The sequence below is a fragment of the Odocoileus virginianus genome, chromosome 24, assembly GCF_023699985.2.
Source record: "Odocoileus virginianus isolate 20LAN1187 ecotype Illinois chromosome 24, Ovbor_1.2, whole genome shotgun sequence".
Lineage (NCBI taxonomy): Eukaryota > Metazoa > Chordata > Mammalia > Artiodactyla > Cervidae > Odocoileus > Odocoileus virginianus.
Window position 1 is genome coordinate 1,054,733 of NC_069697.1, and position 288,358 is coordinate 1,343,090.

A 288,358-nucleotide genomic window follows, 5' to 3' on the forward strand; every position below is an offset into this window, starting at 1 on the left:
CTATTATAAACAGTGCTGTGATGAACATTGGGGTACACATGTCTCTTTCAGATCTGGTTTCCTCAGTGTGTATGCCCAGAAGTGGGATTGCTGGGTCATATGGCAGTTCTATTTCCAGTTTTTAAAGGAATCTCCACACTGTTTTCCATAGCAGCTGTACTAGTTTGCATTCCCACCAACAGTGTAAGAGGGTTCCCTTTTCTACACACCCTCTCCAGCATTTATTGCTTGTAGACTTTTGGATAGCAGCCATCCTGACTGGCATGTAATGGTACCTCCTTGTGGTTTTGATTTGCATTTCTCTGATAATGAGTGATGTTGAGCATCTTTTCATGTGTTTGTTAGCCATCTGTATGTCTTCTTTAGAGAAATATCTGTTTAGATCTTTGGCCCATTTTTTGATTTGGTCATTTATTTTTCTGGAATTGAGCTGGAGGAGTTGCTTGTATATTTTTGAGATTAATCCTTTGTTTCTTCATTTGCTATTATTTCTCCCATTCTGAAGGCTGTCTTTTCACCTTGCTTATAGCTTCCTTTGTTGTGCAAAAGCTTTTAAGTTTCATTAGGTCCCATTTGTTTATTTTTGCTTTTATTTCCAATATTCTGGGAGGTGGGTCATAGAGGATCTTGCTGTGATTTATGTTGGAGAGTGTTTTGCCTATGTTCTCCTCTAGGAGTTTTATAGTTTCTGGTCTTACATTTAGATCTTTAATCCATTTTGAGTTTATTTTTGTGTATGGTGTTAGAAAGTGTTCTAGTTTCATTCTTTTACAAGTGGTTGACCAGTTTTCCCAGCACCACTTGTTAAAGAGGTTGTCTTTTTTCCATTGTATATTCTTGCCTCCTTTGTCGAAGATAAGGTGTCCGTAGGTATGTGGATTTATCTCTGGGCTTTCTATTTTGTTCCATTGATCTATATTTCTGTCTTTGTGCCAGTACCATACTGTCTTGATGGCTGTGGCTTTGTAGTAGAGCCTGAAGTCAGGCAGTTTGATTCCTCCAGTTCCATTCTTCTTCCTCAAGATTGCTTTGGCTATTCGAGGTTTTTTGTGTTTCCATACAAATTTTGAAATTATTTGTTACAGTTCTGTGAAGAATACTGTTGGTAGCTTGATAGGGTTTGCATTGAATCTATAGATTGCTTTGGGTAGTATACTCATTTTCACAATATTGATTTTTCCAATCATGAACACGGTATATTTCTCCATCTATTTGTGTCCTCTTTGATTTCTTTCATCAGTGTTTTATAGTTTTCTATGTACAGGTCTAGGGGGTGAGGTAAAATATTCCACCTTTTGATTCAAGGAGCTGTAAAGACACTTTGTAAAGAGAGATGCATACAGCAAAGGATAGATACATGTGGGTATCTTTGCAATCTAACATAGAGATGCAGAAATCATCTGACTCAGTCCTTGCATTTTACTGTAACCCTTAACTTAGGGATTGGTTGATTTCAAAGGCAGCACAGCAGTTAGCGCTTCCCTGGTTGTCAAGTTGTAAAGAATCTCCAGTGCAGGAGATGTGGGTTCAGTCCCTGAGTTGGAAAGATCCCCTGGAGAAGGAAATGGCAAACCACTCCAGTATTCTTGCCTGGGAAATCCCATGGACAGAGAAGCTTGGCAGGCTACAGTCCACGGTGTTGCAAAAGAGTTGGACACAACTCTGTTCCTAAATGATTCTCTTCAGGGCTTCTCCCAGGTGTTCCTGATTCCCATGGTTCCTGGCATGGCATGCTGACTGAATAGCCACTAAGAAAATATGGGCAGTGAGTATCTGGAGAAATGAACCAGTTATTTGGACATGTTTACTATGACATCTGCGCTTCAAACAAAATGATCAAATTTTTTTGTATAAAATAAAGGGAGTGTTTAGGGTCTTGAATCTCTTGATTCTCCTCATAGAAAAATATATGACAGAATCAGCAGGCACTGTGTCTTTAAAATTCTGATTACCTGGCTAATTCATTTCAATGTATGACAAAAACCACTGCAATGTTGTAAAGTAATTAGCCTCCAACTAATAAAAATAAATGGAAAAAAAAAAGAAAATAAAATTATGATTACCTGCTGATCTTAAAAGTAATTTAGAGCCAGTGTTGTGGAGAGATGGTTTTCTCCGGGTTCCCTCAGCCCCCAGCCCTGTGGGAGCCTGGTGGCGTACTTACAGGAAGTCAGCTGGAAGGTGGCAACCACTATGTCTAAGCCTCCAGAGCCTTCACACTCTGCAACTGGCCCACGTGTGGCCACCAGGTTTCTAGTGTGGACCTCCTACTGTTTTCTGTGCTGTCTGGTGGCTCTGCTCCAGTTAAGCTGCAAGGCTCCTGACTCATAGGACCACAAGTTCAACATCTTACATACCTTTGGACTGTAACATTGAACTACTGACAGGCTGAGGGAACAAATCTCAGAAGATTAAATCACATGCCCAGAGTCATATTGCTGGTAAGGATTTACCTGAGATTGCCTCCAAACACCCTCTTCCATTAACACAGGAGAAGACTACACCTGAACATCACCAAATGGTCAATACTGAAATCAGATTCATTATATTCTTTGCAGCCAAAGATGGAGAATCTATATACAGTCAGCAAAAACAAGACCGGGAGCTGACTGTGGCTCAGATCATGAACTCCTTATTGCCAAATTCAGACTTAAATTGAAGAAAGTAGGGAAAACCACTAGAATGACCTAAATCAAATCCCTTACAATTATACAGTGGGAGTGAGAAATAGATTCAAGGGACTAGATCTGATAGACAGAGTGCCTGAAGAACTACGGACGGACGTTTGTGACATTGTACAGGAGGCAGGGATCAAGACCATCCCCAAGGAAAAGAAAGGCAAAAAGGCAAAATGGTTGTCTGAGGAGGTCTTACAAAGAGCTGTGAAAAGAAGAGAAGTAAAAGGCAAAGGAGAAAAGGATAGATACTCCCATTTGAATGCAGAGTTCCAAAGAATAGCAAGGAGAGATAAGAAAGCCTTCCTCAGCAATCAATGCAAAGAAATAGAGGAAAACAATAGAATGGGAAAGTCTAGAAATCTCTTCAAGAAAATTAGAGATACCAAGGGAACACATCATGCAAACATGGGCTCAATAAAGGACAGAAATTGTATAGACCTAACAGAAGCAGAAGATATTTTAAGAAAGGTGGCAAGAATACAAAGAAGAACTATACAAAAAAGATCTTCATGACCCAGATAATGACGATGGTGTGATCACCAACCTAGAGCCAGACATCCTGGAATGTGAAGTCAAGTGGGCCTTAGGAAGTATCACGACGAACAAAGCTAGTGGAGGTGATGGAATTCCAGTTGAGCTATTTCAAATCCTAAAAGATGATGCTGTGAAAGTGCTGCACCCAATATGCCAACAAATTTGGAAAACTCAACAGTGGCCACATGACTGGAAAAGGTCAGTTTTCATTCCAATCCCAGAGAAAGGCAAAGAATGCTCAAACTACCACACAATTGCACTCATCTCACACACTAGTAAAGTAATGCTCAAAATTCTCCAAGTCAGGCTTCAACAGTACGTGAACTGTGAACTTCTAGATGTTCCAGCTGGGTTTAGAAAAGACGGAGGAACCAGAGATCAAATTGCTTCTGTTGGCTCATCAAAAAAGCAAGAGAGTTCCAGAAAAACATCTACTTCTGCCTTATTGACTATGCCAAAGCCTTTGACTGTGTGGATCACAACAAACTGGAAAATTCTTAAAGTGATGAAAATACCAGACCACCTGACTTGCCTCTTGAGAAATCTGTATGCAGGTCTGGAAGCAACAGTTAGAAGTGGACAACAGACTGGTTCCAGGCTGTATATTGTCACCCTGCTTATTTAACTTATATGCAGAGTACATCATGAGAAACGCTGGGCTGGATGAAGCACAAACTGGAATCAAGATTGCCGGGAGAAATATCAATAACCTCAGATATGCAGATGGCACCACCCTTATGGCAAAAAGTGAAGAAGAACTAAAAAGCCTCTTGATGAAAGTGAAAGAGGAGACTGAAAAAGTTGGCTTAAAGGTCAACATTCAGAAAACTAAGATCATGGCATCTGGTCCCATCACTTCATGGCAAATAGATGGGGAAACAATGGAAACAGTGACAGACATTATTTTGGAAGGCTCCAAAAGCACTGCAGATGGTGACTGCAGCCATGACATTAAAAGACGCTTACTCCTTGGAAGGAAAGTTATGACCAGCCTAGACAGAATATTAAAAAGTATAGACATTTCTTTGTTAACAAAGGTCTGTCTAGTCAAAGCTATGGTTTTTCCAGTAGTCATGTTTGGATGTGAGAGTTGGACTATAAAGAAAGCTGAGCATCAAAGAATTGATGCTTTTGAACTGTGGGGTTGGAGAAGACTTGAGATTCCCTTGGACTGAAAGGAGATCCAGCCAGTCCATCCTAAGGGAGATCAGTCCTGAATATTCATTGGAAAGACTGATGCTGAAGCTGGAACTCCAATACTTTGGCCACCTGAGGCAAAGAGGTGACTCATTTGAAAAGACCCTGATGCTGGGAAAGATTGAAGGTGGGAGGAGAAGGGGACAACAGAGAATGAGATGGTTGGATGGCATCACCGGCTCAATGGACGAGTTTGGGTGAAGGCCGGGAGTTGGTGATGGACAGGGAGGCTTGGCAAGCTGTGGTTTGTGGGGTTGCAATGAGTCACACACGACTGAGCAAATGAACTGAACTGAACTGACAACAAGGAATCCAGTTTTAGTACAGAACAAGAACTTTCTAACAATGAGGGAGGAAAAGTAAACTGGTTTTTAAAATTTTAGACAATACACATTGCTTAAAGTAGAAAGTGGAATTCCTCTTACGCTCTCAGGAGTTTAGCGTTTGCTTTAGAATCTACACTGCAGATACTTAGGGCCTTTTGTCTGTTCTCTTTCGCGCCTTAACAGGTACGGAAACCAAATAGTGCACTTAAGCAGTGGGCTCTGAAGCATTCTTAAATTCCAGTAACAGGATTAGTAGGCAGGACTCCTGATCTATCAGCTAATGAAATCATGATCCATGTATACTGTATGTCTTTTCTTAATGTTTAATATGCACTGAATTATGCATGCACATGCTATTTGTAGGGAACATTTGCAATAATGCCTTTCCAGCTTTTGTAGAGAAATACATCCCCCAAACTGTGGATGGAGTAGTAGACTGTAGCAACTGTTATTTTCAAGGATTCGATTTATGCAGATATCTGAATTTGCTAGTTTTTGTTTTCCATTAGCTTCATTAGAGTACAAAAGATAAATGCTGTAGATTCATACCAATTCATACCATTTAAATGATTATTATGTTGATATTCCTTTTTCTCCCCAAATAGCTTATAAATTTTGTTTTCCTCCTTCAATTATAGTTTTTTTTAAAAAACATTTAATAACATAAATTTCCATGACACACTAAAGGAGAGAAAAATGTAAGTGGGTAAGCAATGAAGCTGAGAAGGAAACATTTAATATTGGGTAATATGTGCCTTGATAGGAGAAAACAAGAATACCTCCTCAGGCTTCAACAATAACTCCATTTCTCAGTAGTTAGCAATGTTATTCTTCTGAAATAAATGGAAACATTTTATGAATAATCAGCAGTTTGGGAGGCTGTTTTTTATTATTTGCCTAACAGGGGTCTTTCATTTCTAGAGCATCATAACATCAGAGAAAAAAATATTGTATATACAGGCTGCCACTAAGAAAAAATTGACACTCAAAAACTCCTTATATATAACCATGCCTCAGGTTTGAAGTTTTTGTTTATTAGTTTTTCAATTGCTCTTTATTGCTTTTCTAGCTTACTCTTACAATTCTATTAGTAGAGGTTCTTTTGTCTATCACCACTCTGATGAAGAATTGTGGAGAAGCCTTCCAGGAGAAAGACTGATACCCTGGTTGATTCTTAAAGAATAAGAAGCCATTTCTTAGTGGAAATTTATAGGTTTGGGAATGGAAAGCAAGGGCATGCCAGGTTGAAGAGGGCACATCAGCAAAGGAAGAAATAGCGTAGTGTTCAGAGAAAAGCTAAATAGTTGGGGTCGTTAGAGTATAAAGTTCTGCAGGGAATGATGGAAAATAGGCTGAAGGGTCAAGGAGGGGTGCTGAATTTCATTCCATCAGTGTTGATGAAAAAATTGGTGGGTGATTTATGGGATTAAGGACATTGTGACTTAAGGGGGGAAAAAGGAAAGATTAAGAAGATTATTGAGCCTCATTGTTGGAAAAGGATTAGAAGGAAAAAATATTTTAAGCAGGGAGTAGTTGCTGCAGTTATTCATGGGGGTGATGACAGTGTCCTCAGATATAACAGGTAACGACAGAGCTATTACTTTTCAATTGTATCAAGGGTTAAACAGATTTTTCAACCCCAACTGTACTTATGGTGTGACAGACATACAGGCTATCTACCCAATAACCGGTTTTCCCTTTTTCTTTGCTAACTGCTTTCTAGTATTGAGAACTGTATACTCAGGACCATACTACATTTCCAGAGCCATACTATTTGAGGAATAAGATGCAATTCTGGCCAATGATTTTACAGAAAACCTCCTGAGGTCTTTTCATTACCCTTAAAAAAGGAACCCAGGTCTTAGCATGTCTTTATAGAAGGATGTGATTAATGGGGTTGCTGTAATCATTTTGAGATTCAGTGGACAGTTTTAGGATCAAGTACCAACATTCTGGAAATGAAGAGGGAGAAATACAGCACGAGGCTGGGTCTTTGATGACCTATTTGACCAATCCTGACTATCTTTTGAATTTTTGCTTTGTGAGACACAACAAAATCCACTTATAGTACATTTTTTGGTGACAATTTTTAAAAAAAAAATTTTATTGGAGTATAGTTGATTTACAATGCTGTGTTAGTTTCAGGTGTACCATGGATGTATCTGCTCCTTTTTAGACTCTTTTCCTGTATAGGGCATTGCAGAGTATTGAGTAGACGCACACCACTATGTATAAAATAGGGCTTTCCAGGTGGCTCTAGTGGTAAAGAACCCGCCTGCCAATGCAGGAGGTGTAAGAGGCAGGGCTCGATCCCCGGGTCAGGAAGATCCCCTGGAGCAGCAAATGGCAACCCACTCTGTTCTTGCCTGGAGAATCCCAGGGACGGGGGAGCCGGGTGGGCTGCCGTCTATGGGGTCGCACAGAGTCAGACACGACTGAAGCGACTTAGCAGCAGCAGCAGCAGCGCAACACCAAACCCAGGCAATTGACTTTGATACAATCCACAGAATTTACTCAGATTTCACCAGTTTTACATGCACTTATTTGTCTATGTATGTGAACACTTAGTATGCAATTTTATCATGTCGATTTATGTAACTATCACTCTGATCAAAATACAGATCTGCTCCATCACCACAAAACTTCCTTCCCTTTATAGCTACTCCCATCCTTTTCCCCTTCCTCCCTAATCCCTAACCCCTGGAAATACTAATTTGTTTTTAATATGTATAATTTTGCTATCTCAAGAACATTATATAAATGGAGTCATGTAGCATTAACCATTGTGGAGCTGATTTTTTTTTTCATCCAGCATAATTCTCTTCATCCATTCAAGTTGCTGCATGTATCAGTTTTGTTGTTCTTCAGTAGCTGAGTCCTGTCCAACTCTTTACATAGACAGCAGCATGCCAGGCTCTCTTGTCCTTCACTATCTCCCAGAGAGAATTTGCTCAAATTCTTGTTCATTGAGTTAGTGATGCTATCTCACCATCTCAGCCTCTGTTGGCCCCTTATCCTTTTGCCTTCAATCTTTGCCAGCATCAGGGTCTTTTCCAGTGGGTCAGCTCTTCGTAACAGGTGGTCAAAGTATTGCAGCTTCAGCATCAGTTCTTCCAATGAATGTTCAGGTTAGATTTCTTTTGGGATTGACTGGTCTGATCTCCTTGGAGTCCACAGTCCATAGTCCATAGGGACTTGTGCATAGTTTTCATTTCCCTGGGATAAATGACCAAGAGAACAACTGCTGGATCATATGGTAAGTGCATTTTATAAGAAATTGACAAAGTATTTTCCAGAGTGATTGTCTCATTTTATATTCTCACAGGCAATGTATTAGTGATCCAGTTTCTCCATATCCTTAAAAGATTTGGTGTTACCCATATTTTTTATTTTAGCCATTCTAGTAAGTAGGTTGTGATACCTCATTATGGCTTTACTTTGCATTTCCCTTATGACTAATGAAGTTGAACATCTTTTAAGTGCTCATTTTGCCACTTTTATGTCTTTAATAAAATGTGTGTTGACGTGTGTGATAGGAAGAACAATTTCCTCCCAAAAATATTATGCCATTATCCCCAGAACCTCAAGAAAATGTTACTTTGCACAGCAAAATTACTTTGCTGATGTGGTTAAAGGTATGGACTTTGAGAAGGGGAGAGTGTCAGGAATTATCTAGGTGGACTTAATCTAGTCTCATGAGTCCTTACATGGAGAACCTTTCAGGTGGAAATGTGACTAAGACAAAATCATTTACTCTGTTGTCCTACATCTTCCCATGCTTTTACTAACAAGTTCAAATATAAAAGTTATTCTTGTCCTTTTCATGCAACATGATATTTTCCCCCAATTGTGCATGCATTTACAATCTTCTTTTGATTCTCATTGTCCTGAAATGTTACAATTACATCCCTTGCTGTTAGTCTTTCTGTTACACTATGCTAGGTGCTTAGTGTGCTGATTCAGTTTGAAAATACACATCTGACATTTCTGAGAAATTTTTTGAATTATTTTGTTTAATAATTTCCTTTCTCCCATATTTTCTGCTTGCTGTTGTTTATTTGGATTTAAGATATCCTGTTCTACTCCACTAATTTTCTTAACTTTTCTCTCTTCATAACTTTCTCTTTTTGTTCTATTTTCTGGGACATTTACTCAGATTATATTTTAATCCATTTATGGGCTTTTGAATTTATGTTAGCATATTTTTAATTTCTAAAAACTTATTTTGGTTCCCTAAATATTCCTTTACATGGCCTTTTATTCTTGTTTCATGGATATAAAGTCTTCTCTCATCTCTTAAAGGAATTTATTACAATTAAAACATTTTCTTCTGGGCATTGCCTTTTTGTCTTGAATTGCTTGTTTGTTGGTTTGTTAATTTTGGTCTCTGCCTTTCTACTTAGAGATCTTCTTCAAATGTGGAGTGATCCATAGTTATCTGTTCATATTTAAGAGACAAACCAAAAGCTGATTGGAAGTTTTAGGTATAAAGGTGGGACCTGTTGATTTTTGTTTTTCATGATAGAATGAAGTGGTTGGGTCATTTCAGTGGAGATTCCCAACTGTCAATACTTACAGGTCTGATTTCTTCAGCTGGCCAACTTATCCCAAGAGAACTCCAGGAATCTCTTGCCTGCCACCAAAGTCTTTGCCTTCTTCATGGCGCTACCTTGTATGGGGCATGCATACTGCTCTGTGTGTGCTCGCTCACTCAGTCGTGTCTGACTCTTTGTGACCCCATGGCCTGTAGCCTGCCAGGGTCCTCTGTCCATGGGATTTTCAAGGCAAGAATACTGGAATGGGACTGCCATTTCCTCATCCAAAGGATCTTCCTGACCCAGGGATCGAACCCACTTCTCTGTATTGGCAGGCAGATTCTTGACCCGAGCCACCTGGGAAGCCCACTATCTTGTATGGTTAAGCACTAAAACAAAGTTTTTAGTCTGACTGTTATAAGAATTCGGGCAAGGTAGGGATAAATGAATGCTGACAACATTGGGTGAATCTTAATACATGATGTGTGACATGGAATAATCCATGAAAGACAAACAGGTCAGTCAAACTGAGGTGTGTGAAAATCAAACTGAACAGTTAATTAAATGCAGTAGTTTAGAGAGGAGAGTGATCACTTTCAGATGATAAGTGTAGCACAACCAACTAAGACACATCTCTAATGAAGTCTCTAGACAGCCATAAAGTAGCTCATGACTTTGGCAAACCATTAATCTCTAAGAGCCTCAATTTCTTCAACTGAAAAACCCAGAAGATTCTCTCTAAAGAGAATCTCCCACCCAGGTCCAAAGATTCTTTAAGGTGCTTCTTAAGATTCTTTGGCATTATATGATTTTTTTGAGTGATAAGCTATGTAGTGATATGAGTGATATGGCTATGTAGTTAAAATTACTAAATTCCTTTAAGACAGTAATTATTTTAAGTTATAGGAAACACTGACTTTATTTACATTAAATTTATGAATGCTACTTTAAAAAAAGCTGTACACTTGTTATACATAAATTTACTATGTTTTTTTCCTTCTATTGTAGTAAAATCCTACAAATGAAACAAATTACATTGAAATTCTGACATTCTTTCTTCCCCTTTGCATATAGACAGATAATATTGAAAATTGTCTCTTTCCTCTTGAATGTAAAGTTTCACTTCAGTTCAGTCACTCAGTTGTGTCTGATTCTTTGTGACCCCATGGACTGCAGGACACCAGGTGACCCTGTCCATCACCAACTCCCGGAGTTTACTCAACTCATGCCCATCTAGTCAGTGATACCATCCAAGCATCTCATCCTCTGTCGTCCCCTTCTCTTCCTGTCCCCAATCCCTCCCAGCAGCATGGTCTTTTCAAATGAGTCAGCTCTTTGCATCAGGTAGCCAAAGTATCAGAGTTTCAGCTTCCTCATCAGTCCTTCCAATGAATATTCAGGACTGATTTCCTTAGGATGGACTGGTTGGATCTCCTTGCTGTCCAAGAGACTCTCAAGAGTCTTCTCCAACACCACAGTTCAAAAGCATCAATTCTTAGGTGCTCAGCTTTCTTTATAGTCCAACTCTCACAGCCAAACATGACTACTAGAAAAATCATAGCTTTGACTGACCTTTGTTGGGAAAGTAACATCTCTGCTTTTTACTATGCTGTCTAGATTGGTCATAACTTTTCTTCCAAGGAGCAAATGTCTTTTAATTTCATGGCTGCAGTCACCATCTGCAGTGCTTTTGGAGCCCCCAAAAATAAAGTCTGTCACTGTTTCCATTGTTTCCCCATCTATTTGCCATGAAGTGATGGGACCAGATGTCATGATCTTAGTTTTTTGAATGCTGACTTTTAAGCCAACTTTTTCAGTTTCATCAAGAGGCCCTTTAGTTCTTTGCTTTCTGCCATAAGGGTGGTGTCATCTGCATATCTGAGGTTACTGCTTTTTCTCCTCGCCATCTTGATTCCAGCTTGTGCTTCATCCAGCCCAGCGTTTTTCATGATGTACTCTGCATAGAAGTTAAATAAGCAGAGTGACAATATACAGCGTTGATGTACTCCTTTCTCTATTTGGAACCAGTCTGTTGTTCCATGTCCAGTTCTAACTGTTGTTTCCTGACCTGCATACACATTTCTCAAGAGGCAGGTGAGGAGGTCTGGTATTCCCATCTCTTTAAGAATTTTCCACAGTTTGTTGTGATCCACACAGTCAAAAGCTTTGGCATAGTCCATTAGGCAGAAGTAGATGTTTTTCTGGAACTCTTTCACCTTTTCAATGAGCCAATGGATGTTTGCAATTTGATCTCTGGCTCCTCTGCCTTTTCTAAATCCAGCTTGAACATCTGAAAGCTCATGGTTCACATACTGAAGCATGGCTTGGAGAATTTTGAGCATTACTTTACTAGTGTGTGAGATTGAGTGCAATTGTGTGGTAGTTTGAGCATTCTTTGCCTTTCTCTGGGATTGGAATGAAAACTGACCTTTTCCAGTCATGTGGCCACTGTTGAGTTTTCCAAATTTGTTGGCATATTGAGTGCAGCACTTTCACAGCATCATCTTTTAGGATTTGAGATAGCTCAACTGGAATTCCATCACCTCCATCAGCTTTGTTCGTCGTGATGCTTCCTAAGGCCCACTTGACTTCACATTCCAGGATGTCTCGCTCTAGGTTGGTGATCACACCATCGTGATTATCTGGCTCATGAAGATCTTTTGTGTATAATTCTCCTTTGTATTCTTGCCACCTTTCTTAAAATCTTCTGCTTCTGTTAGGTCCATACAATTTCTGTCCTTTATTGAGCCCATGTTTGCATGAAATGTTCCCTTGGCATCTCATTTTCTTGAGGAGATCTCTAGTCTTTCCCATTCTGTTGTTTTCCTCTATTTCTTTGCATTGATTGCTGAGGAAGGCTTTCTTATCTCTCCTTGCTATTCTTTGGAACTCTGCATTCAAATGGGTATATCTTTCCTTTTCTCCTTTGCCTTTCACTTCTCTTTTCACAGCTTTTTGTAAGACCTCCTCAGACAACCATTTGCCTTTTTGCATTTCTTTTCCTTGGGGATGGTCTTGATCCCTGCCTCCTGTACAATGTCACGAACCTCCGTCCATAGTTCTTCAGGCACCCTGTCTATCAGATCTAGTCCCTTAAATCTATTTCTCACTTCCACTGTATAGTCATAAGGGATTTGATTTAGGTCATACCTGAATGGTCTAGTGGTTTTCCCTACTTTCTTCAATTTCAGTCTGAATTTGGCAACAAGGAGGTCACGATCTGAGCCACAGTCAGCTCCTGGTCTTGTTTTTACTGACGGTATAGAGCTTCTCCATCTTTGACTGCAAAGAATATAATCAATCTGATTTCAGCATTGACCATCTGGTGATGTTCATGTATAGAGTCTTCTCTTGGGAGAGGGTGTTTGCTATGACCAGTGTGTTCTCTTGGCAAAACTCTCTATACCCTCTGCCTTGCTTCATTCTGTACACCAAGGCCAAACTTGCCTGTTACTCCAGGTATTTCTTGACTTCCTGCTTTTGCATTCCAGTCCCCTTTAATGAACAGGACATCTTTTTTGGGTGTTAGAATGTAAAGTATAGCTGTGCCATTTCTAAGTGGCAAATTAGCTGATATTAATTTGTTAAACCTTTATATTTAATATCTTCTATGGGTCAGGCATTTGTGCCAGGTGCAGTGGTAACACATATAAAAAGCATTGTCCCTGCTTTTCAGTAATTCATAGCCTATTAATGAAAGGAAGGCAGTTCATTAAACCACAAAATATTTTCCAGCATGATACCATGAAAGTGCAGAAATGGAACCTCTTTCGTTGATCTCTGCTTGCTTGCTTAGCAGTCACTCAATTTTTTCTGGAATGGTTCATGGACTTTTCTCTGAGAATTACTCTTCTTCTGTTTACATGTACTTTGACTGAAGCTGTGGGTATGTGACTCAAATCTGGCCAATCATAACATTATATATTTTGGGTTACTGCAATCAGCTCAAGGATAATTCCATGATCCAAACCAAGTCAATCTGCTACAGCGAGAAGCAATCTTGGGACACAGCATGGGACATTCTAGGAACAACAGTTATTTGGCTGTGGTTGGAGAACTGGGTCTGAGTTGGGAAGGTAAAGCTAAAATACTAGGCCACAACAATTTATGAAGGTGCTTATAGCTATGCTGGAGAATTTGGACTTTTTCCTGAAGAGATAGGGAGCCATTAAGAGATTTTAAGCAGGGAGGTCACATGATCATGTTTATGCTTAGAAAGATTAATCTGGTAGGAATACAAATGATGAGATGGGGTAAGATGAAGACAAAAGCAAGAGAATGAACGAAGATGCCAGAATAGTTGTTCAAATCAGCAGTAATGAGAGACCTGAACTGCAGGAGTGGTAGTGGGGATAGGAAGGAGAGACATGATGGTGATGTTCCCCAGAAGACACACCAAAAAGGCATACCATGACAGCAGTACTTTCCTGGAGAAACTGGATTCTGACTGCATCTCTAGTCCAGTAGATGGTGGTCATTTTCAAAGAAGAAAAGCAAAATTTAAGTTTCATTTAAGACCATGTTTCTCAAAGTTTACTATATACACAAATCACCTGGGGATGTGTTAAAATGCCGATTTTGTTTTGGTAGGTCTGCGGTGGGACATAGGAGTCTGCATTTCTAACAAGCTCTCAGGAGATGATGGTATTGCTTGTCTGCAGACTACACTTTGAGTAGTAAAGATTTAGGATTTTTTAAGGTGTGAGTGGGCCATTCAACTTAAAAGTTCCAGTTGGCAGTGTATCTAGGCTCTAGATTTTAGAAAAGGGAGAGAGACTGGGGCTTGAGATATTTGGGAACCATCAACATTTAGGAGGTGATATCAGAACATCAAGATAATAATACAGAATTAGCTTTTGGAAAAAAGGAAGGAAGTCCAAGGATAATCCAAGGAAGCTCAAGGTAACATCGTAATTTAAGGGGCAGTCGGAGGATGAGGCTTAAGAACATGAAGTAGCAGATGAACCAAATTTTGCCAAATTTTCAATGAAAAGCCTTTAATTCCCAAGTTTGTCATATAAATATCAATAATAGCTACCATTTATTGAGGATTGGATTCTGAATACTGTACTAAGGGCTTCAATTTTCTCCAAAACACAGGGCATAAGGGATGTCATTAAAATTTTTCTCTAATGACACCCCATAGTTGGGAGCCATTATGGGAGGTCCCGTCCGTGACGAGGTCATGAAGAAAATACCGGGCAGGCAAGGCAGTCCGGGATCCCATCCATGACGAGGTCATGAGGAAAATACCTGACAGGCAAGGCCGTCTAGGATAAGGGACCCTCCAGGTTGGCCTCGGCCTCTATCCCACCCTGTATCCTCCCCCCTTTTCTGCTGTTGTTCTTGTTTGCCCTACTTTGGATTCTTGTGTTGCCTGCCGAGAGCTCTCCTGCTCCTCTTTCACTGAATGAAGACCAACTTAAAACCCCAATTAATAAATCTCCTGGACGCTGGTACCCTACGAAGGGGCCAGGGATGAAGGAAATGCTTCAATTCAAACCCTTTTGCTGGCATTCTGGCTTGTTTGATAAATGTGTGCTCTTATTGCACAAAATGCTCATAATTGTTCTAAACATCCTAAGCACAGTACGCTAACAAAAGAAACTATTAAGCATAGGCCCCTTTGCGGGGTGAGAAAAGCTCCACAAATATTATAGCCACAAATGTGCCTAAAAGAAAATAGTTTAGATAGAGATTAGCTGGTGACTTCTTGCAGGTAATTAACTTTTAGACTAAGAGCCTGTTTTGTGCCATATCTGCTGTTTTTGCAATCCTTTGCATTTCTGTTCTGTAAAAATGTAATCCTATCTAGTTCCCATGGAGATGACACCTAATAGAAAATAGATTAACCACAAAAAAGACAGGGTCGGCTACTGAAGTTGCTTAAAGTTGCACCAGGTGCAAGCCATAAATTGTCAACAGGCCTGAAAGCCAAAAGATATTATACATAGAGATTAACCATTAAAAAGGCCCTAATAGGCACAGAGCCCTTTGTGTAAGGAAGCCCTATTAGAAAATACAAAAAATATTGTTTTAAAAGTGGATGTTAGATCAATGTTTGATTGATGTTAATGTGCTGAGGTTGTGCAGTGGAAACTATTGTTAATATAGTTAAAGATATAGTAAAATAAGAGTTTAGCCCTAGTGTAAAAACAATGAGATAATTGTTAATTTTAACCAAGAGTGCTACACAGGGGCTGCCTCACCAGAGCCGCAGAGTCTTTGTGTGTTAAAGTTTTTAGATAAATTTAGCTGAGAATTTCTGCAAAAAGACTGACTTTTATGTTAACAGGATTGTATTTCTATTATGTTGCGACTTGCTATACCATGAAACTGCCAATTTTCTGTTTTCTGCTAATCTCAAGGCCAGAAGATAATGTACAAAAAATCTATGGGAAAAGACTCTCATAAACAAAAAATATACAGAGCACACCTGGTTTCGTGACGGACAAGCTGATATAATGTTAAACTAAGTCTGTGTGCTTATCTGCCCTTTAGAAATGTACCAACTTAGGGTATAAAGGCGATGGTGAAATATAAAGCAACTGCCAGACTGTGCTGCATATCCTGGTCTGGTCTCTCTCTTTCTTTCCCTAGCAGACTTGGCCCCATCAAGGCCGGTCCTATGTGTCTCTCTCTCGCAGACGCCCTTCATCCTGAGGGTTCCCCTGGATCCTGCTGGGGCTGGACCCTGGCACCCCATTACTCCAAGCTGATGGAAAACTTAATCTGTGTCTTGATTAGGGCTCAACACATCACATCTAGGATTGCATGAAGGTTCCAGGGGTCACACAGTCCAGTACTCTTGGAGAAGGCCCTCAAGTCTTCACTCAGTGTTGGTTACTGCTAATATGCTCCTTTCCCCAGCTTGTTCATCCTTTGCGGGTGAGCTATTTTGCCAACTGAATACCAAACTTGGGCATGGGATCTTAGTGATGGGTGGTATCTCTGATGCAGTCCTACTAAGTCCATTCCTAACTAAGGTCTTACAACTTCCTTCACCCATTAGGTTTTCAGTATTCCCAGAAGCAGCAACCCCCTTCCTCTGTTATTCCCATTGATTACCACTCAACCAACTTCAAAAGCCTCTAACCTCTCTCCACTGTGGAAGCGAGAAGTACCTCAATGTGCACAGGTGTTTTGGGTACAAAGGGAACTTTTATTCAGTCCAGGGGCAAGGGAAGTCCCATATTGTGTGCCGAGTGATAAGGGGTAGGATCCTATCATTCTGCCATTTTTCTACAACACTGAGAACAAAACAAATTATTATCTTAATATCTCAGCAAATCACCTCACCACATATGCACTGTCCCATGAGATCTTTGCAACCACTCCATAGGTAATTCTCATTTTCCATCCTGAAGCTTGGATGAGTTTAAAAACTTGTTTCCAGTCAACTGTGTAGGAGTTATGAGATACTGTGCACTGAACTCTGGAGCAACGAGGGCGTGGTATTATCGCAGTTCCTATCAAAATGCCTTGTTCTTGGTCATATGTCAGTGGCAGTCACCAGACTCAACGTCAGAAACTTTACACGAAGGCTAAAACTCTGTGTGCGCCTCGGAGAGAGGGCTGGATTCCGTTAAACTTCACTATAGCCCTATCTCAATTTTACAAATGAGACTTTGAGGCCGAAGGTGGAAGTGACTTGCCTATGGCCACAAAGCCAAGATCAGGTTTGTTGGGTCTCAGTATGGTGTTCTTTCCATCATACCAAGCTGAAGAGGCCTGGGAACAGCTCACAGCCTCGCTCCCAGACAAACTCCAAAATATGACCACTTCAACTTCCGTACTCGCCAAGGAAAATTAAACTGGTACTTGTACCTGAGACTCCACCCAAGTAGCCTCCGATTCCTACTCAGCGCGCATGCGTCAGGCTGCTCCGCCCCAGCCCCTTCGCCCCTCCGGCTTCCCGCCTCTCCCCGCCCATTTCCCGCCCGGATGTCAGCCTAGTTTTGCCGGATGTTGTTGTGAGTCTGGGAGACACGTGAGGCGCTGCTACGTCATCACAGGCACGCGCAGGAAACATGGCGACGGCGGGTGTTGTGAGCGGGAAGGTAGGTAACGGCCCCGGGAGGACACTCCTGTTTTTCTCCGGGTAGGGCTGCTTTTGCTGCTTGGAGGCCGGCTTGGGAGGGATGCGAGGCCCTTTCTGTATCCGGAACAACGTGTAGAGGATATAGGAGAAGATGCCTGGTTGTCAGCTGTTTTCTCGAGAATGCCGGCTCAGCCCGGGAATTGAGAGACCCGGCTCCTACTCCGAGACTAGCTAGGCCTTGGCGCTGTTTGGTCCGCTCTTCCCCAGGGCGAGGGGCTTTTATCGGTATTGCCTTTTCTGAGACAGGTGGTTCCCCTATTCCGTTTTTTTTTTTTCTGGCTCGATTTTCTCTGATTGTCGTTCTTTCTGTCACTCTAAGGACTCCAGGAATTTTTCTGTCTTCCTTTGAGGCGTCACTCTGATTCGCCTCTGCCTTCCTTTGCTTCACGCTGGTAAGGCATCTTTGTCCTGTTCGGGAGGAGCTAAAAACAGGTGCTTTGCAGCTGTGCACTTAGAGGAGCGCATTGGATCCATTTTACCAGATTGCCGAGTTGATTGGTGATGGTGAGCAGTAGGGATGTTTCCTCTCAGGGAGCTGGAGATTTACAACATCCCACGCTTGTCTAAGAAGGCGTTAGTTACGGTATTTATTTCTGAGGCAAAGCTGTGATGTTCCCATGGGAGACTCTGGTGACGTTTGACGGAGTTGGTCATTGACCGCCTCGTTTTTCGTTAGAAATTAGGATTAGGTGCTGAGGGTATTTCATCGCCTAGTGCTTATTCATGTTCCAAGTGAACGTCTTAATACCTGTTAGTACTACCGTGGCATACTACTGGCAACATTTCCAGTTGGAGGAGTATTTCGTAAACAGTTGGGTGCGGTAATGACTCATCTCATACCAAGGACTGTTTACTTTCCGCGGATAGCTTCCTCCGTTCCTTGATTTCACTCATTTTCTTTACGCCGCCCTCTGCATCCCATTTTGAATTGTGTGACAGCGTTTGTGCTTTAGTGTAGGAACTACTAGCCAGAATAACACAATACTTTTACTCTAAATTGTGACCTTGCGAAATTGAGCAAGCATGACTTCTCTGTCCTTCAAGGTCTTTATCTCCAGAATGGATGTGGTGCTAGTCATTATTTCTTGTATTGGAGTTAAGATTATATGAAATGATATAAGCATTAAGAAAGTACGTCCTTCTGCATACTGAATATTTCAAATGATGGTCATCGTTTTCGATCTTTGGTTGTCTTGTCTGTTTTAGTCTTTAGGATGGGTGCTGATCTTCTCTTTGACTCATTACATATAGTAAGATTTTCTATCTGGACTGATCCAATCTAGGATTTTCCAAGAAGGGATCCTTTCTATTTGAACTACAGTTCGCTCTTTCAGGTGTGGATTGATTTTGATGGAACCTTTGAGATGATGGAGCGGAGTTGTGAAATAGGACTTTTTTCACCCTTTCCTTCCAGGCACTCAATACCTTTCATAACCTGACTGCGTCTTTTATTTAACTCTACTTCTCCACCGCATTTATTCTCACACGTTGCAAACTTACACCCATTCTCATCGCTGCCCCTAAATTATTTTTTCATGCCAAAGGCTGCCCCTCTTTCAAATAATTCTGTTGTGACCAGTGAAACCTGCTTACTCCTTCCTCAGCAAGTTCAGATCTAGTTAATGGCGTCATCATTTACTTGGTTGCATGTAAAACAAACTTGGAGATGTCCGTTTCTGTAACAGCATTTAATCAATAAGATGGTAGGACTGATCAGATCCTACTAGTTTTACCTTAAAGAGATTTCTTAAGTTTGCTGCATCCTCTTCATTCTCAGCGCTTAGTTCATTCAGACATTTAGTCTTGAGTTCTCTGCAGATTTTTCTTCTTTTCTACAGTCTCTTTGCCCAGAATCTCCTCTCTACACAACCACTAGTTATTTTCTAGTGCACAAGTGTGATTCTCTTGTTTTAAAAAAACAAACAGAAAAGTATTCATTTTGTTGTTGTCACCATTAAAATAATACTCAAGGCTGGTTAACATGGCATTAAAAATCTGTGTTGACTTTCTGGCTTTATCTTATGCTTTTCTACTTCTCAGTCTTGTTTCTTTGGGAAAAGGAAGATAGGAAAGAAAACACACACGTATATTTGTGAAAGAGTGTGTATATGTGTCTCTGTATTTATTTATTCCTCACCCCCACCCCAAAGGTTCAGCTAAGAACTGTCTAATTAGAAACCTAGGGCAGTGAATGTTAACCAAGACTTTTAGGAATCACGTGTGGTACTTTTAAAACTATGGATGCTGGGTCACAGCCCAATTCTATTGATTAGAACCTCCTGGTGTTGAGATCTAGGATGTAGAGTAACTTTCCTACTGAGTCTGCTTGCTTGAAACTTTGATTCTACGAAGTCATGTGGTGAGGAAGTTAATCTCTGTCATATGGAGAAGCAGTGTAAGATAACAGCTATGGCATGGACTCTGGAGACCCAAGCCAGTTTCAAAAACTAACTTCACACTAGTGACGTCAGTCAAATTACTTAATGTCTCTTTGTTTCAGTTTCCTTATCTGTAATACAGTAATGATAATAGTATCCACTTCATGGGATTTTTAGGATTGATAAGGAAATGTATTAGAACAAAGCCTGGCATGTAGTGTGTAGATCCTGTGTAGGTGTTACCGATTTCCCTGCAAGTCAGTGGTTAAGTATGGTAGAATTTTAAAGGTTTAGAATATGGTTTTTGGTATGAGGGTGAAATTCATTTTTGAATTTCAGTTCAGTTGCTCAGTTTTGTCCGACTCTTTGTGACCCCACGGACTGCAGCACGCCTGGCTTCCCTGTCCATCACCAACTCTTGGGGCTTGCTCAAACTCATGTCCATCAACTTAATCATGCCATCCAACCATCTCATCCTCTGTTGTCCCCTTCTCCTCCTGCCTTCAGTCTTGCCCAGCATCAGGGTCTTTTCCAGTAAGTCAGTTCTTCGCATCAGGTGGCCAAAGTATTGGAGTTTCAGCTTCAGCATCAGTCCTTCAAATGAGTATTCAGGACTGATTTCCTTTAGGATTGACTGGTTGGATCTCCTTGAAGTCCAAGGGACTCTCAAGAGTCTTTTCCAACACCACAGTTCAAAAGCATCAATTCTTTAGTGCTCAGCTTTCTTTATGGTCCAACTCTCACATCCATACATGACTACTGGAAAAACCATGGCTTTGACTAGACATTTGTTTGCAAAGTAATGTCTCTGCCTTTTAATATGCTGTCTAGGTCGGTCATAACTTTTCTTCCAAGGAGCAAGAATCTTAATTTCATGGCTGCAGTCACCATCTGCAGTGATTTTGGAGCCCAAGAAAATAAAATCTGTTACTGTTTCCACTGTTTCCCCATCTGTTTGCCATGAAGTGATGGGACAGGATGCCATGATCTAAGTTTTTTGAATGTTGAGTTTTAAGTTCTAATTCTCAGTGTTTTTCTAGAATTTGAAAAATATCTTGTTTTAGAAGTCACGGGGAATTCTCTGGGGGTCAAATGGTTAGAACTCTGCGCTTCCTTTGCTGGGGAACTGGGATTCTGCATGCTGCATGGTGTGGCCAACCCCCCTCCAAAGTCATGTAGTTTTGATGAATGAGAAATTGTCCCAGTAGGGCGGTGGTGAAGGAGACAGAGCCTGACTGCTGGGGGTCAGAACCGAGCTCCACCATTGTATAGCTGTGTTACTTTGGGCAGATGTCTGAACTTTCTGTGCACCAGTTTTCTCATTTGAGAAATGGGAGCTAATGAAGTAGGATGGGAGCTAATGATTATTTTCCATCATCACGTTGTGGAGAGGATTAAATGAGTTAATATTTAGAGCATTTAGAATAGTGCCTGGTATCAGATAAGTGCTTAATAAATGTTAACTGCTGTTATGATTATTGTTGAGGATTTTTCAGACTGTCTTAAAGTTGTAAGGTTATTATTTGTTTGGAAGTAGTTGAATATTTGTTTTTTGCTTCCATTTTCTACAGAGATTAAAGCTGCCCCAAAATACTAAAGCACTATAATGTAAAATAAATTGGAGGGAAAAAAGGCAAAAGGAAAGTAAATAATTGACATATCACTATATAAGCTTAAGGTGCACAGCCTGATGGTTTGATTTATATGTATAGTGTATATGTATAGATCCTTCTGTATGCGGATAGATCTTCTCATGTAGATCGTCTTTTGAATTTTTAGGGGAGAAATAGGGCCACTCCCTGCAAAAGCTGTCCTGCTTTAGGATAATTAATGGAATAAGTTGACATCACAAAGGAGGCAGGAGAAAAGAGATAGTTAGAAGTAGGTTTTGGCCTTTATACCCAGTGCCTATGAGGGTTGCAGTTTCCTTTTATTCATTTACAGAATATTTATTAAACACCTGATTTTTTCCAGGCACTATTCTAGGCATTAGGGATACATTAGATAGTCCTTACCTTGGAAATTACAGATTTCAGTTCTTCAGAAGGAAAATATTCACTAAAATCCACCCCCTTATCTTGTTTAAGTAAATTCAGTGAGTTTCAGATTTTTGAAGTGGTGCTGTTAATAGTGACATTTGTTTTCATGAGGCTTGTAGACTGGACTCAGCCTCATGAGCACAAGGCCTGAAATGGTTCCCCTGTACCTGGCATAGTGCCGCCACATAGGATGTATTCACTGAGGAGGAAACAGCAAGAAAATAGGAAAAAAACACAAATGAAGGGGGACTAGAGGAAGAGTGATGGATTCACTGAAAGCACTCTTGTTTTGGAGTTGAAAAGTCCTGTGTTAGTATATTTACATTTCTCTCTAGGCCTGTGTGTTTTACTGTTAGAATTTGGTTCTGTTGAAAATAGCTTGAAACAATTGGGAAGTCACCTGTTGTTTCCCCACGCCCCCCCCCCCCCCCCCCGGGTTTTTTTTTTTAGTGGTTTTTTAGTAAGAATTTATTTTGTAGCTTAAATTTGGCCCTTTCCATTTCCTTTAGATAATGTTTATAGTCCTGTGAAATCCTATGCTTAAGAAAGATTGATATTCTTATTATCTGGTAGGTTTTCCTGGAGAATTTTCTTAGACTGTGTGTGTGTTAGTTGCTTAGTCGTGTCTGACTCTTTGTGACCCCACGGACTGTAGCCCGCCAAGCTTCTCTGTCCATGGAATTCCCCAGGCAAGAATACTGGAGTGGATTGCCATTCCCTTCTCCAGAGGAACTGCCCAACCCAGGGATCGAACGCTGGTCTTCTGCATCGTAGGCAGATTCTTTACTGTTTGAGCTACAGGCAAGTCCTCTTCTTAGACTAGATCTTATTTAACGGTGGTATCTTCCTGGTGTAGGATACAATGAATATGTCTTCCTTATTTTTCTGGCATTCTTTAACAAACATTTGAGTACCTTCTGTGTGCTGAGTTCTTTATTCTTGACACAGCACAGTAGTTTGCCATTTTAAGAAGTCATTTCAGTTTGTGATTTAATAAAAACATGACTTGGGGAAAGAATTTAAATATTGTTTGCTTTGATGGGTCTTAGTTGCTGAGACTAAATGAAAGGAAGGGAATCCTTTGGAAATGTGTTGACTGTTTCTTGCGCAGCCTGTGGTGTGTCTGTGGTCGTTGGCATGAGAGAAGTCCTTCATTTAACCTCGTTGTTCCTCGTCTACCGCCTTCCTGTCTGACATGGTTGGGCACACTGACACTCTTAGGAGGCAGTGAAGTTCCGCCTGCCTTTTACTGAGAGTTGTACTGTCCTCAGTGTCTCTTTGTCTTCACTCTAAGAATTTGTGTGGTTTGTTACTCCTAAAACCACCTGTGTTCCACATTGCTTTGAGTTCCACAGTCATTACTGACTAACATGCCCCAAATAAACTCACTGTTTGCATTCTTTCTTCTGTATTCTCTCTTTCAGTTTTGTCCTGGAGTCTCCTCCTTCACCTCCCACATCTAATCAGTCACAAAGTAATGTCATTTTGACCTTGTAATTACCATTCTAAGCCATCTGCCTTTCCTCATCCCACTGCCGCTGCCTTGGTTCAAGCCACCATGAATTGCTTCCTCTCTGGATTATTGCAGCTGTTCTTTCTTGGCTCTGCAGCTGGTGTGTTGGTTTTGAAAAGGCAGGTCTGACATGGCATTCCTCTGCTAGAACTTTCTAATGACTTTCAGTGGTAAATAATTGTCTTCAGGGTAAACTCCAAACTCCCAAATTCCTGAGCGTGTCTTAAAAACATTGTAGTCACTGGAGGCTTTCCAGATGGCTCAGATGGTAAACAGTCTGCCCGCAATGCGGGAGACCTGGGTTCGATCCCTGGGTTGGGAAGATCCCCTGGAGAAGGGAATGGCAACCCACTCCAGTATTCTTGTCTGGAGAATTCCATGGACAGAGGATTCTGGTGGGCCACAGTCTGTGGGGTTGCAAAGAGTTGGAACCGACTGAGCGACTGACACATATGATCTGATCCGATTCCTGCTCTTGTGTCAGAACTGTTGGTCACTGCTTGCCGATCTGGGTTGCAGCCATTCATGGAACTACTCTCTGCATAGAACACATGCCTGGTGCCCAGAACATACACCCTCTTTAAGGTAACATTGCCATTCTTCAGGTCTCGGGCTGTATGTCACTCTAGTTACAGTCTTTCTGATTTCTCATCCTGCCTCACCCCTTTTGTGTAGGGTGGAGGTGTTGGTCGCTCAGTCATGTGCGACTTTCTTCCACCCCATGAACTGTAGCCCGCCAGGCTGCGCTATGGAATTCTCCAGGTGAGAATACTAGAGTGGGTAGCCATTCCCTTTAGGGTTTGCTCTGGCAACTGTTTACATCTTTATTAAACCATACGTTGCTTTTATCTGTTTTCTTGTCCTAACCGCCAATTAGATCGCTGTGAAGGCAGTGACTGAATCTTACTTATTTTTACCCAGAAGCTTGCTCTGTGCCTGGCACAGTGTAGGCATTCACTATATAACTATTGAAGAAATAACTGTAATTGACATCTCATACAAGATCCTATGTACACTTCTATCACATTCTTCTATGATCGTTGACTTACATGACATTCCTACTTAGTCAGACACTTTTTATGATGTATGTTTTTCCACCAGCACCTTTTATCTCCAAATCTAGTTGGTGCTAAGTAAATGTGAATGAGTAAAGAAACTTAAATCAGGTTAGGTGAATGCAGATGATTGGATGTGTTTGGATAGGCTATACTTGTGTCCTTTTGAAGGAGTTAGTCGAAGTTGTTTGCAGAGAGAAGGTATAAAAGGGTGTTCGAGGCAGAAGGAACAGGATGCACACAACACACAGAGGCACACGGCTCTGAGGAACAGGGGAGTTCCGAGGGCCCACAGCACTGAGTGTCTCGGAGTGACAGGTGCTCCGGAGAGGTAAAGGGTGGAGTCAGAAGAATTTTAAGCTCAGGTGTGGTATGGTGAGACATACGTTTTTTATAAAGGTCATTTTTGTCAGTTGTTAAACACTGTATGGTTTACACAGATCATTGGAAGGTGACTAGATTGGGGAGGAGTGATCAGGATATTATTTTAGTAACCCAGGCTAAAAATGATGAAGGGTTAGTGTCAGAGGGGAAGGTTTGAGGGGTTTTAGGAGGTGGCATGGGGATGGTGAAAGAGGCATTTAGGTACTGGGTGGAGGGGCTGTCTTACAGTTGGGAATATCAGAGGAGCAGATTTAGGATAAAACATACTGAGTGTAAGATGCCTGTGGGTTGTTCAAGTGGAGACATAAAGTCTTATATATTGCTTATATATTGCTCATTAGAGTTTCTGGGCTTATTCTGGCATTTCCTGCAGATAACATCTCTAATCAAAACTTTAAATTACTTATATGCTGAATAGTTTTAAAGAAACTGAATTTTGTAACTTTCTTGCTGTTAAATTTAGCTTCAAAATTCACAGTTGCTAAAGTTCAGAATGTATGTTGTGTATAGTAGGTGTTGAATTTCCAGTTTTGGACAGAGATTTAAGGCAAGGATTTTATCCCTAAAACCTAAGAGTAAATTTCAAATATTAGTTGAATGTTTTATCTTTAGCTTTTGAAAATAAAGATTATAATAATACAGATAAAAATCCAATTCCAGTAAGTGTAGGAACAAAATGAAAAATTATCTGCCATTGTATTGTGCAACTTTATTCTAATTTCTGTTAAATTAAGAGGTCAGTAAGTTTATTCTAAATAATTTGCTGTGGTTCCCAGAGTACTTTTAATGAGTTGTGTTGGACATGGTTTCTTTGGTAAAGGAAAAAAAAAATCTGCAGTTTCTCCCATGTCATGTCAAAATGTCCCAGGCTGTGATTGGAAGTTTTATAAATATAATTACCTAGTTAGGCATCTTAGCAAATATTTAAGACCATTTTATTCCAAATAGAGAACTTTTCTCCTTTTTTTAGTACCTTTACATATTCTTTTTTTTCCCCTCCCAGGAGGGTGGGAAGAAGTTAGAATGCTCTAGCTTGTGTAAAGATTTTACCTTTTTTATAAAATTACCAGGTACATCCAGGCAAGGAACTTTTATCTTGTTTATTTTTTCTGCTCTCCATGGTGTCTGGCACATAATAAGTGCCCAATAAAAGTTTGTTGAATTAAGTTTAGATAATTGACTTATCACCACCAAGTGGCAAGTCTTTGAATGTGCTTGATAGTCTTTGCTCCCTATGGACACTTAATCCCCAAAGAAAAATAGATAAGGTGTGAATTTTAAAAAATTTTTTGAGACAGGATCAGCAACTTTTTTTTTCCAGTAGGATACTTCTGCCATGTGTTCACTTTTATATTGGGTTTTACGGTGTAAAATAGACTTTTCCTGTTTTTTATACAGCTTTATTGATGTACTAATTGGCAACCAGTAAGTAGCATATAGTATGTATAATTTGATAACCTTTAATACAATATAGACCCATCAATAAAATCAAAATAATGACATATCTACCACTCGAAAGTTTCCTCTTGACATATTGTAATCTGTCACTGTCTTCATCCTGTCCACAGGCAACCACTGAGCTGCTTTTTGTGACTAGTTTGCATTTTCTGCAGTTTTATATAAATGGAATTATATGGCATGTACTCTATTTTTGGCCTGACTTTCTTTATTCAGCATAATTATTTTGAGGTTCATTTATGTTGTTGCATGTATCATTAGTTAGTAATTCCTTTTTTTGCCAAGTAGTATTCTGTCATATAGGTATATAGGTGTATGTATGTTTATTCATTGATCTATTTTTCTTTTTCACTTTTGGCTTTACAAATAAAGTTTCTGTGAACATTGATGTATAAGTCTTTGTATGAATATATGCTTTGTATTTTGTCGGGCAAATACCTACGTGTAGAATAGCTGGATCACAATGTTAGTTTTGGGCTTCCCTGATAGCTCAGCAGGCAAAGAATCCACTTGCAGTGCAGGAGACATGGGAGTCGCAGGTTTGATCCCTGGGTCAGTAGGATTCCCTGGAGGAGTAAATGGTGACCCACTCCGGTCTTCTTGCCTGGAGAACTCCATGGACAGAGGAGCCTGGTGGGCTGCAGTCCATGTGGTCACAAAGAATCAGGCTAAGCACATGGCACAATGTAAACTGGATATTTAGGATTTTAAGAAGCTGCCAAACTGTTTTCCAAACCATTTTACATTCCCACTGGTGGTGTATAAAAGTTCTAGTTGCTCCACATCTTTGTTAACACTTGGCATGTTAGTTTAAAAAATTAGTCATTTTAATAGATAGTTTCAGTTTGCAGTTCCCTGATAACTTAGCAACTAAAAACAGCAAAACAATGACTTATGATGTTGAGCATTTTTTTATGTGATTTTATGTCATCCCTTTGGTGCAGTGTCTGTTTAAACCTTTTGCCCTTTTTTTAATTTAAAATTTTTTTGCTCATTTTCTTGTTACTGAATTTTGAGAGTTATTTTTATGTTCTGGATATAAGTCCTTTATTACACATCCAACATGACTTGCATGTATTTTCTCCACCTGAGCTGTGACTTTTCATTTGCTTAATGTCTTTTGAAGAGAAGTTTTTAATTCGATGATTTACCAGTCTTTTATGCTTTTGGCATCATTTCTAAGTTTTTTTGTTGTTGTTGAACCCAAGGCCACATAAATTTTGTCCTAAATTTTCTTCTTAAAGCTTTGTAGTTTTTAAGTTTTGCATTTAAGTCTTGTCCTGTTTGATTTGTGTATGTAGTGTGATGTAAGGGTTGAAGTTTTATTTTTTTGCACATGGGTATCCATTTATTTGAACACTGTTAAAAAGACTATAAATTTAATTTTCTTAATTTATACTGTACTACTCAGGACAGATTATCTTTTTCATCTTGTTTGTATTGGTGGCTGTGTCTCTTAAATTTGTTTTAAGTTGTCAAATTCATTAGTATAAATTGTTCATAAATATTCTTGGTGTCTTTTTTACTTGTGTACATCTGTAGTGATGTTAAAGTTCTAATTCCGAATGTTGGTAGTTTGTGTCATTTATTTTTTCCTCATCTATCTGGCTAGAGTTTTAACAGTTTTATTTCTTTTTTGTATTTTATTGATTTCTACTCTGATCTTTATTTCTTCCTGCCTTCTTTGGGTTTAATTGGCATTTCGTTTTCTAGTTTCTTAAAGTAGATGCTGAGGTCATTAATTTGAGACCTTTTTTCCTTTCTGATAAAGGCATGTAACCCTATGTGTTTCCCACTAAGCACTGTTTTAGTGGCATTGCACAGACCATGCACAGGTTTTAATATAAGCTTGCATTTTAATTTGGTTCAAATACTTTCTAGTTCTCCTTTGATTTCTTCTTGATCCTTGGGTATTTAGAAGTATGTTATTAATTTTCAGGTATGTGAGAATATGCCAAAGATATTTCTATTACTGATTCATAATTTAATTCTATTGTAGTCACAGAATGTACTTGAATTCTTTTAAGTTTATTGATATTTGCTTTATGGCTCAATTTTTGATCTGTCTTGGCAAATGTTTTGTGTATATTTGAAAGAATGAGTATTCTTTCACGTATTCAAATGAATACTGATTCAAATGAGTATTCAAATGAATACTCATTCAAATGAGTATTCAAATGAATACTCATTCAAATGAGTATTCAAATGAATATTGATGGGTGGAATGTTTTGTAAGCATAAATTAGGTCCAGCTGGTTGATGGTGTTATCAAGCCTTCTATATTATTACTGATTTTCTTTTTATCGTTTAATCAGTTATTGAGAGGGGTTTGAAATTTTACAGTAATTGTGGACTTGTTTATTTCTTCTTACAGTCCTGTCACTTTATGCTTCACGTTTTTTGAAAGTCTTATTAGGTGCATAAATATTTAGGATTGTTAGATCATCTTGAACCATTGACCATTTTATCATTAGGAAATTATCTTTCTAACCAGTAATATTTCTTTTGTCCGGAAGTTTATTTTTGTCTGATATTAATATATCCATTCTATCTGTTTTCTAATTAGTGTTAGTATATCTTTTCACCTTTTTATTTTTAATCTATTTATGTCTTTATATTTAAAATGCTTTTCTTGCAGGTAGCATAGAATTTGGGCTTACTTTTCAATCTGATACTCTTTTTAGTTGGAGTCTTTAGGTAATTTGTATTTAATGAGATGTTAAATTTAAGTCTTATCATCTTGCTAATTTTTATTGTGCCATCTCTTCTTTGTTCCATTTTCTTTGTCTGCCTTTTTTGTGACTAATCAAGTAGTTTTCATTAGTCTAAGTTTTATTTCCTTTGTTGACAGTTAACTATTAACTCTTATTTTAGTGATTGCTTTAATGTCTATAGTATGCATCTTTAGCTTATGACATTTACCTTCAGGAGTTATACTGCTTCACATAAGATACGAGAACCTAGAACACTATACTTCATTCCTCTTCTCCCAACTTTTGTGCTATTTTTCTTATTTTACTTTTGCATATAATGCAAACTCCATGAAAACATATATTCATTCTTTTTTAAAAATCCATTTGTTTTTGGCCGTGCCGGGTCTTTGTTGCTGACCGTGGACTTTCTCTGGTCGTGAGGCCTGGGCCTGTCACTGCGGCGGCGTTTCCTGTTGTGGAGCACGGGCTCAGGGGTGGGCTTCAGCAGCTGTGGCTGTGGGCTCTGGAGCGCGGGCTTAGCAGTTGCAGTGCACAGGCTTAGTTGCCCCACGGTTTATGGAATCTTCTCAGACCAGGGAGCCAGCCTCTGTCCCCTGCATTGGCAGATGGATGCTTCAGGGAAGTCCACGTGTGTATGAAAGTGAAGTGAAAGTGGCTTATCGTGTCCGACTCTTTGTGACCCCATGGACTGACTATACAGTCCATGGAATTCTCCAGGCCAGAATACTGGAGTGGGTAGCCTTTCCCTTCTCCAGGGGATCTCCCCAGTCCAGGGATCAAACCCAGGTCTCCCAGACTGCAGGAGGATTCTTGACCAGTTGAGCCACTAGGGAAGCCCCCACATGTATTCATTTATTTATTTAGGCTTTAAAAAAGGGGATTTGATTAACAAATATATATATATTTATTCACATAGTTATCATTTTTGGTGGCTGTCATTTCTGTATGGATCCAGATTTCCTTCTAGTGTAATCTGTTCTCCCTGAAAAACTTACTTAAACATTTGTAATGTAGATCTGTTTGTGATGAAGTTTTTTAGTTTTTATATATCTAGAAAAGTCTTTACCTCTCTTTTAAATTGTTTTTTTATTTTTTATTTTTTATTTAATTATGGGTGCACTGGTTCTTTGTTGCCCTGGGTCTTCCCCCAAGGAGGAAGGAGGAAAGTTTGGGAGGTGATGGGTATGTTTGTGGCTTGATGGTGATGGTCTCATGGGTATATATTTATACACAACTTACCAAGTTGTATGTCTTAAATATGTATAGTTTCTTATATGTCAATCATTCCTCAATAAAGTGATTTAAGAAAAGCATTGCTCCATTGTTTTTGATCTCCATTGTTTCTTAAAAGGAATCTTCTATAATCATTATACTTATTTTTTTTTCCCTCTGGCTGACTTAAGATTTTCTGTGTGTTACTGATTTTGCATAATTTGATTACAGTGGGCCTTTAAAGGATTTTCTTTGATTCTTGCTTTCATTTTGGAGTTCATTGGTACTAAGATCTATGGATTTACAGTCTTAGTCAAATTTGAATAAACTTTTGCAGTTATTTTATCAAAAAAGATTTTTTTTGGTTTCTTTTCTCAGTCAACTCTTTCAGGTACATCAGTTACATTAATACATATACTAGATCAGTTGAAATTTCCCTGTAGCTCATTGGTGCCTTGTTCACTTTTTTTCTCAGCCCCCTCCCCTTTTGTGTTTTGTTTTATATAGTTATCACTGTAACTTCAAGTTCATTATTATTCTAAAATATTTAATCTGCCATTATCCCATTAAGTGTATTTTTTATCTCAGACATTGTATTTTTCATCTCGAGAAGTTCAGTTTGGATCTATTTTTGATGTCTTAGCAAGTTGTAACTTGTTTCTAGTGTCCTGAACAATAGAGAACTCAGTTATAATAATGTTTTAGTGTCTTTCCCTATTTTATTAATCGTGTCATATTTAGTTGGTTGATTTTCCCCCTTACTGTGAGTCATATCTTTCTGATTGTTTTTTTGGTACCAGATGCAAAATCTATCTGGTAGTTTGTGGGGGTTTTTTTTTTTTTTTTAGCCAGATGTCATTACTGTGAATTTTATATACATATTTTTTTTTTCTGTAAAATGTTCTTGAGTTTTATCGTAGAAGGCACTTACTTGTGTGGAAACAATTTGATACCTTTGGGACTTGCTTTTAAACTTTGTTAGATGTAATCAACACAGCTTTTATGTTTGTTTTTGTTAAAGTATAGTTGACTTACAGTGTTGTGTTAGTTTGTAGTGTACAGCAGAGGGATTTATATATATATTTTCACATTATTTTTTCCACTATGGTTTGTTAAAGGATAGTGAATATATTTCCCTGTGCTGTACAGTAGGACCTTGTTTTTTATCAGCACAGCATTTAATGTAAGACTCGCAGTGCCCCACTGCTGAGGCAAGACTCTTCTGAGTATTCTCCCTAGTGCCCTGTGATTTGTTAGGTCTCCTGCACTGATGAGGGGCTTCCCGGGTGGCCCAAATGGTAAAGAACCTGCTTGCAATGTGGAAGAACTGGGTTCGATCCCCTGGAGAAGGAAACGGCAACCTGCTCCAGTATTCTTGCCTGGAGCATTTCATGGACAGAGGAGCTGGTGGGCTACAGTCCATGGGGTCACAAAGAGTTAACATATGATACTGAAACAGTGTTCAGACATGCTAAGCCTTAAATTGATTGTCTTTTCCACTGTGTACCCTTTGGACAAATAAAACTTGTCCGAGCAGACCTGAGTGTCAACCCTGAAATAATGGAAATTGTTGTTTTTGTTCAGTTGCCAGGTCATGTCCGACTCTTTGTGAGCCGTGGACGCCAGGCTTCTCTGTCCTTCATTATCTCTTGGAGTTTGCTCAAATTCATGTCCATTAATTGAGTCAATGATGCTATCCTCTGCCACCCTTTTCTCCTTTTGCCTTCTATGTTTCCCAGCGTCAGGGTCTTTTCCAGTGAGTCAGCTCTTCTCATCAGGTGGCCAAAGTAGAGTAATAGAAGAACTTTGATCAGATCACTTCTGGGACTTTCCTGGTGGTCCATGGTTGGTCTCTGTGCTTCCACTGAGGACGACATGGGTGTGGCCCCTGGTCAGGAAATTGGGATACTGCATGCTGCATGGCCAAAAAAAAAAAAAAGTTACTTCCTTGCCTTTTTTTGCCTCAATTGCAAAGTGGGAGTGATAACATGTATCTAATAGAATTGTGAGGATCAAATGTGATAATGTAGAAATGCTTTGTAAAGTAATGAATAGTAGAAATATTACATGGCCAATGATAGCATTTGAACCTTTCTTTTTATTTTACATTAGAAATTATTAATAAAACCAGAGTAAGGAAATTGGAAGCCTGTTTCACTAAAAGTACTGAATATTACCTTAGATGAAATTCCTGATATCATAATTGTTCCCTGTAACAAAATAATTTTTCATATCAAACAAGCTTTTAGATAGCTTTTCAAGTGTTAATCAGTACCATTGGTACATGGAGGAAGCAGAATGTCCTGTGGTCGTCTCATCCTCCTCAGGAGTCAATTCACTGTAGAGTTCAATGAAGAAATACCATCTTCATGCTATTGTCAAGAGGATCAGGTTCTTTTTTTTCCTTCTTTGTTTGGCCTCACTACATAACTTGCAGATCTCAGTTCCCCAAACTGAGGTTGAACCCAGGCCCCTGTGGTAAAAGGGTGGAGTCCTAACCACTGGACTGCCAAGGAATTCCCTAAAATCAAATTCTTAATTGGATTTTTGTTTCTTTTTTGATTTTTTTTGATTTTTTTGTTTTTGTTTCTGTTTCTGATTTTGAACTGTTTCAAGTAATCGATACAACTGTGTTTTATTATATGCGTGTACCCATAAACTGTGGTGATGAACATATATATGCTGTGAATAGAAAATAAGTAAAATCATGCCCTCAAAAGAAGTAGAGTAAAGGGTTATCATATTAAAACAAATGATTCAAACCAAGATGCTATACGAGGGGCTAAACTTTTCTTGTGAAATGTTTAGGCCTTCAGATGGGGGAGGAATGAAGGGTTTTTGTTTAAGGCCAAACTGTTAAATAGTTAGCTGCTGCACTGATCTATAAATTAAAGGCATTTAAAAATTGTTTTTAGGTAATTCCCTGGTGATTCAGTGATTAGGACTGTGTGCTTTCACTGCTGAGGGCCTGGGTTCAGACCCCACAAGCTGAGAAGTGCAGGCAAAAAAACCTGTTTTTTTGTTTTTAGTCCTTGAAGCAGCATTATTTTCTGCATCTAAGCAGTTTCAGAAACCATCTTCTAAGGAAGCTATGTAAAATTTTTCTGGTAGATTCTTGAGACAGTAATCATGGAGATTTAATGAGTGAAGGTGCCAGGAAATCTGAAATCCACTTCTTACTTTGATATAAAGTCACTTAACAGCTCTGTGTCTCAGTTAATTCTTTAAAAATGGAGGTAATAAGATCTAAATGTTATATTTGAAGTAAATTATGTACTAGTGATTATTTATGTTTGTATGCCTTTGAGTCTAATAAGACTTAATGAAGTTTTGTAGACATGAAGGTAAATTTACAAATTTTATTCCTTCTGCAGAATTAATTTGTATTAGTTAACATCATACTTTTCAAATCAGAAAGATGAACATAACTGCTTTCTAAAGACAGTACAAGTCACGGTTTAGAATTGTCAAATTTTGGACATGTAATGTGTCCCTCAGAAAGTGCTAAAAAGTTAAGAACATGAGATGGGTAGTACAGTTTTGACTTTTTTGATGAGGTGCCTGGTGCTTTAGTACTTTTTAAATATTTTCCCAACTGAATTACTTAGGAAAGTTTTTCTTAAATGAAAAAGAGTAAGGCTACACTTCATTGACATGTTTATGGGAAAGAAAGAGCTGCTTGATGTGCTTCAGTTAGGTGAAGTGTTGCATTTGATTCTTTAAGAGGGCTCATTTATTTCACTGAAGTTCCAGAATCTCTTTAGTATTAATAGAACCACAGAATTTAAGAAGCAGTGTAACACTGTTTTTGCACTTTGAAATATTCAAACAAGTCCAGCAGTAACATAGAAAGTTACAGTTTCTCTTTCAACCTTTTTTTGTTCCCTTCTCTTTCTCAGAAGTAACCTTTGCTAACATTGAAGTGTGTCCTTCCAGAGCTTGTTGTCTGTTATTTTACACAGGTAAGAGTGGACACAACTGAAGTGACTTAGCGCATATAGCACGCACAGAGACACTTTTAAAAAATATAAATGTCATTATTTTATATATAATTGGGAGTTTTTTCCATGTATGCCTCTCTGTTTAATCTGCCTCTCAGCTTCTGAGTTCTGTTCTCCATAGAATGAATATTGCAGATTGTATTTGATAATTTCTCTTTGTGGTCATTTAGGTTCATACCTTCCTTTTCCTCCTTTCAGCTCTACCACCCGCCATGTTATAAATAATAGTATTGTGAATGTTCTTACGCATATCTTTGTGTCCATCTGTGAGTAAATCTGTATGCTTTAAAATTTAATTTTTCATTTCTATACAAACAGTACAGAATTGTTTCCCACCACTCCTTAACTCAGACTGTCCCTAGTCTTTGCCTTCTGCTTCATGCTAGTCTGGTGGTTTAACAGCTGTTTCGTTGAAGGCCATCTTAGATTTTTTGCGATCAGAACTTCTCTTGTGATCTTGATTACTGAAAGGACTCTTCCTTGACTTGATACAAGTCTGTACCAGAAGCGATTAACATAACAGGAGAAGTAATAAAAGTAATGTGGGAACTTTGTAGTGCAGTGGCTAAGAGAACAGTTCTCTGGTGTCAGACTGCCTGGGTTTCAGACTCTACACCACTCCTTAATCAGTCCTTACTATATGTGTCTTCAACTTTAGGCAAGTTATTTAACCTCTTTCAGATTTCTCAGCCCATAAATACTCTCCTCATCCTAATGATGTAGTTATAATAATATAGAACCTATGATTTTTGTAAGGATTGAGCTATAACATGGAATTGTTGGTTCATAAATGTTCCATAAATGTCCTCTGAGGGGTGATGATGGTGAGCTTTGTTGCTCGTCCTACATCCTTGGTCCCTCTGCTGTTCAGTCACCCAAAGCCGGACATTCTGGAGCGCGAAGTCAGGTGGGCCTTAGGAAGCACTGATGTTAATCAAGTTAGTGGATACGATGGATTTCCAGTGTGTGTGTTAGTCGCTAGGTCGTGTCTGACCCTTTGTGACCCCCATGGGCCCAGGAGCCCGCCAAGCTTCTCTGTCTGTGGAATTCTCTAAGCAAGAATACAGGAGTGGGTTGCTGTTCCCTTCTCCAGGGGATCTTTCAGACCCAGGGATCAAACCTAGGTCTCCTGTATTGCAGGCACATTCTTTACCATCTGAGCCACGAGGGAAGCCCAGTAGAATTCCAATAGAGCTGTTGGAAACCCTAAAGGATGATGCTTTAGGCATCAAGGTGTTGCAGTCAGTATGTCAGCAAATCTGGAAGAGCCATCAGTGGCCAAAGGATTGGACAAGGTCAATCCTCATCGCAGTTCCCAACAAGGGTAGTACTAAAGAATGTGCTGATCATTGGGTAGTTGTCCTCATCTCCATGCTAGTAAGGTCATGCTTAAAATCGCATGCTTCAGCATTATGCGAACCAAGAACATCCAGATGTCCAACTGGGTTTAGAAAATGAAGTGAAACCAGAGATCAAATTGCCAACATTTGCTGGATCATAGAGAAGGCAAGGGAATTCCAGAAAGACATCTACCTCTGTTTCATTGTTTATGCTAAAGCCTTTGACTGTGTGGCTCATAGCAAACTGTGGAAAACTCTTAAAGAGATGGGAATACCAGACCATCTTACTGTCTCCTGAGAAACCTGTATGCAGGTCAAGAAGCAACGGTTAAAACCATGTATGGAACAACTGTTTGGTTCAAGATTGAGAGAAGAGTATGCCAGAGCTGTCTGCTGTCACCCTGTTTTTGTTTAACCTGTAGACTGAGGACATCCTGACAAATGCCGGACAGGGTGAGTTAAAGCTGGAATCAAGATAGGCAGGAGAAACATCAGCAACCTCAGATATGCGGATGATGCTACTATAATGGCAGAAAGTGAAGATCAACTAAAGAGCCTCTTGGTGAAGGTGAAGGAGGAGAGTGAAGAGCTGGCTTAAAACTAAATATTAAAAAAAACTAAGGTCATGGCATCTGGCCACATTACTTCATGGCAAATAGAAGGGGAAAAGGTGAAAGTAGTGACAGTTTTCCTCTTGGGTTCCAGAATCACTGTGACGGTGACTGCAGCCATGAAATCTGAAGATGATTGCTTCTCTGCAGGAAAACTGACAAACCTAGACAATGTGTTGAAAAACAGAGATATTACTTTGCTGACAAAGGTCCATATAGTCATGGCTATGGGCTTCCCAGTGGTCATGTATGGTTGTAAGAGCTGGACTGTAAAGGCAGAACACCAAAAAATTGATGCCTTTGGACTGTGGTGCTGGAAATGACTCCTGCAAGTCCCTTGGATAGCAAGGAGATCAAACCAGTCAATCTTAAGGGAAATCAGTTCTGAAAACTTGTTCAAAGGACCAATGCTGAAGCTGGAATTCTGGGATTTTGGTCATCTGATGCGAATAGCCGGCTTATTGGAAAAGTCCCTGAGACTGGGAAAGATTGAGGACAGAAGGAGAAGAGGATGTCAGAGGATGAGATGGCTGGATGGCATCACCAATACAATGGAAATGAACTCGGGCAAACTGCGTTAGATGGTGAGGGACAGGGAGTCCTGGCGTGCTGCAGTCCATGGGTTTGCAAAGAGTCCGACACAACTGGGTGGCTGAACAACAAGTGCTATTTTGAATAGTGTGATTGTATTGATAAAAGATCTACATAAATAGAAAGTAGACTGTATTCCAAACTTATGTCAAAATTACTTAGGTCTGGGAGTGATCGTTTTATTTTCCTTTTACTTATTTTCATAATGAAAAGTAGTTCTTACTGGTTTGAAATGGGTCAGAGATAGAATCTTAATATATCAGATAATGCTTTTAGCAAACAAGATTTAACTTCATAAGCATCTCGTTTACTTAGGAGGTAACTGGTCTCCCCTGTACTCCTGTGGGACGTGGTACTGGGGCCTGTCTTGTGTGCTCAGTCCCTCAGGTGTGTCCAGCTCTCTGCCACCCCGTGGACTGCAGCCGGCCAGGCTCCTCTGTCCATGGGGTTCTCCAGGCAAGAGTACTGGAGTGCGTTGCCATGCCCTCCTCCAGGGCATCTTCCCAACCTAGGGATCGAACCCAGGTTTCCTGCATTGTGGGCGGATTCTTGACTGACTGAGCCACCAGGGAAGCCTGTCATAGTCTTAACTTACCTTTTTTATCCTCTTCCATATAGAGGCACTCAGCAAGTGTTTATGAGCTTAAACTAATTCTGATCATCCCAAGAAGGCCTCGTTATTACTTTTTAATATTCCCATATTATTCCATGAATTTCTAGGCCATTGTGCTACAAAAGCACACCAAAATAAACTTATGGTAAAAACATATGCTGTGTTATAGGAATAGTTAGAAATCATTAATTTCTCATTATATTTCATGTTCTTATTTTTAATATTTTCAGGTTGAACCCAATACTTTGCTTAATGTTTGTTAAAAATATGTGAAATTTGCATATAGTGTCACACAACAATTAGCTTGACATCTTTGTCTAAGGAGAAGATCAAGATTGTGATTACATATCACCAGACTTGCATGTGTAACAAAGCAAATTCCTTTCTAATTTATGTTTGAAGTGTTTTTAAGTCTCAATAATATTTTTAAGATAATACACTTTTTGAAGAAGGAAATGGCAACCCACTCCAGTATTCTTGCCTGGAAAAATCCACAGACAGAGGAGTCTGGCGGGCTGACGTCCATGGGATTACATGACTGGGCATGTGTGCACGAGGGTGGAGGGAGATGGGTTGGTAGCAATAAACTGGTAGAATTAAAAAAAAAAAAGATAATACACTTTTATATGAAATAATAAAAAACTTGGTTCAGGCATTATAGAAAAATATCTCTTAAATATTTTAAGACAAATGTTGAGATAGTACTGCATAAAAATGGTTTGATTAATCTTATTTTTGCTGTTTCAGATTATATATGAACAGGAAGGGGTCTATATTCACTCATCTTTGGGAAAGACCAATGACCAGGACAGCTTGATTTCAGGAATATTACGTGTTTTAGAAAAGGTATGTTTCTAGTAAATGACTTTATTTAACAATTGTTTGTTTAAATAAATTTTTAAAAATAATTGTTTAAATTAATAGTAATTGGGACATTATCAGCAAGTTTGAATTTCACTTGTAAGAGAAAATTATATAATTGAACAGTGGTTGTAAATTTAACATGAAAGTGATGTTAGAAATAAAATGCTTCAGATAAGCCAGTAAAGTGCATGGAATATTTTTAAATTTACTATGGAAAAGTTGCAGTAATATAATTTTTTATAATGAAAATTGGAATTTAGAAATCTGCATATTGTTTGTTGTGAAATAGTGGTTGTTTACATATGATATGCATATTAGGGTGCTAATAAATTTAAGAGGTTAAAAATTCATTTTGGGGGCTTCCCTGGTAGTCTGGTAGTTAAGAATCTGAGCTTCCAATGCAGAGGAAATGGGTTCAAGCCCTGGTCGGGGAACTAAGGTCCTGCATGCCTTGTGGTGCAGCCCCCCCTAAAAAATTTCACTTTTGGTTCAGGGAATTAACTATAGGTGACTGAAAAATAAGATATTGCTGAAGAGTAAATATGGTTAATAATTTTTTTTTCTAGGATGCTGAAGTAATAGTGGACTGGAGACCACTGGATGATGCATTAGATTCTTGTAGTATTCTCTATGCTGGAAAGGTATTTAAGGAAGAAATATATTACTAAAGGAATGACGTTTTTAAATAAAAGCTTTATTAAGATATAATTCATATACCATAAAGTTCACTCTTTTTTTTTTTTTTCCATTTATTTTTATTAGTTGGAGGCTAATTACTTTACATCATTGCAGTGGTTTTTGTCATACATTGAAATGAATTAGCCATGGATTTACATGTATTCCCCATCCCGGTCCCCCCTCCCACCTCCCTCTCCACCCGATCCCTCTGGGTCTTCCCAGTGCACCAGGCCCGAGCACTTGTCTCATGCACCCAACCTGGGCTGGTGATCTGTTTCACCCTAGATAATATACATGTTTCAATGCTGTTCTCTTGAAACATCCCACCCTCGCCTTCTCCCAGAGTCCACAAGTCTGTTCTATACATCTGAGTCTCTTTTTCTGTTTTGCATATAGGGTTATCGTTACCATCTTTCTAAACTCCATATATATGTGTTAGTATACTGTAATGGTCTTTATCTTTCTGGCTTACTTTGCTCTGTATAATCGGCTCCAGTTTCATCCATCTCATTAGAACTGATTCAAATGAATTCTTTTTAATGGCTGAGTAATAGTCCATGGTGTATATGTACCACAGCTTCCTCATCCATTCGTCTGCTGATGGGCATCTGGGTTGCTTCCATGTCCTGGCTATTATAAACAGTGCTGCGATGAACATTGGGGTGCACGTGTCTCTTTCAGATCTGGTTTCCTTGGTGTGTATGCCCAGGAGTGGGATTGCTGGGTCATATGGCAGTTCTATTTCCAGCTTTTTAAGAAATCTCCACACTGTTCTCCATAGTGGCTGTACTAATTTGCATTCCCACCAACAGTGTAAGAGGGTTCCCTTTTCTCCACACCCTCTCCAGCATTTATTGCTTGTAGACTTTTGGATAGCAGCCATCCTGACTGGCGTATAATGGTACCTCATTGTGGTTTTGATTTGCATTTCTCTGATAATGAGTGATGTTGAGCATCTTTTCATGTGTTTGTTAGCCATCTGTATGTCTTCCTTGGAGAAATGTCTGTTGAGTTCTTTGGCCCATTTTTTGATTGGATCATTTATTTTTCTGGAGTTGAGCTGGAGGAGTTGCTTGTATGTTTTTGAGATTAATCCTTTGTCTGTTGCTTCGTTTGCTATTCTTTTCTCCCAATCTGAGGGCTGTCTTTTCACCTTGCTTATAGTTTCCTTTGTTGTGCAAAAGCTTTTAAGTTTCATTAGGTCCCATTTGTTTATTTTTGCTTTTATTTCTAAAATTCTGGGATGTGGGTCATAGAGGATCCTGCTGTGATTTATGTCGGAGAGTGTTTTGCCTATGTTCTCTTCTAGGAGTTTTATAGTTTCTGGTCTTACATTTAGATCTTTAATCCATTTTGAGTTTATTTTTGTGTATGGTGTTAGAAAGTGTTTAGTTTCATTCTTTTACAGGTGGTTGACCAGTTTTCCCAGCACCACTTGTTAAAGAGGTTATCTTTTTTCCATTGTATATCCTTGCCTCCTTTGTCGAAGAAGTTCACTCTTTTAAAGGCCATAATTCAGTTTCTTTAGTATATTTACAGAATTGTATAACTATCACCAATAACCAACTTTAAAACATTTCTATTCCAAAAAAGCAGTCACCTCTCTTTCCCACTTAACTCTAATACTCTTCACTCATTAATTTACTATCTGTCTCTGAGGATTTGCTTATTATGGACATTTTATCTGAATGGAATCATATAATATGTAGTTTTATGTGACTGGCTGCTTTCACGTAGCATAATATTTTCAAGGTTCATCCATGTTCTAGCACCTGTCTGTTCTTTCCTTTTTGTCCTTTTTGCTGAATAATACTGCATTTCTGGATATGTGCCATATTTTGTTTATTCATTCATCAGTTGATGAGCATTTGGGTTGTTTTCATCTTTAGGCTAATCTAAATAATGCTCCTCTGCATGATCAGGTTCAAATTTCTTTGTGGACATATTTTCCTTGAAAACCTAGAAACAGGATAGTTGGATTCATTTATGTTTACTGTGTCTAACATGTTTAGTTCTCACTGGAAGGTAGGGATTTAGCTCTCTTATCTCTAATTCACCCTGAAACTATGGCTCAGTTGTCCACATTTCTTCTCAAAGTATTAGTCACACAGACGATCTAATTTCATCTTCTTGTAGACGTTTCTTGCAGACTTGTCTTCCACGGTCCTCCTGAACTGGCTGCCCTTTTGGTTTGCTGTGTAGCAATGGTCTGGCTTCCTCTGGCCTCCTTCCCATGTTTTACCCCTTCTCCTGTCGCCTGTGCTGTCTTCTCTCCTGGCGTACTCTCTAGGTCTGGTGCACCTCCAGTGCGTCCCGAGAAAACGCGTGTGTGAGACCAAAGGCGTCTCTGTTTTCAGACGTTTTTATCCTATGAACATTTGGGTTGAGCTGTCAGTTCTGAATTGATGACTGGCTGGCATAGAATTATAGTATGAAAATAAATTACCCTCATATTTTTGGAAGTTACTGTCTTTACATTTCACTTATTTTCTTTATTGATGTTAAGTCTAATGTATTCGAATCCTGATCCTTACTATATTTTTTTCCTCTTTAGAAGGTTTTAGAATTACCTTTTTGTTTCTAGTGTTCTAGTTGTCCTGGAAATGTGCCCTTGTGGTCCTTTTTATCCTCTGTGTGGGTACTTGATAGTCCTTTTTAATATGAAAACTTGTATCTTTTCATTTTTAGAAAATGTTCTTGAATTGTTTTAGTGGTGATTTCTTCTTCCTGTCCATTTTCTACTTTCATTCTTTCTGGAACCCTGTACATGTTTTATGTTGGTCCTGTAGTATTTTAATACTTTACTATTTTCTGATTCTTTGTATATGTGTATGTTATTTTCTAGGAAATTTCTTTAGTCTTATGTTTCAATTCTTCTGGAACCATTTTGATCTTTGCTGTTTTTTAAATTTTGAATGCATCTTGTTATGTGTCCCCTTTCCCCCCTTTAAAAGAAAACTTGCATCCTATTCTTGGATGTTATTCATCTATGATTCCCTTGTTTCTGAGGAATTTAAGGATAATTTTTTAGATGTTTTCATTTCTGTATATAGTCCACTTTCTCTAATTCACTATCTTTTCCTCTGTTTCATTTAGACTTTTATCATTTATGTAGACAATTGCCTTTGTTTGGTGATCTTTGTACTTGGTGCTAATAAACAGCACACACAAAAAACTGATCATACTCTGTCAGTGTATGGATAGGTTTGTTCATAGTTGGGACTCAGGGCGACCTGGCTAGGCTGTTTGCTTGGGGAATCCCTGATGTTGAAACCTGGGTCTTTTTTCTTGGGCTGGTCATTTGTCAGAGAAGAGTCTACAGATTTCTGCCTGAAGAGAGAAAACTGGACTCTGCTGTCCGGGAACTGAGTGGAGGAAGAGAGCTGGGGGTCTTGCCACTCGTTTGATGAGCTTTCGATTCATTCTCCTGTTTTTAGTGTATTATCTCTTTGCTCAGTGTCCCAGGTTTCTTGTAATCCAGAGAGAATCTGTTTTACCTTTTCCAGTGAATAAACCTCCAGCCTTCTGGACTTTTGTTAGTAGTCCTTTTTTCAGCTTGACTTTTATTCTAGTTTCCAAACGTACCTGATTCACCAGGTCCAAGCCTCCGGGTGGGGTTGGGTTCTGTAAATGCTACTTAGCTTTCCTCTTTATTGGTAGTGATGGTGGTAAAGGTTGTATTTTTTAAAGTGGGCAAACAAGGAGGACTCCCTGAGAAGTGACATTTGTGGAAGGACTCTGAGGAAAAAGCACTCCACTTTATTATTTCATTCATTCAGTTTTTTTCCCCCTATTCTTCAGCCCATTTCTATTCCTTACTAATTTCTTTTGTTTCTTAATAATATATTCCTGTTCCTATAAAATCTTTTTTCCATTTTTGAAAAGAATTACACTAGTAATCCACATTGTAAAAATTCGAATAATAGAAAGTTGAAGCCCTCCTTGACTAGAACCCCATCCCTCATCTGTCCCTGTTTACTGTGTATCTTTCCAGACTTTTATCAGTACACATTTCCTTCCTTATCTGTATACCTGTCTATATCCATTCATCCATCCATCATCCCTGGTTTTCTCTAGTGTGATTCTAATTATGTATGTTCCATGTAGTTGTTATACTGCATACATTGTTTCATGATTTCCTTTTATTTACTTTTACATATTGAACATAAATATACATGAATAGATATCAATCTTTAAAACTTCTGCCTAGCATTTTATTGGCTACCCCTAGTTTATTTGCTTACTTCTGCCTAGCATTTTATTGGCTACCCCTAGTTTATTTACTTATTCTTTCATTGATGGATAATAAGTTATTTTCAGCTTTTCACTTTTACAAGCAATGTTATAATGAAAATTCTTATAACTGCCTCTTTGTATACATGTTTATTTCTCTAATGTAGATAAAGTTATTGTGAAATATGCATATTTTAAATTTTAATAAATATGACTCAATTTTCATTTCAGTCAGTACTAATTATCACTGTTACCAACAGTGTGAGATAGCATTTCCTCACACTGTCTTCTATATTTTATTTTTTAATTGAAGGGGGCATAAAAATTGAAATTCATCTTGCTTTTCTTTGTTTCTGAAGTTGGACTTCTTTCTTTGTCACTTCATGTTTCTTCTTTGAACAATGGCTTGTTCATGCCATTTCCTTTTCTCTTTTGATATTTGTTAATTTCTAAGTAAGTTGGTAGGGGTTATTTTTGTATTCTGGATGTTTTTCTGTCGTCTTCTATGTATTTTAGAAAGATTTCACACATTTTGCTTATCGTTAACTTATGTGTAGTATCTTTTGTTGACTAGAAGTTAAATTTTTTGATTTAGTCAAATTATTAATGTTGCATTTTAGACTTTTTTTTTTTTAGTTTTTTGGTTGTTTTTTTGTTTTAGTCTCTTAAAACAAAATTCTTTAGGACTAAACATGTAGATATGTTATTTGTAGCTTTTAGGTAATTTTGATTAAGAGTGTATTTCTCTTAATCAAAATTACCAGTGATGATGACCTCAATAAGTGGTTACTGTTGGCTGTTTTCCTCAAATAACCAGAAGTCTGGCGGTTTGGAGCTCTTTGCAGTGTTTTTCTTGCTTTTTCTCTATGGTTGTAAGGTGGCTGTTATATTTTTAGCAACATGGCTGCATCGAAAGCAGGAAGTAGGGGCAAAGGGATAAGGCTTTTATTAGGAAAATCAAAGCAGTCCCAAGGCCTACTGTTCACTTAGCTTATATTTCACTGATAACTCTATCTGCAGAAGAGTCTGGACAGGCTTTTCTGTTTTTGTTTTCTTGAACAAGGGAGAAAGGATAGGAAATAGTGTTCAGTTTTCCCACCAGTGATGTCTGCCACAACCTACAAACTTAATTTATATAGAACTGAGAAGACATTATTGATTGAAGTGAAATTGTAGTCTTAGTCCCTAAATATTTTATATGTTATAATTATTTTAGGACTCCAGCTCAGTTGTAGAATGGACTCAGGCCCCAAAAGAAAGAGCTCATCGAGTAGTGGAACATCTGAACAGTTACGAAGCAGAGTGGGACATGGTTAATACAGTTTCATTTAAAAAGAAACCACATACTAATGGAGGTATGACTTCAATCTTTTGAAATCTTAAACTGGTTTGCTACAGTATAAACAAAAGTGCAAAGAAAGTGGTTTCATGCTCCTTAGAGGAAGGATGATTTGATGCTTTGATTAATATGTATAACTCTTATGTTTTTATTCCTTTATCATCTTTTTGTTTCCTCGGTTGTGACTTCATAAAGTACTTGTTCTGTTTGAAGTTATTAATGGCATAAAATAGAAACACTTTAAAAATTGCTTTGGTTGTCTCTCATGTACATTTTTCATAATTCGGTAGAATTAAAAAAACTCATGTTATTTCATCCTGAAGCACCAGGGGGAGATGGAGTATACCACTAAACCATATCATTCTAATTTCAGTGTTTACTGGGATCATCACAGCTCATTGCAGTCTCCCCGTTATATATATGTTCAGTGGCTGTTCTCCTTTGTATATAAATTTATGTTTGCTGTGTGGTGACTGTCTACATATAGATAACAAGAACCAAGCCAGCAGTCTGGTAGAACACATACATATACTATCCCAGATACAAGCTAGCTAGCCTGTCTGTGATGTGGCCAACTTACTTGTGATCTCTTTAAAAAATATTAAACACTCTAAAGAGTTAAATTTTTTTTGTTTCGATTTCTTTGTATTTTGTAAGTAATAGGATATTTGATCTTTTAATGATTTTGGTCTGAATTTAGGATTTGTCGGCATTTTACCGAAGTCAAAGAGGCTAGTCAAAGTTTACAAGAATATGTATTGCTGTGTTCAATATGTATTGCTATGTTTACAAGAATATATATTTCTATGTTTAATATATGTATTGCTATGATAATATAAGTAAAATTGATTTTCATATATGGCCTGGGGAATCGTTCTCATATACAGTAGTTACACTTTGTACTGTATCATTTCTTGGCAACAGTAGCAATTAAATAGTAAATCACAGGCTTTTTTTAAACAATCAGCTCATGCATATATTAGGCAGACAAAAAAATAACAATTCACATAAACCAACCCGAAGGTCTAATCTAGAGAAGTTAAAAATCCCTCACATGCTAAATATACTAAAGTCCTGTGGTTTTCTTTTCATAACATTTTTACATTGTTCTGATAAGAACCTTCCCTGTAGAATAGGAATGCCAAAAAAAAGAAAGCATATATGCATGGTGGTTTAGTCACTAAGGTGTGTCCTACTCTTGTGACCCCATGGACTGTAGCCTGCCAGGCTCCTCTGTCCATGGGATTCTTCAGACAAGAATACTAGAGTGGGTTGCCATTTTCTCCTCCAGGGGAGAAGAAATCCCTCTTTCCAGTGAGAACTAGAATTGTTCTCTAGAATTGAACTCTAGAATTGTTCTCACTTTGATGTTCGTTTGTAATGCTGTTACGAGCCCTGTAATATAAATTCCAGTGAAAGAAGAATCCCTCCCAACCCAGGGATCGAACCCACTTCTCTTACATCTCCTACATTGGCAGGCGGGTTCTTTATCACTAGCGCCACCTGGGAAGCCTATGAGCTAGGGCTAACTTTCTCTTATAGAAATACAGTAGTCCAAATAGGTGGGTTGAAACCTCAAGAAAGAGCCTAGTTATGAAAAGAAAACCACAGAATTTTAGTATATTTAGCATTTGAGGGATTTTTAAGTTCTCTAGATCAGACCTTCAGGATTGGTTGATGTGAATTGCTATTTTTCATTGGCTAATATTATTGCTAAATCCTTGAAAATGAAAAAGTTACGGAAATGGGCAAAATGAGTGAATTTTCAGAATTTCATAAAGGAAATTTTGAAATACATGTTTGAGAAAAATATCTGATAGTAAACATCTTTTTAGGTTAATGGTTTTTAACTTTGGCTGTGCATTGAAATCACATGGGGAAGTTAAGCTTTTAAAAAAAGTAAAAAAAAAAAAAAAAAGTACCAGTTGGGACTTCCCTGGTGGTTCAGTGGTTGGAAGACTCCATACTCCCACTGCAGGGCACAGGTTTGATCGCTGGTTGGGGAACTAAGGTCCTACATCCTGGATGCATGGCAAAAAACCCAGAAATCAAGAAAGTACCAGTGTTTGGGTTTCATCCAGCAAATTAAATCATCCTCTGGAGATGGGGCCCAAGCGCCTGTATTCTTCTTCTGGTGATTTTAGTGTGCAGAGTTGAGTGTGTCTGTGTAACAGCGTACTGCGTAGCTTAGCAAGAAGCAGGCATAAATATTGCTTGTATATCTTGGCACTGTATGATGGCTTGTAAAGAGCCTTTATTTAGTAATTATTAAAAGTTAAGGACACATTTACTTTTTCTCTGTTTTCTCCACTACTTAAAAAATTTTATGATAGCAGTAAGAAATATATTGCACAGTATGGCCCAGTGTGCAAACACATGTACATATTTAACAGAACAAGGAGTTAATGAAGTACATGTCTTCCATTTCATCCCATTCCATCTCATTTTAACCTCATCCAGTCATGTTTCATAAAAACTGCTTCTTAAGACATTTTCTAATCTTAATGTTTCAGAGTTAAAAATTAAGCCATTAAATTTTTGTTCATTTTTGAAAAGCAGTTTTTCAAATAAAATTTTTAATTTTATTATTATAACCTTCACATTTTTTACTTTTTTTGTGTGATTTACAGAGGCAAACCTTAAAAAAGTCAACTATTGAAAACTTTTTTTAAGTTTATATTTCTTAGGAAATATACTCCTAAGTCTTTGTTTTTATATTCTAGATCAAATGTTTTGAAAATACATCTTTCCAGAATAACAGACTGCCATGATGTTCTGGAAACCTATTGAAGTAAAATGTCATGACCTTCATGTTAATTCTGTTTAAGACATGCAGAGACCTACTATTTTATTCACTTTTCTTCTGTTATAGCCAGTTTTCCCATGTCAGTGTGTTGAAGGTATTTTTTATATGTATTTGGCAACATGGTAAGTTCATCAGAACTAATTAGTTTTATTTACCTTTCTCTAAGGAGAAAAAAGGAAATTTTGGGTTAACTCTTGGGTTCTGTTAGTTTTCTTCTGTGACAATTTCTAGTTCTGGCTAGCTTGCGTTGGTAGACCAGATTGCATGTTACTTTTCTGCTGACTTGGTACTAGGTTGTTATTCTATATAACACATCTTTGAATACCTATTATGTGCTAGTCACTTTTCTAAGCACTGGGCATATAGCTGTGAACAGAATTAAGTTCTTGTTTTCAGGAAACTTACACTCTAGTAAAGGGACTTCTAGATTTGACTTGTAATGTTTCTCTCATCATTTATCAGAGCTTTAAATGAGGAAATGTGTGAGGCATTTTCTGTTGTATTTAGCATGTAATGTGTTTTTCTTCTATTAGCAAGAGAAAATCTGCATAAAATTTTTAGTTTGGGAATATGCACAAACTTCTGATAATTCATATAGTCTTCATATGTTATTTAATCTTCATATGATTTTCTTGCATTACTTTGAATTAAATACTTTTTGTGTAATTTAAGAGCTTAACTTAAAAATGGCATCTAATTTCTCACTGTTGTTTTGCTGTGAAAATATTTTTGTCTTTGTAGATAATCTAGTAGTATGAATCCTTTCTGGGTAGTCCAGATACATTCATATGTAGGTGACTCATGTTGGAATTCTAGAATTGTTCTCACCTTGCTGTTCGTTTGTAATGCTGTTATGAGCCCTGTAATATAAATTCCAGTGAAACATGATGTGTAGTAAAATGGGCACATACTACTGAGTCTGTTATCAGCCTTGGATATGAGTTCACCATCTGAACAGGAAGTCAGCAGGTCACTGCGTAGATAATTTACTTTAGCCTTTCTGGACTTTCTTTCAAGTGATACTTGTTAAAGGTATCACTTGATCACATGTCCATGAAAGTGTGATGGTGTCTGCATTCCTTGCAAGTAGAGGTTTCTGTAAGGTGTAGATTACTCTGTGTCAGTTTAGGAGAGTTTGTTGGAGGTGATGGAGCTGTAATGTTCCTGACTATATAGGAAGGTGACATACATTCAGGTCAGTACTGACTGATCTACCCTTTGATTAATTTATGTAAGCAAATATTATCTTTGTGGTTTATCTTTGTGAAATTGGTAGTGTTGGGACAGAATTAGTGACGATTTTCAATAACAGGATAGTATGACACTTCTTATGAAATAATAGTCAAGAAAGGGTTTTTTAAGATTTCGGAAGCTTTCCTGCTTAAGGTCTGAGTTAAAATGTTAAAATGACATTTTTAGATAAGAAATTAATTACAAGTGTTGGATAGCATTTTTTCCTTTATTCTTTACATTTGTATTTAAATAGATGATCTTTAAATTGCTTATTATTGATTATGATATTATTCACAAACCTAGGATTTTAAGCCTCTCTAAAGAGCCCAAATACTAGGAAATGCTTTATTTTACATAGCTATAGTTTGATTTGAACTGAGGTCTTAATTTAATAAAAGGTTAATTTTAGCAGTGATACTGAATGTGTTCATTCTTTTTGAAGCATTCACAACTTGATTACCTTTCATCCTCAATTTCCCTCTATTTTGTGGGGTTTTACAAATGTTAGTCTGTGTATTCACTCCAGTGTTACTTTTTATGTTGGCATACTTTTACCTTCACTCAGTGTAGTCTGCTAAAAATAATTGGATGTGAGGAATAAAGGGTGATTTTTGTTTTAAATGACTGTTGAAGTGCATCATTTGATTTGTTTTTGAGGGAAGTGGAGAGGATGAATATTTATTATTTGCTATATACTTGACACCATAGTAGTTAGTTGACAAGTATTATTTTTTTAATTCTTAGAATAACAGTGGGAGGTAAGTATAATTATCTCCATTATACAGATGAAGAAACTAAGGCTCAGATAGATTTGCTCCAAATCATTCAGTTAGTAAGATGGTGGTGTTGCTGTTTGAATCCAGCCAACCTGCTTCTAAAGCCACTGTCATTTTGGGGCAAAGCTGATATTTTAAATAAGGATAGCATTTTTTTCAGTTTGTATGCAGTAAGATAATTATTTTAAAGACTGTTTTTTAAAGAAAATGTTTATTGCCATTTCTAATACAGGCGGAAGCCATGGTAATATGAATGCTGCAGTCATTCCCTAGGTTCAGCAAATTTCTGTTAGGCAGTCGTGAAGAGTGCTGTCAGTACCTTTTAAAAAGGTGAACAAAAATATTTTGCCCCACTTTCTTGTTTTTAAGATGCTCCAAGTCATAGAAATGGGAAAAGCAAATGGTCATTCCTGTTCAGTTTGACAGACCTGAAATCAATCAAGCAAAACAAAGAGGGTATGGGCTGGTCATATTTGGTATTCTGTCTAAAGGATGACGTCGTTCTCCCTGCTCTGCACTTTCATCAAGGAGACAGCAAACTACTGATTGACTGTCTTGAAAAATATGTGGCATTATGTGAGTAAGTATCAAATTATTTTCTACTTACTGAAACTGGATTGTTGTGTTGGTCCCAAGGCAAACTGTTTTCACTTGTTGGGTATCAGTGACCCATGTGCATATTAGGGGACAAGCAGCTTTGTTCTTTCTGGAATACTGATTGTTTTGGATGAATGAATAACATTTTGCCAATTTAGTGATTTGGGTCTGCAGTGTATCACCTTATTACTCCTTTAAAGAAAAAAATGGTCCAGTATTTTTAATACACATTTAAATGTATGATGATACATCAGTAGTTAATGGGTTATATATTTACCAATTTTACCTTTTACGTAGTTTCTCTTAAATGTAGAGTTTCGTTTGTAATGTTACAGATTTAAGGCAGGCAAATTTAAGGCCTTTATAAAATTATTCTAAGTGTGGAAGTTAGGGCATTCTCACTTTCCATAAATCTTGTGTCTTAAATTTATTTATGCAGGTGTTTGTTCACATAGTTTTTCCTCGATTTCACTCTCCACAAATACATTTTTGATATCTACTGTGTTCTGAGCACTGTGCTGGTTGTTTGATATTTAGAAGTGAACAAAATAGGCATGTTCCTGGATATCTGCAAGTGTATGGTCTAGTGAAGATGGCTGATCAGTAAATATCAGTAAAACTCAAGAACTAAGATGGAGGAAGTACAAGGAAGGGAGGAATGGTACTTCAGTGGGGAGTTGGGTAGGTATCAGGGAAGACTTTTTGGAGGAGGTAATGTTTAGGTTGAAACCTGACAAATGAGTGAACATTAGCACGAAAAGGAGGGAGATACTTAGAGCAGAGATGTTTTAGATAGAGGGAAGAACATGCAACATGCTGTTATCATGGAACAGGGTAGTTCAATATCACAGGTCTGCATAGTGGGAGAAGGGAGGACACCAGATTTAAAGATGAGGTCAGAGAGCTGAGTAAAGGCCATAGAGTGAAGGGTCTTGTCAGACATGTTAGCAGATTGTTCCAGTCATCTAGAGGAGTTAATGGTGGCATGAACTAGGAGAGCAATAGGAAAGAAGTATTGGAAGAATATTTAATGTTAGAGTTTGCGATTGATTGGATATGTGGAGGTGAAAAAAGGAGAAGTTGAGATTTTTAGGAAGAGATTTTTGTTTGGGAAACTGTGAGGATGATTGTTAACTTTATGAATATTAATTCCCTTGCTTTGATAGAGAAACATCATGCCTAGATGTAGATTATACAAAGCTAGGAGGGATCCAGAAGTTGAGACATATTGCCTGTTTTCGTCTGGAGTTCTCCTCCCTTGCATGTTGACCACCTCTGGCTGGCACTGGGCGTGCTGATGAGTAACCGTAACCATGAGAAAGTCAAATCTGTTTGGTAGAATGTGGGTCTTGGATCTTGAACTGAGAAACTGTGAATAGGCTACCACCTGTGAGGTTAAGTGGATTTCAGAAGGAGCATCGTCATAACTGGGGCAGAAGGCTTGGCTCTTTGGGGGTTTTAGCATCATAGCAAGCTCCTTTTGCTCACTGTTGGGATGTAACTGTTAAGAGTTAGGTAAGTGCTCGTTTCAACAGCATGTATACTAAAATTGGAATGATACAGAGAAGATTAGCATGGCCCCTGCCCAAGGATGACATGCAGATTTGTGAAGTGTTCGATATTTTTTATAAGGAAGCTATGGTACATATACACCATGGAATATTACTCAGCCATTAAAAATAATTCATTTGAATCAGTTCTAATGAGATGGATGAAACTGGAGCCCATTATACAGAGTGAAGTAAGCCAGAAAGATAAAGACCAATACAGTATACTAACGCATATATATGGAATTTAGAAAGATGGTAACGATAACCCTATATGCAAAACAGAAAAAAGACAGAGATGTACAGAACAGAATTTTGGACTCTGTGGGAGAAGGCGAGGGTGGGATGTTTTGAGAGAACAGCATTGAAACATGTATATTATCTAGGGTGAAACAGATCACCAGCCCAGGCTGGATGCATGAGACAAGTGCTCGGGCCTGGTGCACTGGGAAGACCCAGAGGAATTGGGTGGAGAGGGAGGTGGGAGGGGGGATCGGGATGGGGAATACATGTAAATCCATGGCTGATTCATGTCAATGTATGACAAAAACCACTACAATATTGTAAGGTAATTAGCCTCCAACTAATTAAAAAAAAAAAAGAGGTAAGCTGAGACTGTGGTTGGCACATACTCCCTGCAGTGAAATGGTAGTCCCTCTATCATGTTGTTGCTGCTAAGTTGCTTTGGTCGTGTCCAACTCTGTGCGACCCCATAGACGGCAGCCTACCAGGCTCCCCCGTCCCTGGGATTCTCTAGGCAAGAACACCGGAGTCGGTTGCCATTTCCTTCTCCAGTGCATGAAAGTGAAAAGTGAAGGTGAAGTCTCTCAGTTGTGCCCGACTCAGCGACCTCATGGACTACAGCCTACCAGGCTCCTCCGACTATGGGATTTTCCATGCAAGAGTACTGGAGTGGGGTGCCATTGCCTTCTCCACCCTCTATCCTCGTAAGATTGTACTTTGGAGAACTAGGCTTAAACATTTCATTTAAATATATAGAATGACTATACTACATGGAAAAGATGACTAGTATAATAAGAGGGATCAAAATGGTATCATGAAAAACACTAGAAGGATGTGGGGATTTAACTTAAAGAAGAAGAGTTTAATGCTGCACCGTTAAATAAAAGCCAGGCTTCTTACTATGCTCAGTGACCTGCCCTGTCTTAGCTCTGCTTATTTCTTAAGCCTTACTTCATGCCATTCTCTTCTGTATTCTAGTCACACGGTTTTCTCTCAGTTCCTGAAATGCCTTAAACTCTTAAGTCCTGTATGTATGTGTTTCTTTTGCTTAGATTCTTCTTCTCTCTTTCTTATCCCTGATGTCTCAGTTTAATGTCACTTCTTCAGAGGGGCTTTTTTGGCGCTTAGTCTCCTGTTTAATGTAGGTTCCCACTACCGTGCCTTTTTGCTTTCTCATTCCTTTGTTTACTTCCTTCATGGCCCTTAACAGAATGAAATAATTTTGTCTGTCTACCTCTGTTATATTCTACTCTAGATATAAGCCCTTAAAGAGAGGGATTGTATCTATATTGTTTACATTTTATCCTGAATTCCTAACCAGAATGCCTGGCATGTAGTATTTGTGCAGTAAATCTTAGTTGCATGAATAAATGGCATGGTACTTACCAGTTGTACAAATAATTTTGAAAGCATTGTTAAGTAAACTGGACTCCAAAGATAAATAGATAAATTAGAAGGGGATAGCTCCAGAAATAGAAATTAGAAGAAAATAGCTCGAGGGATAGAGTTTTCTGTCCTGGATGAGTTCAAGGATAGACTGAACAATCACTTAGGTGCTTAAAAGAGAATATGTACCTTAAATATGTGTTCTTGATGTTTTAATGAAGGTTGTAAGTGAAACTATGTTCCCTTCTCTGTATTTGTAAACGAGAGAGAAGTAAATGTAAGAATCAGACAGATGGTGATAAAAATATCATTATTGGTGAGGCTTGGATATGTAGCCTCGTAATAATTCAGCCCAAATCATTGTTGAGTTCATCCAGTTACCACCTTTGGGCAATCACAGTTCTCCCTAGTGAGGGCAGGCTCGAAGCCACCTTCTCCCTTGGCGGGCAGATCCCAGAGGTAAAGAGAGCCTGGAGGGGCCACGCCACACGTGCACCTCCCTCTTTTCCGCTCTCGGCAGTCAGATAGTTCTTCACTAGATGTGTGTGCATCCACCTGGAAACAGGAAGCCGTGGGAATGGTGTTCCCCTCTGTTTTTTCATTCAGCAGGTTTTTTTTTTTTTACTGAGGACCCACCATGTCCTAGTCATCATACTAAGTGGTGGAAAGGAGCACTTAGTCAAAAAAGATATGGCCTCTGTCTTCATGGAGTTTGTGCTATTTGCAGGAAAGACAAACATTGCTTATACAAATCAATGTAAATTTTCAGCTGTTCAAGTGCTATGAATGAGAAATTTAGCACAGTGAAATATAGCCTATAATAGGATAATATGTAAGTGTGTGTTTGTATGTGTTACCAGTAATCAAAGCTCTGAGAGAGAATGAGATTACCTAAGGAGAGGATAAAATGGGACAGAATGTGAGCTTAAGTGATTAATTACAGCCTTTAATGACCTGGTCAAAGAGAAGACCCTAGCAGAGGAGTCTGACTCCCAACACTTTGTTTTCTCTCTTCCCACCAGGGTTTTTCACATTTATGGTCAACCAAGGATGTGACTGTTTCTAGGGGAGGAGATAGCAGTGTAAAGTGAGTCCTTTAAAAGCTACATCCCTAATACCAGCCACTTCTCTATTGTGTATTCTCCTGTGACACTGGGGGCCAGTTTATTCTTTGCTCCTGAATAGCCTGAAATGTACATCAAATATTTTATCCCCAGGCCCCTCTTGTACCCCAGGCAGAAAATAAGCACCCCCTAATCTTTTTCCCATCATAAATTGTGCCCAATTACATTGTGTCATGTAGGTTACCAGAGATTGTATGCCGAGTCCAGGTGGTAGGATATTAGAAATTCCAGATAAACAGTCACCAGTATAAAAATAACTAACAAATTTGTATAAGCCATCTCTTGTTATCAGATTCTTAGGGAGATACTAAAGGTTTTTCTTTTTTATGTTCATAACTTAGGATCCCAATAAATGGAATTTCCAATTAAGTCCAAAGAAATGAAAATTCCCAGCTATCCCCCATTTTTTACTTTATTAGGTATCATTTCCTGTCACTGGAGCAGTTATCCTAAGCAAAATGGTGTTTTCAGAGTCATGTTCCTATGGTCACAAATTGTTGTAGAGACCAGAAGAAGGAGAGTAGGCCAGGAAAAGCTTGATTTCAGCAGCTTTACTGAGATCCTGGCTGTTCTGTTCCCAGGTCATCCTTCTTGTCTTCTTCTGAGTTCAAAACATCAGTAGAGGTAGAATCAGACTATGATATCTTTTTTCTCTGATTAACCTAAGTTAAAGAATGTGGCTTTCATCTTTGGCCATGATGTCTTCCTAATACTCCCTGTAATGAATTAAGAGCCTTAACCATACAGATGAAAGGCAACTGCAGACTTGCTAGTGAGATAAAGGCTGGGGCAGCTATGCACATTTCCTTCTTTCATTTTTATCAAGTGAATCAGTCAGCGCAAAACAGGCCAGCTTCTTGAGACTTAACTAGTTTCTCAACTAGTTTTCTTAACTACTGGGAAAAACAAATTGTCTTATTCGTTGATGTTCTTTACTGTCTGACTTACCAACATTTAAAACATCATATTTAGTGGGATCAAAGAATGAGCCACAGAAACATTTTTGTTATTTTTCTGGAACCAAGTTGGTTGTTAGGATGTCAATGAAGGTTATTGGTTCTGTTAAAATTATTTTATATATTGGGCCATTTAAAAATTAATACATAAATATCCAAGCAGTGAAATGTTTCCTTAAAAAGCCAAATTGGTTGTATCATAACACCAGCCATTTATGAGATTAGGTTCTTGACCCTCATATATTCTCTTTGTGAGATACATTTATGTGTGTGTGTATGTGTATATTCATACATACATATGTACACATTTGTTTAGTTGCTGTTGTGTCCGACTCTTTCGTGACCCCATGGACTGTAGCCCACCAGGCTCCTCTGTCCATGGGATTTCTCAGGGAAGAATACTGGAGTGGGTTGCCGTTTCCTTCTCCAGAGGATCTTCCCAATCCAGGGGTTGAACTCGTGTCTCCTGCATTGGCAAGCGGATTCTTTACCACTGAGCCCTCAGAGAAGCCTATATATAAATTATATAAATAGGATTAAACTATACAGTTTTGCTGTAAATATTCTGTACCTTTTTATTAACCTTTTCTGCTTTGTATCTTTTGCAGCGTTGCTATTTATTTAGCTTTCCCTATTGATCTCAGTAGCAATATAAAATAGTTACTATTACATCTCAGTGTGCAAACATTCTTCAGCTGTTGTAATTTCTGAATTCTGAAGTCTTTGAGAGAGGCTCATTCCAAAGTATTTCTGAATTTTCAGTAATTATACATCTATAGTTACGACATTAGACAGTGGTTTTCTTTAAGCCCTTTAGTAGGATCTAATAGAATTGGTGATGTTAGCATCATTAAAAGTGCTATCTTACTGCTGCAGTGAGGTTTTGAAAGTCTTGAATAACATTGTTATGAACGAGCAACTTCCCAGAATCTGTAATCCCCAGAATATGTGAAGAGAGTAATTAATCCTCCCAGATGCAGTCAGTGTGGTGATCTGACAGGTGGGCATGTAGCCGTGTTCTGGGATGCAGGCCGCCTCCTGGTGAGCTCTGCGGCTGCTTAACAGCCTATCTTATCGCCTGTCCTCCTACTGGTGTGCTTAAAGAAAATGCTCTGTTGATTTCTTTAGGGGCAAACAAGTAAAATGTGACTTCTTCTAGCCCCTCACCACAGAGCATTAGTTATTAAAAAAATAAAAAGATAAATTCTTCCTTTTATAAAAGTATCTGTGGTTGGTTGTTGGTTGAGCAGTCATTTCTTCTCTGCATCTCTGGTCTTGTGACTGTAGTGTTGTATCTGGAGCCAAATAGTTGGCTGGACACAGATAACTGAAGGTTGCATGTGTACGCCCCTTCAACATGTAGAAGCCAGTGTTTTGATTTCATGATCACTTATTTGTAGTTAAAGAAAAAATTGATATAAACTATTTTTAGAGACAAGTAACCATAGCGCCAGCACCACTGTGTTAGGGAAAAAGACGTTCCTGTATTATTATTTTCTTTTTCTGATGCTTCATTTACAAGTTGACCAGTCACTTAGAAATGCCTTGTGAGAACCTGTAGGTCTTCATGTTAATCATGAACCACCCCCCTCCAGGAGACATTCAGAAAAGTGATTAATGAAAATCGAACATTTAAAAGTTATTTTTTTTCTACTTCAAATTACTCAACCTTAACTCTTTTAAAAAGCCAAGGGGCTTAGTAAGCTGTTATTGTCTCTGAGGAGTGAGTTCTGACTAAGAGTAAAATCTGTTTTGGATTTCATGTACTCCCACAATTGCTGTTGCATCCTCTTATGTAAGAATTGAGAAGAGAGAACTGATGCTGAAGTTCTTATCTCAAGTTTTTATAATAAACTAGAGGTAGATAGCAGCAAAACTGCATTTAATTTTTGTTTTTAAACACAAAAGTTGTGGATTTATTACAGCTGGCTTACTAACTTATAAAACTTTTGAATAGAAAAAAGACTGGATAATTCATTTGTTTACTTCAAATTAGGTCTCTTTTTGGAAAGCATTTTGTTTATTCTGTAGTTATTAGGAAATGTGAAGAAAAACTTGTGTCCAGAGCTTTATAAGCAAGAACTAAAAATATACTGTTATGTGAACTGTACATTACAACCATGTGTGTTATAATAATGATTTGCATAATTAATGATCTTTAACAGGTAATCTTTTTATCTTATATTTTTAACATCTCATATTGAAATTCTCCCAAATGTGAAGTGTCCATTTCAAAATAGGATGTTTTCCTACAGTGTACATATTACATATACCAATGAATCCTGAAGTGCGTTTCAGTTTTCTTCATAAGAGAAAATATATTCTTATAATAGGGAAGATATATTTGTAAGGATTTTTTACTATATTCTAAACAAGAGTTTGGGTTTGGGTTCATTATAATTTAGTTCTCTTGGAATAAAATAAAATAGAAATACACTTCATCCTTTTTTATTTGTTAACTTAGTAGTTTCATGTAGTTTTGGAACTCACTTAAGATAGTTACTAAGTACTTGCTAATACTGTATTGATGGGAAACTGTCCTGGAGCTGGACATTTAAGGGTTTTTTTGTTGTTGTCGTCAAGGAAAAATAACTATGCATTAGTAATTATTCATGTATCGCTGATACAGTGTGATACTGTTTTCTACAAAGTGCCCCCCCCTTTTTTTTATTGCAGATCTCCACAGGACAAAAGAACACTTCTTGTGAATTGTCAGAATAAGAGTCTTTCACAATCTTTTGAAAATCTTCTTGATGAACCAGCATATGGTATAATACAAGTATGTTTCTTAAGTCTATTTTGTATTAATCTGTTAGTCTGACCCCATTATTTTATATACATGCTACCTCTTACTTTCCTAGCAATTATACAGAATGAGGCACATGTCTGTTTGTATGTAAACTTTATGGAACTATTCTCTATAATTTTATAGGAAATAGTATGTATCATACTATAGAAACAGTATGTATCATCTGGTTTGAATTTTTATTTTCCAGTTCAGTAGGTTCATTTGGGGTCAGGTTAGTTTAATTCCTCTTCCAAGTATTTGAGTATATTCTTGAATTTGACTGAAAAGCACAGGCGGAACTAAAGATAATTTCTCACTCAGATTTCTATGTAAACTTATTGGCAGTTTTGTTGCCTCATGTGTTTGTATATATTCACTTATTCATTCAACAAATGTTTGAGTGCTTACTTTGTCCTAGATGTTCTTTTCTTGGTTCTGATGATAAAGTGGGGACGTTTTAGGAAGGAAGACAGGAGAGCTCTTGAACGCTGATTTAGAAAAAAAAAAGGGAACAGTTTTTCTTATTATGAAAAATAATCATTTTAAAGGTAGACCTTTAAGAAGTAGCTGTTTTTGCTAAATATGAGTAAGCAGGCAGCTTGGGATTTAGAAATAACTTTAGCAGTAGAAAAATGTTTTTTTACTGTTTTCTAGGACAGCACTGTCCAGAACAAATTAGTCTTACTGGCATGAGCTACCCGTATATTATGTCAGCTAATATTTAAATATTGTGAGTATTTAAACTTAGCTGTCAGATATTTTGTGTTACATTAGTGTGGTACTGCACACTTTAAGAAGCATTTTTTTTCTGTGAAGGCAGGACTACTAGACAGAAGAAAGCTGTTGTGGGCCATTCATCAGTGGAAAGTAAGCACTGCATATATTTCTGGTGTATGCAGATTGAATGAAGCCTGCAAATCATTTGTTTATCTGCAATTCAATCAGTAGTGTTAGCTTGTCATTTAATATGCTATTTTAACCAAATGAAAAAATTGGCTTAGAAAATTTAAATTTTTCTTCCCAGAAAGAAACAAAATTTTAAAATAATCTTAGAATACTGTTTTAGTTTTGATTCCCCCTCCTTTTTTAAAAATCTTTGCCCTTTTGCTTATCATGAGGTATTTTTATTGTTCATTTGAATTAACTGTGCCAATATTTTTCTTCCTACCGCATAGAAAATTAAAAAGGATCCTTATACAGCAACTATGGTAGGATTTTCCAAAGTCACAAACTACATTTTTGATAGTTTAAGAGGCAGTGATCCTTCTGTACATCAGCGACCACCTTCAGAGATGGCAGATTTTCTTAGTGATGCTATTCCAGGTTTAAAGATAAATCAACAAGAAGAACCAGGATTTGAAGTCATCACAAAGGTGAGTGGAGTTTATGTTAATATAGCTCTTCTATTTTATCAGGAGAAATGCTTTTTAATGCTACAGAAATGCATTTCTATAGAAATATAGAAATTAAATGATAAATAGAAATTCAGTTTTGGTCATACCTGGCTTCTTTCTCACAATCCTTTCTTATAACTTTTTGCTAACTAATATATCTAACAATTCAAGCTTGTCCTGCCACCAGATTCTTGGTTGTTTCTTCACCAACTATGCTGCTTTCCTTTTCTATTCATCAGTGTTGGATGTCTTTTCTTTGACTACTTTTTGATAATAATGAATAGGTCATTCGTTTCATTGAGTGCATAGTGAAGCTGCTCCATCGTGTCTGACTCTCTGTGACCCCATGGACTGTAGCCCACCAGGCTCCTCCATCCATTGGATTTTCCAAGCAAGAATACTGGAGTGGGTTGCCATTTCCTTCTCCAGGAGATCTTCCCAACGTAGGGATTGAACCTGGGTCTCTTGCGTTGTAGGCAGACGCTTTACCATCTGAGCCACCAGGGAATTCCATTGAGTGCATAGGAGTGAGTGAATAGTAAGCCTTGCATGTTGCCCATAGTTCTGCTCCAGATTTTTGTTTTCCCAGGTACTCTACACAGGCAGCGAGTCAGGACACTACTCTTGGTCTTTCATTCTTAGGTGAATATTTTCTTTTTAAGTAGGATGGATTTTGGCCTTGAATTATGTCAAATCTTTACATATGCTCAACAAGACTTTTGAATTTGTTAAAATTCTAGGCTCCACACAGAACATTATGAAATATCTAAATTATAGTACTTAATGGAGAAGGGAATGGCAGCCCACTCCAGTACTCTTGTGTGGAGAATCCCATGGACAGAGGAGCCTGGTGGGCTACAATCCATGGGGTCGTAAAGAGTTGGATGTGACTGAGCAACTAAGACACACACACTTAAAGAACTTATCTTACAAATGGCATTTAAAAATTACCAACATTATTTAAAAAAAATTACCAACATTATCGAATAAAAAACTATAAAATGCAATGTGAAGCTAATGAATCATGAATCAATTCTGAGAGCTACCAATTTTAGTTTGGAAGGAAAGTTAATTTTAGAATATGAATGGAATAGTACTCTCTCTTTTTTTTTTTAAATAATAGAGCATACCATTTAGTTTGAAGGGTTTGTTTTAGAATTTGTATGTTGAATGTTCTATACTTATGTAATTGAAACCCAAAGTAGCAAATACTTTTCTGTTTCTGAATTTATAGCTCAGTTATTTGTGTGTTTACTAGGAGGGAAAAATGTATGGAGTGTTACTGCAGTTTATAAACTAAACATTGGAAACTAAGGGAAAATATTAGAAATGTTAGAACTTATGTGTGAGTAATAGTATTTTAGTTGCTATATACTTTGATTTTATTTCACTTGTTAAAGGTGTACTTCTTTTTGCTTATCTTCCTATTTTAGATTGATTTGGGCGAAAGACCTGTTGTTCAAAGGAGAGAGCCAGTATCATTGGAAGAATGGACTAAGAACATTGATTCTGAAGGAAGAATTTTAAATGTAGATAATATGAAGCAGATGATATTTAGAGGGGTAATTACTTTGGTATTTTAAATTGTTGGTATTTGAGTTTTCTTTTTCCTTTGAGATGTTGGAGAGATGAACTCCATTTTGATGAATGATATCTTCAAATCCCTGTAGGACAAAGTGAGGTGCTTGTGATGTCCTTGAGGGTTGGGTATTAGGGCTATGCTGCTAAGCCTGTGGAAAGGCACTCTTTCTTACTGGGGAGTTGTGTGGGTGATCTGAAGGAGGTGTTGTCTCTCTGTGGTAGCTGCCTTTTCCGGTAAGGTTTGGGTTTGGAAAGACTATCAGCCTGCTGTCAGCTCTGTGGTCTCCTGTTTACTCTTCACTATTCATGTTTTCTGGCAGCTGCTTACACCGTCAGAATCTCAAAGTCAAAAACAAGGCAGTAGTCACTGACTTGAGCTATTTTCATATGTATAACTACCTTGGAGTATTGTGGGTTTGGTTCTAGACTGCTGCAGCAAAGTGAATATTGTAGATAAGCAAGTCCCTCAAATTTTTGATTTTCCAATGCATATAAAAATTACACTTGTGCTCTGTATTGTATTTAGTTGATTGTTGAACAGTGTCATGTCTAAGAAAAAAAATGTACATATTTTAATTAAAAAATGCAAACAAAAAGATTTAATAACAGTAACATCAGAGATCACTGATCACAAATCACCACAACAAATAATAATAATGAAACAGCTTGAAATATTGCAAGAACTACCAAATTGCAACTCAGAGACATGAAATGAGCAAATGCTGTTAAAAAATTATTGCAAAGATAGATTTGTTTGGCACAGGCTCGTCACAGATGTTTAATTGAATAAAAAAATGCAATGTTTGAGAAGTGCAGTGAAACAGAGTGCAGTAAAATGAGGTATGCCTATGTGAAACTCTCTCTTAATCATTAGTTTTTCTGTTTATATGCTAGTTTTGTAAGATAAAGTATTGCACTCATTTTTTACAAGTGTGTTTAATATGCATATTTTCTTTAGGGACTTAGTCATGCATTGAGAAAACAAGCATGGAAATTTCTTCTGGGTTATTTTCCTTGGGACAGTACCAAAGAGGAAAGAACTCAGTTACAAAAACAAAAGACGTAAGTAATGGTCTTTTGTATGCTTACTAAAGAAACCCAAGTAACTTACCCATATAAAGTGTAATATACTGGGATTGAGAGTATGTTCTTATTTTCATCTTTTTAACTTAAACATTACAAGTGCAGTAGTTAATTTCAAACCAGAAATGCTTATTAGAGAGATTTTATTGCAATTACATTGGTGAATATGTTGAAAACTGGTTAAAAAAATTCTAGTTCCTTTGTATCTACATTTTAAACATACTTAGATATAGCTTTTTAAATACATGTCATTTATCTTGATTCATTTTTCTAGTTTATTAGGAAATTATAAAAATGGTTCATAAGTATATTTGCTATTTAGGTTAATTACCTTTAAATTATTTTCCTGGTGCTCTTATAAACTGGTCTTTGATTCCTTTTTTTTAGAAGTGTGTTTCTGTTTCTAAGTAATTTATCAGACTTAAAAAGAAACACAGACCAACTGTCCAGTTTTACTTATTCCCAGTCTGTCAGTCTAACCTTTAATTTAATGCTCATTTTCAGTCATTATGTATATATTCAAACTCACACAGTCCTTTCTCATCTCAATATGTTTGCCAGAACATCTTACATTTTCACATCAACAAATTTATGCAGTAAACTTGTTGGAAAATGGCACTCATATGTTACATTAAAGAAAAAAAAATTTTTTTTCCTTAGGTTTATATTGGGTTGGCCAAAAAGTTTATTCTGGTTTTAAAAACCCAAACAAACTTTTTGGCCAACCCAATATTTGTCATTATTCAGAAACTCTAGTGGTTAAAGTATTTAATGACAGGAATAATTTTAGGTCTGATATTAAGGATTTAAATAAATGTTTCCTTAAAATCACACATAAATTATTCACATAGTTTAAACAGAGTTTGACATAGGTTATTTTATTTTTCCTTTGTTTTCACTAATTTATCCTAACTTTAAACATTTTACTATCATTTATAAATTTATATCTCACTAGCATCATAAATGCTTTGATACATTAAAATTTTTTTTTAGGTGTTTAAGTAACTTTTTGGTGTAAAATTGTTTCTGTAGTGATGAATACTTCAGAATGAAACTGCAGTGGAAATCTGTCAGCGAGGAACAAGAGAAAAGAAATTCGAGGTTAAGAGATTATAGAAGTCTCATCGGTAATTTTTTCTTAATTTTGGAAATGTTTGGAAGGGTTGCATGGAAGTTTTGGTGAGATTTAAGAAATGAAGATATATAGTAAGAGTTAGGGCCCAAATAAGAAATCAGAGGCTTATGGCAAAGATTCTTAACCACGAAAATACCTCGAACCTCCTAGGACAGCCTTTGGAGTATGATTTAGGTGCTCTTTCTAGCTGCATGCCTCTCTCTGGCTCTCTAGCCCTCTGAGGAAACTAACATTGTTGTGAACTTGGCCAGATAATAAGGTCATAAAGCTGTGTCTCAGAGACAAGATGGAGTAGAGGAGGCAAAACTCACCTTCCCCCCCAAAGACATCAAAAATCTACACGTGGAACAGTTTTCACTGAAAACTAACTGGAGACTGGCTAAGGGACTCCTGCACAGTCAAAGCTGAGAGAAAGATATGCATGACATTGAATAGGAAGGGGAGATAAATGATGAGTTGGAGCTTGTGTTGCTGGGAGAGGACTCGGGAAGTTACACGGGTAGAGGCCCTCCTTGGGGAGCGAGTGGGCTAAGCCGCATCCTGGGTGCCACAGTCTCGGGGCCCAGCACTGAAACATGAGCCACCCTGGCTGCTTGGAGGCCAGTGGGCCCAACGGGGGCCTGCAGGACGCCTGAACTCTGCCCTTGAGGGGGGTGCGCATCCTTGTCAGGCAGGGTGGAGAGGGTGGGTTGAAAGCTGCCGGAGTGGCTGGTGGGCTTCCCATAGCCACCCTTGCACATCCTGGCCTAAGCTAAACAGACACTCTATAGTCCTGCTTGGGAGACAGGCCGTGAGATACAGAAGCAACGCAGACCTGAAGCAGCGTGTGAGCAGGGTGGGGGCGCCCATTACAGGCAGAATATCAGAAGCAGTCTGGATCTGTGACCTTTGCGGGACCGATAGCCCATGCCCCCACACTTGGAGTGCCCACACCAGCCCCTCTTGTTCTAGCACAACAGTGCTAGAGGGGGAGGTGTGTAGGGTACACACTTAGAGGGAAGAGAGCCCGCTCAGACTGAGCCCCGGGACTTGTGCTGCAGGAATTTGAGGCCTGACCCTGTCCCAGAAAGGGAGGTGACAGCAGATGGTCAGACAGCCAGCTCATACCTGGCCTGGCCCTGGCCCCTCCACCTCAAGCCACACCTCCCAGCAAGGGGATAGCTACCATCATGCTGTCAGGGAAAGCGTGACCTGTGTTCAGGGTGAATCCGGCTCTCCCTCCAAAGCCATGGGCACAGGCTGACTGTATAGGGATTGCCCCACATAATGACACCTGTAAGCTGTTCCTCTGTGAAATTAGGTAAAAATTAAGCAAAACAAGACAGACAAATTTGTTTCAATTGAAAGAGTAGGAGGAAACCCCTGAAAAAACAGCTAATGAAACAGAAATAAGCAGTTTACCAGATAAAGAATTCAAAGCGTTTTTATGAGTAATAACACAGAAAATAGAAGAATCAGAACTGAAAAATACAGACTGAAATGAAAAACACACTATAAGGAATTAATAGTAGACTGGATGATACAGAGCACATAAATGGTTTGGAAGAAAGGATAATGGAAATCATCTAATCAGAACAGCAAAAAGAAAACCAAAAAAAAAAATGAACAGTGTAAGGGACCACTGGGACAACTTGAACTATACCAGCATTTGCATTATGGGAGTCCCAGAAGGAGAGGAGGGGTGGTGAAAATATATGACATTTTCCACAAAACTAGAACAGATAATCCTAAAATTAATAATCTAAGTGCAGAAGACCCTCAAAATGCCAAAGTAATCCTGAAAGAGACAAAAAAAAAAGCTGGAGGTATTATGCTTTCTTGACTTCAGACTATACTACAAAGCTACATTTATGGAAACAGCATGGTAGTTAAACAAAAACACGCATAGATTACAATGGGACAGAATAGAGAGCCCAGAAACAAACTCACAGGGTTAGTTAGTCTACAACAGAGGAGGAGAGAATATATAATGGAGAAAAGATAGTCTCTTCAGTAAATGGTGCTGGAAAAACTGAAGAGCTGTGTATAACACAGATTAGAACATTTCCTCACACTGTATATAAAAGTGTAAACTAAAAATGGATTAAATACCTAAATGTGAGATGTGAAACCATAAAGTTCCTAGAAGAGAACCTAGGCAGAGTACTCTTTGATGTAAATCATAGCATTATTATTTTTTTTATTTGTCTCCTAAGGCAAAGGAAACCAAATGGGACTAATTAAAACTTAAAAGCTATTGCATGGCAAAAGAACCCATTGACAAAATGAAAGACAGCCTGCTTGCTGAATGGGAGAAAATATTTGTAAATGATAGGACCTTTAGGTGGTTAATACCCAAAAATATATAAACGGCTCCAAAAATCAATTAAAACATGGACAGAAGACCTGAATAGATAGTTTCCAACGAAGACATCCAGATGGCCCTCAGGCACATGAGAAGATGCTCAATAGTGCTAAGCAGTAGAGAAATGCAAATCAAAACCACAGATAATACCTCATACCTGACAGAAGGCTGTCATTTAAAAACATGACCAATAACTAATGTTGGTGATGTGACTAAAAAGGAATCCTTGTACACTGTTGATGGGAAATGTAAGTTGGTGCAGTCACTATAAAAAACAATATGGAAGGCCTTCAAAAAACTCAAGATAGAACTACTATATGATCCAGCAATTCCACTCCTAGGTATAAAGCTGAAGAAGATGAAAACAATGTGCATCCCAGTGTTCATAGCAGCATTATTTACAATTACCAAGGTATGGAAGGAACCCGTCTCCATCAACAAATGAATTGGTTAAGAAGTTGTGGCATATGTGTACGCACAATGGAATATTACTCAACCATAACAACAGTGTGGATGGATCTAGAGAGTATTATATGTGGTGAAATAAGAGAAAGATGAAAGATGAATAATCTGTTACCAGCTATATATAAAATATAAAAAAATACAATGAACCAAATGTATATGAGAAAACAGAAACTGAATAATAGATGTAGAAAACAAACTAGTGTTTATCAGTGGGAAGAGGGAAGAGGGATGGGCCAAGATAGGGGTAGGGTGTTAAGAGATACAGACTACTATGTATAAGATAGATAAGCAAAAGGATATATTGTACAGTACAGAAAAATGTAGCTGTTATCCTGTAGTAACTTTAAATGGAGTATAATATATAAAAATATTATCACTATGTTACATACCTGAAACTGATATAATATTGTAAATCAACTATAGTTTAAAAAAAGAGAAATCAGAATGGAAAATAAATTAAAATGTGTGTTTAATATTCTTGGTTGTCTCTCTTCCAGTAGGAATATGAGTGCAGCCAGTATAAGTACTAATATATTTTGAGTTCCAAAGCATGAATTAAAGAAATGTTTAACTTCATTTGCCTGTTAATTTCATTTAAAAAATGGTGGTATTCCTCATTACAGAAATACCTTGTTTATTATAGAAAAATTAGAAACTATAGATGAGCCTAAGAGAATGAAATAAATATCTTGTTTCTGTCATTCAAAGAAAACAGCAATGGTTAAGAGGCTTTGTTTTATATCCTTCAAGATCATCTTTAAATATACATATATTTTATTTTTTAATCAAATAAATGACTCCAGATAGTAAATCTTTATCAATATTTAAGAACTGAATAACTTCATCTGGGAATATTTATTCTCTGAAGAAGAGATACTTGATAGAATTTTACATTAAAAGCATTAACTTTCACCAAACAGTTACTGACTGGTCTGTCTTGTGATAAAGGCTAGGTTGGTAAAAGTTGCTGAAGGTGTCCATAGTTACTGCTGTACATGTTTACCTGACAAGTTCAGTTCATAACTTCCGTTTTACAGATAAGAAAACGGAAGCATTGAGAGCATAAATTGACTTGTCCAAAGTCATATAGTTAATAAGAGCAGTACCCAGTTTTGATGCTTACTGTTTGTTGCATGCCCTCTATATAATTTTAGGATAGTTTTTGATAGTAGTGAAACTTACTTGTAAAATCCTTACATTTGGTTTTGTGTATCTGTAGCTTTATAAATAAAGATTTGAGGGATGTTTTTGACCACCATGATCATCACTGTCATCCCATGAAAGAAAAATTTCTCTAAATCATAGTTAAGAATCCCAGCATAACAGACTGATTTGGCAGCTTTTGTTTGTTTTGTTTTTTGTGGTTTTTTTTTGGGCAGCTTTTATAGACATAAAGACAAATGCTGAGATCTTTGATTGAAAAAAATCTTTATTTTCCTGAAAAATAAATTAGACCAAAGTAAACCACATCCTTTCTCTGGTTAAGGCAAAAGTTTCGAGGCCTTGAGGAATGGGGTATCTGAAGTTTTCACCTGAAACCTCCTGCTATTTTCTGTTTCAGTAGGGAAAATGATAATGTACTGTTCCTTCCTGCTTGGAAATATTGGGAGTGAAAGGGATCTTAGAGAAAAACAAACCCAGTGTTTTAAGCCCTTTCCTTCCACATGCCATCCTTTGTTCCCTTTCTCACTCTTTCCTATGTCCTGTTTTCACTGTTTTCATGAAATTGAAAGAAAAATTTAGATGCTTTAAATGCCTGTTATGTAGTTTGAATTGAGACAAAGTTTAGTCTAATTTTCTCATTTTTAGCAGATAATAAAATTGAAGCTCAGAAAAGGTTAGTAAATTATCTTAACTCATCTATCTGGATCGTTCCATATCTGGATGATTTCATAATCAGATCTAATTCTTTTTTTTTTTTTTTTTCTGATCTAATTCTTAAGTGGCCTTTCAACTATACTGTGCTTTTTACTGATACAAGTATATAATGCATTCGTTTAAAAGCATTTTTTTCCTGTCATACTTTCTCCCCAAAATATTTCTTAGGGCTTTAGGAAGAATTACCAGAAGCTCTTTGTTGTTGTTTGGTATAAATTTTCTGTAATTATTGTTTTTTTAATTTATTTATTTTTGCCACACTGGGTCTTCGGTACTGTGCGTGGGCTTTCTCTAGTTGTGGAGAGTGGGGGCTCTTTGTTGTGGTGTGTGGGCTTCTCACTGTGGTGGCTTGTCTGGTCACCGAGTACAGACTCTAGGTAGATGGACTTCAGTAGTTGCGGCTCTTGGGCTTTAGAACGTGAACTCAGTAGATGTGGCACAGGGCTCAGTACTGCAGCATGTGGGATCCTCCTGGACCAGAGATTGAACCCGTATTCCTGCCATACCTGTGTTCCTGAATTGGAAAACGGATTCATAACCACTGGACCACCAGGGAAGCCCTGAATTCTCTCTATTTAGGAAAAAAAAATATGCAGATAATCTGTAGGCCTTCTGGATCATGCCAATAAGGTGACTTTTATTTTAAATATGAAGAGGAACTGTTCAAGTATTTGAAGTAAAATCCTATTTATATTTTAAAGTCATTTTTTCTGTTGTATGTAAATTGGATTGAATCAAGAGTAGCAACAGGGAGAACACTTCATAGTAATGACTCCAAAACAAGAGATGGTGGTGGTGGAGATGTAAAGTGATAGATTGATACAGGTTATATTTTATTATAGAATTGGTAAGACTTTGTGAGAAATCAGGGATGGGACTACATTTCTTGGCTTGAGAAATTGATCATTTGGTGGTGCTACTCACTGAGATGCATGGAGTATCAGTTCAGTTGCACAGTCGTGTCTGACTCTTTGTGATCCCATGGACTGCAGCATGCCTGGCTTCCCTGTCCATCACCAACTCCCAGAGTTTACTCAAACTCATGTCCATTGAGTTGGTGATGCCATCCAACCATCTCATCCTCTGTTGTCCCCTTCTCCTCCCACCTTCATTCTTTCCCAGCATCAGGGTCTCTTCAAATGAGTCAGTTTTCACATGAGGTGGCCAAAGTATTGGAGTTTCAGCTTCAGCATCAGTCCTTCCAATGAATATTCAGGACTGATTTCCTTTAGGACGGACTGGTTGGATTTCCTTGCAGTCCAAGGGACTCTGAAGAGTCTTCTCCAACACCACAGTTCTTCAGCATGCAGCTTTCTTTATAGTCCAACCCTCACATCCATACATGACTACTGGAAAAAACGATAGCTTTCACTAGACAGACCTTTGTTGGCAAAGTATAGTGTTGTTGTTGGCATGGAGTTGTTGTTGGCATGGGGTATAGTGAAATTGCATTAGATGTTACATATATATCTTAAGGTGGGACATAGAAATGGAATATCAATTGGCAGTAATCTGGAGTAGTCTGGGTAGGTTATATAAATTTGGTTATTATTAACATAAATATCCATGGTAATAAATGATATCACCTAGGGAAAAAAAGAGAGGCAGGAATCCGAGTCTTTAGAGCATTGTTTCCTAACTTTGACTGCATGTTAGAATCACCAGGGGTCTTTTTAGAAATCATATTGATTATTTTAAACAATCATATATTCATTCATTTAATAAATATTTACTTAGTGCCTATTACTAGCATGTGAGATGAGTGCAATTATGCAGTAGTTTGAGCATTCTTTGGCATTGCCTTTCTTTGGGATTGGAATGAAAACTGACCATGTCCAGTCCTGTGGCCACTGCTGTGTTTTCCAAATTTCCTGACATATTGAGTGCAGCATCATCTTTTAGGATTTGAAATAGCTCAAATGGAATTCCATTACTTCCACTACCTTTGTTCGTAGTGATGCTTCCTAAGGCCCACTTGACTTCACATTCCAGGATGTCTGGCTGTAGGGGAGTAATCACACCATCGTGATTATCTGGGTCGTGAAGATTTTTTTTGTACAGTCGTTCTGTGTATTCTTGCCACCTCTTCTTAATATCTTCTGCTTCTGTTAGGTCCATACTATTTCTGTCCTTTATTGAGCCCATGTTTGCATGAAATGTTCCCTTGGTATCTCTGATTTTCTTGAAGAGATCTCTAGTCTTTCCCATTCTATTGTTTTCCTCTATTTCTTTGCATTGATCACTGAGGAGGGCTTTCTTATCTCTCCTGGCTATTCTTTAGAACTCTGCATTCAAATGGGCATATCTTTCCTTTTCTTCTTTGCTTTTTGGCTTCTCTTCTTTCACAGCTATTTGTCAGGCCTCCTCAGACAACCATTTTGTTTTTTGCATTTCTTTTCCTTGGGGATGGTCTTGATCCCTGTCTCCTGTACAATGTCACGAACCCCCGTCCATAGTTCATCAGGCACTCTTGTCTATCAGATTGAGTCCCTTAAATCTATTTCTCATTTCCAGTGTATAATCATAAGGGATTTGATTTAGGTCATACCTGAATGGTCTAGTGGTTTTCTCCACTTTCTTCAATTTCAGTCTGAATTTGGCAATAAGGAGTTCATGATCTGAGCCACAGTCAGCTCCCAGTCTTGTTTTTGCTGACTGTATAGAGCTTCTCTGTCTTTGGCTGCAAAGAATATAATCAATCTGATTTTGGTGTTGGCCATCTGGTGATGTCCATGTATAGAGTTATGGCAGAAAGTGAAGAAGAACCAAAGAGCCTCTTGATCTTGATGAAAGTGAAAGAGGAGAGTGAAAAAGTTGGCTTAAAGCTCAACATTCAGAAAACTAAGATCATGGCATCTGGTCCTATCACTACATGGCAAATAGATGGGGAAACAGTGGCTGACTTTACTTTTTTGGGCTCCAAAACCACTGCAGATGGTGATAGTAGCCATGAAATTAAAACATGCTTATTTCTTGGAAGGAAAGTTATGACCAACCTAGACAGCATATTAAAAAGCAAAGATATTACTTTGTCAACAAGTGTCCATCTAGTCAAGGCTATGGTTTTTCCAGTAGTCATGTATAGATTTGAGAGTTGGACTATAAAGAAAGCTGAGCACTGAAGAATTGATGGTTTTGAACTCTGGTGTTGGAGAAGACTCTTGAGAGTCCCTTGGACTGCACGGAGATCCAACCAGTCAGTCCCAAAGGAGATCAGTCCTGGGTGTTCGTTGGAAGGACTGATGCTGAAGCTGAAACTCCAGTACTTTGGCCACCTGATGTGAAGAGCTGACTCATTTGAAAAGACCCTGATGCTGGGAAAGATTGAGGGTGGGAGGAGAAGGGGATGACAGAGGATGAGATAGTTGGATGGCATCACCCACTCAGTGGACATGAGTTTGGATGGACTGTGGGAGTTCGTGATGGACAGGGAGGTCTGGCATGCTGTGGTTCATGGGGTCGCAAAGAGTCAGACACGACTGGGTGACTGAACTGAACTGAACAACTGAAAGCGTTTCAGAAAGTAGTGACTGGGATGTTAAGTAAGATGAAAACTTGGATTGACTGTTGAGCAGAGTGATAAAGAGATCACTAAAAATTTTGGTGGAGTGGTGGATGTGCCAACCTGATTGGAGTGAGTTCGAGAGGGAATGGGAAGAGAGGAAGTGGAGACAGTATATACAGTTCTTTCAGGTAGTTTTGCTGTAACCAGAGAAAATGGGGCCGCAATTAGAGGGAAGAGTGAGATTAAGAAAGATTTTTATGATAGAAGCAATTGTATGGTTGAATGCTGGATGAAACAATAAAACGAGGCAAGAATTAACTGGGACCCTATTTTTGAATAGCCAATAGGGCATGGCTTTTGTGCACAAGAGGAGGGATTTGGTTGTAGCGACAATCATGGAAGCTTTGTAGCAATATGATAGAGAAGGGAGACTAGGAGTCCAGAGGCTGTTGTATGGTTAAAGTAGTAGGAATCTATGGAGTTCTCTTTGGATGACTTTCACTTTCTCAGAGATAGGAAGCAAGATCCTCAGAGCTGAGGTGTGGAGGGAAGATGTAAAATAATACGAGAAGAAAGGGGACGCATGAAGGAAGTAGAGCATGATTGCCAGGCAGGATCCACTTCTGGGTAGTAATGGTGAATGTAAAACGGATCGGTCTGCGTAGTTGTGCTTTTCTTCAGTCTTCGCTGCATCAGGTTAGAGTTGGATTTAATGAGGACTTAAAAAAAAAAATTCAGTGCTCGTTTTCTTTCTAGAAACACTTTCCTTGTATCATTTTTGATACCTTTTTGTTTTCTGCCTGGCATGTCTACTAAATACACAAGAGGAAAGAAATAACAGATAGTTCTTGATGGCACAAATAATTTTTTACTGTGTTTAAAACACCTGTAAGGGAAGAAATTCTGTGTTGCCATTATGACTATGTAAATTGTGCTTGAGTTAATAAAAACTTATCTTTATCAACCATGATATGAGAATGAAAGATGTTTTTAAATGAAATTTGACAGTTATAGCATGATTGGTGTTGCTTTTCCTTGTTTGAAAATGTCTTCATAGTGTTCTATAGATAGGTGCTTATATTTATTGAATCAAGTGTAGTATGTTTTAGCAGAAAGCTAGACTATTGTCCTTATGATTTTTTAAACACTCTTACAGAATCTAAACTCATGCTGTGTTAGATTCTGCTTTGTTGTAAAATACCTCCTCATCTCTTCACAACAGTTAATTGAGACTGTTTTCAGATTATTCCGTTTATGGGGCAGGGATGGGGAAGAGAACAGTTATTAGTTTTAAACAAAACTGATTATAGAGTAGGTTAATCACTTTCAATTTCTTTACATTATTTTTTCTTAATTTACTGAGGGATTCAAGTTTGAGGAATGCCTTTTTAATTGTAAGGTGTTTCACAGCAATATGCATCTAATAAGTACCAGTTGTCAGAGAAGGCAATGGCAGCCCACTCCAGTACTTTTGCCTGGAAAATCCCATGGACAGAGGAGCCTGGTAGGCTGCAGTCCATGGGGTTGCGAAGAGTCGGACATGACTGAGCGACTTCACTCTCACTTTTCACTTTCATGCATTGGAGAAGGAAATGGCAACCCACTCCAGTTTTCTTGCCTGGAGAATCCCGGACGGGGGAGCTTGGTGGGCTGCCGTCTATAGGGTCGCACAGAGTCGGACACGACTGAAGCGACTTAGCAGCAACAGCAGCAGGTACCAGTTGAGATACACTTCTGGTGATGTTTCTGGATCTTTTTTTAGTGTCTTAAAATCATTTTCAGAAAAATGGATTTTCATTTTTTCAGAATTAAAATAGATTGCTTTTATAAACTGAATAATGTATATTGAGGATACAGAAGTAGTTTGTCCTAAAGATGATTATGGAACATAATACTTCCTATAATGAATGAAGCAATTATGAAAACAAATCTCTTTGATTACACTTGACTGCATATTAACTTTTTTCATTACTGTTTTCAGATACTACTGCCTGTCACATGTGTTCATGACTGGCATTTTTGTTGCTAACTAATGTGAACTATTAATACTTGGTGTTGGTTTTAATTAATCAAAAATATTTCCTACTATTCAATTGAAAGGTTTCTGTTTAGATAAAAATTGAAAAGTATTTTAAAATATACTCAAGAGGAGGTGGACTGACTGGAAAAAAGTTTCAAAATGTTAGCTTTATTGCTTATCTGAAATGGAATTTGATGAACTTTTTCATTAAGTAAAAGCTTAGTAAGAGAGTAAAATTAATAACAAGAAAAATAACTCTACTTATAAGATATGAGCTTTATAAAAATCTGTCATTCTAAAAGTTTTCAAATAACGTGATTTTCTTTCTCAGAAAAAGATGTTAACAGAACAGATCGAACAAACAAGTTTTATGAAGGTCAAGATAATCCAGGGTTGATTTTGCTTCATGACATTTTGATGACCTACTGTATGTATGATTTTGATTTAGGTAAGTTCTCCTCTAATACCCTAATTTAAAGATGTATGTTTAATTTAGAATTTAACTAGACGTATGTAAAAAGCTCTGTGATGTAGTTTTTATAGGGGTTGTTCTACTGGGGACTGGAAACTTAAAAGGCTGTGGTTCCCAAATTGTGCACCAGAGAGCACTGGGTTGCTGCAGCAAACTCGTGGGACTGATGTTGGATATTTTAAATATTTGAGGGAAATAGAGGGTCATCTGTAGGACACTGCTCTAACTACTAGCTGGAGTAGTTCAGGGTTTCAGCATTAAATCACCACATTCCTTCCTTCTGATGAAGTTATGTTTACAAAAGAGAGTTTTTTACTTTGCTGTGATAAGCAAGTACTGTGAGAAAATAGATGAGGATGTTGGTATCCAATTGGATTCCAAAGTTTGAGAAGTAGTGTGGTGCCCAACAGGTCCTAAAGTTCATAGGATGTAAATATTTATTAATTTGTTTGGATATGTTTAATAAATGGAAATGTTATTAATATTTTTGAACCTGGGATGCTGTGGAAAAAAATTTCTGAGGCGTACTGTGACCTGAGAAAGTTTGGAAACCTTTTTTTAATAGGCTTTCTCCCTTGTGAAGAAAAATGCTGATTTGATATCATAGATAAGAGGTGCAGATAATTATCTAGGGCATGTGAAACTTCACTCTTTTTTCCTGGTTAGTCGGCTTTCTACCAGGAATGGGTTGGAAAGACTAGCAGTGGAGGTTGAAGTGGGGGATTGCATGGGAAAGTGATGCTAAGGGCTGGAAAACTTGAGGAAACAGTATTTTAAGGGACAAGAGGACTTGAACTGTTTCTTTAAGGGACCAATAAACTCCCTAAGCATCTACCTTTAAGTGCGTATAAAGAATGAACAAGTTTCTGAGTTACCTACTGATGTTAGTGACTCCCAGTAGAGGATAATGAGGGTAGATGTTTCCAGATTACCTTAATAGAACTTAAGACTTTCTTTTGGAGAAGGTAATTGAGTATTTGTCATATTAAACCCAAATGAACCTTGAATTGCGAGTATATTTTCTTCACTGTTTGTATCTATGAACCAAGAATTCTTCTTGGCTTCTTATATGTGGGTTAGGGAAAGATGTAAACTCCTGAGGATCTTGCAGCATCAGCCTCTTATGACAGGAAGTGAATATCTCAGATTTCTCTTTAAAATGTGAAATGTGCCCAGTCCTGTCGGGTCACACCTATAATGAACCTCACATTGGATCGCTGAAAATACTAGGGACTGGAGTGCTTCTCAGGTTACCGAGTGTTGTCCTGCTCAATTTTGATTGTATTAGCAGCCTCTTTTAAGAAGTGGATTAATAATCCCAGTTGTATGAATAAAGTTATAGTGATTTAGAGAGTGACTCAGGGCTGCATAAATAGTAAATACTGGGCTGGGGGTAGAGGCCCAGCTCTTTATTTCAGGCTGGCATTTTAAAAAATGTTTTTATTTATTTACTTGGCTGTTGCAGGATATGGGGATCTAGTTAGCTGACCATGGATTGAACCCAGGCCCCCCTGCTGTGGGAGCACAGAGTCTTAGCCACTGGACCACCAGGGCGAACATTTTCCAGGCTGGCATTCTTAGCTCCACACGTTCAGCACCCTGACCCATTGCCATGTCAGTCTCTGCTAACCACTATTGGAAATAGGGGCTTTATCGTGGAGAACAGGAGGCATCCTCTCCAGTGGCAACTGTGAAGTGTGAATGTATATCCTCAGAAGTCGTTCCTGAATGCTCAGTTTTTCCAGGCGTTGAGTCACAGACAAGCTATTGGGATAAATTGCTATTTCCATTTGTCTATATTAACCCCACATTCTTTCTGGTTGGATACTTAAGTTATCTGAAACATACCCAGGGATTTTATTAAGAACTCTGGCCTTGAAAGAAGCCAGGGTAGTTTTCATAAAGCCCTGGACCAAATTGCTTGCTGTTTGACATGGATTTGAAGTAGCAGACAGTGATATCTGACTCTTTGCAACTCTGTGGATTGTAGCCTGTCAGATTCCTCTGTCCATGGAGTTTTCTAGGCAGGAATACTGGAGAAGGTTGCCATTTCCTAATCCAGGGGTCTTCCTGACCCAGGAATTGAACCTGCATCTCTTGCATCTCATGCATTGAGCAGGTGGATCCTTCACCAGCTCCCCCACTGTCTTGCTGTTTACTCACAGTAAAGTAACCTGGGCTGTAAGTTTACTCTTGTAGTTGATTTTGTCATATTGAGTTGTTTGACCTCTTAGCCCACAGATGAGGTATCGGTGTGTTTGCATTTAATACAATCTCGTTAGTAGTGAAGAGGAAGGCAAAAACCATCAAAAGCATACAGAAAACAGACATTACCAAAAGCAGATAGAAGAACTCAAGGAAGAGTAACTCTTCCTTTGTGCAGAGGGTACACCTAAGGTGTCTCTGTGGGAGGTACCTATTTTTTTTTCCTGCAATGTATGTTTATAATCATGATCCTGAATAAACAACAGAAGGTTAAATTATACTCAGAATACTCTATGTAAGAAGGCAGGAGTGTGTCCAGTAGAAAAAAAATGATTTCAAATGCTTAAGATTTTTTTTTAAATTTTATTCTCTAATAACTGAATAAGCTTCAGTTAACCTGGAAAATTGACCTATGTAAAGATGAACTCTTTCTTTTCTCTTTAAGAATGTGTGCATTAGGATGATAAGGAGTTCATTTTTAACACCTCCCAACTGAAACAACTTTGTTATGAAAATAATTTAGGGGAACTTCTTCAGACATTGTAGTAGTACTGATTAAGATGTACATCAATCAGCGCTAGTACAGAATCTGAACATCACTGAATGCTAATTTAAACAGCTTTAATCTTTCTTTAATTAAAAGGAATTTGTACATTAATTCCACCCCCACAACTCATGATATACCCCAAAGAACATCATGTATAAAATAGATGAAAAGCAACAAGAGTATGAAGAATAATTTGACTAGTTGATTTAACTAAAACTTACAGAAGAGATACAGTACTGATCTGGTATGAAAGCTGAAGACTTAAAGGATTAAATTAGCTTCTTAGAAATTTTTATTCATTATAACTTTATAATAAAACTCATTTCCCCCCAGAAGAAAGGTGCTTTGTAAATCTTTTGAATAGCACACTTTGAAATAGTTCTATTATAGACTATAGGTAGTCAGACCCAGTAAAGTGGTACTCTTCTGCACTTTGTTGAATTCAGATAAATTTCCTTCATGCTTTGATTGGTTTAGCCTTTATGTTTGTCATTGCTTTCACTGTGTCATTTCCATGTAGGAAACTTTTGATGATAACAGTCTAGTCTTCCTTCTGACCTACTTAAGAAAAATGTTGTTTTAGCCAGGGAAAGAAAGAAAGAAAAAAAGATTGCTTATAAGTTACTGGCTTATGTCATTATGGAGACTAAAATGTTCCCAGCCTACCATCTATAAGCTGGGAGACCCGGGAAAGCTGGTGGTGTGGTTTAAAGCCTTCTGAGAGCAGGAGGGCCGTGGCATAGGTCTCATTCCTGAGTCTGAAGGTACGAGGCCAGGAGCACTGAGGGCAGATAGAGGTCGCAGGTCAGGCAGCCAGGCGGAGAGCAATTCAGCCTGCCTCATCTCTGTGTTCTGTTCAGGCCCTCAGTGAATTGGGTGATGCCCACTCACATTTCTGAAAGCCATCTGCTTTAATCAGTTCACCGATTCAAGTGCTAATCTCTTCTAGAAAAACCTTTGCAGATACTCCCAGAAATAATGTTTAACCAGACATCTGGGCATCCTGTGGCTCACTCAAATTGACACACAGGATTCATCATCACAAGTGTGTATTATTTTTTAAAAAAGCATCTGCAATAAATTTGTTTATATGCTTATGTTTAGGTATCATATCATATGCCTTTTTTTCTAGCTCTTTTCTCTAAATGTCTTGGTAACTCCATTGTTTGGCACTGTAATAAGGGGATCCCAAGTTTGTGTATGTGTGCATGCGTGCGCACTAATGTGCATAGAACCATACTTTTCCATGGGGTGTAGTGTAGACATAGGTTGGTAGGGATTAGGCGTAACGGTAGATGACAGGGTAGAGGCTAATAGCAGATAGAACTAGACTTTTGTTTGTAAGGAGATCCTGAAGTGAACTGGGTGTCTTTATTACACTTTTAACTCAAATTTTCTTAAGAGATTTTGGCTTACCTGCTTCCTGGGGTCATTTTTTAAGCTTTCTTCCAAAATAGGAAGAATGATGTAAAATTATGTATAATTTCTTCAGAAATATCCCCTCTCCTTTAAAAATAAGCATACTGTTTTCAATGACTTCAGTTCACATAGATTTTGGTGAATGATAAGAATGTAAGTTTTGGTTCTGCAAATGAAAGCCTGTTTTCCTCAGACTATCATTGGGGAAAAACATCTCTGTGTAACTTTAACAAATACACAAGTTACCAAAGTTGAATGATAATATGTATGTGAAAAGGCTTTGTAAGAGCTCTTGTCCCTTGGTTCATTCAAGTCTCTATTTTAAGTCTGAAATCTAATTGTAAAATAGTTAAGAAAATTGAAGATTTTATAAGATGGAAATATAAAAAATAAGACTTTTGACATGGTCTGGTGAAAAGCAAAACTAAGACTTTCTGTTTTTTAAGGGAGGGACCTGCTTCTTTAACTTTCCAATTTTTCTTTTAATCAAGAGCTTTAAATTAGTGTCATGATTGAGAAATTGTAAGATCGTCAAGAGAAAGATGGTTGAAATGGTAGTTTTACATACAAAATATTGATTGGATTAAATCCATTTGCTAGCATTGGTTGGGTTAGAGTAACAGCAAAAGGAAAAAAAGAGAAATTGAAAGAGGTGATTTTGTTGTGGTTATTTTTGTGTGGATTACCGATGTCTGGTTGCTAAATCAGTTGGACCCTTTTTTAGTTCTTATTTCACTTGGCTTATTCATGGCAGTTTGGTGGTGGTGTCCACTCTGACCTTGCAACTTCTTTCCCTTTGACTTTTATAGCATTCTTCTCCCTTGCTTCCCCCCTTTCTCCTTGACTATTCTCTCACAAATCTTCTTTGGCTGTGTTCTTTTCAGTTTGATGTTCCTCTGGGTTTCCCGTCATCCGTCTTTATCATAATGCTTTTGCACATAAGTTTTTAGTATTATCCTCTCCTGATAGTGAGTGACATCTGCAGTGAGACACACAGCAGTTACATATCTGCTTGACCTCGCAAGCACCTCCCATTTCTCACCTGGTTGCTAGATAGCCTTCTCATTGTTTAAGAACATCAGTATACACAAGTCTGTGAAACCCGAAAAAGATGTAATTTTAAGTGAGTTGGTGGAGATACGCATAGATGGATACAGAAAGTTTAGGTTTTTAGAGGTATGATTAGTTTTTCTCTCTTTTTTTAAGGCTATGTACAAGGAATGAGTGACTTACTTTCACCTCTGTTATATGTGATGGAAAATGAAGTGGATGCCTTTTGGTGCTTTGCCTCCTACATGGACCAAATGGTAAGAACAGAGACTCCTTCCTTTAATCAAATTAATTTTGAATATTTTAGTTATATAATAATCTTACTATATAAGATGGATGTTTATATTTAGCCAGTCATGGTAGAATTTTAAACAAATTGCTCTGTTGTGTGTTTGTTTCAAGAGGCTTGGAAATGCTGGTACTATTTTTAATATTAAAAGTAGATAGTAAGTGCCTATAGAATAGGAATAATCAGGATTTAATATTGGTAAATGCTTATGATCTGCAGAAGGGTAATGAGTCATAGAATATTGATGAAGTAGATGATTCAGTTCTTTGGAGGTATTTTCATTTCATCTGTTTCAGAGATAAAGCTTAGTCATGCCAAGTAATATCCTTACCTTTTGTGAACATTTTAGATTTTATCATTATAGTGACTGATTTTTCTCCAGATGTTTTTGAACTATTTGTAACATTGACACTTTCTTAGTTTTTTCATAAGCATGTGATTATTAGAGTTGAACTGTCTATATACATATTATTACAAAGAACATTTTATCTGTTATCATTGATATATCTTAGAGACAGAGTTCTAGGACAATAGTACAGAGAGAGTATTAACAGGAAAATAAAATAGAACAGTCTTCTCAAGTAATCTTTAGAAAGTGGAAGGGGGAAGAAAAGCAAAGGGGCGTAGAGCAGATAAAAGCACATGAAACCCAAAGGCCTGACTGCATAGGTCTCTGTACTTGTTTCAGAATAAAATTAATGTGCTTGATGCTGGCCCTTCATGGTCGGATATTGAAATGGCTTGCTTGTAAGGGGATAAAGATTTCAAATATATAATCATATGAAATGACTCCTTGCTATATAGAGTCTGGGATACAGATGTGAAACTTTTTGATTGCTTCTGTTTTTTGATGACTTCTGTTCTTCCTCTCTTCCTTGCCTGTTTTTATTTCCCCTTCTAATTTGTCTCAGTTTTACCTGTTTTCTCAAGTCTCTTCTCCATGGTTTCAACTCATCACTACTTCGCTTAGTTCTTTTCCATCCTTAATAAGATTTGATAGTTTTAAAATATTCTTTTACTATTAAAGTAATACATATTCAAATTATATAGTCCTTTACCATAAATTAATTTTTTTGGATTATTTAGAAAGATTGTTAATTGCAGTAATCTGATAGTATCATAATTTGTCTTCCTTACCTTTTTGATTGGTTGATTTTTACCTGCCTTCTTAGTTCCATATACTCCTAAGCGCTCTAGAAACCTGAGGCATTTGTTATAAAGGTCTGTACAACTGATAATAATTGTATAAAAACTGTTGTTTTGTTTTCCTTGTTTTTGTTGTTTATCCTCTTTTCACTAGAGATAGTTTGATAAAGAGGTCATGTCTTTGTTTAACTCATTCTGTGATATGCTGCCAGAATTTTCCTGATGCTTGACATGAGGTGTTTGTTCAACAGATTTTTGTAAAATAAATACGTGAGTATTTCCCCAGTGCTTAGTTTAGATCTCAGCTTACAGTAGGTTTTCTAAGAATTAGTACAAACGTATGGCATTTACTTTTTCTTTTGTTAATCAGTCGCTAAGTCATGTTCAACTCTGTGACCCCATGGACTGTAGCACTCCAGATTCCTTTGGCTCCTGGAGTTTGCTCAAATTCATGTCCATTGAGTCAGTGATGCTATCTAACCATCTCATTACAGTAATAGTTTTCATAAGAGCTAATACTGGCATGTTCAAGTGTATTATCTTGTATGCCAGATATGTATACACATGCATATGTGTGCATGTATTTAGGCCTCAGATGTAAAGACCACTTTCTGAACATCTTTAATACACATTTCACAGTCTGTCATTTTTGTGTATGGAGGTTCAAGTTCTTCTGTCTTTTTCACAGTAGATGCCTTTTCCATTGACAACAGTCTGGGGATATTTCTAGTCTTTATTCTAAAAAGATTTCTTAATGTCTGCTAACATTTTTTGTTTCATGATGTGAAACATAACATGAAACATTTCGTAATATGAAAGGGCAGTAAGTTACAATCAAAATAGTTTGCACAATTATTTCCACTGCATTGTTATTGTTTTGGTGTCCTTGAATCTCTTCTGCTGTTTGATTCCTTGTTTTTGTTTTACAGCTTTATTTCATGTAAGTTTTTACTGCTTTATGGAGGCTGAATCCAATGTCTGTAGATTTACTTTTGTTGGTATTTACTCACATCTAGTGTTGGTCTAGGCATAGACTTCTTTCTCTTATCGCCATATTATAGAAACAACTGCAAAATGATCTAATGAACTTCCTTATAGCCAGCATTCATTTTGCCATATAGTTTTAACTTGCCCTTCCTTCTTACCCCCTTCCATATACATGTGTGTGTATGCACATACACATACCTGTGTATATGTACATATACATATATGTATGCACACATGTACATGCATATGTAATGTATATACACATTTATAGTTAGACTTGAAGCCCTTTGTATATCCATTGTTGACCTCCTTTTCCTTTCTGCAGTAATAGCTACTTCTCTGAAGTTGGCTTCTGTCATTTTGGGAGTGCTACTTTTTATAGCAGAGTGGGCAGCAGTGGCCATGCCATGCTGGTACTTCCAAAACAGTGGAAGCTTTTGGCCTTGTCACAGCAAAAATTATACTGTTAATCAAAGAGTTAGTCCTGCCTTTCCCTTTTATTTTCCAGTGGGAAATGTGAAGAAACTATATCCCAAAAACTTGTGTTCGTCTATTAAAGCATTTCTTTCGCTGATTAAACTATTCAGATCACTAAAGAGAAACCAGTTTATTGAGAATCAGTAGCCTTAATTTTTTTTTAACCAACTAATCTGATAGATATTTCTAATAAAGCACTATTATTAGAGAAGGAAATGGCAACCCACTCCAGTATTCTTGCCTAGAGAATCCCATGGACAGAGGAGTCTGATGAGCTACCGTCCACGGGGTCACAAAGAGTCGGCCGTGACTTAGCGACTAAACTACCAAACATTTTCTCAAAAACTAAAAGAGAAATGTGAGGGGGAAAGGATGTTATTCTTAGGCTTTTCACAAAGATTAGGGCAGTGGTTCACCATAAAGGGGTTAGAACATGAGGGTTAAAGGGATCATAATCATAAGAAACCTTTCATTTATTTTGGTGCCCTCCGCATCCCCAAAACCTTTTGGTAGCGAATCTACTCAGTTTCAGAGATTAAAACATTTAAACCACAGTAGTTCTCAAACTTTATGATCTCAGGACCTCTTCACACTCTTCAATATTATTGCAGATTCTAAGAGCTTTTGTTTATGTGGGTTATATCTGTTGATGTTTGTCATGAAAAGTTCTAGGAAATTGATAAATATCTTGTTGTTTAGTTGTTGTATCCAACTCTTGGAACCCGGTGAACTATAGCCCACCAGGCTCATCTGTCCATGGGATTTCCCAGGCAAGAATACTTGAGTGGGTTGCCATTTCCTTCACCAGAAGATCTTTCCAATGCAGGGATGGAACCTGTATCTCCTACATTGGCAGGTGGATTCTTTACCACTGAGCTACCTGGGAAGCCCAGATATTTATTTATTCATTCATTTAGAGATAACAGTAAACCTTCTGAAATTTCACATACATTTTTTAAAAATGAAAAATAACTTTTCCAAAACAATTTACTGAAAAGAGGGATTATCTTCCAGTTTTCATTTTCTTTTACTGTTTAGTATTTAGTTTAATAGGAGACAGCTGACTTTCACATCTGCTCTTATATGCGGTCTATTGCAACATATAGCCTTTTTATAGCCTTTACAATTATGGGAGAATTTAAAGTGCAAAATGCATAGATTGTTTTAGTATTGCTATTGTCATGAAAATGGTTTTGACTTCATAGACTCCTTAATGTCATCAAATCATAAGAAATAATTAGCTAATTCTTTAACACTGGACACATATTAAAGCTAAAATTAATTTTATTTCCTATGTTAATTTGAAGAAATATTTAGCAGTAAAGTGATTTGATAAAAGTTTGTATCCCAAATGTATGTTCCTTTCACCCAGGTTTCTTATTTGATATAAGAATAGTCTATCAGTCAGTCTACAGCTGCTGTTGTTTGCATTATTCTTTATCTTAAATAGTGGGAAAAAATAATCTTTTAGCATTTGAATTAGTTGTGATTTTAAAATATAACCAGTATGGTGTAAGTACAACATTTGTCCTTATTTTAATGGCACAGTTATCAGTGGTTATGTACGGTAAAATATTTATTAAAGATTACTTAATATTTTTTTTAAAGCATCAAAATTTCGAAGAGCAGATGCAAGGCATGAAGACCCAGCTTATTCAGCTAAGTACCTTACTTCGGTTGTTGGACAGTGGATTTTGCAGTTACTTAGGTGAGTTGAGTGAAACAAAGCTATACTCAGCAAATTGTAGGGTAATACGCAGAGAGAAAAAATGTAAAGACTATATAATCCACCAATGTTGCCTGAGTTCCTCTGAGGAATAAAACTGTGGGACCAAACTGTCCCCCTTGTACAATTCGGCCTTAAAACAGTTTATTCATACTATGAAATACGAGTCATCTCTCATTTGTGAGGACTGCCCCTGGGTTGCGAAGATCTTTTGGAGGAAGAAATGGCAACCCAGTACAGTATTCTTACCTGAAAAATTCCATAGACAGGAGCCTGATGGGCTGCGATCCAGAGTTGAAAAGAGCTGGACATGACTGAGTGACTCACACACCCACACTCTCACCCTCATGTCAGAATCCAAGGAGACTCAAGTCCCTTGTGTAAAATGGTATAGTTTTTGCATATAGCCTATGTACATCTTCCTGTATACTTTAGATCACCTCTAGATTATTTATTATACCTCACACAACATAATTGCTTTGTAAATAAAATGTAAATCCTTTTTAAATAGTTGCCAGGTGCAGCAAATTCAACTTTTGCTTTTTGGAACTTCCTGGAATTTTTCTTTTCCCCAAATATTTTCCATTCACAATTGGTTGAATCCACAGACACAGACTTGAAGAGATATGGAGAGTCAGCTGTTTTTTGGTGTCTTGCTTTTAAAGAAGTTAGCCTGCAATTCTGAATTGTTTCCTTGAATTAGTAGAAGATAATTAAATTTATAGGACTTTTAATAGCCTAAGATGAACAGAAAAATTTGAGTTTGAAATAGGTACCCTATTCTGAGATAATTATTGTAAGAGAAAATAAGGGTTTTTTTTTTTTTTTTTTTTGTAGAATCCCTGAGTTTGAAATAGGTACCCTATTCTGAGATAATTATTGTAAGAGAAAATAAGGGTTTTTTGTTTTTTTTTTTTTTGTAGAATCCCAGGACTCTGGATACCTTTATTTTTGCTTCAGATGGCTTTTAATCAGATTTAAAAGGGAATTTAGTTTTCTAGATATTCTTCGATTATGGGAGGTAAGTTCTTAATTATTGTAAAAATGTAACACTTTATGAAAATAACCATTTTGTTTCTATAGAGTATAAATGGATTATAATATCCTGACTGAAATTTCTAAAGCAGTTCTGAAATTCTGATGTTGCTGGTCTCTCCTTAAAAACTGTGTTGAACTGAGTGTGTGGTCTTGGGAACTTTTTTCTGTAGATCACATCCTTGTGAGACTGGGGCCAGTAGGTTACCCAGAACCAGTTCTGTAGACCATTTGACCTTGGGGTACCTTATGTGAGACTGTACTGAATTTGGGTGTAGATTGAAATATAGTTAAGAAAGTTTTGGCAGGCCAGTCAGTTGAGGTGGTACTTTATTTGTAGTTTGGAGTATTGGGAGGGAACTGACTTTTGTTTTACTTTTTAAAGAAATTTAAGTTAGAGCAAAATACTAACAATAATGTAACAAATATGCTACTATCTGCATTCAACGTATGTAATGATTTTGCCTTATTTACTTCTATCAAGTTGGCTAAATAAATTTGTTTGAATGAACTTTTTGGCCAATCCAATAGTTTTTCCTCTCTTTTCAAGGCAAAAAATATTGAAAGATATAACTTAGATCTTTCATCTCCACCCCAAGCCCCATTACCCTTTTCTTCACTCTGGAGAGTATTCATGATCATGTTTTTGGTTTATATCTTTTTATTCCATCTTGTACCCAGGGCAACTCTTGATGAAAAACAGAAAAGTATTATTTTCTTTTCATATATCTGTTAATTGTTAACAGATGGTATGCTTTCGAAATAGACTATTGGTATAATGACCATCCACTACCTTATCTTTATGAAAGTAAAGATGACAGAAACTTTCCCAAGGAAAGAATGGGGGAAATAATCTGTTTGAATAATAAGTGAACCTAATATACAGTGAGTATCCTGAGGTCCTTACACCTGGAAGTTGATTCCTTACTTTTGGTGGCTGTGCTCCCATTAGAGAAAGTGATGCATTAACTGAAGGAACACGTCTTTGTTTGAAATTAGAAGGAAAACTTAACATGTTCTCGACCTAGAATCGTACTTTAAAGTTTATCAGTTTCATTAAATTAGTATCTCAGCTTCATTTTAAAAGTTTTCAGTAGTTGTAATAACTCCTTAATCTGTGTTTACCAAATAAATTAGGACTTTTAATGAAATCTTTGAGGTTAATTGCATTAGAATTAAACTTTCAAAAATGGATTTAGTCTGAAAATGATTCTACTTGGTTTATTTTTAGTAAAAGAAATAAAGACATTTCTGGTATGCTTTAATAATATTGTTTACACAAGTCTTTGATCTTTCTGAAAAAGATATTAAGTACATTAACCAGAGGAAATTAAGACTTTAAGTTTTAGGACATTTATTGGGAAGAAATGATCAAATGTTGTACACATTTGGGTATAAATTTTGGGTGGTTGATTGAGTTTTTGTCACAATCAGATATTCTGATTTATTATATAATATGTTGCTTAGAATGTAGAGCTACTTCTGGGTGTTTTTGATTCCATGCAGTGTATAACTGCATTTTTATTCCTGTGATGTAGCTTTTCCCCTCACCCCCAGAGACTGAAGATGATTTAAAAGTGAAAAACTGAAGGTTCAGAAAAATATTGAAAATACCTCTAACGCTTATACCTTAGCCGTTTATCATATTGATTAGGCTCAGTGCTAACTGTAGTCACCTAAGGAGACATGTTTGGGATTCATCATCATTCATTTATTGTTTGTGGGCAAAGTTTAGACTTTCATTCCCCACATCTCATTTCTTAACTAGAAAAAGAATGGACTACTCCATCTAGGCAACTTCTGCTTTGCATAGAAGTCATTCAGAATTGAGCATCATATCTATGAAGAAAATATTTTATTTTTTTTTCTTTTTTTTTTTTTAAGAAAATATTTTAGAATTGATAGAGTTTACTAAATATGTGTTCTGTTTTCTATAGGTAATGTGGACTGAACTACCATGTAAAAATTTTCATCTTCTTCTCTGTTGTGCTATTCTGGAGTCAGAAAAACAACAAATAATGGAAAAACATTATGGCTTTAATGAAATACTTAAGGTAGTTTTTCTTTTAATTTGGATTTTAATATTTTGACTCTTTCCTCTTTTTGTTGGAAAACAAACATTTCCTTGAGTGTTACTGAATCTCTTGAGTGACTTAAAATTTTATCAGTAATAGTCAATACTAGGACAAGTCTCTGAGAATGACAGTTCAGCAAGTTGAACATATTGGCCAGTTATTTTTTCTCCTAGCTAATTAGAAAGAGAAGCAAATTCAACAAATGCTCTTTTATGTTGTTTACTTTTCTAAAAAAAGTAATTCTTTTGCTTATAACTTTGAGATAGTAGACTTGGGACAGCTGCTGGATTTAATGTTCCAATAGCTTATTATTAATAGCTGTTCCTTAGCTTTAAAACTTGAAATGATCTAATGAGGGATATATTAAATTTCCTGTTTACTTGTAGTCTGGGGGTATTTTGTTTTGAGGATATTATCTACAGTGTAATATAACTAGTATGACACCACCCTTATGGAGGAAAGCTAAGAAGATCTAAAGAGCCTCTTGATGACAGTAAAAGAGAGTGGAAAATTTGGCTAAAATTCAACATTCAGAAAACTAAGATGGCATCTGGTCCCATCACTTCATGGCAAATAGATGGGGAAACAGTGAGTGACTTTATTTTTTTGGGCTTGAAAATCACTGCAGATGGTGACTGCAGCCATGAAATTAAAGATGCTTACTCCTTGGAAGAAAAGTTATGACCAAACTAGACAGCTTATTAAAAAGCAGAGGCATTACTTTGCCAACAAAGGTCCGTCTAGTTAAAGCTATGGTTTTTCCAGTGGTCATGTATGGATGTGAGAGTTGGACTGTGAAGAAAGCTGAGCGCTGAAGAATTGATGCTTTTGAACTGTGGTGTTGGAGAAGACTTGAGAGTCCCTTGGACTGTGAGGAGATCCAACCAGTCTATCCTAAAGGAGCTCAGTCCTGGGTGTTCATTGGAAGGACTGATGCTGAAGCTGAAACTCCAATACTTTGGCCACCTCATGCGAAGAGCTTACTCATTTGAAAAGACCCTGATGCTGGGAGGGGTTGGGGGCAGGAGGAAAAGGGGACAACAGAGGATGAGATGGCTGGATGGCATCACTGACTCGATGGATATGACTTTGATTAAATGCTGGGAGTTGGTGATGGACAGGGAGGCTTGGCGTGCTGTAGTCCATGGGGTCGCAAAGAGTCAGACATGACTGAGCGACTGAACTGAACTGACTGAATATAACTAGTAATAAATTGTGTAATAGAGTATAATAGTGTTTCAGTTTCAATTATTTTATTGATTTATTCTAGCATATCAATGAATTGTCCATGAAAATTGGTGTGGAAGATGTACTATGCAAGGCAGAAGCAATTTCACTACAGATGGTAAAATGCAAGGTATACAATATTTTAAGTAATTGAAAGATTTTTTTTGTCTGTATGATTTTGGTGGATTGAGGTCACAAACTTTTTCTTTTTAGAAGTTAAATTAGCACGTTGTTGGCAGACACAAAGCATTGGCTAAACATTTGTTTACCATTATAGATTTACAGCACTTAATTGAAAACAATTGAATAATTATTCTAGGAGACAATAAGAAGACAGAATGATAAAAGTAATGAGAACACTTTGGCAACAACAAGAGAGGCTGTAGAAGCGTCGATATATTTTCAAAGTAGTGAGCACAGAATAGGACCTCATAGTGAATATATAGTGCCTTCAAGTCAGGACAGATGCTAATCAGAAATAATTAAATGGATATTATTTGGTCAATGTCATTACATTTATATCAGTCAGGCTCTTAATTATCTCTAAAAACAAGGCAAGTTTGAGGTGTTATGTTATGAATTTAAACCAAAGTATTACACTTTTGGTGTATTTTGGTTTTCAGATTTTTAAGAGAATTCTTTTTGTGTCATTTGTTCATGGTTCCAAATATTTATTTTGGCTCAGTTCTTTTCTTTATAATTTTACGCATCTGTCTACTTAGGGCTGCACCGGGACTTCGTTGCTGCCTGGGCGTTTCTGGTTGAGGACAGTGGGGGCCGCTCTTCCTTGCGGCTCGCAGGCTCCTCCCTTCAGGGGCTCCTCTGCTTGGGGCGCTTGGGGCGCTTGGGCTCTCGGGCCTCTGTGGCTGCAGCGCATGGGCTCAGTCACTGAGCCTCCCGGGCTCGGCACTCAGGGCGCACAGGCTTAGTGGCTCCTTGGCATGTGGGCTCTTCCCTGGATAAGGGATCAAAGCTATGTCTTCCGCATTGGCAGGTGGATTCTTTACCACTGAACCAGCAGGGAAGCCCTATTTTAGTTCAGTTTTACAAATATTTATTTGATAGCTATTCTGTTCAAAACTTGTTGGTGATGCTTTTCAAGTTTAAGGAACATTTGTGTATTGAGGGAAAAGAATGACGTAAATAAAGAGTGAAATAAATGCAAAATGTTAGAAAACAGTATGTTTGTGGGAGTGGTGGGGTGGGGTAGGATGGAGAGTGGCTAATTCAGAATAGATCAGAAGACCACTTATTAAAAAGAGTGGTTTGGATTTCATTTCAAGTGGAGAAGGAAGGCCTGAGAAGGTGCATAACAATTGCACTGTTAGAACAAATGTTTGATGTTACCTTCAATAGTACGTATTAATTTGTGATTACTTTTCCTCTATGGTGAATGATGATTTTATATTTGGTTCTTCTTATTCAGGAGTTGCCACAAGCAGTTTGTGAGATCCTGGGGCTTCAGGAAAGTGAAGTTACAACACCGGATTCAGACAATGGGGAAGATGAAAATGTTGGCATGACTATTTGTCCTGCACCTGCATTTGAGAGTAACTCATTGCCTGTCCTTACTGCCAGTGGAGGCAGAGATGACAACCCAACAGAGATATCCATGTCCCCAAGTGTCAGCAGATTAACACCTGCATGATCATTCTTTGAAGAGACACTTTGTTACAACTTTTTTTCAAGTACTTGAAAGGTGGAAATTTGAAATCTTGGTATTGATCATGCTTTAAGGTTTATGGAAAGAATGTGTACTGATGTTCTTGCATTAAAGCTTTACAAAGATTTAAACTAATTATTTTTGTAGTTACTTCTACCAAATAGCCTTTCCTTTTCAATAACATTCCTTAGTATTTTTTTATAGCTAAGTACATTTTATTTTCTTGCTGATGAACTGGAATTGGAAAAACAGTACAAGTGGATGAGTTGGAAATTACGCACTTTGAAAACATTCACTTTGTTTACTCCGGGTTTAGCAGGTTTGGATCTGATTAAATGCTGAGCCTTTCTCTGGCTTTCTAAGCTGAGAAGTAGATTGTGGCCCAGTGATGAAATGAAAGAATTTATTTTTCTCTCTTGTTTACAAAAATACTCAGCTTAAATATTTACGCTGGTTGAATGTGATTTAAATTGGACATTTTCATCAATGCAATTTAATGTGTAGATAAAGAGCTATTTCAACCATAACAAGTGGATTGGCAGTATATTTTTTACATTGAACTTTTCTTCACTTGTATATAAAGACTGTATAAGTACTTATTTATGAGTATAAGAAAGGATAGGCATATTTTCTTTAACAGAATAAACTTGACTATTGATTTATATAACCTGATTTCACAAAGTTAATACATAGCTTCAATATGAGATCTTTTTCAAAGCTATTTTCTTAACCAAACATTTATTTCAGGAGACTACATTCAACCCCATACCTGGTGTAATTTTCAAGTTCATTGCTTATAGTCTCATTTTACTAATACTGTTTACTGTCTTTCCTAATAATGCATTAACTGATTAATCAGGTCTTTAAATTTTTATGAAATAATCTTTACCGAAAGCTTACGTCAAAAATTTCATTATCACAAGTCTCAAAATAATGCTCTTTTGTATATGAATGAAGCTATTGTTTTTACCATGCAGTATTGCATGATTTTAAGTTATGTGTAATGAACATAACTGATTCCATTTTAATTGTAATTTGTTTACTTCTGTACATATCATTAAAATAAATTTGAAGTTGAAATGGTGTTTTCAGTTAAATTGCACTTGGAAATAATCTGCTGGTTCTTTGTGAGAAGAAGAAAACCCTAAGATGGACCCCAGTGCATCTTGTATTTTTATATGATTGAAACAGTCATTTGAATGAGTTGTGGGAAGAAGTGAGAAACATGATTCTCTATAAAGAAACTTTTTATTAGCATGAAATTGAGTATAGTATTACCTTGGAGGATATAATTATCTGAATCAGTAAAGCAACTTCCTGCAAGTGATGTTAATAATGTAAAATAAAAGTTACATAGTTCTAAAATGGTCCACTAGATAGAGTCCCAGCACCCCTCTCCTCCCCCCCGCTCAGAGAACTAGGGAACCAAATGAACTTCTTCTTACTTGAGCTTTAACTGACAGTCATGACACTAGAACCATTAGATTGTATTTTTTAATATCATATGTGTGTTATCTTTCATCAGTTAATAATAAGTAAGTCTATTCAGAAAAAAAAGTAAACTGATGAAAACTTGGCATCTCCAGCCTTTCATTTCCTGGTGTTGAGGAAATTGCTGAGAACATCTTGATGTCCTCCTTGTTCTTCCTGGGCAGGGACTTTGGGGAGTGTTTTTTTTTCCCCAGCTATGTAATATAATGTCTACTTCAGAGTGTTAAAAAATTTTAAGACATTTAGTAAGTTTAACTTTTGTGAAGTTTTATTTTTAAAACTACTTGTTAAAAACATTTTTACTAAACATGTAATATTTCTCTTTGGCACATTTTTTATATGTAAATAATGATAATACAGTGCTAAGTAAAGTCTGACTTAATCCTTGGCTAGCAAAACCAGCTAGCAAATAACCATGTAAACTTGAACTTTTGCTATTGCTAAGATAGATAGAGTTCAGGTAAGTGTCTTAGTCTGACTTTTAAAAGATTTGCTTGTTTTAATTTTCACAAGGTGCTCTGTCCATGCCGATAACACGTGAGATATTGAAAGTGCAAGTCACGTCTGACTCTTTGCAACCCCATGGACTTTACAGTCCATGTAATTCTCCAGGCTAGAATACTGGAGTGGGTAGCCTTTCACTTCTCTAGGGGATTTTACCAACCCAGGGATCGAACCCAGGTCTCCCGCATTGCAAGCAGATTTTTTACCAGCTGAGCCACGAGGGAAGCCCAAGAATACAGGAGTGGGTAGCCTATCCCTTCTCCAGCGGATCGTCCCAACCCAGGAATCGAGTCAGGGTCTCCTGCATTGCAGGTGGATTCTTTACCAGCTGAGCTATATTATGTGCTGTAAAAAGTTTTCAATTCTGATAGGAGTCTATGGGCAACCTTTCTGCATTGGAGATTTAGAGAATTGCCATGGTATATTGCTTGGAGTAAATTTTGACTTAGAGTTAGGTAGACAGGTCCTTAAGTTGTTTTTTTAAGTACCTTGATTTTCTAAGGTGGATTTGCCCTAGTTCTGCTCATCATTTTTAGTAAAAAGTGATGGCAGTCAACTTTGACTATTTTATGTAGGTTCCTTTGTTCTTATATTTTGAAGAGAAACTTTCAGTGTCATTTTACTTCTGAACATGTTTGGGTTAAATTTGAGATGAATCTGAAAGTTGTTTTAATCATACCTAATGTCATTATCTGACAGTAAACGTCTGTACTTATTGTACTGAGTTGGCCAAAACGTTCATTAGGGTTTTCTGGTAACATCTTCGGGAAAAACCTGAAAGAACTTTTTGGTCAACACAATACTTTTAACATGAATACTGCTATTTAAATGCTAGTGTATTTGGCCTGTCCTCCCTTTGAGTCCTTATAATATGGGAGTTTTTTAAGTTGTAGGTATTTGAGGATTGCTCTGATTACAAACATTTTTATCTTAGGTCTTATAAGTAGACTATTTTTCAGGCTGTCTTGACTTAGGGGAAGAAGCATGTCATCCTTAGATGCAAAGGGGTGGGGGTGGGGCATTGATTGGACATACTTCTAAAAGTTCTGGGGTATCCAGAGCACTCTTGGCTCATGGGAAATTGCATTGTTAACAAACTCACTGTAAAGAAAAACAGATCGTAATCCAAATCTCTTTCTAAGAACCATCAGGCATCAGAAATGCTGTATTTACCTAATGTAGTTCAATCCCTAGAGTTAGAATTGGAATACTAGAATAATAAGAGTGAGTGCTTGCTCAGTCATGTCTGACTCTGTGATCCCATGGACTTTAGCCCACCAGGCTCCTCTGGGATTTTCTAGGCAAGAATACTGGAGTAGGTTGCCGTTTTCTAGAGTCTTCCCCAGAGGGATCAAACTTCTGTCCCCTGTCTCCTGCATTGGCAGGCGGCTTCTTCACCACTGAGCCTCCTGGGACGCCCTAGAGTAAATAGGTCCGCTGTTAACTACCCTTCTCCTCAGAGGTCTCTGGTACATTGCTCTTCACATCTCTGTGTACTAAAGTAGACAGTGAAAAGAACAAATGCCAGCAAGCTTCGCTGTGATCAATGAACAGTTCCTTTCAGGTTTTTCTAATTAAGAAGATGTATTAACTTAAGAAATGGGCTTTTGCTGTGACATTCAATAATACATACTTTCAATACCATACTAGTCTGGAGGCACCAGGCCCAGTGAGTTAGCTGACTGCTTTAAAAAGACAACGAGAGCTGTTTTTAAGATTGCTTTAGATGTTTTGTGGCCCGATTGTACATTGCGTTTTTTCCTGAGTGTCACAGGTTCACTTTGTAAAGCAAATTCTCCAGCGGAGAAGCCATCAAGGTACTTCTGAGTGCTTAGTACTAACACTGCATGCCACTGCACCTGGCAAGCATGGATTGCAGGGCAGGTCCAGAGAAAATAGGAGTCACGTGCTTTTTGTAACTGACTCAGATGTTACATGGGCCAAATGGAGTATTTGCTGACCAGGAAGTCATTAACAATGAATAGCATCTAACCGAAATAGATAATGTAAAGACTTAAATTGTTTTCTGAGTGAAATTATTTTTTTATACTCTTAATAGAAGTAATGCTATTATAGACACACACATGCTCCTATTTCTGTCTTCCCCACTTCCAAAATTCACGATAAGTTCTTTCACACACGTTAGGGTGTAAAGAAGGTAACCCGATAAATAGTATTGTTAAATTCCTCAATTTAAATGCAATTTCTGAATACATTTGGGACAAATATTCTTTTCTGGTTTACAGAACTTTTAAGGATTCTATATGTAGGTTAGTTAGGGGGAACCCAGTCTGATGTTTCTAGCTTCCTTCATATCCTATTAACAGTTTTCCAGACCAGCCTTTTAACTTTTTAATATGACTTAACCCAAAATTTTATTGATTGGTGAAGATCAGGGGGAAAAGAATCACTTTCATTGGTATTTCATACCTGAGAAGAGTGACAAAAAACAAAAACCCTTTGCTGCTTAAACTGCAACTTACGGAATGGATGGGGTTATTCTTTTTTTTTGGTATCTTTAAATTTTTTATTCTGTGTTGGGGTATAGCTGATTAACAATGTTGTGACAATTTCAGGTGAACAGCAAAGGGACTCAGCCGTACATATACAGGTAATGGATGGGTTAGTCTTAACAGGTACATCTTAGGGAAGGGATTTAAGGAATAGGAATGTTTCAACTGTAGTCCGGTGAGTTGATTTCAGGTGGCAGAATCCTGGAGCCATCTGCCTCAGCAGAATCATTTTTTCCTAACCTATTCCCTTTTTCCTGACAGGACTGTAGGTGAATCATTCCAGCCATGAGAATCCATACCCCACCCCGCTCCTTTTTTTTTTTTTAACCACAGAAATTCCCATTTTCTTTTGGTCACTCCAAATTTGATTTTGTGATGCTTCTCACATGCGTGGGCTGCTGAATTTTCCACATTTTCAACTCTTCAGAATCAGAAGAAGGTATGTTTAGAAGAGTGGCTCAGTGGCAAAGAATCCACCTGCCAATGTAGGAGACTCGGGAAACGGGTTCGATCCCTGGGTTGGGCAGGCTCCCCAGAGGAGGAAATGGCAGCCCCCTCCAGTATCCCTGTGGGAAAAATCCTACGGACAGGGAAGCCTGGTGGGCTACAGCCCATGGGGTTGCAAAGAGCTGGACGTGACTGAGAGCTGAGCACACCGCCCCTCTCCCAATACAAGTTTATTCTGCAAGAAGACTCGAGTAGTTGTGAGCATTTTATTTGTTACCTTTACAGTGTGGAGTGAGTCCATGAGAGTCCTGGCCTCGGTCTAGGGTGTCCCTCTTTAATCTTTTTCCATAGTTTCCTAAGTTCTTCTTAAGGACTCACATTGTCTGAGAGCATCACTATGGCTTTTTTTTTCTTTCTTTCTTTAAATACAGGAGCTTCTTGGTTAACTTGCTTTTAAAAACCCTGAAGTTTCGTATAGCTTATTTTTCTTCTTTTTTCTTTTTTATTTGCTATCACTGACTTGATTTCTTGGCCACAATTTAGAGTTGCTTAACTGTATCAACACAAATATGAGTTCTTTTGATGGGTGGTGCTAATGGACAAATAGTACAACTAGTTTGAGGTGTTTGTTTTCTCAGAGTTAAAGGTGACTTAGGGTGGGGTATAGATGTTTGGATCATAAAGTGCTTTGTGTTCTTGTCACAGCCATGGAGTTTATCCTGTAACATTCTGGGAGTCAGGTGTCAGAAGCAGATTTATTCACACTGAATTGTTCATACTAGAAAATGCAAAACATTTACTTAATGAAAGCAAAACAGAAGGGTTAAACTCTTTGAGTAGGAGCACAAGTTTTAGAATCAGGCGGTCATGGATTTGAGACCTGGCTCCGTCGTTTCTTAATATTGTGACCATAGTGGTTCCCAGTAAATGGAGTATATGTAAAATGTTTATTACAGTGCCTGGCGTGATAAATAAATGCTATTGTTATTATTTGATGACAACCAACTAGATACCACGTCAGGCCATCATTTTTTATTCTTAAAGTTATATGGTTTGCTTTTCCTGCCAAAACATAGTATCTAACAGGTATGGCCTGGGGGCACCATTTGATTTGTTTTCATTGAGGTCATTTTGATTTTAAATCTGAACTGTGTTCTGGTTTCATCTGAGCCATTGCCTCACTGACCCCAGAATAAATCACTATTCCTTTTCTGCTTTAGTTTTATCCTATTCAAATTGGTTTAAATGTGCTTTCCTTTTATGAGTCTCCTTTTATGAAAGTTGTCATAAAAACATGATAATGAGAACACAAATATAAGATTTCATGTTTTGCTTATTAATAGAGAAGTCTCTAGTCAACCATCTTGGTCAATATAGAAAATTATAAAAAATAAAAATCACCAGGTTTGTCTGCACTAAGTATTTTAGTGGTATGGTAATTATAGTGTCTACTTGATAGTCAAAGGTCCCTCGAGTCAAAGCTATCGTTTTTCCAGTAGTTGTATATGGATATGAGAGTTGAACTATAAAGGAAGCTGAAAAAAAAAAAAAAAAAGAAAAGGAAGCTGAGTGCCAAAGAATTGCTACTTTTGCTGGTGTTGGAGAAGAATCCTGAGAGTCCCTTGGCCTGCAAGGAGATCAAACCAGTCAATCCTAAAGGAGATCAGTCCTGAATATTCACTGGAAGGACTGATGTTCAAACTGAAATTCCAATACTGTGGCCACTTGATGGGAAGAACTGACTCATTAGAAAAGACTGTGATGCTGGGAAAGATTGAGGGCAGGAGGAGAAAGGGACGACAGAGGATGAGGTGGCCGGACGACATCACCGACTCGATGGACACGAGTCTGAGCAAGCTTTGGGTGTTGCTGATGGATAGATAGGGAAGCCTCGCATGCTGCAGTCCATAGGGTGGCAGAGTCAGACATGACTGAGCGACTGAACTGACAGTCATGTGAACATTTTATCAGGAAAAAAGTTGATTCCTAAGGCTGTAGCAGCTGTTTTTGGTTATGGTTCAACATTAGGTCAGTTCAGTCAGACTCCTGATACCAAATCACCCTTATCCTCAATGACTTAATTCAGATTATATTGTCTGGATGTCTGACTGGTTGACAGAATGTCCTTGCAAAATTTAAATCCATCTTTATCTTTGTTGAAATTTTTTTCTCAAAAATGATAGTTTCTATAGTCTTGAGTAAATCATTTCCATTGTGTCTGCACACTTTCATGTATTATAGTATGAGTGGGCATAGTGGAAGCCACTTGAGTTGGTATTGTTTGGGGATATTCTTCCTGTGAGCACAAGTGCATACCTCATACTGACTATGAGTGTGTGCTCCGTCATGTCAGACTCTGTGGCCCCATAAACTGTAGCCCTCCAGGCTCAGAATTTTCGAGGCAAAATATACTGGAGCAAGTCACAATTTCCTACTCCAGGCAATCTTCTCGACCCAGGGATTGAACCTGCATCTCTCGTGTCCTGCATTGGCAGGTGGATTCTTTACCACTAGCACCACCTGGGAAGCCCCATACTATCACGGCATAATCAATTTTATGAAGACCTCTCATTTAAAGAGTGGGATCTCCTAAGCTCTCGCGTAAGCCTAAGACTTTTTCCCCATACTGCTTTCTTTTTTTTAATCCACTTGCAGATCCTTAAAGTACAAGGATATGGTTCTAGTGGTAAAGAATCTGCCTGCCAATGCAGGAGATGTAAGGGACACAGGTTTGATTCCTGGGTCAGGAAGATGCCCTGGAGGAGGGCGTGGTAACCTGCTCCAGTATTCTTGCCTGGAGAGTTCTATGGACAGAGGAGCCTGGCGGGCTATTGTCCACAGGGTCACACAGAATCAGACATGACATGCGAGCAGTGATCCTCACATGCAGAGTACTGGAATAGATGGCAACTTCGTTAACTATGTAGATGACAGTTGGTTTGTGAATATGTTGAAAAGAAAACTGTTATGTAAATGCCTGCTTGAGTTTCTTTCTTTTTTTTTCAGTTCTACCACTTTATTGCTACCAACCCATTTCCCTCCACCCTCGTGCACACATGCTCAGTCATGTAATCCCATGGACTTCAGCCCGCCAGACTCCTCTGTCCATGGACTTTTCCAGGCAAGAATACTGGAGTGGGTTGCCATTTCCTTCTCCATTGCTTGAGTTTCTTAAATGTTAGTCATGGCAGGTGTGTTTCATTCCTTTACTGATAAATTACTATACTACTAAATTAAGGAAATACTTTAGTTATGGCCTACGTTTATTTTGGTATGGTATTCACGTGGTTAGTTTGAAGGAATTAGGAATGGATGATATAGTAGTGAACAATTCCTGTCACAGAACCAAAAATGTACCCTGTAAACCCTAGAAGTCAGATGTCAATGGAAAAAAAAAAATCCAACCGAAGTAATCACTAGGTTGGTTGGTTTTGTGCTATGAAGTTAAGCCTTATTCAATGTGGTTTAAGCACAGAAGGCATACATATCACATTTGCTTGTGACATAGACTTGATAGACTGGAATGATGGCTTGCAACCAGAAAGACTTAAGGGAAAGAGATCAGCCTTTTTTATTCCCAGTCTCAAAATAACCACTGTTGATTGTTTTTCAGGTACCTCCGTATTCTGACAGCCCGTGTCTGTCCTTTAATAACTGCACTCGCCTTCTCCATTCATCTTGGGGAGGGACCAGGAAAGTTTTTTATCCTTCCCCTGAACATATTTCTTTACATATCTGAAAATTCACTTTGATGACATTGTATTCTCAGTTGGATTTTTTTTTTTTTTTTTGGCCATGCCACGTGGCCTGTGGGATCTTAGTTCTCCGACCAGGAATTGTTTGTTTATTCCCTCTCCCCTCAGTTCCCACTGTATACATGCACCCTTCTTTATTGTTCCATCTTCCAATATAGTTGATATAATATCAGTTTGTTCTTGTTGTTTAGTCGCTAAGTTGTGTCCGACTCTTTTGTGACCCCCATGGACTGCAACCCACTGGACTTCTTTGTTCTTGGGATTTCCCAGGCAACAAATGCTGGGGTGGGTTGCCATTTCCTTCTCCATGGGATCTTCCTGACCCAGGGATCAAACCTGTGTCTCCTGAATCTCCTGCATTGGCAGGCAGATTCTTTACCACTGAGCCACCAGGGAAACTCATTATATTGGTTAGGGCAATGCAGTTCTTAGCTGAGACATGTCTTTCTTTGACCCTTTAATTTTTCTTTGGCGGTCAATTCTTATTAAGGTTTTTTGTTTGTTTGTTTTTTACATAATTATCACTAATCCAGTCTACCAAATGTTTAAATCGGGGCTTGCCAATGATGGGGGTTTTACCATAATCTGATTGCTCTATTTTGTTCAGAGCTCTCAATGTCTTCAGGTTTTTCTTTCTTTCCTGGTCAGAGTCTCCAACCATTTTCCCATGACCTGGCTGCAGGGTAAATGCCCGGCTCCCAGCCTCTTGGGGTTTGAGTCTCGGTACTCAGTGCACATGTTCCTTTAATCACTTTACTTTCAGGGTAATGCTGTTCTCAAGCATGTCTAGTGCCCTTCTGTCCAGAGGTCCTCTGTTTTACAGTTTCCAGAAAATAAGCTCCATTCATCCCCCTAGGGGCAGGAAGGGAAGTGGCTTGGCTATGTAGAATAGAAGAGGGGAATATAGAGTTTTAACTGCCTTTAAAAAAAATAACAGTTTTATTAGGATATAATTCATGTGCCATAAAATGCACTCTTTTAAAGTGTTCAGGTCACTGATTTTTAATATATCCACAGAGTTGTGCAAATATTATAATGTTGAGAGTATCTTCATAACTGTCAGAAGAAACTCGGTTCTCAGTAGCAGTCACTCCTGCCTCCCCACTCCCTGCAGCCCGACAACCAGTAACCTGCGTCTGTCCACTGTCTGTCTCCTCTCCCCCACCCTTTTCTTGTTTCTTTTCACCTCTTCACCACGCTTCACACAAATGGAGTCATGCACTATGTGATGTTTTCTGACTGGCTTCTTTAACTCAGTATGATGTTTTCAAGATTCATTTATGTCCTAACACATTTCAGTACTTTCTTCCTCTATGTTACCGTTTATGGACACACCGTATTTTGTTTTGTCTTTTCATTTAGTTGATATCTGCATTGTTATGAATTTGGGGTTTTTATTGTTATTACGAACTGCCAAACATTTTTCCAAAATGACTACTGCATTGTAACATATACCTAGAGGTAAAATTGTTGGGTCACATGGTAACTTTGTAGTTAATATTTTGAAGAACTACAAACTTTTCCAAAGTGACTCATTATTTTTCAATCCTATCAACAATGTATGAGACTTGCTATTTTTCCACTTTCTTCCAATATTTGTCTGTCTTTTATATTTTAGCCATTCTAGTGGCTTATAAATATCTTTTTGTGTGTTTTGACTTGTATTTCTCTAATAACTAATGTTGAGCATCTTTTCATATACTTATTGGTCATATATTCTTTGGACAAATGTCAGTTTAAATCCTTTGTTCATTTCAAAATTGGTTTACTTGTTTTTTCAATGTCAACTTGTAGGAGAATCTTATATATCCTGGTTACTGTCTCCTATGAGATACATGATTTATAAATATTTTCTCCCATACTATGGGTTGTCTTTTCATTTTCTTGATGATGTCCTTTGAGGCACAAAATTTTTAATTTTGATGAGATCATATTTATCTTTTCTTTGGTTGCTTATAGTTTTGGTATCATATCTAAGAAAAAAATTGCCTAATCCAAGGTCATGAAGATATAATCCAGTGTTTTCTGCTGACTGTTATAGTTTTAGCTTTTAATTTAGGTCAGTGATTCATTTTGAGTTAATTTTTGTGTCTGAAGTAAGGTTGGAGTCAGTGTTCATTGTTTTTCATGTGGATATCCAAAGTTATTCTTTGCTATTGAACAGTTTTAGCACACTTGTTGAAAATCAGTTGACCATAAATGGTCAAAACTTGTTTTGAACTCTAAATTCTATTCCATTTGTATGTCTATTGTCCTATGGGCTTCCCAGGTGGCGCTAGTGGTACAGGACCTGCCTGCCAATGCAGAAAACATAAGAGACTTGCATAGGGAAGACCCCCAGGGGGTCTTCTGGTGTGGGCCACCCACTCCAGTGTTCTTGACCAGAGAATCCCTATGGACAGAGGAGCCTGGCAGGCTATAGTCCAAAGGGTTGCAAAGAGTTGGACACAACTGAAGTGACTTAGTGTCAGACTTTATTTTTTTGGGCTCCAAAATCACTGCAGATGGTGATTGCAGCCATGAAATTAAAAGACACTTACCCCTTGGAAGGAAAGTTATGACCAACCTAGATAGCATATTAAAAAGCAGAGACATTACTTTGCCAACAAAGGTCCGTCTGGTCAAGGCTATGGTTTTTCCAGTGGTCATGTATGGATGTGAGAGTTGGACTGTGAAGAAAGCTGAGCACCAAAAAATTGATGCTTTCGAACTGTGGTGTTGGAGAAGACTCTTGAGAGTCCCTTGGACTGCACGGAGATCCAACCAGGCCATCCTGAAGGAGATAAGTTCTGGGTGTTCATTGGAAGGACTGATGCTGAAGCTGAAACTCCAATACTTTGGCCACCTCATGTGAATAGTTGACTCATTGGAAAAGACCCTGATGCTGGGAGGGATTGGGGGCAGGAGAAGGGGACGACAGAGGATGAGATGGCTGGATGGCATCACCGACTCGATGGGCATGAGTTTGAGTAAACTCCGGGAGTCTGTGTTGGACAGGGAGGCCTGGCATGCTGCGGTTCATGGGGTCGCAAAGAGTCAGACATGACTGAGCGACTGAACTGAACTGAACTGAAGTGACTTAACACATTGTCTTATAGTGCCACACTGGTTTGATTACTTTGTTAAATTTTGAAATTGTTTAACGACTTCTTAAACAGTCTTTGAACAATTCTTTTTCAGTCTCCTCCATTTACTCCCACTTCTAGAGGTATTTGAGCCTTTAGGAGATTCAGTAATGTTAGTTGCGTCGCTTCTCAGTCTTCTTCATTGATAGCTTAGGGTTCAGCTTTCTCACGTTTACAAAATCTTTGATCAGTTTTTAATCTTCTTTTAAGTTTCCAATTTTTTTGTTGCTGTTGTTTCTCCAATTTATGCTAATCTTTTGTGCCTTAAAAAGGAAAGGAAATCCTTTACTGTTGCTTTAGTAGGATTTCAGGAGGGAGCAAAAATAGTTAAATCTACACTCTTAATTAGAAAGAGTACTTTAAAATCTTAAATAGATGATCTGGACTTATTACCTACACTTTGGAACCCACATTATCTTTAACTCCTGTGATCTGGGTTTATTTCCTCTCTCTTGCTAAAACTGCACTCTCTAAGGTCACTAGTGACAGTCTTGATAGCCAAATCTTTCTCTAGTTCTCATTCCTTTCCACTTCTCTGTAGTATTTGAAACCATTGACCATAAGTTTTATCTCCTTTCTATGTTTTAACTCCTTTAATCTTTTTTACTTGGATGACTTCTCTTTTTCATTCTTCTTTTAATTATGAGCATCTTTTGTGGTTTAGTTCCTGGGTTCTCTTGGTTATTTATTTATTATTAAAATTTTTAAAATTTGTGGTAAAATGCACAGAGCATAAAGTTTCTCTTACCATTCTTAAGCTCAACGATGTTAAGTACATTCATGTTATTGTGCAGCCAATCTCCAGAACTTTTTATCTTATTAAATTGAAACTCTGTGCCCCATTTCCCCCTCTCCCCAGCCCCTGACAAGCTCTGTTTTGTGAGTTCAGCTATGCTAGATACCTCACATAAATGGAATGTATTTGTCTTTTTGTGACTGATATTTCACTTAGCATAAAGTCCTTGAAGTTCATCCATGTTACGCATTTGTCAGGATTTCCTTTTTGTGGCTGAATGACATTCCATTGTAGGTATATTCCATGTTTTGTTTACCACTTTGTTCATTGATAGACACTTGTGTTGCTCAGCCTTTTGGCTCTTGTGAATAACAATGCTATTAACATGGATGTAGGGCTTCCCTGGCGGCTCAAATGGTAGAGAATCTGCCTGCAATGCAGGACACCTGGGTTTGATCCCTGGGTTGGGAAGATCCCCTGGAGAAGGAAATGGCAGCCCATTCTAGTATTCTTGCCTGGCGAATCCCATAGACAGAGGAGCCTGGTGGGCTACAGTCCACGGGGTGACAAGAGTCAGACAAGACTTCGTGACTAAAGTCAACTCAACATGAGTGCAAAAGTACCTCTTTGAGTCCCTGCTTTCAATTCTTTTGGATCACACACACACGTTTCCCTGGTGGCTCAGATGGTAAAGAATCTGCCTGCAGATTGAGACCCAGTTTCAATCCCTGGGTGGGGAAGATCCCCTGGAGAGGGAATGGCAACCCACTCCAGAATTCTTGCCTGGAGAATTTAATGGACAGAGGAGCCTGGTGGGCTACAATCCATGAAGTTGCAAACAGTTGGACATGACTGAGCGACTCATGTATATATATGTATATATATACACACACCCAGAACTAGGATTGCTAAATCATACCATAATTCTTTTACTTTTTTGAGGAATCCTTTTCCTGTTTTCCCAGAGGCTGTACCATTTTATATTTCCCTCAATAGTTCAAAAGGATTCCAGTCTCTCTAGAGAGCATGTTTCTCTATATTCTTTTATTTGGATAGTCCATGGCCTGTGCCAGCTAACATCACTGAATTACTCTCAGATTTCTATCCATAGCTCTAATCTACTTCCCAAATTCCAGTGTAACATTTATAATTGCACGCTACTTAAAGTTCCTTTATAGTACTGCAGTCAACTCAATTTCACTCTTCTTTTTCCACAACTTTATTCCCCTCTTTTTTTCCCGAAACTTATTCCTTCTTTGGAAATAGCGAAAATACCACCATTTACAGCCATGGAAGCTTGAGAGTTGAGTCTTCTTCCTATTTTGGACTTCACCTTCTATTTCAGAAGCAATATTCAGGCCCTCACCCCGCCCCTGCTGGCCAGGAGACTCACCCCGTTGACTCCTGCCCCGCCGCCCCCACCTCCCCACCCCTCCTCCCCTCCCCCACCCCTCCCTCCCTCCCTCCCTCCCCCACCCCTCCCTCCCTCCCTCCCCTCCCCCACCCCTCCCTCCTCCCCTCCTCCCCCACCCCCTCCTCCCCTCCCCTCCCCCCCCCACCCCTCCCTCCTCCCCTCCTCCCCCACCCCCTCCTCCCCTCCTCCCCTCCCCCTCCCCCCCTCCCCTCCTCCCCTCCCCTCCTCCCCCTCCTCCCCTCCTCCCCTCCGCCCCTTTCTGCTGCGACGCGGAGCTGCACGACGGCTGCGCTACGGGAGACTGGGCTGCCGCAGGACTGTTTGGATTGTGTGCTGCCGGCAGGGTCCGGGGCAGAGGCTGAGTCCCTTGGCCACTTCCGGTGTCCTGTGTGCCTAGAAGCCAGTTTAGGTGCCGAGTGGCCACGTCCTTTGGTTTGTATGCGGCAGGAATGTCTGAAACCCCGGATGTGTGGGGTGGAGCTCCGGCGGCGGCCGACGACGCCCAGAGACTTCTCCCCATGCTGCGCGAGCAGTTTCTTCCCGCCCAAGATCCAGGCGCATGTGGCCTCTTGTCTGAACGTGGACAGATTTCCTGGTCAGTGGCTGAGGTTACAAATGGCAGGGAGCTTTGGGCCTGTGCACTGCGGCTGCGGGTCTCTCCCTACCTGCCTCGGAGAGCTGGAGCTGCCCCGGAACCAGCAAAGACAGGGCCTCTGGGGGCAGAGTAGTTTCCTGCAGTTTGCTGTTGCTTGGGCTTCCCAGGCGGCTCTAGTGGTGAAGAATTCGCCTGTCAATGCAGGAGACAGGAGGCGTAGGTTTGATCCCTGGGTCCGGAGGACCCCTGCTGAAGGAGATGGCTAGGACACTCCAGTGTTCTCGCCTGGGAAATCCCGTGGACAGAGGAGCCTGGGGGGCTCCACAGAGTTGCAAAAGAGTCAAATAACTTAGCGGTTAACAACAGCAACAATCCTGGCATTCAGATTTACAAACAATCAGTCCTTCATTCTTCACGTTTCATATTTGTCTTCCAAAAACTTACCTTCTCTTGGCTTTGCTTCTCCTACCTCTCTGAAATTTTTCCTTTCTTATTTTCCTTTTTATGTTTCTGTTTTTATTTTCTTTTAAATCATTTCTTAAATTTGATGTTCCCCAGGGTTTTATGTTCTTGACTGTCTTCTCAAACAACATATAATTTGTGAGTGAAGCTGTATTAAACCAGTTCAGTACTTGACAATAGTCAAATCTCTATATCCAGCTTAGGTCTCATTTCAAGTTTTAAACCCATATATTCAAATGCTTAATGGACAGTTTCACTTGGTCTTTCACATGCAATATATATAAGATATAACTTTTAAGAGTTTCTTTTTTTCCCTTAACTTGCAATTATTTCTGTGTGGTCTAGTTCAATGAATGAGACTGTAATTTACCCAGTCCACTCAGTCAGAAACTTGAAAGTTATTCTGGGAGCTTTTTATCTGCTCCCACATCCAAGTAGACATGTTATCCTATGGATTTTACTCCTTAACATCTCTTATGCTTTTCATTGCATACTTCGTCCCCCAGTTGGACTATTTACGTCCTAAGTGGTTTATACCTTTAGCCTTGAGGTCCTCCCCCAAGCTTCTGCTTTTCTGAAATACCAAGATGGTTACACTGTTGCCTTGCCTAATGCCCTTCCAAGTGCTCTCTTTGCCTTACAGGATAAGGTGATAAAGTGAAAAGCCCACTGAACGCCATTCAAGCTTTATCAGGATTTGGATCCCGTTTTCCCCTTCGGCTTTATCCTTCAAGGGCACCTTTGCCCTGACCCACACTCCATTCTTGTTGAGCAACATCATTTGTCGATATATTTCTTATATTGTTCTCTCTACATGGAATCACCTCCTCACTATCTCCTATTCCATTCCAATTAATAAACACAAACTCACTTTTAATTATTCAGCTTCTAGAAAGGCCCACTTAACCCCCCTAAGGTAACACTGAGCACTCTGCCCCTTGTGCTTTTACTGTCTTCTGTAGAGAATTCGATGTTTTGTTTCACTTATTTATTTGCGTGTATGTTTCCTTCAGCCAGTCTGTGCTTTGCTTGAGGCTGGCAGTGTACCTCATTCATCTTTGCATCTCCAGGACGCGGTTTCAGTGCCTGACAGAGTGAAGTGAAGTTGCCCAGTTGTGTCCAACTCTGCGACCCCCTGGACTGTAGCCTACCAGGATCCTCCATCCATGGGATTCTCCAGGCAAGAATACTGGAGTGGGTTGCCATTTCCTTCTCCAGGAGATCTTCCTGACTCAGGGATTGAACCTGCATCTCCCGCATTGCAGGCAGACGATTTACCGTCTGAGCCACCAGGGAAATCCTAACGGAGTGAGTCCTTAACAAATCTTTGTTGAATTATGCATCTTCCCAAATCCTCTTCTAGATGAAATAATCTATGTGTGTTTTCTTGAGCTTACTTTTATTTCCTTGTTTGGAATACTCAAAGGTTTAATGTAATAGTTGAGACCATGGATTTTGGAGCCAAACTGCCTGAATTTAAATCCTGCCTCAGCCACCTTTTAATTTTGTAAACCTTTGGCGTGCGTGTGCGCTAAGTCACTTCAGTCATGTCCAACTCTTTGCGACCCTATGGATTGCAGCCCGCCAGGTTCCCCTGTCCACTGGACCTCTAGGTTGACACAGAGCCCCTGTTTGAGTTTCCTGAGCCACACAGCAAATTCCTGTTGGCTGTCTATTTTACACATGGTCATGTAAGTTTCCAAATTACTCTTTCCATACATCTCACCCTCTCCCGCCCTCTCCCCATGTCCATAGGTCTATTCTCTATGTCTGTTTCTCCATAAACATGTCCATTTGATCAAGAGTCTTCAATCCTTCAGGAGGCTATTAATATTTTCCTTGGTAATTTTATGACTTACTAAAGTTTGAATAGTAAGTTATCAGTTGATCTATGCATTTCAAATTGTTGGACTTGTTCTAGTTTGAAGTCATCAAAGGAATGATTATATGGACATTTCATATCCTTTTCCTTCCTACCTAGTGAGGAAGATTCTAGGGTTAGTGTCTCAACTATACATCAGTTCAGTTCAGTTGCTCAGTTGTGTCTGACTCTTTGCGACCCATGAATCCCAGCACGCCAGGCCTCCCTGTCCATCACAAACTCCTGGAGTTTACCCAAACCCATGCCCATTGAGTCGGTGATGCCATCCAGCCATCTCATCCTCTGTTGTCCCGTTTTCCTCCTGCCCCCAGTCCCTCCCAGCATCAGGGTCTTTTCAATGAGTCAGCTCTTCGCATGAGGTAGCCAAGGTATCGGAGTTTCAGCTTCAGCATCAGTCCTACCCTTGAACACCCAGGACTGAGCTCCTTTAGGATGGCCTGGTTGGATCTCCTTTCAGTCCAACAGACTCTCAAGTCTTCTCCAACACCACAGTTCAAAAGCATCAATTTTTCGGCGCTCAGCTTTCTTCATAGTCCAACTCTCACATCCATACATGACCACTGGAAAAACCATGGCCTTGACTAGATGGACCTTTTTTGACAAAGTTATGTCTCTGCTTTTTAATCTGCTGTCTAGGTTGATCATAACTTTCCTTCCAAGGAGTAAGTATCTTTTAATTTCATGGCTGCAATCACCATGTGCAGTGATTTTGGAGCTCCCCCCCCCCAAATGGTCAGACACTGTTTCCACTGTTTCTCCATCTACTTCCCATGAAGTGATGGGACCAGATGCCATGATCTTAGTTTTCTGAATGTTGAGCTTTAAGCCAACTTTTTCACTCTCCTCTTTCACTTTTATCAAGAGGCTTTTTAGTTCCTCTTCACTTCTGCCATAAGGGTGGTGTCGTCTGCATATCTGAGGTTATTGATATTTCTCCTGGCAATCTTGATTCCAGCTTGTTCTTCTTCCAGCCCAGCGTTTGTCATGATGTACTCTGCATAGAAGTTAAATAAGCAGGGTGACAACATACAGCCTGATGTAATCCTTTTCCTGTTTGCAACCAGTCTGTTGTTCCATGTCCAGTTCTAACTGTTGCTTCCTGACCTGCATACAGGTTTCTCAAGAGGCAGCTCAGGTGGTCTGGTATTCCCATCTCTCAGAATTTTCCACAGTTTATTGTGATCGACACAGTGAAAGGCTTTGGCATAGTCAATAAAGCAGAAATAGATGATTTTCTGGAACTCTCTTGCTTTTTCGATGATCCAGAGGATGTTGGCAATTTGATCTCTGGTTCCTCTGTCTTTTCTAAAACCAGCCTGAACATCTGGACAATTCAGGTATGACCTAAATCAAATCCCTTATGATTATACAGTGGAAGTGAGAAATAGATTTAAGGGACTAGATCTGATAGACAGAGTGCCTGATGAACTATGGATGGAGGTTCGTGACATTGTACAGGAGACAGGGATCAAGACCACCCCCATGGAAAAGAAATGCAATAAAGCAAAATGGCTGTTTGAAGAGGCCTTACAACTATGCATATATGTGGCTAAATCACAGCCTCACATTTCCTTTACAGTTGCCTAAACATCACTGCATAGTTTTATCACACAACTGGGAAGCTGTGCATTTTATGAACACCATCACGCACACAGTTCCACTCACACAGTCATAACACATCAGATCAGAAAAAATTTATTAACATAAAGTAAAATGGCTTAGGGACTCTGCAATACTGATCTTTCTCGAATTATTTTCCTTCTGTTGGAAAACATTGAATTCCTCATTACCTTAAGGGTGAGGTTAGCTTGCCAGTAGCAGGTTTGAGAGATGAGAGCTAAGGTCAGGGGACAGATGTTTTCTTTTACAAATAATACTCCATTATGTATTGTTCCCCACCACCCACGCCCGAGCACGGGGAACGCAGATAACCCCAGGCTTCAGGTTTGTAATCTGACTGTGGCCATCGGCAGCCAGAAATGAGTTTCTTTCTAATCAGCCTCCCATCAGTCCCCAGTCACTCATATAAAGGGCCTGGAAGGGGAAGATTCGCATCGCATTTTCTTCAGCACCAGGGTTCTGGTCAGCGCCCCGAGAGGTCCGCCGCCGGCCAGCCCCTCTCGCCTCGCCGCGGCTGCTGCTCTGCTCGTCCCCCTGCTGCAGAGAAAGCAAATTACACCGGGACCCATGCAGCCAGCAATGATGATGTTTTCCAGTAAATACTGGGCAAGAAGAGGGCTTTCCCTGGACTCAGCGGTGCCCGAAGAGCATCAGCTGCTCGCCAGCTCAACAGTGAGTCCTGAGTAGCGGGCACTCTGTAGAGGAGGTTTTCCAGGTCGGGGACAGCCTTTTCCTCGCCACTGGGACACCAACTCTAAACACACGCCCTTAATTCCTTCCTCATCTGTCTAACCTGCCTCCCTGCTGACTCTCTCCACCCTTCTTTCTCTCTCCATAAAGCAAAGCAGGTGTCCTGATCTCTACAGGGCACAGCTTTCTTTCCTCAAAGCTTTTGAGTTGAAGTAAAGAAGTTCCCGAATGTTAAGAATGAGAAGTTGTATGAAATAATGTCTTATATCAACAACCAAAATAAGTGTGCAGAATTTTTGAGAGGATTGTTTATTATGAGTTGAAATAGGGAGAAGAAATTAAATGGATTTCTATGGTTCCTGCAAGATTATTGTGTCTTCTGTACCCTCTTCCATCTACAAAACCTGGTCTTTAAACACAAAGTAATATTTTCTGTTTTTGTCTATAGATGCTGTTTTTTGAAATAAGAGAAAGATCAGATTCCTTTCCAAAGTTTTCCTGTGTTCCTCATTACTTCATTATTTTTCAGTTTAACTGATGGGGTAATGAAAGCAATACTCCACTTGTTTCAATATTTAAGGCAGTTTTATTAAAAAAAAAACAGTAACAATAAAAAAGTAACATTTTGCAGGATTTAGAGTCTGATATGGGGTAATAATCATAGGATTTGATAAAGAAGACAGTGAATGAAAAATGTATTCAGATTTCTAGTTATTAAAAATATTAAATGATATTTCATTACCATACTACCAGAGTTAATCAACCAATTACAATTCAATGAGTATCATAGACAAATCTGTTTTAGTATCATAGCTCTGACTGTGTGCCAGAGGGTTGTATTGTACTGGTATATTATTACTCCTAAGAATGTTGAAAAGTAATCAGGGCAAGTTTTGAAGAACTGTTTAAATCAATTTGCAAAAATGAGTCTAAAACATAAATAAGTTTTCTAACATTTAAATGTTGGAAATGAATATTTGAATGAGATATTACAATGAAGAATTCTGAAGCCGCAGTGACCTTCTGGGAGGAAAACTAGGAAAACTCAAGAGTTATGGTTAATGTGTAATAACCCTTTCATATAGAAAATATGACTTAAATATATAAGATCTGTGGCAGATGTTGAGAGCACTACAACATTTGAGCTTTTAATGATGGAACATACTGTCAAATGCCAATGCTCGCATAAACTTCTTTTGTCCCTCAAGTCATAAATTATAAAATGCTTATTTCTGTGATATGTAAATCTAGTGAGTGAGGCAATAGTAACATGTGAAAATAAAGCCAGTAGGGAAGTGAGAGGGAAAAAATAACAAAGAACTGTTCACTGAGTTCCATATCAAATGTGCATGTTTCAGTTTCATGAGCAAGTAATAGATTGGTGTGACTGCACTATATCACTGTCTGCCGGGGAGAAAGTTCTCTTTGCCCAGTTCTTCATCTGCATATAAAGAACATGGAAAGGTACACTCCGGTTTGCATTCTGCTGAGTAAAAGTTTCCAGCTTTTTAATTGTGTATTTCTGACAATACGATCCAAGTTTCTGAAATCTGTCATTTTTGCCTTTAGCCGGTAGGACCAATAGTCATTACTTAGTTATGTATTATTATGGTATCTTGGTTGGCCAATGAAGTGCTAATATTTTTCAATTTCTCAGATTCTGCTCTTGGCTCCTAATGATGAGCTAGTCTCTTTGTTTCTCGATTTCTTTTTACCCTCCTCTTTCTTCCTGCCTTCCTTTCTCTCTCCCTCCCTCCCTCCTCTCCTTCATCTTTCTTTCTTTTCTTCAGTTTTTTCATGTAGCTGAATTTTTATGTCCACTTTTCAGATATCATCTGCTGACACAGGTGGCCTTCATTAAATACACTCCTATGTGATAAACTTCTGCAGATAGACTCACATTGACCATGTGGATCTAACTGCAGAAAGTAAGGTGGTCAATTTTAGTGCATGTCCTGACATATTTCAGAACAAAACTAATATTTTGTTTTTAAGATTAATTGAAAAAATTATTTTGAAAAATATGTTTAGTAATTAATATAGCTTAATTTTATGTTTACTAATTAATATATCTTCGATATAATTCAACTAGGCTAACAGATCAAACTTCATGCTGTAAAATCTGTTAGAAAGAAGGGAGTTATTCACACAAGAGACTTTATGATGGTCAGATTTTTGTTGCTATTAAAATGAAGCAAATATGATTTCCCTTTAATTTCAACCACTGGATGATATCTTTGAGCATTTCAAAATAGTGTCCATGAGTAAATTAGACCAGTACTTATGATCAATAATTATAAGTGACTTGGCAACTTCTCCGTGAGTTTGTATGCTTGCTAAGGGTTCCAGCATATGAATGGAATGTCTGAAAAAGAATCTGGTTACAGAGAACTCTGGAATCCTAACTAATACTTTCGTGTGTGTTTCTACCTTTTTAAAGCTAAATAAAACTAACTCTGGCAAAAATGATGATAAAAAAGGCAACAAGGGAAGCAGCAAAAATGACACAGCTACCGAGAGTGGCAAGACGGCAGTTGTATTCTCCTTGAAAAATGAAGTTGGTGGATTAGTCAAAGCACTGAAACTCTTCCAGGTGAATGTAAAAATGTCATTATCTAACTTTAAAACTGTCTGTGTGCTGGTTTACAAACCTGTCATCTGTTACAAAATATCACTAGATATCTAGAAATGAATCCATTTCTAGATAATGTGTTGAAAGTTTCAAAGAGACCAAACTTCATGACACTATAAGAGGGGTTGGTCTGTCAAACAATAAAATAAACATTCATGGAAATCATGGTTTATTAACTTAGAGTCAGCCGATTAGTAATTCTGCATACTGTTGTCAGGTGAGGAAGTTGGTAATTTGAAAGTGTGAGCCTCACACCCGGAAATGCAAACACAAAAGAAGCCAAAGAAGGTATCTTTAAATATCAAGTGCTTGCAGCCTGATTCAGTTTGTTCATGTTTGAATCATGCATATGTCCTAGAGTACATTGATGGCATAAAATGAGATATGTTAGTATAGGCACTCGTTATTCCGCTAAGATTCTTTGTTTCAAGAACCTAACCTGTCTTTTGTAAAGATGAGTCATTCTCCTTTTTTTTTTTAAAAAAAAAGATGAGTCATTCTCCTTATATAGGACCTAGGACTGTGTGCGGGCTAAGTTGCCTCAGTTGTGTCCAACTCTTTGCAACCCTATGGACTGTAGCTCACCAGGCTCCTCTGTCCATGGGATTCTCCAGGCAAGAATACTGGAGTCGGTTGCCATGCCCTTTTCCAGGGGAATCCTCCCAACCCAGGGGTTGAACCCACTTCTCTTACATCTCCTGCATTGGCAGGCAAGTTCTTTACCACTAGCGCCACCTGGGAAGCCTGGGAGCTAGGGCTAGCTTTCTCTTACAGAAATATAGTCATCCAAATGGGTGGTTTGAAACCCTAAGAAAGAGCGTAGTTGAGGGGAAGGTTATAAAAACCCGGAAAAACTCTTGACTTCTTGCCAGGGTACCCCTGATGGCTTCCCTGTCCTTCAGGAAATGCCTCTTTTACCAGTGGGTTTTGTTTGGGGGCAGTGGCCATGATTAGAGCTGTAATGGGGGCCTAGCACTGTATGGTGCCTTGGGTTCCTGGTGCCATGGAAAGACTGAATTGCAGTCAGAGGTTTCAGACCCGTGTTCTCTTGGCTCGGCTAATCACTAGCTGCTTCCTAGATTCAATAGCTTCATTTGTAAAATAGCAGTAATAATTCCTACCTAACAAGGTTGTTGTGCTGAAATAACAGGAGTGTAAGTGCTTTGTAAAGTGTGCAGACATGAAGCATTATTGTGATGCCTCTTTGATGACCATAGAGGGGGAATTAGCAGCCTGTTTTGGCAAATATTTCCTTGTTCTCTTCTGACCTTGAAGAAAGGATCAGGTACCATAAACAGTGGTAATGGAAGTTTGGGGAACTATTTTACACATAATGATATCATCCAGTGCTGTCTCCATACAGTGCCCAAAGGCAGGCCAATTCAATTAGACAGCTGGGTATAGTGGAAAAACACCCTGGAGACAGACTCATCAGCTCTGAGTTTTCACTTGGCCATCAGCTGGTGATGGGGTCTTAGTTATATCACTTAACCCATTTGAACCCCAGTTTTCTTGTCTAAAAATATCCACTCTGCTTCAACCAAAGTCCACACAGTGACCCAGTTGTGTGAAGACGCTTGAACTTTGAATCTAATGTCAATCTTACCTTTATTACCTCCCAATTTAGAAAATATGGCATTATTGCAAAACTTATTAAAAACATAAATAGAACAATTAGCAGCCTGGTCACAGGATGAGTTTCTTTATACAGAGAAGGATGCTGTGCTTTCATCCTGATCTGGTACTGGAAATTGCCTCTCCTGCTGCTGTGCTGAAAGGTCTGAGGCCGCCCAGATTGTACTAGGAGTTATGCTGATAATCAGAGGATACCGTGGACTGATGGGGAGGGATCTGCTGTCTGGGGCTGGTCAGGATGGAGGGGAGAACTTAGTCTTCAGTTACCTGAGGACAAAGAAAGACTACGTCCCTGGGGGGAATTTAAACCTGAGACTTGAGTATGAAACTGCGGCCCTGCTGTGAACATCTTATTGTAAGGAGATTTTACTCCTGAAATCCATCGCGATAGTTGCAGCAACACATTCTTGGGTGAAGTTAGTTAGCCTGGAGGTTGCTGAAAGAGAATAGTTCCTAAGTGGTTCCATTAGGGAGTCTTCTTTTATTTCCTTGCCTACGGAGACCCTTCCTTGGCTACCTTTTCTTGCTTTTCTTTTTCCTTTTCTTGCTTCCTTCCGCCACCCCACCCCCGAAAATGTGGGCCGCTCTTCGGTTAGTATGTCCCAAATTTCCCTCATTTTCATATCACCTTCCCCGTTTCTGCCTTATTTGCCTGCTGTTCATACTATTAATTATTTCTTCTACAATTATCTTAAGTTTTATTTCAAAAAGAAATGTTTTATTACTATAAAATCAAGAGTTTGAGTTATAAGTTTTTTGGGAAAATATATTAAAAAAAATCAACCTGACAGTATGATATATGACAGTTTGATAAACTAAATTCCCCCCCAAATAATCGTGCATTCCACCAGTGGGATGTGGGCTCCTCTAGGAAATGATAATCTTCATAATGATTATACATTTTGTGGGGCCTTTATATACCATAATGCCCCTCCTTGTTGAAAAAGAGACAGGAAAACCTACACACAGTTACTATTCTTATTAATAGAGACAATGGTTGGAAAACATTTCCGTGTTTTAGTCAACCAAACAGTGAGATAATTGTCTTTTCCTCTTTCATGGGCACTTGGCACCTTTTGGCTTACATGTTAAACAAGGACAGTCCATGGCATCTCCTTTATTGTTCCCTGGAGCTGATTTAGATATGTTGTTTATACGTTCACAGGAAAAACATGTCAACATGATTCATATTGAGTCCCGGAAATCCCGGCGGCGAAGTTCGGAAGTTGAAATCTTTGTGGACTGTGAGTGTGGCAAAACGGAGTTCAATGAGCTCATTCAGTCGCTGAAATTTCAAACCACAATTGTGACGCTGAATCCGCCAGAGAACATTTGGACGGAGGAAGAAGGCAAGGCCAGTTTTTGTTTGTTGGGTGATTTTGCAAGCTGACATGCGTTGCAAAGGGGAAAGCTAATATTTCTGAACCTGCACTGTGTTTCCAGCAGAGCTGGAGGACGTGCCCTGGTTTCCCCGGAAGATCTCGGAGTTAGACAGGTGCTCCCACCGAGTCCTCATGTATGGTTCAGAGCTGGACGCCGACCACCCAGTAAGTGCCCGGCCAAGTCCATCCCACACGCGCTCTTCCAGCATATGGCAGAGTGCCATATTCTGTGCCAGGATGCTTTATCATAGAGCAGTTTATTATTTATTCCCTGTAGCTGAGAGCAGACCCTTAAATGATAAGGCTTCTCTGTACATATGCGTTGGCTGGAAGCAGCTTAGAGGGATGGTAGTTCTGTTGCAGGAAGGGGGACCCCTTCCAGGGCCCAAAACCGGGCTCTTGTCTAACACTCGGAAATGAATTGTCCGAAGAGACACATGTGCTGACAAAGGAAGAGGTTTTATTGGGAAGGGCACCCGGGTGGAGAGCAGTAGGTAAGGGAACCCAGGAGAACTGCTCTGCCGCATGTTTCGCAGTCTTGGGTTTTATGGTGGTGGGATTCGTTTCCGGGTGGTCTTTGGCCAATCATTTTAATTTAGAGCCTTTGCTGGCGGCGCACGCATCACTCAGCCAAGATGGATGCTAGCGAGAGGGATCCTGGGAAGTGGACGGACAGGCAGTGTCTCCTCTTGACCTTTCCCGAACTCTTCCGGTTGGCGGTGGCTTATTAGTTCCTATTCCTTATCAGGATCTCCTGTCATAAAACAACTCATGCAAATGGTTACTATGGTGCCTGGCCAGGCTGGGCGGTTTCAATCAGTGTGCTTCCCCTAACAGTTCCACCTTGCTTTTATTTTTAAAAGGGTTGGATAAAAGAGGAGGAGAGTATAAACCCTGGAGAACGTTTCTGTAGAATTAGACAACCTGAAATATACTTGCAGATGGTGGCCCTTGGAAGAAAGGAGCTGAAATTGGTCGCCTCTTGGGGAAATGAGGGAGGACTGGGTGTTGTGCGACTCAGTGAGAGAGTCGAACTCTCCTTGTTTTTCTGGACTGGAAGTAGTCAGGAGCAGAGCAGTGTGGTGGACTTCAGTCTCAATGGAAAGGCAGAGGGTGACAGAATCAGACCTTGATGGAAGACGCATCTCTCCTTCCTGAGTCTATTTACTGCCATCTTAGCGCTACAGCTGTAAAAATGACCACCTTTAAAGAAATGTGATATGTAGTAAGCATTTCCATTATTTCCTCTCTTCCCCTTTACATTAGTTTTTATTTAACGCAGGAGGCCTGAAACTTCTTTATGGTCAGAATGAAGTACAGTTAGTAGTCTGGGAGAAGCAAGCAATGTACTCCTTCGTTACAAAAGATTTTCCCCCAGTGCCCTGTGTCTAAAAGTGGTGGATTAAAGGGTGAAACCCGAGCAGATTGGTCATGCTTATAGAGCCTTTTGTGGACTGAGGGTAATGGTTTTCAGATATCCATCTTATTTAAATGGAGGAAGTCTGGAAATCTTACAGACTGTGCAGAGGCTCTCTCAGTGTGGTCCTGGGCCAGCTGCCTTGGTATCGCCCAGGGGCTTGTCTCACTAAGCCCACACTCAAGTGTGAGAACAACTGCTTTAAAGGAGGCCAGGACAACTTCAGCAAGAGCGAGCTGTTCAGTCAAACCAGTCTTTTGGCATAAAATACAAATTCAGACCAATTCATAGCATACCATTTAGTGGTCAGACAAACCTAATTCAATTCCATGATTCAAAAAACTGAGTTCGCTCAAAGACACATTCTGTTACGTTTGCCAGGATAGCTTAAAAATTCAGAATAATTCACAGTAGTTCACATGAAAGGTTCCTGAACTTTACAGAAATACTCAAAAGTGTCTTTAAGAATCATCCATTTGTTTGTCTTCCCCTTCTCACCTCAGAGGAGTCAGGATTAGCACAGAAGCTGATCTAAGACCTTAGCAGTAGCAGGACGGCTCAGACACCAGCTGTTAATTTCAGGATGACCTTGGGCAAGTCCCCCTACTTCTGCAGCTCAGCTTCTTTACATCAAATGTGGGCATAAAATGCTTATTGAGCTCAAAGGGGCGTTTGAAAGGCCTAGTTAATAAAACAACTGGAAAGCATTTTGGCAAGAGTAAATGCTTAATTCCGGGAAAGGAAATGCTGTATTAAATCATGCAGATCAATGCCTGGACAGTAAAGGAGTTTTTTGCTAACCTCTTATTTCCAAATGCTCCCCTTAGTCTAGTTTGGAAATTACTCAAGTTGGAGAAAGAGGGTCAGAACAACCACAGGAACCACTGACCTTGCTGTGAAAAAATTTATTCTAATATCCAGCATAAATTTTTCTATGCTTAATTTTGTTCCATCATTCCTAATTGTACCCGTCTTATGATACCTTCTCTTATTTTCTATGCAGCCACTTGAAATAATTGCAAGTACTTAGCAATCTCCTACCTGACTCATCATTTTTTACCACATATATTTCTTTTATATAAGCACACCAAATATTCATTATGCAAAATTTAATGTTGGTAAGTTGGTGTTTTTAAAATTATTATTTGATGAAGATAGATAAAAGTTTCTAAGGAATTTTTGTGCCTTGGAATAATTTCAGTCCCAAGGCAGGGATTATTATGTTAGGATCACGTTCTTGTGCTGAGATGGCTCACAAGGGGCTTGGAATATGAGTCATGCTGCTGAGGTTCTCAAGAAAGGGTTAAATATGTAGGTGAGTCCGTCTCAAACATTAAAGGACATACAAATCATGCAGATCTTTTCAAAATGCAGGTGGAGGTCCTGAGATTCTGCCTTTCTAGGGAGCTCCCGGTTGAGGCGTCACTGGTGGTCCAGGGACCACACTGAATAGCAAGGATCTAGACTGCGAGGGTCTTTCAAAGTGGGATTCAAGGTCCCCTGCATAAGGCTCTCATTAAAATTGCAGTACCTTGGGGCTCATCTGAAGCCTACTGAATCAGAACTTCCAGGGACGGAGCCTGGAATCTGCCTTTAAATGGATTTACCCGAGAGTCCACTGAGCGCTAAAGTTTGAGAGCTTGTGAGCCTAACTCAGTGATTCTCAGCCCTCACTTTCCATTTAGATAATCTCTGGGAAATTGGAAAAATATACTAATGCCAGCATCTCCTCTCAGTGTGTTTGCATCAAAACCTCTGGGAATGCATCCAGGTTTGGAGTATTATTTAAAGCCTGGCGGATGATGCCGGTGTTCTGCCAGGGTTGACCGATTTGGGATAGCCGTGCTCGCCAAAGTACATTCAGCTGTGCACTTTTGGGTGCTGGTTGGGTCTTCAGCTCCCCTTGATTTAAGTTGAGAGAGGAAGGGTCGTGTCTAGCAGACACTCTCTAAGTGCTTGTGTTGCCAGATTTAGCAAATACAAGTATAGGATGCCCAGTTACAGTTTCATTTCATATAAACAATAACATTTCTTAGTATAAGTAATGTCCCAAATATTGCCTGAGTGTCTTTTATTTTATCTGGTAACCTTATCCCTGGCATCAATTTAGAATGGATGGCCAAGGAATTCTGTATCTCTGTAATCACTAGTGTAGCTAGCATCTCTGTTCTATTTTGCCAGTTCACGCACGTTTCAATGCTGAAATTTCTGGTTCGCCCATAACACTTGTGTAATTACCACCATGCTAGGCTGATGAGCCATGATGAGTAAATCACTCTCTTGTGTGCCTGGAAAAGGTGCAGGTGTTTGCCAAGCAGACAGTCAAGATTCTTTGGGAAGCCCAGCAGATTACGATGCTGTTACCATGGTGTCTGGTTTGGCAGAAATCAGGGAACAGATGCTCAGATTTTCACATAACTCTTTTCCTTTTGTCGAGGCCTGCTTTCTCTTTGAGTATTAAGGGTGCTTGGCATTCTTCAGTTTTAGCATCCCAGGTTGTTGGATGTGACTAGTGAGTGTTGAAATCCGCATTTTCTAGCATGACCACTTCTACCTCTGTGGCATAAGACATTTTTCTTAGGTCACAGACCCATTTGTAAAGGTGGTCACAAATTTTGTAAATGTAATCACAAATTTTGTATATAGACATTTGAAGGCTCCGTCAGCCTGCTTTTGGACTCCAGTTTAAAGACCCCCAGTTCATAGCAGAAAAGAGAGTGCTGGCCTTGAGAGTGGGTGCCCTTCCCTTCTACAGGGCCTTTGGGTGAGCTCAGGGCCCTCATTTAAAGACCCCCCAGTTTATAGCAGAAAAGAGAGTGCTGGCCTTGAGTGTGGGCTCCGTTCCTGTCTGCAGGGCTTTTGGGTGAGCTCAGGGCACTCCCTGTCTCCCTCTGTTCCTGACCTCTTGTCGTTCCTGAGAGAAAGGCTCTTGGCAGTGGACGTTCTTTGTTTCTGTTCGGCATTCAGTCCTGTGAAGATTTCTGACCTCAAAGCCAGTTCTCCTTCAGCCGGAAGAGAGAGGAAAATGAGCTAAGGTTCCCCTTGAACGTGTCTGAGTGGATGCCGATTGAGCAGTGATGGCTCAGGGCTTCGTGGGCCTGTCCTGGTTCTCCTCCCAGAGCCCTGATCCCACAGCCTGTCTCCTTGCCCGACCTTCTTTCTCAGAGTGGCCCTCCCATCTTGATTTATCCCTCAGGGCTCCAGGGGTAAGAAGTTAAGTTGAAACCATACCATCTGGGCTTCCGGCTGTTTGAAGAAACACCCCTGGGAAGAACCGATTGTCTGAAAGTACCTGAAAGAAAGGAAAATTGAAAGTCTGTTGACAAGAGCAGAGACTCTTGAATAAACCAGGAAGTCCTCTTGGAAGGACTCCACTTGATAGGAAAATGACAGACAGGATGGTTAATTTCCCAAGTGCATGATGCTGGGTAAAATCTTGAACTTGGCTGAAAACTAGTCAGAATTATAGGAACTCAGAGGGAAATGGAGCTAGCTTGCTATCCTGTGTCTGGATCCCTTGTAATCGATTTTGCTTTATGTGGCTATACTCATAACATACAGCAAAACCTCTTTAATTCATCCTAATTTGGGATTTTGATGATTATTCTGAGTGATAGAATTTTAATGCATGAACATTTACTGGTTATTTGCACAAAGCAATTAAATTTAGGTTAACTCACTGAATAGCCATGTTAAAGTGATCTGTTTTATTGAACAGATAAGATTAATTTGTAATTAAGATCAGTTACATGTAAATGATACTTAAAAACTAAAGGATATTGTTCACAATATCAATTTGCTTAACTAAGCCATTCTGCTTACTTATGGATAGGTTAACTTTAGTCTGAATTCCCACGCATCCCAAATTAGGATAGCCCAAATTTAATGAGGTTTTACTGTAAGTACAATTTGCTTCCGCCTGTATCATCAAGGTGGTCATCCAAGGGAAAAAATTACATTTGAATTGGACCCTCAATAAACATCACAGCAATTTTCTTTTAGGCCTTCTGCAACTAACTTTTTTGGCAGTCTGTTAAATAACTTCATTTCTTTTCTGTTTAAGGGATTTAAAGACAATGTCTATCGACAGAGAAGGAAGTATTTTGTGGATGTCGCCATGGGTTACAAATAGTAAGTACCTGTGTGACTCTGTCCTGTGACTTGTTGCTCGCGGATTAGGTAAATCACATGTTGGGTTAAACAGACCTGTCTTCTCATCCCTTTTAACTTTTGCAGAAAGCAGACATGAACCATTTTATACACTCGCCAATGCTGTAGGCTGTAAATGCCAACACGGATGTTTGACATGTGGGTATAATTGTAAAATAATGAGTGCTGTGGGCCAACGCCAAGTGCTACATTTTCACCATGGTACTCAGAGGTCAACTAAGGCAAGGAGCCATTTCTGTACACTCTGCAGGGCCTGGGAAATGTGTTTTAATTTTACTTTTGACTTGACATTTTAGTTAGCTCCCTTCCATGTCCAGCTTCCCTGGTGAAAGTAGAGGATTCCACAGGAATGACGAAAAGGCTCATGTAAGCAGCAATCACAGAAAAGAAATGTGGTTGTTTTATAGGAAAAGGAAACTTCCTATAAACTGGAGGGTTTTTAAAAAATTTTTTTATTTATTATTTGGCTGCACGGCGTCTTAGTTGCGGCACTTGGGATCTTCAGTCTTCATAGCGGTGTGTGGACCAGGGATCTTTAGTTGTGGTATGTGGGATCTACTTCCCTGACCAGGGATCTAACCCAGGCTCTCTGCCGTGGGATCACAGAGTCTCAGCCGCTGGAGCACCAGGGAAGTCCCTAAACTGGAGGTTTCATCCCCAGTCGGGGATTAGGCTTGAGGTGAAACTGGAGCGCCTCGGGACTGGGCCAAGCGGCAGTGGCAGGAGGTTTGTGACTGGCAGCATGAGTGGTGGTGGCCGCAGGCCACACCCGGAAAGCTGGAGTGGACGTCAGCCCCTGCCTCTTCTGCTCACGCCGATGAAAATCGCGTAGGGACCGTCACAGCGCTGCCGCATCTTTCCTCTGGTGTTCCGTCAGCTCCATGCGTCTTCTGAACAGGGCACACTTTAAACCCGTGCCTGGTAGGAACGCGTCTTTCTTCCTCTCACGGAGACTGCTGAGAGGCTTGACTGCTGTGTGGGGCAGGTTTGTCCTTGCTGAGAATTTGGGCCATTATGAGTGTTACGGAGGGTACCCTGTTTCCTTGATTTAAAGGAATCTGACACACAGGTATGAGAGCGACGTGAGCGAATCCCCCCACCCCTCTGGCTGGCAGTCCTCTTCTTGTTCCTAACCCCCTCTGACACTTTGGGTGCTCTTTCCTCCCTCCTCCCAAGCCCCAGGCACCCCTCACTCTTTCTTATAAGCATGAAAAACGGACTCTTCGGCATGCTTTTCCGCGTGTGTCTCCTCTCGGCCTGACTCCTCTGTTCCAAGCAGGTTCTCGACCCTCTTTAGACCACAGTGCCTTTCTGGCGCCTCCGACGGCAGCGTGCTCATGGCTTATCCTGCCCGCGCCTGACCTCACGGCCCCCACACCCTCAGCACCATCACTGTTAGCTCCGTCTCCCAGTGTCCCCAGTCAGGTTGCCCAGTGAGGGCTCTGACGGGCCACATGCACCTTTTCACATCAGGCCCCGATAGAGGGCTGTGACCTTAATATTGGCCCCCTTGGTTCACAGACCCTCCCTGTGAAATCTGGTCCTGTCTGCATAGACAGAGCGTAGGCAGGACAGACCTTTGGGGCACGATCTGCCCAGGACATGGTAAAAGCTCCGTTTTTGGCAGACACTTTTTCTTTAGATAAAACAGATACAAAAAAATGTATTTAAAAAAAAATGTATTTTATACACAGATGCTCCATGGAATGTATTATATATATAAGAACAGTATGTGTGTGTGTGTGTGTTTATATATATGTAAAGGATTTTGTCGGCATAGGGATCAAGTGCATGTGTGCGTGCTCAGTTGTGTCTGACTCTTTTGTGACCCCATGGACTGTAGCCCACCAGTCTCCTCTGTCCATGGGATTCTCCAGGCAGGAATACTGGAGTGGGTTACCATTTCTTTCTCCAGGGGATCTTCCCAAACCAGGGATTCAACCCGCAGCTCCTGCTGCAGCTCCTGCATGGCAGGTGGATTCTTTATCACTGAGCCACCAAGGAAGCCTGTAGTTATGATCAGGGGACTACCTCAAATAATAGTTATTTCTTCTTGTGGACCCCAGAAATTGGACCACGACAGGCTTATAATGTAGTGGCACTAGTAGAAACTGGTATACACGAGTCCACCCGTTTCAAGGAGCACTGATAATGGGGACTTTTATGGTTTTAAAGGAAGCATATTTGTTTGGAGAGGAAAGGAGCATATAGTTATAATGATGAAGGGTGAGGCCCTCAAAGTGTTAACAGGAGCTTGCAGTTGCCATTTCCCATTAGCTAAAGTGAAATTGAGGCCTGATGTCTACGGAAAATGAAAGTAAAAACTGGAGGTTGGGACGTGGTGGAGGTTTTATAAAAAGGAGGGCTGCACGCAGGCGGAGCAGTCCAGGATCTGGTTCCCGTCTGGAGGGGACTGACTCCTAGTAACCGAATGTTCAGGAGGCTGAGATAGGCAGGGCACTGCCTCTTTGTCATTACCTAGGCAGAAACCACCCTCCCTGTGGTCCTGACGCCAGGGAGGTCAGATTAAACTAGTCAGTGGGTACAGCGTCAGAGCAAAGGGTGTTTGGACAAGAGAGTTTGGAACCCAGGGGCCTTGTCACCCTCTGCCCCGGACAGTGCTGACCACAAAGAATAAGAAAGTGGTTCACAGCTGGGGTTTTGGAGTCAGACAGGGCGGAGCTGGAGTTCCAGCCTCACTGCTCCCTAGCTGGTGAGCGCTGCAGGCCCTCCTGGGAAGCGTGTCTGACAGGAGGGCCCGTCTCAGGGCTATCCGGGCTACGAGGGAGTGTGTATGCCGTGCTGAGCACGAAGCTGGCACTCGGTTTGTGATCACTGGTGTCAGTCACTGCTCTTACCTCTGCCCTCCCCCTTTCCTCAGGCTGGCTTCTGCTTCCCTTTGATCTACTGGTTCATTCTGTAGCCATCTTAACAGCACCATTTAGGCACCATCTTAGGAAATACTATAGCTTGAACATTCCGAGAAGTAATCCTTGAAAGAAAATTCCTCCAGCTTCTCATTTAAAAGGCTGCTCATAGACTGATAACTCTTCATGCTGAACAGCCTCCCTCTTTATGGAGAAATTTCATAGGAAACAGTCGTATTCCCATTTGGGCATGTGTGGGAAGCTGCCAAGATACTGAGAAAGGTCACCCATTGCCTCAGGTGCTTCTTATAAGTGGATGGTGTGAGGGAAGTGGAGAGAAAAGGATCATTCCTTGATGCCCTCCGTGCCGTCATCACTGTGGCTTCTGACTGTGGCTTTGAGGATGGCTGTGGGCCAGCTGTTCCGCATGTGGGTAAGCTCGTGAGATGGTGCTGGTGGGTTGGGGCACAAGTTCTTACAAGTCTCGAGAGGGCCTGGGCCATGGTCTCCACTGTGCCATGCGGTAGGGAAGGTTTCCTTTTGGTTTAACAGAAAAAAAAAGATGCAATTTCTAATTGCAGTATGTATTTTCTAGTGCTGTTGGTTTTCCAAGTGAGCAAAGGGGAAAGATGTCAATACAGTAATTACCTAAGTTCGCTTGAGTGGCTTCTGGCAGCATGCTGTGACTGGATTTTTCCAAAGCAAAGCTTGGAACCACTGGTCTGAGAAGCCAGATTAGTTGAAATTGGGGTGGTCCTGAAAAAATTCAGCAAGTGAGGTTTCTGCAAATATAGTTTGGTAATAATAAAATTAGGGACTATTTGAACATGGGGGAAATAATTCAGTTCCCTGTTGATAGTTCGTTCAGGCTTTATGGACACTGAGGTCAGAAATATAGATGGAGATGGAGCACAGATATTTAAGTGGTGTCGTAGCAATCGGCAGGATGGAGTCTGAGGTGTCAAAAGATGAAGAGGAGAGGAAGCGAAGTACAGGATAATGTATATTGAAACCACAGCCAAGAAGCACTCTGAGGAATTCGTGTTGAATACCATATTTTCTATGATAGTCTTGAAAGGATAAACCGGGGGGAAAGAATCAACACAAGCAGAGAAAAATGAAAAAAATTCCTCTCGATGATGAAAAAACAGCAGGCTCAAAGTCTGTGTTACCTTGAGACAGAAAGCAGAAAGGGAGTGGGGATATGCGGCCTGCTGAGAACTGTCCATAGGGGCCACTCAGGGAGTTTCTGATTGGCAGAGCTGCTGGGAAACAGGACTGATTACCCGGAGGCCTGTGGCTGCTGCAGACAGGTGGGCCGCGAGGGTCTGCAAGGCCTGATTGCCTGGCCGGTAACAGCAGAGGAAGCCTTCATCAGTGCAAATATCACTCTCCATGGCCGACCTGAGACGGAAGGCGGTGGATGGGGAAGGAACGCACTGTTTCTGAAGTCATCTGTGAGACACCTCGTCCTCTAAACCCTGATCTCCTCCACCCAAATGAAAGAAATCCTGGCATAAACAGATAAAGGAGCCTCCTGCTTAGATAATGTGAAGGGTATATGGACATGCACTTCAGAGGAAATGGAACTGCATTGGGGTGGCACAGATGCTATGTGGAGGAAGAGAAAAGTTTGACTGTGGTGCTGGGGCTGTCAGATCTGAAACTCTTCAGTTCTGGTGTGGCGAAACATGTGACAGAATGTCTAGGCTTTGGAGCTAAACAGAACTGGGTTTGAATTCCTGTTCCATCACTTACAAGCTCTGGCCATTAGCACTGACCTAGGCTCCTGGTCTCAGTGCCCGTGTCTTAAAATGGACACAGTGTCCACCTTGAATGTTTGGGAGGATTATCAGTGCTTCAGGTCTCAGATGCTGATTGCTACAAGCTGGGGTTGATTCTATGACAGATATGATTATTATTATCACGTGTTGAGTAGCTGGTGGTTCCTTGATTCCATGTAATCATCTGTTAAGCTTTAAAATAAACACAGTACCTTAAGGAGTGAGTGAATTAGGGAATTTCAAGCCCCACAATAGACTGGGTTAAAGGAGGTTAAAAAAAATGTGTGTGGTGTGTGTATATGTGTGTGTGTGTACACTATAGTGTCCTGTAACTCATGCACACAGCTTTCTTCTTCAGTCTGAAAAATTGACTCTCTGCATTGCCTTTGCAGGCCAGTGGGTCTCAGCTAAGGTCAGAGGGAGCAGATAGGGGCTGGGCTGTGTTGGATTCATTTCTGAATGACTGATGGTGATAGAAATGTTCACCAAAGCTAGACTTCTCAGCTGTAATGCACAGGGGGTTTTAGTTTCCTTTTGTTAAATTCCTGCTATCTGCTGGACATGGTATTAATTAAACATGTTGCTTATGGTCTTCCAGTAAACTCTCAATAAGCCTTTGAGATAGGTATGCGATCTCATTTTGAAGATAAGGAAACTGAAGTTCAGAGACATTAGGAAACTTACTATAGGTGACAGAGCTGATTGTATCACCCAGATAAGCACCCATCGTTGATGCTTTAATTTCTCTGAAGTTGAGTAGTAAATGGAAACGTACAATGAAAGCAAATATTTGTAGTCCTAGGTTTGTTTCCCAGATGACCAGAATAGTTTCTGAAAAAGACCATTTTCAAGTGAGCCTCTCTTATAGAATCTAAATGTCTTTCTTTGCTCAAGAAGGCACATCTTCTCCTTCTTTTTGGTCTGGAAGTGGCTGTAGCATTACCCTTGAGATAAGATGAATATATTAGTGACAGAAGTAAGGGACTTGGCATTTTAAAAAGTCATTCTTCTCTTTAGAGAATTCACAGATGTTTGAAATGCACAGTTTTTGTGTGTACTTAATACACTTCAGACTTGATGAAGCCAGGACTCCGACCGGCCCTGACTGCAAGGCTGCGCTGTCTCTCCCGGGTGCCTGGGACATCTGTCTGGCCCTGGCATGGCAGAGCCGCATGCTTGCCTCGCGCAGCAACTGCATTGTCTATCAGGCCCTGAGCGCCTCTCCTCCTGCCCGGAGCCTGACCCTCGGGGGATATAATATGGCTGGAAATAAACATGGCTGGGGTGAGGGTTGAAAAACAAATTGCCAGGGATTTGTCCCTCTCTGGCTTTTTCTAGTTGCTAGACTGTTTCTTGATTTTTTGATTTACAAAACTGTACCTTTTGTGATTAATTTGCTCCAAGTGTAAGTACACAGCTAACAGAGATTCTAAAACAAAAGAGCCCCAAATGGGAACTAGCATATTTGAAAAGTGCAATCACCCAGCCCAGCAGGCTCATTCAATTTGGGTGAGCTTGTGAATATTCTATGCAGCACCATCAGAGGGAGAAAGAGAGAGAATGCTTTCATTCAACATGGAATTGTGATGACTCTAAGCTCCTCTTCCTATCAAACAGAGACAGGCATTTTCTTACCACCTTCCTTCCTCCCACCCACAGCCCCGAACACTGCGAGTCGTCAAAAGGAAACCCCCCGGGACTCAGATTCAGTACTGCTCTGTGATTCTAAGTTGTGCTCAGTGGCTCAGTTTGCAGCCCTATGGACTGTAGCCCACCAGGCTCCTCTGTCCGTGGGATTCTCTAGGCAAGAATATTGGAGTGGGTTGCCATTTCCTCCTCCAAGTGATCTTCCCAACTCAGGGATAGAACGCTTGTTTCTAAAGATGCTGAATAGATACATAATTGTGGACTGGGTTTTCCTTGGAATAAACATATTGGATTTCCAAGCCAGCATCTCACCTCTTAGGAGGTCTGTTTTCCCTTCGATAGATGATTCAGCAGGAATCAGCCAAAGGCTTGTAAAGAAGAGGAAGGAGATGGATGATCAGAGACAAAAGCTCTTCCTGGTTTCTTACCCAGTACTGTGCATTTTGGGGTTTACCTGCTCACAGGTAGCTTCGATGATTCAGCTTATGTTTGAGCTGGAGAATTACTGATGCTGAGTTGTTCCTAGGAGGCATTTGCAATTATTGCAACTTGCAGAAAAATAACCGGGGTGGCTCTACCTCTTCACCTTTCCAGAAATTTCAGTTGACCTTAGCATTTCTCATTTCATGTGAGAAGAGCCATGATTTATGGACCCTGCATGATTTCAAAATATAGCTTAAAGGATTGCATTACTAACAGGACTCCTGAGTGCCAAGTTACCTATTTTTAGATAGCCGAATCTTAATTGGAAATGTAACAAATAGAAGGTGGAGCAAGAAGGAAAGAGAAAAGTTATGCTTTCTTAACAGAAAAAAAACTTAACAGCGGTTGCAAGTTTTTTTCCTTAACTACCTTTTCCTCATCAGTTTCATTAGCAGATGGCCACCTTGATGAATTATGGAGTCTGTGGTGATGGGGGACTGGGTTTTAATTTTTCCCCATCTCTGCCCATTTGAGAAGAGGCACCTGAGAAGGCAAATATGTTTTCTCCCTGACTGAGCTAATTTTATCCCATTCCATTATCCTCCATTGATTTGCTTTCCCAGCTTTTGAATGAAACTGAGATGTGTGTGGCTGTTTGGGTACTTTGTGACTCCTGCATAAACACCAGTTGGTGATGCTTTAATTTCTTTGAAATGGAGCAGTAAATTGAAAAGTAGAACAAAACCAAATATTTGTCGTAATGGGGGTCATTTCCCAGATGACTTGAATAGTTTCTGAGGAAGGTCACATTACAGATTTCAAGAATCTCTCTCTCTTGGAGAATCTAAAATTTTTTTTTTTATTTCTGTCCAAGAGGCAATGCTTTCTTCTTTTTGTTGTCTTAAAAAATATCTGCATAGCTACTTCCATTTGACATAAGTGGTATCATACACAATTTGAACACAAAAGCAACAGAATTAAATAACATGGATTTTTAAAAAGTTATTCTCTGTATAGAGTTCTCAGTATATTTTAAATGTGCAACTCTTGTATATATTTAAAAGATGTCAGGCTTTATGGAAAATCATTTTCATGCCAAATGTTTCTCTCTACCTGAAGTTCAACTCAATGGCTGAAATGAAGGGAGCCTGAAGATTCCTAAGAAAGACAAAAGAGAAAATTGATTTGGAAAAGTTTTCTCTGTTCCCTTTTTGCGGCTTGGTGGGTTTTTCAGGTGTGTGTCAGTGCTTTAGGAGGATGCTGTCTGGTTATAGCACGGCTCCCACAGCTGAGGAAAAAATGCAGCCGGGATGACTTACTGAAAGGGCCTCTGCACCGAATTCTAACATCTTTCATGCGGAATGAGGCGTGCGTGCTTTTACTGTGAAATGATTTCCACAAACATGAAGGATTAAAATGACTTCCACAAGTGCTGTCTGAGAGGTGAATGGATTTATAAGGGAGAATGTGTTTTTTCATCTCTAGACCTATTTCCAACCCTGCAGGGAAGTGATGAAGTCTTTTTCATTTCTATGCACCTGGAGGAAGTGAACCAGCTATGCTGAGCGCCTTTAGATATGAGGCATTGGAACCAGCTATGCTGAGTCCCTTTAGACACGAGGCATTGGAACCAGCTATGCTGGGCCCCTTTAGACACGAGGCATTGGAACCAGCTACGCTGAGCCCCTTTAGACACGAGGCATTGGAACCAGCTATGCTGAGCCCCTTTAGACGTGAGGCATTGGAACCAGCTACGCTGGGTCCCTTTAGACACGAGGCATTGGAACCAGCTATGCTGAGCCCCTTTAGACATGAGGCATTGGAACCAGCTACGCTGAGCCCCTTTAGACACGAGGCATTGGAACCAGCTACGCTGGGCCCCTTTAGACACGAGGCATTGGAACCAGCTATGCTGGGTCCCTTTAGACACGAGGCATTGGAACCAGCTACGCTGAGCCCCTTTAGACACGAGGCATTGGAACCAGCTATGCTGAGCCCCTTTAGACATGAGGCATTGGCCCTGGAGCTGTGCAGAGATGCCCCGTTTGATACTGTGTGTTGTGTGGTTGTCTCACTTCCCTCAGTTTCAGACGAGGAAACAGAGGCCAGACCCAGTGCTACGTAGTGTAGATTTTGCACTGAGGCATGTTGGTTTAGAGTGGGGTCTCCAGAGCTACTGTTTCTGAATCTCAGCACCTGCTCTGCCACTTACTGTTTGATCTTGGCTAGATTACTATGTCTGTAAGCCTTAACCTCTTTAACTGTAAACAGTCATTTAATCACTCTATAAGGGCAGTGGTACAGAAGAAAATCCATGTCATGCGCTGTGATATTATCGTTATTATTACAGTTAAGTGGATGGTGGATAATGGATGCTGCTGTTAGGCCTGTGAGCTGTAGGGTGACTGCATTCCGTCATCTGCTCCTGAAAGAGGCAGGTTGGGGCCCAGCAGTCAGCAACATTTGGTCCCTGTTGATCAAGATGCAGGATATAGGGGGTTGAACTTGAGGTTCTACAAGACCCTGGCCTGAGTCTCTTCATCCTAAAATTGACCTGAGATTGTTGGCTGCTCTTAACTTTTAGCTCTTTTCTGGACTGCATTCTCTGAGTTCCCCTTCCCTGTGTATGCTGAGCATGTGCCTGTCAGTGGATGTTAGACCTGCTGTTGCTGCTATTGATATTTAATTTCATGGTAGTTTTGACAGAAGAAAATCACTCCTCTAGAATGTGGTGAAGGCTTTCTGCAAGGTAAGAAAATGGTGGGAAATCCTACCCTGGGGTGCACAGGACGAATAAAAACATAATTTCCAGGAGTTAAATCTTCTCTCTCCTCGAGGCTCCCTAGGTGCAGTAGTTTATTTTCATTATGTCTCTTGTAAAAGCAGCACCAGTATTAACAATGTGAGCAAAACGCACTAACGTTTTTGTTTGCTACCAGCTGAAAGTTCCTTGGGGCCTATAGACTCATTTACGAAAATTCATGTGTGCAAAACTCATTTGCAAAAGCAAATAAAATATGTGATCATAAGTGCTCTTTACCTGACTGGCCTAGGGGATTTGCTGAAAATGAGTTTGTGCCTTTACAGCTTTCTCTCTGGTGTAGTTTAGGAGTCCCCATCCGCCCAACTCCTCATCAAATGAACCCCTCATCGAGCCACTTAAGGCCAGATAGCTTGAATGGTTGCAAATCTTGGTATAACTCAAGATTTAAGTCACTGTACTGATCTGCGAGTTTCTTTTTTGAAAAATATAGTTTAATCATCATGCCTGTGGCATTGAAAATATCTCTGAAAGTTCATTCATTAAAATACCTAGCCAACTTTGACAACCTAGAAGGGTGGGATGGGGTGGGAGATGGGAGGGAGATTCACGAGGGAGGGGACACGTGTATACCTATGGCTGATTCATACTGACGTATGGCAGAAACCAACACAGAATTGTAAAGTGATTAAAAATAAATACACTAAAAAAAAGATGTCTAGCCAAGGAAACGTCTCTGTATTTAGTTATGTTCCTTTGGGCTTCCCTGGTGGCCCAGGCGGTAAAGCGTCTGCCTGTAATGCAGGAGACCTGGGTTCGATCCCTGGGTCGGGAAGATCCCCTGGAGAAGGAAATGGCAACCCACTCCAGTATTCTTGCCTGCAGAATCCCATGGACAGAAGAGCTTGGTGGGCTACAGTCCATGGGGTTGCAAAGAGCTGGACACGACTGAGCGGCTTCACTTCACTTTGGTTTGCATAGGCTGCTTTCTTTCCTGGTGAAAATTTTGGCTACAAGTGTGAGGGGTGACAATGCCTAGGAAACCTGAGTGAGAAAATCAGAAAAGAGAGACCCCAGCCTGTAAAGTAAGCAGGGCATAAAATTAATCGGAAGTTTCCAAAAAACATATTGAAATCTCAAAGTCTTTGGAGTTGCTTTTTCCATAGCAATTGAAATACATGAGACAGGGATGAGGTAACTCATTTGCAAAAGCAAATAAAATATGTGATAAATCCATGGCTAATTCATTTCAATGTATGACAAAAACTACTGTAATGATGTAAAGTAATTAGCCTCCAACTAATAAAAATAAATGGAAAAAAAAAAATTTAACTGTTATGCAAAAAAAAAAAAAAAAAAATAATAAGTGCTCTTTACCTGACTGGCCTAGGGGACTTGCTGAAAATGAGTTTGTGCCTTTACAGTTTTCTCTCTGGTGTAGTTTAGCAGTCCCCATCTGCCCAACTCCTCGTCAAATGAACCCCTCATCGAGCCACTTAAGGTCAGATGACTTGAATGGTTGCAAATCTTAGTATAACTCAAGATTTAAGTCACTGTACTGATCTGTGAGTTTCTTTTCTGAAAAGAAACTGTCTGCCAGACTTTTGGATAAACAACTGTACTTTTTCTCAACCTTTAAATGTGTGGCTTGTTTTATTCTGATTGATTGATTTACTTATTCAACAAATATTATTTATTGAATACCAGTCTGTTCCAGGCTTTGTTCTGGGGGTGGACAGGGCTATAAAAACGAACGAAGCAAACAGAAGTCCCTATCTTCAAGGAGGACACATGGGGCATAGATTGAGCAGAATAGTAATTTTGGATATTTTACTTGTTTATTTCCCCCCTGAGTACTACTGATAGTAATTTATCATAAAGTTATTGAGTATCTTTTGAAGGATGATTTTATCAAATTCGAGAGCCTCAGACTTTTCTCACTGACTCTTAAAAATCAGTAGATAAAAATGGCATTTGCCTTCTGGTTAAACTTTAATGGACTTTTATCTACTTTATTGAGAATTTTTTTTTTCTTATTTGTAGCAACATTTTTTTTTCCAGTCTCAAAGACATGAGCCATCATCTTGTGGAACATTTATTGACTATATGGTTGTACTCTGGGGACACCGGGCTGCAGGTGATGCTGTTCATGAAGGTGGTGTCAGCCAGCACAGTAGTAGGTGACATTATCCTCACTGGCTATGGGTGAGAGTCATCCAGCACTGGTTTCTACATATTGGTGTGTCACCTAGTTTTTAGCAGTATGACAAATGCTGGGCAATATTAACAACTTTCGAAAATAATGAGTATTTCCCTTTTTAAATATTGTTGTTGTTTGGTCACTAAGCTGTGTCCAACTCTTTGTGACCCCAGGAATGCCAGTCTTCCCTGCCCTTCACTGTCTCTTTCACTCTCTCCTTTCAGTATCTCCTTCACTATTTCCTTTCACTATCTCCTCCTTCACTATATCCTTCACTATCTCCCAGAGTTTGTTCAAACTCACGTCCATTGAGTCGATGATGCCGTCCAATCATCTCATCCTCTGTCACTTGCTTTTCCTTTGTTGCCTTCTTCTCCTCCTGCCCTTAATCTTTCCCAGCATCAGGGTCTTTTCCACTGAGTCGGCTCTTTGCATCACATGGCCAAAGTATTGGAGCTTCAGCATCAGTCCTTCCAATGAATATTCAGAGTTGATTTCCTTTAGGATTGACTGGCTTGAACTCCTTGCTGTCCAAGGGATTCCGAAAGGACTTCTCTAGCACCACAGTTTGAAAGCATCAATTCTTTGGTCCTTAGCCTTCTTTATGGTCCAGCTCTCACATCCAGACACGACTACTGGAAAAACCATAGCTTTAACTATACGGACCTTTGTCAGCAAAGTGATGTCTTTTTAAAATTACATTAGATCAAAATCAAGATTATTTTTAGAATAATGTTGGAATCATGTCAGTCTCACTTTGCCATATTCTTATGTGCTCTGGATGAGAAGGAGAGAAGGTGAATTACAGATAGCTCCCTGGAAATGCGGCAGAATTGAGGGTATGCCCAGTGAGAAGCGCAACACACATGTCTCAATTCGAGGAGGAGCAGAAACCTCATGCCTTCCTGTTCCAATAATCTTTCTCCAAAGGCTTTGACCAGCCCCTCAGAGGAGCTGCTAATTGCTAATGAGTTGCAAAGTTGATGGATTTTTACTTGTCACCTCTTATCATTTCCCTTCAGCAGTCCCAGGTGGAAGCTTCCATCACAAGAGAAATGCCTTAGATGGGAAAGGAGAGGAAAGATGAGGCAGAGATGAAAGGGGTTGTTTATTCCAGGCAGATAAACAGCGCCTGAGTAAGTGAGGCATCCCCTGCCCCGAGGAACGTATAATGAAATAAAATAGAAAATGAGTCCATTCCTGTTTTTGTTAATATCAGATCCACCCATCCCCCCTTAAACAATTCTCAGTTTCTCTTCTGCTCTGTTTAGTCCTTGTCACAGAGGAACTCCAACTGTTTCCCAAGAACACAACCTGCATCATGATTCAGCCAGTCTTGCCATTTTGATGTGAATACTGTCAGTTGCAGCCTGTCACCTCTTCCTCCACCGAGTAGGGGGATTGCTTCTTGACCCCGGAGTTCCTCTAAAGATAACACAAGCAGAGAAGCTGCATCTCCTGTTGGGAATTTTAGCAGCAGGGACTCCAGGAGGCAGCCAGGCTGGACCACCATAATCAAATGTTTTCCAGTCCCCCAAATTAAAAAAAATATACATATGTATAAGAAAAGGAGCTTTCTGTTGGACCTGGTGGAGATCAGACAAATACTTAAAATGAAGTTTATTCATCTGGCTGTAGGGAAAACTTCCGTAACTTCAGCCTCAGTGGGGTTGATTGATGTTCCTGGATCCCAGTGTAAAAGTGTGTTTGTTAAGCAGCATTGTTATTTATTTATTTTTAATATTTATGTTTCTTTTTTTTTTTTGTTTTTTTTGTCTTTTTTTTTCCATTTATTTTTATTAGTTGGAGGCTAATTACTTTACATCATTGCAGTGGTTTTTGTCATACATTGAAATGAAATAGCCATGGATTTACATGTATTCCCCATCCCGATCCCCCCTCACACCTCCCTCTCCACCCGATCCCTCTGGGTCTTCCCAGTGCACCAGGCCCGAGCACTTGTCTCATGCACCCAACCTGAGCTGGTGATCTGTTTCACCCTAGATAATATACATGTTTCGATGCTGTTCTCTTGAAACATCCCACCCTCGCCTTCTCCCACAGAGTCCACAAGTCTGTTCTATACATCTGAGTCTCTTTTTCTGTTTTGCATATAGGGTTATCGTTACCATCTTTCTAAATTCCATATATATGTGTTAGTATACTGTAATGGTCTTTATCTTTCTGGCTTACTTTGCTCTGTATAATGGGCTCCAGTTTCATCCATCTCATTAGAACTGATTCAAATGAATTCTTTTTAATGGCTGAGTAGTATTCCATGGTGTATATGTACCACAGCTTCCTCATCCATTCGTCTGCTGATGGGCATCTGGGTTGCTTCCATGTCCTGGCTATTATAAACAGTGCTGCGATGAACATTGGGGTGCATGTATCTCTTTCAGATCTGGTGTCCTTGGTGTGTATGCCCAGAAGTGGGATTGCTGGGTCATATGGCAGTTCTGTTTCCAGCTTTTTAAGAAATCTCCACACTGTTCTCCATAGCGGCTGTACTAGTTTGCATTCCCACCAACAGTGTAAGAGGGTTCCCTTTTCTCCACACCCTCTCCAGCATTTATTGCTTGTAGACTTTTGGATAGCAGCCATCCTGACTGGCATATAATGGTACCTCCTTGTGGTTTTGATTTGTATTTCTCTGATAATGAGTGATGTTGAGCATCTTTTCATGTGACTTTTAGCCATCTGTATGTCTTCCTTGGAGAAATGTCTGTTTAGTTCTTTGGCCCATTTTTTGATTGGGTCATTTATTTTTCTGGAGTTGAGCTGGAGGAGTTGCTTGTATATTTTTGAAATTAATCCTTTGTCTGTTGCTTCGTTTGCTATTATTTTCTCCCACTCTGAGGGCTGTCTTTTCACCTTGCTTATAGTTTCCTTTGTTGAAGCAGCACTGTTTTAACAAGCTTAGGACTTACAGAGAATAACCCTGTGCGTGTGTGCTAAGTTGCTTCAGTTGTGTCTGACTCTGCGACCCTATGGGCTGGAATCCAGGCCCCTCTGTCCATGGGCTTCTCCAGGCAAGAGTACTAGAGGTTGCCATGCCTGCCTCCAGGGGATCTTCCTGACCCAGGCATCGAACCTGCGTCTCTTATGTCTCCTGCACCGGCAAGTGGGTTCTCTACCACTAGCGCCACTCGGGAAGCCCTAGCTCTATCTGTACCTGCCTCCAGCTAGGTTTGTCTATGTACTTTCCACCCTCTCCTCTCTGTAAGGAACAGATTTTTCAGAATCATCACCCTTCCTGTAGAAACAATGGGATTCAACTGTCCAGGCAGAAGGACGCCTCCCACAGCCTTCAGTATTTCCCGAGAAAGTTCTCAGTCATCTTTGCGTCACATATGGTACCAGGGAGTTTTTGCTGTTGTCAAGCTAAATCCTGACAGTGAAGGTTCTGGCCCTTTTCCTTGCACTGTCCTGGCTGAGTGATGGTTCCCTGTCGTGTTTGTAACATCTCAGTTGGCCATTCTTTGGCAAGAGGGCAGAGTCTGCAGTGAGTGGTAGTTACTGAAAGTCACATCTGTTTTTCTCCAGTGAGTTAGTAATCTATGAGCAATAATTTTGGTGGTTGTTTAGAATTCTGGAATCACAACTAATTCCATAGAAGTGGAGGCGACTCCCTAGAGATCTAATTATAATATTCACTTGTAATTAGTTTGTTGAGGTGTCTCATCTTGTTGGGGTTTATACCGATGTAAATGTAAAATGATTTTATTTTCCCCACTCACTGCTTTCAACTGTATCTTGTTGAATCCTACTTTCCTGCTGGGAAGCAAGTTCCTTAGCAACATCTAATTTCCTGTCATTTTCAATTATTAGAATAGTCTCACCAGGGTATTTAAGACCTAGGCCCATTCATTTAAAAAGAAGTTAATCTCAAATTTGGTTCAAAGTGTATTCTCCTCCTCAGTTCTTTGGAGTGTGTGCATGGTTTGGAGATATTTTTCCTTGTCTTCTCTCTTCTAGGACTTGGTTCCCCTGGAGTTGGGCACTGAGGAGGTGGAGGATGCTGAGGGCGTTCTGTGGGGTTGTTTGGATGTCGGGGTGGGCAGGCCGCAGGCCTCTCGCAGCCTGGTTTGGAAAGGTTCTTTCTGATGAGGTGCTCTCTACTGCGTCCGAGTTTGGGCACCCCTCCCGCACGCACCTGGCCGTTAGTGCCGCCTCGTCAGGGCTGAGGGGAGCCCCTGGAGCCCGTCCCCCGAGAGCTGAGCAGAACTGGTGGAGGGGGGCCTCCTGTCTTCCTAGCGGGCACAGCACGCTGGGCCCCGTGGAGACTTCTAGCCGTCACCGGGCACCATGCCCACGTTCACGTGGACCTCAGGTTTAGAGGACGCCTGTCCAGGGTGCGCTCACCCTCCTCGGAGCGCACCATGTTCCGGGGCCTCCGGACGTTCTCCAGGGGCCATCTCTGCTGCTCCGTTTTCTGTCTCTTCTGTGTGAAAAGGTCACTATTCATCTGATCTTGGCTGTACTGGTCTTCCCGCGGCACACGGGCCTTCTCCAGCTGCGGCGGGCGGGAGCGCCTCTCCGGCCGCACAGGCTTCCCACTGCAGAGGCTGCTTCTGTTGCAGAGCGAGGACTCTGGGGCACACCGGCTTCAGTCGCTGCGACTCACGGGGGCATGTGGCGCGTGGGGTTTGTTGTTCTATGGCACGTGGGATCTTCCCAGACCAAGGATCAAACCAGTGTCTCCTGCACTGCAAGTTGCGTTCTTAACCACTGGACCACCAGGGAACCCCCTACTGTTCCCTTCCAGTGATGGCACCGGGGAGGGCATGGATATTCTGCTCGGCAAGCGTCCAGATGGGAAAGGAGAGGCCAGACCCTACGTCTCGAGGGCCCTGCAGGCCTTACAGTGATTCTGGGGCCCAGGCTGCCCTCTCCCCTTAGGGAAGGAGAGAGAGCAGGGATCTTCTCTCCAACACTGGCCTCCCTTGCGGTCCTGTGTGTCTGACTCCCTGCTAGACTGGTGGGTGAGGCTTGGTGAGGTGGGAAGGTTGGTACAGAGGGGTTTGCTGCTGGGAGAGCCATTTCCGCTGCCTCCTGCCGAGCCCTGCAGGGAGGTGGTTGGTGCCAGTTGCTGGGAGCTCCCACTAGAATGTGGACTGCTTCAGGACTTCAGCTGTGGGAGAGCAGAGTTTTAGGACGCTGGTTGCCTATTACATATGTGTTATGACATGTACCCAGGGACAGATGCATAATGATGTGTGGGTATATGTCCTAGGCCCTGAAAAGATCAGGACACGACTCTGTCATCCTCACATATAATTCACAAAAGGCCTACTATCCCATGACAAGTACAGAGAAGTATAGCACGTTTCGATTTTTCTCATGACTACAGTTTTTATTTTTCTAAATGTCAGATCTCAAAGTTTTTTTTTTTTTTTAAAAACTGCCCCTGCATTCCTGGTGCCCCCAGCACTAGCTGGCAGTCTCACTGAGAAGGTTGGATGAGTGAATAAATAAGACAGGACTTTGTGGAATCTACAGACACATGTTGCTATTACGATTGCATATGATTATACATGAGATTTTCTGTATTTAAGTACGGATACCTATAAGTCTTATTTTAATTTTGTATGTGGAAATAAGCTGGTACCTGGAAAAATTCTTTATTTCATAGGTGTATGCTAATTGGTTAAGACCACAGCCAGTCTTGAACCTGACAGACTGAGTTTTAAGCTTGGCGCCATGATTTTAGTCAAATGACTTAACTTCTCTGAGCCTTAGTATCCTTATCTGTAAAGTGTGTGTGTGGGTCTACCTCAATGAAGTTATGAGAATCAGATGGACCAAGTTAAATAAAAAGGCTGAACTTAAAAAACTGTCTGGCCATAGGAAGCTCTCAAAAATAAGCTATTATTATATAACTGTATTAACTACATAGAAAAATGGGACATTTCTTATTTTGTCTGCTTTAGGGATATTTTTAACAAAAAATAAATGGGTAAAACTCGCCTTTACTTGGTGTGAAGCTGATATTAAATAGTTACCCAGGATGAGGGTTAGAGCAGGGTAAGAGGTTTCTTTATATAATCCGTCAGAATCACCTGTTTGGTGAAGCAGCAATGCAGTCCACCAGCCATTCCCTCAGAGAGCAGCCTCACTAGTTACCCAGGCAGGACAGACAAGTGGGAAGGGATGAGACTCTGTGTGACCGTTTGTACCCCCAAGACTGCGGTGCCGGAAGTTCATTAGGAAGTTACAGATATTAACACAGACAGTCCTCGACTTAATGATGATTCCACCTCAATATGGTATGAAAGTGGAATGCATTCAGGAGAAACTGGCCTTTGAATTTTGATCTTTTTTCTCAGTGTGGTATGCAGAGAAATTCTCATGATGTTGGGCTGTGGCAGGGAGCCACAGTCAGCTACCCGATTCCGAAGCCACATACCATTCTGTTTTCCACTTTCAGTACCGTGTTCCTTAAGTTACACGAGATACTCACCACTTTATTATAAAACAGATTTTGTGTAAGATGATTTTGCCCACCTGTAGGCCAAGGTAAGTGGGCTGAGCACATTTAACATGGTCTAGACTAAGCCATGATGTTGGGTAGGTTAGGTGTCTTAAAGGTGTTTTCGACAACGCTATTTTCGATTTATCACGATTAACCCACTGTAAGTGGAGGAGGGTCTGTATCACTCTTTCTTTCTACCCCAGCTCACACTTGTCTTTCTTCTGCTGCTTCCTGTCGGCTACAGTCAGTTCCCCTTTCAAATGCTGCATGTTTGCAGATTGATGTCGAAGGGGAAAGTTAGACCTTATGATTCTTTTCAAATGGCTTCTCAATACGTCGTGTGTTGTTTCAGCCTCATTGCTTTCTACCTGCTGGTTGTGCCCAGCCCTTATTAGCTTTATCGTCTTCCCTGCCTTAGATTGACTGTGTTGAATTTTCTAGTACCAGAAGTAGATCGCCTATATTTTTATTTCCTTACATCCTTTCTATTTTTACTCTTCATTTCAAACTTTCTTTTAATTCATCACAGATGCTAAGTTTTAGCATTCTTAATCTTCACGGCAAATATTTGCCAGGTTGTAATTTTTTATTTATTATCAACAGTCAAATTCAAACAAGGCTAATGTTGTTCTAATTTGGTTTGTCATAAACCCTAGTCTTGGTACTTAGAGAAAATAAATGTTAATTTCTGGGGTTTTCTTCAGTGTGTGTTATTTGTTCATCCTTCACATACTGCCATTAGTTTTTTAAAAACAAACATAATTTGGGATGATGGGAACCAAATTTGAACCTGAACCTTAGAAAGCATTTTGGTCAGAACTTTTTGAAGTCTGTAGAGGAGTGGGAGGGGCATCTGCTGTGAGCCTGCCCTGATCACTGTTCCCCGCCCCTTTGCACTGCCCCAGCGGTCCTTCCCAGTGACCACAGCGTGCTGACCGTGCCTGAGGCTGCGGCAGCCTGAGGGGCAGTGGCTGCCTGTGCCTGGGCTCCTGGGGGGCTGCTGTGCAGGCTGGTTGATGAGCTCACAGAGGGAGACGCCCTAGCCTTATGTGTGTGTGTTGGACACACATGCTGTGTGTGTCTTTGCTGACTGCGGGGCAGAACCTGTGACACATGGCCAGGGATGGTGGTCGGGGGATGCAGCTGGTAACTGTGGAACATGTCATGAGAAGTTTTCTCCAACGCCAACTTCACTTTCGGAATAGGTTTCATAATCAGAGGCTAAATTTAGATTCTTCTTGCTCAAGCAATTGTTTTTGAAAGTACACGTCCATATTCTCCACTTCCTCCTGGCTTGCGTGGCGTCAGGAGCTCTGGTCTCTGCTCCTGGATGCCATCTGCCGTTTTTGTTGTTGTTTCAGTCAAGAAGTCGTGTCCGACTCCTCGTGACTTTATGGACTGCAGCACGCCAGGCTCCTCTGTCCTCCGCTGTCTCCTGGAGTTTGCTCAAACTCATGTCCATTGAGTCAGTGATGCCATCTAACCATCTCATCCTCTGCTGCCCCCTTCTCCTTCTGTCTGTTATTAGAAGAGCATTTTTAAACTCACCTTTCTTTCTGTCAGGGAACCTGCACATCCTGCTTGGCCAACATTCTCAGCTTAAGTTGTGCCTCCTCCAGGAAGCTCTCTCTGACTACCCCAGTCCAGGGCTGCCTCTCAGTATTTCAAACCAGCCGTCAGCTCCCTATAACCTATGGGCTGAATCCAGACCATTGCCTGTTTTTGTAGTGCAAGTTCTATTAGAACATAGCTACTTTCTTGTGTCTACATCTTATCTGTGGCTGTCTTCAAGATATGATGGCAGAACTGAGCAGTTTTGATGGAGACTGTATGATGGCAGAAGTGAGCAGTTTTGATGGAGACTGATGGCATATAAGCCTAAAGTACTTACTTTTTGGCCTTTTACAGAAAAAGTTTGCTGTCCTCTCTCCTAACAGACAGGGCTTAATGTGTGCACCTCTTAGCATGATGTCTAATAAATACTCCCATTTTGCAGTTTGCAAAACTGTTAAATTCCACAGTACTTTAGTGTTTCCCAGTGTATTGCAAACTGAACAAATAACCTCAAAGTTATCCTTGGAGATTGGGGCGAGCTCCCCACAAAGGACAGAGAAGATCTATGGGCAATTTTATTTTCAAAAGGCAATATCCATGTTTTACTGTTGTCAGGGGATTGCAGACAAAGTCCTCAGGGCACAGTTTTATAGCTAAACGGGTTCCTTCAACCCAGAACTCTTACCTCATTACTGATCCCAGCATCAGAACAAAAATGTCCTCAAATGTCCAGAAGGATGTGTGAAGACATAACAAATCATTTATGTTAAAGTTTAAACGCAAACACAAACTTAGAATGTTAGCATTTACTTCCAGAAAAGAACACTTCGTGGGGTCCTTTGAGACGCTCAGGCATCCCCTTCTGCAGTAACCTGCCTTGCATAGGTACGAGGGTGAGGACACACGAACACAGTGGCCCAGGGCTGGACTCATGCTTTTCTGCTCTCTCCTGCCTAGCGGTCAGCCCATCCCCAGGGTGGAGTACACGGAGGAAGAAACGAAGACGTGGGGTGTTGTGTTCCGGGAGCTCTCCAAACTCTATCCCACTCACGCTTGCCGGGAGTATTTGAAAAACTTCCCTCTGCTGACTAAACACTGCGGCTACCGGGAGGATAATGTGCCCCAACTGGAAGACGTCTCGACGTTTCTGAAAGGTGAGCCTCACACGGGCTCTTTCAGGCTAAGCATCCGCGTGGGCTTACCAAGGACACAGTGGGCAGCGATTGCCCTTTTCCCAAACAAGGTAGGACTCCCTCTGGTTTAAAAAGTGGGGGCTGCTCCGCCAGTACCTGGGCCACCTGTGGGAAGCAGGTGAACAGTTGATCAGTTTATTACATTAGTGTTCACAAGTGAAACAAAAAAGTTTTATACTGGATGAAGAAATATCCTGGATGATGTTGAGCACAGTGACTTTCCTCTGGCAGGGAGCCGGTCAGTCCGATCACTAGTCTAAGGCACTGGTGTAAATCGCACCCAGGGTGGTGGTAGCCTCACAGCAGTGAACACGGGGAAGCAGAGTCACCTGGCGTTCATGTTCTCTGCGTGGCCGCTCTCCTCACTGACCCTGCTGGGATGGGAGCGGGGAAGCTCTGGGCTCTCGCAGGGTTGGGGGTGCAGGTGAAGCTTCAGGGTGGTCCTGCTTCTTGCTCAGTCCTTCACTGTGGCTGAGTCCTCGGGTTCTGCTCTTCTCTCTCTCCCCCCTGTATCAAGCACATGGCTCTAAAAGCTAAAATCTTGCTGCCTGCCTCCCTCCCTGGAACTTCCTTCCTTGCCTGCCTTCCCTGTTTCTGTCGGGGGTGATGGATTCTTAGGCTCAGACGCTAAGGACTCCTGTTGCCTAAAGAGTAGTTTTATTGCTCCAGGCACAGGGGGCCGCAGCAGGTCAACCCCTCCAAACTGTGTGTCCCGCCCTGGGGGCTTCCAGGAGTCTGGGAGTGTCCCAGGAACGGGCTGTGGGCAGCTCGTGGACGTTTTTCTGGTTGGTTGCTGGGGAGATGATTGAGAGTCAGCATCAAGCTTCTGGTTCCAGCCAGCCTGGGGTCTACATGCTTGTGGGCAGCACACAGTTAACTTCTTCCACCTGCTGGAGGTTTCAGTTTCTGCAAAACAGCTCAAAGAACATGGCTTAGAATATTGTCCATATTCCTTGAGGAAGAATGAAAAGTCCTTGACTTTGTTTAATGGCTGCAGTATTATTATTTTGGCTTGCTTGTCTGTTTTCCTTTCTCTTCTTACTTCTCTGGTTAAATTTATTCATTGGCAAAGAGTTTTCCACAGACAAAAGGCAGGCAGAGGACATGGATGGGGTCTATTCTGGGAAGGCCTCAGAGAGTCCTGCTCAGTAACACTCTTTCTGTGAAGTCCTACCCACCCCCTTCCTGCCACGCTTCATCAGCCTTTGTAGAAGCTTCTTATTTAGCTATAACAATTACCACAGACTTAGTGACTTAACACGAATGTATTATCTTAAAGTTCTGAAGGTTAGAAGTTTAAAATCAAGGTCTTGGCAAGGCTGGATCCCGCTGGAGACTTCTGTTTTCTTCCTTTTCAGCTTCTAGAGTCTATCTGCATACCGTGCCACAGAGAGCCTTCCTCGCCTCACTCTGACATTTGCTTCCATCACCTGTCTCCTTCTCTGACCCTCCTGCCTGTCTCTCAGAAGGATGCTTCTGAGTGGCCCCACCGGGATCATCTGGGCTGATTGCCCCAGCGCAAGACCCTTACCTTAACTCCATGAGTAAAGTTCATTTTGCCACCTAAGGGAATGCATTCTCAGGCCCAGGGCATTACAGCAGGGGCTTATTAGAAGGGCCTAACGGAACTGAGCTTACCCCAGTCTGCGGGCACTGTCACTTCTAGCTTTGCGCCCCATCCTTCCATCCCCATGTGGCACTCACACTGAGGCCTCATCATTGCACCCTTGACCCCAGCCTCTCCTCCCCTCTCCTCTCCTGTCCGCAGCTTCCAGATAAAGCTCCCTAGAGAGTTCCTTTGTTCCTGGCATCCGTGCTCAGAAGCTAGCAGTGGCTTCCCCTTGATTTTACTGAGGTTGGCAAACTTTTAAATTTTTTTGGTAAAAGTCCAGATGGACCGTAAATATTTTAGGTTGTGTGGGCCAAGAGCCAATATTGAGGCTATTAGTACATACTTATATCACTGTTTAAACGTGAACATTTGAAAATGCAGAAACTATTCTTAGCTCACAGGTGTACATGAACAGGCAGCAACCTGGGTTTGGACTACGGACCGCAGTTTGCTGGTCTCTGCTTTGTAACAGAGGCAGGTTCTTAGCTGCTCATCCTCAGCTCACGGCCCCGACCCCGTTTTCCCCGTGTGTCTCCTGCTGTGACCACTCTGCACATACCCTTTGTTCTAGCTGTGGGTCTTCATAGCGTTACTTAGGCTCTGTGACTTGCTAGGATAGTTGTTGTTCAGATGCCAAGTCGTGTCTGACTTGGCAGCCTCATGGATTGTGGTATGCCAGGCTTTCCTGTCTGTCACCATCTCCTGGAGTTTGCCCAAGTTCATGTCCAGTGAATCAGTGATGCCATCCAGCCATCTCATCCTCTGTCACCCTCTTCTTCTGCCCCCCCGCCCCCCCCCCCCCCCAGCCTCAAGGTCTTTTCCAATGAGTCGGCTCTTCGCATCATGTGACCAAAGTATTGGAGCTTCAGCATCAGTCCTTCCAATGAGTATTCAGGGTTGCTTTCCTTTACGATTGGCGGGTTGACCTCCTTGCTGTCCCAGGGACTCTCAAGAGTCTTCTCCAGCACACGGTCATCCCTCTACCTACTTAAATTCTTTGTGTTCCTCAAGACTCGGAGCAAGCCCTGGACTCTCTCTGAATCCTGATCAGACAGCCACCGTGACCTCTCCCTTTCCCGATTTCATCCCAGATCATGTGTGTATCAGGGGAAAGTCAGGCGTGGCCTGACAGCGGGTCCCCTGAGAACCACCCTTAGCATGATGAGAGGGCCCTGTGCACGGTCGCCATCCTTGGTATTTGTTACTGAAAGAGATTAAGAACCACTGATCAGTATCATTCAATTAGCCCCTAATTATGTGATACCTATGTGTTGTTTAACTAAATTCTATGCTCCCTGATGGCCCTGCCTCTGGCTTGCCTCTTTCTTTCCCGTGGAGTTATGTATTACATATTTACCATGGGCTCGATTACTCCTGTATGAGGATTGCTTTTTACTGCTTTGTTTCTCAAACCCCAGTAGTTACATTACCATCTCAATGTTTTCCATATCTGTCACCCAATTTAATATTTTTATGAGGGGCAGTATGGTTCAGAACAGATTCGGAATGCAGAATGCCTGGGGTTGAGGCCGGCTCCACCAGTTCCTGGCTGTGTGACCTTAGATGGATGAATTGCCTTAGCTTCTCTTTGCTTCCGTTTCCTCTCTGCAAACAGAGATCATCATCTTATCTACCTTACCAGGTTGAAACTAAATGTGTGCCTAAAGTTATTGCTGGGCACACATTAAGTGTACCAGAGTTTTAGTTATGATTACTACTATTATTGCTATTGTTTTGCATCACCCTTGGTGAACTGGTTGTCCTGGGTAGTCAGTTTGTATCATTCATTGGTAAACAGCAAGCACAATATAAGTTGTGTGTATTTTTATTTCTTATAATTGACTCACTTTTAAAATACCAACTTTATTTTAAAAAGAAACTTCTTAAGCAATGGTATTCACAAATTCAAAGTTCTTGATGTAATAGATACACATTTTAATGTCCCCTTGTACCCCACATGTGGGATACTGGCATAGAATACAAAAAGAAGAAAATACACTTATCTTTTTGATTTTCAGTGGGGAATAATGAATCTACCTGGAAACTTTTGGAATGACCTTAATACTGTTAGAATCATAGGCTTGAGGATATCTGAGAATAGGGTTATTTCCCTGTAGGTACCCAGGATCCCAGGGCGGACTTGTTTTATACACTTAATTGGTTTTTATCTTTAAAAACTATTTCTAACCATTCAGAAGTGCTTTCCGAATGAACTGAGGTTTTCCAAATGGGAGCCTTTACAGTGCTTGTATCAGAGAGAAGAGCCCTCCTGTCATTTTTTTGTGGGCCCTGATGAGCAGCAAGCACGAGGCAGTCTTTAACTGGGTTAGCTGTCTGGTGTGATTTTCATAGATTTTATTGTATTCTGCTTATTTTGTTTTTGTCCTCTTACCACAAACCAATAGAGCGTGTAGAGCTTTAGTGTATCTTTCAAATTGTCATAATTAATATAATTGTTTTCATAATATCAAAGAAATGGGATATGACAATGTAGAATGAGGGGTTAAGGGGTTGTTGTTGTTTAGTGGCTTGAACGTGTCCAACTCTTTGTGACCACATGGACTGCAGCACGCCAGGCTTCCCAGTCCATCACCATCTCCCAGAGCCTGTCCAAACTCATGTCCATCGAGTTGGTGATGCCATCCAACCATCTCATCCTCCGTCGCCCCTTCTACTCCCTCCTTCAATCTTTTCCAGCATCAGGGTCTTTTCCAGAGTCAGCTCTTCACATCAGGTGGCCAAAGTATTGGAGTTTCAGCTTCAGCATCAGTCCTTCCAGTGAACACCCAGGACTGATTTCCTTTAGGATGGACTGGTTGGATCTCCTTGCAGTCCAAGGGACTCTTAAGAGTCTTCTCTAGCACCACAGTTCAAAAGCATCAATTCTTTGACACTCAGCCTTCTTCATGGTTCATATCTCACATCTGTACACGACTGTTGGAAAAACTATAGGTTTGACTGTCAATAAAAAGCTGTACTATGAACCAATTCCATAATGCTAGTCAACGGGCTAAATTGGCAGTGTGTTCACTGACCACATACATACAGGAAGTATTCTTATTTAGGTCTGTCTTTAGAAAGATATCACGTGATACATGGTAAGCATCACTATATTTTATTTATATTTTTTTAGCAACTTCATTGAGGTATAGTTTATGTAAAATAAAATTTACCCTTTGTAACTGTACAAGTCAGTGATGTTAGTAAATTAATAGAATTGTGTAACCATCACAACTATTCAGTTTTACAACATTTCTATCTCTACAGAAATTTCCCTTTTGCTCTTTTATAATCAATCCTTATTCCTATCCTTAGCCCTGGGAAACCACTGATTTGCTTTCTGTCTGTAGCTTTTCCTTCTTTGGACATCACATAAATAGAAGCACAAAATGTGTAGTAGTCTTTCACATCTGATGTCTTTTAAAAGAATTTATTTCTTACCAAGGCCACATTGGTTTAGAATATTAGGTAAGTTTCATGTGTACAACCTTATATGTCTATTTCTGTGTACAGTCGAGTGTGCTCACCGCCAAAAATTTAGATTGTAGTCTTCTTCTGTGCATTTGAGCTTTCTTATCCTAATTTGGCCTCTGAATTCAAATCCTTAAATTTTTTTTCACCTTTCTTTCCATTTTAATGAATGTCTTGTTCCCCTGGAAACCATCATTCGTGAGTATATTTTAGTTATCAGAAGCCACAGATGTGATAGCTGTAAGCAGTGTATGTCATTCAATTGTCAAGAGTTTTGGGACCTTGGTTACATTGTTTCTGGAGCGTCCTTAAAAACAATAGGAAGCCCTGCTTGGGCCGTCAAGTCCTGTTGCGTTAGTACTTACTTGACTCTTTCTGTTACCTCTTTAGAAAGATCTGGCTTCACGGTGAGGCCAGTGGCCGGATACCTGAGCCCTCGGGACTTTCTGGCGGGACTGGCCTACAGAGTGTTCCACTGCACCCAGTATGTCCGCCACGGCTCGGACCCCCTCTACACCCCGGAGCCGTGAGTACCCGCACTGGAACCTGTGTGGGGGGTGACCGCTGCAGTGGGACGGCGGTCAGCACCCGCTTTATTTGAGACAAATTGGGTCCAGGAACCCTAAAGACCACTGTTCCTCGGGCCACCAAGCTCATCACTCTGCTTTTGATGCTGTTTTACCTGAATAGTCTTGTGATTAATGGACTGCCAAGGTCTTCGCTAGGGAGCAGGGAGCCTCGGAGGTTCAGGCAGTAAAGTAGCTGATGACAGCAGAACTGCCAGGGATTCGAGCTGAGTCCAAAGCCCCCCGCCACCCTAGGGGACCTGACGCTCACTGACAGGTGGGTCCCTCTAGGGTCACTGCATGGTTTTTATTTTTTATGTTTTATTTTTATCTCCTTTCATCTTCCCTGAAAATGTTTTCAGGATAAACAAAGGTTACATATAGGACTTCAGACATTTGGGAAAGAAACACTTGTTAGAGTGGATGAGTGCTCAGAGAATTGCTGTTAGGGTTGGATGGGCGATCTCTAAATCTGGCCCAGAGGTTTACAAATGGCCCTGTTTACAAATAGCAGGCACTTTGTTAGCTCTCTGAATAACCAGCCCTCCTGAGACCTGTGGTAGCGTGCCAATAGGTATGCAGAGAGAGAGGCCAAAGAAATGAGATTTTAGCCACAGAGGTCTATAGAATTGGGGGGATAATGTGTTATATTTTTACCAAAGTACTTGCTGCCAATTCATTCAGCAAACATTTATGTGCAATGCTAGCAGGAAGGTGCAGCGGATTCAAAGATGAATAAAATATAGCAGCTGCTTTTTTTTTTTTTTTTAAAGCCTCTGACTTTTCTGGCAGGAGAGATAGAAGCATAAACAGTTGTGAAAGAGTGTGGTAAGGGGCCATATGTGCAGAGTGTTGGAGGAGCAAAGAGGAGGGAGCGGTCCAGAGAGGCTTTTCAGAGGAAATGTAAGATGAGTAGGGGTCTAGAAGGGTGGACAGGAATTTCTCTTTGGATAAGCAAAGTGGGGTGAGGGGGAAGCTTTCACGTCAAGGAAACAACCAGTGCAAAGATATGGAGGCAGGGAGAGGAAGAAATGAGCAAGGCTGATTACTTCAGAGTAGCCAGAGCACAGGTACGTGTTAGGGGTGAGATGATTCTTCTGTCCACAATTTTGTTGTTCAGTCACTCAGTCATGTCCAACTCTTTGCAACCCCATGGACTGCAGCATGTCAGGCTTCCCTGTCCATCACCAACTCCCAGAGTTTGCTTAAACTCATGTCCTCTTAGTAGATGATGCCATCCAACCATCTCATCCTCTGCCACCCTCTTCTCCTTTTACCTTCAGTCTTTTCCAGCATCAGGGTCTTTTCTAATGAGTCGGCTCTTTGCATCAGGTGACCAAAGTATTGGAGTTTCAGCTTCAACATCAGTCCTTCCAATGAATATTCAGGGTTGCTTTCCTTTAGGATGGACAGGATCGACTGGTCCACAATGTAAACAGTCATTTATCAAAATAGGGCATTTGGACTTAATTCTGTAGGCAGCAGGGAGCTATCCAAGGCTCCTCAGCATGATGAAGTCATCGTGTTTAGGGAAGCTGATGGGGCTGGGGGCTGGGACATATGGAGCATGAGCTGTCTGGGAGATGCGGGAAGGAATGCAGTGTGTAAGGCATCAGGACAGCAGGAGAGGCCACCTCTGTGAGACGCTTCCTTAAGATGGAATTGATAGCATCTTCGACTGTCATGAGGGTGAGAGGGTCCCTAAGGCAGTGCTCAGGTTTTTAGATTGGGAAGCTGCATGGGTAGTTGTTTCTCATAATACTGGAAAATATCAGAAGGGGCTTAGGCCTGGAGGAAAGAGGGAGACAAGAGGGGGATTTGAGTTTGGAGCACCCTGTCTTAAAGAGGCCCATGGAAGGGACCTCCAGATGGAGGAGCTCCTGGTGGTTGGAAGTCAGAGCTGAGAGCTCAGAAGTGAATTTTAGTTCCCACTGTTGATCTTCCTGTTCTGTTCTTTCACAACTCCCCTGACCACACAGCAAGAGGACGCTGACGGAAAGCATGGAGACTTGCGATTTGCGAACTTGGGATTGTTTGTACAGGCTCATTTTTATGAATTTTATTTAGTTTTAAAGTTACTCTTATTTTTAAATATTTTTTTTTTTTAGCCAAGCCACATAGCATGTGGGATCTTAGTTCCCTGAGTAGGGATTGAACCTGCGCCACTTGCATTGGAAGCTCTCAGTCTTAACCACTGGCCCACCAGGGAAGTCCCCTCTTCTGTGGGTTTTATATCATTCGTTTGTCTCTTAAATTATGATGATGATTTGTGACTAGGTGACGCGTGTACACGATCCAGCATTCAGAGCTTACAGAAGGGCCCACTGTGAACGTTGACTGTTTCCCTTCCTCTGCTCCTTGACACCCGCTGCGTCCTCCTTGGCGGCAGCCGCATCCTTCCAGGGATACCCTGTGCAGACACAGTGCTCTGGAAGGAGCCCTTCAGTCCTCAGGTCCTGCAGAGTCCCAGATCTCTTCCCAGCCACAGGCTGTAGTTTGAATCTATGAAATTCTGTTTCCTGCCCAAGCACTTTCACAGGCAGTCTTAAATGCAATCCCATTCCCTCAATTGAGAACCAACAAGAGGGCAGTTTCTCCAATTTGCGGAGTTCAGCTTGACTCCTGCGCTTGGTGCTTACACCCTGCTTCCAAATAACTGCTTCTAGCTGCTGAACTGTTGTGGTGGAGGCCGCGCTAATGAGACAGAGGTGAGCCCTGAAGACGCAGCTAGCAAAGAGAGTGAAAGCAGCAAAAATACGTTATCTGTAAAAAAGCCTTATTTTCCACTTTGGTCTGGATAGAATGTATTTTGATATCCCCACTCTCAATACATTATTGGCTTTCAAACATGGCTTGCTTTACCATTTTACATTGTAGAACTCCGGTGTCTCTAAGCCTGCCAGGAACTGCGACTTGAATTTAAAATGGCAGTGGCAATTTGGGTTTCCCGGTGGGGGGTGGTCTGGCCTGAGGGACAGTAGAGGAGAGGGTCCTGGAGAATCAGCAATTCCTGCTCAGGAAGAGGAGGGTGGAGCTTCTTTTCCATGCGTTTCTACTTGGACTGAAAGGTCACTGATCCTGCCCGAAGGGAGGTGGTGTTCCGGCTCTTTCTCCCTTGGAGCACTGCCCCAGGCAGGGATTCTGCACCTCGCTGATCAGCCTACTTTGATCAGCAAGCACCTTTGTCACTAATCAAGTATTGAAGTTTACAAACGATTTCCTTAAAAAAAAATCAATTGGGTCAAATTCAAGGTTGTTGCAGTAATATCGTTCTTCTCACTCCGTGGAAAGACAGAAAGAAGCCAAGCTCCAAGTTGCATGGGTGTGTGAGCATCACACCTGCAGTGGGGGCAGGACAAAAATGTGAGAAGCCCCACAATCTCCTGGTCTCCTTTTTGCCTCTCTGGGGAGTCCCTGTGGGCTGTGTCATCTTGTACCCTGTGGCCATCTCGTCTTTTAGAGCAGGGTTTCTTAGCCTTGGCAGTATTGATATTTTGAGCTAAATAATGCTTTGTTGTGGGCGGCTGTCCTGTGTATTGTAGAATGTTTAGCAACATCCCTTGCCTCTAGCTGCTAGATGTCAAGCGTAGGCACCCACCCCTGCCAGATATGACAACCGAAGTTGTCTCCAGACATTGCCAAATATCCCCAGGGGGCAACATCTTCCCCAGTGGGAGCCACTGTTTGAGATATTTGACAGGTCATCTTAACATGGCTACTCTGTCCGACAGTTACTGTACTCTTCGAAGCGAGCTGTAGGCTTTGTTCCCTTTCTGAAACACCAGTGTGAGTATAGCATTCTCATGTTTAACCTCTGTTGGTTCCCTGTTACATTCAGGGGGAAAATGTCTGAGATCATCCAGTCATATCTTCTGTCTCTCTTTCTGCCCCTTCTAAAACCTTATGCTCCAGCCACACTGGACTTCTCACAATCCTGGGGGCCCTGCTGGTTCTTGCCTCCATTTCTTTGCACAGGTGGTTCATTAGCCCTGGAATGACTCTCGTGAGATCGTTTTAAGTCTCAGGATTAAAACTCAATTGCAACCTTTCCTGTGAAGACTTTCCCAGGCAGTTCTGGATATTCCTGTAGCCTTTTGCCTTACTTCTATTTGAGCACTCACAGCCCTGCATGGTAATTGTTTGTTCATGTGTTGGTCTCCTTCATCAGACTATCATTAACTCCAGGCCAGCTGGCAAAGGCGACAGAGGAACAAGAAGATCCAGACTGAGTTTGGAGTGGATCCCCAAACCTGGCATCCAGAGTGAAACTGGAGGCCAAGGTGGGCTGGAGCCGCGAATGCCGCTGCTACCAGGAGGTGCCTGATTAGGGAGACATACGCCGAGTGCCAGGCTCCGCCCGAGATCTGTGGGGAGGGGGCCCCAGGGGAGGCCTGGCAGCGCCCCGTGTGCCAGGAGCGCCTCCCCCTGCAGTGCTGCAGATCCTCCACCCCCTCCCGCAGCTTCACCCTGATTTCAGGAACTGTAGCTGGACTCCCTTCCATCAATAAGTCATTATAATAGTCAGTGTCTTCAGGTAAAATCATGTGCCATTAATGGTGGAATTGTAGACATCAGTTGCAGCTTTGGAGTTAGCCCACTTGGACCGTTTGGAAGAGTCTTCTCTCTAAATCATCCCCAGGAGGGGCAGCCTGGTCTGTTCACCGGTTTTGCTTTGAGAAGGCACATTGTTTCAAATGACAAAACTAGTTGTTCTCTGTGAAGCTGAAGGAGTGGACATAAAGGAAACGTTGTTCCCTTCTCCCCTTCATGAAAATGGGGTAGAGAGTGGGGGAGGGAGGAAGAAAAGGAGACCCAACTGCATGGCACGGTGGTGCTAAGAAGGTATTTCCCCCTTTGGATAAAAAAACCCTCGAATTTAGTTTCACCTTAAAGGCAGGAAAGCTCATTGCCCTCCTTTGAAAAACAGTGTCAGTCTGTAAAGTGTTCTGACTTTTATATGAATGTCTTAAATGTGACGTAAAGAAGAGATATGCTGAGACTGTATCTGCAAGCGTTGATGTAGGTCCCTGCAGAACTGTCCTCTGTGTGGATGTGTTGTCTAAGTGAGTGGATAGAGCATTAGAAACATCTCTGGATTTGTTTCTAGAAGATTCTTGCTGGAGAGGGACACTGGAGATTCAGTGCAGGAAAGTCTTGGGCAGTGCTGTCCACGTTTGAAGTGAGTGGATAGAACAGTGAGCATCTCTGGATTTGTCTCTAGAAGATTCTTGCTGGAGAGGGGCGGTGGAGATGCAGTGTAGGAAAGTCTAGGGCACACTGCAGGGAGAAGTGAGTTGGAGGGAGGGATCTTGCCCTGGTCTTGTCTCTGATGTCAGCTTTCAGAGGCATTCTGGATTTTCAGCTGTTGTATGTATCCCCCTTCTTCCTATTTCTCCTTTAGTGCATTTGGTTTTTCTTCCCCAGACACTTCCTGTTAGGGGGTCTGTGGTTTCTATTCATAGTTGCAACAGACTTCTTGGCTGTGTTTTATGCAAAGTGATATTGAATTCTTGCTCACTGAATTCACCTGTGCATGTATACTTGTCTATATGATTTTCAATTTTATCTGTAGTCCTGATGGCCAGTGGTATCTCAGAAATGTAGAGCTCTTTAATGAGAAATATGATTTAATAAAACCATATTCTCCTGGGGCCAAATCGCATGCTTTTCTTCAGAAGCTGTGTGGACTGACTGAGGTCTAGGAAATGAAGGCGAGTAAAGCATGAAGGGCCTATTTTTTTTTTCTGTTTTACAAAATATTTATTTGGCTTTGTGATGTGGGATCTTTGCATCATGTGAGATCTTTCTTGAGGCTCGTGGGCTCTGTAGTTGTCCTGCAAGGGTGTAGTTGCCCCCTGGCAGGTGGGATCTTAGATCTCCAACGAGGGGTCAAGCCTGTGTCCCCGCATTGCACAGTGGGTCCTTAACCATTGGACCACCAGGGAAGTCCCAAGAAGGTCCTATTTTCTAAAGTATTATAATCTAGTCTTGTTTTCTCCAGTATAGGCCAAACCCACCCGTCTATATTTCTGGATGGAGACCAGACGTGGCCAGATAGTTTAAGGTTCTGTAGCCTTTAGTTCAGTTCAGTCACTCAGTCGTGTCCGACTCTTTGCGACCCCATGAACCGCAGCATGCCAGGCCTCCCTGTCCATCACAAACTCCCGGAGTCTACCCAAACCCATGTACATCAACTCGGTGATGCCATCCAGCCATCTCATCCTCTGTCGCCCCCTTCTCCTCCTGCCCCCAATCCCTCCCAGCATCAGGGTCTTTTCCAGTGAGTCAGCTCTTCACATCAGGTGGCCAAACTATTGGAGCTTCAGCTTCAGTGTCAGTCCTTCCAATGAACACCCAGGACTGATCTCCTTTGGAACTGACTGGTTGAATCTCCGTGCAGTCCAAGGGACTCTCAAGAGTCTTCTCCAACACCACAGTTCAAAACCATCAATTCTAAAAAAAAAAATAAACCATCAATTCTTCGGTGCTCAGCTTTCTTTATAGTCCAACTCTTGCATCCATACATGACCACTGGAAAAACCATAGCCTTGACTAGATGGACCTTTGTTGGCAAAGTAATGTCTCTGCTTTTTAATATGCTATCTAGGTTGGTCATAACTTTCCTTCCAAGGAGTAAGTGTCTTTTAATTTCATGGCTGCAATCACCATCTGCAGTGATTTTGGAGCCCAGAAAAATAAAGTCAGCCACTGTTTCCACTGTTTCTCCATCTATTTGCCATGAAGTGATGGGACCAGATGCCATGATCTTAGTTTTCTGAATGTTGAGCTTTCAGCCAATTTTTTCACTTTCCTCTTTCACTTTCATCAAGAGGCTTTTTAGTTCTCTTCACTTTCTGCCATAAGGGTGGTGTCTTCTGCATATCTGAAGTTATTGATATTTCTCCCGGCAATCTTGATTCCAGCTTGTGCTTCCTCCAGCCCAGTGTTTCTCATGATGTACTCTGCATATAAGTTAAATAAGCAAGGTGACAATATACAGCCTTGATGTACTCCTTTTCCTATTTGGAACCAGTCTGTTGTTCCATGTCCAGTTCTAACTGTTTCTGTAGCTTAGAAACCTAAAATGTTGCCCAGAGCAATGTTGAAACACAGATCCATAGCACAGCACTCTGACCCCTTCTCCTCTGCTCAGGGAGAAGACTGGCATTTTCAACATAACATCCGTTCTTCAATGTCAGTTCTTAGAGGTCAAACCAGTACAGTATCTGTCTTTCCAGTAGAGCTCTTGCCAAAGTAATAGTGCAGTTTTTGCACCAGAAATCCCTTTAAAAAATGTTTTAATGAAGACATTAAAAAAGATTACTTCTATTTTATTTTCAGATGTTGTGCTGAATATGCTAGTAACAAAAATATTCTTGGCACAGCATAGTATAAGCTTATTCAGTCAGGGAGTCCCCATTCAGGGCTGCGTTGATGACTGATGATTCAGCACATGCTGATGTGAGTCTGTCCTGCTCTTCCCCCATGTGTCCCTTTTCAAATCAGAGAGCAAACTTTCCCTGCTAGGAAATAATTCATGACACCATGGACTCACACTGCAACATTTATTGTCATAATATTGCTAAATGCATTTGCATTCAGAAAAATATTTCTTGTTATAGTTGAACATTTCAGGGGCAATTAATGTTATTTTAAAATATAACTGTTTTAAAGTTTAAAAAAGGTTTTGCAGTCAGGTGATTTTTCTTATAATTGCTGCTGTGTTTCTATTTTATAAGAAAAATAAAAGTGAATTATTTCTAACACTGGTTTTCATCTAAGCTGAGTCAGTGGACTTAATGCTCAGCCCTTGTGTGTTACAGCAGAACCCTGTCTAACATGGGCAGATGTCACTCATCTGTTCTTGTGGCTCTGACATTAATCCTCATTTGTTAACTAACAGTACCAGCAGCTGAAGACAGAGGCCTTCACATTGATAAGAAGCTTGACTACCGCTCTCTGGATCAGACAGATTCCTTTCATTGGACCTTTCCTTTCCCAACTTTCCCTACTTGCTGTCTGAGACATCCTGGGTCTATGAACTTGTCTGATCTAAGCCCTGCCTGTCCTGGGTGTTTTTAATATCAGGGCCTGCTGAAGTCAGGTCTGGGCATGGTCTTCCTGGTGAGCTGGGAAGATGAGCCAGAGCTTTATAGGGTTGAACCTTCATCCCTGTGAGCTCTTGTTTAGCTTAAAGTTGCCTCCCCCACAGATCAGCTTCATCTCTGCCAAGTGTGATGCCAAGCTTCCTGCCCAGCCAGCTGGCTCCCTCCCCAGTTCTGCCATCGTTTTTGCCGTTCAGGATAGCACAGCAGCATTGTACCAGTGATTCTCAGAGAATGGCTTGTTCTCAGAAAGCTGATCCCATCTGGCCTTCCTTTCCTGAGTTTTAACGGGAGCTCACACTCCAAGCTTAGCAGCCATCTCCTTCCTCAGAAGAATTTTGGTTTGGGCTATACCCAGGGCTTCCCTGGTGGCTCAGATGGTAAAGAATCTGCCTGCAAGGTGGGAGACCTGGGTTCAATCCTGGGTCAGGAAGATCCCCTGGAGGAGGGCATGGCAACCCACTCCAGTATTCTTGCCTGGAGAACTCTATGGACAGAGGAGCCTGGTGGGCTATAGTTCATGGGGTCGCAAAGAGTTGGACATGACTGAGCAACTAACACACATTGGGGTCAGGTAGAATGTTAGAGGCCCTAAAACCTGGGAGTGTTTTCACCCCTTCCATTCTCCAGCATAGATAGTTCAAAAACAATAGCAGCAGAAGCAATTAAATATACATATATATATACATATATATGTGTGTGTATATTATTACTAACAGTAAACATGTCTATATCAACTATTATATGCCAGGCACTATTTTAAGCATTGTAAGTGGATGAACTCAGTACTCACAACAACCTTCTAAGTTCTGAGTTACTTTTATTGTTTTGCATGTATGGATGAGGCAGTTGAGGCACAGAAAGGTTAAGCACCTTGTTCAAGGTCACACAGCTGGTAAGCGGGGGAGTCAGGAAGTGGTGCTGGCGTCTGTGGGATTGACCGCTTTTCTGTATTAAGCTCACCCCACAAGAGGGGGCACTTGTAGTAAAGAACCCACCTGCCAATAGGGGTTGTTAATAGACGTGGCTTTGATCCCTGGGTCGGGAAAATCGCCTGGAGGAGGGCATGGTGCCCACTCCAGTGTTCTTGCCTGGAGAATCCCATGGACAGAGGAGTCTGGTGGACTACAGTCCATGGGGTCACAAAGAGTTGGATGCGACTGAGGCGACTTAGCACACAAGCCCAGAAGAAAACTCAAAACTTGTATGTGTACTAAAGTTGAGTAGTTTCTTTCTCGATTTTCCAATTACAGATTTTATATAAGATAGTTGGGAGTGACTCTTTCTTTAATCTGGCGGCTCTGCTTTGCCAGGACCCTGAGAACTGGATGTGTCTACTGGGTGGTCTTGTGCCATGCTATTCCATCCAGTGATGATCCAACTACCAAGCTTTGTCAGAAGCCCACTCTCTCCTTTGATCTTCACAGGGCCAGTTAGCCCACCCCTTCATCAGGAGGAGGCATCTTTCATTTCACTAGGAAAAAGGAGGGGAAGTGCCTCTCTCCAGAGCAGCGGTGCAGATGGGAGGATGCTGTGTGCATCCTGAGGCAGAAGGCCCTCTGGACCACGTGCCCGCGGTCCAGGCCCTGCTGACAGTCTGTGTGACTGTTGGCAAACCACTTAACCTCCCTGTGTGAGGGCTGATGAAGTAAGGCTTTGATCTTCGCAGAGAAAAAGGCTTTATAGAAAATACCAAATAGGTCCACTCTTCCCTTGGCACCTCTGAAATTCATGTGGAGACTGATGTGTTTGAAACATTCCAGTCACTCTTAGTTACAAGGACATGTTCCTAGACCCAGCCTCCCAAGTTTTCAGTCATTGTATTTTGCCTAGTTTCATGAGGTGCCTCAAAGCAAAAATAAGCCCTAGGAATTTTTATGCAAACCTTTTTTGTCTCAAAAGCTCTGAGCATTCTAACAATAGACATTCTGAGAACTCCACCACCACCCCACACAACCCTATACATTATTTAAAACCTGTGCATTTAAAAACCATATTTATCCCTGAATGCCAGCTAGAACCCTGTTGTTCTCTTAGGCTATTAATGGTAGTGACTTTTTGGGGTAAAGCTTTCAGTTGTAGGAATGTATATATTTTAGCAGATTCAAAGCAGGATTTCTTTCTTACCCCACCAAGGTTCACCATCCTTGTGTGGTGTGTGTCATTCAAAATTAGCACCCATGTGCACCCACAGCAGACTCACAATTCATCCTCCCTCGGTGCCGGGTCATAGGGAGAAGCTCATTCATGTACCTTCAGGCATGGAAGATGGAGATGATCTGGGAAAATTTTTTTAAGGAATATTTGCTTTTTAAGATTGCAAATTGAGAAGAAATTCAAGGCGAGTGAATTTTAGGCAAGGAAGAGGTAAGCACTGGTTGTACCTCTTCACTACCGTGTAGAGAAACAGGTAGAGAAGGCCCCACAAGAGAGAAGGAAAAAGAGATCTGATATTTCCCCTGTCAGCTCGCGTCATTCTGCTTGTGGATGTGGGGCAGGCAGGGTTATCGCCATTTTACAGATGTAATTCCAGAGATCAGTGAGGTCAAATCATTCCCCTATGTACGCGTAACTTGCTGTTTGGTTCCTAAGTCGTCTCCAACTCTTTGTGACCCCACGGACTGCAGCGTGCTAGGCCTCCCTATCCTTTTCTATCTCCCAGAGTTTGTGCAAACTCATGTGCATCGAGTCAGTGATGCCATCCAACCATCTCATCCTCTGTCGTCCCCTCCTCCTCCTGCCCTCAGTCTTTCCCAGCATCAGGGTCTTTTCCAGTGAGTCAGCTGTTCACATCAGGTGGCCAAAGTATTAGAGCTTCAGCATCAGGACAGTTGACTAGAAAATAGCAAGACCAAGATCAGGTCCAGAACCCTTATGATACATTGGAGATTAGGAAAACTATGCTTGGGGTTCCTGTGGCTTTACCTCTCTGTGGTGTAGTAGGGCTCCACCGTCTTTGCTTTATTCTGTTAAGTCAGAAAGCAGTTGCTGAGCATCTAATATGTGCCAGGCTTTCCTATGCACCAGGAACCCAGAAATGAACATGGCATGACCTCTGTCCTGGAGAAACTCACTGCTGCTTGTTGAAGTGATAAAACAGATTCAAAAAGGACAAAACCGAAGAACTCCATGAGATAAGGACCCTTATAATCTCCAGGTTATAGATGAAAAAACAATACATCTGTGCTGTCCAATGTGGTCGAGATGTGTCTATCTAAGTTTATTAATTGAAATGAAATAGAACCATGAGTTTAGTTCCTCAGTAGTGCTGGTCACGTTTAAGATGTTCTGTAGTCACCTGTAACAAGTGGCTGCCGTATTGGATGATGCAGATACAGAATATTTCCGTCATTGCAGGAAACCCTATTGCACCACGCTGCTCTAAGTCACTTTATCAACACAGGAACGTGCAACATGGGCTTGTTCTGACTCCAGATTATAAACTGATGACCATTATGTTACATTGCTTCCCTAATATCTAGTGAAAATTTGGGGAGAGGGGGCAGACAGGGGAAGAGTTAGAAATCTCTTCTTATTCAGGAAATAAGAAATATTTAAGATGATGGGGAACAGGAGACATTAAGTACAGATTTCCCCTGAAGCTCTTTTGTGGCACTTGAGGAACTGGAAACGATTTTTTTTTATTGGATCAGGAAAGTTAGTACTTGCTGCTTATGGAACCAAGAGGTGACTTTTGCTAAGAGTTATCCTAGGATTTTGTCTTACTTACTTTTAAGCCTCAGTTCCTAACATAGTACTTAATATTTAATAGCTGTACAAGAAATGCTTCTTGAACTAAATTAAAAAAAATTAAGTGTACTATCTTTTGCCCGTCTCAGAAGAATTGCTGTGAAGAAGAGTAACATTGGTGGCTTTCCTTATGATTCCTAGGGGGAGAAAAGGAAAGAAGATTTCCGCAAGGGCAATATCCAGATGCTCAGCTTCATGAAAAGAGGGCCCCATACGAATATATCTGTGCTCTGACAGGGACATAAGAGGGAGTGATCATGAGAGCTACCTAAAAGCTTATCTGGGCCAGATTTTACAGTCTGCTATTTTAAAACTACAGAAACTCTGTATGTGGCTCTAAAATGAGAACGGAGAAAAATTGCCTCAATACCAAATTAATTCCTGTTATTATCTCTTTAGTGAAGTGAAAACAAAGTCACCCCTCCCCCTCCCTCAATGTGTCCTAGTGTGTTATCCCGGATTACTTGCACTTACCCACCAAATGTTGTGTGAAAGCTGGAAAAAAAAAAACAAACAAAAAAAACCCACCGCTATTTGGGCTCCCAGCTCATCCTCCTGCTCTTTTCATCAGTGCGACCCTCCCCCACCCTCATCTTCCTTTCCTTCTCTTCAGGATTTAGCTGAAGTGTTGGCTTCTGTGTTACTTAGAACAAACAAAACCTATCAAAATAGGGTTTCAAAGACAGATGTGCTGATTGGGGATGGGAAGCAAATGCGGCATGCTCACTCACTTCTTAAAAGCTTTAATTTACAGCAAAAATAAAAAGTTGTTTAATACCAGGCAGGAGGAGTCAGCTTTGAAAAACTGACTGATAAGCGGAGAAGAATGCTAGATTTGTTTTGAATTTGAACTTAATAACTAGGACCCTTCTTTTCCCAGCAGCAGTGATCACAACTTCCTTAGAATGATTTAAGAATTCCCTGGGGACGTTTCACCCAGGTCCCTTTGTAAGCTTTAGACTCCAAACAGGGCTTATCAGAGAAGATTCCAATTTAGAGCAGCAAAAAGTTTAGTGTCTGATATCAGCTCTAGCTTTTCTTCTTCTTCTTCTCTTTTTCAAAAGGAGACATGATGTTTTACGGTGTTAACACTTTTGAAAGTTCCCATATTTCCAGCGAACAGAGTGCTTTTGTGAAAAGGGCTCTGAGAAGCATTATTCAGGCGAAATGCATCAAAGGGATGCGAGTTGAAAAGAGAGGAGTTTGCCGATGTGGAGATTGAAGGCAGCATGTGCTGACAGGTGCAATTATAGCCAGATAATTGAATGTTTTAAGAGAGACGCGGTGCGATCAGGCGATAGTTATGAACTCACATCGGAACCCCGTTCATAATTAGATATTCAGGGATCCCGCTGTGGATGACACAATGTTGGATGACACAGTGTTGGGACCATGAACTACTTTAGCTGCTGGACATAAAAGGGGTTGCACTTTGTAAAGTAGTGTGAAATAGCGTGATATCAGCCCTACAGAACTTAATTGATACAAAGTTTGAAGAGAAGGCTCAGCCTTCTTCCTCAGATTCCCAATGGTCTGCAAGCTCTTTCAGCCTCTGAGTCGGCAGTCAATGCAGCTTCCAAGTCCTTTGGTCTCAGAGAAGCTAAAGAAAATACCAACTTTTTAACTAGCAACATGAAACATCTCTCTTTGCTGGTTGAAGAGTTTCCAGGCACTTCGGTTTCCTTTCTCTACACAATGTGCCTTAGCCAAAGAGCCTGGAATGAGACCAGTCCGGTGTTTATCTCTGAGAATATTCCGCCAAAGTCATAAAAGCTAACAGCTCTATTGACGGTCTTGCAATTTCGGTGCCTAGAGCCTTGGCTCAGTGAGAAGTGGGGTTGCTATGTGAACTACACCTCAGTTTCTGTAGGGGTCTCTGTGTGGGCTGGGCAGTGAGGACAGCACAGGCCAGCGAAACACAGCAACCGTTTCTGCTCGGAACAGAGCGGAGGCATCCAGGATGCTTCATCAGTAGATCCGGTAGACTTCCGGCTTCAGGCTTTCGTTCCTAATGAAACAATATAACTCATTCTGCTGTGTTGTATGATTTTTTTCTTTCAAATTTAATTTATTTTCTCCTCTTCTATATATGGCTGGATTACCTCGTCACTGTAATGTTATTAAAGACTCTTAAGCTGACTCTGAGTTATAGGTTTCTGATAATGACACCTTGACTGGAAACCCAGGTGACAGCTCCTTTCCTACCACAGAGAATCGACTCCTTAAAGACTTTGGACCTCTCACATTTTCCTTCATTCTTTTTTAGCTGCTACTGTTCACTTTCCCTTCTGCCTATAAGTGTTTGGACTCCATTGGTGCCTCGGCAGGTATTAATTGTAGACTGTCCCCATCAAGCATTTAACAAGCTCAAAAGTGAATCCAGTTTTGCACCGAAAATCCACCATCACAGTAACTATGGCCTATCCCAGTCTCACATTAGAAAGACTTCTTCTCACATTAAGACTTCTTTGGAAGTGAAGATGAAATTACTAATGGGATATGAAAACATTTAGCATCGTACTCAACACATAACAGGAGCCTACTCTATGTTAGCTTTCTTTCTTTCCTCCTCCTGTCTCTAACTTCTTTACAGGTAAAGTGAGGGCTTCTGATAACATTTAAATTCCTGTGATGCACTAAAATCCAGTGAGTCTGATTGTCTGCCTTAAGCAGTGTGATTGGAGAGTAACCTCCACATAGCCTTTTCCACAAATTCAACTTCTGTGCAAAAAAGGAGACTCTCGGCACACAGTTAATGGGGAATGAATTTGGATTTTCTTTCAGTATCATGTCCATGCATTCTTGTTTGGCTGTCCTCTCAACCTGATGTACTGGGAAGTGGCTGGCCAGGGCTGAACGTGTATTTTGAGTTGTGGGAATGAGGTTTTCTGACTGAGGAATGCCGTCTGTTTTATGTTGGTATCCGTCATCTCCCCTTGTCTCAACCTCATAACCCTCCGGCTTACTTTATGCCTGTATTAATGGTGGCAGTACCTGGCATTTATGTTGTAGCATCTATTTGAAGTAATAACACTTAAGAGAAGGCCAGGCCATATCAGGAAGCATCTTTCAGTTACTACCTGGCTCATTAGTTTTGTCAAGAAAATGAAATATGGTCTGCTTTTGGACTCGTTTCCAGAGAATCATAGGGGGAAGCACTGTAGTGTTGTTTGGTGTCAGGAAACAGGTTGTGGTTTACAGGGACGACTCAGGAAGGCATCTGCTTTGTCTCATTGTGGCACATGCCCGCCTTTGCCTGGTCATCTGGCCCCAAGTGGAAGCCCAGGCAAATGAGAGAGGATCTAAGTTTCTGCTGTGACCCAGTTGAGGCTGGACAAGGCAGAGGACTGGGGGTCTTCCACTGTGAAGGCTCCAGGAAGATGCTTGTGTTACAGACATACAATTTGGTCTATGGGAAAAGCCCCTTGCTGACAATACGGTCCTCTGCTCTTGGCCAGGGCCAGAAAAGTGTAACATGGGATGCAGTGTGACTTCAGGGTTGAGAGCAAGAGTTTAGAAATCATGATAAGGTGGACTCCGATTTTGGCTTTATCACTGTTTGTAGCAAGAGTCAACCTTTTTCAGTAAAGGGCCAGCTAGTAAATATTTTAGGCTTTGTGGGCCATATGATCTCGGTGACAACTACTGAGCTCTGCTGTCTCAGTGAAAAGGAGCCATACACAGTACGCCAGTGAATAGGCATGCCTGTGTTCCACTAAAACTTTATTTACAGAAATAGGCCACAGACTCAACGTGGCCAACAGCTGCAGTTTGCCCACCCATGATCTATAGAACGTTGCACTGTACGTTACTTTAATTCAAGTTTCTTCTGAATATTAAAAGAGATGATGTATGTAACAAAACACTTAGCACATGCTTGGCATGTGATAAAATGCCAAGTATCTACTGCTGCCAAATATCTACTACTTGAAAATAGTAGATACTTTAATATTAATAGCAAAATATTAAAGTACTGTATATCCTATAATTTAAGATGCTGTTTGTTGCAGGATGCATATGGATTTCAGTTGTTAAAATGTGATAAAAAATTCTTAGGATTGGTAAAACTTAGTAACAGTAATTAATTATAGTAACAAAGTTTTATTTAGAATTTAGGCCTTTTTCTACCAGTGATGATTTAACTCATCTAACATTTCTCTGTGATGTTTTTCTTGTCAGAGACACATGTCATGAACTCCTGGGACATGTCCCTCTGCTTGCGGATCCTAAGTTTGCTCAGTTTTCACAAGAAATAGGCCTGGCATCTCTGGGAGCTTCGGATGAAGATGTTCAGAAACTAGCCACAGTGAGTTCCTTTCAGCCTGAAACCCACTTTGTTTCTGTCCTTTTGTAAGCTGAGGAAAGCTTTAGAGGCACTATGAATAATAAGGCAAACATTCTGGGGAGGGCGTGGCAGCTTTATTTTCCCCCGCGTGTGTTCCTTTGTAGCACAACATGTACTTGGTTTATTAACTGCCAAAATCTTTGTATTTTATCCTTCTCATTCAGGGGCTAGCTCTTAGATAGTAAGCATTTTAGGCTTGCAGGTCCTGAGGTCTCTCTCATAACTGCTTAGCTCAGCTAGTGTGGTGTGAAAGCAGCCACAGACAGCATGGAAATGAATGCGTGGGTGGATTTCAATAAAACTTTATGTATAAAGCTGACAGTGGGCCGGCTTGGCCTGTTTGCTGACTCTCATGCTGCTGCTGAGTTGCTCAGTCACGTCCAACTCTCTGGGACCCCCAGCACTGTAGCCCGCCAGGCTCCTCTGTCCATGGGATTTCCCAGGTGAGGATACTGGACTGGGTTGCCATGTCCTCCTCCAGGGGATCTTCCCAACCCAGGGATTGAACCCTCATCTCCTCCATCTCCTGCATCGGCAGGCAGGTTCTTTACCACCAGTGCCACCTGGGGAGCCCCTTGTTCTAGTTCAATGTTTATTTTCTAGAATTGTTTGTAATAGTGAAAAGTATGCATTTACGGTAAAGTAGGAGTTGAACTCAGGAGACGTGAGACATGGGTTTGGCCCGTGGGTCAGGAAGATCCCCTGGAGGAGGGCATGGCAATCCACTCCAGTATCCTTGCCTGGAGAATCCCATGGACAGAGGAGCCTGGTGGGCTACAGTCCGTGGGATCACAAAGAGTTGGACACGACTGAAGTGACTTAACATGCATGCAGGAGTTGTACTTGGGATTATTTCTGACTAGTCAGTATGGGTTTTTCAGACTCAATTTGAACCAGCATTAAGCAGCTCATGCTAAACAGTTACTATAAGTACAAAACCAGAGAAAGATTGAATAGATACTCTGATCTCAGCAAGGTTCTTTGCAAAACAAGTCATATGAGAGGAAAGGTGTAATGTTGGCAGCTACCTTTAAGCTGCTGAAGAGCCAGACCCAGCAAACTCATATGCTTTATCCTAGCCCCATATGAAGAAGCCAGAGTAACAAAGAGCAGGTTGAACAAACTCACTTACTTATAGGGGACAGTCCATTGACAACAATGAGCAAAGCTACTGGAGGACGAAAAAATAGGATCCTAAATTGTGTGTTTGACAGACACACATTGGTGACATATTCGGCACGCAGGAACATTCTTCACTCCCACAAGGAAATAAATGGTCTCCTAGATTTCTTAAGATGCAAACCCCTTTCAGTATATCTTTTGTTTCCTAATTTTGACGGAGATATAGAAACTGAGAAATATAATTCTACTCGAAGAGAACAGTGGAATAGCCATGCTGCTGGGATCCGTGTGGCAATGGGCAGAGGCTGGTGGGGGCTGCCGTGAGCTCAGGAGAGTGTGTGTCTTTCACAGCAGAAGCTGCCAGATGGGAATGTAGGCCTTTGCGTTGCTGGATCTTCTAAATTTGAGACAGATTGGAAATCTAGATTTCTAAGTGAAATTTAATGATTTAAAAATTTTAGCTCATGAAAAAAAATCTACCATTATGAACTCAGGAAAATATATTTGTAGACTGAATTAGGATCTGTTCTTCCAATTTGTAACCTCTGCTCTAGGAATTGTATCTCCTGTATTTTGGTTATCTATTACTGCGTAACAAGTAATCCCAAAACTTGATGGCTTAAAAGAATGGACATTTGTTATCTCATAGTTTCTGTGTTTGAAGATTTGGGAGTAGCTTAGCTGAATGGTTTTGGCTCAGGGACTTTTTGTTGTTGCTGTTAGGATGTGGGCTAGACCTGTAGAGGTCTTCAGATTTGGAAAAGTTCTCCCAAGCTGGCTCAGCCATGTGGATATTGGCAACTGGCTTCCTTCGGAAGAGAGAGAGGGAGAGAGGAAGGGGAGAGAGAGGGGGGAAGAAAGAGAGAAAGGGAAGAGATAGAGATAGCTAATTTTTAAATTTAGTTTTTAGTTGGAGGAGAAGCACTTTACCACAGTGTGTTGCTTTCTGCAGCACAACAGTAAAATCGGTCATAATTATACACACGTCCCCTCCCCTCACCCACCCCCTCGGTCAGCACAGAGCTCCCCATGTGACGCAGCAGCTCCGCACTAGCCCTGCACTTCACACGAGATGGTATATAAACGCGACGACGTGTGTACGCATGGTGCTGTGTATCTCAGCGCTGCTTCCTCCGTCCGCCCACCCGCTCCTTCCCCGCTGTGTCCACAGGTCAGCGCAGAGGTGGGTGTTGAGCGAGGGAGTAGTGATGCCTTTGGTGACTTGATCAGGTGCTGATCACGTCAGCCACGTTCTGCTCTTTAGAAGGGACTCACTCCAGTGCACACTCAAGGGGAGGACAATTCATCTCTGTTTGGAGGAAGGAGCATCAGAGCATTTGTGGGTGTGTTTTATTTTGTTTGTTTGTTTATAGTTGTGCTGGGTCTTCGCTGTTGTGAGGGCCTCCTCTAGTGGCAGCGAGCAGGGGCTGCCCGCTAGTTGCGGTACGTGGGTTGCTCACTGTGGTGGCTTTTCTTGTTGTGGAGCCTGGGCTCTAAGTCACGTGGGAACAGTAGTTGTGACACATGGGCTCTAGAGCACAGGCTCAGTAGTTGTGACACGTGGGGTTAGTTGCTCTGCAACATGTGGAGTCTTCCGAGATCAGGGATTGAATCCATGTCTCCAGTATTGGCCAGTGATTCTTTGCCACTTAGCCACCAGGGAAGCCCTGTAGATGTGCTTTAAAACCACCGCACCGTAAGTCCTGTTACTTAATTCTCAAACCTTAGCTCTGGCTTTAAATGCTACATTTCAGAACTTTGTTGTGCCTTGCAAATTCCTTGAAATTTTCTGGTTTCAGTCTTTGACCCCTGTAGCTTATAGTCTTGATCAAAGATGGATGGTTTACTTGCTTGTCTTATTCTGAACAGCTGCAAACTAGGAGTCAACCCTGCCAGGTTGTGTGTGTGTGTGTGTGTGTGTATCTGTGTCCAAAGAGAGGAGGAGAAGGAGTGAGGTAGGACTTCATGGATGTGAATGTAGGTGGATCCTAGTGAGTGATCTAATTTCTTTCTTAAAAGCAGTGACAATAAAACAGTTTTATTTTCTCTTCCATTGAATGACAATTAAGTAATTCCATCTTTCAAACTAACATTTACAAAGAATATGATAGGATCCTCACCTTTCAGAAAGTCATAGACTATATAGATAAAACTAAGACTTGTCAGAGGAGAGAAACTTTGTGTTGAGTCTTGAAAGGTGGGAGGGGGAAGGGAAGAGTTGAGGGATGGTTTCATTTAGAAGAAATCTCTCTGGTTTGGAGGCTCAGCAGGGAAGGCCTGCTCACCAGTTTAGAGGACCATGCTGAAACCAAGGATCACCTTTTCTGTCATTACAATGAACAAATTACTCCTATCTAAAACAGTATAAATGTGTTATCTTGCAGTTTCATAGAGTTAGAAGTCTGACTCACTCTTCACTGAGCTAAGAGGAAGGTGTCAGCAGGGCTGTGTCACTCTCTGGAGGCTCTGGGGGACAATCTGTTTCCTGGCCTTTTTCCCGCTGTTAAAGGCTGCCTGCATTCCTTGGCTCGTGGCCGCCTTCATCCACCATCAACACGGCCATGTTGCATCTCTCTGACCTTCCTGCCATTGTCACTGCTCTCTCTGTCTCTCATCGACTCTTGCTTTGTGGGGTAATGTGGGGCCTACCTGGGTAATTCATGAATTTCCCCATTCAAACTCCATGTCTGCATAGATAGCATATTCATAGGTTCTGGATATCTTTGAGGGGGCATTCTTCTTTGTTTCTGTTTTTACGCTTGCAAGATAAAACTGATAATTGAAGCTTGAAACCTTTTTTTTACTAGGGCCAGTGAATTTGTCGAATAAGTTTTCCTTTGGAACTTACATTCCTTTGCATGGTTCCAATACCCTTGGCCATGGATTGCTTTAGTGCCAGTGGCCAGAAACAATTCCATCTATTAGAGATCACTAATCATGTTTCTCTTGCTATCTTTCTTCTTTTTCAATTGTTCTTTGCCTGGAAAATACCACTTTTTTCCTGCAGAAGCCGATTCAAGTCAACAGATAGTCTTTAAGTGGCTAAAGAATCCCAGGTTCCATGGGTGGGAATAGGGGAAAGGCGAAGAAGTAGTAGTTACCTCAAAGAACTCATGATCCAGTACACAAAAATACAATAAACCCCGTCAGTGTTAGTTTTCATTCATACACATAAGCAGATACATAGGAGAGGTAAATTTAAGCCTTTTAAGCACGTCTGAGTTCTGCGCTCATTGTTGGAGACTGGGACGCAGACTCAGGTTAGGGAGGATCAAGAACCTCTCAAGGGAGAGAATAAGCCTGGAACCTCGTAGCGGCTTTGACTGTTATAAAACCAAAGAGACCATCGACTTTCAAAAGACTTCAACTTAAAGATGATGAGTTTCTTTAAACACAGTGGAGAGGCGGAGCCTGATCTCCTCCTCTTTTCCTGACCTTGCTTGAGCAGATCTTGCATGAGCAACTCTCTTTGATTTTCTGTCTCTCACAAGCCTTGTAGTTCCATTTTTCTCAATTTCATAGACTGCCCACTTACTTTGAAAAGTATTTTGTGGACCAAGGAAAAATTTGGAAAGTTTTACCCACATGATAGGGAGAATATAGAGGAAGACAGACTCCCAGTGTGAGGAGGCTAGGGAGGTTTTGTGCTGAAATAATACTGTACTGCCATTGACTTCCAAAACCACATCTTATCCCTCAGTTAAAAACAAAGTGAATAGAAAACTGCTGGAATTTGGCTGGAAAGAAAACAGATTCCAGCTAGGCAAGTTCATAGTAAACCTGGGAATAAATAACCTATTGGATGGCACACATATTAAGGATCGTCAAGTCATATGCTGAAGCTAGAAGCTCAATTTAATGACTCTGTTGCAAGGACTAAGAGATTAAGAGGTAAGGCCTCAATGAGAGGGCTAAAAAGACCAATGGTGGGGGCAGAGTGGTGGTTAGTGAGGCCTCTCAGCTGTCCAGATGAGAAATGGAGGTATTATTAGCTGATTTCCTCCAAGTAGTTTCCATTAAGTCTCCTGAAAAAGTATTAGAACAAAATGAGAGATGAGATGTACCAAAGGAGAAAAATCCATAGAGAGGAGAAATGGAAAAGCACAGAAATCACTATTTATGCAGAAAAATGAGACAGCCCATATTATTCTTTTACTCTAGGTAAGATTTATATTATTAATGACTCTGTTTATATACTGCCTCTCTTTCCTTGTTTAGTGAATTTAAGCACTTAGGAAAAAGAGAGTCACGCCTGGTAAAAGTAGACACTTAATAACTTCCTGCGATGTGCTGTCAACAAATCCATCTAAGGAAGAAAGCAACCTCTGCTAAGCCTGGTGGACGCCACCAAACTCTTGTTTTGTTCAAAGCTGCTTCTGAACTTCTGGGTATGATTTCAGAGGGGGCCAGGTTATTGCCTATAGCTACTGCCTCTTTTTGCTATATTTCGCCATGGTATTTATTTTGACATTTTAATAATGCTCATTTTTGAGAGTGAAGCTATCTGTGCTGTTTTATGTGGGCAATGGTTGCAACTCCCTGAGAACCGTTTAAATGAAACTCCTTTGTATCTGAATAAATTGATGATGATGCTCAGTAACTGTATTTGAAATGCGCTGTTATACATGTAAATAATTTGCCCTCTGGTGGATAATGAATAAGGTCACTGGATTTGGCAGCGGTACTCTTTTCATGCTCATCATAGCTGTCCAGGGTCTGTGCATGATAGATATGCAAAAATATTCCCAATAATGCCTGCTTGGTGTGTGCTGTAGTTTTCAGACCAGCCATTTCCCACAGTAGCGCTGGCTTACATGGCTTTAATAGATTAGTGTCTTCTTTAAGGGCTGTAAACTTAAATGCCTTCAGGAGCCAGATAGTAGCAAGGATGTCTGAAATAGCCTGATATAGGATAATAAGGAGTATTGGAGCCTGTGCAGAACTAGAGAATACATCTTATACCTAAAAGCCTTCACATCCAAAAATAAAACTAAAACAAAATATTCTTTGACTACAAATCTTTGTTTGCAAGCTAAAACAGAACTATAGGCTCTCAGTTGTCAGCCCTTGTATTGAAAGTTGGATTATGCATTGTATTATACCATACAGAGGGACCAGCCGATGCTGGATTCATCTTTATTTCATATTGGACATACTCAATTACAACTTACTGGACAACTGGCTATTTTTCCCAAGAAAAGACGGCTATTACTGTGTTCACTAGAAATACATATCTTACTGCTGTTGAGAGGTGACTGGTTTTGAATTACAACTTTAAACAGTCACAAGCATGACTGTCATACATATGTGCTAAGCATGTGTTGACAATTTATTTAACTCACTCATGAGGTAAAAGCAAAATGGTAAATTTCGCTCAGAGAAGAATTTCAGAGACTGAGACTAGTCCCTGAAAGAAGGGATTCTGGAATAAGGTGCAAAATGTTTTATGTTCTGTGGAGCAAAGAACAGTAACCTTGAAGTTATCTTTTCTACCAGGCAGAAATCATTTGCATGTCTAGTGGACAAAAATAACTTGAAATTTATCAATCTTCACAAAATTGACACCTGACTTCACAGCATCTGGGCCTCCATCAATAAAAATAGGAAGACAGACAAAGCGTATATTCCCTATGTCAGTGCTTTTCAAATGGTAATGTGTATAAAATAACCTAGAGATCTCGTTACAAGGCAGACTCTGGGCAAGTAGGTCTGGAATGCGGCCTGAGAGCTGGCGCTTCTGATGAGCTCCCAGGTACTGTGACACTGGTGGCCCAGAGAAGCAGGTGACCTGGTACACAGGTGTGCCCGTTAGACGAGGCTCGGGTGTGTTTTTCAGAAGGCATATGGCAATCCTTTAGCCTTAGTTCCAGATTCAATACTTTCCCTAAAAACCAGGCTCACGGGGCATTGCCAGATAAATACTGTGCGGTGTGACATGAGTTTATTTAGGACTTCTGAGCCTGGAAATGGAGCCTTGTATCTCTGAGTGCCGTGTTGCTGGTCCCATTTTGTGTGTCTGCTCTCACACTCTCCTGCCACCTGCTCATTTGCCATATGACTTATGTCATTCAGTTCTACAGGAATGCACAGACAGAAACTTGCTGATCAGGTAGATTTAGGAGCTTGTCCCAGAAGGATTATTGATTTCTCTTTCCCAACTGTTAGGAAATGCAAAGGGATGCCTTCTCCACGCAGCGCACCCCTCCCCATGATGCAGATGCTTCAGTTCAGTCTGTTCATCTCTCACATCATAAAGGCATTTTAAACAGACAAAGCTGTGCATCATTTGTTGGAGAAAGCAATCAGTAGGAATACACCACAGATGTTTCCCAAGCAGAATAAATCGGCCTCTGGCCCAGTTAGAATTTTCCCTTTTCAGAGAGTTTTAGGTCATCCATTCAGTTCTGTCAACTCCAAAACATGTTTACCCTCACTTCCTGATGAAGCGCTTCTGCCACTGAGCCTTGGTGAAGCTGATGAGCAGAGTCTTGGCCAAGGGTAATGAAGGAATAACCAGTCTTTTCCACAATGTGTTCCCAGAATATTAGTCTCGTGAAATGTTATTATGAGCTCTGTGACAGAAAGGATCCATAGACAAATATATCCGGGGAAAACTAGATTAAGTGAAATAAACAACTTTGTTTTCAAAGTATCGAGTTTTCAGGGCCTTTCCTAAGATAATGTGCAGAGTGAATCTTATAAGTGATAAAAATTTTATTTTTACAAACTGAAGTTTCTTCCATCTTAAGGTGACATTGGTGGTAAGACATATCATTAACAGCTTTCTTTAAAAGGGGAAAAAAGATTCAGTTAGCAAACTATTTTATATTGTTTGTAAGAAGCTCTATTTTAGAAATGTTAAAATGTGAACTTGAAAATTAACAAAGTACTGGGTTGATCAGAAAATTCATTTGGGTTTTCCCCACGTTACAGAAAAACCTGAACAAACTTTTTGGCCAACCCAGTAATTAGATGGTTGCTGAAGTCTGTTTTCATGGAAGACGTATTAGCATCCCAAGCTATTCATATTCCAAGGAGCACAGTTTAGGAGCTACAGGTTTAGATGTTTTTTGGAAAGGATGAGATTCATTGTGAGCAGAATCTCTGAATGAAAAAAAAATCATCAGCTAATTTTTTTTGTAAGAAGGGACTGTGAAAAAATTAACAATATAGGGTTCTGTTTATACTTTATAAAAACAATTTATTTGTTCCAAGTAAAAAGTTTGCATTATTTGGGGCTTTTGATGGCTGTTAATGAAGTGTGTTTGAATTTCCAGGTATAACTAGGAATTTCTCTTGCTGAGAGTGGTAATGAAATGTACAGTCAGCTTTAAACTAACAATTGACTATAATTCACATTAGAAGTATAATTGTAAAGGTAACGTTAGTTTATGAATTGCTAATGAATATTTTCCTGTCTGTGGAGGACATTAGCTTGTTACCCCGTCTCTTATGAGTTTGCCTACCTGGCTCTGCATGGGGAACTTGCAGCTTTTAAAAAGCTTATGCTTAGTTCTACTTCTTTCTAAAATTTATAACATTAAAAATGGCCATTTAATATCTCTATAGGAAGCTCAAAATAAGCCCCAGGCTTATTTATTCCATGTAGAGTCTTTGAACTAGTTTAGGCATTTAGATCATTTGATACAAAGCTGACAAAAAGCTGAAAGGAATGCACATTTACACGCTCTTAATTAAGATGTTTGGGTGGATGATGAGTTAGTGTGCTATTTCTGAGAGTAACTTAATTAAAAATTAATAATATCTATTCCAACTCATTACTTTCACTCTTATGTACTCTGTGCATATGGAAAAGTGGTCTTGCCCTGCAAGGAACTCTGTATTTCTTTAACCAGCCCCTTAGAGCCTCACTTCTGTCATTTGTCGTTGTCTTTTTACCACCTCCGCCCTTGGTCTTTTTCTTACCTGAGGGCCCCAAGGCCATTCTTTCTTCTGACTGTGCTCTCTCCTGAGGTCGTTGATACTGGAGCTGAGGCTATTTTGCACTATCTGTATATGTTTCGCTTATGATATTCAATGTTGCTATTATACATGTTTGTCATCTATTTATATTATGATGAGAACACCATTGTTACTGGGAATTAAAAAGTGAGCTCTACGTTGCTCACTATGTTTAGAAACAAATCTATTTGCAGTCCGGAATGGTCATCCATTTTTGCAACTCAAATCTTTGTTCATCATTTTATAACTGTATCCTAGGGGCCTCAGAGAGCTGTCATATAACTGCAGATGAGGAAAAATAAAAGCAACCCAATAGCTTATTTTAGATATTTGGAAACTCATAAAGTTAGAGCTGCTTCAGTAACTGTTCATCCTGTTTGTGTGTTAAGCTCTGTGCCCACTTGACTTTATCCTCAAGGATCACTGCAAGTTAGCAGTTGGGGGTCTCAGAACTTGATGAAGTTACTAGATGGATGTTTTGCAGGGCAGTGCATGGTGTGGGGTAATGTGCTGGGAAGGGTCTGAACCTGAAGTGAGCCCGATGGGGTTGGAGTGCCAGCTTTGTTTTTTTCTAACTATATTGAGATGTAGCTGACTTACAACCTTGTATAGGTGATATACTTATCTGTTGCAAAATGGTCACCACGATAGTGATGGCTAACACCTGCATCTCCTTATAAAATTGCCATTTCTTTTTTGTGGTGAGAATGTTTAAGATCTACTCTCTTAGCAACTTTCAAGCACATAACACAGCATTATTAACTATTATCCCTATTCTATACATTAGATCCCCAGAACTTACTTGTCTTACAGCTGGAGGTTTCTATCCTTTGATCTATATCTCCCTTTTCCCCGATTCCCATCTTCTGGTAAAGTGAAGTGAAAGTGCACATCGCTCAGTCGTATCCGACTCTTTGCAACCCCATGGACTATACTATCCATGGAATTCTCCAGGCCAGAACACTGGAGCGGGTAGCCATTCCCTTCTCCAGGGGATCTTCCCAACCCAGGGATCGAACCTGGGTCTTCCTCATTGCAGGTGGATTCTTTACCACCTGCGCCACCAGGAGAGCAACCACCATTCTAATTTGTGTTTTGGTGAGGTCAGTTTTTTAAGAATCTGCATGTAAGTGATATCCTAGATATTAGTCTTTCTCTGTCTGAGTTATTTTCTTGGTGTAATACCTTCATGGTCCATCGATGTTGTTGCAAATGGCGGGATTTCCTTCTTTCTCATGGCTGAGTAGTATTACAGTGTGTGTGTGTGTGTGTGTGTGTGTGTGTGTGACTTCCCAAGTGGCAGTAGTGATAAAGAACCTGCCTGCCAATGCAAGAGATGCAGGTCCCTGGGCTGGAGAGATCCCTGGAGGAGGGCAGGGCAGCCCACTGCAGTGTTCTTGCCTGGAGAATCCCCATGGGCGGAGGAGCCTGGTGGGCTGCAGTCCATGGGGTCGCAGAGTCAGACATGACTGAGTGACTTACTGTGTGGGTATATATGTACACATATCATATATATATATATATATATATATATATATATATACACATATCACATTTTTATCCATTAATCAACAAATGGACTGTTAGATTGTTTTCGTATTTTGGCTATTTCAAATGATGCTGTGATAAACATGGAGTGCCGATACCTCTTAAAATCTTGCTTTCACTTCCTTTGATAATATACCCAGAAGGAGAACTTCTAGATCATACAGTAGTTCTGTTTTCGATTTTTTGAGGTAACTTCATGCTGCTTTTCACAGTGTCTGCACCAGTTTACATTCCCACCAGTAGCGCAGAAGGGTTCTCTTTCCTCCGCATCCTTGTGAACCTGGCTCTTGATAACCTGGCTCTGATCTTTTGGGGACCTGAGGACCAGCTCTGTTGCTTCTTGATCTTGTGCTCAGGCACCAACTATATTCCCTATTTGTGCCTCAAATCTCTTCTTTAAAATGGAGCTGTTCTACCACTCTATGCTGAGTGAGGATCAAATGAGATGAAATACTTCTGTGATGTATGCTGTGCTATTGTCTAATATATCACATCGACATATGATATTAATCTCACTATCACTCCCCAAATCCAAACTGCACCAGAGGAGTTATATTGTTGATTAATTTCAAAGTCATTTCAAGCCCTTAAATCCTCTAGTTCCTCACACAGAGCTAACTTCTTCCTGTGATTCAAAAGCTCTGACATTGAGTCCTTCTTACTTTCTCGGCTCAAAGTAAGCTGGAATGCCTTCTTTAAGCACAGATTTGTGCAGTCATTTTAATTTCCATAAAGATGTAGAGAAGAAGGAATTTTCTAGTTTAACTGCAATAAAGTAGGTTTTCAAAATCTTAGACTTGTATTAACAGAAATATCGGTGCTGTAATTCCATTTCTAGCAAAAGCAGAGAGAGGTGGTTGGGATTTTTTTTTTTATGAAGAAGAATAGCAAAAGTAATGTTATATTGAACTATAGGAATTTAATTACCCCATTCCACAAATGTAGTTTTCAAATAAAGGAGTCAAAAGATTTTCCAGAGCTATTCTTCTGAACAGTGATATAAAAACCCAGAACACATTTAGTAGATGTAAAATGTATTACTGTACATTATGATCCACGGTGAAAGAAAGCATAATAAGGAACGCGACATGAGACTGAACACGTAGTGATTAAAAGTCTCTTTGCTCCCTTTGTAGAAATATTGTAATTGGCTTAGAATTTTATATATTTGTCACTGTGAGAATGGGCATTTCTGGAACATTTCTGATGGGTGGATTTCATCCTGGGGAGAAGGCGCCCAGAAAATGGAAATACTATCATTTGAGGGCTTCGGTGCAGAGTAGGTGTCAAGTAAGAACTGCCAGGAGGGTGGGAAGGAGTAAATCACCACGGGGCCCTCATCCTTCTTTAAACAGCCTTACAGTCTGTCCTTTACAGTGACCATAAAACATCATGAAAATTGCTAAGAAAGTAAACCCCAAGAATTCTCATCACAAGGAAAAACACTTTTTTCTTTTTGTTTTTTATTGTGTCTATATGAGATGGGGTCGCAAGGAGTCAGACATGACTGAGCTACTTTCACATGCATACATACATATGAGATGGTAGTTGAGATGCTAACTAACTTCTTGTAGTAATCATTCACAGTATATGTAAGTCAGACCATTTTGCTGTACCCCTTAAGTGTATACAGTGAAATATGTTGATTATGTCTCAATAAAACTGGGAAAAAACCCCATTCCCTTAGCAATGAAGAGAAGGCAGAGTGAATCAGGGACTCCTCTACTGGGAAGTCTTTATAAAAACCTTTGTTTCTCTTTCTTATTATACAAGTGACACATATTCACTGTAGAAAATTTTAAAAAATGGATAAGCAAGGAAAATAAAGATCATTTGTAATATCACAGCAACAATAACCAGTGTTAACAATTTGGTATATAGTCTCCTAGTTTTTCTGAAAAGTCATTTTGCCACGGCAAATAAGAACTTGGTAAAGGGGAGTCCTGGCTTTGGAAAAAGAAGCAGCAAGATGTTGATCCATTGATCAAACACTTGTGCTGTCAGGAGAGACTTTACCTTTTATATCAATGGAAGAAAAAGTAAATTGGAAGTACTCTAGAAATATAGGGATTATGATTTTTCACTCAGGTGATTTGCAAAGTGCTTTAGTGCACATCAGACGCAGCTAATGAAAAAAGTTAGCACTTTTTAAAATAAGAAAATTGGTTTTCATATATCTTTTAAACTTCAGTCTTCAAAATTTGGACTATTCTTGTCCCCAAATTAGTGATTTCTACTTTTATCTAACCAATATTCACCCCTCCTACTGTTCTTTTTTTTCTTTTTTAAATAAGATCATAAATATCTTTACCCAGAGCCCTTGATCTCAGATAATCATACAGGAAAGGAAGAAATGGAAAGCTGGAATGAAATAGAGTGAATGCTCCAATATGTGAGGGTTTTTCTTGAGCACTTTAGGGACTTGCTAGCAAGGCAGTATAGTGTAGTAGGTATTCAGACTGCAGGCTTCAAGATCAAATTATGTGACTTCATGTCTGGCTCTATCACTTACTAGTTGGATAACCTCGGATAAATTAGTTAGCCTCTCTGTGCCCTAGTTTCTTCAACATTAAAATGAGAATAGTAATACTATCAAGTCTTGTAGTATTATTGGGGATTCATAAGATAAGGCATTGTAAAGCTGTGTAGCACAGAGCTAGATATTCAATAAATACCAGCTAGAGTATTTGACAAATTGCACTAGGTGGTCAAGTCAGTAAAACTCAAGTGCAGGAAAGACCCCTGGGGAGAACTGTGACTCTTCTGGTGATCTTGGTTAGTTCTCTAACTTTTAACTGAATTCAGGTTTTCCCTTCTGAAATGCAGGCTGTGCAGTTTATATTACAAAGGGGTTGTAGATGGAGCGGCATGCTGCTGTGCCATGTAAGGTATTTTAGCCATAAATAATAAAGGGAAGGCCTCCTCCAAATGATGTCAAACTTCTCCCTGGAGATGGAAGAGGCCTCCTTGGAGTTAATAGCACACCTCCCCTGAGTAAGCATAGAGAAAGGCAAGTTGCAGGAACCAGCTGGGGAGAACAAATGGGGAGAACTGTTTGTGCCAGTGAGAGCACATGAAATAATGAATTTCTGACTTAAACTTCTCAAGCAGATTAGGAGTGATGCTGTTCATTGGTACCTGCAGCACTCCCTTAATAACTCAGTTCAGTTCAGTCATTCAGTCGTGTCTGACTCTTTGCGACCCCATGGACTGCAGCACACCAGGCCTCCCTGTCCATCACCAACTCCCGGAGCTTGCTCAAACTCATGTCCATCGAGTCGGTGATGCCATCCAGCCATCTCATCCTCTGTCATCCCCTTTTCCTCCTGCCTTCAATCTTTCACAGCATCAGGATCTTTTCTAATGAGTCAGTTCTTCACATCAGGTGGTCAAAATATTGGAGTTTCAGCTTCAGCATCAGTGTTTCCAACGAATATTCAGGAATGATTTCCTTTAGGATTGGTTGGTTGGGTCTCCTTGCAGTCCATCTCAAGAGTCTTCAACACCACAGTTGAAAAGCATCAATTCTTTGGTGCTTAGTGAGAGTCTAACTCACATCCATGCATGACTACTGGAAAAACCATAGCTTTGACTAGATGGACCTGTTGGCAAAGTAATGTCTCTGCTTTTTAATATGCTGTCTAGGATGGTCATAACTCTTCTTTCAAGGAGCAAGTGTCTTTTAATTTCATGGCTGCAATCACCATCTGCAGTGATTTTGGAGCCCCCCAAAAATAAAGTCTGTCACTGTTTCCATTGTTTCCCTATCTTTTGCCATGAAATGATGCCACTGGATGCCATGAACTTAGTTTTTTGAATGTTGAGTTTTAAGCCAACTTTTTCACTGTCCTCTTTCACTTTCATCAAGAGGCTTTTTAGTTCTTGGCTTTCTGCCATAAGGGTGGTGTCATCTGCATATCTGAAGTTATTGATATTTCTCCTGGCAATCTTGATTTCAGCTTGTGCTTCATCCAGCCCAACATTTCTCGTGATGTACTCTGCATAGAAGTTAAATAAGCAGGGTGACAATATACAGCCTTGATGTACTCCTTTCCTGATTTGGAACCAGTCTGTTCTTCCATGTCCAGTTCTAACTATTGCTTCTTGACCTGCATACAGATTTCTCAGGAGGCAGGTCAGGTGGTCTAGTATACCCATCTCTTGAAGAATTTTCCAGTTTTTGTGATCCACACAGTCAAAGGCTTTAGCATAGTCAATAAAGCAGAAGTAGATGTTTTTCTGGAACTCTCTTGCTTTTTCGATGATCCGACAGATGCTGGCAATTTGATCTCTGATTCCTCTGCCGTTTCTAAATCCAGCTTGAACATTCACGGTTCATGTACTGTTGAAGCCTGGCTTGGAGAATTTTGAGCATTCCTTTGCTAGTGTGTGAGATGAGTGCAATTGTGCGGTAGTTTGAGCATCCTTTGGCATTGCCTTTTTGGGATTGGAATGAAAACTGACCTTTTCCAGTCCCGTGGCCACTGCTGAGTTTTCCAAATTTGGCCTTGGAGTCAAGGCCAAACTTGCCTATTACTACAGGTATCTCTTGACTTCCTACTTTGGCATTCCAGTCCCCTATAATGAAAAGGACACCTTTTTTGGGTTTTAGTTCTGGAAGGTCTCGTAGGTCTTCATAGAACCGTTCAACTTCAGCTTCTTCAGCATTACTGGTCAGGGCACAGACTTGGGTTACTGTGATATTGAATAGTTTGCCTTGGAAACGAATAGAGATAATTCTGTCATGTTTGAGATTGCATCCAATTTATTGCTTTCTTAATAACTCAAGAAAGCAATCAATTTAGGGTTTCTAATCTTGACTGCTTCCTCCTTGAGTTCAAGTTCCTGAGAATTTAAGCCAGGTGTTTGCAGTTTGCCATATGATGGCTGTATTAACATAAAAGTATGCCAGGAAGCTATTGGAAGAATTCCAAAAGGTGTTTGCTCTAGTTTTGATGCATTTTGGATGTGTCTCCATACTTATACACAGAGATCCTATGTTAGTGTCTAACTAGCAAGACTCATTAGAAAAGACCCTGATGCTGGGAAAGACTGAAGACAGGAGAAGGGGATGACAGAGGATGAGATGGTTGGTTGGATGGCTCACTGACTCAGTGGACAGGAGTTTCAGCAAACTCTGGGAGATAGTGAAGGACAGGGAAGGCTGGCATGCTGCAGTCCGTAGGGTTGCGGAGTCAGATACGACTGAGCGACTGAACAACAAAAAAGCAAGGCTTGAAAATTCTTTGTAACAAAACCAGGGGAGATACCTTTAAATGACATACTTTAGAAATGTTTAAATGTTTAGCTCTCACAGACACTTTTTTGGGGGCTGTTCACCTTTTCCTCTCTCAACTCTAATTAAAAAGAGTTCCTCCAAGATGAAAGTCAAGGCTATAACTGGCTAGGAAAGGGGCATTGGACTCTGCTTCTTTGCAAAGATGTTTAGCAAAGGCATGACCTTGCTGGATGCCTACTGCATATCTTTTCCATGGCTCTGACAGAATCAGTTGTGGCCCCTTCACGTATTCTTTCAGTGAATGAGCATCTACTACATGTCAAGCATCAGGAATTCAACTGTAAAACAGGCTGACATGGCCCTGTTTCTTGGGGACTTACAGTCTACTGAGGGATACAGATAAAGATTTGAATGTAACAAGTGCAAAGATAGGGAAAGGAAGGTGCTTGGGTCAGGTTCAGGAAGGGGAATGGATGATCAGAAATGGTTTTCTGAGGAAGACTTTCTTAGCAGTCTAATTGTTATTTTTTTAATTTGCTGTGAAATATGCTTACTGACAGAATAGATGTTAATAGTTTAGGGAACTTTTGCTTCTTGATAGGCTATCTTCATATTGCAGAGCTCCTTGATTGGGTGTCAGGAACTGCTGACCTGTAGTTAAATCTGCTGTCACCTATCCACAGGGGATTCTCTGTAGAATCAGAGTCCTGAGACAAGGGATGAGTCAATGTGAATATGACTATGGTCTTAATAACCTCAGAGCAGGGAACCTTCACCTAAACTTAACCTCTTCATTGATTTAGCATTTGACATGTATTGATTCATCTGAGTCTCAGTGGCTCTTTGAGACAGAAGGGACTCATATTATTACCTGCTGGCACACTTCCTGGTGTTCACATGTTGCTATAGACACAATTGGTGCCCAGTAACAATTTGGCAAGGAACGGAGTCCCATTTGTAAATGAGACTGAGACAAGGGAACTGACTCTTCCAAGATCATATGTTACAATAATGGCAGAGGCTGAGCTACTAGACTTTCTGTGTCCTGATCTGGTGCACCAGCCCATTTCTTAGGAGTTTAGGATGTCAAGGCAAGATGTGACTGGTGTCCTAGAGGCAAGTTATGGGTACAGAAGTGTGATTCGGGCTCTTTAAAATCATGCTCCTCTCTAAAGGGGTTACAAGTCAGGGTCTTCTGGTTAATGTCAATGGGAAAAAAATATAGTCTACATCTTGATGAAGGTTTAAAAAATGCCCTGCGTTTCCACTTCAGAGGCCATCACATGGACACCCAGATTCCCAGCTTCTCTTGAAAAGACCAATGCCTCTAGCCGTCGGACTGTCTTTATCCAAGGACGCACATGACCACACCTGAGTTGCTGTCCCCATTAGATGGGGTCCATGCTCCTGAGTTAAGAAATGAAATTTCATTTCCAGTCACCTGCCTGTCCATCCTTTACTGGCCAGGGGAATGGAGAGAGAACAGAAGGATTGATGTTCTGGGCAGCAGCAGACATGCCAGTCCTCTTGGTAGCCAGAGCCAGTGGATAAGTTTGGTTCAACAGCTTGTCATGAGGCACCAAAGTATTTCCGGTCACACTTTCTTTACTGTCTCTTGAATTCTCATTATCCTTTGTGCTCATCAGATAACACATCTGTATCCAGTGTAAATCGATTGCTGCAGTTTAAAGCAATACAGTGTAGTGTTTGGTTTGGGGCTTTGTAATATGATTTTTTAACATAAACATGATATATTTTATTTCCAACCCAGCCTCTCTTGTCGTCTCGGTTCTCCCGAGCTTAGCTGTAGTGCTGTTGTTCCTTGGCAAGACTCGAAAGCCTGGGCTTCCTGACATGGAAGGTTTCTAGTCTGCGCTCCTTACTGGCTCCTCATGTGTCTCTGCTGCGCTCCTGGGCTGCTCTGAGACCCAGTGCAAGCCAGGCCAGGATATCTGTAGGCAAGCTGGACGGGCATCCATCTCTCCAGGAGCCCGCCAAGCCCAAGTGTCACAAAGGTGACGTAAACATCAGCTCTAGGGCCTGCAGTCACCAAGAACAGAGGTGAACAGTATGGTGTGGTACAAACAGCATGGACGGGGGGATCAGGCACAACTAATTCCAACCCAGTTCTGTCACCCCTGAACTTGCCCAAGTAACTCCACCTGTTTTCCCATCTGTAAAATGGGGGGATTTAGCTCTGGTTGTTGTTCAGTTCAGTTGGTAAGCCGTGCCCGACTCTTAGCGACCCCATGGATGGACTGCAGCACCCCAGGCTTCCCTGTCCTTCACCATCTCCCAGAGCTTGCTCAAACTCATGTCAGTTGAGTTGATGATGCCATCCAACCATCTCACCCTCTGTCGTCCCCTTCTCCTCCCACCTTCAATCTTTCCCAGCGTCAGGGTCTTTTCCGATGAGTCAACTCTTTGCATCAGGTGACCAAAGTATCGGAGCTTCAGTTTCAGCATCTGTCCTAATGACTTAGCACTGGTACATAGTAAGAGTTCAATAAATGTTGTTCATTTATTTTTCTCCATTTTGCAGACAAGAAACCTAAGATTCAGAGAGGCTACATAACCTTCCTAAAGTCAAGGAAATGGCGGAGCCTGCCTTTGAACCTTGGCCTTTTGCTTCAAAGTCAAACCCTGAAACCACCCTATTATGTTACTGTCACATTGCCTGCCTTTGCGGCTGTGGTGAGCACCGTGTAACGCGTTTAGTGTGGTGGTAGGCTGTAGGTTTCAGTAATTGACAGTGATTGTTATTAGAGGTAGGGGAGCTCAACTAAGCTGAAATTCTATTTAGAGGTTCAGTTACCTATAGAACTTCATTGCAGCAGGGACCCCAATTCACAGGTAAATCTTTTCAACTCCATTTGCACATAGAGATGGTTAGTGTCGACTCTGGTGTGAGAGATGATGGTGACCGTGGTGTTGGTTAGTGACTGGAAAAGAAACATGACTTCATTAATGAAAACTTAATATAGAGGGCAGCTCAGTGCACCGGGCGGTGAAAACGGCTCTCTCCACTCAATGGACTTTTCTCTTCAGTTTTCAGACACATAATCATTTCCCAAGATCTTTGGCCTTGCCTGGAAAGAAATAGGTGAGAAAATGCAAGCTCTCTAGTCCTGATGTCTGGGAGGGTGTTGCTTTTCATAACACAGGGATAAAAATAAAATGACCCTTTAAAGGTGGTGGTGACTACCCTCAGCTTACTTGGGAGTCAGTAAAAACCTTATTCTTCATACAAGCATCTGAGAGCCTATCTTAGAATCACCACATCTGGGGAGAATGTGTGATCTGAGGCAGAACATTCTAGGGCATGCAGAAGGATGAATGGCCGAGAATGTGCTCATCAGTTTTCTTCTCCTTCAAGGAGCTCAGAATTGCTTAGGTTATAAAAGTCAGTTCTTGGGCACTTCCAAACCTATAGCTTTTGCTTAAGTAGGTCTTCCGTGCAAAGTAGATTAAGCACATATATAAATGGAATGTTGATCCATACGCCTGGTATGAAAATGGTGGGTGTGTGTGTGTCTGTGTCCTCAGAGTGAAGTTTAGCCACTTCAAGGTAGCTGGTTATATAGTTGGGCTTCCCAGGTGGCTTAGTGGTGAGGAACACGCCTACCAGTGCAGGAGACACAAGAGATGCTAGTTTGATCCCTGGGTCGGGAAGATCCCTGGAGAAGGAAATGGCAGCCCACTCCAGTATCCTTGCCTGGAGAATCCCATGGACGGAGCAGCCTGGCGGGCTATGGTCCGTGGGGTCACAAAGAGTCGGTCATGAGGGAGCCACTCAGCATGCACACAGTTATATAGTGGGTTCAACAAAGCGTCATTTGGAAAAAAGATGGAATTGCCCTAAAACAAGAGAGCCAAACTCTGTAGATCACCATGTTTTGGAGATGGTTCACTGAGGCTCATGCAGTAATCTAGGGTCCAAGCAGTAATACTGAATGTAACACCAGCTTTTCATTTGTGAACCCAAAGACCTGAAGGTTCAGAAGATGCTTCGGGTCCTTCAAGGGCTGGAGTGAGCACAAACTCCTCCATGCTCTGACCAAACACAGTTAGCATTTTTCTTGGCTTATTTCCAGTTGGCTACAGTCTTAGAAACAGTAAACTGAAAAGCTTTTCTCTCAGATGACGGAGGCCGGAAGTCACGTAACCACAGGGCTGTTCAGCTTCCAGAAGGAGACACCTGCCAATCAGCCTGCATGCCGGGTCCCGAAGGCCCCCTCCTGCCTCACTGGCTCGGAGGACCCTCAGCTTTTGGTGAATGAGGTGTAGAGAGGGGTCAAGGGCCTGATCCGTTTCTGAAGGTATAGGTTAAAAATGATTTGATGGCTACAGTCGTGGGATTTTCATCTTTTCAAAGAGTCTGTAACATTGGAAAGGGTGCTGAGGGGAGTACTTACTGATCTGGGAGATTGGTGTGGACCCTGTTGGCTTGGCCTGCTGGGAAATTCTTCTCCATTCACTGTTTCCTCCCTGCCTTCAGTGTTTGCCAAGTGCCCGCTACATGTCAGGTCGGGGGCAGGAGACCAGCCATGAAACAGCAGCAACGGCAAAAACAAGGCAGACTCTAGCCTTGACTCGAGTCTGGAGGAGGGAGTGGCAGGAAGACTGGATGTTTCTGTCTGGCTCTGTAAGCGCATCTTCTTCGGGCGGACCAGCAGGAAGTAGGCAGAGGGGCTGAGCCATGACGAGAGCATCCCTGGCAGAGGGAGGGCAGTGTTCTAAGGCTTAGGTGGGAAGCTGGAAAGGACACGTCCATCCACACAGCTGCAAGTAGTTCCTGGGGCCAGGGGCGGTAGAGGGTGGGCGGCAGGGAGGGAGGGCAGGCTGCAGATGAGGCTGCAGGAGGCAGGGGCCCAAGTCCTTGAGGGCCTTTTCTTCTGTCTTTCTTTGGGGCTGTGCTGGATCTTTTTGCTGGGTGGGCTTTCTCTAGTAGTGGCGTGTGGACTGCTCATTGTGTGGCTTCTGCTATTGCAGAGCATGGGTTTTGGGGCGCTCAGGCTTCGGTAGTTGCAGCTTGAGGGCCCAGTGGTTGAGGTTGGTGGGCTCTGGAGCTTGGATGGTGTACTTGTGGCACGCGTGTGTGTGTGTGTGGCACACACGTGGGCTTAGTTGCCCCAAGGCATGTGGGATCTTAGTTCCCGGACCAGGATTGAACCCGTGTCCCCTGCATTAACAGGTGCATCCTAACCGCGGGACCCCCGGGGAAGTCCCGAGGGACTTTTATGCCATATGAAGTGTGACCTGCACCCTAGGCTGGTGGGGGTGCTGATGATTTGTAACTGGGTCACCATAAGGCCCTTGTGACCTGATTTTGAGCCCTGGGGATGGAGGCTGTGGAGTGGATCCTGTTGGAGTTTAGGCGTGGACCAATGAGGTGGCCCAGATGTTGGGTGAATGCCTGTCATTCCTGTCAGTCCATGAGCAGGAGCCAAGGGATGAGACTATTTTTTTTCTTTTTCTAATTAAAAAATGCCATTAAAGCCTGATATAAAAACTTGTAAGTGTAAAATGGTTCCAAGTCAGGTGGTGTTTGAAGTTGAAAATGTTCTCAGATAAGCTGAACAAGGGGCCATAAAACTGAAACAGTCAGAGGGCGCTTAAACAAATCATCCATTTGTTCTTGTAAGCAACCCAAAAGATAGAGGAAAGGGTAGTTAAACACACAGAAAAATCTTGCTGAAAACAGTGCTGCTTGAAAATCGCCTATGTCGATGTACTTTTCAATAAAAGTTGTTTTCTGCTGACTTTTTTTTATTCTCCCTATGGATGTGCCTCTTGTATTTGATGATCAATTTTCCACAAGGTTTGCCATAATGTTTCCTCAGAGCTCAGGTTTTTACATTTTAATTCATTCTGTGGCTGTTCTTAGCCTAAGACAGTGTATGCTGTTTTCTCAATTCACAGTTTCACAATTCAGGGTCACTATTTTCTAGCTGCCAAGATGATACTCAGACCCCAGCTCTCCTCTTTTCTCAGCTTCCGTTTGTCTGTCTTGGTTTGAGGAGAACCACTGGCAAATGAGGCAGTCTCTGCTACCCCGGTGGAGCCTGTGAGCCGATCCTTTGCATAATCTGATTTACCTTTAACTTCCTGTTATTCACGTTTTGGGTTCCCAAATATCACCCATCCCTAGGCCCTTGATGTTAGTTGCTCTTTCCAGCAGCTTCCTCTTTTCCAGAAGCTCGTCTGAGGTCCCATTTATCCTTCAAAGGCCAGCACAAGCTTCATATTCCTAGTCTTCTGAGACAGATAAGCCATGCTGCAGTTTCAAGACGGAAATTTGGGATGGCATCACAGCAGCAGAACTTTATTATTGCTGTTGTTGTTTTTATTATATGTCTTGTCTACCTGTTTGTCTCGTCCCTTTCTTGAGACCGTATCTTTAACTACTTCTGTAATCTCCAGTCAAGCTCGGCACAGTAGAACTGGGCAAATATAAATTTAAAAAATGTATTAAGTTGTGATCTGCTATGGTGGTTTTCATTTAGGGGCTTGTGGTAAAATATGAGTGTGGAGATCTGAGTGTGGTTCTAATCCTGCAGTCATCTGGATGATGGTACTAGAATCTACAGCAGCTGGCCCCCAAACCCATGAACACGGAGCGGAAGACTTTTGCCAAAACACTCCTTTTGCCAACGGGAGGCTTCGAGATGGGGTGCGGATGGCCTGTGGTTACAGAGTGGCTGTAGCCCGGGACTGCAAAAGACCAGTGTCTTCCAGCTCTAAGTGTCTAGCATTTCTTACACTTTTGTTTCACACAGAAGTAGCCCAGGGTCAGCTAATGAACACTGCAAACCACCACTTCCCCTGCTTTCTGCTTTTCTGAAGCTAAGTTCCAGAGATTGTGCCCAGCCAGGAACACTTGCTCTGCAAATAAAGCCTGGGGGTAATAATCATTGCACCCTAGTGTGATTTGACTTTATACATGACTCTTGGAGTGTTGACAGTTTAAGTGGTCAAAGAAACTACAATAAAAATGGATGTCTGGAAAGTTTTCTACTTTGTGACATTTGACTGATGACCTGTATGGCTTAAGTAGGGCAGCCTGCACTTTCACTTTTGTTCCCCATGTGGATTTGTATTGCCTTCATATGTCCATCTCAAAGCTTCCCCCTTATCTATCAAACCTCATTCCTGTCCCAATCCTATTATTATTTGCAATTTATTCAAGATTAAGGCAATTTTGGCTATAGGTGTGAAGGTACTTCCTGCTTGTAGACTGAAATTCAATGTGGCTAAAATCCAAACTCTAGCAGCTGGCAACAAGTGGTAGAGGATCCTGGATCCTCTTCATTTTCTCAACGGTTTTTCAAGTATCGTCTTTGACATGCTAGTCGTTCGATGGAAAGATGTTAGAGAAAGGGAGGCTGTGAGACACAGGGCTCTTTTTCTGCATTTTTATCTGCACTTACTGAGGTGCGGACCCCCGGTATAAGAGCATCTTTGTGTGGCCTTCTTCCTTTCCGGGATGATGTAGGTACAAAAGAGGACGACGCTCACCAGCCTTGTGTGGGATCAGGGTACAGTAGGTCCAAGCTTCGTAGGTATTAAGACCTTATTTTCTAGATCATGAAGAAGTGGTAGTGAGGGGAAGGGTGGGGGGTCAGAGCTTGGAAGAGGGCTGGAGGAGCCTGGTTGGCCGGGGGCATTTGGGGAGTGTTCACAGGGGTTTGTGCCTGTTCTGGACGCATCTCAGTATTTCAGCGAGGGCTTCTGTGCTAGTGTGGCGGACTGGGAGTGGCTTTGCTTCTCTAAGTTCACTTGTTGATGAGGAAAGAATGTGGGGTCTGAGGTTAGGAAGCTGGAGCTTGACTCTTAGCTCTGCCAGCCGTGGGTTCAGGAATCTGGGAAGATTCCTGGATCACTGAGACTCAGCTTTCCCATCTGTACAGTGGAAATAATAATAGCTACTCTATTCAGTTAGTAGTAAGGTAGCAAGATGACATATGTGTGGACACATTGTTAAACTGGAGGTCCACTGGCTGTTGCCCTATTATCTTTTTCATTTTAAAAAATGTATCTTTAACTGGAGGATAATTGCTTTACGAGTGCTGTGTTGGCTTCTGCCAAACAGCAGGGTGAGTCAGCCTAAGGGTGCACACATCCTCTCCCTCCTCAACCTCCCGCCCCTTCGTCCCCCACCCACCCTCGGGCTGTCGCAGGGCGCGGTGCTGCGCTCCCCTGTTACACAGCTGCTTCCCGCTGGCTGGCTGTTGTGCACACATGGGGATGTACATGTTCTAATGCTACTCTCTCAGTGCATCCACCCTCCTCCTCTGCTGTTACTGTCGTGATTGAGCTCTGCTGTTGGGTGAAAACTCCCAAGTTTTGAAAGTGTTTAGGGTTGTTTATCCAAGCACCAAATATTGTGTTTCTACATCAGATCTGCATTTTTGTATATTTTTCTTGTTCCCCTCTCATGTCAGGGTGTTGACTTAGAAGCTACATATCTGAAGTTTATTTGAACTGTGTACTAGATATGGATAAATGGCATCTGAGTGAGGGCCTGAGGGATTCTTTTATATGTAAAGCAAATCAAGTTTAGCACATAACTTTTTGTTATGTTTAGCACATCTCAGTTAGGGCTGTTTTAAACATTCTTTGCTCGCTTCTTGTCTCTTGTCTGTCCTGTATGTGTGGATGACGGAATTCCAGATGTGAAATGATGTATGTGATTACTTAGAAGTATGTGCTACCAGCTCAAAAAACCCCACATTTTCAGTGACAGTGGTAGAGAATACACATCCCTCACTTGGCATTTATTAACATTTATTAACATTTTTGGCTGGGCCGGGTCTTCTGTACAGTGTGGACCTCTCTCTGGTTGCCGTGCATGCGTTCTCATTGTGGGGACTTCTCTTATTGTGGCGTGGGCTGTGGGGTGCTCAGGGTCCAGTAGTTGCGGCTCCCTGGGCTTCAGAGCACAGGCTCAGTAGTCGTGGTGCTTGGGCTTGGTTGCTCAGCATGTGGGGTCTTCCAGGACCAGGGATCGAACCTGTGTGCCCTGCACTGGCATGGTCTTCACCACTGAGCCACCAGGGAAGCCCTGTCAAGCATTTATTAAGTGATGTGTGTAAGCAAATTTCCTGAACAAAGTGAGGAAAGTAGGATATTTGGGCGTCTTCCTAGGACTGTGCACCATTTAAATCTAATTTAAGAATGCAGACTGAGTCTCAGGAAGAGTTTATATAATTATTTCAAGGGATGCAGAGAGATGGGAAAGTAGGAGGCAAAAGAACTCTTCCAGAGAAAGATCAGAACTATAAATTTCTTTTTCATCAAGAGAGAAACGTGTTCATGCATGCTTAGTCATGTCTGACTCTTTGTGACTCCGTGGACTGTAGAATGCCAGGCTCCTCTGTCCATGGAAAATTCCAGGCAAGAATACCAGAGTGGGTTGCCATTTGCTCCTCCAGGGGATCTTCCTGGCCCAGGAAGTGTCTCTCGAACCCGAATCTCTAGGGTCTCCTGAGTCAGCAGGCACATTCTTCACCACTGCACCACCTGGGAAGGCCCTTGAAAAATGTGTACATCTCTTTAGTCCCCTGGAGGAGGACATGGCAGCACACTCCACTGTTCTTGCCTGGAAAATTCCATGGACAGAGGAGCCCGGTGGGCTGCAGTCCACAGGATCGCAAAGAGTCAGAAACGACAGAGCTGCACGGACGTGCACTCTTTGATTGGAGTATGTGCCTTAGCGAGAGGTCAGCTGTCTAACACCAAACACGAGAAGGGTACCGCGGCATGTCCTTTTGTAAATCGTCATGTGGGATCAGGCCTCTCCAGGTGGCTGGGTGGTAAGGAACCCATCTGCCGATGCAGGAGACACAGGAGGCCTGGGTTTGATCCCTGGGTTGGGAAGATCCCCTGGAGGAGGAAACGGCAACCCACTCCAGTATTCTCGCCTGGAGAGTCCCATGAGCAGAGGAGCCTGGCGAGCTACAGTCCATGGGGTCGCAAAGGACTGGCCCTGACTGAGCGTGAGCACACACGCGCGTGGGCGATCAGGTGGATTTTGCCGACGTGCCCAGTGTCAGTGGCCTCTTCCTGCCTGCTCTCCCTGCGGCTCTTTGACGAGGCCAGAGCGTCTGCCGGAATGGTGTCCTACCAGTCGTGATCTGAAGATGGCAGCATTGGGCGACCTAGCTCTTGTTCCGAAGCGCCTGGCTGCTAGCTCATCCGCTGGCTGCGTTTGGACTTCACTCTCACTCAGACTCCCTTCTGCCTACTGACTGTGTGTGTAAATGACTCTGCTTTTCTTCTAGGGAAGAGGTCCGATCTATCATTCTTGTTTTGGTTTTCAGTTAATGATTATGTGTAATTATATTCAAATAAAATATTTATAAATAATTACATATAATTAGCGGTATGTAAAACTTGAATTCATGAACGTCAGCTTTGATGAAAAGTACCCTTCAATTTGGGAGGTGTTGGTCTTAGTACTAATATTATTTGTTTCTGTTTAAAAGGCATTAGTGGCCAAGACTCTGCAATTCTCTCTTTTACAGGAGTTCGTTTAGGGCTCAGTTTTTGGCTTTTTTTAAATAATAGGTAGGATATTTATTTGTTAAATCTCTAGGGAATATATTGCAGATCCACATCTGGTGAGTGCTCTGCGGAAAACAAATTCTGTTTCCTTAAGTTTCAAGGACTGATTAGCTACCCTTGAATTCTCAAGGGTCTCCAGTGGTCATCCAGTCCAACTCTAAAAACAGGCAGGGGCTTCCCCAGTGGTCCAGAGGTTCAGAGTACACGCTTCCAAATGAAGGGGAGCAGGTTTGATTCCTGGTAGGGGAACTGAGATCCCATGTGCCGCGTGGCTTGGCCGCAAAAAAGAAACAGCCACCAGGCAGAAGATGTGTGTCATTGCCCTCTCCTCCCCGCTGCTGATGTGCTCAGGGTCTTCTGCATTTTGAGGTCTCCACCTAATGCATTTTAAGGCATTAGAAACAGAAAGAGAAAAATTACCCTGAGCAAGTCCATAATTCAAATGTTGCCAACACCTCAGCTTCAGGTACACTTTACCATTCCTCTTGATCTGTGAGCCACACATGGAGCTGCAAACGGAAAGCTGTGTCAAAGCTGAAGGTCTGATTCTTTGGGGAGCAAAGGCTGCGGAAGCAGCATCTCAGCTCATTCCTTGGTGGAGGACAGCAGGAAACCAGAGGGAAAGGCAGGTAAGGAACGAGCAGATGGAACTGTGTACAGTCGGAGTTTCTGGAAGGATTCCCAGATAAGGGATGGGGCCCGAGAGCATTCAAACAACAAGGAGGAAGAAACCCAGAGGTTCTTTCCTCTGAGGTGACCCCAGTTCTAGAAGCACAAGGACCCAAGACACACTGATCATTTTAGCTTAGAATTTTCAGACCTTTCGATTCCTGCCTCCTGCTAGGTCGGGATGCCAGGTCTATGTGAAGACCGTGTGAATGGTGTGGCAGATTTTCTCAGGGTCTCTCTCAGCCTGCTTTGGTTTAGATCATAATCATGATGATAGATTATGTATGCGCTGATAGAGTGTATGGAAAATTAAAAATGCATGTTACAGGCTGACCTAAGTGCCCCCGTAGCTGGCTCCACATTTTTTTTTGTTTCACAAACTCTTCTGTAGTTAATGTTAAGACTCTAAGGATTTCACATCATGTGCTATAGATGCAGCATAAATTAGAGAAATCAACCAAAAACATACTAAGATGTCATGAGACTGTAGTTTTCCTGATTTAGCCTTTCATTCCCCCCCACCTTTTTTTTTTTTTGGTTGTAAGGGAAAATCATGCATCTATTAATCTTTTACCTGGAAACTTTAAAATGTGACAGATGTTGAGCTCATACAACACTGAGCTCTGGATCTTTTAAATATCACCATAGAGACTGATCCAGGATAAATCACTTCATCTCCTTAAATTTGAGTTTTCCTTTTGTTAAAGAAGCTGAACTTCCAGTCCTCCCATTCTATGACTATATGATCACATCTCCATTGTGCCCAGGATTGTACAAAGATTTTTGAGGACTCACTTGAGGATTGTATTTTAACTATTCTTTCTCCTTTGCAATTGAAGTGTATTTGACTTACAGTTTTATATTAGTTTCATACATACATTGTAATGATTCAATGTTTCTATACATTACAACATGATTATCACCATAAATCTAATTACCATATGTCACCATACAGAGTTATTACAGTATTATTGACTGTATTTCCTATGCTGTACATCCTTTTATTTTGATTCATCTCATGACACATCTTCACATCTCTTATTTTGGATCTTCTCCCGAGGCCTCTGTGACACTGACTTCTCCCAGCCTCTTCCTACCCCTGGCCGAAGTCAAGTTCGAAGTGGCTTACCAGCCTTGTCTCTTGGCTGCAACTGCCTTCCAATAGTCTCTCTGCTTCCACTGTTGCCTCCCTACAATCTATTCATTACTCAGCACCAACATGATCTTTGGAAAAGGAAATCAGAACACATCTTGCTCCTGCCTCAGATCTTCCAATAGCTTCCTGACACCCTTGGAAATACAGATATATGTCTGCCTCAGGTCTTTTGCACTGGCTGTTTACTGGGAACACTCTCGTAGTCTTTATACAGCTGGCCTTTTCATGTCCTAAAGAAAGGGCCATTTGCAAGCAAGTTGCAGCTTAAATATCCCTCCCGCAGGGAGGCCTTCCCTGACCCCTCCATCTAAAACAGCGTATCCCCTGCTTGATGTCAGAATGTCACATGATTTTGTGATTTATATAGCAGATTTCACCTGACATTATCATCTAACATATTTTTAATATTTTATTTATTATTTATCTGCTGCATTGGGTCTCAGTTACCTCATGTGAGGGCGCCCGCCTGCGGTATGTGGATTCTCCGGTTGTGGTGGGTGGGCCACAGTCGCAGTGCATGGACTTAGTTGCCTCACGGCATGTAGGATCTTAGGTCCCCAAGCAGGAATCGAACCTACATCCCTTGAATTGCAAGGTGGATTCTTAACCACTGGGCCATCAGGGAAGTCCCTGTATGCTGATTTTATTTTGTCTGTCTCACCCCTGTAGCATGCCTGCTTCGTGGATGGGGCACTTTGTTCCCTTGTTCTCTGTAGAGCAGAGTCTGGCATACACAGATTTGTAGGAGTGTTTGTAGAATAAGTAGATGAATGAATGGATGGTTGTCACAGGCAGGAAAACTACAGCGCAGGGAGGTTGTGGTCACATAGCCAATCACAAATGACAATCAGACTCGGGTCGCCTCATGTGTTTCCTTCCTCTAGGTTCTGCTGCCTTACAAAAAGCCTAATTTAGAAATAATTCATTCACTATTTGTTTGTTTATTCACCAGCGATTTATTGAGCTCTTATCATGATTCTGACACTATTCTACATCAGTTGTTCTCAACCAGGAGCAATTTTGACCTTCTGGGAACATTTCTCAATGTCTAGAGACGTTATTGGTTGTTACAAGTGGGGTGGGGTGCTACTGGTATCAGAGGACTGCTGGGAACAGAGACCAGGGAAGCTGCAAAGTGCAGGACAGCCCCCCAGAACAAAGAGCTAGCCGTCCCAACGCGTCAATCCTGCTGAGAGTGGGAACCTCTGTTCTAGATGAACAGACAGGGATACCGCTCTCGTGGAGCTGATAACGTTATGGGGGAAACAGATGACAAATAGTACATTTCATACACAAACGAAAATCCATGTCAAAAAGTGATGTGATCAAAAAGAAAGCCAAGTCAGAACAGGGTAACGAGGAGGCGGGTAGGTGCTGTGGGTGGTGACAAGGTAGGAAGGGCTGTGATTTTAGCTTCTTGGGGAGATGAGTCAGGAAAGGAAATTTTGCCTCCAGAGGTTTAGCACTGTGACCTGGAATGAGCAGGCCTTGAGGTGCAGTCCAGGGCTCCAGCATATTGGCCGCTCCAGTTCAGAGGTCATCCACATGTAATAAAAATATAAAATGCTTGGGAACCAAGGGACATCTTAACCTCCAAATAAAAGCAGAGCAAACTGCCATAGGCTAGAAATAATTGTGGTTTTCTCCCCCTTTCAGGGGTGTTTAAATTCTCTTTCTCAGCACCTTTGTTGCTCCATCATCACTGGTATAGAACAGCGTTAATTTGATGCATTTTTTTATTGCTCATTGTCAGCCTCTCACTTTACTTTTAGAGCACAAATAATGTAACTTCAGCTCCTCTCAAGATCATTGTGAGTCGCTTGATTGTACAGAGATTTCTGTTTATCTAGGTTGATTTGTAGGAACTTAACAGAAGCAGGTGTAGATTTTAGTATCTTGGGGAAGCTGCAGTAGTCGATGAAGTTAAAACATGGGTCAATGAAATGGTTCTTACTATATGTATTTAATGTATACGTGTGTAAGTATGTGGGCTTTCCTGGTGGCTCAGTGGTAAAGAATCTGCCTGCCAGTGCAGGAGACGTGGCTTTGATCCCTGAATCAGGAAGATCCTCTGGAGAAGGAAATGGCAGCCCACTCCAGTGTTCTTGCCTGGGAAATCCCATGGACAGAGGAGCCTGCTGGGCTGCAGTCCATGTGGTTGCAAAGAGTCAGACACGACTGAAGGGATTTAGCATGCACGCACACACACATGTAAGTGCATCCATTGGCATCCGTTTAAGATTTTGCTAAGAAAATGGTAATTTGGAAGGCATACACTTGTTTTCTTGGACTCTCCTGGCTTCTTCACCGCAATTCTTTACCGAGCATTGGCACATAGTAGGAACTCAACAAATGTTTGCTAAATGAATAAACCAACTGTAAAAATCAGTTTTTTTGGTTTTTGGGATCGTTGAATTCTAAGTTATTTTTCCACATTTACACAGATTTATTTATGTTACTGAACCACAACTTAGTAAATATAGTAGCATATTCTTATGGCATTATCACTGTGACAGATTAATTTTCTATAAATCTGTTTTTTTTTAATTTAAAAATTGTTGCAAGGGATACAATTTGACTCATAGGGCTTCTGAATCTAGGAAAAATAAGACTCTTAGCAGTTAATGCTTTTCCCATATACCTTTAACCTAGGGAGGGATTATTAGGCAAGAGAATAATGTCAATAAATGTTGATTCAAATGCATTTACATTGACGGTGCTGAAGAAATTATGCACAGGACACCATTTTATTTTGGGTGCCCTTTTATTTTACAGAAGAACTTGCTGCCCAGTTCACTGGATGTGTGTCCATTAAACAAATTTTTTTGCAGTGCTATTTCTTCACGATTGAGTTTGGCCTTTGCAAACAAGAAGGGCAGCTGCGGGCATATGGCGCTGGACTGCTTTCCTCCATTGGAGAATTAAAGGTATGAAGCTGTGAGCAAAATATCCTTCCCAAGCAAACTGGTTCAAGGTCACAGAAAATATTGATTCGTCTGTCTGAGTCTCTCTACTCACAGATACCCCATAAATATTTAGTACAGAGGACTTGGCACCTCGTATGTGGGTGCTGACCTGACTTTTTACACTTCTGAAAATGGGTCATGCCTTTCTGGGTTTGTGGTGTGACTCAAATGGATGAGCAGCCATGTGCCCGAATCAACAGGAATGATAAATGTATGCTCAGATGTTGGGTAACAAATGACTGGCCTAAATATGGTGCTGAAAAGTGCGTACTGAGCTAGCAGTGATCCCACTGATATAAAATTTCTTTGTGAGGGTGGCTTGGCTACTCTCAATTCTGTCACCCCCATGGCTCCCATGGATTCCCTAGCATCTACTTTCCAAAGGGGATTTTGAACTTATTTTAGCTTCTTCACAATTGATGTAAATTAAAATGTTTATGGGCATGTACAATTAAAAAAAAACACTTAAATGTACATGTGGTCAGAGAGGTATCTAACATGGGCAGTGATGCCTAATGGATGGTGTATATATATATATATATTTTTTTTTTGCCTTAAAATACAGTAGAATAATTTGTTCAGAAATGTTGAGGTCTGGGACATTCTGATCATTTAACTATTCTGGTTAATTAAGAATTTCTATCTGTATACCACTGGGGGATAGGAAGTTTTGATGAATTTAGAATGCATTGTGTTATCTAATCTGGGAATGGTACTGAAAATAATTTAATCTTTCTTTGATTACTCAGACTGAGTTCAGGATTATGGACAGTCCTAGGGTTTTTATTTTGAATATTGATATTCACTATCCTGGGATGTGTATGTTTACTAGAGCTTTCCAGATGTTTGTACTTTTGAAAAATGTGATTTAGCTGTAGTTTTATTCAGTCCACTCACTTTATGACTTCATTCAATTCTCAGATATTTGGTTGAGCACCTACTATGCACCGTGTACTTGTGCCAGGCATTGAGGATACAAAGACAGACAGTCATGATGAAGAATAAGAATATGAAAAAGATAACAGCTCTCTCAAAAGACACTTCAATAAACCTTAGAATTTAAGGTGAAACTTATTAACCCACTTACTTCTCCTAGCAACACAGTAGGATGAGTAACATTGTCATCACAGGTGAGGAACAGAGGGGTAAAGGTCAGCAAGGAGCGTATTGAAGGTCCCACAGTTAGTGAGTGTCGGAGGTGGCCCCGAGTCCAGGCGGTGTGAGCTCCAGGATCTGAGCCCACCACCTGGGGCCCCTGCTACAAGCAGGTAATGGTCTAGTGCAGGAGACGAACAACCGAGGTAACACAGTGTGACGAATGCGCCTGTCACGTTTTCGGCCATGCTTGGGAAGCCTCCCTGACGAGGGTGCTGCCGCCTATGCGGATTGTGGAGGACTAGGAAGGATGACTCGAGGAGCGGGAAAGATGACTCTGGAGGAGTGGGAAGGATGACCCTGGAGGAGCGGGAAGGATGACCCTGGAGGAGCAGGAAGGATGACCCCAGAGGAGTGGGAAAGATGACTCTGGAGGAGTGGGAAGGATGACTCTGGAGGAGTGGGAAGGATGACCCTGGAGGAGTGGAAAGGATGACCCCAGAGGAGTGGAAAGGATGACCCCCGAGGAGTGGAAAGGATGACCCTGGAGGAGCAGGAAGGATGACCCCCGAGGAGTGGGAAAGATGACTCTGGAGGAGTGGGAAGGATGACCCTGGAGGAGTGGGAAGGATGACTCTGGAGGAGTGGGGAGGATGACTCCGGAGGAGTGGGAAGGATGACTCTGGAGGAGTGGGGAGGATGACTCCAGAGGAGTGGGAAGGATGACTCTGGAGGAGTGGGAAGGATGACCCTGGAGGAGTGGAAAGGATGACCCCCAGCAGTGGGAAGGATGACTCTGAAGGAGTGGGGAGGATGACTCTGGAGGAGTGGGAAGGATGACTCTGAAGGAGTGGAGAGGATGACTCTGGAGGAGTGGGAAGGATGACTCCAGAGGAGTGGGAAGGATGACTCTGGAGGAGTGGGGAGGATGACTCCAGAGGAGTGGGAAGGATGACTCTGGAGGAGTGGGAAGGATGACCCCCGAGGAGTGGGAAGGATGACTCTGGAGGAGTGGAAAGGATGACCCCCAGCAGTGGGAAGGATGACTCTGAAGGAGTGGGGAGGATGACTCCAGAGGAGTGGGAAGGATGACTCTGGAGGAGTGGGGAGGATGACTCCAGAGGAGTGGGAAGGATGACTCTGGAGGAGTGGAAAGGATGACCCCCAGCAGTGGGAAGGATGACTCTGAAGGAGTGGGGAGGATGACTCCAGAGGAGTGGGAAGGATGACTCTGGAGGAGAGGGTAGGATGACTCCGGAGGAGAGGGGAGGATGACTTGGAGAAGTGGGAAAGGGAGGGGAGGTGCTGGATCAGCCCACAGACCGCGCCATGAATGTGCCCTCCACAGAGCCTGGCCTGTTACGGGAGCTGTGAGGCCAGGCCTCTCTGGAACAGACGATAATATTAACATAATAAAGGCCTGATATGATGTGGTGAAAAAAAATTTTTTTTCTAAGTTCTCAACAACAAAAACATCCATTTGGGGTTAATCTCAAAGTTCACAAACCATAGCGTAATGTCATCTCCCTGTGTGACCCATGCCTTCTATAGACTCTTTCTTGATTTCCTAGAAAAAAGAATTAGAAAATGATGTAGCTCTTGAGTTACATCTATTTACATTCTTCTCAGAGGGCTTACAAATGACACCAGAAAAAAAAGGAAACAAATCTCTCATTGCCCCAACTTTTGTCAGGGTCCTCTGGTCTGGTTAACGAGGCATGTGTAGGCAGCACTCGGGTGAATCTGTTGTTTTTGTTTCTGTCGGTATGGATCGAGTCATCTGGAAATGGAAATCAGCCAGAAACATGGACACTGAAGGGCATTGTCTGCCGTGAAGCTTCTTGTTCTGGTCCATCAGCTCTGGTCATTAGCATTCTTCCATTCCCATATTTCAACACTCCAACATCCCTATGATTGCTATTTGGACCATTTTTACAACTCAGAAATTCTTTCTCTCTGAAATGTCTTCTGACTGTTTGCAGAGAATACAGAACACAAGAGCTTTCCCTGGTGTCTTGGCTTTGCCCCACTCTTACCCCATCCCTGCTCACCTTGGCCTGAGTGTCTAGGGTCCTCTCCCAGCACTTGTGAATACGTCTGTCCAACTTTTATTTGCATGGACAGATGATAGTTTTGAGCCCATGTGGGGACAACTTTATTAACAGCATTATAATAATTCCTGTACAAACTTCCTATTAATGCAGTTTTGAATGTGGTTACCTTTTGTGGTAAAATCTGTTTTTGCTGTTCCAGTTATAGTCCATTCTGGGTAAGTTGTCAGAACTTTTGGTGTAGTCCTTCTAACTTTTACATAACTCTCCACAGTTCATCTTCTTTTCTGGAACTGGGCACATTTTAAAATGTGTGCTTTAAGAGGCTCGGTTTTCAGGAATAAATGTTGCACTTCAGAGTTGCCCAAGTACTTCCAAGCAGTGTCTCTATAGTTTGAAGGATACCTTTCATTTTTCCTCCGTATTTTTTGACAGTGCTTACTTTTTATCTTTGAAGATATAAAGGAAATAAATATGGAAGTGTTTATAAAAACTACCATACATCTGCTAACTATAAAGGATATCAAAAACATCTCAGCAGTGATTGCTGTCCCTCTCTTGTTCTAATCATTTTTTCTGTGATGTGCTTTTAGGAATTCCAGAAGTGTACTTGGGAAGGACCTTTCTAAACCTTCATCACTGTGGGGAGCAATTGATAATGAGCTAGATAATCTGGAAAACTGACTTTACAAAAGGTTGAAAATGGGATAATTCTTGCTGTTCACTCACAGTCTAGCGTGTTTCTTTCCTTTTTCTGTTCTTTTTCTATCTCAGACTTGACTTAACTGTATGACTGTCATTTAAAAAATTTATTATTCACTCATTCCTTCACTTATTTTACTCAACAAGCTCAAAACTGAAAGTCTCAGTTTTCAGGAAAGTTTGTGTCTTTAGGGGGTAAAATCTGAGAAAGGGGTGAACATGGGTCTTTGCTGAATCCAGTCCTGGAGAAGCAACAGCGCAGTTTGTTCTTGTTAGGGGGTAAAGGACTGCTTGCTAGTTGATGAACTGGCTGAATCTTATCTCAAAAAGCTTGCTGTCGTTAAGTCGTGTCTGACTCTTTGCGACCCCGTGAACTGCACTGGGCCAGGCTTCCCTGTCCTTCACTATCCCCCGGGATCTGCTCAGGATCATGCCCATTGAGTCAGTGATGCCATCCAACCATCTTAATCCATCTCAGAAATGAGAGTTAATTTCTCCTTCCTTTTTGCAGGTAAGAGCATAAGTTCTTTGTTTCCTTAAGGGCAGAGATTATACTTTTTTTTTGGCAAATGGCATCTACCTCATAAGTGTTGCTGGAATATTACATACAAATACATTTTTTCTGCTTTTCAGGTTTTGACAAAGCTGGTGGTTTTTGAAAATTTAGTTATGATATTTTGGCTTTAGTTTTAGGATATCCTTGCATGGTGAATTTACGTAGCTGTTCATCAGCATTCCCAGAACAGCTTTATATTTACTACAATCATTTGTATTTACAGCCACTTGCAGCAGCTCTGGGAGGTGATCGGAGGCTGGTCTTTACGGCCAGGCTGTGGAGGCGGCCTAGGGCCCCTGTGTGTTCCCGAGGTCTTCCAGTCGGCGGGGTGGCTGGAGCTAGGGCTCTGAGAGCCTCTGAGCTGCTCCGCCTGCACTGTGTTCAGATGGCTCCCAGCTCCCTTCCTCCCACCCCTTCCTTTCCCGAAGCAGCACTGTTAGTAAGAACAGAGCAAAGATCAGACAATGGGCGCTGGAGAAGGGTCTTTGGCTTTTACACAGGGATTTGTTGCTGAGGGAGTTTGTCCCAATGCCCCCTCCTGCCCCCGGAAGCTTGTTCAAACTGCTGAAACTTTCAACATCACTGATGAAAAAGTGTGATACTCAGTTTGGCAGTAGGGATGTTGTGACCATGCTGTGCTCAGTTAGAAGGAAAAACATTTAAGGGGGATTCAAAAAATACTATAGACATGCATACATCCTTATTATATTATATGTTTGTTGTTCTGATGTAGGAAAAGATGATTGTAGTGTGAGTGTAAGGGTGTTTGTAAATTTTTATTTAGGATCTAGGGCCCAAACTACCTAGACTTCACACTTGAGTTTTCCCCCAACTTTAACCAGTCCTAATATAGAAGGTGAGGATCACAGGTTGACATCTAGAAGAGCTGAGATAATAACTCCATGTTATTGCAAAGGCAGGTGGCTGGGAGGAAGGAAGATTTTAAGCTGATAAGCTCAGGTCTGGCACTGTTGCGGTCTAGGACCTGGCAGTCTCATAGCTAGGGCCATGCATCTTTCTCGATGGTTCCAGAAGAGTTGCCCCAGTGCAAGAAGGTGTGGCTCACTGCATATGTACACCAGGCATCACTGGGAGCCTGAAGCAGCCATGAAAACCAAGTTTACAGAGTGCTTCCCACTTGCCCGACACTTCGCATGCATTTTTTCGTTTAATCCTTACCACATTCCCGAGTTATAGACACTGGAACTATTCCCATTTTCCAGATGAACACTGGAATAGGCTTACAGAGGTGCAATAACTCTGAGAAATTTTTGATGCTGAAAAGAAATTTCTATTTAAAAGACTGGAACAGGCAAAATAAAGTCTTAAGTTTGTGCACTAAAGTCAGTTAATTGGTAATGGCCATCTCTGTTGGAGAGGGTGGGAAGACCATACCCAGGCCCAATGGGAAAGGCTGCTATGGTGAATTTATGTGGGTTGGGGTGGAGGGAGGGGACCATGGTATGACAGCTGTGTATTTAGCTGACCCAGAGATGGAACCCAGTTTCCCCGCATTGCAGTCAGTTTCTTTACCATCTGAACCACCGGGGAAGCCCTGTGTGTGGCAGGCCCTGTTAGAACCATATTGCAAGAAGAGCTTTAGAGTTCAGGTAGATATAATCTTTGCAGTTTCTCAAAGAGGAAATTGCATCCTAACCTGGAGAATTTTCACTCATCTGGTAAACCTTTGGGACAGCTATGTTTAGAATCCAGGTCTCCTGGTTCCTAGTCCTGTGTGCCTTTTGCCCTGTGGATAAATCTAAAACAGCCTTTTTAGAGAGGATGTAGATGAGAGGAGGTGATTCTCAAGCATTCCTGCACTTTAAAAATGGCTTCAGAGTAAAAAGCTCTCAGCCAGATTCTCTCAGCATTAGAAAGCCTCTCTCTGCAGGAAATTGGATTAATTTTTGCAGACTTCAGGATATCAGACTCTTAACACTTTGGAAAGGATTCACCACAGAGCTCCCTGGGGACATCAAGCAGTTTGGCTGTATGTTTACAGAGAATCGACTCTGGACACAGAGGAGAGAGTGTGAAACTTGTTCCCTAAGACCAAGGTGGCTTACAGAGAGATGTGGATAGGAGTTGAGAAGCAAACTCAGTAGGCCTTTGCTCCACTGAGCAGTGGAGCCAGTGGAGACGTGACCAATATTCTGTAAGCCTTGAGCTGTGCTTTAGTTTCCCGAAGCAGGGGCCCTTCATGGGCTGCATAGATGTGCCTGGCGGTCATCACACAGAACTTCCCCTAGCAAGTGAGACACTTACTGGTGTGATTGCCACTTCCTTTGTTGGCCTCACTCAGTGGCTGCTCCCCCAACTCTGGACTCTTCATTTCTAGGCTAATCCTTGGGTACTATTATCATCCCTCTATTTTTAACAGCCACAGGGGAGAACTGGTCTCATCATGGATGGAGCGGTCCCCAACATATAACCAGCTGTCGGATGCAGCGGGATCTTGAGGATAGACTACATTGTTGAAAGCTTAGAACAATGAACTTCCAGTTGTCCTTTTGATGATTGTATTAGTCAAGTGTGAGATATCTTAGCTAATGGTCCTTGCTTCAAATCATATGCTGTGAATGCACTGACTTCTCTTAAAGGCAGAGCACCTTGCCCTTTGGGGTTTTTCTTGGTCTACTTTCACCTCATTTATCTGTTAAAGTGATGAAATGAGCTCATTTGAGTATCTAGTAGAATCATCATATGATACATTTTTCTAAAACTGCACTAATTTTGATCTCTGTTATTGTATACCAGAGGCATCCTCTACACATGGTGACTGCTGAAGGTCCTATGGTCCTGTTGCAGCCAAGGTCTGTCACATTGCAGACCTAGGTAGATAAGTTTCCTCTTCTTCCCTTGCTTGTCCTTGGCCCAGTGAGAAGTCTGGCTCAGCAGGGAGCCCCAAGGGAGCCGTGCCCTGAACGTTCATACAGCCTGTTCTGGTACCTCTCTGCCCGTGCACCTCAATGCGAATGTCGGAACACGCAAGCATCAGAAACACTAAGGCAGGCACTGTCTTCTTTTTTGTATGTACTGATGGATAAATGGACAGTTAGAGCAACATACTAAATAAAATACATGCAGATTGTATGGCTGCAAAGAAAGCAACTTCTAGTTCCAGAAATCATGGGGGACCAATAGGAGGCCTTTTCTTTGCAGAGGAGCAACAGTTCAGTTCAGCTCAGTCACTCAGTCATGTCCGACTCTTTGCAACCCCATGAACCGCAGCACGCCAGGCCTCCCTGTCCATCACCAGCTCCCGGAGTCCACCCAAACCCATGTCCATTGAGTCAGTGATGCCATCCAACCATCTCATCCTCTGCTGTCCCCTTCTCCTCCTGCCCTCAGTCTTTCCCAGCATCAGGGTCTTTTCCAATGAGTCAGCTCTTCACATCAGGTGGCCAAAGTATTGGAGTTTCAGCTTCAAAATCAGTCCTTCCAATGAACACCCTTAGGATGGAGATCAGTGGAGAAATAACTCCAGAAAGAATGAAGGGATGCAGCCAAAGCAAAAACAACACCCAGTTGTGGATGTGACTGGCGATAGAAGCAAGGTTCGATGCTATAAAGAGCAATATTGCATAGGAACTTGGAATGTTAGGTCCCTGAATCAAGGCAAATTGGAAGTGGTCAAAGAGGAGATGGCAAGAGTGAACATTGACATTCTAGGAATTGGTGAACTAAGATGGACTGGAATGGGTGAATTTAACTCAGATGACCATTATATCTACTACTGTAGGCAAGAATCCCTTAGAAGAAATGGAGTAGCCATCATGGTCAACAAAAGAGTCCAAATGCAGTACTTGGATGCAATCTCAAAAATGACAGAATGATCTCTGTTTGTTTCCAAGGCAAACCATTCAATATCACGGTAATCCAAGTCTATGCCCCAACCAGTAACACTGAAGAAGCTGAAGTTGAACAGCTCTATGAAGACCTACGAGACCTTCTAGAAGTAACACCCCCAAAAGATGTCTTTTTCATTATAGGGGACTGGAATGCAAAAGTAGGAAGTCAAGAAACACCTGGAGTAACAGGCAAATTTGGCCTTGTAGTACAGAATGAAGCAGGGCAAAGGCTAATAGAGTTTTGTCAAGAAAACGCACTGGTCATAGCAAATACCCTCTTCCAACAACACAAGGGAAGGCTCTACACATGGACGTTACCAGATGGTCGACACCGAAATCAGATTGATTATATTCTTTGCAGCCAAAGACAGAGAACTTCTATACAGTCAGCAAAAACAAGACCGGTAGCTGACTGTGGCTCAGATCATGAACTCCTTATTGCCAAATTCAGACTGAAATTGAAGAAAGTGGAGAAAACCACTAGACCATTCAGGTACAACCTAAATCAAATCCTTTATGGCTATACAGTGGAAGTGAGAAATAGATTTAAGGGACTAGATCTGATAGACAGAGAGCCTGAAGAGCTATGGACGGAGGTTTGTGACATTGTACAGGAGACAAGAATCAAAACCATCCCCAAGAGGAGCAACAACTCTCATCAAAGCACATTTTGTTTCTTGAAACTGTGAAGTCGTTTTAAAAATGTGGACAGAATTACTAGTCATGTGGAACCCCGAATCCCCTGATTTTCACTGCACTGCCTTGAATATAGCACAAATGCATGTGCCGGTGTAGTGACCTTCTGCATATAATGAAGTTGTTCTGTAGGCCAAGAAAAAATTAGCTCACTCAGTGGGGCCCTGTGCATCCCCTGATTCACATCTGCATTCACATCTGGACAATGGGACTTGGCGGGAAAGCAAATCTCACCCAGGGTAGGACCATGTACCCTTTCTCTCACCCGTCAGTGCTTGGGTTCACTATTGTATTTTCACACTTAGGGAACCACAGCCTTCTTAGTAGAAGGCTACAAATCATTCCAAGCATTGCGAAGGGGGAATGCACCAGGAATAATGAACAGGAAAGGTTTCTCAGTGTTTCTCCGGGAAAACCTTAGCAGTTAGAGATTGAGAAGTGCTTTGGGTGGACCAGAGGCTGGAATAGTGTCTTCAGAAATCAGCCAGTGCAGACTGCTCACGGACACTCAGGAAATGGGGACCCAGAGAGGTGAAATCATCTGCCAAGGTTACCCATTTAGCAGCAACGCCTGGACTAGAGTCCAAGTTTTCTCTTCTTTCTTTCTCTCTGATTCACCACTTATTTATTTATTTTATTGGAGAATAAACGCATCACAGGATTGAGCTGGTTTCTGCTGGACAGCAGTGTGAATCAGCTTGCTCTCGCTCGCTCGCTCTCTCTCCCTCGCTCTCTCGCTCTCTCTCTCCCCCTCGCTCTCTCGCTCTCTCTCTCTCTCACTCTCTCTCTCGCACCAAACGGAGGCCCCTGTGCTATCTGGCGGCTGCCCACCAGCTATTTACTTCACACATGGTGGTGTATACATGCCGATTCCAACTCCCAAGTCATCCCACCCTTTCCGCCCCCTCTGTGTCCACAAGTTCAATCTCCGTGTCTGCGTCTTCATTCCTGCCCTGCAAATAGGTTTTCTAACTCTCAGTTCAAGGCTGTTTCTGCTACCTTTTCTCTCTCTGCCGCTCTCTCCCGACCAATTTATCATTTAAATTAAAAAGGAAAGAATCTAAAGGGGTGTTTTTCAAAATATAATTTACAACCACCTGTCTGAATCACCGTGGATGCCTTTCAAATGCAGACTTCTGGGACTTATCCAGACCTTCCAAATAAAACTGAGGCCTGGGTTTCTGCATTTTCTACAAGCTCCTCAGTGGTCTCAGGCACATTCTGTGTGAGAACCACAGATCCAGGGGCTATAAGCACGCAGGTGGCAGGAAATGAGTGCTAACTTTTAGCATCACTGGATTTATCCTGAATACGACCATTCATCGTTGCTTGCTGTTCTTAGCGTCAGTCATGGAGTGACCCGAACAGGGCTGATGATGGCTCGCAGAGGACCTGCATTAGCTTTCCTGTGTCCATCATGTCTGCTCTGAGCATAAGTATAGCTGTTAATATTAGCTCTTTTTTTCCCCACCTGGCAATATTTATCTGCTGTATATTGCTCTGCTGTGCTTGGGGGAAGGTAAATGAATGCTTTGCATGTATCCTCAAATATTCAGGCCCACTCCAGCCTCTGCTGAATCATAGTACCTGAACTCAGAATGTCTCACAGTGAGTCCACAAATAGTTCAGTCAGAGTCCCAATTACTTCTGCACGCAGGTAATTATTACTTCTGCCATTTAAGGGAAATTCCAGTCCATTGCTTATAGCAATAAATTTAAGACCATATTAGTTCTCTCTCCTGTTTCTATTCATAGCATAGATTTAAAATTTCATTTCGGTGGAGTTGGGCTTCCCAGGTGATGCAGTGGTAAAGAATCTGCCTGCCAACGCAAGAGATGCAGGAGAGGCAGTTTTGGTCCCTGGGTCAGGAAGATCCCCTGGAGGAGGAAATGACAGCCCACTCCAGTGTTCTTGCCCGGGAAATCCATGAACAGAGGAGCCTGGTGGGCTACAGACTGTGGGGTCACAGAGTCTGACACGACCATGCACGCATGCACATTCTGTGGGGTTCCAGCTCTGAATGGTCTTTCAGTATGAGTTTGGTTAATAGTAAATAAAATAATACCGTTATCTCCTTTTTGTCCCCTCAGCTACTAAGAGACTTCAAAACAACCAACCAAACAAACAAACAAAACCCTTCACAGCCCATTTCCTCTGCCTCGGGGAAAGTTCCCCATGTCGTGGTGGATGAGTGACTGGGCAGCTCTGTGGGGAGAGTCCGCCTGCCATGGTGGATGAGTGACTGGGCACTTTTGTGGGGAGAGTCCGCATGCCACGGTGGATGAGTGACTGGGCAGTTCTGTGGGAGAGTCCCCATGCCATGGTGGATGATACCTGGGCAATTCTGCAATTCTGTGGGGAGAGTCCCCATGCCACGGTGGATGAGTGACTGGGCACTTCTGTGGGGAGAGTCCCCATGCCACAGTGGATGAGTGACTGGGCACTTCTGTGGGGAGAGTCCCCATGCCACGGTGGATGAGTGACTGGGCACTTCTGTGGGGAGAGTCCCCATGCCACGGTGGATGAGTGACTGGGCACTTCTGTGGGGAGAGTCCCCATGCCACGGTGGATGAGTGACTGGGCACTTCTGTGGGGAGAGTCCCCATGCCACAGTGGATGAGTGACTGGGCACTTCTGTGGGGAGAGTCCCCATGCCACGGTGGATGAGTGACTGGGCACTTCTGTGGGGAGAGTCCCCATGCCACGGTGGATGAGTGACTGGGCACTTCTGTGGGGAGAGTCCCCATGCCACGGTGGATGAGTGACTGGGCACTTCTGTGGGGAGAGTCCCCATGCCACAGTGGATGAGTGACTGGGCACTTCTGTGGGGAGAGTCCCCATGCCACGGTGGATGAGTGACTGGGCACTTCTGTGGGGAGAGTCCCCATGCCACGGTGGATGAGTGACTGGGCACTTCTGTGGGGAGAGTCCCCATGCCACGGTGGATGAGTGACTGGGCACTTCTGTGGGGAGAGTCCCCATGCCACGGTGGATGAGTGACTGGGCACTTCTGTGGGGAGAGTCCCCATGCCACGGTGGATGAGTGACTGGGCACTTCTGTGGGGAGAGTCCCCATGCCACAGTGGATGAGTGACTGGGCACTTCTGTGGGGAGAGTCCCCATGCCACGGTGGATGAGTGACTGGGCACTTCTGTGGGGAGAGTCCCCATGCCACGGTGGATGAGTGACTGGGCACTTCTGTGGGGAGAGTCCCCATGCCACGGTGGATGAGTGACTGGGCACTTCTGTGGGGAGAGTCCCCATGCCACGGTGGATGAGTGACTGGGCACTTCTGTGGGGAGAGTCCCCATGCCACGGTGGATGAGTGACTGGGCACTTCTGTGGGGAGAGTCCCCATGCCACGGTGGATGAGTGACTGGGCACTTCTGTGGGGAGAGTCCCCATGCCACGGTGGATGAGTGACTGGGCACTTCTGTGGGGAGAGTCCCCATGCCACGGTGGATGAGTGACTGGGCAGCTCTGTGGGAGGACTGAGCTGCTCTGGAGGAGCGTGAGCTGGCGGCAGTCTCATCCGGGACTTTAACAGGTTTCACGCTGTGTTTTGCAGCATGCTCTTTCTGACAAGGCGTGTGTGAAAGCCTTTGACCCAAAGACAACCTGCTTGCAGGAATGCCTTATCACCACCTTCCAGGAAGCCTACTTTGTTTCAGAAAGTTTTGAAGAAGCCAAAGAAAAGATGAGGTAAATTTCTTTTGCTTCCATCTGGAGAACATGACTTTTTATTTTGCTGGCTCTGTTCCTTCCTTATATCTGTCTCTTGAACCTGTGAGTGTTGATTCCATATTCTTCTCTGTTCTGTTTATTTTGCAGGGACTTCGCAAAGTCAATTACCCGTCCCTTCTCAGTCTACTTCAATCCCTACACTCAGAGTATTGAAATTCTGAAAGACACCAGGAGTATTGAAAACGTGGTGCAGGACCTCCGCAGCGATTTGAACACCGTGTGTGATGCCTTGAATAAAATGAACCAGTATCTGGGGATTTGATGTCTGGGACCCGTGTCACTGCCAGCATGATGTTTTGGGGGCTTAACAACAATTCAGTGTCATATAACACCAATAGCTTTCTGTGTCATGGCTTGGCTAGTAAGCACGCAGTTCTGTGTATTCCTACCTACTTGTAACTTACTGTGATAATGTGTGAAACACCATAAAGAGCCCAATGGCAGAGAGCCACTCATTGTATGAAGCAGGTTTAAATGTCTTAAATAAATTTGACGTTCCAGCTTAGTGTCCTTAGCCAAACTGCAGCTGTTGAAAATTGGTAACAAATAGCCCTCTTCTGACTCTAGCTTGTGACCTTTCCTTTCTCAGATCCCAGCCTTTCCTTTGTGTTCATTAGATAAAATGAAAATAGCAGTGAGACTGTTTATTTTCTCCAGTGTGAGTGTTTTCACAGCACTGTTTGAGATAAACCCAGAATTGTATGAAACTTCTTATCACATTACTAAAAGATTCAGTATTCTCTTTCAAAAATGGATAGTGAACACACTAGTTGGAATGGTTTTCAGGATGATTATTTATACAATGTAAGAAAAGTGAACTTTTCACACATAGAATATGTAGGTTGCATTGATCTTGTGGAGACTGAGTTGTGGCAAGCTTCCCAAAGTATTTTGGAAGAAAATCCTTCCAGGGTGGACATTAGGAAAGACTAAACAGTAGAGAATAAATCTTGGGACTGCGGATTTTATGCTGGAATAAAGTGACTATTCTGCTCAGGGGTTTAACCCATTTCTCTTGGAGAATAATAATTTTCATAGAGCTTTGATTTCTGATGTAGAAATTGAGTCACAGAGTTGAGTGGTTTGCTCAGAGTAGCACAGTTAGCCGTGCATCAATGTTAACAGCCCCTCACATCTCACTTTTGTATTGCTAAGACATTCAGCTTGATGTCTGTGTGTAATTTATGATGTGTAGTCACAGAAGGGAAGATAATGCTTATCGGAACTAATGTTATCGGTAAATAGGACTTGGCTTGTGATCAAGGGTTGACAAAAGTACAGATGTTTCCTCTCACAACCCCAAACCAGGCTAGGTCTCTGGGAGTCCGGCCACTTGTCCAAAGTTGGGGCAGATTTAGGTCACTGATAGTGACATAGCCCAGGAAGGAAATCTAGGGAAGAGGGGATGTATGTGTGCGCAGAGCCGATTCACTGCTGTACCGCGGTGACTGATAGAACACGGCAAAGCAACTGCCCTCCAGCTGCAGAAATGGAAACGCTGCGCTGCAGGCGCCAGTCATCCCTTGCTTATGGTCAGGTGATCAAGCGAACAAATAATTGCTGAATGAGTGAGTGAATTTTAGCTTCTGATTCCCTTAACAAATGCAATCATTGTTCCTCTAGTCTGCTTCAGTAGCACAGAATACTGGGTGGGGGAAAGAGAGGATGAGAAAAAGGAGAGAAGAGTAAGATGACAGAATAACTTTTAGCAATTCTAAAATATTTACTTCCAAGGATTTTCTTTAAATAGGAAATTGCATAAAATTTCAAACTAACTCATACTGTTGCATGGCCTGTTACAAGTCAGAAATTTTGGGACTAAATATATTCAGGAAGAATATGAGAAAATTAAAATATACATCAGAGTTAGGTAAAATTACTATGAGAAATCAGACGTTTGACTCTTGGTTATCTTGATGATTGAGGCTCTTTCATTTTTGAAGGATTCTCAAAACAATGGAGTTTTTTTTTTTTCCCCATTTATTTTTATTTGTTGGAGGCTAATTACTTTACAATATTGTAGTGGTTTTTGCCATACATTGACATGAATCAGCCATGGATTTACATGTGTTCCCCATCCTGAACCCCCCTCCCACCTCCCTCCCCATCCCATCCCTCTGGGTCTTCCCAGTGCACCAGCCCTGAGCACTTGTCTCATGCATCCAACCTGGACTGGCGATCTGTTTCACACTTGATAATATACATGTTTCGATGCTGTCCTCTCAGATCTGAGAATGGAGTTTTTGAGAAGGGATTTGATGGTTAGAATGTTAGAATCATGCAGTTTAAATGCTGTTTGAGCTGAAAGAGTAGTGCCTTGAAAAATTATCAGTGGTAGAGAAATGATGAGCAAGCTGAACCCAAATAAAAGGATCTGAAATGATCAAGTAGTTGTAAATTCCAATCATTTTCTAAATCCATAAAGACCTAATTTCTTACATCTTGCTTTGCTAGATCTAAATGACCCTGAATAATTATTTATAAATACTAATCTAGAATGATAACCCAGAACAATGAAACCAGAAATTTCCCATAAACAGTTAAGAGAGACTAGGAACAGTAAGAAATTTCCAGAACTGGTTGCTGAATTTTCTCAAAGGAGAAAATTGGCTAAGAAACTCTTCATGTCTGCTTTTGCTGTTATTCCCATAATTTGGTGTTGCTTTAGATAATATTTTACCTTTTGCAGCAACAGGGATGACATGGAGGGCATTATGTTAAGTGAAATAACCCAGCCAGAGAAAAACAAATACTGTATGATATCACTTATACGTGAAATAAGAAAACACAAGCAACTAGTAGATACGACAGAAAAGAAGCAGAGTCACAGAGAGAACAAAACAGTGGTTACCAGGGGAGGGGGAGACGGGAGGGGCAGGAGAGGGCTGGAGGGTTAGGAGGCACAGAGCAGTAAGTATAAGATAAGCTGCAAGGATATACTGGACAACATGGGGAGTATAGCCAACATTTTATATTATCTATAAAGGGAGCGTAGTCTTTAAAAATTCTGAATGCTATACACCTATACTTATGTTACAGTCACTGTAATTCAGTAAAAAGGGAAAAAACCCAAAAGTAGCCATCAAACTTTTCCCTTCTAGCCCCAGTGAAAGGGGAGTTTCTTAGTGTACTTAAGAATGTACTGTTAAATGTACTGAAGGAACAATTGTACTTAATTATAGACAAACTCCCTCAACAAAAATAACAGTTGATCTGTCTTCTGACTGGCTATAGTGGCATCCTCAGTTTTCTTACATGGGCAAAAATCTATGTGTTTCAAAAATAGCAGAGTTGCAAAGGCTTTCACACAGGCTTATAGAGGTATCATACAAGGAGGAGGGATTACTTGATTCTTTCTAGATTTGTTATCCATTTGGAATAGCAGTAACCATGGTTCTCGCCATGTGAAACAATGGAATTGTGGTTTTCATTTGTTGTGAGCATTTAACATGCAAATGTCATTACAACTTATAGTGGGAAAAGTCCTATAAAGTTTACTAGCCATCAGAGGAGACGTGTTGGCAGAAAAAGTCCCCAAATGGAAATAGTACAACAAAATAATCACAGCCAGATTCTTGTCATATCTGATACCTGCTCAGTGCAACCATTTGTCTCAATTATGCCTCCTGACTTAAAGCTAAATTAAATAGATCCAAGGGCAATTATAAATTTAAAGACACTTGCTCACTGTCATCTCACTGTGACTTGCTACTTTATTTTGGCTTTGCTGCTTTCTTCTGTAATCAGCTAATCAGAAATCAACCCAAGGTTCCTAGTAACACCAGATTTCGTATGTATCATCCTTTGCAAAAAACAGCTAGAATCTGATTAGTTCAGTTTTTCCTTAAAGCATTTTTGTCTGTTATGAGTTGGGGTCAGTCAACCATTGTATTCCTGGATGATCAGTTTATTTGGCCTAATAAACTGGTTCATAAATTGCAGGGTTTTTTCAAAAAATATTTTTTAGTTGAAGGATAATTGCTTTACAAAATTTTGTTAGCTTCTGCCAAATATCAGCATCAATCAGCCACAGGTATACATGTGTTCCCTCCCTCTTGAACCTCCATTCCATCTCCCTCCCTATAAATTGCTGGTTTTAAGGGTGGGTAACTGTGACCCAGGCTGGTTAAAAAATAATTTTTTTTTTTTTTACATTAGTGTTACGGGTTGTGAAATGAGTGTCTGACTTAGTCTCATTTATTTACTGTGTAATTTAGAGATGATGCTTTATGGGAATGATATATCTGTGCCTGTCTTGCTTGCACATGGTAAATGGGCCTGCGCCTAATGAATGTAATGTATTGCAACATTTTCCAACATGAAAAGTTTGAAAATGAAAAACAGTGTGCTTTAACGTGAAAGCAAATAGAAATACAAAGTTTCATTTTCAAATGCAGTCATGGCTCACATCATCTCATTTTCTTCATTTGAGGAGGAAAACATTAACACAAGATGTAGTTGTCCTCTAATTCATTTGATCTAATTTTCAACTTCTAAAGAATCAAGCCCTGATGCTTACTCTCATGAACCTTGTCTTACTTATAATGAAAAAGAAAGCAATCCAGAGTTTTCTAGTGTGTCTGAGTTTTTTTTTTTTCTCCTTCTTCTTCAATTTCCAAAGACATTCTCTTATTGGGAAAATTATTCTTATGCAGATTGCCATTTTCTGGGAAGAGGCAAGGGAATTAATAGTGATATATTGCTCTTCTCATATTAGATTTGCACGTGTTCAAAATAAACCAGCTCTGAAACATGGAATGGTGAGTCTTTATAATGTCACTCATGGTCTCAAAATGTTCAGATATGGCTTAGACCATATCAGGGGCTGTATCAGGCACTGTTCTCAACACTGAGTATATAGTGATGAATTAGGCAGAAGAGGTTTATGCCCACTTCAAACTTATATTCTAAAAGAGATATCAGCAAAAAACCAGATTGAGATCATGGCAAATTTTATGAAGAAAATAGTTGGAGTGATGTGATACTGAGCAATGGAATGGGGAGGGAATAAGCCGGCCAGGGAAAGCATTTCTGAGCAGATGGCATTTGACTAAGAACCATGGGATAAGCAGAAGCCAGGCATGAAGAGAGCCATGGAAAGAGTGTCCTCTGAAAGAGGGAACAGTAAGATCATAGGCGGAAATGGATGTGTTCACGGAGACAGATTGCCAGTGGGCTGGAGAGGAAGGATAGAATGACAGCCTGGGAGGCAAGGATGAGATAATACAGGTTCCAGAGGGGGCGGGGTGGGCTCTCAGTGCACTGGAGTCCCTGGAGGGCTGTAAACAAGATCTGAGTTACATTTTGAAAGGTGACTCAGGCTGCTGTGTGGAAATGAATTGTCAGGGGATTGGAGAGTGCTGGAAAACCAATTAGGAGACCATTGCAATACTGAGACTCTAAAAAAAATCAATATCTTACTGGGTCATGGTGGACATCATTAAAAATAGTTATAATTAAATAAGTTACTAAGTGACTCAGAACTGTCAAATGAAACACCAGGGGAAGCCGGAATAACCAGTACCTGGGTGGATTATCATCTGACTGGAGAAGCAGACATCCAATGACATCCTGTGTCTTATGCAAATAATTAACACTTCCTTTAACAAAGTATCACCTCATGTTTAATTTTTCCTGGACAGCTTTTAAGGGTAAGAAAGCAGACTGGAGAGCAAACACTTTTTTTTTTCCCCTAGAGACTCATAGTCACTGCATAAGCAGAAATGAAGTAAGGAATGGGGATTATTGGTGAATGCTGGTGCTGATATATGGGGTAATTCAAGACAAAAAAGCACCCTCACCTCCGGGCAAATGGAAATAGTCGTATTCACTGTCCCCCTGGTCATTTCTATAGGAGTAGGTCATATAGATGCAAGGGAGTTAATTAAGTCTACTTCCACACTTCTCACTGCTGTCCATCTTCAACATGTATCTGAGATACCAGGCAAGGCTCACTTGCTGAGCTGTCTTCCTCTCTCTAGGAAGGATGGGTCTGGTGCAGCAGCTGAAAGGATGTTTCCTTCTTTGGGAGGATTGTAGTGAGCCTGGTGTTCAGCCCAAGGGCATCTGTGGTGATGGTGCAAGCAAACAGCTTTCTCATAATCCAGTCTGGATAGAGTTTTTATAACTGAACAACAGAATGATCTGACAGATGTGGGCAGGGTAATTTGAAAACTAGTGGCAAAAGAAATCAAGTTCATTTTCTGTCAAAATCAAGTCTTTAAAAAAATATGCAAAGCTAACCCTCATTTTATAGGTTGAGAAAGTTAATATTGATTATAGGAAGGGTGTAGGACTTTCCTGATGTCTCCTTTGCTCCTTCCAGTTCTCTTACAGTCTGCTTACTTTTTTAGTATGTTAATTTTCATGGAACTTGCTAGAATTTTCATGGAACTTGCTGATTCAGTACGTCTGTTATTCCCAAAGGTTTGCAAACCACTGAGCACATCTAATGTACAGCTTGCCCAATTTTAGTGAACAACTAACTTCACAGACATTAATGAGGCCAATTATCGGCAAGTGAATTTGAAGTGAAGAGCACAGGTTTGCCACAATAGCACTTATTTGTTTATTGGGATTGATTGAAACAAACGTCTTTTTGATCATTACATCTGATTGATCACTGAACGAGGCATTATGAGAGAATGAGGTTCCTAAATCAGATAGTTACTTGGAAGAAAAATCTCTACCGTACAAGGGCAGAACATGTCCCCTATCCATTTCATTGTGAAAGCATAGCCATTAAGGTGGAATAGATTCTAATTAGCCTCCTTACAAATCTCTAAAACTTTTTGGTCTTGCCTGTTGAGCAGAACTTAAAAGAAGCCTAAATTCCTCCCTTGCCCACATATAGTCAGTATCAAAGAAAATAACTTGCAGGTTAATCCTTACTGCTGAAAACGAGTGCAGACATAGCAATCCTGATTTGAAGTGGCGTTGGAAAGCATAATTTGATTCACCCAGCCAGGTGATTACTGCAAATACAGATCATCAGCAGGGCTCAGTCCAGCACATTTGAATTGGTGATCAGCTGACAGCTAATTGCCAGAGTGAGTGTGCCTCTTGAGCTTCTGCCTGGGAACAGTGGGGAAAAATCACCATGACTCCTACCTAGCCTGAATGGAGGTATTTTTCCCACGTTGGAAATATGTCTTGGAGGATGGTTGTCACTGATGCTTACAGTGCCGGCTGTTGTTTGCCCAGCATCTACACCTTTTTTCTGGTCCAATAACTACACCCCCAATTTTCTTTTATGAATACGCTCCTACTTTCAATCTATACCTGGGGTGAGGCTGACTCTCCCTCCCAGTTCCAAGGGTTGGGCTTCTCACCAAGGCTTGAATGAGATGTTTTATCTCCCTGCCCTAAATGACTTGTGCAAGGCTTGGCCATGTTCTGAGCTGGGCCGAAGAAGGTCAACACCTGGACTTTTCTGGAACCACCGAGGAGAGAGGTGTGCTTGCTTCTGTGGTTGGAAAATGGTAGCGTGTGAGTCTGGAGCTTCAGGGGGCTTCTGTAGAGGGAATGCAGGGCCAAGAGTAAGAGGTGGGACAGCGTCTCAGTGTCAGACTCACGGATGTGCCCTGGCTGATGCTCCAGGTATCTTTGGATTTTCTGTGTCTGGGAGCTAATGCATGCTTCCCCCTTCCCCACTGTCATTTTCTTTTACTGTCATCAGCACCAAAAAAGTGCTGATACCCAGGATAAAAAGCACAAGAAGAGAGGCAGGAGATTTTACATTTGCTTTTTTTTTTTCCTTCACATTTTTCCTTTTGGCTTTAGCAATTTCAACTTCTTGAAGAAGTACTATTTATTTCCTTTTGGCTCAGTCTTTGCCGTAGAAATTCAGGATACCTGACCTCTTTACCCTCCTCTAATGCTGGTAACGGCACGGCTTCTTCTGGTGAGATGTGGCCAGCATAACTGCTCAATAGAAGGGTTTAACTGGTTTCAAGGAGACTGAGACTCAAGCTCTAGGCCACTGAATTCATCCTTGGGAAAAGAATATCAAAGCAAATTAAACTTAAGATAACTAGATATAAACCTTTTCTGTTCCAGCTTTTTACTGAGACTAGTATGAGGAGGATCTGATTTTCATTAGAATTGGGCTCTTTGAAACAAAAATTCTCTCTCAGACTCTAGCAAAGAACATGGGCTTTGAAATCAGGTAAATGGAGATAGTTCAGTTCAGTTCAGTCGCTCAGTCGTGTCCAACTCTTTGCAACCCCATGGACTGCAGCATGCCAGGCCTCCCTGTCCATCACCAACTCCCAGAGTTTACTCAAATTCATGTCCATTGAGTCAGTGATGCCATCTAGCCATCTCATGCTCTGTTGTCCCCTTCTCCTCCTGCCTTTAATCTTTCCTTGCATCAGTCTTTTCAAATGAGTCAGCTCTTCACAGAGGTACAAATGCTCATTTTTTTACTTACAAGCCAGGGGATGTTTACAGACTTACTGGAGACATTTTCGGAGCTTAGGAGTTTAGTTTTCTGTAAAATGGGAATAAAAATACTTCATTTATATACTTACCATGAAAATTAAATATTATACATGCCTAACCATAAAAATTACTTAGCAAATGTTAATTTCCTTCTCTTCCTGTTTTTAAATTTAAATGCCCTTAACCATCCCCAGCTTTCCCCACACTTTTAAATGATAAAAATCTTTGTACCTTAATGGCCCAAAGAGGTATTGCACCATTGTTATGGGCCATTGTTTTTATTTCCATGACTTTTCATACTTGCATTTGACCAGGCTTTAGTAGAACTAATTGCATCTCACTGAGATGTGAATCTGTAGACTTGTGGTCATTTGCATGATAGTCTTAAATCATCCTAGAAATTCAAAGGCAATGGACACAGTGACCTCAGAGATGGTTTGCATTTCTCTCTGGACATCAAAATTTATACCTATGAAATGGGAATAAAAATATAAAACCTTGTTCAAATTAATGAAACAATATAAAGGTTGGAGTTTCCTAGAAGAACGAAACTGAGCAAATCGAGTTATTATTCATAGTTCATTGAATTGTGGCAAGTTGACTCTGAGCCATTCCGCCACTGTCTATCTCAGAAACACAGAAATAGGAGGCAGAGTGGTTGGTGGGTGTACATTCCAGTCATCATCCAGCTACTAAAAGGCAGGCCCAGCCAACCTGCTCTCGTGTCAGAGGTACTGCACTCCCAAGGCTCCCTTTCAGAGAGCAATTGAGCTTACGGTTGTCTCTGATGAAAATAAAGCCCTGGTCAGAGGGAACAATTTCATGCAGAATATAAATGCATTTTATTTGCAGAGCAGGAAAGAGAAGTGCTAAGTGAAAATAGGAAATTGGAATATTATGTGTTGGGAGAGCAATTCCTTTCATCCTTGCAACTAATGGACTGAACAAAAAGTGCACAATTTGTTTCATGTGGTAATTCACTAACTAACTGACGAGGTTTCCATTTCTGAGTCCCTTTCCACATTCAGCTGCTGGTTTGATAGTGCAGGAGTACAATTATCTGCCTCTCTATTGCACTGCATAAACAGGGAGGTTGGAACACACGTGAGGAATAATCGCAACTGATTAAGTCCTTCCTGCTAAAGGCTATATGGAATATCTCCTGCTTGCCTTAAACTAGCCATCTGTTTCCTTTGTGATGTTCTGTTCCCTGGAGAATCCACTTTTAGAGAAATACTCTAATATGGGAAGGAGAACAGTAGCTGGGTTCAGTTTTACTTTGAATTTTTTCTTGCCTCCTTTTTGTCTTTCTTGTAAATTGAACAACCTTGAATGGAGGGCTAGTTCTAATCACCAGCCTAGAAACAAGGATCAGACACCCTCAAGTCATGACTGACACACGCAGGAACTGTATTACATAGGGGGCGTTAGTCCCTCAGTCATGCCCAACTCTTTGTGACCCCATGGACTGTAGTCCACCAGGCTCCTCTGTCCATGGATTTCTCCAGGCAAGAATACTGGAGTGGGTTGCCATTTCCTTCTCCAGAGGATCTTCCCAGCCCAGGGATCGAACCCTGCTCTCCCGCATTGCAGGCAGACTGTTTACCAGCTGAGCCACCGGGGAAGGCCAAGACTCATGACAGCTCAGCGGTAAAGAATCTTCCTGCAGTGCAGGAAATGCAGGAGATGTGGGTTTGATCCCTGGGCTGGGGAGATCCCATGGAGGTGGAAAGGCAATCCACTCCAGTATTCCTGCCTGAAAAAACCCCATGGACAGAGGTGCCTGGTGGGCTGCAGTCCGCGGGGACACAGCTGAGGGCCTGAGCGCAAGCACAGGCGTGAACCCATGGCAGCGTGTAGGGAGCTTTCGGGAGAGATTGGAGCCCATCACCTGAAGGACTTCCAGATGTTTCTGCGGTCACTGCTGGCTTCTCTGCACATCTGTTCATCCTACTCTCTGGGACTCTCTTTTATTCTTCCCCTTTCTCTGCAGATGGGATTTATCTACCTACCCATCTGCATGGTGGATATGTGGTTGGCTCTAAAACTCCTGAGTTTTATATCTTATAGTTTTAGCCAAAGACAGACTCACTGCCTCTGAGCTGAAATTTCAAACTTTTGGGAAAGAGAAGCTGATTGATCCAGTGTGGGTCAGCTGTTCATACCTGATCCGATTGACTGAGGTCAGAGTGGAAGGGAAAGGTGGTTTAAATACAGCTGCAGACTTCCTGTCTTGTGAGTGGGGAGGCAGTTTTGGGGAAAAATAGGTGGGCAGATATCCAAATGATAGCCCAGACTACAACTGTCATCCTGTTTAAAGAAATCATCATGCTTATGGAGCTTGTCCTTGGATCCTAAATGCTCAGACTTGAGGTGGGATTTTATCTACTGTGGTCCGTTTTTATCAGTTTTTTCTTTTTGGACTTACTTGTTAACTTCCTGTTTCTTGTTACCCATGCGAGTGGCAAACGCCACCTTTGGTCAACCCGTTCTTCCGCCCACCTCTGTTCCGTAATCACTTTGCGCCTGCCATCACCTCACATGCAGGCTGGAAGGCCTTGTGAGGCGCTCTTATGGTGAAGTGGTGGGCGGAGAGGAGGCACCGTGGTGGAAATGCAAGAGGATGGTCAAGAGTGACAGGAGGGTCAGGGATGTGTGGTTTCAGAAGCTGAAGGGGAAGAGCCTTAAGGACTGAGGAGCTGTGGACTCCAAAGGGCTGAGCCTCAACCCCCCTACCCGTCCCCCCCATCCGTAGTCCCCAGGTGTGAGCAGAATCACTGGCAAAGCCTAGACTGTGAAATCTTTCTCTGGAAAGTAAGGTAAATTTTATTGTGACTTAGTTTCTATCAAGATACTAATGGAAAGGCAGGCTGATGCAGTGAATCAAGTCTCATTTAACCACTGAGATGACACATATGTGAGATGCTGTGGTACCTACTATGGGAAAAATGGGTCCTGCTTCCTTTTTTTCTGCCTCAAACTTTCCCAGGATCTTTTTTCTTGATATGCTGTGACCTGTGGTGATTTGGGGTATATAACCCAGAAAAACAAAGGCCGACGGTTAGGTCTAAGAGGTCTATACAGTGTCAAATGCCTCCCTTAATTGTAGAAAAAACTTGCCTGTTTAGCTTCACTAATACTTCAGAGTAGAAGCCTTTGCCTTTGCTAAAAATGTTGCTTTTGAATGACCACACTTTATTTTTGTCGTTATTTATAGCTTCCTTCTCTTTCTTTTGAGATGTATAGTATATTTTAAAAATGAATTAGTGTTCCACTAGCTAATCATAGTTTATCCTTTAGAATTACCTTCTTCAATCCAGGGAAAATTAGATAACCGAGCACTATTATTAATTAGACTCTTTTGTCAGGCTTAGTTTCATATCCATTATTTTTAGTATAATTGCTGTACATACAATTGAAAGGTTGTTGCTGAACCACGAAAGATGCTGGATTCTTGGCCTCCAGAGGAGAAGAATTCAAGCCGGGGCCAGTGACGAGGCTTGATTGCTCAGAGCTTTTGTGCAATAGAGTTTTATTCAAGTATAAAGAGATAGAGAAAGCTTCTGACATAGACACCAGAAGGGGGCAGAGAGAGTGCCCCCTCACTAGTGTTTAGCAATGGAGTTATATACTTTTTAATTAGTTATTGCAGTAAATCAAAAGAAATGTCTGGAGGTTGTAAAGACCTTACTAGACCCACTCCCATAATTTACATTCTTAAGATAGCAGGATTAGCCCAAAGGTTTTTTTCCAGAGACTGTCCTCAAGCAGGATACATTATTGCTATATAATCCTAAGGAATGTAGAGGAACAAAAAAATTTGTCCTTTCCTCCTCCTTGAGAATTCCAGACCTCTCTCTCCTTGGGGACCCCTGGACTTCTTATCAACCTGTCTAGGAATTGACTCTCACAATGAAACCAAAGAGAACATAATGGTGGATTTGTCTGAACGTGACATCACATTGCCCTATTTTTTAGAGGCGTGATGTGAGAAAATTTAAAATGTCTTTTACTTTACAGACTCATTCCTTGTTCTTCCTGAATCAGGGTGAGAGTTTGTAAGACAGTCGGTATTCTTCAACATGTGGATGCGTAGGCCTAGCAGCTATATAGACTTTTCTCTCCTCTAAAATGGGGCTCAGAGTGTAGAGGTTGGGGTCAGAGTGCCCAGTTTTGCTACTAATGAGGATAATTGGCTTAATCAGTCTTTTGTGCCTGTGAAATGGGAGATAATAATAGTAGTGATCTCATAGTATGGTTGTGGACATTATATGAGATGATACAGTTAAAATTCATAGAAGAGCAGCTCTCATCCATCTCACAGAGTTCTACATTGAAAAATATATAAAAAGTATTTGGCTCAATGCCTGCCCCATGACATTTGTTGACACCTAATAAATAGGAGCTATTATTATTTTATGCATTGTTCTTTTTTAACCACCTGGTTCTATCTTCATAACCTTTCTTTTATTATACAATGAATACGTCAGTTTATTAAAATTTGGTTAAGAGTTTAGAATACAAAAAAGCAAAGAACAAAAGAACAAAATATAATGATTCCCCTTTGCAAGTCACCCCATCCCTGCCCTCCACAAACTCAATCATCAAGCTTTTGTTTAGGGAGATTACAGTCCTCCCATAATCTCTAGCAATCTTCCATGCCATACTTTGACAGTGGGACTTTCAATTTTTTCAGTTTACGCAAAGTTCTAAGCAGACACAGCTTGGAGCTCAATAATACTTTTTTTTCCCCTTTTTAATGGGGACAGAGTTTCAGTTTAGGAAAGTAAAAACTTCAGGAAATAGATGATGCTGAGAGCTGCACCACAGTGTGAATGTACTTAGTGTCATTGAAATATAAATATGGTTAAAATAGTATGTTTTATATTATATGATTTTTACCACAATAAAAACTCTTTTAATAAAAAATTTAGTATTTGTTGATGGAAGGCCAAGAAAAGTAGGTTTGGAAACCAATGTCACAGAAGCAGTACTATATGGAACAGGAAGAATTAGCCCAAAGAAGATCTACTGGTGAGTAACTGGAAAACTGTCTGAGCGGTTTCTAAGGTCTGCTGACCTGAATACACTCCTGTGTATATTCACAAAGCTCTGTGTTTTGCTAGTCCTTTTCCACTGCCATTGCCAGGTTTACCAAATTTTAGCCTGGCTTCCCTTCAGAGCATTGAGTCAAACCTCTTTTGAGTGTTTTTTATGATTTTTAAGTAACAAAAAAAATTTTATTCTTCTTTAAATGGACTTTTCACCATACTTGGGAGAGAATTTGGGAAACATTCAGGTTTTTGGAAGATTTAAAAGATATTTCTGAAAGGCAAAGAGAGATAACAAAATAACTCTCAGTTATGCCATCTTGCTTATTCTTTATCAAATACAGGTGCTAGACTAAGCCCTTTCAATGAGGGTAAGCCCTCATTAATTCTTTATAACAATCTCATGAGGCAGATATGTTTATTATACTCTTTTCTTTTTTCAGATAAATAATCTGAAAATTCAGAGAAAATAAATAACTTACCATAGATCATGCTAAATGTTGGCGTCATTTAAAACCTGGAGTGTCTGACCTCATGGCCCGGGCTCTGAATTTTAGGGCCTCTGCCTTGTTTGTGCTGAATCTGTGCCAGGCACTGGAAATGCACAGATAAAGATCTGATTCTTTCCCCTCTGTAAGCCATTGTTTAAACAAGAGCTAAATCACGGGCCACAGGCTAGCTTGGTTCAGATTCCAGCTCTACCACTCAGTTGCTGAACGACTTTTGCCAAGTTACTTAACCTTCCTGTGCCTTGGTTTTCCTGTGTAAAACGAGGGTAACAAGATTTCGTTCCGTGGACATTAGATGAGATGCTACATGTGAAGCACTGGAATAGTCCTTGGCGTGCAGTGAGTGCTCGGTGATGTGAGCTGTTAATCTTCTTGTCATTATTGGGCTTCCGTGTTGGCTCAGACGGTAAAGAATCTGCCTGCAGCACAGGAGACCCAGCTTCCATCCTTGGGTCAGGAAGATCCCCTGGAGAAGGAATGGCTACCTGCTCTAGCATTCTTGCCTGGAGAATGCCATGGACAGAGGAGCCTGGTGGGCTACAGCCCATGGCACTGCAAAGAGTCAGACAGACTGAGCGACTAACAGTTTCACTTTCTTTATCGTGATCATTGAGGTTGGCTAACACTGGGCTGTAACACCCACTGAAGGAACAAGATTAGTTCTGGGGTCTCAAAGAGGCTCTCCATGCTTCCCAAAATGTATCGATGAAGGAACTTCGTTTGGGAGTATTACTTGGTGTTTTCATGGTACTCTGCTACCAAGATTCTGAAAAAGTTGTTTTTTTCCCGAGGGTGTGGTGCTTTGTAATTTTAGAGTATCTCCTTCCTGGCCAATATTAATGTTTTATTTTGGCTGGGATTTAGAATAATTTATATTTTCTCACTATTAAAAGACAACTATTTTGCTTCTACAGTTTACTTTCAGAGCTTATCAAGAAATAGAGTATCTATGGAGTTGTGGCCAGATTCTATACTTTTTAGGCAAATCTTCTGATTCAGACGGCAGTGTTCTTGTATTGGCTGTGACATTAACTACTTTGGGCAAGCCATTTCATCTCACTGAGCCTTAGTTTCTTTCCAGTATAAAGAGGACTGAATGGGTTGGAGAGGATATGGGGAAATTGGAACCCCCGTACACCGTTGGTGGGAATGTAAACTGCGTGCTAAGTCCCTTCACTCGTGTCTGACTCTTTGTGACCCTATGGACTGTAGCCCACCAGGCTCCTCTGTCCATGGAATTCTCCAGGCAAGAATACCAGGGTGGGTTGCTATGCCTTCCTCCAGGGGATCTTCCCCACCCAGTGACTGAACCCTAGTCTCTTATGTCTTCTGCGTTGCAGGTGGGTTCTTTACCACAAGCACTACCTGGGAAGCCCATGTAAAGTAATGCAGCCACTATGGACCATTGTTTTAAGATTCAAAGATGCAGTTTGGTGAACTCATTCATTTAACATATTTACTGAAATATTTCCACACATACGGAAAATAGTATGTTTCCTCAGAAAATTAAAAATAGATCTAGCAATTCTACTTTTGTGTATATATTAAAAAGATATGGAGTCATGATATAAAAAAGATATTTGCATGCCTGTGTTCACTACAGTGCTATTGACAATAACCAAGGTATGGAAACAAGCTAAATGTCAGCTGTGTCCACTGATGGGTGAATGATATGGTCCAGCATTAAAAAAGAAGGAAATCTTGTCATCTGCAACAAGTGTGAACCTGGAGGACTTATATTAAGTGAAGTAAGCCAGTTGCAGAAAGACAACTACTACCTATTTCTACTTACATGAGCTGTCTAAAATAATCAAATTCATAGAAGCAGAGAGTAGAACGGTGTTTCCCAGGGGCTGGGGGAGGGGAAAATAGGGAGCTGCTCAATGGATGTAATGTTTCAGTTACCTTCAGTTGGAAGGTGAATACCTTCCAACAATCTGAGTATAAGATACTGCCTATATTTAACAGTACGGTATTGTACAATTAAAAAAATTTGTTAAGAGGGTGGATCTCATGTTAAGTGCTATTATCAGAAAAAAGCCTCGAAAACAAAGGAGCATAGGAAACTTTGGGAGGTGATGGATATCTTTATCACCTTGATTGTGGTGATGGTTTCATGGGTGTTTGTGTATCTACAAACTCATAAACTGTGTATATTAAATTTGTGCATTTTTTTGTGTATCAAGTATACCTCAATAACATTGTTAACAAATGAAAAATAAATAGGAAACAAAGGAGGACTGGATTATATAATTTCTAACTCATCCATTTCCAAAATTCATTTAACATATGATTCTGTGCTTCTGATTCTGGGTCAGTGACTACAGGGCAGATTTTCCCCAGATTCCATAAGGCTTGTCTACCCTTCTGTTATGGTTACTAAAGGTTTCTGGGTGTTTTCAGATCTGATTAATCTGGCAGAAAGTGTACTGAACGGTTCTCAGTATCCTGCCACCACATCACAGCAATCGTTTCTCTTTTACATCTCAATTACTAATTGCAGTTTCCTCTAATCACTTTCAGAAAACCATTCCAGAGGCCAGTTTGAGCCAGAGAGGCAGACAGATTTTCTTTCCCCTCAGCCTCTGTTAAATTTCTGCTTTTTTATCTACCCATGTCCACAAGTAGCTCTCTCACATTAGTAGTACATTCTTTTTCTATTGCTGCTGTAACATATCATTTCAAACTTAGTGGCTAAGGCAACCCAATTTTATTAAGTTCTCTAGGCTAGAAGTCTGACACCACTCTAATTGCTAAAACCAAGGTGCCCACAGGGTTGTGTCCTTTCTGCTGGCTCCAGGGGAGAATCTGCTTCCTTGCCTTTTCCAGCTTCTAAAGACTGTGGCATTTTTGGCTTGTGGCTACGTCTTCTGTCTTAAAGCCAACAATGGCAGGCTGAGTCCAACCCAGTATGGCTCTGACCGTGCTTCTACGATTGCATCTGCTTCTCTTTCCCATCTGCTTTCATTTCTCCACTTTATGGACTCTTGTGAACACACTGGGTCCACCTGGATAATTCAGGATAATCTCCATAATTTTAGGCCAGCTGATTAGCCATCTTCATTCCATCTGCCGCCTTAGTTCTTTGTCATGTAACTCCAAATATTTATAGATTCTGCAGATTAGAACAAGGACATATTTTGAGGGGCATTATTATTTTTTAAAAATATTGTTTATTTGTTTGTACTTGGCTGCACCAGGTCTAGTTGCAGCATGTGAACTCTTAGTTGTGGCGTGGGGGATCTAGTTCCTTGACTAGGGATCAAACGTGAGCCCCCTGCATTGAGAGGGTGGAGTCTTAGCCACTGGACCACCAGGGAAGTCCCTGGGGGACATTCTTTTGCTTACCACAAGGAGACACCTTTTCAGATTGTAGCACCACCATCCAGACTTTCTACACAGCTCCATCCACATTGTGCCCTTCCTCACAAGGTCAAACAGTGAGGCGATTTGAAGGATTCAAGTGTGCACTGGCTGAGTTACACACAAATCCAGGTTGGCAATGTTAGGTTTAGATACAGAGGAAGGATGGAGCCCTCCCAATACCTCTTACAATTTACAAAATGAACACATTTCCAGTAAGAGTCCCTTGTTTTTCAGTCACCCACTCCCTCCTAGAATACAGTTCATTTGAGCAATGTTTCTCACAGTTAGTAGCCTTAGAGACTGCACAGTCCTCATTAGTTAATTGAAAAAAAAACCCTTCATTTGAGTATCTTTGGGCTTGTTCGGGTTGATGTGCTTCAATTTCTTCATTACTAATGCTGAGTAAGGAGCACTGCTGCTGCGGCTGCTAAGTCGCTTCAGTCGTGGCTGACCCTGTGCGACCCCAAAGACGGCAGCCCACCAGGCTCCCCCGTCCCTGGGATTCTCCAGGCAAGAACACTGGAGTGGGCTGCCATTGCCTTCTCTGAAAGGGGTACTACATGCCCCCAAATTATTAACTAGAGCACAATCTGTGGATAATGGCAAATTATCACCATATCACCTCCTAAAGTCATTCCTTCTTGGCCAGGTGTGTTCTACAGGCCTAGTGTTCAGAGAAAACTCAGATGACGTCGCACTTCCCAGGTGCCCTATGTTAATGGGAGGACTCTAGGATAGTAGAGTCTTTCCCTGGTAGCTCAGTCGTAAACAATCTGCCTGCCCTGCGAGAGACCTGGGTTCAATGCTGGGTCGGGATGATTCCTTGGAGAAGGAAATGGCAACCCACTCCAGTATCCTTGCCTGGAAAATCCTATGGACAGAAGAGCCTTGTGGGCTGCAGTCCATGGGGTCACAAAGAGTTGGGCACGACTGAGCGACTGACACTTTTCAGGCACATAACATCTAAGTCCCCTTGTCAATCACAGTAGCAGCAAAGCAGTTCTTTGCTGAAAAAAATAATTGGGTGGGCTCTTGGCATGTGATTTTCTTTCTTTAAAGTGTTTTTTATTTAATCGTATAGTAACGCATATGTGGGATCTAGAAAACTGTAGCTGATGGACCTATTTGCAGGGCAGCAATAGAGACACACACAGAGAATGGACTTACGGACACAGTGGGGGAAGGGGAGGGTCGGATGACTTGAGAGAGCAGCATTGAAACATATACACAATTCCATAAATACAACAGCCAGTGGGGACCTACTGCATGATGCAGGGAGCTCAACCTGCAGCTTGGTGATGACCTAGAGGGCTGGGATGCACTTGGGGGTGGGAAGGAGGTTCAAGAGGGAGAGGCGATATGTATCCTTATGTCTGACTCATGTTGTTGCATGGCAGAGACACAACATCGTAAAGCAATTAAAAACAAAAAATGCACACACACACACACACACACACACACACACATATATATATATACATGTAGTTTATTTATTGCCTAGTGACAAGAGATGGGCTTTGGAGTTACACAAACCTGTCTGAATTTTCTCCATGATTCATCTTGATACCTTGGGAAAGATCCTTAACCTCTCAGAGCCTCAATTGCTTTACTCTTAAAATCGGGATAATATTTTTCTTATACTTTGGTACAAACGTTCATAAAACAACATGTTAGAAATTCCAAGTACAGTGCCTTGCACATGATAGAGGTTTGATAAAGTTATTGTTATTAATGGAACATCTGGCACACCCAGCCACGAAATATGACTAATAGAGAATGCTTTTAGAAAGATTATTTTCCTGATTTGTTCTCTTTTGCACTAGAAACATTTTTTGGTATAAACTTTTAGAAAGTCCAGAAAAATTTCTATTAGAAAAGTCATGTCTTTCCATTATATAAAGTTTGGAAACTTAAAAAAAAAAAGTAAATAAAATATATTACCATATGTGAAAGAGACAACCAGTCCAAGTTTGATGCATGAGACAGGGCCCTTCAAGCCGGTGCACTGGGATGACCCAGAGGGATGGGAGGGGGAGGGAGGTGGGGGGGTCAGGATGGGGGCCCATGTACACCCGTGGCTGATTCATGTCAATGTATGGCATAAACCACCACAATAGTGTAAAGTAATTAGCCTCCAATTAAAAGAAATCGGTAAATTTTTAAAAATGACATGTTTACCTACTTCGTTGACACAACTGCTTGTGACATTTTGATATACTTCTTCCTCTTCCTCATGCTCCCTCTTGCTCCCTCCAACTCAGTCTTAGTTGGAGGTTTAGAGCTATAAGCAACAGAAACTCAAACTAGCTCAAGCATAAATGGACATTATTGAAAGGACATCCATGAAATTATCCAAGAATGCTAGGAAAGAATGTTACTTTCACATTTACTCACAAGTAACTGAGAAGACAGCAGTAACACTTAGTCTCTTCATTTCTCTAAGGCACAAGGTTTTCTTATCTTTGCTTCCTTTTGGTGTTTTTTGAAGGTCAGCTTTCTCAGCTTTGGATATGCATGTGGTTATTCCAGTTCATGCTCTTTATAAAGTTTCAGGAAAGGCTGAACTGCTGTGTTGAAGAGTTCCAAATTCAAGTGGTTTAAATGAACTTATTTGTGTCCCACTCCAGTTAACGGGGCGGGTCTGCTCCAGGCAGTCACTGTGGAATCCAGGATTCTTCCATCTTTTTGCTCTGCCATTCCCTAGAGCATGTCTTTTCCTGCCTGGCTGAGGCTGGTTCATGGACATATCTGAGTTCCAATTCTTAGGAGACAGTGAGGGGCAGGACTAGTGCAGGAGAAAGAGCTGATCTTTCAGGCAGCAATCTGTAAGTGGCCTGCCTTACTGCCATTCACATAACCTCGGCATAATCGTAGATGACAAACTTCAGATGATGACAACGAGGCTAGAATTTCAATTCCTCTTCACTAAGGAAGGAGGACAGACCTCAGCTAAATATTTTTGAGAGGCAAGGTTTTGGCTCCAGTTTTCTCGGCTGTGCCGTCCAAATTTGAGGCTCTTTTTCTGTGTGTCTCACCATGTTCCTGTTGCACATCAGAAGGCGCCTTCCTTTGAACAGGACATGTCTTACTCTTTGGAGCCAATTTTTAGTTTCCTTCTGCTACTCAAAACACAGAATCCATCTATCTCAGTCTTCAAAAGAGATTGCTTTCAAAGATCATGTCTTTAGTATTGACATCCCAACTTGTTACCCTTATGGGACTTAGTTTTAGTTTTTGTTACTGATCAACTTCACTACTAAGAGTTCCTAAAGAGCCTATTCTTGTGGCAAAACTAACTTTAATTGCATCCTTGAAAAGTGACCTTTTCCTGCTTTTTCATATGTGTAAGTAGGAAAGGAAAAATATAGTTCACTTAGCGTATGTGCTCAGTCACTTTAGTCTTGCCCAACTCTTTGTGACCCTATGGCATATAGCCTGCCAGGCTCCTCTGTCCATGGGATTCTCCAGGCAAGAACACTGGAGTGGGTTGCCATGCCCTCCTCCAGGGGATCTTCCTGACCCAGGGACTGAACCCGTTGTCTCTTACATTTCCTGCACTGGCAGGCAGGTTCTTTACCACTAGCACCACCTGGGAATCCCTCAAATTTAGCTAATATTCCTCTAAATTCTCATTGAACCATATTCTCATAGCATCCAAGCTATTCCCATAGTAAAAAGCACAAACTTCTGAGAGAGGATGTTGTTTATTTTCCAGCTTTATCGAGGTTTAATTACCAAGGGAATATATATATGAAACTGTTTCCCCCTTCTTCCATGCCATAGATATTCCTGCCTACCCTAGCGATGGTTGCCCTGGTTTTAGAGTCCTCGTCAGAGCACCTCTGTTTGGTGGATTGCCTGCTTATGGTGGCTTTGTCTAATGTTCTGGGTTTGGACAGAAATACTGGGTCAGACTGTACAGCAGCATAATCACTGTTGTGTTTCCTCTGTCACACTGTCATATATCCTCTGGACTAGAGCAGGTCAGTTTAATTATTTATTTGCCTACTTCATAATTACAGGCATGCATCCCACACTGTTGAATGGTAAATGTTAAGTTACAACATATAATTTATTACATCAAAACTCTTATTCAGATATAAAAGGAATCAAAGGGAAACTTCAATGCAGAGATTCTCATTTATTTAGGAATTCACAGGAGCAGCCTGCCTTAAAGGCAGTGGCCTCAATACTTTTGTAACACTGTTCCCATTCTAGTAATGATAAGATGACAAAAATAACAACGAAAATCAAAGTCACTGTACAGTTCAACCAGGTAATTTTTTTCCTGTGTATATAAAGGACTTACTTTAGGAATGAATCATTTGATCTCTATGGTTTGCTGTCTGGTCTAGTTTAAAATAACATCAGAAGCCTTTTAATCTAATGACATCAGGGCAGTAGTTAAAATGTTTAATAGGAGAAGTTGATTAAAGCAGGGAATTATTTTGAAAAAAAAAAAACACCTTAAAGACTTTACTTACCTCAAAAAACATATAAACTTATGCTCATTCACCAATAAGAGGCCAACAGAGGACCAGATGGTTGGATGGCATCACTGACTCAAATCGACTTGGGTTTGAGCAAGCTCTGGGAGATGGTGAAGGACAGGGAAGCCTGGCATGCTGCAGTTCTTGGGGTCGCAAAGAATTGTACATAACTGAGCAACTGAACCACAGCAACCAATATTTTTAGTGTAGACCCTGTTTCATTTTTAGTATGGTTCCCTGGTTGGAGTTCTGCATCTTTTTTGTACCAACCACACCTGTAATTCATTGTAAGTTCTGGTATGCCTTTTTCAAGTGGAATGATAGCCTGAAGACATGAGCACATCCACCCTTTACATTTTTCAGTTCAGTCGCTCAGTCGTGTCCGACTCTTTGCGACCCCATGGACCACAGCACACCAGGCTTCCCTGTCCATAGCCAACTCCCAGAGCTTGCCAAACTCATGTTCATTGAGTCGGAGATGCCATCCAATCATCTCATCCTCTGTCGTCCCCTTCTCCTGCCTTCAATCTTTCCCAGCATCAGGGTCTTTTCCAATGAGTCAGTTCTTTGCATCAAGTGGCCTAAGTATTGGAATTCCAGCTTCAGCATCAGTCCTTCCGATGAATATTCAGGGTTGATTTCCATTAGGATTGACTGGTTTGATCTCCTTGCAGTCCAAGGGACTCTCAAGAGTCTTCTCCACATTTCTATGATCGTTTAAAAAGCTTTTACAATGGTCTCACTCACATCTAATCTGATAGTGTATGTTTTAGTGACTCACCTTTATAACATTTTTCTCAAGCATTCAATATGGGTTTTGAAGAAGCCACTACTCTCTTTTTGCAATCACATATCATTGCCTGGAAGGATATTTCATTAAATCATGCAATTATGCAATTAAATTAACAAGCTTAAGAAACATAAACAGAGTTGGGAACAAACAACGGAGTCTTGGCAAGCATGCAACTGATGGGAGGAGAACTGAGTGAACAGACAGGTCAGGGTCTCTGCTCTGGGCTTCCATAGGTTACAAGCTTTATAGGGAGGTGGGGGAGCATCAGGTAATGTGGTGAATTAGTCTGGTAGAGGTGGGTTAAGCGAGCTCTCCTGGGACTCCCCTGTTGGTCTAGTGGTTAAGAATCGGCCTGCCAGTGCAGGAGACAGAGGTTTGATTCCTGATCTGGGAAGGCCTCACATGCCATGTGGCAGCTAAGCCTGCGAGCCACAGCTACTGAAGCCCGCGCACCCTAGAGCCCATGTCTGCAACAAGAGAAGCCGCCGCAAGAAGTCTGTGCGCTGCAGCAGAAAGGAGCCCCCACGCTCCGCAGCGAGAGAAAGCCTATGCGCAGCAACGGAGACCAGGGCAGCCTAAAAAGAGTTGCAGGTCTCCTCATCTCTGGCAGACATCGTCACTAAAAAAATAAAAGAGAGAGAGAGACAGAGTTCTCCTGCATTTCTAACATCCCTATGAAATGTTTTGTGATGAAATTTAAACAGCAGTTGCTATGATTTCAGTTAAGGTCTGAAATAAATATTTTGTGGAAACCAGAAACCTTTTCATTTGAATTTCTGGAATATCTTACCTTTTAGTTCACTGGAATTCTAACATTCTTGATGTAATTCTTGGCAATTCTGGAGCCCAGATGAATCCTCCAATACACTGACTTCTCATTTCCTTTGCCTCCGCTTACTCAGTACCTTGTCCTTACCCTCCTGCTGTTTCTTCTCAAAAGCCACATCCCGACTTCCTGCTGTCAATAACTGTAACCCCTCCATAAACTTTGTTTCAAACAACTACTTCCGGTAACCACCAGGCCTACTTTGCGCTTCCTTCAGTAACCTCAGTCCTTGATGTCTCTTGAAAATGTCAATCACATCCCTTCCTCAAGGCCTTTGCACTTGCTGCTCTCTCTGCCTGAAATGCATTTGCTCCACATATCAAAATGAGTTACACTCTTTCTTCCTTCAGGTCTTTGCACAATTTTAAAAATTTAATTATTTAATAAATTTTATTTATTTATTTAATTTATTAATTTATTAATTATTTAATAACTTAATTATTTAATTTTCTACCCCCAACCTCTCTCCAAATCTTGCCATCCCTGTTACTCCCCCATCATCCTTTCTTGCTTTATTTCTCCTTAGTATTTATCACCATCAAACATACATATATTTATTTTTTGTCTTTATTGGAAAGAAAGTTCTATTCCTATATCCTTCTAGCTGAGATTTCCAACCCCCTCTTGTTCACTAATGTACTGTCAGTGTCTAGAAGAATGCTTGGCACATAGTAATCCTTCAATAAATATTTTTTGAGTGAAGGAATGTGTGGGTGTGTGCTCAATACTCAGTTGCATCTGACTCTTTGCGAGTCCATGGACTGTAGCTCGCCAGACTCCTCTGTCCATAGATTTTCCAGGCAAGAATACTGAAGTGGGTTGCCATTTTCTACTCCAGGATATCTTCCTGGCCCAGGGATCAAACCCATGTCTCCTGCATCTCCTGCACTGGCAGGATTCTTGACTCTTGAGCCATCTATGAAGCTGAAGTGAAGGAATGATTGAATGAATTTTACTGTTCCTCAGCACTCAGTTCATAACAGGTAGAAAGATCAGTCCTCTGCTTAATTGTGAATAATTACCAGTAAATATCTTAGGGATGTTTAACTTTCAAAATGTTGTTGATTATTTATAGTCTCCTGAAGTCAGCTATGTGAAAAAGTTGGCTTAAAGCCAACATTCAGAAAACTAAGATCATGGCATCTGGTCCCATCACTTCATGGCAAATAGATGGGGAGACAGTGGAAATAGTGGCTGACATTTTTTTGGGCTCCAAAATCACTGCAGATGGTGACTGCAGCCATGAAATTAAATGACGCTTACTCCTTGGAAGGAAAGTTATGACCAACTTAGACAGCTTATTAAAAAGCAGAGACATTACTTTGTCAACAAAGATCCATCTAGTCAAGGCTGTGGTTTTTCCAGTGGTCATGTATGGATGTGAGAGTTGGACTGTGAAGAAAGCTGAGTGCCAAAGAATTGATGCTTTTGAACTGTGGTGTTGGAGAAGACTCTTGAGAGTCCCCTGGACTGCAAGGAGATCCAACCAGTCCATCCTAAAGCGGATCAGTCCTGGGTGTTCATTGGAAGGACTGATGCTGAAGCTGAAACTCCAATATTTTGGCCATCTCATGCGAAGAGTTGACTCACTGGAAAAGACCCTGATGCTGGGAGGGATTGGGGGCAGGAGGAGAAGGGGCAGACAGAGGATGAGATAGCTGGATGGCATCACTGACTCACTGGACATGAGTTTGAGTAAACTCCGGGAGTTGGTGATGGATAGGGAGGCCTGGCGTGCTGCAATTCATGGGGTCACAAAGCATCAGACACGACTGAGTGACTGAACTGAACTGAACAGAAGTCAGCTATAGATTTAGAAATTATTTTGTTTGAAAAGTTTTGTGATTTGGATGTTGATTATTACTAGAGTACATAGTAGAAAATATGTTCACTGAAATCACTTCTTTTCAAGTAGCTTCATTTTTATCTTTCCTCCTTCTTCTTTGATCCATACTGTGTACTCTGGATAGCACATAATCTTTATCATTTGTTCCTTTTCTTTTGCAAAATGACAAGTTTTGTAATTTCAGCAAAATGGCCTCAGTTGGGAGAATGAATGAGTTTAATTCTCCTTTAGGTGATTAAAATTGAGAATAGGTGGGATGTTTCTTTCATATGTTATATCTTCAGCTTTATAATTTTATGTTCAAGCTAGTTTATTTTTCTAAGTCCTCCCTTTTCTTTTTCCTCCTCTGAGGGCAAAGTAAATCGCTTTACTTTGGAGAAATGTGCCTGTAGCATCCTGCAGAATCTTAGAGTAAGCTTATCCATTGTCATAAATTTTGGAAGATTCATGGATCCCTATAAAAGACATAAAAAGTCAGTGCTTGGAAGCTGATGATGATTATTTTTTACTTTTCTTCCCCTTCATATGCAAGGGGTGGGTGGGCATATTTCCTCAATTTTAATGATAGTGATACTTGATCAGAAGTAGTCATTCTCCTCCAGCTTTAATGGGAGGGAGTGACTGCTCATCCAAAAAATAGAGCCTAGTCTGCAGTAAGAATTATGTGTGTCTGGATGAAAGGAATTGGTTTGGATCTTCTGGCATATATCAATAAGTTTAGTTTCCTTTGTATATCTTACAAAGTTCCTTTCATTTCTTTTACTTTATGAAAGGTGATTGAAGTAGAGGTTTAAAGGAACTAAATATATTGCTGCAATTCCCTGCAACTATTATGCTTCCTTCCATATGTCAGGCTGAAGACAATTATCAATAAAATGTATAGAATTATTATTTGGCACTGACACATACCACTTATCACACACATTTATAAAGGCACATGGGATATGTTGAGTTAGGTTTTCCAATCTTTACAAATAGCTCTTTTGATCTTTGATTGTTTTAATTCATTTAAAAGGGTGTTTAGCACATATTTTTTAATCTTCAATTTTGTATATAAAAAAAAATCCTTCGTATCCTTCATGTCCCACATTCCTTAGGAGACTTTTCTTTCTTTTTTGGTTTTTGTTCTTTGGTAGGAAAGCATAATCTTATCTTTTCTCCCTGAAATAATGAAGTGATAGTTTTTCTTTAAATGGAAAAATTGAACTTAAATGGTTTAGTTTAATGGCTGAGCCATTTTTAACTGTTGGCATATGTTACAAAAAATACTTCACATTCATTATTTGATCTATTACCTAAAACCAAAAGCATTAGATCAGTGAGTCTGTGAGAAAGACTAAACACTTTCACATTCTCCTGTGAAAACCTTTTCCATTTGTCACTAGTATCTTGTGATATTTTCTTTGGGGTCCAAGGAATCTTTTACCTTCATGTCTTCCTAGATAGGAAATGAGAGACTCTATCTTAAGGAAACAATTAGGGAGGAAAATAAATGGTCCCATCACCCTGGACATACTTTGCAGATATTTCCAAAGTTAATTTCTCCTGGAGGAAGGGCAGTAATCAGGCATTCACTTTGGAAGGTCAGAGACTTATTTTTAGCCATTTAAAATGGAAATGTTAATAAGAATAAAATTAGAGTAAACAGTCTACAGCCCATGTGAGGATCATCAAAGTTATGAATAAGAGGAGGCATTTAAATGATAAAAATATAATTGCTGAAATCATGTTGGAAAGGAAGAAAGAGATTAGCCTGAGACTCTGCGATGGGGCGTTCAGCAGACCTTTGCTGTGTTCACACAGCCTCTCAGCCGGCCCCCTCGGGTGTCAGGCGCGCTGCGGTCTTCCTCTGGGGTCTGGAGTGGAGGGAGGGCGACCCTTCAGAGAGGGAGGGTCTCTTCCCATTTCCCACCACGTGCCAGTCTCCTGGCCCAGTTTACCTCTTGCTGGAGCCGCACCCACACGCTCTGGGAGGGAGTGGCCTTCCCCTCCTCTGAAGGGACGCGGGGCTCTGAGGAGAGACATGCTGATAGAAGGGGGCTTTCCAGACGGCTCAGTGGTGAAGAGTCTGTTGGCCGATGCAGGAGACTCAGGAGACATGGCTTTGATCCCTGGGTTGGGGAAATCCTCTGGAGTAGGAGATGGCCATCCACTCCAGTATTCTTGTCTGGAAAATTCCAAGGACAGAGGAGCCTGGCGGGCTGCCGTCCATGGGGCTGCAGACTCAGACATGACTGAGCGACCGAGCACGCATGCATGTGCTGATGAGGCTTTCTCTGCTTCTCTGGAGATCTAAAAAAAGGGACCGGTTGGGCTTCAGGACACCATTTTAAAAACTTAACAGCACTAGAATTGCCACTATTGTCGAAAAAGGCTTTAAGTTTCTGCTTTTTAAGACTTGTCAAGGAAAACATTCAGTTCATCAACAGCTATTCACTGAAGCTTATTTTGTTCTGATGTTCAGTTTCCACATCTGCTATCATATGGCTATACCAGGACAGAGCAGGCCCGTGGAAGTTCTTATTGCGAGTGATTTAAATTGCTTTGTCCGAGGGGTGACGGGTGGGAGCACCCATCTGATGGGGACCGTGGCCTCTGCGGTCCTGTGGCCTGCCTTTGAGCCCCGGTTCTCTTGCCCACAAGCAGTGGGACCTTCATAACTTATCCAAACTCCCTGTGCCTCAGTTTCCTCATCTGCGATATGGGGGTAATCATGGTATCTCCCCCCCCAGAGTTGCAGTGAAGTATGGACAGCAGTGTCTGACACATTGTAACTCATGAGCCATGAGTGGAGGAGGCTGAGAATAACAATGAGACTACTTTGCATTTAATGTGAGATGTGACTAAGCTCTCCAAAATTGAAGTGACTCATTAAAAAGTGCTACAACAGCAATGAATTTTATTCTACCCCCAAATCCAGGTGTAAAAAATTTCTTTTACTTCTCTAACTCAAATTTAATCTCTTCTGAGCCTGTCTTTCATTATGTAGGTTGGAGATAATGGCTCACTGGTTACTGGAGTTTTCTCTGTCTCCAGGTTGGGCAGAGGTGCTGGTGAGGCTGGTATGGGTGGGAGGTGAATCCTACAGTGAGAATATTTGGGGATGAGTCTTATGTCTTTGGTTTAAATAGATAGATAGATATCTGCTCAAGCTCACATCTCTCCTTGATGGGGAGAGGCTCTTTTGTTCTACACCACCACCCCCTGACCAACTCCAGATTTATGGTGGTATAACTGACAAATAAAATTGTATATATTTAAAATGTACAATGTGATGATTATGTATATAAGTATACACTGTGAAGGCTTCCCAGGTGTTGATAGTGGTAAAGAACCCACCTGCCAATGCAGGAGACACAAGAGACGTGAGTTTGATCCCTGGGTCAGGAAGACCCCTGGAGGAGGGCATGGCAACCCACTCCAGTATTCTTGCCTAGAGAATCCCATGGACAGAGAAGCCTGGTGGGTTACAACCCACAGGGTCGAAAAGTTGGACACCACGGAAGCACACACGCGCACATACACTGTGAACTTATTACCCATCCTCAAATAAATCAACACACTCATCACCTCGCGTGCTTATAGTTTAGTCGCTAAGTCGTGTTCAACTCTTTTGTGACCCATGGACTATAGTCCACCAGGTTCTTCTGTCCATGGGATTTCCCAGGCAAGAATACTGGGGTGGGTTGCCATTTCATTCTTCAGGGGATCTTCCCAACCCAGGGGTAGAACCCATCTCCTATACTGATAGGTGGATTCTTTGCCACAGAACCACCAAGGAAGACCATAGTATCACATAGTTAGCATTTTGTTTGTTTGTTTGTTTGGTGGTGGTAAGAAGCCTTAAGATCCAAATCTTTAGTAAATTTCAGATATACAATACAGTATTTTTTTTTAAATGAGACACAGTTGATATTTAGCATATTAGTTTCAGATGTACAACATAATGATTCAAAAGCTTATATACATTGTGAAATTATCACAATAATTCAAGTTATTATTGTAGTAATTTACATTGTAGTAATTCCATCACACATATAGTTACAATTTTTTTTCTTGTGATGAGAACTTTTAAGATCTACTATCTTCAGTTCAGTTCAGTTCAGTTCAGTCACTCAATCTAACCCTTTGTGATACCATGAGCTGCAGCATGCCAGGCCTCCCTGTCCATCACCAACTCCTGGAGTCCACTCAAACCCATGTCCATTGAGTTGGTGATGCCATCCAACCATCTCATCCTCTGTCATCCCCTTCTCCTCCTGCCTTCAATCTTTCCCAGCATTAGGGTCTTTTCCAATGAGTCAGCTCTTTGCATCAGGTGGCCAAAGTATTGAAGTTTCAGCTTCAACATCAGTCCTTCCAATGAACACTCAGGACTGATTTCCCTTAGGATGGACAGGTTGGATCTCCTTGCAGTCCAAGGGACTCTCAAGAGTCTTCTCCAACACCACAGTTCAAAAGCATCAATTCTTTGGTGCTCAGCTTTCTTTATAGTCCAACTATTAGCAACTGTCAAATGTACATTACAGTGTTATTAACTATAGTCGCATGCTGTATGTTCTTCAGAGCTCATTCATCTTATAACTGAAAGTTTGTACCCTTTAATCAACATCTCCCCATTTCTCCCGCCCCCAGCCCCTGGCAACCACCATTCTATCCTATGAGTTCATTATCTTTTAGAGTTCACATTTAAGTGGTACGACACAGTTTCTCTGTTCTGTGACCCGTCAGGGGGCTGGGTCTTTGTGAGGCTAGCTGCTTGCTCAGGTCCTTCTACTGTCTGGTCTCCCTACCTACACAAAACTGTCCTTCTTTTCAGAGGTCCTGCTGTCTCCTCACTTTGCAGAACCTTTTTTGTTGTAGATCCCACAGCTCTCAGTTCCTTTCCTAGATCTCAGGAGAAGCTATTCTTCCAACCGCTTACCTTATTTCCTTCTTTTCTTTCCCTTCAGACCCCATCTCTCTCCCTAAATATGACTCCCTAAATGTGACTTTAAGGGAAAAAGAAAATTCAGAAAGAGGCATAATCTTTAGGCAATTTCTGCTTGGGCCCTATCATCTGAAATCCCCTGAAAAGAAAACATAAAGACATAGTGGCCATTTTGTAACTGGGAAGGGAAATTATAGGTAAAAGAAAACACATGTGAATTTCACCATTTGGGTTTCAGCAATCATTTCGGAGTGGAACAGGGGACTTAGGCTTTTCTAGAGTTCCTCACATGCTCATTTGACACCTGTAAGAACCGTGTTCTCAGTCACTCCTTGAAATCAACAAGTCATGTCACAGGCAGTTAATGCCGTTTTAGTCATTTCTGACCTATTTCACCGCCCGTGTATTTTCTTTCATTGGGAAATGCAGCACGATTCTTAGAACAGAGACCTCAGATGGTGGAAGTGCAGTGCCTACAGTGCCGATTCCAGCGATGCAAACACACTGAGGTTACACTGAAACAACTATATTTGCCCTGAATTTTAAAAGAGGTGTTTGTTTTATAGTGTTGGGGGAGGTCATGCAGAAGTCGTGACTGCCGTCTGACCCGCGATCTGGACTGGGGCAATTGGAGGCTTCCCTGCCCCACCTTGCTCTTGGAATGTTCATTCTGACCACCACTGTACCGTCTGAGCTGCTTCGAGGATGGAGCCTTGAGAGAGTCAAGTGCTGTTGAGACCATCTGAACTGAGCACATAATGGAACCTCTATATGAACTTTAAAGATTCTGATGGACCGGTGTGGAGTTCTACTCATTTTGCCTTGGCCTCAGACAAGCCTGGTAAGTTCCCTTGCTTATTAAACCACATTAAGTTCTCTTGCTTATAAAACCTGCCACTTACCAATCCGAAGTGGCCTCCCTCTTTCTCCACTCTCTCCTTGTCATGTGTGTGTGTGTGTGTGTGTGTGTGTGTGTGTGTGTGTAGGGAGGAAGGGGAACAATTTGCAAGCCAATACATAGAACTGAAACAAGTCGGTTACCATAATTTCTGTAAAATACGACCTACCAGCTCAAACAAAATAAAACTGTGAACTTTGGTTATCTGTGACCTTGGAATACTTACGTGACTTTGAAGAAATTCTTGACAACCTGCTACTTCCCAGGACAGGCACACTGATCTCTTTTGTTTTTCCTTACTGTTTCCTTTCTTTCTAGCCTATTCTCTTCCTCATTATTTACTCTTTGTATCTCTCCATGTTCTCTGTCTCCTTTCTCTGTACTTTCCTTAATTTTCTATTATAGAATAGTTATCTTCCAGCTCCACTGGGGACAATCAGGACTAAGGAGATTAGGATTTCCTACGTGAAGATGTTTTCTTTCCTTTTATCTGAAGAACTGCTTTATTTTCTCATCAAGAGAATGTCTTATATGTGTAATATGGTATCCTTTTTTTTTCTAGCTCAGATATCTAAGCTTTAATTTAGGGAACCAACATGATCTCAATAAATACCATTCCTCAAGTTCTCATCAGAGAAAATAGGATAATAAGGTCAATTTTCTCTTCACCAGAACAAGTGTTTAGGTTTCTAAGTTGATACTCCCTTGGATCTTTTTAAGACCTCGCATTTATATTGAGGTCAAGGCTTTAATTGTGAAAGTCCAAAGATTTTTGCTTCCCTTAGGAAGCCACGCACAAAAAACTGCTGTTGCTATTTTTGCAGCAGCATTTTTCTGGAGGTACTTATTGTCAGTTAACATTGCTTCAAGTGAGCAAAAACTATGTATCAGCAATTCAACCAACTATAAAGATAATAGAAATAGTTTCTGTCCTCTAGAGCAATATTCAGCAAACTATCAAGACTGCCAGGAGAAATATCAATAACCTCAGATATGCAGATGACACCACCCTTATGGCAGAAAGCAAGAAGAACTAAAGAGCCTCTTGATGAAAGTGAAAGAGAAGAGTGGAAAAGTTGGCTTAAAACTCAACATTCAGAAAACTAAGATCATGGCATCTGGTCCCATCACTTCATGGCAAATAAATGGGGAAACAGTGGAAACAGTGACAGACTTTATTTTTGGGGGCTCCAAAATCACTGCAGATGGTGACTGCAGCCAGGAAATTAAAAGATGCTTGCTCCTTGGAAGAAAAGTCATGACCAACCTGCTGCTGCTGCTAAGTCAGTTCAGTCGTGTCCCCATGTCCTCTTGTCAGCCGTGTCCCTCTTTGCGACCCCATGGACTGCAGCCCACCAGGCTCCTCCGTCCATGGGATTTTCCAGCAAGAGGACTGGAGTGGGGTGCCATTGCCTTCTCCACTCTTACTGTTAGATTGTGCTTATTCAGCAAACACTGAGGATCTATTTTGTGCCAGGCATTGCTCTAGGCATGAAAAATATGGCAGTATGTAACAGCAACAAAATAATGCTGGCGCACCTTCTTTTTCTTTCTTTGCTCTCCTCCTACCTCCACCTTGGAGCTCACAGTCTAGATCTGGGGTTGCAGATCAAAATGACTTCAGAGACCAGGCTGGTAATGTAAGTGAGTGAAGCAGTCTGTTTGGGATGCAATGCCAAAATACCATAGACGGGGTGGCTTATAAACAACAAATGTTTATTTCTCATAGTTCGGAGGCTGAAAAGTCCAGCGTCATGGGGCCAGCCAGTTCAGTGTCTGGTATGAGCCAGCTTCTCGTTGACAGGCTTCTTCTTTTTTTTTTTCCATTTATTTTTATTAGTTGGAGGCTAATTACTCTACAACATTGCAGTGGTTTTTGTCATACATTGAAATGAATTAGCCATGGATTTACATGTATTCCCCATCCCGGTCCCCCCCCCACCTCCCTCTCCACCCGATCCCTCTGGGTCTTCCCAGTGCACCAGGCCCGAGCACTTGTCTCATGCACCCAACCTGGGCTGGTGATCTGTTTCACCCTAGATAATATACATGTTTCGATGCTGTTCTCTTGAAACATGCCACCCTCGCCTTCTCCCAGAGTCCACAAGTCTGTTTTATACATCTGAGTCTCTTTTTCTGTTTTGCATATAGGGTTATCATTACCATCTTTCTAAATTCCATATATATGTGTTAGTATACTGTAATGGTCTTTATCTTTCTGGCTTACTTCACTCTGTATAATGGGCTCCAGTTTCATCCATCTCATTAGAACTGATTCAAATGAATTCTTTTTAATGGCTGAGTAATATTCCATGGTGTATATGTACCACAGCTTCCTCATCCTTTCGTCTGCTGATGGGCATCTAGGTTGCTTCCATGTCTTGGCTATTATAAACAGTGCTGCGATGAACATTGGGGTGCACGTGTCTCTTTCAGATCTGGTTTCCTCGCTGTGTATGCCCAGAAGTGGGATTGCTGGGTCATATGGTAGTTCTATTTCCAGCTTTTTAAGAAATCTCCACACTGTTTTCCATAGTGGCTATACTAATTTGTATTCCCACCACCAGTGTAAGAGGGTTCCCTTTTCTCCACACCCTCTCCAGCATTTATTGCTTGTAGACTTTTGGATAGCAGTGTAACCTCGCATGGCTCGAGGGACAAGCAAGCTCTCTGGGGCACCGATCCTATTCATGAGGGTCACACCCTTATGACCTAATGGCCTCCCCAAAATCCCAACTCCTGGTATTACCCGCCTTGTGGGTTAGAATCTCAATATGTGAATTTTGCAGGGACATGAACATTCAGACCATAGAACCAGGTATAAGATAGGTTCACTTTAAAACAATAATTTTTGTTTCTGTTTTGGCTGTGCTGGGTCTTCATCGCTCTGTGCGGCTCCCTCTGGTTGCGGGGCACAGCCTCCTTCTTGCTGTGGCTCCCCTTGCTGCAGATCATGGGCTCCAGGGCGCTCGGGCTGCAGGAGTTACGGCCCCGGGGCTCACGGCTGCTGGTCCCGCCTTCTAGGACACTGGCTCCGTAGTTGTGGCGCACAGGCTTAGCTGCTCCTCGGTATGTAGGATCTTCCCAAATCAGGCATCCAACTCGTGTCCCCTGAATTGGCAGGTGGATTCTTTACCACGAACCACCAGGGTAGCCCAGTTGTGAATGTTTTTAACATTTCCTTTCCCCTATAGAATTCTCTTATCTAACAGATCATAGCTCGTCTGCTTCTGTTGAAAGTTGGTTTTCCAGGCCTGCTTGACACAGGTTCTTGGGTAAGAAATAGTCAAGAGACCGTCTCTGTGATCTGTTATTTCCACTCAGCATTCTGCATCCACAGATGTTTAAACGTAGATGTCTGATAACTCTTTGCAACTCTCTAAATCCTACTTTAGTTTGTAAATAGCTATCTCAAGAGAAAACTAGGAAGAAAATCAAGTGAAAGGAGTTTCTGCAGATGGATTCAGATTAGCATTATTCATTAACCTCAGCAGTTTGTGCTGGCTAATAATCGCTAACACACTACACTTGGGAGATTACTTATTAGGTGGTATAAATGTCCCTTCAAAGACATTCTTGCTATTTCATTTAAAAGGCAATGAATTAGCTCTGGACATCTGCCAGCTATAATTTCCATCTAGTGGAACTGTGCTCCTCCACAACATATTAGATTATAGTGCTGGGAAAATTTCACCATCAAGTAACATCTTGTTTCCTAGCGAGGGAAAGAATTGAAGACAAGAACAATGTCAGGAGTGATGATAAAACTTACATATTATTTTTTGACACAAATTGTCTTAAATTTATTTTAAAGTATCAAGTAAATACATACTTAGATCAGGAAATAGATGCAATGTGACATATTATTTTGAAGCATGGTATGGAGTGTGATAGTTCAGATTCTAGAGGCATACAGACCTGGGTTCTGTCAGTCACCTGTTATGTGTGAGTTGGGCAAATTACTCAACCCCTATGAACCTCAATTTCCTCAGAGCAAAAGAAGGATAATAACAGTGATTCTGTGTGATGTTTTGAAGGTTAAGCATTCAGTGCTTACAAGGTCCTTGACAGAGTGAATGGCACAGGGCGGTGGTGGTCTTGTTTAGTCACTAAGTCATGTCCAACCCTTTGTGACTCCATGGCCCACAAGGCTGCTCTGTCCATGGGATTCTCCAGGCAAGAATACTGGAGTGGGTTGCCATTTCCTTCTCCAGGAGATCTTCCTGACCCAGGGATCAAACCCACGTCTCCTGAATTGCAGGCAGATTCTTTACTGCTAAGTCACCAGGGAAGCCCTCGTGGCACAGGTAAGGCCCTTAATAAATGAAAGTTACACGTTACTTGATTAAATTCTTCTAGAAACTAATCTATTCCTTGTTTTAAAATTCGATGTATAATTTTGGAAGAAATTCTTTTAGACATTACTTTGTAGGGTTTGAAATGAGAATGACTAGTTTGGAGCTCAGTTTCTATCATTCATTTAATTGTGTGATCTTGGACAGTCATCTGTTCCTTCCTGCATTGATCTGCTTGTGTATTCAGTGTGACTTGGTTCTGTCCTATGACCGCTTTCAGACATGGGGGTCAAAGAGTAAGGAAGAAAGACAAGGCTTTTATCTATATAATGCTTACATTTTAATAAGATATATTAGACTAACAGAAATATAACAAAATAAATATCAAAATAATAAAAGAAAACACTTTGACATGATATTATAAAGAAAATAAAAACAGGCCACTGTGTTGGTAGGTAATTGTGAGGGACGGCACGGGAGTGTGTAGCAAGGTCTGAGAAGATGTTATTTCATTTAAGACTTGAACCACAAAGCAACCAAAAATGCAGAGATCTGTGAGAAGAATATTGTAGAAAGAACTGCTGAGGAAGTTCAGTTACACCATGGTGAAGAATTTGGATCCAATTTTAAGAATAATAGAAAGTCACTGGAAAATTTTAATCAGGAGAAAAGCATATTTTGATTTTTATTATTTAGTCTTTCGGGGGATCTTTTACTTCCACGTGAAAAGTGGACCGTAATGGTAGTTACACAATAGGATACCAGAGGTTTAAAAGAACAGGGCAAATAAAGTTACTTGGTACTGACATATATAACCTCAAAATACAAGTCGAGCATTATTATTTTTGTGTAATTGATGCAGTTTTTACTACAGCTGTTTTGGACTGAATCGTGTCACCCCCCGCCCCATTTCGTATGTTGAAGTGCTAGCCACCCAATGTGACTGTGTTTGAGACAGGGCCTGTAGGAGGCAGTTGAAGGTAAATGAGGTTGTAGGGACAAGGCCTTTGGTGGGCTGGTGCTTTTATGAGACGGGGAAGACACCCCGGCAGGTGAGTGTGGGTGGCGGACTCTCCTGTCTTACTTGGTTTCTGTGTGAAGAGCAGCAAGCATCTGGGGAGATACGCTGGCCAGCGGTAGATGTATTGTCCATGGACATGAACCAGGAACAAGATTTATTTTAGCTAATACTCTGAGCCCATGAACTAAGCAGTCGTGACTTCTAGGTTCATTAGCTCTGAAGCAACGCTTTGCAAGTCTGTCTGGATTTACTAATGACTGTGAGATTTTAAAAATCGCAGATTCCTGGATTCTACCTAGAGAGATTTTGATTTAGTAGTTTAGTGATGGAGCCCTGTAATATGTATTTTTGACACAATATCTCAAATGCTCTGCTAAGTTTGGAATGTACCGATTTTAGAATATAAAACAATGTCATAATTTTTGTTCAAAAACATCAGCATTTATCCAGAGGACATCTGTCCCTAGGAGATTATGGTTATTTAAACGGAGAGCTTAGTTTTTTTTTTTTTTTTTTTAATGAAGCTCTGTTAGGTAAAACATGATTTTAAGAAGCTGTGTAGGACCACCCTGGTGGTCCAGGGCTTGAGAATCTGCCTGTCAGTGCAGGGGACATGGGTTTGATCCCTGGTCCGGGAAGATTCCACAAGCCGCTAGACAATTAAGCCTGCGCACCACCGTTGTTGAGCCCAGGCTCCAGAGTCTGTGAGCCGTAACTAGAGAAGCCCAGTCCCTCTAGGACCCTTGAGCTGCAACGATTGAGCTCAGGTGCAGCGACTACTGAAGTGTGTGCGCCTAGAGCCGTACTCAACAAGAGAGGCCACTGAAGTGAGAAGCCTGTGTACCTCACCTAGAGAGCAGCACCCCCTTGCTGCAACCGGAGAAAAGCCCATGCACAGCGCAGGAGACACAGTGAAGCCGAAGCAGATGACGAACTAAATGAATGAAACAGCTGCGCAGACTGAGAGCACACACGTGGACGGCGAGCGGGAAGAGGGGGATGAACTGGGCGACGAGGATGACGCACAGACACTGTTGTGCTGGGTATAAAACAGGTAACTGGGGGGAATACACTGTGGCTCAGGGACCTCTGCTCAAGGCTCTGTGCTGACCGGAATCTGTGTATAGCTAGTTCACTTTGCTGTGCTGTAGAAACTAACGCAACATTGGAAAGCAGCTATACTCCAACAGTCATGCACTGCAAAAATAAGTGCAGCAAAATGGCTTTGTACATGTCCTCTGGATGTCAAATTTATAGACTGAAATCCCAGTGACACTACTTACTAGCTATGCAATGTTGGGCAAATTATTTGACTCATTTTATTCATCTGTAACTGAATTGATGATGATAATACCCCAAATCCTAGACCAAGTCATATTTAAAACCGACATAAGAAGAGAAACAAAGTCTTAATAGTCCCATAGTTATTAATTGAATCCATAATTAAAAACTTTCCCACAAATTAAACTACATCTCAGGTGACTTCACTAGTTTATTCTAGGAAATAATAAGAAAGAATGTCACTCTTACACAACTCTTTCAGGTAGAGAAATAGGAGAGAATACTTTCCGCTTGCTTTTTGAAGATTGCAAAACAATAATAAATGCTGAGAAGCATTTACGAAGAAAGAGCTGTTATTGGTCATGCTCAGCCATGGTACAAAACAGCTAGCATTAGCAGGCCTGACACTCCACCCTTAGAAAGGCCTGCTTGCAACATTAGCTCTTGGTTGGTGTCTGGAAACTTGGATTTCAGGAGTATTCCCCCCATTCCCTGGTTGATTCCCCACACTGGGCCTAACCTGTTTGTACAAGAAACATGATTGCTCTGGGACTCTGGAAATTTATTATGTGCTAGGCAGGGCACCTACATGACCAGCCCGGGATTATAAACTCTGGGCACTGAGTCTCTAATGAGCCTCCCTGGTGGACAATACTGCTTCTGTGTTGTCACAGTTAAAGGCTGGAGGGATTCAGCATGTCCTGACTCTTAGAAGAAGACTCTTGGAAACTTGTTCTTGGCTTTCTCCACACTTTACTCCTTGTGCTTTTTGCCTTTGTTGAATTTGCTTTGTATTTCTTTGCTTGTATAACTAAATACCGAATCCTGTGTGTCCTTCTAATGAGCCATAAAACTTGAAGGCACGCTTGGAGATCCCCCAAAAGATACATGTGCTACAGCTTTAACCAATTTGATAGGTCATGAAAAAGTAATAAAAGATACAAGAATTATTTGCATATGATCATGTGTGTAGAATTAAAAAAATAAGTTTAGCAAGGCTGCTAGGTGCATCATCAAAGTTTTTCAAATTGACCACATCTCTGTTTAACAGTAACAGAGTATAAGAAAATCCAGTAGTATCAAATAGTATTAAGGACTCTGTGTTGCCATTGATTAGTCAGTAAGTCATTTCTGACTCCGCAATCTTATGGACTATATAGCCCACCAGGCTCCTCTGTCTGTGGGCTTTCCCAGGCAAGAATACTGGAGTGAGTTGCCATTTCCTTCTCCAGGGGATCTTCCTGACCCAGGGATCGAGTCCACATCTGCATTGGCAAGCAGATTCCTTACCACTGGTCCACCAGGGAAGCATTAAGGACTCCAGAGTAAATCTAAGAGATGTGTAAAACTCTTCTCATAAAGATATAAAATATTACTGAGAGAAATTAAAGAAGACCTAAATATTTCTATGGATGTGCCATATTCATGGATAGAAGATTCAGTATAATAAATATGAAAACATTTTCCAAATTTATTTGTAGATTCAATGGCATATCAATTAAAATTCCAATTATTTTTTAAGTGAAAAGTGTCAAGCTGACTTTAAAATTTATATGGAAATGTTAGGGACCAAAAGTAGTCAAGACTCCTTTGAAGAACAAGATCTAACCCAGGTCTCCTGCATTGCAGGCAGATTCTTTACCGCCTGAGCCACCAGGGAAGCCCAAGAGCAAGCCAGAAGGACTCATTTTATTCAGGAGTTGCCATAAATAAATATATGTTAAATATTTTAATGTAAATATGCTTTTTGCATATTATCTTTCTATATGTATATACATATACTAAAATACATGTATAAATAAATAAATATTTTTATTTATGACAATAATTGTATTACAGTGTAGCAGAGAATGAACAGTCTTCTCAATGTGCTGAATCAGTTGTTTAACCACATGGAAAACAATATCCTGGGTCTCACAGAAATCATTCCAGATGAGTTCTAGGCATAAATATGAAAAAGTAAAGTAATAGTCAATAAAACTTCTAGAAGAGAACTTTACGTTCAGTGGAACTTTACATGATGTCAGAAATATTCTATAACCATGCGGTCCTTTACAGTAGCCACTAGACTCATGTGCCTGTTGAGCCCTTGACATGTTGCTAATATGAACGAAAAACTGAATTTTTATGTCTTAAAAATTTTAGTTGATATAAATTTAAATAGCCATGTGTGCCTAGTGACTATGGTAATGCACAGTGCAGTTCTGCAATGTGTTATAGGAAACTATGTTCATAACCTTGAGATGAGGAAAGATTTCTTAAACAGGACAGCACAATGAGCACTTAAAAAGGGAAATATAATAAATTGGACTACATTAAAGTGAATACTTCTTGTTCCTGGAAATTAAGCCATGAGATAATAGTACTCGCTTATCAGAAAATTAAAATTTAAAACAGTTAAAAAATATCAAGCATTAATGATGATGTGGAGTGACAGGGATCCTCACACACTATTGGGAGGCATGCAAATTAGTTCAACTGCTTTGAAGATAGTTTGGTATTTGTGTCCTAAAGTTGGAGGTATGTGTACCCTATAACTCAATCAGTGTTTTCCCAATAGCAACACAAGCATATGTGCTGTAAATGACATGCCCAAGTATAGTCAAAGCAGTATTATTAGTTATAGCCCAAACCATGAAAACGCCCAAATAGTCATCATGAGTAAAATGAATATATGTATAACGGTAGGTTCATACAACGGACTTTTAAAATAATAATACAAATGAATCACAGCCACGAAACTAAACATGGCTTAATCTAATAAATATAGAGTAAAAAAGGCACACTAAAGAGAATGTATAATGTCTTATTCCCCTTCTATAAAATTTTAAAAAAAGGCAAGAGGGAGCTGTGGGTTTAGAAGTCGGGATAGAAGTTGCCTTGGATGAGGAGTAAAGAGTAGTGATTGGAAAGTGGCTTCAGGGAACCTCTGGCGGGGGGGTGGTGTTTTATTTCTTCACCTGGTAACTGGTTGCTTGGAAGTGTTTGCTATGTGATGATACACAGTTATGTGCTGTGAGCCTTCCTAAATATGTGCTTTACCTCCAGAGAAATGCCAGTTGACGAAGAAATTAGATAATAAAAAGTGAGCTACAAAGTAGACTAAATACAGGTGTTAAGACAGCTCATTCAAATATAGAAAACAATGCAGTGGTTTCAGAAATAACAAGAGCCATCGTATCCTTGTGCTGATTCAGCGCTCACATGCACGTTAGGTCAGGTTTCGGCTGGTGGTGCAGGGCCCACGGAGGGCCAGCCCAGCCGGGCAGGAGAGGATGGGGCTGGCTTCCACCCAGCGAGCGCCGCGAGGCGGGCGGCTGGGAGCTGGGAGGCCTGGCAGTGGTCTGGGGACAGATGTCCTGGCTGGAGGCCGAGGGCCCTCAAACTGGCAGCAGGCAGGCAGTGAGCGTCCAAGCCGGCAGGTGGTCGGTGCCGGGAGGCCCGACCGCAGGTAGTGCTGACCTGCCCGGAGGTTGCTCCACGTCCTGAGAGGGACAGGCGGGGAGGCGGCGCCATCAAACTCACAAGGAGCACGGTACAGGCGGGGAATCAGGGCGATTCAGTTCTGAAAAAAGGGTTCAGTGTGGGCGTTTGTCATGAGTCTCGGAAAGTGGAAGTGTGCTCAGTCGTGTCCGACTCTCTGCGACCCCATGGACTGCAGCCCGCCACGCTCCTCCGTCAGTGGGATTCTCCAGGCAAGAGGACTGGGGTGGGCTGCCATGAGTCTGCCAGCCTGGTGCTGGCTTGAGTCTACAGGTGGGAGGCTGGGCAGCTTGGAGCCTAGGAGAGGGAACTTGGTTGCTATACAATTTATAGAACCTAGGGAAAAATAATACAAAACATAAAATGTTAGCACCAGAGAGGAACGTACAGGTGACCAAATTCAACTCCCTCATTTTGTAGGAAAGGAGACTAATATTATTGAATACTACCCATTAATTTCTTTTTATAAGTGAATCCATTTGATCCTCATAACTATCATGTGAATTAAATAGTGTTACCTTTATTTTGGGCTTCTCAGGTGACCCGGTGGTAAAGAATCTGCCTGCAATGCAGGAGACGCAGGTTCGATCCCTAGGTTGGGAAGATCCCCTGGAGAAGGGCATGACTACCTGTTCCAGTGTTCTTGCCTGGAGAATTCCATGGACAGAGGAGCCTGGTGGACTACCGGATATGGGGTTGCAAAAGAGTTGTGCATGACTTCGCAACTGAACACCAACAAGATTTTACACACGTCAGAGAAGTTAAGGAACTACCTCTGTGTCAGAACTGTCGGTGCCATTTCCACTGTATCAAATAGCAAGTTATGGCAGCGTGGGGTCTGAAATTCAACCCTCAGCTTGTAGGGTTATTCTATTCACAATGTGACAGAAATGACTGTAATTTTATTTACATGGATTGACTGAAAAGGAAAGGATTGCCATTTCAGTACCTCTCCTATCTCACTTGAGCTGAAAGCACGGGTGGACTGATAGTTTAAGTGGGAAGCAAGGGTTTCCTGTGTCTGAGGGTTATTGAAAATCTGATTTGTGCCCAAAATGGACTCAAATACAGAGGGATGCTTGAATGGATCAGCCGTTATCTTTGGATTCCAGTTGAATTTTCCATGTTCAGAGTTAGGTCAGGAAAACCAGAGCTCATAAAGAAAAAAATAAGAAAAAAGAAGAGAAAAAAGTCAAATAGGAAACTTCTAGCCAACCATTCTGAAGCTTTTTTTGGATGAGAGGTGAGCTGATGGACCGGGGAGAGGCTAATGACACCTTTGCAGCTGACTATGGGCACAGACATATAGCCCTGCGGCAGGAGTGGGAAAGACAATGGAAACGCTCTGCTAGGAGAGAGGAGGAGGATTTCCAAAGCCACCTGAAAAGCGAAATAATTAGTCACCTCAAATTTAGCCAGAAACATAGCATGGACCAGTTGCTTAACACCTTTATTCATCGTGTCTGAATTGCAGATAAAAGCTTTTTGTCTGCTTCCCTTATGGAGACATAAGAATACATGCAATTTTTGTTGTAAGAATGTTCCAACGATTTCACAGAGAACCATAGCTAAAGACAAGGTGTTGTTATTACCATTTCTTTCTGCCTTGTGTCTAGGGAGATTTTGAAAAATACTATCAATGGATTAGGTGGGTCAGGGATAAAACGTACCCCATCCTCCAGGAGCTTGAAATCTGTAGACCACAGACCACATTTTCTCCGCCAGCAACTACATGTAGAAATGGAAGTGGATACATATCAATATGTGGACAATGTCAGAGACATCACTGCATTGTCTGTTGGTGTTTAATCTCTAAAGACTCTGTTGTTGTTGTTTAGTTGCGAAGTCATGTCCAACTCTCTGTGACCCGGTGGACTGTAGCCTGCCAGGCTTCTCTGTCCATGGGATTTCCCAGGCAAGAATATTGGAGTGGGTTGCCATTTCCTTCTCCAGGGGATCTTCCCGACCCAGGCAGGGATCGAACCTACATCTCCCGCATCTCTTGCATTGGCATTCTTTACCTCTGAGCCACCAGGGCAGCCCCGCTGTGTTGTCACATTGTATTAAAGTCTTGCATTGTCCTGTGAGTTTTCTTATTCTCTCTCTGTGTCATGTTCTGTGTTTTCTCCCTTTTTCTCTTCCTTCCTGTGCCCGGTCCCTCCCTTCTTTCCTGTATTTTAGACATTCACTGACTGACATGAACAGTAAAAATTTTTGTCATGGGAGTTCTCTTTTTCTGTGTAATGCCAAATATCTGAATACTTGGAAACACCTAGTGATTTGGAAGATTCTGTTCAGTATATTGGGCTTCCCAGGTGGGCACTAATGGTAAAGAACTAGCTTCCCATTGGGCGCTAGTGGTAAAGAGTCAGCCTGCCAATGCAGGAGATGCAAGAGACACCGGTTTAATGCCTGGGTCCGGAAGATCCCCTGGAGGAGGGCATGGCAACCCACTCCAGTATTCTTGCCTGGAGAATCCCGTGGACAGAGGAGTCTGGCGGGGTACAGTCCACGGGATTGCAAGGAGTCAGACATGACTGAAGCGACTGAGCAAGCATGCATGTTCAGTAACAAATTCACAGTCTTGTTTTGGAGTCAGTCAGTTCAGTCGCTCAGTCGTGTCCGACGTTTTGAAGTAGGTGTCGTAAATAAAATGCCCCAGGGGTAAGAGACATGTGGTTCTTTCAGTCCAGATTTCATTTTCTCATGTGGTCAAAGATACTTACACAGAGAAAAATATTCATGACTGTGATGTAAAAAAAGAGACTGTGCCTGCTTGAGGATGAACTATTGATACTCAGACTAGGGTCTGGAGACGAGGTTGGGAGGGTAGGAACTGTAGCTATTACTCACCATATGGAAACATGGGTCTAGTTTAGATATATTTTTCAATTTTTCAAGAAAATCCAGACATTTCCACTTTTAATGTGCAATATCCTCTTTTTCAAACATTAGCAATGATTTAAAAATCTTTGAAATACCTCTTTATGTAAAATAATATACGCCTGTGTGTCAAATTCTGTTCACAGATCTTTGTCTACAGTCTTTGTGGTAAGATCTTGGTGAGAAATTTGGGTTTTAATTGCATGCAATGGGAAATTATTGACTAGTTTTAATAGCAGTGATATATATAATCTACATTTCCAAAATAACCTCTTGGTCACTGTGTGGAGAGTGGCTCCTGGGTGGGCAAGAGTAAAAGAAGGTCATGGCCTTTATCCATCCAGGTGAGAGTGGTAGCCCTGATATGTGGAGGTGGCAATGCAAGTAGGTGAATTTGAGTTACAATAAATTAGAAAAAAGCAGATCAAGACTGTCTCAGAGATTTGATGCTGAAGCAGGGTAGATGTGATGCCATCTACGAAGATAGTGAAGAAGGGGAAAGGATTAAGTTCCAAGTAGGAGCAGAACTCAATTTTGGATAAGTTCTTCCTCTAATTTCTTACATGGAATACTTAGTTCACTTATTATTTCTGTTAAAATTGATAGCATTTCTGTTTGATTCTATCAAGATTGTTATTTTTATTTTTTGGTGATTTCCTTCAATAATCTGTCTTATTTTTTATTTCCTTTCTGATCCAGACTTATTTAGGAGAGCATTTTAAAATAACTAAGTGGTTCTGGCTTTGTTATTGACTTCTTTTATTGAATTGTGGTTAGAAAGTAGAGTCTGTTCAGAATCTCCTTTTATAAATTCATCGAGATTTTCTTTGTATCTAAAAGAAAACTGGTTCTTTTGGAAAGAAGTACATATTTTATATCAATTTCATTTTTCCAGGGCTTCAAAATCTGAGGACTTCCCAGGTGGTGCTAGTGGAAAGAATCTGCCTGCTAGTTGAGGAGACGTAAGAGATGTAGGTTCGATCCCTGGGTCAGGAAGATCCCCTGAAGGGAGGGCATGGCAACCCACTCCAGAATTCCTGCCTGGAAAATCCCACAGAGAGAGGAGTCTGGCGGGCTATAGTCCATAGGGCTGCACAGAGTCAGACACGACTGAGCGATTAAGCCCAGCACACCCAGATTTACTTCAAGAAAGAATTACTGTTCTATTTAGAGTCTCTATCAGTGAAAACAGCTCATAAAAAATTAACCTCATGAAGTTATGTTACCATTTTCCACATGTGAATTTTCAAATGAACATTTGCTACAGAACCATTTACTTTAGATATGACTTTGACAAAGGTGGTTTCATTTTGGACCTTGTCCAAAGAAGTTTGCCCTCTTCCAAGGGATGGCGGCAACTGAAGCTACTCCAGTGTTACCAGGCGTCTTCAGGACACTCTCAGCACTGGCCTGCGTTCCAGCCTTGAGCCACCCGCAGGTTCCAGGACGTGCTGCTCTTCCCATCACAGATGCTTCTTTCTCAAGTGTCTGCTTACTGTGATTCCCTCAGCTGCTTGCGTCTCCTCTTTCACAAACCCTCATTTCTGTGAGTTCTTTGATAGCAACCCATGAAGTCCTGAATCTCACACACATACATTTCTTGGAACTTCCCTTTCTAAAGACATATTTTGCAGCTTCTCTGCAGTACAGTGACAGTCTTGTTACTGCCACTTTAAATGGGTTCTTTTAGCCTCTTTTCTCTTCTTTTTAGTAAGCAGATGAGCTGAGAAAACTCTTGCCAAACCTCTATTTCTCATTTTGTTCATCTGGTTTTTTTTTTTTTCAGTTTTCTTAAACTACTTGGGAAAGTATAAAATGTTTATTTCATAAGCATAGTTAATATTCTATACTCATTATATTTTATATTCCTCTGTCCGTGGAATTCTCCAGACAAGAATACTGGGGTGGGTAGCTATTCCTTTCTCGGGGGGGGGGGGGGGTCTTCCCAACCCAGGGATTGAACCCAGGTCTCTTGCATTGTAGGCAGATCTTTATCATTTGAGCCACCAGGGAAGCTCCTTATACTAATTATAAGATATTCAAGAGTAAACCTGTTTGTTTATTCTATACCACTTTGGATTTAAGTTTACACATTTGTATATTCTCTTTGTGAATAGTTGAACTCAATTCTTAGCAGAAAGACAGTGTGAATAAGAGTCTAATGAAGTGCATTTTAGCAAAAGTTCATGCAAAAGAGAGTCTGTCTTATGCAGTTTCTGAAATTCCACCAAAGTGAAAGTTGTGCTCAAGGTGAGGTGAGGTAAAGAATTAAATTCAAATTCTTTCCCAAATGGTAGCCAATATTTCTAGTGTATATTGAAGATAAAGTAGCCTACCAGTTACTAAGTAGGCCTGAATATATTATTATAGGAAAAAAATTATATGGGATTTAAATTCCAGCTCAGGAGGAGAGAGGCCTAAGTTAGCTTTCTTGCCTCCTCTGGTCCCATTTAGCGGCAGCTTGCTTCTGAAAGAAGCAATCAGCAGTGGTTTATGATGCTCAGACATTTCTATGATGCATGCTCACTGAAAATCATTGATGTTTCTGCTTTAACTAGATTTAGCTACTTTGAGTTGAAAGCACTGTGCTGCCTGAAATCCCATTTTACTAAACCTGCCAGTGAGTAAAACCACTGAGTCTTTCAGGAAAGCTCACAGTTAGGGGAAGCTGCTAATTACAGCCACAATCAGCTCTAAAGCTTGACCTTAAAGGTACATGAATTCTGCCTGCGTCAGCTGGTCTTTCCATCCAACCCATGTGGTGCCATTCATGTGGTGTCATGTGGCTTAGCCTCTTTTCATGTGTTTCCTGGGATCCTGTGATTTTTGTGTCACTGCAAAAATGCTTTGCAAGCAAGGCCATGCATCTTGTAGATATCTTTCTTTTCCATTCCTGGGATTCTAGGCTTTTCCCATCTGCCCTCTCTCCCACTCCCCTTTAGCAAAACAGCTACTTCTTTACAAACTAAACCTAAACCAGCCTCACACTCCATTATTTGTAGAACTAGCCCTCTCTGCAGAGAATATGTTACCTTGGGAACCAAGACAAATTGTAGACTTATGGATTATAAAGTTTTTTTTTTTTACCTTGATGAAAATTTAATTTGTTATGAATGGTTCATCATAGCATATGCCAAGAAGAGCATGCCAGAAATAACAATCTGAAGGAACACACGGGATCTAATGCTTCCATACTTTTCCAAGAATAAAGGAGATCGTTGAAACAACACATGTCAAATGCTATTACTGTCATATTGTTGAGGCCATCTGTTAAAAACCAAGATCAGGACCTGCTGCGTTCATTGAATTTGCAGTTCTGGAAAGGACAATGTCAAATGAAATTAAGTTGATTCTGTTAAGAGGAGAGTACCTGAGGGATTAAAACATTTTTTTTTCCCCCAGAAGGATAAGCCCATGTGATTTGTGTTTATGTCAGTAGAAATATAGCAGCCTTGGAAAAAAAAAAACTTGAATCATTTCACTATCCAGTTTTTGTAACATAAAATTGCAACAACAGTTTGTACATTTAGATATATATTTGAATGTATACATGTAAGGATGAAGAATATGGATACATATCAGATACAGTTGTGCTAGGAAGATCTGAAATCTTTCAGAATAAATCAAGGATGACTGTAAAAGAATATCTGACAGTTTATAAATGAAAAAATTGTGCTGTTTCCTTTGATATTCTGTTGAGGTCTGAAAGTGGAATTTGAGTGGTTTTAATGAGATTCTGGTTTTTCCAGTGGTCATGTATGGATGTGAAAGTTGGACTGTGAAGAAAGCTGAGTGCTGAAAAATTGATGCTTTTGAACTGTGGTGTTGGAGAAGATTCTTGAGAGTCCCTTGGACTGCAGGGAGATCCAACCAGTCCATCCTAAGGGAGATCAGTCCTGGGTGTTCACTGGAAGGATGGATGCTAAAGCTGAAACTCCAATACTTTGGCCATCTCATGCGAAGAGTTAACTTATTGGAAAAGATCCTGATGCTGGGAGGGATTGGGGGCATGAGGAGAAGGGGACAACAGAGGATGAGATGGCCGGATGGTATCACTGACTCGATGGACATGAGTTTGAGTAAACTCCGGGAGTTGGTGATGGACAGGGAGGCCTGGCGTGCTGTGATTCATGGGGTCGCAGTCCGACACGACTGAGTGACTGAACTGAACTGAACTGAATGAGATTCTTGCACACTTTTTAGCCATTCTTGTTTTTGTGTTGAAATATCAATCTGGTTTTAGTAAATAACTATGTGGGTCTCCCTGTCTCCTAGAATGTTTCTTTGGATGGTATTTCAAGTGTCCTTGCTAGCATTCCATTTGTCTGTATTATATGACTTTCCCCCCATTCTCCTCCAATGTACTTTGGCCTCATACAAATAGCAAAAAATATATATATATTCTTTCTCATTCTATTTCTTAACTGATCAGGCTCTGTGGCTGGTGTTCTTTAGTAAAAATGTAGCTGCCTAAAACATTAGTTCTTCATTAGTGGCTGAATGCATCACAGACAATTTTTCCATCTTAGTTTCTTTATCTATAGAATATTTAGAGTGGATTTCATGATCATATATGTCCTTTTTATCTCTAGAAGCTCAGGATCACAGGAACACTGAAATCTTGCATGTGTCCTTAAAGTGATGTAACATGCCCTGTTTAAATTATATCTTGGCAAATGATATAAGGTTAATTATATATAGAAAAATTGCGAAGAAAATGTTAAGAAAATTATTGCGTAGATAATAATAATGTTTGACAGAAATCTTTACCCACTAGATGAGAACATACTTTCTGAATAGTTCTCAAACTTTTTCTTCTTTTTTAAAAAAAGTCTTATTCCACGTGATAGCTTACTGTGAACGATGTCAGCTCTGTGATCTCTGAGGAAGGTTTAGCTTTGGGACCAGGGACCAGGCTTGATCATTCAGGAGATTTTGTGTAGCAGAGTTTTATTAAAGTATAAAAAGGGACAGAGAACGCTTTTGACACAGACATCGGGGGGGGGGGCGGAGAGCGCCCTACCGCTAGTCTAAGCAAGGGAACTATATGCTTTTTGATTAGTTATTACAATCAATCAAAAGAAAGTCTCAAGGTTGTAAAGATCTTACTAGACCCACTCCCGTAATTTATGTTTTAAGATAACAGAATTAGCCAGAAGGTTTTCAGGAAGCAGAAACTGTCCTCAAGCAGGACACATTGTTGTTATATAATCCATAGTACAGAGTTTAAACTGAGTTGTTTGTTGTGTAATCTTCAGTTCTGGGCTTAAAGAAAAAAACATTTTATGTGACAAAGACTAAGGAATGTAGGAAAAAAAGAAGTTTGTCCTTTCTTCCTCCTTGAGAATTCCAGACCCCTCTCTCCTCCTCGGGGACCCCAGACTTCTTATCAACCTGCCTAGAAACTGACTCTCTCAGATGTTTCACCAAAACTTCACATATATTACATATGTATATATGTATGTATGCATGTATCTATCAAATATCTTTCGAGGTCATTTAATGACTCAGATGCATGAGACTTGTTTCTCATTTATACTGTGTATGAGGGTCAGAGCTGTTCCCTTGTTAGAACAAGCTCAGAGAGTTGTCCCTGGTATTCCCTTGCATGGCAGCTGAGGATGAAGGGAAAAATAAGTGAGCTCGGGACCAAGACTAAAACGCTGTGGACCCAGATAGTTAGAACCATATGGTTAGACCAAAGCAGTGGGAGTGGCTATGGCCGGGAGAGGAGGTTCCCTGTAATGGTTTTGGGTGGGTTTTTTTTTTTTTTTTTGCTGGAATTTATTATTAGTTGTTCTCCTTCCTAGAGATTCCAAAAGAGGGGACATAGATACTAAGAACTGTATTTAAATCAGAAATAATATCTGAGTAGATGCCCGATGGTTCCGTCTAACAAATGCTGTAGCACAAGACTTGGGTCGGGAAACGCCCGATTCCTTCTTAGCTGATAGTTGACCTGCAGGGTAGACCCACTCTGACTCACCCAGCCACAAACTGGGAATTAATGTCTCCCAAGTCACTTTAGTGATCCTGTCCATTTGTGCAATGAAGCCAGGGTCTGCCTCAGGCTGTGACTCATCTGTAACCTTTTATACCTTAGTTGGGTTCTGGAGAATTCAGTTAGTAAGGCAGTGGATGGTGGTGGAAGCACAGAGCAAGTCACCCCTGTAGGCAGAGCAGAAACACAAGGAGAAAGGCAGAAATGTCCCCAACACCAGAAGTTCATATATAAATAGTAAAAGTGGTGAATTTGGTTGATGGCTCCATTTCTTGGTTCTACCTACAGCTTTCAAGGATCCTGTTGATTATTTTCCATAATTTTAAAAGGATTCGTCTTAATGAGATTGCACTTATTTACAAATGGACATTGGGGATCAAAATGCCTCATGCTTTGGGTTTTATCCTTATAACAAAGAGAAATCTGCCTATGTGTTTGTTCAGCCAGGCCACTCCAGATGGCTCTTTTCTTGCTGTCTGTGCGTCCCCTGCTTGACCAGAGACTGCGTCACCTACGCCCTACTCACTGGACTGCCCAGTTCTCTTAATCGCAGGGCTGAGTCAGCAGCTGCCTGCCTGCTTGCCCCTTGCCCTGGGGGCTGGTGTCCCTGGTAACTGATGAGCCTTCCTTTCCCCTGAGTAGACTGTTGCTGAGTCCTGCCTGCAGTCTGCTGTACGCAGTAGGGTATCACTCGGCGAATTTGCTCCTGACTTGTAAGATACCCTGTCTAATAAACCATCGATGTCTCTGTCACAGTCTCTGGGCTCTTCAGTTTCTTGTCTGAGCAAGTACAAGTGCAGCCCTGCAGGGTGCAGCCTAACAGTGCTTGGTGGAGATTTCCTACCAACTTATTTTATTCTAGCGACATTATAAAATACTGAACCATTATGTCTCTTCATAGATTAAAAGATGGTCCCTAACCCACTGAGAAAATTTAAACTAAGTTTTACATATATGGTTAAATTAGATAAAAGATGATCTACTACAAAGAAGGCTCTGCAGGGTACACAAAATGAATTTCTTTTTTTGCTTTCGAGGATCTTACAGTTTGATTTAAAAATGTCAGTACTGTACTTACTGATTCTATGTTACATATTTTATCATTTCTAATACGGAGATTCTTCTTACAGTTGATGGCATGACATAGTGAAGTGGCAGCATTAAAAACTTCTTAATGGTAAACAACATTATGTGTCTTACAGCTAACATGTTCAGATTCAATGAGATGTGGTTAGCACGAGAAACTTGGGCAAGTTTATCTGCCATTACCCTTGATAAGCATGTTCTGTGTGTGTGGATTGTGGGTTAGGAAAGAGGAATCTGTACTTCTATTGGTTGATTTCAGTTTTCCAGTTTTCACCTGTCTCTCATTGTGTGATATCTCACCAGCTATAAGTGATTCTAGGGTTTAAAGGTCCAAGATTGTCCTACAAGATGCAAACAAATGACCTCATTTGGCGTTCAGCAGAATAAACACATATTGGTTTGGCCAGGAAGTTTGTACAAACTTTTTGGCCAACCCATTGCATATCTCTTGCAACACTGAAGGGAACACTGGATTTTCTAGAGTTACAGAAGGATAGCATGAAGGATGTCAAGCATGTGACAATGAAGAGATTTTTAAAGTCAAATATGACTACATATAATTTTTTCCATCATAACTAAAAGACCATGTATGCACTCCTGATCCAAAGAGTGTCAGAAGAAAAATACATGTACACTAGCTTGTCTTACTACATAAGGGTAGGTTTAATTGCTGCAGGTAGGAGCAGGGGGAGTGAGAAAGGCTGAAGATGCAGGAGCCAGAGAAGAAGAGGTAAGAGGTGATGAGCTCCAGGGACAAAGGGGTTAGTCTTAGATAAGAGATGTGACATCTGTTCTTCTAAGGAACAAAGGAAGGGGAGGCAGATGAATTAACTTTGGGGGTTCAGAGTTTGTGACTGATAGCTTCTATTTTCTCTTTGAAATAGGAAGGAGATAAGGCCTTGTGATGATTTGGAAGGGGATGGTGTGTGTAGTGGGGGTGGAGTAGGTGAGGGTTGATTAGAGTCATGGAGGTTTGCAGTAGATGCTCCGAGAATGGGAGGGAAAATAGAACAAACACAAGAATAAAAAAGTATTGCCCAGCAACACTGAAGGTCTGTTTGAGACTGGAAACAATAACACAGTAGCAAGCTGGTATGATTCCCTTAGCAATCCTGAGATGCTGAGGTGTAGGAGCAGAATTGTCTTCAGAGAGAAGGAACTAGAGGGGGTGCGGAATTGGAAGGCTACAAGAAGTCAGTAGTCAACGTTGGTGGGCAGGAGGGAGCAGGCTACATGCAAGTCTAGAGGCTGTCTTTGTAGAAGAGTATTAGTCTTCGATATTTAGGCCGAGCCAGGTCTCAGTGGTGGTAAAAGTGTTGTTGGATAATCACACACTGATACTGAATTATCTCGACTTCCAGAGTCCTCCATGGGTCTTGAGAAATGATGGGCAGGGGAATAGATGATAATAAGAAAGGCCATAAGGAGTGATGGGGGAATCACAGGTACTTTGAAGAAGCAAACACACATTAAAAAAAATCAAAGGCGTAAAGAGCTAAGATGATCTACAAGAAACAGTGGCAGAATGGAGAATGATGTCCAAATATTTTAGTGTTGAAGTACACGTATTGTAGGATAATGAGCATTTGAGAGGTAAGTAAAGAGAGCAGTATTTTTCGGGGAGAGACATGTCTTGAAGACTAGGTAGATAGCAGTTTAGCATTCTGGACGATGAAATCAGGCAAAGCAGAGTCAAATACAGATAGTGCTGTATCCAGGGTGCCATAGCCTTGCTAAGCCTCAGTGTCCTTATCAGTAAAATGGGAATAGAACTGTATGTGCGTACTGCGTGAAGACTATGGTATTTCTGGCCTGTTTCACAGATATCTTATCTTCAGTTCCTTTCGGTTTTTTTCCCCTTGTTTTCTTGAGTTTTGATGTTGGAGTGTTACAGGTTTTGGGCTTCCCAGGTGGCTCAGTGGGTAAAGAATCTTCCTGCTGACACAGGAGATGCTGGTTCCATCCCTGGGTCAGGAAAATTCCATGGAGGAGGGCATGGAGGAATCCCACTCCAGCATTCTTGCCTGGAAAACTCCATGGACAGAGGAGCCTGGCAGGCTACAGTCCATGGGGTCGCAGAGTTGGCCACGACTGAAGTGACTGAGCATGCGTGCACGTCACAGGGCTCAGACCTTGTTCTGCTTTTTTCTTTCCTCCCCTCTCCTCGACCAGCCTAATGGTTTTATTTTATTTTTAAAAATATTTATTTATTTGGCCGTGAAGCATCTTAGTTGTGGTACATGGAATCTTTGAATTTTTGTGGCATGTGAACTCTTAGTTGCAGCATATGGGCTCTAGTTCCCTGACCAGGGATCAAACGCAGTGCCCCTGCAATAGGAGCATGGAGTCTTAGCCACTGGACTACCAGGGAAGTTAATTGTTTTAAATATCAATCGTATGCTGATGACTTCTAAAATTTTATCTTTAATACAGATCTTTTTTCTTAAACCTCACACCCATACATCCACCTGGTTATTAGATATCTCCACTGTATGGCTAATACATCTCCAACAACAGTGATGTGTCCAAAACTGAAATCCAGAACTTCCGCTTCAAACCTGCTTCACCCACAGCTTTCTCCATCTCACTCACGGTGGCTCTCTCCAGTTCATTCAGTTCAGTCTCTCAGTCATGTCCGACTCTTTGTGATCCCATGGACTGCAGCATGCCAGCCTTCCCTGTCCATCTCCAACTCCCAGAGTTTGCTCAAATTCATGGCCATAGAGTTGGTGATGCCATCCAACCATCTCATCCTTCTGCCTTCAATCTTTCCCAGCATCAGGGTCTTTTCCAATGAGTCAGTTCTTCGCATTGGGTGGCCAAACTACTGGAGTTTCAGCTTCAACATCAGTCCTTCCAATGAATATTCAGGACTGATTTCCTTTAGGATGGACAGTTTGGATTTCCTTGCAGTCCAAGGGACTCTCAAGAATCTTCTCCAACACAATAGTTCAAAAGCATCAATTCTTCAGCACTCAGCTTTCTTTATAGTCCAACTCTGACATCCATACATGACTACTGGAAAAATCATAGCCTTGACTAGACAGACCTTTGTTGACAAAGTAATATCTCTGCTTTTTAATATGCTATCTAGATTGGTCATAACTTTTCTTCCAAGGGGCAAGTGTCTTTTAATTTCATGGCTGCAATCACCATCTGCAGTGATTTTGGAGCCCAGAAAAATAAAGTCAGCCACTGTTTCCTCATCTGTTTGCCATGAAATGATGGGACCAGATGCCATGATCTTAGTTTTCTGAATACTGAACTTTAAGCCAACTTTTTCACTCTCCTCTTTCACTTTCATCAAGAAGCTCTTTAGTTCTTCTTCGCTTTCTGCCATAAGGGTGGTGTCATCTGCGTATCTGAGGATATTGATGTTTCTCCCAGCAATCTTGATTCCAGCCCAAACCTTTGAAGTCAGCCTTGTTTCTCTCTCTCAGACCCCACACCCACCTGGCCTCTGTCTTCAAAGACTGTCCTGAAACCAGCTGCTTCTCGCTGCTTCTGCTGCTACCACCTAGATCTGAGTTCACCTGCACTCTCTCTAGCATTGTTCTCTACCATCTTTTCTCAGTAGCTTGAGCTTGTTAGAGAGATCTTTAAAAATAAAGTCAGGTCATAACGCTGTTTAGTGGATTCCATTTCTCTCAGAAAACTCTGTCCTTACACAAGCCTGCAAGGTTGTCCTTGATCTGCCCTCCCCTTCTCTCATCTCTGCCTTTCTCACCCTACCACAGTCTGAGGCCTCCTTATTCCTTGAGTCAGTCACTTCTACTCTTCACTCTACAATTTTTGTGCTTTCCATTTTCTCTGCCTAGAATGCTCTTTCATCAGGTGCTTTTTGGGCTAACTTTCTTATATATCCCTGGAGAAGGGAAAGGCTATCCACTCCACTATTCTGGCCTGGAGAATTCCATGGACTGTATAGTCCAAGGGATTGCAAAGAGTCAGACACGACTGAGCGACTTTCACTTCACTTCACTTCACACTTCTTTTTTTGTTTCTTTTTTTTTAATTTTTATTTTATTTTTTTATTTTATTTTATTTTTTTTCTGGCATCAGATCTTTATTACCAGAGAAATTACACTGTGTTAACCAGGTTAAACCATATGAGCACATGTATTAGCTTCCTTTTGCTGCTGTAACAAATTACCACAAATGCAGTGGCTTAAACAACATAATATTATTAGCTAATTCTGCCGGGTAGGAGTATAACATGGGGCTCAGTGGGCTGAAATCAAGGGCTGAATTCCTTTCTGGAAGCTCAGGAGAATCCCTTTCCTTGCTCTTCATCACCTGCATTCTTGGCTCCTGGTCCCCTTCCATAGAGGCAGAACTCCTCACATTCTTCCCCCTCAAATCTCACATCTTTTTTTTTTTCCCAGTAAACTGGTAGGATCTGGCACAGCTACATTGTCCATCTTTTTTTCTTTCCTCCACAGCCTGTTGACTCCGAAGTTTCGTCGATTATTACGGGGAAATCCCCAGCCGGCGTCCGAGCCGAGCGGCGGTCCCGCAGACTCCAGCCAGCCTCCGGGAGGGGGCCCGCCGTCTAGTTAAAAACCTCTCCCTTTCCTCTTCCTCGCTTCCTTTCTCTCACCTTCCTTCTCGCTCTCTTTCTTTCTCTTGTTTGTTTGTTTTTTAAATCTGAGCAAGCAGCCGATTTTTTCGGGCCGCTCGGAGGAGGCCGCCGCCCAGCCCCGCGTTTCACTTCCCAGTGGCGCTGGCGGCGCCGGCTGCCGGGCCTTTTTTTTTTTTTAAATACTTTTTTTTTTCCATTTATTTTTATTAGTTGGAGGCTAATCACTTTACATCATTACAGTAGTTTTTGTCATACATTGAAATGAATTAGCCATGGATTTACATGTATTCCCCATCCCAGTCCCCCCTCCCACCTCCCTCTCCACCCGATCCCTCTGGGTCTTCCCAGTGCACCAGGCCCTAGCACTTGTCTCATGCACCCAACCTGGGCTGGTGATCTGTTTCACCCTAGATAATATACATGTTTCGATGCTATTCTCTTGAAACATCCCACCCTCGCCTTCTCCCAGAGTCCACAAGTCTGTTCTATACATCTGAGTCTCTTTTTCTGTTTTGCACATAGGGTTATCGTTACCATCTTTCTAAAGTCCATATATATGTGTTAGTATACTGTAATGGTCTTTATCTTTCTGGCTTACTTTGCTCTGTATAATGGGCTCCAGTTTCATCCATCTCATTAGAACTGATTCAAATGAATTCTTTTTAATGGCTGAGTAATATTCCATGGTGTACATGTGCCACAGCTTCCTCATCCATTCGTCTGCTGATGGGCATCTGGGTTGCTTCCATGTCCTGGCTATTATAAACAGCACCTCACACTTCTTATATGTAAATCTTTGTTCAAATCTTGGGACTTCCCTGGTGGTCCAGTGGTTAAGATTGCGTTTCCGATGTCAGGATGTGAGTTTGATCCCTGGTGGGGGGACAAAAATTCCACATGCCGCAGGGAGTGACCAAAAAAAAAAACAAAACAAAAAAGAAGCTGGTGCTGACCACCTTGCTTAGAAATCAATGCACCACGTGCAGCCTTCCTATGGCACTCTTAATCTCCTCACCCTGCTTTACTTTTTATTATCACCTCCTTATACACTGCTTATTTAGTTTAAAATTTGTTTGCTCATTTCTTTTGGGCTGTGCTGGGTCTTCACTGCTGCGTGTGGGCTTCCTCTAGTTGCAGCAAGTGGGGCCTGCCCTCCAGCAGTGGAGCACAGTCTTCTCATTGCATGGCGTCTCCTGCTGCTTAGCCTGGGCTCTGGGGCACGAAGGCTTCCAGAATTGTGTTGCATGGACTTAGCAGCCTTGTGGCATGTGGGGTCTTCCTGGAACAGGGATCGAACCTGCATCCCCTGCATTGGCAGGTGGATTCTTAACCACTGGATCACCAGGGTAGTCTTTTATATGCTGTTTACTTTACTTATTATGCTTATTCTTTATTGTTCATCTCCCTATGCAATGAAAAGCCCATATGAGCATGATCTGCTTTCACCACTAATGAACACTAAGAATCTCATATGGTACTTGGCAAGTGGTGGATACTCAGGAAATACTTGTTCAAAGAATAAACAATGAGAAAGTGAATGTATGACTATAACACCTTTCTGTATACTGGTGTGGTAGTGGTGGTTTAGTCACTAAGTTGTGTCTGACTCTTGCAACCCCATGGACTGTAGCCCACCAGGCTCCTCTGTCCATGGAATTTGCCAGGCAAGAATACTGGAGTGGGTTGCCATTTCCTTCTCCATCTATATACTGGACGTTATGCTAAGTACTGCATTAATGCTACTTGTTATTATTGTTATTTTTTAGTTGAGGGAGAGGAATAAGGAATACATTTTAGAAAGGTTTGAAGAAAAGAAAAAAGGATAAAGAGGAAGCCTGTGATGTTGACATGGGCTGACAGTAGATTATGACCTTAAAATAAACCCTAATAGGCTATTGGTTTCTCTGTAGGAGCTCTCTTGAAGAAGTCACCTTTGGGAGAGAGAGTTAGGAAATAATTTACCCAGAAATAATTATCATTAGCAGGAAATGAGTCTTTTCCCACCCTGACTCACCCAATGGAGACTACTTATAAGTAACTATCTTGGTTAAGTTTTATTAATCTTTGGGCACAGAGCGCAGTGGTACACTTTATTGGGGGACAGTCTTCACCAATGAGGTTTTAAAGCTCTTGGGGGAGTATTTGAATGAGAATTTGAATGTGATAGCAGGATTGATTTAGGAGACGTTGTTCACATTTTCCTTACTTTTTCTTTTCTTTTTTACATCTTGAATGTTTGGGCAATTAGTGAGCTTAAGAGAGAATGGCACAATTTTAGTTTGGAGAATATGAGATTTTCTGATTACTTTGAATTTTTAATGCCTCTTATAAGTTGATGCTTTGATCGTGTACTGCCCTTTAATTTAAATATTGAAATGGCTTATTGCTTTGTTGAGTCTGAAAGTTTTATGATTCACCCAGAGATATAGGTGCCCCTTTTTTCCTTAAGTTAACCTTTTATTTGACAGACATCATTCATATTCATCATGGACAATGCTGGAAATGCAGAAAGAAGAAAAACTAGCCCTTGTCCCATCCCCAGAGATAACCACTGTTAGCCTACTGCTATATTGTTCTATCTTGAGTCATTTCAAAAGGTGGATATATTTCCCTTGGAATTTGTTCATTTGCTGTCTCAAGGTAGCAATTCCTAACCTTTTCTAGGATTCTGGGCTGTTCTGAGAATCTAATAAAAGCTATAGATTCCCTTCCCTCAAATCTTCATATGCTCATGTACACAACTTTTGCGTATTATCAGAGGTTTTATGAACAATCTGAATCCTATAATAACCGATGGATTCTAGGTTTAAATCCTTGATATGAAGCATAAGCCCTCTTAAAAACCTTTTTAAATCTGATAAAAGATGAAAAATTAAAATGCTTTCTTATTATGCTTTTCTATTTTCCTATTTCCTAAAATGCTTTCCTATTATCAGAGAAAACCATAGTGAATAGTAGTGTTAGCTGTTCGGTTGTGTCCAACTCTTTTCAACCCCATGGACTATAAGCTGCCAGGCTCCTCTGTCCATGGAATTCTCCATGCAAGAATACAGGAGTGGATTGCTATTCCCTTCTCCAGGGGATCTTCCTGACCCAGGGGTTAAACCCAGGTCTCCTGCGTTGCAGCAGGCAGATTCTTTACCAGCTGAGCCACTAGGGAAACCTGGTGAATGTGTGTTGCTTTTATCTGCCTGGCACCCATTTTTATCCTTCTCTTTTGGTAACACTGCTCAATTGCTTAGTTATAAGCGTGGGCATGTGACTCAGGCTGCAGCAAGAAGAATATCTGACTTTAGAATAGCTAAAGTATAAATTAAAATTAAACAGAGATGGATATTTTACCAAATGTGTAAGAATCTATGCATCCAAATGTTTATTCCCACTGTAATTACTTTGGGAGATTTCATTTCAATTATTGTCATGGTTCAACATACTTTTGAATTTATTTTCTGGAATTGCCTTTAAAGCAAGTTTTTGAGGAATATAAGCAAGTCACATCATCAAAACTTTTGGTTGAAAGTTATAGTAGACCCCACACAAATTAATTAAATAAGAAAGTAATTTATTGGTCCATATCTTTAGAAACTTTAGGGGAGAGCTCTGTTTTCACATACAGATATACAAAGAAACTCTAATAATTTCATCAGGATCTTGTGTTTCGCTTGTGTTGACCCCATTATCAGTCAGGATTTCCTGTGTGGGGCCAAAAGTCACTGCCATTCTTTCAGGCTAGAATCCATCAGAAGCAGACAGCAGCATTTCTGGTAGTTCCCAGATAACTCCTGAGACTTAGGCCTCACGCTCACAGCAAAACCACCTTTGAGGTCAAGGGAGTGCACTATGGCTTTTGGTTTCATTCAAGGGCATGTGCTTCCCCATGGAATCTTTGTTTTTATCCAATACACATGGACCAAGAAGGGCTGCCCTGATAGCTCAGTTGGTGAAGAATCTGCCTGCAGTGCAGGAGACCCCGGTTCAATTCCTGGGTCAGGAAGATCCGCTGCAAAGAGGACTGGCTACCCACTCCAGTATTCTTGGGCTTCCCTTGTGGCTCAGCTGGTAAAGAATCTGCCTGCAATGCGGGAGACCTGGGTTTGATCCCTGCGTTATGAAGATCCCCTAGAGAAGGAAAGGCTACCCACTGCAGTATCGTGGCCTGGAGAATTCCATGGACTGTATAGTCCATGGGGTTGTGAGAGTCAGACATGAGTGAATGACTTTCACTTTCATGGACCAAGCGTGGAGGAGGAGATTAAGAATCAAAATAGGGGGCTATTGTTGGAAGAAGCAGATCTTCATTCTACAGTCAATATGACTCTTTTAAAGTCTCAATTTATTTATGGCTCAAAACATCAACTTTCTTCCCAAGTTGTTGTTTGCTGTTTAGTCACCAAGTAGTACCCGACTCATTGAGACCCCGTGGTCTGTAGCCCGCCGGGCTCCTCAGTCCCTGGGTTCTCCAGGCAAGAATACTGGAGTGAGTTGCCATTTCCTTCTCCAGGGGATCTTCCCAACCCAGGGATCAACCTGCATCTCTTACATCTCCTGTATCGGCATTGGCAAGCAGGTTCTTTACCACTATCACCACGTGGGAAGCCCAGGAAAGCCAGATATGGCCCTAAATAACTGTTGATAACAATAAAGGTAATTTACTAATGTCAGAGGATTCAAAAGAATATGTTTTAGATTGTAATATCATTCCAAGGGAGGCAGAGATAATACTTGGGAAAATACAGTTTACTCATAGGAGTTATCTCTAAATTTAAGTAAAACAGAAGGAATAAGAAATAATACAAATAAACCTAATATAGCAGGAAAGCAACTATTGACTTTTTTATAGTAGTTTTTAAAATTAATTAATTTATTTTAATTGGAAGATAATTTCTTTACAGTATTGTGGTGGTTATTGCCGTACACTGACATGAATCACCCACAGGTGTGCATGTGTCTTCCCGTCCTGAACCCCTGCTCCCACCTCCCTCCCCACCCCATCCTTCTGAATCATCCCAGAGCACCGAGCTTTGAGTGCCCTGCTTCATGCATCGAACTTGCACTGGTCATCTATTTTACATATGGCAATATACATGCAACTATTGACTTTTAGCCTGCGTTCTTAAAGGCTGTATCTTTAAAAGAGATTAGGAAATTCTCATGAGAGTCTGCAACATTGAATTATAGACCAAAAAATGTCAATCTAGTAAATTCTGTTCTGAAAAACATGCTAAATAAAATGTGATTTCTTTTGGATGTTCCTGTGGGCTCAAAAATTGTATGCAATCTGTGTTACTGGCTTTAATGTTCTATGTGATCAAGCTTATTGTGGGATTTATACATTTTCTGTTTGGCTTACTTTTGTCTGTTGATCTAGCAGTTTCTGATATGAATGTGTTAAAATCTTTACTTACATTGTTGATTTAGCTATTAATCTGCCCTAATTTTTAGTGATTTAAAAAATAAACATACATTTCAAGGCTACATACATATATATACCTGTGATTTTTATATATTATTCATGTAATATTCTTTTTATCAGTATGTGATGTTCCTCTTTTCCTTTATAATTTCCACCATAAGTTCTATAACCTGCTTTATTTCTTATTTTCCTGGTATATTTTCTGTTCTCTTGTTGATATTTCTGTATACTTTCTTTATTTTTTTACCCATTAATATTTACCCTTGGATTCACTGCCTTTTGACTCAGTATGGTTCATTTATATTAAATTAAATTTTTTCCCTAAACATTTCTGTCATCTTATTTTTTGCTTTCCATTTACAGCTCCTTTCACTTATTTTTTCCCTTTTATATGCTTCACTAGGTAGATGACAGTTTTTCTTATATTTTAAAAATAAACATTTTATTTTTATACTTGTGGTGTATACTTTTTTACTCCCAACTTAGTAAGACTTAAAATTGTGCTTATTTTTCCATATCAAACAATTACACTGAATAGGACAAGATCATTAGTATATTCTAATTTCTCTCATATCCCTCTTAAATCTTCCATTAAACTTCATTGTAATATTAGTATTGTCTAGAACTTTAGTTTTAGGTTTTTATGCATATACATTTATGGTATTGCTTATTAGGTAAAAGTAAATTAAGTTTTGCCTCACCCTTACTTCTCACACCTTATTGTTTCCCCTTGGGTTCATAACTTGTTATATTGGAGACTATTTCTCAAGAGTTTTTTCAAACAAAGTCTTTGTATGATAAATTTTTATGATCTCTTAAGGCTTTGAATAACTTTATCTCATCATTACATTTAGGTAATAGTTTAGCTTGATATAAAACCACAGATCCAAAACTCTTTGTTCAACATTCTGTAGGTTTTTATTACAATATTTTCATGTATCAGTGTTCAGTTCAGTTTAGTCACTCAGTCGTGTCCCAGTCTTTGCGACTCCGTGGACGATAGCACACCAGGCTTCCCTGTCCATCAACAACACCCAGAGCTTGGTCAAACTCATGGCCGTTGAGTCAGTGATGCCATCCAACCATCTCATCCTCTGTCATCTCCTCCTGCCTTCAATCTTTCCAGGCATCAGGGTCTTTTCTAAAGTTCTTCACATCAGGTGGCCAAAGTGTTGGAGCTTCAGCTTCAGCATCTGTTCTTCCAGTGAATATTCAGGACTGATTTCCTTTAAATTGACTCTTTTGATCTCCTTGCAGTCCAAGGGACTCTCAAGAGTCTTCTCCAACACCACAGTTCAAAAGCATCAATTCTTTGGCACTCAGCTTTCTTTATGGTCCAACTCTAACATCCATACATGACTACTGGAAAAACCATAGCTTTGGCTAGACAGACCTTTGTTGGCAAAGTAGTGTCTCTGCTTTTTAATATGCTGTCTATGTTGGTCACAGCTTTTCTTTAAGGAGTAAGTGTCTTAGTTTCATGGCTGCAGTCACCATCTGCAGTGATTTTTGGAGCCTCCCAAAATAAAGTCTGCCACTATTTCCCCATCTATTTGCCTGGAAGTGATGGAACTGGATGCCATGATCTTAGTTTTCTGAATGTTGAGTTTTAAGCCAGCTTTTTCACTCCCCTCTTTCACTTTCATCAAGAGGCTCTTTAGTTCCTCTTTGCTTTCTGCCATAAGGGTGGTGTCATCTGCATATCTGAGGTTATTGATATTTCTGCTGGCAATCTTGATTTCAGCTTGTGCTTCCTCCAGCCCAGCATTTCTCATGATGTACTCTGCGTAGAAGTTAAATAAGCAGGGTGACAATATACAGCCTTGGTGTACTCGTTTCCCAATTTGGAACCAGTCTGTTGTTCCATGTCCAGTTCTAACTATTGCTTCCTGACCTGCATACAGGTTTCTCAGGAGGCAGGTCAGGTGGTCTGGTATTCCCATCTTTTTAAGAATTTTCCACAGTTTTTTTGTGATCCACATAGTCAGAGGTTTTGGCGTAGTCAATTAAGCAGAAGTAGATGTTTTTCTGGAACTCTCTTGCTTTTTTCTATGATCCAGTGGATGTTGGAAATTTGATCTCTGGTTCCTCTGCCTTTTCTAAATCAATGTTACTGTTGAGAAATTTGATATCCATTTGATTCTTCCTACATTGTAAGTTGTCTACCTTTTCACTCTTAAGGAGTTAAAAGTTTAGAAAAATTTTAATATAATTTCACTAAGCCTGGATTTTGAAAACTTATCTGTTTGACACTTTATGTTTTTGCTTTCTGTCAATTTCATTAATTTTTCTGTTTAAAATTATTGGCTTAGTTTAGTTTTTGTGTAAGGTGTTCTATTTATTATCTTTCTTTCAGAATCTGTATTCGCCTCAAGGGCTTCTAATATTTTTATAGATGCAGCTGATTTGACTTGCAGTGTTGAATTGAGGAGATGGGCATAAGCTCTGGCTCTAGTTTGCAGTCCTCAGGTAATTTTAAGATTTCAGTGCACGGGGAGAGACCCTGGTGTGTAATCTGGGCTTCACCTATTCCAGTTTCCTCTGCTTCAGGTGTCGCCACACCTGGCTCCATCCAGAGGCCAGCTCAGCACCTTTGTATATAGTTACCCAGCCCACAGAGTGAGTAAGAGAAGGGAAGGGAATATTCAGTGGCCAGTACTTCATCTAGGTTTCATCATTATAGGTAGTTTATCCTGCTGCATTCCAGTGTTTCTCTGATGTTCTTTCTTTTTTTATATATATATTATTTCTTTAACATCTGTGCCTTCACTACTATAGTGAAGTGGTAATCAGTATTTTTACAGGGCAATGAGGAAGAAAGGAAGAGAGCTAATAGAAAACTCTCTCAACCATTCTGGTGTGGCCTCAGATCTTCTCAGTCTCCAGCAGATTCTGCTTCCTCAGTGGGAAGTAGCCACCCTCTGACTCCCCAAAGCTTTCTCGTGGTTTATTGCAAGCATGGCTCTGAGATCTGTCAGCCTCCCCACTTCTCCTGTGAGATTAGATTTTGGCAGTGGGAGCCATCAGCATGTACTTGGAGTACCTTCTTGTCCTGAGCTTCTTGCTACTTTGTTAGAAACTGGAAATCATTGTTATGTTATGAATTTTTGCTACATTTATTTCTCATATTGCAGACTAATGAAAGGGCATAGTAGTATAGTGAAAAAAACTATGACAATAACACATTTTAAATATTTTATTCTCTCAATATATCCCTCAATAGTTAAGAATCTTCATCCATAGTTGGAATATTTTATGCATTTAAAATATTTCTGTTTTAAAAAAAAGTGTTTCTAAATAGTTAATCACTAGACTTCTGAAAGGCTTTATCTGAATGTTAGGAAAGTCTTTAAATTAGCTGACAAAAAATTTAAGTCAAAGAGATAGCTATGACTTGGAGTGGCACTCATTCTTCATTGTCCCAGCAAACGTGTAGCACCTATCCTGTGTCAGGCAATGTGCTGAGTGAAGTGACAAATTCAGAGAATGTGATGTGACTCTTGCCCTCAGGGACTGTGAGGTCAACTAGAATCACCAGAACAGCTATAAGCTAATTTTAATTCAGAGCAACCTATGATAAGTTACATTTCCTGCTTTGTAATCTATTGTCACTTCTTTATAAAACCTATTTGCCTCTTTTCCATATTGTTTTTTTTTTCTTGTTAGAATATATGTCCCTTAGAATGCATGTCTCTTGTAGCTCTTATTTTTTAAATTTTTTCTTTAATTTTAGCAAGAATATTTACTGAGATCTGCTTTCTTAACAATTTTTAGGTATATAATACAGTATTGTTTACTATAGTACACAATTGTGCAGCAGATCTTTAGAACTTATTCATCTTGCATAAGTGAAACTTTGTGCCCATTGATTAGCAATTTTCCATTTCCCCCTCTGCCCAGTCCTTTGTAAATACCATTCTACTATCTGATTATAGAATTTAATTATTTTAGATACCTCATATAAGTGAAATAATATTATTATTTGTCCTTTTGTGACTGGCTTATTTTGCTTGGCATAATGTCTTCAAAATTTATCTGTGTTGGTGCATATTGCAGAATTTCCTTCTTTTTAAAGGTTGAATAATATTCCATTGTATGTATATACCACATTTTCAGTATCCATTGACCGACATTCAGGTTGTTTCCATATCTTGGTCATTATGGATAGTGCTGCAATGAACATTGTGTGCTGACATCTCTTCAAGATCCTGATTTCAGTTCTTTTGAATAAATATCTAGAAAACTGGATTAACTGGTAGTTCTGAGAGAGTCAGTTTCTAGGCAGGTAGGTGAGAAGTCTGGGGTCCTGGAGGGGAGAGAGGGGTCTGGGGTTCTCAAAGAGGAGGAAAGGACAAACATTTTTTTCTACATTCCTTAGTCTTAGTCACATAAAATGTTTCTTTTTCTATAAGCCCGGAACTGATGATTACACAACAAACAACTCAGCTTAAACTCTGTACTAAGGATTATATGACCGCAGTGTATCCTGCTTGAGAACAGTTTCTCCTTCCTGAAAACCTTCATGACTAATCCCGATATCTTAGAATGTAAATTGTGGGAGTGGGTCTGCTAAAATTGTTACAACCTTGAGACATTCTTTTGATTTATTGTAATAACTAATTTAAAAGATTTATAACTCCTTGCTTGGACTAGCGAGGGGGGTGCTGTCCTTCTCCTCTGATATCTGCGTCAGAAGCATTCTCGGTCTCTTTTCACTGTAATAAAACTTCTGCCACACAGGAGCCCTGTGGTCAAGCCTGGTCTCTGGTCCTGAAGCTAAATCTTCTTCAGAGATCGCATAAGCTACCAGTTCTATTTTTAATATCCTGAGGAATCTCCATACCATCTTGCATAGCAGCTGCGTCATTTTGCATTCTGGATCAACGGGGTAACTTCCTTGATTTTTTAAAAATCACATCTTAGGTGCTAAACATAAATGTGCTATGATAGGAAGTATAGGGGATAAAAGAGCATCTCTGTGTTTCCAGGAATAGTGAAAATGCAATTTGAAGTGGGTTGCCTCTTGGCTTTAGCTCAAATCCTTTTTCCTCAGGTAAGCTTTCAAGCTTTTCTTGATCATCTTGAAATATCTCTTCCCTCTGAGCAGAAATTTCTCAGAAACACAGAGAAGGGCTGAATGCTCTTGCCATCATTTCTGTCTTTTGGATCCAACTTGTTTTCCTTTGAAAAAGCAAACATCTACCTGATAGAGCTGAAAAAACCTGATAGTGTGGGCTGCCTCTAGCAGTTCAGCCTCACCTTGCCTACTAGGTTGCTGCCAACACCCACGGACCCCGTTATTGCTATTCTCAGAACACACATCCCACTTTTATTTAAATAGCATAATGACTGGAGCTGGAAAAGAGAACAATACCCAATCCGGCGTTTGAAGTCCATATTATAAACATAGACTGGAGAGCTTCTAGGTAGGGTGAAATAGTGGTCCTTGATGAGAGAGATTAGAAGCATGGTAAAATTAAATGTTTAAAGGTATTTTGGAAACCACTAGTTCTATTCCCCTCATCTTGGTGCTAGAGGTAACAAATGCGCCTGTCAGTACAGGAGACACAAGAGACAAGGGTTCGATCCCTGGGTCAGAAAGATCTCCTGGAGGAGGGTGTGGCGACCCACTCCAGTATTCTTGCCTGGAGAATCTAGTGTACAGAGAAGCCTGCTGAACTACAGTCCATAGGGTCACAAAGAGTCAGACACAACTGAAGCGACTTGGCATGCGTGCATACACCTCACCTTAAACTGAAATCCAGCTTGGTGAGAAGACTTGGTTGAATTAGCAGCAGATTTGTGACTGGAACTCAGGCTTTTTTTTTTTTTTTACTGATTTTGGAATGCTCTTCCTATCATATCCAACTATGCATACTGTGTATTTCAGATATGGAAGTCAGTGATAGCACACTAGGAGTATGTTTTTCTATAGATCTGGATTTTGTAAGCCAGAAAAAATTTTAGTTGATTGCATGGAGCAATTTGCTAAAATTTGTCATTTCTGTATTTAATGGAATGGTTAATTTTATTGTTAACTTGGCTAGACATAGTGCCACGTATGTGGTCAAATATTATTCTCAATGTTCATGTGAGAGTGTTAGGGAGATTAACATTTAAATCAGTGGACTTTGAGTAAGGCAGATGGCTCTCATAGTATAGGTGGGCCTTATCCAATCAGTTGAAGGTCCGCGCAGAACAGAAGACTGACCTCTGCCCAGCAAGAAGGAATTCTGCAGGTAGACAGCCTTTACACTTAACTGCAATTTTGGCTCTTCATGTGTCTCCAGTGTAATAACTCACCTTGCAGATTTTGAACTGGATGAGCCATTTCCTTAGAATAAATCTTTCTTTCTCTATACATACACATCTTATTTGTCCTGTTACTCTGGAGAACCCTGACTAATACACGTAAAGAAACACTTGTGTCTCTTGTCTAGCACTTGGACCTTACATATTTGGACCCAGAGCACCTTGTGTGATGTTTTGGGTCATCATATACCAGCATCTATCCCTCTAATACTCTGTAAACACTAAGATGCTTCTCTTTATCATTTCATAATGTTATCATGATGTGTCTTCGTCAAATTCTGAGACAAGTGCTGCTGGCTCTATCTGTTGAACAGTGAGGCAGGCTTTTGGCTCAGGTGCCAGGGAAGGCAAGAGAGCAAGCACACAGCAACTCAGGTTTCATTTTTTTTTCTGAAAAATTGGTATTCTCTTGTCCAGGCCTCCATCGTGCTTGGCCAAGACATTCCCAGATTCTCTGCATTATCTTCCTTTTTATTGATTGGGTCACTTTCAGTCATGAGTAGCAGTAACCTGACACAAGCTGGCTTAAGCCCAAAGAGAATTTTATTTATTTATTTTTATTTAATTTTATTTATTCAAACAAGCGAAAGAAAAAAAGGCTTGACAGAGAGTCCTGGGGTAGATGACTTCAGAGCCTCAGATCCATTCATCAGGAGCCATTCTCTCCCCATCGCTGCACGTGGCTTTCCTATGTGCTGTGCCATTTTCAGGCTGGCTATTCCTGGTCTTGGTGAGATGCAACCAGCAGCTCCTGGCTCATATACTGCTCATTTAACACCACAGGACAAGGAGCACTACCCAAGAATTCTAAAAATGTCCTGCGCCTGACTTTCACCCTGAGTGGGCTTCCCTGGTGTCTCAGAAGATAAAGAATCTGCCTATAATGCGGGAGACTGGGGTTTGATGCCTGGCTGGGGAAGATCCCCTGGAGGAGGAAATGGCTACCCGCTCCAGTACTCTAGCCTGGGGAATCCCAAGGACCGAGGAGCCTGGTGGGCTGCAGTCCATGGGGTCCCGAAGAGTCGGACATGACTGCGTGACTCACACTTTCTATCCCTGAATATGCTGATTAGTTTCCTCCTAGATCATATGGCCATCTTCTTACTTAAATTAGGGCTGGCCTCAATCAACCCACATGTACAAAGAGCAAGGAAGAAGCGGTTTTCTCAAAGGGAAAGGAAGCACAGACTTCAGGGAAACAAAAGTGAGAGAAGACAGCAACATCCCTGTCGGGTCTGGGCAGCCACTTGTTGGCAGGTGGGTGAGGAGATGAGAAGCTCAGTCTGAAACAGTTAAGTTTTTTTTTTTTTTTCCCTCCAGGGCAGAGCTTTAATTGGAGGATTTTAGTGTATTTACAGAACAGTTAAGTTTTTTATCTTAAAAAATTGTTTTTGGCTTTGTTAAAAGATAATTGACAAAGTTGAAATATGTTTGCAGTATGCAATGTGATGATTTGATACATGTGTATGTTATATGTATGCTATTCATACATAGGTATTGTACGTTCAGTACACATATACAAATGTCTGTGAAATATCCCATGGTTCTGGATTATTGAGGTCTGGAAATAAAGAAGACTGAGCTAGAGAGCCTCCTAAGCTTTAGAAACAAATGACACTTCCTGGAAGGTTCTAAAGTTCTAGAATAGAGATTTGAACATTTTGTAGCTCCTTATGTTATAGTACCATTTTTCTCATTGATTATTTTCAACTTCTGAGCCTTCTCCTCTAGTCTTTCTAGTCTTTTTTGTAGCTTGCCATAGTATTCATATTGAAATAGTGGGAAGTGTGTTTCATGAGGAAAAGGGTTTAGTCCTTTGCTCACTCTTTTATTTGCAGCACCTAGAAGAGTACCAGGTCCGTGATGGACACTCAAAGGATATTTTTGGAATAAATGGTTTGATAAATTGCACATGTTATTTTATATCTGGCCTCACTATGAATGGGTAAATGTCATGGTAACAAGTTTTATTTTGTTTATTATGCTTTTTATGATTCTTTCCATTTGAATGTTTTAAATTAAACTTTTTTGGAATAAATTATAGACTCAAATGTTATTGTAAGAAATAACACAGACAGATCTCATGTACTCTTTACCCTGTTTCGCCAGTGGCAACATTTTGCAAAACTACATGCTGAGATGTTGACATCAATGCAGTTAGTCGGGTTGACCTTCCCTCTCTCTTTCTCTGTGTGTGTCTGAGTTTGTGGTAAATTGTTTCATGGCCACAAGTTCTTCACATCCAATATACATTCTTTTGCCTTGTGACTTTGCTGTTCCCATACTCTGGGGTGAAGTCTCTTTCTCCAGAACCTTGAATTTGGACCAGACTCATTTTGCTGTGATCAATAGAATGTGGCAGAAGTTATGTTGTGTGAGTGTTAGTCTTGGCTTCCAAAGACCTTGCATCTTTTATCATCTCTCTTGATGTATCTTCCTGAGAATCCTCTCACCACACCCCACTCGAAGAATATATTCTAGGCTACTGGGGGTGAGGGACTGGGAGGGGGCAAACCGTGGGACCCCCGACAACAGCCAGGGCCAGTTCTGGACATGGGAGTGAGGCAATCTTGGGTCTTCCAGCCTGGCTCAATGCATCAGTAAGACCAGGTGAAATCAGCAGAAGACTGGCCTAGTCAAAGCTCACATAGTTATGAAAAGTAATAAATCATTGTTGTTTTATATTTTGGAATGTTTGTTACATAGCAGAGGGTAACTGAGACAGTAGCATCTCACACTGAGAATTTTTAGGTATAAAGATTCAGATTTTAATCTTTGGATCATGATATGGTCACTGGCAGATGAGGATTAACTATGTGTAGCTTGGATATTTTCCCTTAAGTACATTACCTGTCAGTTGCTTCCGTCTTGTTATGTTTTCACTTAGCTGCATATCAGGAAGCCCTGATTAATACCAGCCTTTATCTACTTTTTTAGCATGCAGAATTTTTAGTGGTATCTGACAAAGCAGTTTCATGGTTTCATGTAGATATAGACCCAAACCTGGTTTCTTAGGTTAATATTAATACAGATTCAAATCTAGCCAAATAAATGTTTCAGTAGAAAAATCTACATTACCATATTATAAATATTGAAACTTAGAGTTCAGGCTCAAGAAGAAAATTTAAAGACTCTATGTTTTCTGAAAAACATTCAGCTCTTATTTTATTTTTGTGTTGATCCTCATGTTAATAGCCATGATAAATCTTTAGATGTAGTCCAGGAGGATACATTATTTCAGAAATCCCAAGAAAGCATCTGGACATGCAGATATTTCTACAGATAGTGAAAATATGAATGAGTTTATATTTACTGGCTCTTTATATCATTTCTCTTTTAGATACATTAGAGATTAATCATATAAACCGGTAAGTAAGATATATCTTTGCTTAGTGGTTAAGAAATCAGTCTTTGGTGTTAGACTCCCATTTAATCCTATAACTTACAGACTGTGGAATCTTAAGCAGGTTGCTTAATTTCCTTGTGCCTCAGTTTCTGCATCTATGAAATAGGGATGATAATAATACCTGTCTCAGGTTTGTTGTGAATATTAAATGGGAAAATGCACCATCCCCCACATTGTAATCACTCAGTGTTACTTAATGCTCCATCTCCCTTTTATTCCTCCTCTGATTGCCACCATCATTAGTCTTCATTCTCTCCTTGGTTGACCACTAATAGGAGCTGTATTATTCCTAGCTTCTTCTCCCAATGCTAGGACTCTGAACATATAACACAAATCTAATGACATTGTCTGACTTAAGCTTTAGATTGTTACAGTTAATAGACATTTATGATGAGGCCAGCAATATGTAGCATGGGAGAAACTCCACGGGTTCAACTGGATCACCATGGTGTGTGCATTATTGTCAGTTGTTTCTCTTCCCTGGATATCACTTGTACTTTCTCTGAAAGTGTTTGTTAGTTGCTCAGTCGTGTCTGACTCTTTGCAACCCCATGGACTGTAGCCCACCAGGCTCCTCTGTTCATGGAATTCTCCTCGCAAGGATGCTGGAGTGGGTAGCCATTCCCTTCTCCAGGGGATCTTTCTGACCCAGGGATTGAACCTGGGTCTCCTGCATTGCAGGTGGATCCTTCACCATCTGAGCCACCAGGGAAGCCTTTCTCTGAGGGAGGAGATAAATAAACATTTCTGAAAATTGCTGCCTCCTGGTCTTTTTGGGTGTAGGTGAAGAATAGTCCCCTTGAAATGGTAGCGACCTTTCCTTATCCTGGCAATACTTACCTCTCTAAGACGTATTGTGATCATGACCCAATCATTCTACCAAAGTGCAAGGCTTGTTCCCATTTATTGAATCATTGGCTGGGTTACTGAACTGCCTCACATACATGGTGGGGTTGTATCAGTCTAGGAATGGATGACGGCTCAGGCCTTAACAAGATTCCTCATTCTTTCTTCTGAATAGCTGTGATTCATCTCAGCTGCTAAATTCATCCCAGGGTACATACATTCTGAGTCTTCTGGATGCAAATAAAGCTGCATGGGATGTATCCAAATTCATAAGTAAATGAAGAGTAAAGTGGTATGATGATGTGACTGCAGTCAGACTAATTTCAGTCTATTTGCCCTTCATCATTTCTGTGTCAGCGTAGCCGTACCAAAGTGGATTCTGCGAAGCTGATTGAATCACAGCCCCTAGAAGCTTAATAAGCTGCTAAAATGTAAATACTGACCCAGGGAATTTTGCATGGCTAATGAAGGCAGAGTTCAGTGTCCATGATTATATTGCCCAGCTTTACTGAAACAGCCAATAAATGTTTACAAATCCATTTGAATTACTCAGTTTGCCTGCTCACAGTATAGGTGGGGTGATGATATTTCAATAACAACTTAGCTCTTTCAGGGAGAATAGCACGAAGCAAATGAAGCATTAGACACAGGAGGACTCTGCGTTGAGTTCAGGTTTTAAGGATGGTTAATGCACAATTCTCAGAGTCTTCTGTTTGGTGATCACAGTATTATCTTTATGAACAAGGAGACTTCTGCCAGTAAGTCTTTCAGATAGGTTTGGCTCTAGAAGGAAATGGAGAGGAGAGGGAAGTGAAAAAGGCTACACATGCTTTGTGCTATGAGTGCTGGATCTTCCCATCTGAAATCTGTAAATACAAGATAGATTCTCCTGGCATTGAGTTAGATTTGGCAGATCCTTCATTCCATTGATCTTGAGAGTAATGATATTTATCGTAGGGTAATCTGTTAGTACAAGCAAAAATACTTTTGATTGAAGAGACATTCCAGTTACTCATGTCCCTTTGTTATTGTGCTATTATCTTGTATGTTTGTTTTGTCTGTTTTGGTGAAGAAACAGATTGAGAAAAATGTGGAATCTGAAATGGTACGGGGTGAATACCCTAGAAAATGATAAATGCATATGTAAGTTTTTACTTTGAATTAGAGTCAAAGTTCATTTCCAAACTAAAAACATAATTAGTTATAATGACAGCCTGTTTTGTTTAGATCACTTTAAATTTTGAAGTGTGTTTCTAAATGCACAGATTCTTTCTTTTCATCTCTTCTCTTTTGTCAAGCTTTGCTTAAAGCAAGGACCTTCATGATAGAACAGAAGGAAGCTTTATAAAGCAGTAATCAAGCATAATGAACACAATAGGGAACTCAAAGACTTGGTGCAAATTATGCTTTTCTGGCCTTTAGGTAGCTGGACGTGCTCAACTCACATCTATTGTTAGGCAGTCTGGGTACTCCTTCGCTCCAGATAAGAGCAGCGCTTTTAAGAAGGTGGAAGGAGAGGGATGGAGTGACAAACTAGAACCCCCAGTCACCTCAAAGGAGGCTTTTCTCGAGCCAGACTGGCTCAGTCAACCCACCTTCCCAAATGTGGGAGAAAGGTTGTTTCCCGGAACACAGAGAAATGCCAGTCATTTGATGGATCCATTGAATACTTACATAACCTAGCTGTCTTAGATGAATTGGAATTGATGGTCAGACCTGAGTCAGCTGGACTATCTGATTCTATTAACCCCAACCTAAGTTTGATTATGTATGCCATTGAATTCTAATTTTTATTGATTTATTTAAAACTGAAGTTTAGTTGATTTACGGCATGTTAGTTTCCGGTGTCTGGCAAAGTGATTCAGTTTCGCATACATATATATCTGTTTTTTTCAGATTCTTTCCCTTTAGAGGTTATTACAAAGTGTTGAGTAGAGTCCCCTGTGTTCTCCATCAAGTCCTTGGTAGTTATCTATTTTATGTATAGTGGGGTGTATATGTTAATCCCAAACTCCTATAAATTCCAATCTTGAACTTTAGCTAATTCAGCTGATAATAGGGGGCTCATGGGGCTCCTGAAAGCGTGTTTGGGGGTTGAATGCATTGGCAGAAGGCGTGGGAGTCTAAGGGCGGGGAAGGGGCACTGTGGGATTTACTGACCTGTGGGACCTCTGAGACTCCCGTGGAGCTGGCCATCAGGCTGAGCAACTAGGCGGCTCCCGGTGTGAAATGAACAGTGGGGGACGGTGTCTGACTTCTCGCTGAGGGAGGGCTTGTGGGACGAGCAGCCGAGAACCAGCTGCCTCACCCAGTTCCGCGGGCGAGGACGCATCTGCGCGGGGATGTGGAGGCCTGAGACTTTCGGCTCAGCGCGGAACAACTCTGACGGGCTTTTCCCATCTCCTTCTGACATGGACCTGCTTTTTCTCCTCCTTCCTCAAAGCACTGTCTGCACGCTGAGTTCCATCTCCGAGTCAGCTCCTGGAGAACCCAACCTGAGCACACTGTGAACATTTTGGGTCCAGTTGAAAAAGCAGCTGTGATTTAGTGACAAAGAGCAAAAGTGCCTTGGTTTGACTTATGGTTACCAGAGGGGATAGTGGCAGGGGTTGGGAGGGGGAGATAAATTAGGAGTTTGGGATTAACATGTACACACTACTTTGTATAAAATAGAAAAAAACAAGGGCCTACTGGATAGCACAGGGAACTCTGTTTCATATCCTGTAATAACCTATAATGAAAAATACCCAAGACTACATATATGAATATAAAACTGAATCACTTTGCCCTATACCTGAGGCTCATGCGACATTGTAAATTAACTATACTTTAATTAAAAATGGTTTAAAAAAAGTGCCCTGCTTTGAAAGGCAGAGAAGGCAGAGGTTAAAGTTTATTGCTCATAGATCCTTTGCCACATTATCTATGTCCGGTCTAGTTTTTAAAATATTTTATCTTAGGGAAGTACTATAATATCACTAAATAATTATCTTTTTCAGTGAATTTGTGGGAAAGCCTGTCGCTTAACGAAATCCCACTTTTAGGGATAGAGTTAAGAAGCTGGCAAACTGCTCACAGGGAAAAGAGACCAGTATGACAGAAGGGAGCAAGGCATTGATATCAGGGGGGTTACCAGGTGGCTCAGTGGTAAAGAATCTGCCTGCAGATACAGGTTCGATCCCCGGGTCAGGACGATCCCCTGGAGGAGGGCATGGCAACCCACTCCAGTATGCTTGCCTGGAGAATCCATGGGCAGAGGAGCCTGGCAGGCTACAGTCCACGGGGTTGCAATGAGTTGGATACGACTGAGTGACTAACACTTCCACTTTTCACTTTCATGCGTCTCAGGCTTATGCTCCTCAAGTATCAAGGGAACTGACTGATTTTGCTCCTTTTGTTACTCAGAGGTCAAGTGTTGCTGGGGAAGGGGCGAAGGTCAGGGAGTAAGGGTGAAGGAATGGGAAGTGAAGAGGCATTTGTTGTTTAGTTGCTAAGCTGTGTCCACCTCCTTTGCAGCCCCATGAACTATAGCCTGCCAGGCTCCTCTGGCCATGTGATTTTTCAGGCAAGGATACTGGAGTAGGTTGCCATTTCCTTTTCCAAGGGATCTTCCTGACTCAGGGATCAAACTTGGGTCCTGTGCATCTCCTATCTTGCAGGCGAATTCTTTACTGCTGAGGCACCAGGGAAGCCCTGGCACAAAAGCCTGGCAGTTCTGACTTTTGTGCTTTGAAACAAATTTCTTTCTAGAAGAATTTCTCAGGCTCAGAGGTGTACATACCTAGCGATGAAAGTTGGACTCCCAGTCAGTGAAGTTCAAAACTGTGGGTGGGGAGGGACGCTGGCACTGGCTGCTCAGGAGTGGACCACGCCTTCATTCTTGTGTTTCTCCCGACACGCCCTGTGCCTGGGGTGCAGTGTGACCAGTTGTTAATCTTTTCATTTCTTGAGCATGAGGCCAGGCTTGGCTTCGTGGTCCTTGAGTACTGGGATCTGAGACTCCTAGTAGGCTGGGGAAAGTTAATGTGCTACAACTCAGGTCATCTCTTGTTTCTGCAAGAGAGGCTGGAGCGGGCCAAGCACACCCAGTTCTCAGAGATTAATGTAGTCCTTGGCTTTCCTGATAAGCTTTAAATTAAAGTTGGAAATTGCCTGGTGCAATTCACAAAGGGGCATACACAAGAATGGAGAAAAAATTCCGATTACAGTTTTATTTGCTGACCCTCCTCTCCTTAACAATTTATGTTCGAGTGCTATTTTGCTAATTAATGGCTGCTCAAGAAATGCCACATGTCAGCAGTGAATCACTTACGTTTGTTGCTCTTCAATGGTGTATGGATAATGAATAAGGACAAGTCATATAATGAAAGCTGAAAATAGCCCAGTCGTGGGACAGAGGCTTGTCAGTAGGAAAAGGTATTACGTTCACTAGTATCCATCCCAGGCTTTTAAACGTTAAGCTAGCTAAAGCCTAAGAGGGGACTTTATTGACATCTGTAACCCAGTCACCAAGGTACAGAGGACATCTGGAGTTAGCTTCAGGGATAAGTAGAAACTCCCACCCTCTAGCTCTCATCTCTGCCTCTGTCTTTCTTTCTCTCACGTCAGCTCTTACATGGGTTTGGAGCCATGGCTCTTGGTAGCTTTGGGCTCACAAGCAACACTTCTGTGCTAGTAAGCAGAGAGGGCTGGTCTTCCCCGCTGGAAACTGAAGGACGTCAAGGCAAGGCTGACTGGCCAAGGATGCGGACCTCGGTCTTTAGAACCTTCTCAGCTAAAAGGGAGAGGTGTCCCTGGGGGTGAACAAGACAAAAGACGGTGAACTATAGCAGCAATGCAGGGGAGTGAGTGAGACTCCAGATGAGACGTCTAGATGGGAACGTCCAGTATAATTCAGAGGAGGTGGACCTGGAACTGGGTTTTATGAATGTGTAAAAAGGGCGTGTTCGGTAAGTGATGCTAACCAAGAGAATGTGATCAGGACTGAACGCAGGGCGCTGGGGAGGCTAGTCTAGCTGGCACAGAGCTGGGCTATCCTTGGGAGGAGAAGGAAAGGCACAGAAGTGAGGAAACGGCAGTATGAATATCAGGCAGGAAAATCACAATATTGAGCTGGAGAGTGATATGATAATACAATAATGGTAATAGCAAATACTTATATAGCACTTTCTCCGGATCAGAGATTACTTTAAGTGCTTTATATAATATTAAGTTACTTAGTCCTTGTAATAACCCCAGAAGTACAATTGCTCTCCTTTTTTTGCAGAGGTGGACACTGAGGCCCTGGTCTTCTGTGGTCAGGTCCTATAGCTGCTGAATGCAAGGCTGGCTCTAAAGCCACGCTTTCGCTACTCTTCTCTACCGTTCAAAGACAATACATCTTAAGCTTAAAGCTTAATAACACCTGATATTTGTATGGTGTTTTACATACTACAAAACTCTTTTGTTTAGTTTATTTGAATTTCATAACAATCCTGTGAATTCGGTAGAACAGGTATTTATTTCTCTACCCATTTTACTTTTGAGACCATTAAAATACACCCTTCTCATCCCAAGCAGTCTCTCTAAATGCGCATGGCTAGAACGTGATTGGACTCAGACTAGATGTCAGATCTCCAGAGTCTGGTTAGTTTTCTTTCTCTTTCTTTCGTTTGTGTCTTGCTGGTGGATGATGCTGTAATATGGGCTTGAAGAGGAACCAGACGTGTACAGGTGATTCAGGAGGCTCTGGGGGACATTGAGGGGAGAGGTGGTAAGAGTCTGAGTTACAGTAATTCTATTTATTTTCCAACTCAGAAGGCAGATGCTTTGTAGTTTAAAAAATGAAACTCAGTGTTTATACCTCAATAAAAAATTATGGAAAAAATTAAACTCAAGGTCTTCTGATTTCCAGAAAAAGCAAAACTAATCATGTGCAGATGTTTTACTGAACGAAAAATCATTTAAATGATTGAAGTTACCTACTTAAAAAAATTAAACTTTGCAAACCTAAAGTTTAGTTCAATAACTGTGAAAAGTATGAAGAATATTCTTGTTTTTAATCTTAATTAAAGAAAATGACAAATATTAATAAAAGAAAAAAGTGAAGAGAAAGAAGTGAGTCAAAAGGAAATATACGTTGAGAGAATAACAGAGGGAAAGATAGGGGAGAGGGAGACAGGATAAATGAGATTCTGTCCATGAAAGAAACAAGCACCCAGCCTGCATACCTTCTCATACACACACTTTTCTCTCATAAATGACACCTGCTGTTTGTATGGTATGCAAATGTATATACAATCTGTATGGCATACAATTATATGGTGTGTGTGTATACATATATATGTGTACTATGCTTAGTCACTCAGTCGTGTCCAGCTCTTTGCAACCCCATGGACTGTAGCCAGACAGGCTCCTCTGTCCAAGGAATTTTCCAGGCAAGAATACTGGAGTGGGCTGCCATGCCTTCCCCCAGGGATCTTCCCAACCCAGGGATCAAACTGGAGCCCATTATACAGAGCGAAGTAAGCCAGAAAGATAAAGACCATTACAGTATACTAACACACATATATGGAATTTAGAAAGATGGTAACGATAACCCTATATGCAAAACAGAAAAAGAGACTCAGATGTATAGAACAGACTTGTGGACTCTGTGGGAGAAGGCGAGGGTGGGATGTTTCAAGAGAACAGCATTGAAACATGTATATTATCTAGGGTGAAACAGATCACCAGCCCAGGTTGGATGCATAGACAAGTGCTCGGGCCTGGTACACTAGGAAGACCCAGAGGGATGGGGTGGAGAGGGAAGTGGGAGGGGGGACCGGGATGGGGAATACATGTAAATCCATGGCTAATTCATTTCAATGTATGACAAAAACCACTGCAATGTTGTAGAGTAATTAGCCTCCAACTAATAAAAATAAATGGGAAAAAAAAAAAAAAACCAGGTCTCGTATTACAGCAGATTCTTTACCGGCTGAGCTACCAGGGAAGTCCGTGTGTGTATATCCATACACAGTTTGCATGGTATTAAATGTATATTTATTTATATGTATTCAGCGGGCTTCCCTAGTAGCTCAGTGGTGAAGAACCTGCCTGCCACTGGAAGAGATGCAGATTCCATCTCTGGGTCAGAAGGATCCCCTAGAGGAGGAAATGGCAACCCACTATAGTATTCTTGCCTGGGAAATCACATGGACAGAGGAGCCTGGTGGGCTACAGCCCTTGGGATTGCAAAGAATTGGACATGACTTAGTGACTGAATAACAACAACAACAATATGTATTCAGTACATTTTTTTTTTGGTGCACTTTGGTCTACAGAGTTCAAAGTAAATGACTTATAATATTGATTCCTCAGAGACCTTGTTTGTCCTTGAGAATTTATGATTGCTACTCTTAATACGATAGACAGGAAAAGACAACATACTAGACATTTCTACATTATAAAAACATTAGTAATTTATTTATTCACTCTGTTCATTCACTCATTTATCCCAAATGGGAGCATCTCCCATTTGCTCCATACTACTGTAGGTGTCCTGGTGCTCACAGAACATTTTTTGAACTATTTGCACAAGCATGATGGTCTAACAGTATACTATCCCCACAAACTTCCTTTAATGTGATTTTTAGGGTTGTTTGTTTGTTTTTTCATTTTCAATTATCCTAAGACTGCCCCTTGTTGATAGAAATCTATCTGGTATTATGATATCTTTGGAGTTTATTTTCTACCTAAACTTGAAGAGCAAGATGCAACAATAATCCAAATATCAAGATCCTTGGGAGCACAGGACCCTAGAGGAGCCTGCATGGTGTGGCTGTGATGCTGTGACCCCCTCCCTGGATCTGTGGTTGCGTGGATGGTTGAGGTGAACTCACTCTTTCTGCGCCCTTTAGAGTCTCTAATGGAACTATCCTGTTTCCTGTCTTCAGAGGAGAGATCTGCATTGGTGCAGCCAGGAGCTAATTCTAAAGGTGCTTGTGGCATTTGGAGATGCAGAGTTTTCAACCTTCAAAGCTACTGAGGATCGTGAGTATCTGACTGAACTACCGGGTGCCACAGACAGACTGCAGGACTGAAAAATAGCAATGGCTTTGATCGTTTGCTGAGAATTTTAAAGGAACTTGTTATGATGCTCATTTAGACACTTTGGAAAATGTATGATCATTTAACCAATTGATTTGGGTAAACTTACTGAGGAGCGCTTCACTTTGCACTTGTTGAATCTAAGGATTGTTTATACTTGCTTCCTTGGAACAAATACATTCATAGTCCAAATTATAATGTGATCTTTTACTCTTCCTTCCTCTCCTCTGGCAGTTTCCTAGAGTTCAAATATGAAGACTTGCTCATACTTTAGATTACAAAATTATTGCTTACTGTAAAAAATGCCAGGGATAGTTCATTGATGGCATCGCATTGATATTTAACCAAATGAACTCTGGGAGTAGTCTAGCTGAATCCCAGTAAGTGAGAAAAACAAACGACTTATTCAAGAAAACAACAGTCATTAACAGTAGAACTGATGATTACAGGGTGGTAAAACTGCTTTTTTTTTTTTGGAACAGATAGATTAGTTAGAACAAAGTTAGTTAAAGGCTGACAGGCTGAATTTTCTTGTGTAAATGCAGAAATGGTTGGATAGCATCACTGACTCAGTGGACATGAGTTTGAACAAACTCCAGAAGGTAGCAAAGGACAGGGAAGCCTGGCATGTTGCAGTCCATGGGGTCTCGGAGTTGGGCACAATAGAGTGACTGAACAACAGCTGAGCAAATGCTGAAACAATCAGAAGAGCAGCTCTCACCCTCCAATCCAGAATGGAAGAGACAAAGGAAGATACAGATGGTTTTCAGTTTTTGCAAATAAAATAGTCAGAATAAAATATGATAGTGCTAATGAACTCAGAGCACCCAGACATATATATTCTTTTCAGGCTAACATCATCCTATTTGCAAAATGGACAGACACTGTTTTTGCAACTAGTCAACTGAGCTAATGTGAGAGCCAGTTTCTTTGATGTTTTAGCTTTAAGAAAGTTACATTAATGGAGAGCAATTATGGTAATTTGAATTAGGAATGGATTATGGTAATTGAAAACTTCTGCGGTGACAGGTATTTGTGAGACCCCTGTGTTTTGGTGCAGTTCAGAACTGCTATTAAGCCCATGGTAATTAGCATTTTCCCCCCTGAAATGGTTGAAAGACTAAGGGAACATAAAACAAAATTTGACAGTGTGAGGAGGGAACTGGCAGAAACATCAGAACCTACAGTCAACACAAAGAAACACAAACACACGGATGGTCTTGGGCTTTTTGAAAACAGAGAATCAGAAGAAAATCACGGGTTTGTCTAGGGCTCTGAGGAGGCTGAGCGTTTATGGAGCGGGTCTGCAGCATAGAGCAGACTTTGTAACAGAACGAAGGAGCAAAGAAAGCCATTCTCGCTTTCTGTCTTTGTTTCTGAATCAATTGTTGTGGGAGTGCTGCCGGCCCGCTGTGCAGAGCAGTAGAAAGCTGTGACAGAGCTGAGTCGTTTCCTCATGTTCATGCAGCCTTTCAGCCACTGTTTATCAATTGCCTACTATGTGCCAGGCAATGTACCAGGAGCTAAAGATGTAAATAAGACAAAGTCCCTGCCCTCACAGAGAGTTCCCAGTCATTTGTAAAACTGGTCTGTTTGCTTCCACCTTAAGTGCAGGGAAGCAGTCTGTTAGAGCCCCAGCTATGTTATATGCCTGGCTTCCTTCATCTTGGGAGTGTTAAAAATTCTATTTTAGCTCTTACTCCCTTAGACTTTGTTCTTATTTTCATGATTTCTCTTGTGATCTCTCAGGACAGAAAAATAATAGAGTGTCTCTAAATTAGGGTATGCTTGGCTGCAAAGAACAGAAT

General features: G+C 41.1%; 2 protein-coding genes and 1 non-coding gene across 5 annotated transcripts; all 3 read left to right on the top strand.

The window, feature by feature from the left end:
* The first annotated feature begins 17,242 nt into the window (after positions 1 to 17,242).
* TBC1D15 (TBC1 domain family member 15) lies at positions 17,243 to 90,653 on the top strand. 3 transcript variants are annotated; one of them, XM_070454200.1, is made up of 18 exons: positions 17,243 to 17,330; positions 38,028 to 38,126; positions 38,711 to 38,785; positions 44,272 to 44,410; positions 49,579 to 49,789; positions 57,739 to 57,841; positions 58,667 to 58,717; positions 59,026 to 59,223; positions 60,678 to 60,806; positions 61,784 to 61,887; positions 62,941 to 63,035; positions 73,587 to 73,703; positions 79,105 to 79,205; positions 83,456 to 83,555; positions 84,497 to 84,594; positions 86,546 to 86,662; positions 87,954 to 88,040; positions 89,337 to 90,653. In XM_070454200.1, the coding sequence occupies exons 1-18, from the start codon at positions 17,301 to 17,303 to the stop codon at positions 89,556 to 89,558; spliced, it is 2,076 nt and encodes a 691-aa protein (XP_070310301.1). In that variant the 5' UTR covers positions 17,243 to 17,300; the 3' UTR covers positions 89,559 to 90,653. The 3 variants fall into 3 exon arrangements, with proteins under 3 accessions (XP_070310301.1, XP_070310302.1, XP_070310300.1); XM_070454201.1 differs by lacking the exon at positions 17,243 to 17,330 and adding an exon at positions 34,053 to 34,086; XM_070454199.1 differs by lacking the exons at positions 17,243 to 17,330; positions 58,667 to 58,717.
* On the top strand, positions 51,326 to 51,432 carry LOC139030993 (U6 spliceosomal RNA). Its single transcript, XR_011483423.1, has one exon. It is a non-coding gene; the product is annotated as a U6 spliceosomal RNA (small nuclear RNA).
* A 13,174-nt stretch (positions 90,654 to 103,827) lies between the features above and the next one.
* Positions 103,828 to 211,116, top strand: TPH2 (tryptophan hydroxylase 2). Its single transcript, XM_070454202.1, has 12 exons — positions 103,828 to 104,153; positions 108,567 to 108,789; positions 111,248 to 111,400; positions 114,240 to 114,423; positions 114,521 to 114,621; positions 119,937 to 120,004; positions 140,712 to 140,908; positions 146,421 to 146,556; positions 162,631 to 162,757; positions 193,890 to 193,985; positions 206,545 to 206,678; positions 206,808 to 211,116. The coding sequence occupies exons 1-12, from the start codon at positions 104,008 to 104,010 to the stop codon at positions 206,980 to 206,982; spliced, it is 1,740 nt and encodes a 579-aa protein (XP_070310303.1). The 5' UTR covers positions 103,828 to 104,007; the 3' UTR covers positions 206,983 to 211,116.
* The last annotated feature ends 77,242 nt before the right edge of the window (positions 211,117 to 288,358 follow it).

Bases quoted from the DNA above. Each gene is read 5' to 3' on its own strand.
- TPH2 (XM_070454202.1), top strand. From the start codon at position 104,008: ATGTCTGAAACCCCGGATGTGTGGGGTGGAGCTCCGGCGGCGGCCGAC. The intron at 104,154-108,566 runs GTCAGTGGCTGA...CATTTTCTTCAG, and splicing joins GAACGTGGACAGATTTCCTG to CACCAGGGTTCTGGTCAGCG. The intron at 206,679-206,807 runs GTAAATTTCTTT...TTTATTTTGCAG, and splicing joins GAAGCCAAAGAAAAGATGAG to GGACTTCGCAAAGTCAATTA.
- TBC1D15 (XM_070454200.1), top strand. From the start codon at position 17,301: ATGGCGACGGCGGGTGTTGTGAGCGGGAAG. The intron at 17,331-38,027 runs GTAGGTAACGGC...TTGCTGTTTCAG, and splicing joins CGGGTGTTGTGAGCGGGAAG to ATTATATATGAACAGGAAGG. The intron at 83,556-84,496 runs GTGAGTTGAGTG...TTTTTTTTGTAG, and splicing joins TGGATTTTGCAGTTACTTAG to AATCCCAGGACTCTGGATAC.